We start from the raw sequence: 288,358 nt of genomic DNA on the forward strand, positions 1-288,358 counted from the left end.
CAGGTGGCAGCCCGTGGTCCCCTTTATCCCTCACTCCACTCCTGATCCAAATCTTGTGAAGCCTGTCTTCTGCAACAGTCAAGTAAACCTACCTTAGGAGACATTTCTTTCAGTTTGCATTTTGAAGCAAAGTTATTATTATTTTTATATATATATTTAAAATATTTTAAACCCCAAGAAACAGTAGGGGAAAAAGAATTGATACTAAATTAAAGAGCATTTTAGCCATAACAATTCAAATAGAAAGAAATGTGGCAATGCAGTTCAAAAAAATGTAAATACTCCTGCCGATATATATATACTACATGACTGCTGAAAAAACGTATGGGTACAAGAGGGAGATGAAAAGAATTGGTATAATTGGGGTTCTTTTCTCACGTGTGATTGAGCCCTTAAGAATATTGCTAGCAAAAGATATGACCATTATTGTCTTCAGTATTTAGAAACTCCAATGGTGAAGCACCTCAATCCGGTAAGCTGATAAGGTACTTATTGTGTGCCTGGACAAGTTTGGCTGATACTTTGCTGGATCACTACAGTAGTATCTGCAGTTGGAACCCTGCACATGAAAGAATATTGAAATGGGTATGAGGCAAAACTACATACAAATGTATTACAAATACATATTTTGATGCAATCCTTAAAAAGAAGTCAAAGTTCAAGAGGAACTAAACTGAAGATTTTATTTATTTATTTATTTATTTATTTTATTTTATTTATATCCCACCTATCTAGTCAGTTAAGACCACTCTAGGCGGCTTACAACAAGAATATTAAATGTAATTAAAAACAATTTTAAATAAGGGGAAAAGCTTTGGACAAGATGGGACAGACAATAGGGAAAAGGAAAGAGAGGGGATCAGAATAATTGAAAAATTAAGAGAAACTGAAACTTGATTTGTCCATCCTGGTCTGATATTTTACAGACCACATTGAATAACTTAAGTTTGTTATATTTCCTTTCCAATACAGTTCTTAGAACTGGAAAGGCTACCCACTTTTTGTAATGCCAAAACCTTCCGATGTGGTTAAATATAAATTATTTAAATTTCCTTCTTCATACAGAAAGATTGGCTGCAGAAAGCAAGCTACAGTTGTGGTGTCACAGGCCATGGTAAAAATTGAAGGAAGGAAGAAGACCCATGTTGAATCAGATCAAAGAGCCATCCAGTCCAGCATTTGGTTCCCCAAGGGTTGGGTAGACCTTCAATAGGATCTGAGACAATGATGTTTTCCTGTACATGTACCTTAGCAAGCAATATTCTGTGGCTTGCTTCCTCCAATACTGGAGGCAACTGAAAATTGCCATTTAATAGGCCATCCCACAGGTTAGCAGTCCAGTCCATAAGTGAGGTGAGGTCACACGTTCACACATTTTTTGCCCAGTGTAACCTTAGTTCCCAAAAATAAGACCCGAACAACTATCATATAGCTATCATAACTAGTAGCTATTGAAAGCTTTCTCCAAGATACAATATCCATCAATAAAATACGTGCACTGCTTTTCCATCTGCTTTCCCTACTTGTAAGGACTCTGAATGAAAACCAACGAAAATATATAATTCAAGAATGGCAGGTCATATGTGTTGATATCTATTTCCAGTGCAAGCGTCTAGATTTTAGTGGGACCATGTGCAGCTCTCATCATCACAGAGTGAAAAGGATGTTGTAGAACTGGAAAAGATATCACAAAGACAAACAAAACTGATCAGGATGTTGGATCAAATTGCCACACTCATTTTATGTTGTATGCCTGCTTTGTTTTGTTTCGTTTTAAAAAGAAAACATTTAAAAAATTTTCTACGTGCATACATTCACATTAACACTCTCTCAGCAATTCCATTATCACATTGGTTTGTTTCTACCAGATCTTGTATTTCAGCTGGTAAATGAGTTTCAAAATTTTGAAATTGACTTACAAGCAGAAATATAGGAACTAGTAGAAACAAGTCTTACCAGTTCAAGTCCTGTTTTTTAGTGGAGAGCAGGGATTGCAGTTGATTGGACTTAACCAATAGTAAGTGTTTAGTTCTGTATAAAATTATCTTCACCCTTGAAACTCAGAACAGTATGTGGTCTTTCTAGTCACGAATTCAGTATGAAATATAGAACCAAGTACAGTGGTACTTCAACTTACAAATGTCTCCACTTGCGAACGATTCGAGTTATGAACGGTTCCGGTCACAAAAAGTTGCTTCGACTTGTGAACGGATCCTTGAGTTACGAACAAAAAACCCCCCCAAAAAACCTTTCCTGCCTTTTCCCCCCCAAATTTTATTTGAATTCCTACATACAAAAAACAAAAATAGAAAAAGAATAATGAAGAAAAAAAACTAAACTAAACCCTCTGCTAAACTAAAACCCTCCCCCCTTTGGAGTCAGAGACTCTAGCCTCATTAACCCTTCCACTCTCCCCGGTTTGGTTTCCAGTATATACTAAATAGATATACATATATGATAAAATTTGCCCTACATTCCTGTCTTCTTCTGGGCCCACGAATATTATTTCCCAGCTTTGTTTTACATCGTCTCTTGGTTGTTCCTGTAGTGCTTCTGATAGAGTGTCCAATTCTGCTATGTCCCATAGCTTCTTTAACAACTCTTCTATCGTCAGAACCTCTTCACTTTTCCATTTTTGGGCCCAGAGTAATCTAGCTGCTGTGGGTATATACATAAGACAATGATTCAATTTTTTATCATTAATTCCTGAAATGACATTCAATAATGCCACTTCAGGTTTTATATCTCATTTCTGCTGGGTAACTTCTTTTGCTAATTCCCACACTTGTGTCCAATAATTTTTGACCTTTTTGCATGTCCACCACATATGATAAGTTCCTGTATTTTTTGCACTTCCAACATATATTGCTGTTACCCTCTGACATTTTCGCTAGTCTTACAGGTGTATAATGCCATCTATAGAACATTTTGAGGATATTTTCTCTAAGATTTGCTGGTTTGATCATTTTATGGCTTTCTTTCCACATCTTAGTCCAATCATCAAGATCTACCGGTACGTTATATCCAAAGTTTTTTTGCCCACTTTATCATTGTCTCTTTCACCCTCTCATCCTCTAAGTCATATTCTAATATATGTACATTTTCTTAATTATTCTTTCATCCGTATATATCCACAGTCTATCCACCTGTACTTTGCCCTCAAAGAAACCCACAGTCCTGTCTTTTTTATATATTGATTCTAATTTTACCATTGACCACCAATCAACAGCTACACCCATTTTTTCAAGCTCTTATTTGTCCTTTATCTTCTGTTTTTAGTTAACAGATTTTCATATGTGGTCAACAATCCTTTCTGGTTCAGGGCTTTTAGTGTAAATGCTACTATCGGTGCCACCCACAATGGGATTTTCTTATAGGTTTGTGCTTGAAATTTTTGCCATACCATCCCTAGGGCCTTCCTGATGATATGTTCTCAAAACTGTGAGTGTTTCTTATGTCTCCGTACTATACATATGCATGCCATCCCATCTTTAAATCATGTCCCCGAAAAAAACCTTTCCTGCCTTTTTTTTTTTTTTGACCTAAGTTCATCTTAGGTCAAAAGAAGAAGAAAAAGTTCTCCGCCTAGTGGTAGAGTATGGATTAACCGGCTTTGCATTAGTTCCCAAGGGAACTAATGCCTTTACCTACAAACAGCACCTCGACATACGAACGAAAAACAGCAGGTTTTTTGGATTAAATGGTTTTGGGATTAAACGGATTAAATGGTTTTCAATGCATTCCTATGGAAAAGTTTGCCTCGACTTACAAACTTTTTTTTTTGACGTATGAACGCCATTTCAATACAGATTAAGTTTGTAAATCGAGGTACCACTGTACAACTAGCCAAGCCATGGCCAGATTAGTTAGTTACTCCATTATAAATGAATTCTTATAATCTTGGGAAAATAAATGTAAGCTTGTCAAGATTTGCTTCCTTCCCCATGAAAAGTGGACTCTTTTGTTTCCTGGGACATCATATTTGCACATTAAAGAACTTTGTTACCAGTGATTTCTCTTCTAGCTGAATATCCTAACACAGGTCTGCATAATACAATGTTTACAACAGATGGTTCAGAAACCTCTGAAGCAAATTGTTTATTGAAGGAGTTGTCATCAGAAGCTTCAGAGATTCTCTTTGTGGTTTCACCATAGAGGCAACTCTTTCTGAACTCTTCTCAAACCCAAAGGACTTTTCATGTTAAGGCTGATGATGCTTGGAGAAGCCATCTGGCTTATTTTTACCTTCAGTGTCTAAGCCATGAATGCACATGTTTCCGTCTGTAGTATATTTACATACATGCCCAGATTTGGAATGTGTCATCCATTCTCCTCTCCTCCTTTTATTCCAAACCATTTCTTTGCAATCCTCATTCTCCAATATTTTCATATTTGTGCTATGCTGTATGGGGTGTTTGTGAAAAAACCAGGGATCTTATTAGGCAGGCAAGCAAGGGAGCAAACAAAGTCATGTGACTGAACACATACATAGAGACACAATACTGTACATAGCTCAAACAGACCATGTCATATGGATTTAAAATACATTGTGTGCTCTAGAGGCCTCCCTCCTCTTAATGGTACAGTGTGGCAAGCGGGATTTCAAGAAGGAGTGCCATTCAAATGAGTAAGGGGCTGCAGGTGACCAGAAAGGCTGACAGCATGCCTCCAGACATGATTACTGTTTATTGTTCATTCATCAACTTTAAGCTCAATAGATGAAACAGTAGGGTACTTTGGGAACCAGATTTTATTTTATTCATTCTTTAGACTATTCTACATGTTAATGAACTGGCACTGTTAGAGCATGATCTCTTGTCCCTGTCTAAGGACTATGGACAAAATTCTTTTCTTTCATTACACTTGCACAGTGGTCTGATGTGCAAATATTTGGACAGTTTCTGAGCTTGGACAAGGAGATGTCCATTAAATCTTCCTTGTGTCACCTAGGAAGCTGTCCATCTTCTTGCTTCATAGACTGTTGTGTGAATGGTACTAGCAGGATTCTGCTCAACATATTTGTATTTAGTGCTGGTCACTCCATTCTTTTGTAAGAGCATGTGCAATAATATAAGCATTCTGAAAACCTTTTAGAAGTGAAATGTAGCAAACTAACATTCACAAATGTATAACTAGAGGTAGATAAATGTGAAATTTGAATAGGACTTACCTTGAGCCATTTCCTAGTTTACTTTTCCTTCCTAGCCAGTGATTGTTTATTATATCAATGGCCATGGCACACTGAACTTATGGTCAGTCCAATAGCCAACACTCTTAAGCAGAGGTACTAAATTGTGATGCCACTAAAAGACAACAGAACTGTATTGACATAAAACTGTGAGTTTCAGCTTAACTGGGTTGTGATCCAGACTGTTGGCTCCTTAATTACTGTTTCTTCTTGTAACTTTAACATGTGTTAGAGTGATTCTTTACACAGAACATCTGCAACATTTTCTGAAAATTATAAATGCTCTTTGGGATTGGGGACTCCAGCTGTTGCCCAACTGAAGGAATCCCCATGACATCAGAAGTCAGGAATTAAGTTTCATTTACCCCTTTTGCCATGGTGAAAGGGGGGGGGGGGCTCAACATGATCCAGATGGTCGTTCTGGGTATTAAAAGTGTGCCTGCTATGTGACTGTGGTCTGGGACATAAGCCTTTTTTTTATGGCGCTGAAAGAATTGATTTCACCCTACTTTCCAGAGAGGTAAAGAACCCAAGAAAGAAATAAAACATTCTTCCATTAATCGTCAGGGCAGGGAACCATCTAAATGGCTTTATTGTTCTTCAGAATTCACTGGTTAATAAAATGAGGTCATGTACTTTTTTATTTATTTTATTTTATTGAATTACTACCACGCCCACCTAGACCAAAGATCTACTCTTTTTTGAGATGCCAAGCCTGCTTAGATAAAATCAAAATTTGCTATCATTAATGAATAATAGGGTATAATTTCTAGATCAGGTTGATAAATAAAATCACAAGAAAGTTTTATTTTCCTTGCTAGCTCTATGCTTAGAATACAGATATGAAAAGCTGTTTTGGGACTATAACTCCCAGAATCCCCAAGCAAGGGGCTATTGGCTCTGTTTTTTCCAAGCTCTAACACTTTCAGTTCAATAAGTCACTTTTTCAAACACTGAGTAGAACTATTGATATCAAGGAGGCTTAGTGGACTCACTCTGAAGAACTGTTTATTTCAATGGATTTACTTCACTAAATGTCACCATCTTAACTTTGCTAGAGGGAGGTGAAGAATCCAGAAAAATGAAAGATACCTGAAGACATTATAGCTTAATCCAGAGATGAAAGTACTCTCACAAAAGTAAGATAAAAGGCAATGTATTCTAACAACTAACCTACAGCTGATGGACCTTCTGGAGCTTTTGAGCCTTCAACACAAATCTCATTTCTCAAAACTATTTTTCTCTCTTCCATTGTAATCCTTTCTCTTTTTTTCCTTTTGAATTAATGTGAGTTTAGAAAAACTTTAAACAAATTTACCTAATTCTGATTTGCTTAGGTAAATATATTAATACATCAAGTCCTCTATTTTTGGTTAAGGTGCCTCTGGTGATATTACAGGTGGAGAAGCTTATACTTTAATTTGAATTCTTCCATTGAGCAGAGGGTTGGACTTGATCGCCTTGTAAGTCCCTTCCAACTCCATTATTCTATGATACTGTGATTCTATGAAACAAGATGCAGAGGTGTTGGACCTGGCATGTAAAGAACTCTATTGTTTCATTCCACGATGACCAAAAGTTTAGATTTCTGTTTACAAAATACTTGACAACAAACTTGAAATTTTGTAAAATAATAGGCCAGATCCTGTTGGTAATTTACAAGTATACAGTATAAATTCAATAATTTAGTGCCACAAATTGCTGCTAACTAATGAGACACCAGTCACATTACAAGTTGTATACCTGATTGCACAACAAGAATGCACTTAATAATGCAACCAGCACCTTGTTAACTACAATGAATGGCAGTCAGTTATGCAATATAAATGACACATATGTAAATCACCAACAGGACTCTGGTCATAGAATTAGAAGATACTTGAAAGGACTCCTGTTCCAACCTCCTGCTGATGGAGGTCTAACCCTGAAAAATAGTAATTCAGCCTCAAGTTGAAGGAAAGACCACCATCTTCCAATGCAGAGTATTCCACTATGAAACTGATTGTCAAAGGGTCAAAGGGTACCACTTGTTCTAGGTGCCAATACTACCAGTTACAGTTCTGCTCTAGAGTAAATGTGTTTGAAATTCCTTCTTCATAGGACTTAGTCTCCAGACATCTTGCCAGTGTTGTCACCCTCCTCTAGATGCATTCCAAGGAAGTTTATCACCCATTCATGGCAAGAATGGGTGGGGATATTAGATAGGATACAGAACCAGGAAGCATCCTGAAGAAGCTTTGTTGTGAACTTGCACCTCCCCACTGAAGGCTGTGGGATTGATGGATAAGATATGGCTCTCTCATGAAGGTAATGCCACAAACCAATTTGCAGTTGTGTGGCTGTGGTTGTGGTGGGGGATGATAAGTGAAGGTCTCCCCATGACACAATAGATGAGGCCCTGTGGAACAGTTGCTGCTTCTCTGGCCAGGGTGACATGCTGTCTGCATTTAATTCTTTGGAGCCTCCATTGACTCCCCTCAGAGAGCTAAATGTCAGTGACTCCATTTTGGAATACAGTGAGGTTTTGACCTTTCCAGTAAAAACTATTTCTGTCTCAGAAATTCAGCTGCATATCATGCAACAAATACATTCTCAGAAAGGAATTTGTGTCATGGTCATGCTGGTGTTTCCTTTATTGTATTCATTCTTCTCAGCTCTGCTGGCAAAGAGGGATGAGTAACAGTCCTCAGGGAACCTAACCACAATCTCACTGTGTTCAGAGAGACGGCAGTGCAGCAGAACAGCAGAACACACATTCATCAATATCCTCATTTGATCCACCCCACTCCTTGCAAAAATCCAATTTATTGAACAAAATCCCATAGGAAAATGTGGTTTGGAGGTTGGTGTCGTCTGTATGAGGCATGCCATAGGGGTAACATCTGCTTTTACTGATCTTGCTGATGAATGAGCAACAGGATTTACCAGCTGTTGAGGGTTCAGTGCGGTGGCTGGCTTTGGGCATTTCTGATCTAGATGGCATGGCCTTCTCAGTCTAACTACACCTGCAGCATATAACAACTCCATCTAATATTATGGAGGAAATCTAGATTCTTCAACAGTAGTGGATAAAAGCTGTTGAAAGCACTAGTGAAGGCAGAGATTTACCTCAACAGTGTTTTGAGATTTTAGAATGAGGTTCTGAATTTACCAATATAATGAGCCTTTTGTTTACAAAGCTTGGGGTGAATTGCCCTGAGCTAGGAACCAGATTGATAGAAGCTGTGAAACTGTCTACCCACATCAGAGGAAAGGAGTTGGCATTAAGCAGGAAGCGCTGCAAGGCTCAAAGCACGGGCATGAAAAATTATATGGCAAACTACAGATACACTGCCAGCTGCAAAAGCTTTTGGAAGGGCTCCCACAGAAACCTCCCTCGGGTTATCAGGAAGTGAAAAACCACAAAGTTCTCGCAGAAGGGAAACCCTAATCTGTCATCAGCCAAGTTCCCAAAAAGCTAGTGCAGTGAAATGTACCCAGGGATCAATTTTCTTTCCTCAAGATTCTCTAGCGAGCATACAGACTGCCAGAAATACCCCAGAACTTCAAGAGAGACAGACAGATGGGGAGGGGGGTGGAGGAGGGAGGGAGGGAGAGAGAGAGAGAGAGAGACTAGAGGTAGCTAGAAATTCACATCCAATTTTGGAAATTTATTATTTGGGAGAGTTAAACCATGTAAGGGTAGGAGATCTAGGACCATTTTCAAAGGTCATGTATTAGTCCTGCCAGCTTCCTGCCAGGAGCTGCAATTCACATTTGTTTTAATTGATAAAAAGAAGGGTTCCAGGTAACATGAAACCTAAGGGTGTCAATTTGCCCACAAATCTATGCCTCTCTTATGCCAAGCACAACAGTAGAAAAAAATGAATGACTCAAAGCTTGGACCCACTGGGCTGAGAATCCCAGACACACTGACTTTAATATCTGGTAATTTCAGTGGCATATGTTCTCAAGTGGTTGTGAAAAGAGCCCTAAGATGCATTTCACCATTTTCTTACAGTGTTTTCATGAATGAAATTTTTATTTCAGCCCCATGAACTGGTTTGTCCTTGCAAATATATCACCCAAGTTTTAAATGACATGATTGCTTCAATACCTGATAACTCACAGCAGAGCTAACTCTATCACAAAATAAGGCTGCTTTTGCAAGCTAATGTTATCAGCTCAAATGGGAATTTTTGGAGAGCCTAAAATCCTCCCAAAACCTGGGCCAAATGTTTACTTTGCTTGAGCGTCTTTACTGCTAGTTAGTGACCCTCTTATCAGCTGGCTCAGCACTATAACAATAACAACAGCAGTATTTTCTTGCTAGCTTTCGGAGTCCAGGTTTGGGTTTATGCTGATTTCACAAAGACAGTCCAGAGTGAAGGTTTTTTCTGTCCTATTAGCAAAAGGGCTAATAATTCTGGATGTATTCATAACCACTTCTTCCCCCCAAAGCAATAAATGGCACTTTTCTCAGGGGCAAAGCACACATGAAATAATCTCTTGTTTTGTTCCGTATAATCCTGCTGAGTTCTCATACTAACTAGTCCTGTGATGACACAGCCAATTTCACACTTGTGAGGGATTTTCTTTACTTTGTCATTAGCCAGAGGATTTTCATGTAGGAAGACATATCTGTGAGCCTGCTACCACTCATGAGCTTATTTCTGCACTTCTTGTCATCTTTATGTTTTGTTATCTGCAACGTACCTCTCAAAGCCTGATTCCCAGATTGTGAAAGTTCTATATGTGCATTGATTGGTTCCCTGTTTCGACACTCCATTTTCTGGTGTTATGATGGGTATAGGCATGAACCACCTGCTGCTTTCAGTCCATGCAGCCCTTGCTTTCATTTCAACAATGTTCCTCAAGTTGCAAAGTACTGGTATCTGGCAGGATTGATCTCTTCTCTCTCTAACAGATGACTGGTTAAAAAGAAGGCGGGGGATTGTGCTTAAAGAGAGAGAGGGGCACCCCTGACTACTTGGGGTTTGGTCCCATCTGCTGAAGATTACCCCATGGCTCTCAATGCAGCTTTAAAAAAAATCCCCACCCTAGGCAGTTCCAGTTTCCAACTCAAACATGATTGTTCTCATTCACAGTAATTTCCATGTTGTCTCTATAGCATTGCAGTTCCAGCTGAGTCAATGCAATATATAAACGCACTTTGTTTCATAAACATTGCCCAATATTTATCTATCAAATCCATATCTTGTATTTTTGCCAGCAATGTCAACCATGAAAGCCAAAAATAATATAGTTTTATAATTAGCTGTGTATTTAATATATATAGAGTAAAATGCAGTTTTATAACTACAGGAGCATAAGAAGCATTTCTTCCTTTGCTTATGAGGCATGTGCTAGCCTTGTGAAGGCCTTGTGAGGCACTTGCTGGCACAGGACTGTCTCTAAGGGAGTGCCTGACTGAACACACAAAGGCGGGCCAGATCCAACTCTAGGTTTCAGGTGTGCCTTCATGGAATTTCAGAGCTCCCACCCTGCCCCTTGCTTATCAAGACATGTATCTACAATGTGCAGTTATAGCAGTTTGACACCATTTTAAACTGTTAATAGCTCCATTTGAAGGAATACTGACATTTGTACTTTGGAATTCTCTGCTGCAGTTCAGAAAAATACACAAGAGCTCTCTACAGAGAAATCTAAACAGCTCCCGAAATTACAAATCCTAGGGCTGCTTAAGAGGACACCAGGACAGCTCCAGGTGCTTGCAGACAAACTCTATCCAGAATCACAGTGTGGATTTTGAGCTAATAGATCCACCATTGACATGGTATTTTCTCTCAGACAGTTGCAGGAGAAATGTAGGGAACAATGGCAGCCACTCTTTGTGGCCTTCATAGATCTCACAAAAGCCTTTGGTTTGGTTAGCAGGGATGGCTTTTTAAAAAATATTTCCCAAAATTGGATGTCCATCTCGGCTCCTTAACATAATCAGGTCCTTTCATGAGGAATGAGGAAATGAAGGGCATTGTAGTTTTTGATGGCTCAACATCAGATCCCTTTGATATTCGAAGTGAAGTGAAACAGGGCTGTGTCCTCATGCTGACTCTGGGATCTTTTTTGCTGTCATGTTGAAGCACGCTCTTGGAACCACAACAGACTATCTCTGGACTAGATCAGATGGAAAGCTCTTTAATCTCTTTAGATTGAGAGTGAATACCAGTCCATCTGAAATCCATGCGGGATTTCCTCTTTGCTGATGATGCAGCTGTTCTTGCCTATTCTGCTGAAGACCTCCAACAACTCATGAATCACAATCAACCTGAAGAAAACACAAGTCATGGGCCAAAGTGTGGACTCATCTCCCTCTATTACCATATCTACACAAGAATTGGAGGTTGTTCATGATTTCGTTTACCTTGACTCAATGATCTCTGACACTCTCGAGATATCAAGCTGGATAAACGCATTGGCAAAGCAGCTACCATGTTCTCTACTTCAACCTCTGCCCCCTTTCCAAATTGTTGAAATAAAACAATTGCCTACTTGCTTTATAATATTGCTGTTAAAAAGAAAAAAGGTAACAACACAATCTTATGTATATTTACTCTGAAACAAACCTTGGGGAAGTTATATTTCATTGATTGCTCCCTGAACCAGCAAGCAGCAAGGCCAATAAGTATTCTGGCTAGTGGATTCTGGTTGCTGTAGTCCAAAAATGTAACTTTTTTGAGTCATGCTCAGAAATATGCCCCAATTTGCTTAAATAAGCTTATTCCCAAGGCATAGGCTGCATTGATAAAGAATGAATGCAAATCACCTTGACATGTTGTGAAATACTAAATATTATCCTTATTGCTAATGGGTGAATGTGGCTGAGAAATGCATTCTCATAATCTTTTTCTTTGTTATGTTATTCTGCTCTATAGTACAATTTCATTTGCTTTATACAGTTCACAGATAGAGCTGTCATGTGGCACCTAATTTGAAGATATCAGAAGGGATTTCAAATGTTAAACTATTGAAATTCTGCAACCCTGTTCATTTTTGTTTAAACAATGACTCCCCAAGATATTGCACATACTATGGAAGATGTTTATTCAGCAAAGCCATTTATCTCTTGTGTTAATGCAGGAACAAAAACCCTTCTCTTGCTTATCCTCAAAGAAATAAATCATACGTTCTTTGCTCTGAGAACTCACTCTATAGTAATAACTGAGATTTCAAATGAGTGGCACCATTTCATAAATAAAACGAAATGAAGAAAGAGTTGATCCAAACCTCTTTAATTCAGAAGTGGGACATACAAATCAAAACTATTTTAATTTTCCTTTCAGATAGTAGTTTTCTATTTCAAACCATTGTTTTGGATACAGTATTTCTTTCTTTTTTAAAGTTAGCAATTGTTTATTGAAGGTGTCCTGGAACTTTCTGGGATAATCAAATCTGAAATGAGTAGCAAGATCAATTGGTCTGACATCTTCAGGACTGGACGTGCCAAACCAAGAATTATCTTCTGGAATACCTAATATTTTCTTCCCTGCATGAAAAAAGCCTTCCAGTTTTTAAATGATTTCTCAGAACACTTTAGTATTTCTTTAATGGTCTTTCTGAGACAACTGTTTATCCTCTTGGATATTGTCTAACATATGGTACTTTAGAGCTTAGAAGCAGCTGTTACAAATAACATAGTTAAGTATAAGTAGCTGCTGTTTGGGTAATGAGGATGTAACTATGTCATAATTAGAGATGGGGGTATTTGTATTAGTGGAAATAATGAGGGTCTGGCCCCATGGGGCTGGACTGTCCTCTCACGATTTCACCGCTGCCGCCGGCTCTGTGGTGGCTTCCTATCGCGCTGGTCTCCACAATGGATTAGCCACTCCTGGACCTAGCAGAGAGGCTTGTCATCCTGCCTCCTGACAGGACTGGATACTCGACAATGGCATGATAGGAAGGCACCACGAAGTTGGCGGCAGCAGCGAAATTGCGAGTGGGACCCTAGTTATTTCCATCTGTGTGGGGATACTTGTACAGTGGTGCCTCACATTACGATGTTAATTCGTTCCAGCGAAATTGCTGTAGAACGAAAACATCGTAAAGCGAAAATAAAAAAGCCATTGAAATGCATCAAAACCTGGTTAATGCGTTCCAATCGGCTAAGAACTCACCGTCCAGCGAAGATCCTCCATAGGGGCGGCCATTTTCGGGTGCCTGTGCAGCAAAAAATGGCTCCTCAACACAGCGTGGACCCATTTTGAGCACCCAGCGGCCATTTTGAAACCCCAACTATCAGCTTTTTTGATCATTGGGAAGCGAAAATCGGTTCCCAAAACAGGGAACCGATCATCACGCAGCAAAATTCCCCCATTCAAAACATCATTTACCTCGTCGTAATGCAGATTCATCATTAAACAGAGTGCCCGTCTTGCGAGGCACCACTGTATACGAATACGAATACCTCCATCTCTAGTCGTAATTTAAAAACAAACTGATAGGTAGTTACAAAGTTCGTTTTTGGGGGAAATGAGTAATTTTTCCCATTATTTTCAGAACCTTGCAAAGGCATTTTAAAGCGTATTCGTGAAGGCTTTCACGGCCAGGATCTAATGGTTGTTGTGGTTTTTTTGGGCTTGTTGGCCGTGTTCTGAAGGTTGTTCTTCCTAACGTTTCACCAGTCTCTGTGGCCAGCATCTTCAGTGCTGTCCTCTGGTGATGCTGGCCACAGAGACTGATGAAACGTTAGGAAGAACAACCTTCAGAACACGGCCAAAGAGCCTGTTCTGAAATCCCACAACAAGCATTCTAAAGCATTTGGGGTAAGTTTTATCCTTTTACCAGTCTTGAAAGGCAAGAGATATAATGACCTAATTCTTGTTTCTTAGCTTGGTAAATCACACTAACATGGGTCCATTGATTCAATGGAGATTACTTAAGTCAATTCCTACAAAATTTCATTGATTCAAAGGGGTCTCCTTTAATTGTAACTTACTTCAACATAGTATGTTGCAGTTAGGGTAGGCCCATTTGAATCAATGAAACATACAGTGGAGTGGAGTGATCAAATCCCCGTTGATTCAATGGGCCTGTGCTAGTTTAATTTACTACACTAAGCAACAAGATTTTAGCCACTGTTTTGTTCTGTCTTTTGTCTTTTCATAATAATTTCCAAGGACCAGCATCAGAATTGGCCACTGAAGGAGCCATAGAATGTTTCCCTTAATTTTTCTGGCATATTGGCAAGGACATACAACGCATCAGCAATGCACAATGCAACACATTAATTTTGCAATTCAACAAATTAGTTTTGCAATGCAACAAATTACTGTTGCAGCTGGTGTATCGACAACCATCACCCAGCTGCCTCAGTGTAATGGAAAATACAGTGAGTTCCTCTTTAAAATGACATTGCAAGCTCTAAGCATATTACTATGCACAAATCCGTAAAAGTGGGAAGCTTTTGTCCATAAATGCTTTAAGAGTATAATGGACTTAACTTACTCTCAGGTATCCAGTATCAAATAAGCTGTGCAATTAGTTTTGTACAACTTTATGCCATGGTTTAATGTGAGCTTTCTTTGTGCTTTTTTTTAAAAAAAAAATCACCATGGTCATGGGCTGGATATTCTGGAAATTGTAATCCAAAAGTAACACTTTCAAGCTCTGCTTTAGATCTCAGTTACAAAGGCCAGTTGATATAAAATGCTGGTGGGATGCAACACTCCACCAGTATGTTGCTGCTGGATTTTGGAGGCAGTTCCAACATCTGCCATGGAAATGCAGGTGGCATCGGTAGTCTGCACCACCTTTTCCCACCTTTGGCGGATTGCCCGGCTGCGACCTTACCTAGACACGGGGGCGCTCACTACCTTAGTACTTGCGCTCGTAATTTCTAGATTAGACTACTGTAACGTGCTCTGTGTGGGGCTTCCTTTGAAGATGATGCGGAAACTTCAAGTGGTGCAGAATGCGGCGGCCAGACTCCTTACTGGAGTGAGAAAATACCAACATATCTCTCGTACTCTGGCCATGCTGCACTGGCTGCCCATCCATTTCCGCATTGATTTCAAAGTGTTAATGCTTACATATAAAGCCCTAAACGGTTTAGGACCTTGATACTTGGCGGAACGCTTACTCCCAACTAGTTCTGCCCGTGTCACCCACGCGAGCCAGGAGGTGAGGCTGAGGAGCCTGATGCTGAGGGAGGCCCGGAAAGAAAGAACTAGAAACCGGGCTTTCTCGGCGGTGGCTCCTCATCTCTGGAATAACCTACCTCCGGAGATTCGCGCTGCACCCTCGCTGGGTACCTTTAAGAACCAACTAAAAACATGGATGTATAGGCAGGCCTTCCCTTCCAGTTAATTCCTCTTTCCTTTTTCTCTCTCTTTATTTGATTTATTTTTATTTTCCCACCTTATAGAATCATGTAATTAATTAATTGTTACAAAATTTTTTAGAACTTGTTACCCTTATGTTGTAAGCCGCCTAGAGTGGTCGAAATGACTAGATAGGCGGGGTATAAATACAATAAATAAATAAAATAAAAAAATAAATCTGCAAAGCTGGCTCAGAACCTTTAGCGCTTTCTCCAGCCTAGTTGGTGATGTGGAGCTGTGGCAGGCAGACTGAAGAACAGCCAGAGCAAGGAGGTGCTGGATCCTTCTTTGGGCAAGCTTCAGAAAAGTAGATCCACTTGTGGAACCAGGGATAATGTCAGAGTCGTGGCTTTATAAAATCCTCAGCTAAAGCATTATACTGTATAGTGAAATCTATCTGAGCCTCAAATTCACATTTGATGTCAATGATGTATGATGCTTCCATATTTACTGTTCGTAGTTATAAATATAGTCTTTTAATGATGTTAACCACCATCCTATACTCATTGTTTTCAACTTTAAATATTGTTTTCCATTGTTGTCTTGGGACTTTTTGAAGGAGAAAGGTGGGGTAAAAATATTTTAAATAAATATTTTATAATTAAATATTTGTTTTCAAGGCTCTTGGTCAGAGGTGGAGTTTTTCCATAAGCAGAAACATCTCCCCTGTAGACTTTTTGCTTTTCATGTGTGGGAAATAATGATGGAGAGGCAAGAGGTTCACTGATGCCATTTAAGTGTGGTAGTTTACCTGGATTAGGAATGACTGAACAGGACTACAAAAATGTGCCATTTTCCTAACAGCATGCTTTGAATAGTAGATGCATATCATATACATTTTTTTTCTTGCAACCCTTAGCTTTGCACACCTGAGGCAAGTGTCTCACCAGACTTGGCCTCGGTGTGTCTCTGATCTTTACTTCACAGCAGAAGCCCAAGCTTTCTTCCACTCACACCACAGCCAATTTCCTAGCTAGAGGAGGAAAAGAGTCAGAAAGCCCCTGGCCAAAAACAAAGAGGATGAAATAACAGCAATGATCTTCCCAAAACAAGATCAGGAGGTAGCAACTATGGCAGAAATACGTTTTTCTACTCTTTAGGACTTGGTTTTTCTATTTATTTAAATTGGGTTCCTTAGATGTTTCCTGTTTCTTGGGTCGTCCTTCCCTCACTTAATTCCAGAAAGTCAGATGGCAACGCGGGTGGTGGTGATGGTGTAGTCCTATAGTATTCTCATGGACATGAGGCCCTTGGAACTATGGGAGATGATACGATCAGAAAAACAACACATGCAATGGAGCCTCACAATAAATTGAAGGAGCATGTACTGTACAACTGTCTCTAGTTATAGCAGAGTTGGAGGACTGGAGTGTTCTTCTCTGAAGGGGTGGAGAGGAAGTGGCAATTAAACATTGATGCAATTTCCTGTTTCGGAAAGCAATGCAAAGTACTAACAGCAACCCACCAGAGCAGCCAGATACTTGCTGGGAGAGGAAATTGCCAATTTGCTTCCTCCTGTTCCCCACACCAGATCCTGCACTGGTAGGGTCAACCCTTCAGCTTCAGCTTATCATTCTCCTTAGAGTAAGCAGGGTTAGGCTACTGCACCTCTCTGTGTATTTAATGCTGCTCTGGGGCTAATGCATTTCTGGTAATTAGAGATGGAAACTTTTTTAGACTGTATCTCCCCCAATCCTGAGAACTGTAGTTCAAAGGAAGAAAAAAATAACTTTTCCAAACTCTGGTTGCCATTAAGCATTTTTCCTTTTCCTTCCCCCTCCCCACCCCTTTATTATTATTATTTTACAAGTCATCTTTTACTGAAAACGTCTCCTTTTTTGGACGTAAGTGTAAAATGTGGTTTATCCATCAATTCACTATTTATTTCTCTCTAATACCCCAGAAAGACAAAACATGTCAGAAAACCAAAGAGGGGTTGCCAGAATATGGTTGCTAAAATGAACTGTGCTGCTGTTAAAGAAGGTATCTAATATCTCCACAAATTAATACAGAGGAGATTACAAAAGCAATTCACTCTCATGCTCCTTTATTACTCATGACATTCAATTTGTAGCAAACAAAAGTGGACTGGATGACAAGCACATGGTTGCTTTTTTAAAAAAAACTGAAAAGAGTTCACACCTCTTCCAATGTCACCAAGAAAGACTTTTATAGGCAACCAGTGATTAATATGGAAGAAATTAATACATACTGCTTAAACGAAATCTATATTTTACATGTAGCACTTTCCTGCATTTGCTTGCTCTCCCAGCTGCTCTGGCCAGTCAGAGCTAGACTGTTCCAAATGCGGCTTTCCGTCAGGGCAGAACGGACACCACACAGTGACTCTTCCACACACCATGCTGAATGTCACGTCTGCTGGAGGATGAGAGGGGAAAAAATTAATTCCTGCTGCTGCAGTTTGTATCTATGCAGGTAGCTACACTAAACTCCAGGGAGCCCCATTAAAACCCGCTGAGACACTTTTGTTTGGGAGAGTAAAGCCAAAGGCAGGGGGACTATACAGCAGGTGTTAATAGATGAAAGTGGGAGGAAAGAGGCCTGGAAAGGAGTAGCAGCTGGCCCACTGCACTGTGGTCTTCAGCTGCCCGTTGTTATCAGCCTTGCCTCTTCCCAGAAATGCACAGCTGGGACAAGTTCCCATAGAAAGTCACAGCCATGTGTGATGTGTAGTCTGGTAGTCAAAAGTCTGCAAGGTGTTTCAGACTGTGGCTACACCCCTCACAAAAGCAGATTTTCATTGGTGCTGCTTTTCTGCACTGTATCCCTTTCCATGACTCCCAGATTTTCCTATGAAAGCAAGCCAAAAGTGTTTTTTCATTTGCTTTATTGGCTGGAAAGAATTTTACACAAAATGAAATGCTAGCATAAAAAGAAAAAGAGATTTCCAGCTGATTTTCTGGCTGCCTCTAGTACATGTTGGGAAGTGAAAGCATACGTATATTCACTCCGAGCTGGCTGTGCTAGAACAGACTTCATGCATCATTTTGTTAATCAGATTTGCACACTCTCCCCTTTCCCCCCAATGCAGCAATAAAGATAGTTCGTTTAGTATAGCTTTGCAAGATACTGAACACAGCACAGTCTCCAGATTTGGAAGTAGGGATGGTAGGGTTGCCATACTGCTGTTCTGCCTATCCAGACAGCCTGCTTTGCCTCACATACAAATTAAATCAGATCAATGCTTTCTATAGTGAGTGGAATGGTTAGAACGTTGGACTGGCAATAATAATAACAATTAAAAAAAACCCTACGGGAATTCTGAAATTGTCATCTGATTCACCAGTAAAAATTCTGGGGAAAGTGTAATGATGGGAACTAACCACAGTTCAGCAGCTCGGCTGATCAGGCCCATGGGTGTTGTACGGGAGCCCCAGATTCCATGCCCCACCTCCTCCTGTGGGAGCCCTGTCAAAAGCAGCACCATGGGCTTCCCTGCCCACCTCCTCCCTTGAGTGGGCACCTGCAGGAGAAAGCAGAGCACAGAATCCAGGGCACCCCCACAACACCTCTGGGCCTGATGAGCTGAACCACACCAAATTGCCAGACTGCAGTAAGTGCCCATCTCTATGGAGGACATAAAGCCTGAGAGAAACTGGAAGTATCCAACAAAATTCAGTATAAAAGAGAGATGAAATCATAAATGTGTGTGTGTTTAGTCGTTTAGTCGTGTCCGACTCTTCGTGACCCCATGGACCAGAGCACGCCAGGCCCTCCTGTCTTCTACTGCCTCCCGGAGTTGTGTCAGGTTCATGTTGGTTGCTTCGCAGACACTGTCCAGCCATCTCATCCTCGGTCGTCCCCTTCTCCTCTTGCCATCACACCTTCCTAACATCAAGGTTTTTTCCAAGGACTCTTTTCTTCTCATGAGATGGCCAAAGTACTGGAGCCTCAGCTTCAGGATCTGTCCTTCCAGTGAGCACTCAGGGTTGATTTCCTTTAGAACTGATAGGTTTGTTCTCCTTGCAGTCCAGGGGATTCTCAAGAGCCTCCTCCAGCACCACAATTCAAAGGCATCAATTCTTCGGCGGTCTGCTTTCTTTATGGTCCAGCTCTCACTTCCATACATCACGACAGGAAAAACCATAGCTTTGACTATTTGGACTTTTGTTGGCAAGGTGATGTCTCTGCTTTTCAAGATGCTGTCCAGATTTGTCATCGCTTTCCTCCCAAGAAGAAGGCGCCTTTTAATTTCAGGGCTGCTGTCTCCATCTGCAGTGATCATGGAGCCCAGGAAGATAAAATTTGACACTGCCTCCATATCTTCCCCTTCTATTTCCCAGGAGGTGATGGGACCAGTGGCCATGATCTTAGTTTTTTTGATGTTGAGTTTCAGACCGTTTTTTGCACTCTCCTCTTTCACTCTCATTACAAGGTTCTTTAATTCCTCCTCACTTTCTGCCATCAGAGTGGTATCATCTGCATATCGGAGGTTGTTGATATTTCTTCCGGCAATCTTAATTCCGGCTTGGGTTTCTTCCAGTCCAGCCTTCCGCATGATGTATTCTGCATATAAGTTAAATAAGCTGGGGGACAATATACAGCCTTGTCGTACTCCTTTCCCAATTTTGAACCACTCAGTTGTTCCATGACCAGTTCTAACTGTTGCTTCCTGTCCCACATATAGGTTTCTCAGGAGACAGATAAAGTGGTCAGGCACTCCCATTTCCTTAAGAACTTGCCATAGTTTGCTGTGGTCCACACAGTCAAAGGCTTTCGCATAGTCAATGAAGCAGAAGTAGATGTTTTTCTGGAACTCTCTGGCTTTCTCCATAATCCAGCGCAAGTTAGCAATTTGGTCTCGAGTTCCTCTGCCTCTTCGGAATCCAGCTTGTACTTCTGGGAGTTCTCTGTCCACATACTGCTGAAGCCTACCTTGGAGGATTTTGAGCATAACCTTGCTAGCGTGCGAAATGAGTGCAATTGTACGGTAGTTGGAGCATTCTTTTGCACTGCCTTTCTTTGGGATTGGGATGTAGACTGATCTTTTCCAATCCTCTGGCCACTGTTGAGTTTTCCAAACTTGCTGGCATATTGAATGTAGCACCTTAACAGCATCATCTTTCAAGATTTTAAATAGTTCAACTGGAATGCCATCACCTCCACTGGCCTTGTTGTTAGCCAGGCTTTCTAAGGCCCACTTGACTTCGCTCTCCAGGATGTCTGGCTCAAGGTCAGCAACTACATTGTCTGGGTTGTCCGGGATATCCAAATCTTTCTGATATAATTTCTCTGTGTATTCTTGCCACCTCTTCTTGACGTCTTCTGCTTCTGTTAGGTCCCTCCCATTTTTGTCTTTTATCATGTTCATCTTTGCGCAAAATGTTCCTCTAATATGTCCAATTTTCCTGAACAGATCTCTGGTCTTTCCTTTTCTGTTATCTTCCTCTATTTCTTTGCATTGTTCATTTAAGAAGGCCCTCTTGTCTCTCCTTGCTATTCTTTGGAAGTCTGAATTCAAGTTTCTGTAACTTTCCCTATCTCCGTTGCATTTTGCTTCCCTTCTCCTCTCTGCTATTTCTAAGGCCTCGTTGGACAGCCACTTTGCTTTCTTGCATTTCCTTTTCTTTGGGATGGTTTTCGTTGCTGCCTCCTGGACAATGTTACGAGCCTCTATCCAAAGTTCTTCAGGCACTCTGTCCACCAAATCTAGTTCCTTAAATCTGTTCTTTACTTCCACTGTGTATTCATAAGGGATTTGGTTTAGATTATACCTGAGTGGCCCAGTGGTTTTTCCTAATCTCTTCAGTCTAAGCTTGAATTTTGCTATGAAATGCTGATGATCAGAGCCGCAGTCAGCTCCAGGTCTTGTTTTTGCTGACTGTATAGAGCTTCTCCATCTTTGGCTGCAGAGAATATAATCAATCTGATTTCGATATTGCCCATCTGGTGATTTCCATGTATAGAGTCGCCTCTTGTGTTGTTGGAAAAGAGTGTTTGTGATGACCAGCTTATTCTCTTGACAAAACTCTATTAGCCTTTGTCCTGCTTCGTTCTGAACTCCAAGGCCAAACTTCCCTGTTGTTCCTTTTATCTCTTGGCTCCCTACTTTAGCATTCCAGTCCCCTAGAATGAGAAGAACATCTTTCTTTGGTGTCAGTTCTAGAAGGTGTTGTAAATCTTCATAGAATTGTTCAATTTCAGTCTCCTCAGCAATGCTGGTTGGTGCATAAACTTGGATTATTGTGATGTTGAATGGTCTGCCTTGGATTCGTATTGACATCATTCTATCATTTTTGAGATTGTATCCCATTACAGCTTTTCCCACTCTTTTGTTGACTATGAGGGCTACTCCATTCCTTCTACGGGATTCTTGCCCACAATAGTAGATATGATAATCATCTGAGCTGAATTCACCCATTCCTGTCCATTTTAGTTCACTGATGCCCAGGATGTCGATGTTTATTCTTGCCATCTCCTGTTTGACCACCTCCAGCTTCCCAATGTTCATAGATCTTACATTCCAGGTTCCTATGCAGTATTTTTCTTTGCAGCATTGGATTTTCCTTTCACTTCCAGGCACGTCCACAGCTGAGCGTCCTTTCGGCTTTGGCCCAACCACTTCATTAGCTCTGGAGCTACTTGTACTTGTCCTCCGCTCTTCCTCAGTAGCATGTTGGACGCCTTCCGACCTGAGGGGCCCATCTTCCAGCGTCATATCTTTTAGCCTTTTGTTTCTGATCATGGGGCGTTCTTGGCAAAGATACTGGAGTGGCTTGCCATTTCCTACTCCAGGTGGATTGCGTTTAGTCGGAACTCTCCACTATGTCCTGTCCGTCTTGGGTGTCCCTGCACGGCATAGCCCATAGTTTCTCTGAGTTACTCAAGCCCCTTCGCCACGACAAGGCAGCAATCCATGAAGAAGAATCATAAATGTAGTAACCCTAAAATATCTGATTTACTAAAAGAGCTCCATGCATCTGGATAATTACTCTATGGCTTGTTTGAGAGGTGTCAGATGAACAGTGCTCAGAGAGAGCTATGACGATCTGTTTCCAAATTTCACTACATGGAAAGTAACTTTTCCGGGTTCTGATTCCTAAGAAATATGAATGTACCAGGGTCCTAAGCACATTCATCTAGGTGTAATGCCCATTTAACTTAGTGCATATGAGTAAGTAGCAAAAAAGACCATGTAATACTCTTAAGAGAACTAAATGAGGAGTTACTCCTCCTTCCAAAAGGAAGTTATTTCTTCATCATTGTGTGGAAAGTGTTGCAGAAATGTAAGATTCACACAAAAAGCAGAAACTCAGTTAGATTCTATCATCCCCTCATACCTTTCCACAGTTCTTCAAGGTAGCATCCTGCTAAGCTCCCAGAAGTTTAGATGATAAAATTTTGAACCTTTTTCGTGGCAGCCTAATAAGATGCCCTCATAAAAAAAACGCCTTCTGATTTAAAGAGATTGCGGTGTCAGAAGCTGCTGGAACTATGTGCATCTCTTCCACAAATGGATATGTGGACTTCAGTCTGTAGGGACCCAAATTATGAGGGGCACGGAAATAGCTGCAAGTTGCAGATCTGAAGTTTTCCATAGTAGCCTGCCTGCCTGCCTACCTTTCTAAGGTTGCACAGACTCTTAAATATGCCACAATTTAAGACTTACGTGTGCCTTTATCTGGCCGTGCCTTCATATTGTGAAGCACTGAACAAATTTCAAGTTCCCCATGAAGAAGTTTCTGGACCAGCTCCCTATCCAGAAGGCTGTTGGGTCCTCCTGGATATATAAAGGGCTTCCTCTTTCACCTGAACTTTGCTTGCACAACAACTCTTTCTGAGTTCTTTTGTGCTCCTGCCTCTTTGCTTACTCTAAAATCCAGAATTTGGGTTTGCTACATTACCCTATCTTTACTTGTTCCTCTCTCCTTATTGCTGGTTTGTCCCATGATTGCTTGACTATAGTGATGTGTCATGTTTATTCATCCTCCAAATATTTTTTCGAGTAGTGCCATGTCATATTAATAGAGCTCCCCCTTGTCTGTGTGTCTGTGTGTCCATCTGAAAAGCAAACAGGGGAGTCCAGTGAGCAGGGGGAAAGAGTGCATATCTGCCATTAACACATGACCAGCATGTGTTAAGATAGCAGTGCTTGTACTCTGCTAAAGAGGCAGGAAGTAGTGCAAGAGATGTGCTGTTGTGGCCATGGTTTTTCACCATAGGGAGGGAGGATCAACATAAAGTCAGGCAGTGTTTCTCAACTTTCATGTATTGTATACATTCAGAGTCAGACATCTCTGATACTCCATTTCAATGTCTGTCATTTTATCAAAAATGCTGGTATGAACGAATACATGAACCTGGAGAATATCAGAGGAAGAATGAAATATTGGTCTCAGTTATTGAACTTCTGTTATTGAAATAAAAACTTACGTGGAGATGGCAGACTATTGTTCAGGAAGCCTTCACAAACAAAGAGGGATTGTGCAGTTTATTTGTTTCTTCTCCAGCTTTCTCTGCACTGTTGTGTCTTGATGTCTGGCATAGGAGCATGGTCTGTATTTTCAATTACTTATGGCCCTACACAGCTAGCCACTGTTTTGACTCATCAGGATGACAGTGAGACATTTCAAGGAGGCTCCAAAGCTACTAAACATTTATGTGTGGTTTTCAGAGGAAATAGCCTAACAGCTGCATTGGTGAATGATGTACACAGCAGAAACCCAAACCTCAGGAGTGTTTTAGGGGTGTGGTTGGTAAGGCACCCCCAGAGCAATTGTTGCACTTTCAGATGAGAGTTGCAGAAAGCAACAATCTTGATTGGGATGGATGAAGACTGGGGGGGGGGAAATGACGCATGTCTCGGCAGGTTATTTAAAAGGAGACAGCAGAGACTCAGTGGTTCTTCTTATTACAATTCTTTTAAAAGCAAACCCAGACGGAAGTGTACATTGGATGTAGTGGAAGGAGCATGAGGGCAACAGGAAATAGGACCCAGGATATTTTATTGCCTCACACGGGGAGACATCAGGATGCCCTCTCCTCTTGCATTCACCAGCCTGACTGGACTGTCCGCTGAATCTCAAACACTGGCAGCTGCATAGCTTCCTGAGTCTTGTGTGAGGACTGTGTGATTCAGGGCATAAGGATGCACTTTGTGATACTTCTCCATCCATGCGCCTTGATTTTTACTTAATTTTATTTATTTTTGGGGTATGGGATGTTTGTTGACTTAGAAACAAACCAAAAAGTTGTGTACCATCACACAAGTTGGTTTCAAAAGCCATTTCTTAGGTATTTGGCCGAACAATAATCATGTGCCGCCAAGTCAATTCTGACTTATGGCAGCCCTTTTCTGGGTTTCCTAGCTAGAGAGTACTCAAAAATGCTTTACCATTCCCTTCTTCTCGAGGTGTCCTGGGACTGTGCAGCTTGCCCAAGGCCACACAGGCTCTCGGTTCTGGGAGGCACAATGGGGAACTGAACTCCTAACCTCTGGCTATGAAGCCAGATACGTAACTCACCGAGCTGTCCACCAACCAATAGCTGAATATAACTGTGACATAATCCTTCCAGGTTCTGACAAATGGTGACCCAAGGACATCTTAAAGCCATTTTCCTTTTTGTATCATGAGATGGCAGAAACTGTATTCAGATATTCTCTTCCATATATAAGATTGGGTGCAGGGAAAACTTCATCTCACACAGGACAGTGTCTCCACATGCAACATCTGGGCATTGAGTATGAACAGGAATGGTGATACAGCACCTGTTCAAACCTTCCCCATCAACACAGGCGAGGCTGCTGGTGGAGATGGAGCACACCACTAGCCATCTTCCCGCCACGCATTGCAGATCTCAGCACATCAGGAGGACTGTAGTGTATGAGTTGATCACAACTGTGTGCCATTCCTGTAACCCCTCCATGGTTAAAACTTTTAATGCCTGATCGGGGCTTCTGGATCCCAACTCCTGGTTAGAAAAATGATTGCAGAGGTGAAGAGGGGTAACTTGCTCTTGTTTCCTTTCTACAAACTCAGCTGTATCTATGTTTAATTCCTTGTCCTCTCCTATGCAAAGCTTGGTTTTACTGACTCACTTTGAGAGCTTTATGGTGAACAAAACCAGCATAGTTCCAGGGCTTCAGCTCTTGACATTTCTAAAATGAGGATGAAAAATATTTAGCCAAGTTCCCTGGGCTTTGGTTTACTATAGTCATGCCTTTCTTTTCAGCAACCATTTATTTCCCTTGGACTTCTTGCATGCCTTTGCATTTAAGTAGTCAAAGAATTCCAAACATTTATCATTCAGAACGGTGCCTGGTTCTTGTCTCATTTGTGTGGCGCAGTTTTTAACCCCTTCTGAACTGATGCGACCAGACTGGAGTTTATTTTACGTTCTCATTCCTTAAGTAATTTGGGGATATTTTCATTTCTGCACATCAAAATTTGAGCTACTTATACTTAAATCATTCCATTTCTCGCATATGATGTTGCTTGCTTGGGGATGGGAGACGGGGGAGAGCCATGACCTCTCTCTCATTTTTGAGCAGTCATATGGCAAACAAACAAACAAACAAACAAACAAACAAATAAACAAACAAACAAACAAACAAACAAATAAATTCTCAATAGTACTATGAACGTGGATAAGCCAGAACAAATATCTTCTCTGATGTGGTTCCACATTCCCTGTTGACAACTGAGGACAAGCATGAAAAACAGGCACACAGCAAGACTTCAGGATGAAATTGTCTGAAATCTCAGTAGGTCTCGGCCCACATCTCATGAGACTTGGAGCAAGTGATGAGAATGGTGCTTATGAAAGAACTTATCAGAATCGTTGGTTTGGGCCTGCATGACAGCTCACACAGGACCTCACTCTGCTTGGCAAAGATATGGAAACCTTTTCAGTTCAAGGCCTAAATTACAAGCTGGAAAAATTTATTATTATTTATTTTTATTTATTTTATTTATATCCTGCCTATCTAGTCGATAGACCACTCTAGGCGGCTTACAGCAAGGGGTACAACAATGAATACAACAGAATTACATAAAGGAAAACTTTCAACAATTGGGTTAAACACTAGGAAAGAAAAGAGAAGGGGAATCAGGGATTAACTAGGGGGGAAGGCCTGCTGAAACATCAATGTTTTTAGTTGCTTTTTGAAAATACCCAGCAGGGGGCCGCGCGAATATCAGGGGGAAGGTTGTTCCAGAGGCGAGGAGCCACCGCCGAGAAGGCCCGATTTCTTGTCTTTTCCTTCCGGGCCTCCCTCGGCGTTAGGCTCCTCAGCCTCACCTCCTGGCTCGCATGAGTGACACGGGTAGATCTTGGTGGTAGAAGGCATTCTGCCAAGTATCGAGGCCCTAAACCGTCTTGGAGAGCTCCATCCCAGCAAGTGAAGGGACCAAAGACTACATTTTAATTTTTAAAAATTCAAAGCAAAGTTCCAAAATTTGGCCACTCAGAACAGCATAATCCAGTTCTGTGACAGAGACAATGAACGGGGACATACACCACAATTCCTTACAACTAGCAGCAGAATTGCCCCAATTTGCATGAGGCAATTCTGGTCTTAAATATCTCACAATTATCATTTTGTTTTAAATCTTAGATCATTTAAAAACTTTGAGCAGGAGACAACCTGGAGAAAGGAGAAAGCCAAAAAAGAGGGCTAATTTTAACTGATTATACAAAACCCTTGATATCTGTGCCATCAAGCATTCATTTTTATAGGCACCGTCTGTGGGGGAATTTACAGCCCTAAAAAAGTCAATGGGTTCTAAATATCCATTGACTTACCATACACAAGAAGGTGCAAAATGAGACAGCTTCTTATGTGAAGTGGCTAATTTGAAATCTAATCCAGCATCTCTTAACTGTTTTGATCTTGCGGCCCCCTTTCAGGAACACCTGCAGTTTATATCACACACATTTCCATTCAGAACAATCTGTAAAATTGTTATAGTGTAGTCCCATACCATGTCACATAGTGGCAATACCTTTGATCTCTGCCCTTGGGAAAGATTTCTTCATGGGGGCAGCGGCAGCAGCAGCAGCTGTAAATACAACAGTTAATACTATTGAGGTATTGAATTTCCCATTTATTTGTCGGCTGAAGTCAGAAGGCTGCCCTGCATTTCCCATACAATTTGCTTTCAAGTCTGTGAAGTCTGAAGATAATCTAGAAAAAAGGACAGGCTTAGAAACTTTTTCGGTGGCACTACAAAAGTTTGCTTTCAGTGTGTGGAAATAGTTTTGCAGCTCGTTTGTTACTGTTCTGTTTTATAAATTTGAAATGGGCAGGTGAGAAAATTTGGGGGTCTACATTTTGTTATGGAACCATCCATTTTTGCACTTCCCGAGTCTGCCTACAGAATGGAACACATCATTCCTCAGGAATTCGTGCTTATCTGACAAACATTTCAAATGTGTTCCTGAGGGAACTCAGGGAAACACCCACGCACTTGTGAAAACACACTCAGTGAAAAATGCATATTTTAAAAATGTGCACAAACATGCTTTATTCAGTGAGGAAAAACTAATATAGCACATGTACATTTTCAAAAAGGCATACGAAATAATTAGAATTTTAAAACTGCAGAGCTAGGAGGGGCCCTATGGATCATCAAGTCCAACCCCTATCAAGAAGGCACAGTGGGGAATCGAACTCCCAACCTCTGGTTCCACAGCCAGATATCTAAACAACGGAACCATCCAGCAGCTCAGTGGGAGGGGGGAATTCTAATCTTTGGTACCAAATTTTGGGTTGGGTGTGAGACTTCAAAAGGTGGACCTCAGCATGCAAACTCAAGTGCCCAGGCAGGCTATCTCTGCTTAAAAATGCCTACAGCCACCTTTGAGATGGTTCTCCTTTAAAATGAGGCTTACACCGTCATCTCTGATGCTCCCTTACCCACCCTGGCACCTCCACTATCTTCCTCATGGGGGAAAAATAAACAGCCTTTAAGTTTTGGAGGACAGACAGAAAGCAAATCTCTGTTTGAAAATGAGGTGCAAAACTTTCCAAGCTTTGTTGAAAGAAGCTCTCCATTAATTGCCCTTTCTGCCTGATAAATCTTTTTTTTTTTTAAGAAGCAGGACAAGGTGGAAGGAACTTATAGGAAAGATGGGAGCAACCGTAGTCAAGTTGCAACTGGAGTTTTAAAGTGATTAGACATGCAACCCATGCCCCCACCTTTTGAGTCTGGGTGTTCAACTAGAAAAGTCGAATTAATCTGGAGAGGAGAGAAAGGAAGACAGCATATAGCTCGATAGTGTGGGAGCAATAATTAGGTTGCCACGTTCAACAGACTGTGGAAAGCATCACTGGGGCAATGACACAGCCCATTGAAATGTGCGGATCTGAGCCCATAGTAACTAAGTGGCAAGTCTATCATTTCTGCTATACCTACAAGAGCTTTGCAGTTCACAGAAATTGCTGTGGTTGAGACTCATGCTGAATTCCTGACTCAGAGTAACATTACCATTAGGAACAGATGACTCCAGAAATGTACATAAACTCCCTGACCCAATTATTTTTCCTTTAAAATGCATGCAATGGAGTCCATACATATTTCACACTTTTGCTTGTGAAAACAATGGTACTGTTTTAAATTATTACTTTAATTATTTAATGTGATTAAAATAATGCAATTGAATTTAATTATTTAATTTAAGTTATTAATCTAAAATAACATTTTGGCATACATGTAGAAACACCAGTGCTGAGCTGAAATTCTCAAGGAAGGTCTTTTTTCTTGAAACAAGAAGGACAAATTTCATTTCACCCTACAATGTGATGTGAACATGGAAGACAGTCTGCAAAAGGTATTGTTGGTGCGGGTCATCAGTGACCCTTTGTTTGTTTTTGGTGACTACCATTTTTTTGTGAATCAACCAACAGGGCTGCTGATTGATGTCTATAAATTATAAGCAGGCTTATAGTGAAGGAAGTGATATTTCAATATCCTGAAACAGGGCTTTACAGATTGAAAACACCATCATGAATTGGGTTTGGAAATCAATTGGAAAGCAGTGCAGTTGCTTCCAGGCCAGTGATCTATGTCCCCAAAAGCAGTGGTCCCCAACCTTGGGCCTCCAGATGTTCTTGGACTTCAACTCCCAGAAATCCTGGCCAGCAGAGGTGGTGGTGAAGGCTTCTGGGAGTTGTAGTTCAACAACATCTGGAGGCCCAACGTTGAGGACCACTGCCCTAAAGTGTGTACTAGATAACGGTCTGGCAACTGCCTTTTGCACTAGCTTTAGTTTTTCAGTACTGTGCAAAGGCATTGCCATGTGGAACTCTACTGTGGTCAGATTAACCTTTCCTAAAAAGAGTTATCTTAGGAACCTACATATTAAGCCAGGAAACCAAACAGCAGTCTCCCAACACCACTGCCTTCAAATGTTCAGTCAAATTTGACAAGAACAACCACAGAAAAGGGGCCACCAAGTTCCTTATCAGCTAAATGGCCCAGATGGATTTTATGATGGATTGTATCAAGGAACAGAACCAAGAGGGACCCATACTTCTTACCAAAGTTGTGGTGAAGTTAATACCAATATAACCCTGTTTTTTGGCTCACTCTGAACCTAGATTGGATTTGACCCAAATAATCAGCATCAACGTCTCTAAGACATTATACTAGAAGATTGGAAATTGGCTAGAAGCTAGTACTGGCCAACTGATAATATCCAGTGGAGTTTTCTTGAAACAACTCTGCCTTCAGCAGCTGGTCTCTGTGTGATTTTCCTGCTGTAACAACTGGGATTGGCGTCCTTCCTTAGGCAACAGCATTCCATAAAAAACTAATTTTCTCTGTCTTCCAACTCTCTAGCAGTTCTCTTCTTTTGCTGTTGTTGCAGGGTTATATCAATTTATCAGGCTGCTGTTGCAGCCACAGGTTAAGAGCTACAGGGCAACAGTCCATTAGTTCTTGCCCATGGCCTAGCCTAGTTTCATTTCTAGACCTAAAGATGTTGTAAAAATGGCTTAGCGAGATTTTATATTAATCAAAACACCAGGAAATGGCCCAATATTACTGCACAATGTTGTGCCCATGTTGCTAGCATGAAAAAACATGCCAAATTTTACACAGCAAAGAGCAGCCTGACTGCTGACAACACCCATGTCAGTAGTAAAGATGGATGCCATTTTGTGCTTTCTACCATTCACAAGGAGACATCAAGCAGGAGAAAAACTCAGAATATGACTGCTTTCTTCATCAGTTAACCACTTCTCACCTGAATACAAAGCAATTATATTAGGGCTGTTTTTCAACAAGTTCTCCATCTTGACTACTGACATCTTGACTACCGAACATTCAGGTTGCCCTTTGCTTTGTAAAGTTGGGCATCCTTTTTCCTGCTGGCAATGCGGGCTCAATATTGTGCAGCAATATCAGGCTATTTCCTGGCATTTCGAATTGTGGAAACAGAAGCACAATATTCCACATTCATAAACCAAAAGGTTTTAAAGAATTCCGTTCTCATTCAGAATTTTCCTGAGCTGGAATATACAAATGCTTTTAAGACCATTTAGGAAATTGTTGTGTGTGAAGCACCTCTAATAAAGCAACATTACTCAGGTTCCCTTTTAAAAATTGTGTGGTTAACAAAGGAGACAAGTTTGACATTGAATTATGTGAAACAATGGTGTGTTAATTATTGTAAGTGCCTGTATTTCTTCAGCAGAAGCATAATTTTTTTAAAAAAACCCAACACCACTAACGATAGTAGTATTTTTAGAATGTTTTCTGTGTGAGTGCCAGCTTTCATTCTGAGGCACTGTGGCCTTTAATAACCTGCTTGACTGCACACATAGTTTTGAAGTCTAGACTTCACATTTTTTAAAAAAGTGAACTTCAGGAACCCATTTATTATCAGCTTTCTAGTTATAGCTTTCCGTTCTGCATGGGCATATTATGCTAGCATAGTTTCTTTGATACAATACTGTTTGTATAGGCAGTGTCTCTACCATCTTTGGCTATAGACTGAGCAAAGAATGTGTTTCTAAGCTGAAATTTGTTTGAAACATGTCTCTTCTGTCTCATATTTACCTAAGAAACAGCCTTCCTCTTCCTTCCTTCCTTCCTTCCTTCCTTCCTTCCTTCCTTCCTTCCTTCCTTCCTTCCTTCCTTAATTGTATCTGTGTCTCATATAGGAAATCTGAAATAAAGGCAATTAAAACTAAATTGTTGGTTTAAATTCTGTTAATAATAATAATCATGAGCCATCAAGTAAACTGACTTACGGTGACCCCTTTCAGGGTTGTCTAAGTACAGGCTACTCAGAAGTGGTTTACCATTCCCTCCTTCTGGGGGTGCCCTAGAATTGTGCAGCTTGCCCATGGCCACATAGGCTGGCTCTTAATTATGTTTTATCCTTCAGGCTTCTCTCGAACAGCATCTTCGCATATGCTTAGTTGGTCACCAAAGTAAAATAAGAGCAGGACACTTGTAAAGGACAAAGGCAAACATCAGAAAATCTTATTTCTATGTCAAATTGATTCCTTTTTAGAGTGTAGTGTAGCCTAGAACCTAAGAACACATACCATTGTGAGCAATTATATCTTTACATACTCCTCTCTCAGTATCTTAGAGTTTGGGCATTACTAGGACTATAAAATAAGGAGCTGCACTAAATAAGAGTCCATGACACAGATACAGTAAAAGAACTGATCCACAGCTATCATTGCTGCGTTAACATTCAGGTTGACCATTGTAATGGTCAAAATTAGTCTGAACACCAGCTTTGCTGTCTTTAATACTATAGCAGTTCTATAGCAGGAAGCTATAGAACTGCAGTTCTATACCTAGGAAGCTGGGCTGAGGGCGAAGGCCAGGTCTGTTTGCATGGATGCCTTGCTGAGTTTTTTTTCCCTGCGCTTTCTTTTTGTCTCCTGAGCACATGGCCTGGGGGTGGGGCCTAGGGGTGGGACTTCCTCCTTTAAAAGAGTGTGTTCCAGGACCCTGGACCCTTTTACCTAGGAAGCTGGGCTGAGGGCGAAGGCCAGGTCTGTTTGCATGGATGCCTTGCTGAGTTTTTTTTCCCCTGCGCTTTCTTTTTGTCTCCTGAGCACATGGCCTGGGGGTGGGGCCTAGGGGTGGGACTTCCTCCTTTAAAAGTGTGTTCCAGGACCCTGGACCCTTTTACCTAGGAAGCTGGGCTGAGGGCGAAGGCCAGGTCTGTTTGCATGGATGCCTTGCTGAGTTTTTTTTCCCTGCGCTTTCTTTTTGTCTCCTGAGCACATGGCCTGGGGGTGGGGCCTAGGGGTGGGACTTCCTCCTTTAAAAGAGTGTGTTCCAGGACCCTGGACCCTTTTACCTAGGAAGCTGGGCTGAGGGCGAAGGCCAGGTCTGTTTGCATGGATGCCTTGCTGAGTTTTTTTTTTCCAGGACCGCGCGGCTAACGGCGCGTGAAATTCTCAAATTTTATATCTGGCCTTAATATGGTAAATAGGAAAGCCAATGAGATTTGCATAAGCCGGGTAGTCAGGAAAGTTTTAAGGATCAGATCATACTTTTGCACTATTAAAGAGCAGGCCGGGTAGGTGGGGCTCGTCAGCCATGGAAGGCAGCCCATCTAGGAGAAGGAAAACTCCAATTTCAAACCTCCACTGCCTTGTGGCTATATCCACTCATGGAAAAGGCTTCAGGAGTTAACCTCGAGGCAAAATCTGGAGCTGGAGTCCCGAAGGCAGCATGTGTCGTTCTGCCAACTCCTGCGACATTGCTGGAACCAGTTGTATTGGCTCTTGCCTTTCCATTGGACCATTTCAGCAATGTGGAGAGGGGGGATCTGCTGCTTGGGTAACAGCCTATCCTCCATATTACCTTACCCGGGCTTCATGCTCTGGAGAGGACACTCCTCGATTCAGAGCATGTTACCATAGTCTCTCGAGACTGAAGGATGCCTATGGAGCAGGTGAGTACCTTATCTGAAAATTGCAGCATTTTATAATCCACAGCTTGATTTATTCTTTGTTTTTATGTGTGTGCTGCTACTTGCTCCAAGCAGATTCTCTTTTCACCCATTATGATGTGGTAGAATACTGATACTAATGTATGTTTCATATGGAATTAGTTTGTCTGGTATCTCGGTGCCTTGCATTCTTTGAATATCGATGAATAGGTCTCCTGTTTCATTCTTTTCTTTTTCTCGAAGTTTAAACATTGATGAGCTACTCTTAACAAACAATGCTGGTGAAATTCTACACAAGACTTCACCAAGATGATTTTTGTTCTATGTTTTAATTATGTGCACTAGTGCTTTTACGCATTGGCAAAATACTGCCCACACAAAACCAAGATACAGCTTGATAATATGGGTTTGATGGAGGAGAAAGCAATGTTGGTTGCAGGATTTTAGAAGACGTAGTCCTAAAATGTCACATGTCTATGCTATCATGCCATTGTGGGGAGTTTTTATTTTTCTGTTACTGATCTTCTAGAGCTTCTTTAGAAAATGTTTTGTCTCTAATTTTGAAGACTAGAAGGAGCTCAGTGTCGTCCACAGTTATCCCTGGCTTACTTTTTGATAAAAAGTTTTAAATTAACAGTTCTTTCAGTAGTTGGCATGCCAGCTGCCACCCCACTTCTCTTTTAAAGCCATCAATCCCTTCATAACCCTGAAGTTTACCAGAACGTCTCAACCAATAAGAATGTTCAGGGGTTGTAGACTATAGGTGAACTGCTGAGCAGAAAAATAATGGAAAGTTTGTGGAGAGGTAGGAATGGAACAGAATATCCACTGGCAAGGCTTGTCTGGATGAAACCCTGAACAGGGATGTGTAACATTTATTTATTTTTATTTATTTATTAGATTTCTATCTCACCCAGTTTACAAATTTAGAAGCAATAAAACCAATAAGCATATATTATAAATAAGCATATATTATAATCCTGATTAGTTGCAGCTCTCTCTTGTGCATACTTAAATCAGAGTGTATTCTGAATAGTACTCAGTGGGATTTGCTTTCCAGTAAGCATGAACAGTAATTAGTTTTAGATCAGGCAGATTTCATCTTAGTAGAATTGAATTACTGCAATATCAAGGACAGAGTTTCCTTTGAAGATGGAACAATACAAGAACCTTTAATCTTGCCTTGTAATCAAATATTTGGGAGGGGGGTAATTGCCTAAATGTACCCAACCTTCACCATATAACTTTTGCTTCTCACCCTTGTATGGACTGAGCAGTGACTCAACACACTATTTGGAGAGCTGAGCATTTAAGCAATACTGTAACTTTCCATGATGTGCCCAACTATGGCCCAACAGAGAGTAGCCAAATTTTACAGCAGGATTTCCCTTATCTAACAAGGAGCAAAAGCTGGGTAAGTGCTGGATTTTATGTTTTCAAAAGTGAGGTGGCAGGCAAGTGTGTATGCTTTCTGTCCCTGCATAGCACCCAGGAGTACTCAGCCCACATAAACCTGCAATCCTAGACAGATTTACATACATGACATTCTCAGGAACCTCAGTGGAAGCTACTTCTCATTAGACATGTACTGGATTGCCTTGCAAGTCCACTGCCTCTTTGTATATGAAGTACACCACACTGCCTATCAAGGCTATCACAAAAACAGTGCTTATGCTTTTCATACCAGCCAAGTATAGTTTCTCCCTTCCTCACTTTGCTTTGCTTAAAAGTCAATCAGAATGAGAGTTTGGGAGAACTCACTATTTTGCAACTTCTTGGCTGCTCCTAATGAAGTTATTGCTTTATCATGTGCTGTCAAGTCACATCTGACTTCCAGCAATCATAATAGGGTTTTCAAATATAGGAGATATGCAAGGAGTAATTTTCCATTGCCACCTACCCCAGTGAATTTCCATGGTCCACCCTGGGATTGAACCCAGATCTCCTGAGTCCTGCTTTTCCAACTAGATTGCATCAGTTCTCAACTGCCCTACTGTAAACCTCGAATTTATATTGTAGCTGCTTTCTTCAGCAATAACATCATGGCCCAAGTCTACCTAAACTTCCTCTTTGCACACTTGTAGTATTTGGATTAATGTACTATAGTAACAGTGATTGGGTTATTAATCTGAAAGAAATGTTTCTTCCATGTAACAGCATATATTCCATATAGTGTTCCCTGTATTTATTCAATGTCCCAAAAGCCTGGCATCAAATGAATGAATAGGTCCCATCTTCCTGGGTCAAACACAGTTTGAATTTATTACAAAAATGTACACTAAAATGCAATTCTAAAAAGCTACTTTTGTTGCTAGTAATTTAGCTTTAGTTAAAAGGAGAAACAACATTCCACTCATTCCACTATCTTGAATAGTTAAATCCTGCCCAGGAGCAACATTCTAGGGTAGAAGCAGCTGTTGATTTATAATTGATATGTAAAATTGCAGTGAGATGTAGACTGCAACTTTTGCCTTGTGCTGGGATACGTACTATGAACTATCACTTCATATGAGTAGTTCCTGAAAATTAGTGGGCTAAATCCAGCTAGAGTAAATCAGGACCGCTTAAGTTAACACATACATAGGTTTTATTGATTTTGTGGGTGTACACTAGCTGGAACTAGCAACTGGATTTAGGCCAATATTTTTGTTCCTCCATGCACTCTACTGTACATATGTAGATGGAGAAATTACAAAGACAACTAAGCTTCAGGAAGCCTGGGTATCTTTCCTTGACATAGTCTTAGCATCACCTGCAAACAGCTTGTGGCTGCAGGGGATCAATCTGCCAGACTCTAGCTCTGCTAGGGGACCATCACCTAAAGTTTTGCTACCCAAGTGCTAAGTGGGTGGACAGAGGACCATATAACATGCATAAAAATTGAAATGCAGCACTGAGTTTAGGAATATTTCAGAGAACTCTGGATTTACTAAGATGGTGTGAGTCTTACCAGCCTTCTGGGGTAAAGGGGTGTCCTTTCTTACATACTCATATCTATAAACTTGACACATTCTGGCTTATGCTCAAGGGGGGCTATTGTAACCAGGGAAATGCAAACAACCAGCTCGGGAGTTAACAGCACTCCACTTGTCTGCAGCAGGGGTGACATTAACTGCACTCGCCCCTTCCCAGTCTCTGCTTGTTTCAAACCCTGCGTTAGCTTCTCTGGGGATGGGAAATCCCTAATATCTTTTAGTGGGAGCCACTGTGGCGGGCTGTAAGTTGGAGCAATGAGGAAATGACAGCTTATAAGCTTGCAATGAGGGCGAGATTCTGGATCCAACAGTGTCAGTGAGTGCAGTGGAGAAGGTTGTGGCTGTAGCTCCTGCTGTTGCTGGAAATGTCACTGGTGTTCCTTCTGTCTTTTTCACTCCCAGCATCAGTGCTGGGTTGGAATGGGGCCTTCTTGGCCTTATGCGGCTCAGCAAGGATGGTCTCATCAGTGATAGCAGGAGCATCCAGACTGGCTGTGTCCTTTGGGAATACTATCTTGCCCCAGAGTACCTGGAGCTTCACAAGGACTGTAGTCCAAGGATCATCCTGGTAGATGTACTGCCAGTGTCCAAAGACTCACCACTCCCATCCTGGCTGCCTCTACAATGACCTCTCCTCCAGCCTCCTCCAGGTCTCCTTTATAATCTCCAGCTATAGGGACATTTTTGCCCTCTGCCCTCCTCCAGGCAGCTCTCCATTTGTTGGACCTCCTTCCCCTCCTGAGTCTGGTCTTCTAGTCCCATTCCTGTCCCAGAACCATCATTAGCTGGCTTCAGCTTCATGGTCTGACTGGCTGGTTTGGGGTTGACAGTTTGCTCAATGCAATGGTGACAACACCCTACACAGATGGAGAGAAAAGCAGACCATCGTGGGGAGTGCACTGCTTTGACGTTATGTACACACCCATTGAATTTGTTCAGAACAGCACTCCAGATGCTGATGGATTGTAACTCCCCTCAACCTTAGACAGCAACAGCCCTAGATAGCCCAGAGATATCCAGAGGACTCCGCTATGCCCACCTTTGCTTCGATAAGGGTGTAGTCTGGTCATAAATCTCACTGTTAGATAGAACCTGCAGTAAAGGCTCAAATGTTAGAGTAATGATAATAGACTGACCTCTCTTGAGACTGTTAGTGTGTGAACATGCGGAAATTTAGCAGAGTAACTTTGAGGTCCTGATGGCAAAATGACTCACTCAGACACGATCAGCTTCTTCCAGCACCAGATGTCTATTTACAGGAGATTTACAAATATACAGAGCGACAGCATGACACCATGAATTCATTAGAAGAGCAGGAATACATCTTCTCCACACAGTCCACATTTATACACTTATGCGTCAGGCTGTATCCAATCAGCACAGATGTTGTATCATCTTTGAGCCAGCCCTCCTGAGTCACTGTGACTCAGCATTTTGAAACACCTGAACATCATGGCTGCTAATTAATGCATTTGTTCTGCTCAGGCCTGTAAATTTTATACTCTGACAGAGACAGATGTGGAAAATTTCAAAGATGACCTGAATCAAAATTCTTGCACCATCTAATCTAACAACTATTATTTATTTATTTATTTATTTATTTATTTATTTATTTATTTATTTATTTATTTATTTATTTTAGATTTATACCCCGCCTATTTAGTGAGCATGCCACTACTCTGGGCAGCTTACAAAATATTGTGAAACATAGAGATAAAAATATTAAAAACATATAAAACATTAAAATAAAACAAACAAAAGAATGAATTAAGTCTCTTAATTTTTTTTGTCACCGAACAAAGAATTGACAATGTTAAACATTGTTGATACTACTCAATTGTCCTATTTCCAGGGATCAAAGTAGAAAGAAGGATGCCCTTCCAAGTCTTTGTAAAAATTAAATATGTCCTTTTGTGAAATAATTCTTTTTTTATTGCTGCTGTTATTATTCTATTATTGTATTATGATGTTGTGAGCTGCCTAGAGTGGTCATGTTACCAGATAGGTGGGATATAAACAAATAAACAAATAAACAAATAAACAAACAAACAAACAAACAAATAAATAAATAAATAAATAAATAAATAAATGCCTGTCCTTTTCAATTGTGGGTTGTGCAAAACCGCCAGTCCAAACCATACAAATGAACAACCTCCACAACCCCTTCTTCATTGGATTGTATCCACTGTTTTTTTGCTCCTGTTACCAGAAAGTATCTGCCTTGTATACACTGACAAGGCATCTGGTAGTTAAACTTGTTGACCTACAGGAAGCATTAATAGAGAAGAGTAATTTATGCTTTAAAGATACATGAGGGAAGCAAGAATTGACATGTAAAAAACGTTTTAGGAAAGTTATTCAACCTAACATTCCATGCAGTACATTTTATGTAAGCAACTAGCAATGTGACAATGCAATGGAAAAAGTGAAACCCTAGTAGGGTCTTATTCAGCATTACTTACAGCAATTGTAATGTGTATAAAGATTGTAGAAATGAAATTACAGCATTTTGTGATGCAAGAAGAAATATTCACACACGCCATGTTGTTCATGTAAGGGGTGCATTTCATTCTTTCTGAATTTAGATTTAAATTTTAAAATGAGTAAATTAATTGTGTAACTGAAGCATGTAGAAATAAAACATTTTCTGTTTTTGTAACATTTAGTGATTGTCTAATGCAGAACGTTGCTGGAGGATGACATATCAAAGCCATGTCAAAATCTTTAAAGTGCATGCTTGGTGATTGTATGATTTTGCTTTAGTGATCTTGATTTAAGGTTGAGAAGGGATCCATTGTTGCCAGAATGGTTTTATCGTGAATGATTAGATTACAGGTAGGTTCTTCCTGTTCTCATTTGCTTGCAATTACTATTTATGGAGCACTGAAAGACTGAAGTACTTCCTTCATCTGTGATTTTATAGAAGCCTACCTAGAAGTAAATCCCATTAGAAAACATGGGATGTATTGCTATTTGTGTATGTTTAGGTTAAAGATGCAGACTGTGGTTGTCAAACCAATTATTCCACGGAGTTCCAAATACAAGAACTGTTAGCTTAAATTATGAATTCCAATCTTTTTGATAAATTACTTTGAATATACTGTAGTGAAATGATTATATTAATTCAAAGATTTGCATTATGTTTATCAAATCATGCAGTATTTACTCTACAAAATATTTAATGTTGCATAATATCCTTCCCAAACCACCATTTGCAATTGGTTAATCTGAGGAGATTTCTCAATCTGTTTTTGGACAATAAAGTGGACTTCTTTGGGGAATAGGGAGTTTCCATTGAATGTTGGTGAATATTGGTAGCAACATCCTCTACCCCTTTAAACTGGAAACAATGTGCCTTTGAGCATGGATGCCAGTAGCAAAAGTGCTGAGAAAGGAGCTATTAGCTGTGGATATCTAAAAAAGCTGCAGACGCTGTAAGAATTTCTTGAGAACTGTATTTCTGAAGTATTGTCATGCTTTGGAGCCAGGAAGTTGTACTGTCACTATGGCAGACAAATAGATCTTGATGAAAGAATGAGATAAGCCATTCTCTTTTAGATACAGGATAAAATGCAACACCGTGTCTAACAAATGTTGCAGCTCAGATTTTCTGACTGATTGGAGGAAGAGAACTTCCACCATTTGTATCTGTAGCTAGATCTAGTAAATTGTTTCCTGAATTTGTGCATGATCCTTCTTAATATTTGAGAATTCTCCATGCTGTCAGTCTCAGCCTGACTACATCTGGATGGTGAATTGTTCCCTTGTTTCCAGTAAATGAGGAACTGGGGTGGGTGATAAATGTGGACATTAATTTTAGCATTGGCGTTGGCATGGTCACCACAGAGTTATCAAGATTACATTGGATTTCTCTTGGCAAAGCTTTATTATTATTTTTTATTTATTTATTTTATTTGTACCCCGCCTATCTGGTCAATACGACCACTCTAGTCGGCTTCCAGACAGGTAAAAATGCAAAAACATATACATATAGCAAAATAAAAATATCCAATAATAGACAGTAAACAATAAACAATTATTGAAATTGTTGCTTTGAGCTGCAATAGATTAGCCTGTGCAGTAAGGAAACAGGCAGGAAGATGTAGAGAACATCCCTGGACCAATGAGTTATGAAGACATCTCCTAGAGAATCTTTCCCCAACCTGCTCTGGGGAAATATGTTTGACATTTACCAAGCCTGAAGAGATCTACTGTAATTTTTACATGTGTATGTGCAGTAGTCCTGCCACTGTAGATATCATGAGGCCAAGAAGTCTTTATGCTGTGAGAACTGAGACTGTTCCACCTGATTTGAATTCATTTGTCAAGGTATTAACTTATTCAATCTATCTTCTGGTATGTAGCCTCTCGTACTTGTGAAGTCCAGCAATGCACCAATGTAATGAACCTTCTGATGTGGCTTTAAACTGGATTTTTTTTTAGATATGTGCAAAGACAGAGTTTCACCACCAGGTGAAGTGTGAATAGGTCATCTGTCTCTATCTTGACCTTGGAACTGGCCACTATCAGCCAGTTGTCTATACAAGGGAACACCATAATGCCCCAGAGCTTTGCGAAAATCCTGGGTGCTGTGGAAAGATCAAACGGGAGCACCTTGAACTGGTAGATACACTTGCCCACCATGAAATGTAGGAAGCAGCAATGGCCCAAATGAATGATAATATTTAAGTAAGCAAAGTGTACTTCATGTTGTGCAGATGTCATTTGTTGAGTGGTGAGAGACATAGCTTCTTCTTGAAAGGTTAGGGAAATACTGTAACTCTCTTTTCACCTGGCATACTGTTGATGAGTGGCTGGATTTTTCCCCCCAGAGTAACCTCTAGTAAGCTCCCATAGCACTCTGGTAGTTGGCTTTGTGTATGACAAGGGCTGCAGTAGAGGACATCCTCCTTCTCAATGCATCTATTTTACAATCATCCTTATTATTGGGGTGGTGTTATAGTGCCCTCTTGTTCTTGTTTAGGATGCCTACATGATTATGGAATTCAGTTGGGATTGTTTAAGGAGGTATGAGGCATCCTTGTCATGAATCTTGTACAAGTTCTCCACTCATTCAGAAGTGGGTTGCAATGATAATGGTGGTTTATATCGGGAATGATTGACTAAATCAAGCAAGGATGGCAACACATCAATATGGTCTGGAGTACTAATGTCCTTATTAATCTGGTTGTAAAGTGGATCTGACCTGGGTGGAGGTGGCCGATGGACCTCTAACTTTATGGACTTGGCCATCCTGAGCATTATATCTGAGTAGGAGCAGAAATCATCCAATGGAGAAGAAGGGTGGACATCTCCCATTTTGTATTTAGGAGTGGTGACTAGAATGAAAGAGGAGTCCTTTTGTAAATCAGGATCGGAGTCTGTTGGTAGAAGCAGAATCTTCAGTAACAATGATATGTAACCATCTTACAGATGGTTTTGTAATTTTTGGACGTTTCCCAGTTCTGGAAGGCATTTGGGTAGGTATATCCTTCAAAACCAAGCTTCCTGTTTGGAAGGGTGCTTGGTCTTTTCTGATGTGTTTTGCCAGTAATGGGGTGTCCTCTTAGATGAGAAGGTGATTCTGGGTAGCATGTCCCTGAGTTTCCATCCTTGTTGACAAGCCATGATAGTTCTGAGATACAGAAGAGGTAAAGGATAGAGAATAGAGAAGTAGAATGTCCTTCAGTGTCAACACCCTCAACACTTCTTGAAAGGGTCTGCTGCGGGTATAGAAGGGAGAGAAAGTCCTAGAGGATGAAGGCAAATGACAAACAAATACTAACACTTTTTTTAAAAGGAGGAATTCACAGGAAGATTTCTAAACAACCAAGGGAGGGCAATGGTGATGACAAACAAAGGTAGGTTTTAAGGTATAAAGTGCACTAGAGACACATTCTGAGAAGTGGCTAAAAGGAACTGAGAATAAGTGTCAGGCACAGGGAGATGTGAATTGGAGGAGAGAATACCCTAACGGTCTTTTTCCTCTGAATATTCCAATGAGGTTTTACACAGGTGCAGAAACACTCACATGTGTGATTCACAGAGACCATGATGAATAACAGATGGGTTTCCATACAGGGCTGACCTATTTTACAGTAACTACTTCAGGACTTTGTAATTATTTCCTTTTTACAGCAACAAAGGCAAAATGACACAACATTGCAATTGTAACTTACAAGGGATAATTTGCCTCCTTTTGCAATGCAACTGTAAATTTTTTTAGTGATTCCAGTAATTATGGGAGTATGGCCTCAGCATTATCCCTGATAGCAGCAAAAGGCAATGGAGGAAGAAGTTTACTTGGCACAAAAGTTGATCAAGGGAACCATGTGCAGGGGCTCAGATGACAATATGGTACACAGCACAAAAGTATAACCTCTTTTGTAGGCCTTTCCTGTAACTGTCACAAATTCTTTTTAAAAAAGTGGTTTTCATTGCTCTAGAACTGCTCCCTGTACTTTGTTTCTTCTGAGTTGTCCTATTTTCCGTTGGAAGTAGGATTACTCAGGATGTTATCTGGCAACCCTTCATGTCTCTCCTTCTAGAAACCTGAGCCAGGTTGAAAAAATAATGAGGTGATTTCACATCGGATTATTTTTTTTTCCTAGGCATTACTTCTTGGCTATCCGGTTGTGCTGCTGTAATCTCACATTCTTATCTTTAACTCTACAGTAATGATTAACAAAGAATATATAAAACATTAGAAGGATACTGGGAGCAAAACTGAAGCAAAGCCTTTCAGTAGCTATCATATCACAAGGCAACTTAATGCTCAGACTCACACAAAAAAAAGCATAACTTCCAGTAATAATTCGTAACTTTGTAAATGTGGAAATATTTGGAAATGTTGAAATTATATTCACTGGAAAATACTCAAGACTATACAAAAAATTGCAGAAATACCGATTAAGTTCCAAAGCTGCTACTGTATTTGCTTAGTGATAAAAGTAGAACATTATTTTGCAAATGTCTATTCATTATTTTTAGATTTATATATTGCCTAATGCTTGCTATCAGGGATAATGCTAATAAAATACTGAATCAATCAGTGCTCTTATTTGCACCATTATACTACCTTTTATTGTAAGTGCTGATATCATATCCTTAACAGTTGCTAGATTTCAATTTTCTATGATTCTATGGAAAACCCACACTATGGAGTTTTGATGCTGCAAGTGTTACAGAGTCTCTTTAATATAGCATACATTCATATAAAATTGTGAGTTTTTTGTTGGTTTTCCAAACAAAGTAGAATGTGCATAGGAAGGGAAGTAACAGCATAAAGATGGATGGGGAGGCTTCAAAAATGTGGTGAAAACGATTACATGCACCTGTTTCAGTGCATTTAAAGTTTTCCAGCTCTTCTTCAGGGATTATCTGCTTAATCCACAGAAATCACTAGAACATACTACTATTGAATGCCATTTTTAGAAGCACCCAAATGATTCTGAAGCTTAATTCTCCATTAAAAAAAAAAAAACATCCTGAAAATAGCCTAATGGCCAGTCCAAGAGTTTTGCTGAACTGATGGTGAAGCGCATGGGTGTCCACAGGAATTTTTCAGGGATGGGAGCAAAAATGTATAATATTACTATATTCCACATGGATAACTTATGCCACTACAACACAGTGCATCCATCAGTATATATTAAAAGAAACAAAATTCAGAATTCTCATCATCAAGCATATGGTGACCATGAATAAAGTAGTTTTGGCAGTGGCAGATTTCAGTAATGGTGGTGGTATGGCAACAAAGTAAGGACTGCCAAAAGGTCAGCATGTTCAAAGAGAAACATAATGCATTTATTTTATTTATTTAACTTATATGTTGCCCACACTACCCGAAGGTCTCTCCCCCATTAGCTCTTAACAGGTACTGAACATATGAATTAGAATGAACAACCACCTAAAAACATGTCATATTTTATTCCTGTAATGCTTAGTTGGTATTTATCTTTCACCTTTAAAAATGGTGTATGACAGAATGGACTGCAAATATATATATACATTTTTAAGTGAAGGTAATTAAGTGCCATACATGGATATCAGTGGTACTGCTGAGCTGTGCTCTAAGCAGGTGTCACTCTTCATCTTAAAACTTTGAAATGAGACTTCCCTCAATCCTCCCTAACACCATGAACCACTCTGATCAATGGCATTTCCTTTCACTCCTAATTAATGGAACCACTTTGTAGAGTTCTTAAATATTTAAGTCCAAACAGTAAACAGAAACACAAAAAACACACATCAGAATGTTAAAGCATTTTACAAGCAAAATATTTTACTGCTTTTTCCCTGCTGGCAAAAGATGATACAAATGTACTGGTTTACATAGACTGTACATAACAAAACCACATTTCATGAAAATGTATTATACATTATTAAAATATTGGGAGCCCACTGTTTTTATGAAGAAATAACCATCAATAATAATAATATATTTCTAAAAAAAACCTTACACCTATAGCAATAAATAGATGTATCTTTTACAGGAACAAGTGTATTCTGCAGGAAAGAACACACTGAAATATCAGTGGTGGTAGTGCTCTTGTCAGGATCTTCTCACTTTTTAATTTAACAATGAAGCAGGACGGCATCCGAATTGTATTTACCAGAAGGCAAGCTATCTTATATTCAACTGCATAGAATAAGGTGGCAAGACAGAGCAGGGATCTCTAGTTTGGATTCTTGATTAATACAACTGCATCCTGCTCCTTCACTAGTCACATGTAAACATGATACTATACATAAGGTAAATGTACCAGAATACAAAACCCATTGAAAACGCTGTGTGTGTAGACTTCTGCCTTCTTGTGTATTCTAACGTCTATCAGATTTATGCCAATGGTTCCTGATATGACAAATTATATTTATCTATTTATCATGCTGAAACCTGCTTCTGTGTACAGACCTCCTTGTCTGGATCAAGGCACTTTTTTTTTTGAAGAGGAGGACTGTTACAACTATTATGTTCAGCTTTGTACCAACATAATAGAACCAGTTACCTACAACCGGAAATTCGCATGAATATTTTCATCTCCCTTATTTACCTTTTTTAACGTGCACATGCACTATTTAGTTCCATGCCGTGTAGAAACAGTAGTCCTTTCTTCCCCTTTTCTATATCTCTGACTTCAACATCTTAGAAAACTAAAAAAGTAGTTTATCTAGGCCATAATAATATTTTAAAAAGAACATTAAATACCTTTGGTAAAAAAAGACAGATATATTTAACAAGATTAGAGAAGCAAACAGTTATGCTGCCAAAGAGAATATAAAAATGTACACAATAAAAATATAAACAAACAAAAGTACTTGTACGCCATAGCAAGAAGACTAAAACCACTTCCTGATATAAAACTTTCCATCCTTGCTTACCTACACTGACCAATTCAAGAGTTGCTATAACAACAGGCACTTCACCGGAAAGTGTCCATTATTTTCTATTTGTATGAGTGAAAAATTAAGTTTAATTCAATATAAGACAGTCTGTAAGACAATTAACACTTTGATTTAGAACATGCAGGAGCTGTTGAGTTGACTTAAAAGAGATTCCAGATGTTCTGAGCTAGACGTAACAGACCAAGAGAAACAAGACCTCCAGAAAAGTCCAGGCTTTGTTTCAGTACTGCCTTTTCCTCTACTTATAAATTTAATTTTTTTTAAAAAAAAAATCAAGATGACTGAGAGATGATATTATGCATGTATATTTACTTGGAGACAAAAAATCCCTCATTGATGCTTTCTGCTCATCCTTAGAACGGGCCTTCAGGTAACCATGCTGTTACACTCCACAGCTGGAGCTCATCTCTCTTTGTTCTCCAAAAACTGTCAATCCTGAAGACTGAAGATTCTCAAAACAAACTGAGATTACAGAGGGAAATTAATGCACAAGCCCCAAAACAGAATCAGCTGCTGTCTGAATGTGCTGTACAAGAAAGAAGCACATCTAGTTCCTATTACCCTTCTGTATGTCCTTTGCACACACAGTCACATTCCTCATGATGATCTAATGGTACATCCGTCAGAGATTTATGCAATCCTCTTACACCATTCCTGGGTTTCAGTTGAAGAACCTGCAAGGGGGACAGTTAAATACACTTTTAAAATGCCATAAAAACTTGTTCATTTTGAAAATTCTATTCTTACTACTTAACCAAAGGCAAGTGTGACGTTCCACCCAGTGTACCCTGTTTGTTTCCCCTAAACCAAGGTTCATTCTGGCGACATTTTCTCTTTGATTCGCTGCCACCAGTGGATATTCCTTATTCACACTTGCCCAATATTGAATCAGACACTTGCTGCCAACATAACTTGTTTATTTAGATTGAATTTGAATCACAGATGTTCTTTTAAATCATTGTATGTTCTTTTAAATCATTATCTTTGGCTACACATTCAATTCTTCATTTGTTTTATTGATTCATTCACTTTAAACAACTTTTAAATAATATCAGTTCTCTCAAGTTCTCTATCTATCTTGACTATTCAATTTCTCTCCTCCACACTCTCATTCTCTTTTTTCTTCTCTCTCCCCTAACTCCAACTCCTCCCTCTCTAACTGCCTGCCTGACTCCGCCCCTCCTGTCCTCTCATAGGATCCCACACTTGAGCTTCAGCTATGAGTGACAGGAGTGACGTGGGCATTCTGTCACAGCTAGTGATCCAGACATGCAGGTCTGTCCAAAATCTACATGAATTCAGTCTCTAGTCAAATAGAGATTTATTTGTCAACTAGTCCTCAGCTACAGAAATGGGGATGCCAGTAATCTATTGTTATGTTAAGCTTACAAAGATGAAGGTTATCTTCAGAAATACTGAGAGTCCAGTGATTCATGCTGCTGTTTTAGCTTTTGCTGCCTGTTGGCTTCGCCATGATTTGTCCGGGAAGGGAGGAACAAAGATAGGTAGCTGTTGCTACCTATCTTTCTAGAGAGAGTCATCTCTCTAGAAAGATAGTAGCAGTGGGTCAAAGACGAAAATAATTTTGCCTGTAGACTCCCAAAATCTGAAGTCACACTGGCTCAGAGCTTGGAACAGTTATTTTCTGGAATACAATTCTCGGAAACTTCCAGCTGGCAAGACCATACTGGCTAGGGAATTCTGGGAACTGAAGTCCAAAAAAAAATTAATATTCCAAATCTCTGCATTGGCCTAACATAATACAGTGGTGCCTCGCTTAACGATTGCCTCGTTTAGCGATGAATTTGCATAACGATATGTTTTTTAGAAAATAATATGCACTGCATAACGATGTTTCCTATGGGCGATTTTCGCTTAGCGAAGTTTGGGACCATGCTTCGCATAACGAATGCGATTTTAGGTCCCCTGCTTCACTTAATGATTTTTTTTCAATTAAAAAAGTGTCTTAGAAGGGTCAAAAACGGTTCTAAATGCTTGGATTCGTTAGAGGACCCCCTAAGTCATGTGCAAACCTGATTTGGCTTTGATCTGACTTTTCGTTAATTTATGGTTAATTTTTTTTTTTGGCCCATAGGAACCAATGGACCTGTCAAAATCTGACAGCTCCATGCTTTCCTATGGGGGAGAAAACAATTCGCCATAAATTAACGAAAGTTCAGATCAAAGCCAAATCAGGTTTGCACACGACTTAGGGGGTCCTCTAACGAATCCAAGCATTTAGAACAGTTGCTGAGTCTTCATTAATTTTTTTGTGAATTTTTTCTTCCCCCATAGGAAATAATGGAGCTGTCAGATTTTGACAGCTGTCAAAAGTTGGGGGGAAAAATTCACCCTAAATTAACGAAAAGTCATATCTAAGCCAAATTACATTTGCACCCGTTTTAGAAGGTGCAGAAGCTATTCCAAGCATTTAAACCCATTTTTGCCCCTTGTATGACACATTTAAAATTGCAAAAATTGACTTCGCAAAGCCACTGAAATGTATTGAGTCAGCTACAATACATTCCAATGGAGGAAACATTGTTTCGCTTAGCGATGTTTCCTATGGGTTTTTTTTCGCTTAACGACGGCAATCCGTTCCAATTGGAACGGATTAACCGGTTTCCAATGCATTCTTATGGGAAATGGTGTTTCGCATAGCGATGGTTTCACATAGCGATGGTTTTTTTGGAACGAATTAACATCGCTATGCGAGGCACCACTGTAATCACATTCAAACAGCACCTCTAATCTGCAAGAGATATGTAACCTGAAATCTCAAATATAGCCATGTGAACACTGTTTAGTCCCAACAAAGGTGCTATGATAGCCTCTAATTTAATACATAAAGATTCTTGCAGTAATGTGAATTTTTATTTAGTATAAATATCCATGGCATCACTTCATGGATCTGATGAAGTTGTGTAGAACCTACAACATCTTAGATCAAATAAACTGGTGCAAATAAAACAATGGCACAAAAGAGTGTTGTTCTTACATTAACTCACCCCCTGGAAATTTCTTATAGATACTCTTCTATGGCCATATTTTTCAAACAAAGTTTTGAAGAATCACTATACCTCATGGTATTTCTTGGTGACCTTAGTGGGAACACATTGGCACTCTGCACATGAATGCTGACAGCAGGCACAGTTTCCACCACAACGTTTCACTAGCAGACAAAGCGGCCAAAAGATTGTATCTGTTCGCTTCAGCTCTTCCCTCAGTGACACTGAGAAGTTGCGTGGAGTACAGCTATACAGTCGCACCTCCTCCTTTAGAAGGTTCAAATCTACACCTGGATAAATTATTTTTTTAAAAAAAAATGTTTATTGTCACTTATTCATTCAGTTGTCTCAGTGTACATTTCTGTTAACAGTGAAGGCAATGCAACAAGTGGCATCAAGTCTCCACACCAGGCCATTAGTGGATTACTGAAAATGCGAATGTTCAATATAAATACTATTAATCTGGTAACACCATTTTCTGATTTAAAAACCCTGACCAATAAAATATCCGGTGCAGGTTAAAGGTAGGTTCTCTAAAGAATTCAGGCTTGTTAAAATGTATTGGTGAATGGATAAATGCTGGATAATTACTCCCATGGCAAGGAGCTAAGTAGACAGCAATCACTTTTTAAGATACGTAGGTCCAGGCTTCACTCAAAAATCATTGCAAAAATCATTGTTCTTTTCTCTGGCTTGCTGGGAAACTGACAAGCCATAGTGCTGGTTCCTGCTTTGTTTTAACGTCAAGATAAATTACAGAAGTGGGTCCAGACTCTAATTTCACCTTTCCCCATTGTGTTGTGCACAGTCCTTCCCCCTCCAGCAGCCCAGCAGGAACCATTTCCAGTTGTTATTAAACCATTCCCCCCCCCGCAAGGTGCACAAGAGAGCTGCATGCCTTGTTTCAAGAGTAAAAACGCACTTCCAGGGAGAGTTCTGGGTGCACAATTCACTTCCAAAACATCCAAAGCTGCTGCTGCTGCTGCTGATGGGGCAGAGGCTCTATACCAGTGGTTCTTAACCTTTGTTACTCAGGTGTTTTTGAATTGCAACTCCCAGAAACCCCAGCCAGCAGAGCTGATGGTGAAGGCTTCTGGGAGTTTCAGTCCAAAAACATCTGAGTAACAAAGTTTAAGAACCAGTACTCTATACCAGTGGTTCTTAACCTTTGTTACTCGGATGCTTTTGAACTGCAACTCCCAGAAACCCCAGTCAGGACAGCTGGTGGTGAAGGCTTCTGGGAGTTGCAGTCCAAAACTCCTGAGTAACCCAAGGGTAAGAACCAGTGCTCTATACAACTGAAAATGATGAAGGGCCTATGGAAGCTACAAAACCATTTGGAACAGCTTGCAGCCTGAATGTTGCTGATCCTTGTTGTAAAAAAACAAAAACAAACAAACAAAAAAACCAAATGGTAGGTCTGTACTTTGTTTAGCCACTTCCATACTAGTACTGTATGTTGCTCATGAATGACAAGCCAGGATTTTCTCAGAATTCTATTCATGTGATATGCAAACTAGATCAGTCAACAATGCTTTGCTATGAAGTTGGTGGGTTACAGAAGGCCAGTGCTTGCTGAGATTTGTACAGGAAATAAGTTTGAAATATCACAATGTATTCCGAGACTATGACAATGTTATTTTAATTTAATTTAAATATATAAACTGATTAATTATTACATTATTTCAATGCACTTTTTCCCCATAAAGGGGCTCGAGGTGGCTTATAGCGATCAAAATACAAGTAAGATTTAAAAACACAACAAATTATTCAGTTAGTTTAAAAAAACAGCAATTGCATTAAATCTAAAAACACTAAAAGAATGTATAGAAGCATACTTAAAATATAATAAGGTATCAGGACAGTCCAGCTATTTTTAAGAAAATCCTCAAGAGTAGTATCCTCATCAAGCAAAACACGCAGGGTCTGAAACATTTATGAATTTGACAAGAGTATCTGAACTTAATGGTTTACTTGGCCAGCATAAAGGAAGTACCTGAGTTTGTCGGATTTTTTGAACTGTTCATCAGTTTAAGAATAGAGCTATCCTATTGAGACTAGAAGTTGCTTAAGATGTGGGCCTACGGAAGTAAGCCTGTTCATGGCTCAATCCAATATGGTGACTTTCCGTTTGGCTGGTTGATGGAAAACTTCCCAACAGCAATGTCTATGAGTTTTCAGTTCAAATTAGACTTTTAAAAATGCCCTATACCATTCCAACTCATGAGTCTTAAATTAGGGTTTGGCAGCACTCACTCCCTAAATCATAACATCTCCAGAATTTGGCCCAGTTTCAAGAGTTTACAGAAAATTATTTGGGTTCAGAAAATTAGATGCCATCACCTTGTAAGATGCTACAATATCTGCCCTTTCACAGTGTTATACTTTAGATGAATAAGCTGCCTAGTGTTTCACATACTGCTTGTGTAATCTAGTCTTTGAAGTGGAAAAATCCCTTCATCCCTCCATTCTATACCATATCTGTGTTACCGAAAATGCGCTTTAACACACTGGAGGACAAAACACAAGATGAGAAAATGTATATATATTCCATTAAAATGTTTACTTAACTGAAAGAAAAGGTTATATGGATCTACAAAATGGATTCAACTACCAAACCTATTATAATGTGAAACTTTAAACACCCTTTGAACTGGGCTCCCTTTCATTCATCATGTTTGACACAGTAGTCAAAGACCTTTTTTAGAATAACTTCAGAAAGAACACAGCGTTGTTTGCAGTGCCAAAGTAAGACCATGATTCAGAGCTATTACCTGAAAAGCCAATCCAAACCAAACATGGAAATGCATGACTTCAAATAAAAACGTTTATTAAAATTTGATTACCAAAACTAAAAGTCTTCTAGTGAAATCCATAAAAGCTTCAGTGAGAATAAACCAACCAGAAACATTAATTTATCAAATGTATTCAGTTAGGGCTAATATCAAAAAGGTTTATTTGAGGAGTTTCTGAATATGCTAGTGTTTTTGTTGCCCACTGTAAATGGTGCATTGGCCTTTTCCAACTTGGTCCCTGAAGATAAGCTGGACTGCAATATTTAGCATCCCAAATCAGCCCAGTCAATCACCGTGCTGACTGGAGATGACAAGCATTATACTTCAGCAAATTAGAAAAAGGATGTTCTGCATCATAGGAACACTGGATCGAAAGTGTCTAGCTTTTGTTTCTATAAGAACTTTGAATATTGTAGAATACTGTGGATTGGAACTGCAATACTATGTCCATTTTTCAGCACCACGGTTTAAGAAGAATAGAGACAAGCTGGAAGGTATACAGAGGAAGGTGACAAAGTTGTAATAAGTGTGAAAATCAAGCCCTCTGATGAATGATGGAGGGAGCGGAGTATGTTTAAACCAGGAAAAGAGATGCTAACAGCATAACATTTGGACTTTGCCGGTACTAATCTCATTCAGACTGAAAAAGGACACTAATTTTTAAATGTCTGTACTAATGATTATGAACAAAACCTCATGGCAAATTTTAAAGACTAAGAAGTTTTATTTGGCATGAGTTTCTGTGGACAAAGCCCATTTCTTCATGTGCAAGGAATGCAATATTCAAAGCACAGGTTTCTATGTCCTATGGTTTTGGTTATGAAAGTGAGGCAGAATGAAGTAACAGAAAATGACAACTGTATTATTAACAGAAGTCACATATTGCATACTGGTCATAACCAGACCACTGAAGGTTTATGACCCATGTTAGTAATACAATTGTCATTTTCTGCATCTCATTTCACTCTGTCCCAATCTATAACCAAAATCTCTTGAGTGTATAAATCTTTAACTTGTACCCTATGTATCTGAAGAAGTGGATTACTTCCACAGAGTTCATTCCAAATAAAATGTGTTAGTCTTAAAAATGTGAAAATGTCTTTTTGTTGGTGCTGCTTCCTTGGAAATGCTTCGATTTTAATGCATCTAGATTTTAATACATGTACACTGTATGATTCTGGCCGTTTACAAATTCTGAAAGAAGCATAAATTAACCCACTACAAGGGTACCACCATTCATGCTACTTTCCAGCATTTCCAATGTTACACAGCAAAGATAGGCATATATATGCACATGATCAGCATAACTCTATCAGGTTTCTTGATACTTCTTTAAACACAAAATATTAAAAAGTCAATCTAAAAAAATTATATTTGAAACCAAAAGCATAACTGAAACTTTCAGGTTTCCCAAATTACTCTCTTCATTGAGAATTTTCTTTAAAAGCTCCATGCTATATTTTTAAAAAATCATGCATTTCATTTCTGAAAAAAAAATCTGTATGTCAACAGTTAATATGTCATCACAATTGGACACATTTTTCACCTTAGGCTACTGCATTACAAACTTACTAATGCAGTCTGAGGGTGGTCCTTTTAAGATTGATGTAGTAATACCCTGATGTGTTTATTCAATAGCACTTTTATGTAGTGTCTAATTAGAATGCTTTTAAAAAAATATTCCAAAAGTGTTTTCCTTGGGGGTGATGGCAGTGGGAAATAATTGCTGCAATGGAACTGGTTTTACATAAATGTTAATGTGCTTCAATTAGTTTAAGACATACATACAAGCCAGCTAACAGGCAAAAGAACAGAACAGCTGAATTAGGAAAGAGCTCTGTGGGAAACACTGAAAGAACTGTCTACATCTCCACTATAAATGGGAAACCTTTTAATGTTGCAACCCTTCACAAACTTCCCTGGGAGTCAGCTCTACTAAATAGAATGGGCTTTACTTCTAAGTAGTCCTATACTGATATTATGTAGCAGCGCCCAGCATCTAAAGCAGATTTTGTCTTTAACTAAATTAAAACAGAAAGCAAACCAAACTCTTCCAATATTCTGTGTAGGTAAGAAAACAGGTTTTAACATGCAACTTGAACTGTATTGATTCAACAATGTAATTGCCTCCCTACCTAAATGACATGATTATTGTGTTGGATACGATAGAAGAGCAGTAGTAGAACAATCTGCCCTGGAGGTTTAATGCAGCTGTGTTCCTACCTTGCCACTTTTTGCGCCCTAAAAAGCAATTTCTCTCCCTACTAGTCGATAGCATTTAGATTTATTTTAACTATATTTAACAGCAGACTAAGAAGCATTTAATCCATTCACAGCACCCAGCACACTATTCTCCTGTTAAATTCAATAGGGATTACACTCTGCTAAGTGACAAGCTTGTAGCCTATGATGCATATTCCCTTCATCAAAAGCCATTTAAGCAAGTGGTCACTACTTTTTTTTTTTTTTTTGAGAGTCAGAATAAGAATGTTTGACTGAGAGTTTGAACAGGCACTTACATTATCGATTGTGAATAATCAGAATAATCCTAGTCAATTTTTCTGATACAAAATTGTGTTCCTAGTTCTCTGCATCAGGTACCATATAAGATACAATTGTTTCTCAATCACAATCACAGAATCATAGAAAAGTGAAGTTGGAAGGGGCCTACCAGGCTATCAAGTCCAACCCCCTACTCAACACAGGAATACAATCAAAGCATATCTGCCGGGTGATTATCCAAGTTTTTCTTGAATGCCTCCAGTGTTGGAGCACTCACCAATTTATGAGGTAACCAGTTCCACTGTTGTACTGCTCTAACAGTTAGGAAGTTTTTCCTGATATTCAACTGAAATCTGGCTTCCTTTAAGTTGATTCCATTGTTGCGTGTCCTGCACTCTGACTTACTTCCCCTCAAGTCCCATAAATGTTAGTACTCACGTAAAATAATAATGTAGTATCAGGTAGTCCACAGTATTTCAAAAGGTATTTGAAAGCAGTAAACAGCTGAAAGGTAATGCCCACAGTCATGTAATGAATAAATTAGGGGAAGAATACTTGACTATGAGCTCTCTTGTATACTTGAGCAAAACATGAAAGACAGGAAGAAAGAGAAAATAAGAAATTGATTACCTCTAGATTTTCTCCCATAAATGTATGCTTTTCCAAGGAGCTGCCAGGTTGGTCTGTACAGGTCTTCCAAATCTAATTGCCATCTATCTGGCTCAAGGTATCTGATAAGTTCCTCCACAGTACTAAATCCAGCAACAGCATTGTTTAGCAATTCTAATGGTAAAGCTGATGGTGGCAGCACTGTTGGACTGACAGATTCTGTATGATGCTGTAATGAGACAAAGAACACCTTAAATATAGATATATATATATAGATTGAAAACCATTCTATTTGTTGAGTCCAATACACTGAAAATGCAAACTATAAAAGACAATAGAATCTACTTATGTTAATGTCCAGCAGTGATAACCGGGGTATACAAATTAATTTTTAAATATTTACTTTCTTTATTAAGTCCCTCCATCATTCATTACATATTCTAAATCTGAACCATAAAATTACAAACTAGAATACGAGTTCGTTGAAGTTCTTCACTGAGGCAGAATGACAAAAGTTATGTCATCAAATGATTAGAGTTGGGCTTTGGCAGAAAAAGATAGTTTCACTACAGGGAACAACTCTTTACAGCAGTGTGCGCACAGACAGACACACTTTTTCTGAATTCAGAAACGTTACAGAACCTATATAGCTTCATGTAGCAAAAGTAACAGGTTTAATGATACTTTACAATCCATCCTCCTTAAGTCATTATTTAAAGAGTTATGTTTAGAGATGGGCATGAGCTGCCGACTCAGCAGTTTGTTTTTCAGCTGAATGCCTCCTTTGGCGGGCACCCACACAGAGGCAGTGTCCTGGCTTTCCAGCCCCACGTCCTGCAGGTGCTGTGTCTGAGTGGAAGCCCACCAGAGGAGGTGGGGCTGGGAAGTCCCAAACACCTGTTTGTCCAAAAAATGAACTGGCACAAATAGCTGAACTGGCAGTCTGTGTCCATCTCTAGTTATATTGGTTGTTGTTAGTAATAATAAAAACAAACTATTTATTATCATCTGAACCTTCTTGTTTGTTTTGTTCTATTTCTGTGTCTAGTTACCAGAGACACAGAATGGAATAACAATAAAATATGTGTTACTTGTGTAATTACACTGGAGTTTGATAAGGTAGAAGAAGAAGAAGAAGAAGAAGAAGAAGAAGAAGAAGAAGAAGAAGAAGAAGAAGAAGAAGAAGAAGCAGCAGCAGCAGCAGCAGCAGCAGCAGCAGCAGCAGCAGCAGCAGCAGCAGCAGCAGCAGCTTAGAACTGCAGAGCTGGAAGGGACCCTATGGATAATCAAGTCCAGCCCCTGTCAAGGAGGCACAGTGGGGAATTGAACTCCCACTGTGCTCTGCAGCCAGAAATCTAACAAATAATTATATCTGACAATAGGTCTATATATTCATCTCTTTAAACCTCCACATTATGGTGTCACACTGATGGTGGAAAAATTACAGATCTTCAGAATGTGTGGCATTGCTGGTGGGAACAATAATAGGGACACATTTTGACAAAGATGAAAAGTGGAAAAAACACTTCCTTGAAATTTGGAAGTAAGCAGATTCACAAAAACCAAAATGTAATATAAATATGACTATTAGTGACAAAGAGAATTTGGAATCAGGAGTGAATAAGAAATAAACCAATTACTTTAAGGGTGATATAAACTAGTTACCATGATAAAATTGCTTTAAGCTACATTTCACATGGGTGTTGACAGTGAATTAATATGATCAGTGAGGAAGGAGAGTATGGTGTCACAATGAAAAGCACATTTGATGAGTCAGTTTACTCTTCTGTACTGCTAAAAGGCAAGTTAGGGATATGAATTAGAACAAAGGGTCTGGAAATAAATAACAGTCTACATGGCATCCTATTTTTGTCAGATGAGATACGACATTATAGAAAAAAGACTAGAAATTGCTATTTTGCCTCTTGTGTCATATACAGATCAAAAACATTTATCACTTTTACAAGATAATGTAATTTACATTCACTTTAATATACAGCGATATAGTAAAATACTAGATAGTTCCAATTATTTAATCACACCCATAACTTGTCTACATGTATAGGGATAGCAAGTCAAACTGTATATAAATATAAACACTCTGTGCCTGCTGCTGCCTTGTAGTGAAGCCAAAAATGACAATTAGTGTTGGATCAAATGGAATTTCCTGCTCTGCTATTTATATGGTATTTTCCTGCATACATTTCAAGCTATCAAAATACAGTTGGATTTAGTGCAGAGCCAATCTTTTCCTGTAAGACTTCTGGGCTTTCATCGAGAGCAATGCAAACTATGCTCCAAAGACCTAACAGATATTTAATAAAAATTTGTCTAGATTATTTGTGAAGGAAAACCTTTTTAAAAATCCCCATTAGTAGCTTTTAATGAAAGAGTCAAAAGCCAAGGACAAGATATGTCATCAAACCATTTCTACAGTCACACTTAAGACAATGCCCCATACCCGAACTTATCAGAACACTGGAAATACACCATACCCTTTGCTCATTTGTATTATTTGTTACAATAATATTATATCCAGTGAGCTAAACACAGTATATGTGCCTCTCCTCCTTCCCACTTATCTTTGTAACAACTCTGTAGAGAAGGTAGGTCTGTCTGGGAGAATAACTGGGCCAAGGAATTTCATGGTTGAGTTAAAATTTGAACACAGGTCTCCTTAGCTGCAGTTCAACACTCTCATCACTGCATCACACTGGTTCTCAATTCAAAAGGTTTCCAGTTAAAGCCTTCCTATACTTGTGAAGCTGCTGGCAGAGTGGAAGAGGGGAGGTGTCTGTACTAGAAATTGTGGGAGGGGGGAATCATATCCCCAAAACATTTCAGGGGGGAAAAAGGGAGGAAGGCTCAAAACAGCTTTGTAAAAACATAATGACATGGAATGTTGACAGACTAAGAAACAAAAACTCTTAGCAACTGGGAGGGAGCAAGAACGGAATCGAGAACAAAGTACATAGCTTTAAGGAAGTCTGGAGGACAAAATACATATTTAAAAAATGGGAAGGCAAAACACAGATATTAAAAAGTCTTGAATGAAGAATTGCCTTGTTTGGATAGGTCATTTCCTGTTTTATACTAAGTAGCTATTTTAAATTGTTCTCAGTGCACATGTATCAACAGAGTAATGGATGTTTCTATATGGCTGTGATAGGGAATAATTTCCACATCTTTCCCAGAATATGTCCACCAATCAGCCCAATGCTGATAATATTTTGTGTGGCCACGATTATTTTCCAGCACTGCCTTAACCCTCTTGGGCACAGAGTTCACCAGAGCTTCATAGGTTGCCACTGGAGTCCTCTTCCACTCCTCCATGATGACATCACAGAACTGGTGGATGTTAGAGACCTTGCGCACCTCCACCTTCCATTTCAGGATGCCCCACAGATGCTGAATAGGGTTTAGGTCTGGAGACATGCTTGGTCAGTCCATCCCCTTTACCCTCAGCTTCCTTAGCAAGGCAGTGGTCGTTTTGGAAGTGTGTTTGGGGTTGTTATCTTGTTGGAATACTGCCCCATGGCCCAGTCTCTAAAGGAAGGGGATCATGCTCTACTTCAGTATGTCACAGTACATGTTGGCATTCATGGTTCCCTCAATGAACTGTAGCTAGCTCCACAGTGCAGGCAGCACTCATGCAGCCACAGACCATGACACTCCCACCACCATGCTTGACTGTAGGCATGGCACACTTTTCTTTCTACTCCTCACCTGGTTGCTACCACACACTCTTGACACCATCTGAACCAAATAAGTTTATCTTGGTCTCATCGGACCACAGGACATGGATCCAGAAAGCCATGTCCTTAGTATGCTTGTCTGCAGCAAATTGTATGCATGCTTTCTTGTGCATCATCTTTAGAAGAGGCTTCCTTCTGGGACAACAGTCCTGGAGACCAATTTGATGCAGTGTGTGGCATATGGTCTGAGCACTGACAGGCTGATCCCCACCCCTTCAATCTCTGCAGCAACGCTGGCAGCACCCATACGTCTATTTCCCAAAGCCAACCTCTGGATATGATGCTGAGCATAGGCACTCAACTTTGTTGGTTGACCATGGTGAGGCCTGTTCTGAGTAGAACCTGTCATGTTAAACTGCTGTATGGTTTTGGCCACCATGCTGCAGCTCAGTTTCAGGGTTTTGGCAATCTTCTTATAGCCTAGGCCAGCGATGGTGAACCTATGGCACGCGTTTTTGCCGGCACATGAGCCATAGGTCGCAAGGTTTTTACTCCACCCCCCCTGCACAGCCAAACCTAAGGAGGCAGCTGCAACCGGTGCTGGGGATTCGGCAAGCGGATCCGGAGCAACTGGTGCTGGCAGCAGAGGGGCCTTGAGGCACCTCCGTGCTGGGATTACCCCTTCCACTGCCACTTCCAGTTCCGGGTCTGCACTTCCAGTTCTGTGTCCACCACCGTCACTGTGGCGGCACACCGCCCACTGTCCCCCCCCCCCCCCAGTTTGGGCACATAAGCCCAAAAAGGTTTGCTACCACTGGCCTAGGCCATCTTTATGTAGAGCAACAATTTGTTTTTTCAAATGCTCAGATAGTTCATTACTATGAGGTGCCAGGTGGAACTTCCAGTGACCAGTCTGAGACAGTGAGAGCGATAACACCTGCTTATCCTTCACACCTGAGACTTGTGACACTAACGGGTCTCATGACACCAGGGAGGGAAAATGGCTACTTGGGCCCAGTTTGGACATTGTTACTTAGGGGTGTACTCAGTTTTGTTTCCAGCAGATTAGATATTAATGGCTGTTTGTTGCGTTATTTTGAGGGAACAGCACATTTACACTGTTATACAAGCTGTATACTCACTGCTTTCCATTGTAGCCAAGTATCATTTCTTCAGTGTTGTCACATGAAAAAGATATACTAAAATATTTATAAAATATGAGGGGGTGTACTCACTTCTGTGATATACTGTATAGCACTATGATCAGTAGGATAGCCTTTAAAGAGGACTGGAAAATGGTGACCCAGCCTGGTCCCTTTGGCACAACTAATACTGTACTTCCTTTTGCTTCTCAGCTCACAAATGACACCCCTAGTTAGCCCAAGGTTTACTTGTTGCTATTTCATAGTAATAGACCTTTTTAACAGCTTCTAATCAATGAAAACCCTTCTAAAAGAAAAACAAAAAAACAAAACAGCAACTACCTAAATTGTTGCTTCTGAGTCCAGAGATGTGTAAATCACCACTAACATATTCCTTTTATTTCCAAGGAACTGAAAGCTAACTTCTTCAGCAATGCATGTGCTTCTTATTTAAACAAACAGACAATACTTAAGTATAGGAAATCAGTGCCTAAATATAGATTTCTTCCTAGCAAAGGTCAATGCCATGACCTCAGTGATGGTGGAAGGATACTTTCAAGGTTTACCCTATGATCAAGGACTATGCCCATAAGAGCATATGTTATTGTACTGCAATTTTGTACAGATGCAAGGGACAAAATATTGCACCTGAGATTAGTGCAGTTCCATGCCAGGTCAGATGGTGAAAGGATATTTATACTGAAACAGCCCTTCTCTTGTAAACATTGCAAAATTTATAAACTTTATGAATTGTATGAGACCCAAATGTTCTATGGAGTGTTTGGTTATATTAGGATTCCTTTTTTTTGGGGGGGGGTATATCTTATGGTTGATAGATCAATACACATCTGCTAGTATACAGAAATTTTCCAAAAACAAATGCTGCAAGACTAAATAAAAAATATGTATCCAGGCATTGGCAAAGATAAAAGGGGGTACAACAATATGCTAAATGTACAGCTATCATTTTCCTACTGGCCATCATACAAAAAGCCACGTTTTATCTGAGCTTAGATGTAATGCTGCAGGCCCTAACTATAAGGAGAATAAGCATTCTCTGCAATGAACCCATTTGCTCTCTGACATTTAGAGACATGTCTCAGCAATCAGACTTGCAAATAAAGTGTGTTTAAATCCCACTAACCAATCATAAAATAGTATGCTAAGTACAACATATGTAGGTGAGGAGAATCATGTGCTTTATGTTACAAACATTTGTCTTGCATTGTTTGAAGGAGCACCTCTGTTAATATATATAACAAGACCTATATAGATATATTAGTTTGACTGACAGCTAAATGGACATGGGAGCACAAATGTCTAATCTCTTTCTTACACATATGCCAGAGAAGGGGAATGAAGATATGCATAAGCATAAGGCTTATGTATGTAACATGATAATATTCATGTGTCTCAAGTCCAAATCAGTCACTATGTATTTAGATTCTTTGTTAGAAATCTTGATTGATTCTTTAATGAATCAATAATATCTTGATGATTTTCATTTCTCACATCTATGAATATTCATATATAATACTGCAGCTATTAATATCTAAATAATGACTACTTTTGTAACAGCATTGTTTATCTCCCAGTAAGTGGACAGTCATTTACTCGCTTTTTTCTTGCCACTATAATTTAAGAAATGTCATTTACAAGAAGCTGTTCTTTCCCACTGCAGATATATATACTCTTCCCAAAGAATGCAAGTTTACATTCTGAATCCTAGCAACAAGTGCAAAATATTTTGGTCTCCGAACTTCAAAAAGATTTATGCCTCAGCTTTCCTAAGCCAAATATATACAGTGAGTTTAAGACTGATAAAGACACCTTTTCACCCCACACACACCTCTAACAGGGTTAGTAAGGAATGCTATAACCCTTACTGTATCCTTTGTATAGAATAAAAATGAAATATTAACGAGGTAGGGAGTATGAAAAAAAGTCTTAGTTCATCTCAGTGCAGAAGTTACTTTTACTTTTTGCTGAGTTATGCCAGTGTTATGCATTAGTCTACATTTTTAAGAATTTTAGAGGATGGGGCATCGACAGGAGTGCCAGAAACAACAGCACAGATCATGCTAAAGCACAAGCATGCTCTGGATAAATTTATTTAACACTGTTGCTTTGCGACATAGAACATTTCCTCTGGAAGAGCTGACAACAGTGGGGGTTTGTTTATGCGGTTCTCCTTCATTGAAGGAAAACAAGCCAATAGCTTACAAAAGCATATAATGTCTGCTCTTATCACGGACTTGGAGACCTATAAGAAATGCATATGCATTCTAAGTGGCAACAAGCAGGAACAAAACAGAAATAAAATGTCTGGTAACTTGGAAGAGCAAGGATTTTTGGCTGATGAAATATATCCGAACAAACACTTGGCACTGTCAAATTCAGATTATTGAGAGTTCCAAAAGCAAGTTCCAACTCATAGTGATATGTTGTAAATCAAGCCATATAAACTTTTTCATGAAACCCCTACCATGATCTATGTGTATCTTCAATTATGGAAGTATAAAGAGGTAACCTGAGCACAGAAATCTACTTAACACACTACTACTTAAATACAAAAATTAAATAGGCTATTCCAACTGAGTAAGTTATATCCATCTGCCCTCAAGGAGACACTCATTAGGCCCATTAGGAAGAAACCAAGTTTGGCGGAGGATGAAATTGGCAATTATAGGCCTGTCGCCAACGTTTCTTTCCTAAGCAAGGTGGTTGAGAGGGTGGTGGCCGACCAGCTTCAGGCGCACCTGGATGAAACAGATGCCCTGGATCCATTTCAGTCGAGCTTCAGGCCGCGCCATGGTACAGAAACGGCATTGGTCGCCCTGTGCGATGACCTACTGAGGGAGGCCGACAGGGGAAATGTGTCCCTGCTGGTCTTCCTCGACATCTCAGCGGCCTTTGATACCATTGACCACGGTATCCTCCTGGGGAGGCTCTCTGAGCTGGGAATCGGTGGCCTGGCATTGGCCTGGCTCCGTTCCTTCTTGGAGGACCGTCCCCAGAAAGTACAGCTTGGGGAGAGCGTCTCGGCCCCGTGGAGTCTCTATTGTGGGGTTCCACAGGGGTCGATTATCTACCCAATGCTGTTCAACATCTATATGAGGCCGCTGGGTGGGGTCATCAGGGGGTGTGGAGCCCGGTGTCACCGATACTCAGCTCTACATCTCCTTTCCACCTACCGCAGGAGATGCCGTTCTGTCCCTTCAGCGCTGCCTGGGGACTGTACTGCAATGGATGCAGGAGAATGGGCTGAGGCTGAACCCGGACAAGACGGAGGTACTGAGGGTGGGCGCCCCCACAGCTGGGTGTTTGGGAAACTCCCTCTCCTTTGGGGGGGGTGACCCTCCCTGCCAAGGACGGGGTCCGCAGCTTGGGGATCCATTTGGACCCGGCGCTCACTATGGAAACCCAGGTGGCGTCGGTGGTCCGAACTGCCTTTTACCATCTTAGCTGTCACGTTCCCGCGGGTTACAATAGCCAGAGTCCGATAAGCCAGTCCAGGGTCAGAATTATCAAGAATGCAAAGCCAAAGTCCAGAAACCAACTCACAGCAGGAAGTCCAGTGTCAAAGTCCAGGGTCCGATACACAGTGTAGCTCAGGGTCAGAGTCCAGGGTTCAGAGTCCAATACCAACGTAGTCCAGAGCCGAAGTCTAATACCAACACAGTCCAGGGTCAAAGTCCAGAATCCAGAGACAGGAACACGATACCAGAAGCGTGGATGCCAGCCAAGGTTTGACTCTTTGCTTCCACGAAGTTTCTGGCTTCACTGGAAGCTATTTTATAATGAAATAGCTCCTTGAGCTGCTGGAAGGCTTTCTATTCTGCTAATACTCAGGACTAGGTGAGCATAGGTCTCTATGGAAAGCCTTTGAGCGATCCTCTGCTCTTCTTGTCCTGAGTCTTTCCCGGAGCCTGCCCCGAAGCCTGTCTGCTGTGGAGGGAGAATCTGGGAGCGGTTCATGTGTTTTAAATCTCTCCACATTCTCTTAAGCCACAGTTAACCCTTCCGGGTCCAGGTCTTCGGAGGCACCCATGACATTAGGCAGATAGCCCAGCTGCGGCCCTATCTCGACGTGGGGGCGCTCACTCCCTTGGTGCATGCGCTCCTAATCTCAAGATTAGACCACTGCAATGCGCTCTACGTGGGGCTGCCTTTGAGGTTGCTGCGGAAACTTCAGGTGGTGCAGAATGCAGCGGCCAGATTTCTCAGTGGTGTGAAAAAATACCATCACATCTCACCCACTCTGGCTGCACTGCATTGGCTGCCCATCCTCTTCCGCATCGACTTCAAAGTGTTGATGCTTACGTATGAAGCCCTAAATGGTTTAGGGCCTTGATATTTGGCGGAACGCCTACACCCACCAAGAACTACCCGTGTTACTCACGCGAGCCAGGAGGTGAGGCTGAGGAGCCTAACGCTGAGGGAGACCCAGAAGGAAAAGACAAGAAATCGGGCTCCTCGCCTCTGGTATAATCTACCTCCTGATATTCGCGCGGCTCCCTCGCTGGGTATTTTTAAAAAACAACTAAAAACATTGATGTTCCGGCAGGGCTTCCCCTCAATCAATTCCTGACCTCCCCTTCTTCTCCTCTCCCTACCCTTTGTCTTAATTTGTTGAAAGTTTTTCTTAATGTAGAATTGTTTATATATATATTGTTGTATGTGTTTTTGTAAGCCGCCTAGAGTGGTCTTAACTGATTAGATAGGCGGGATTAAATAAATAAATAAATAAATAAATAAATAAATAAATAAATAAATAAATAAATAAACAAACAAACAAACAAACAAACAAACAAACAACAACAACACAGTTGAGAAAGAAACTTCTTTCCTTCTTAAATGTTTATCTGCCAGTGGTTTAAGAGAGCAACTTGAGACTAAAGCAGGTATTGTACTGTATTTAGTTCCAAGCCCTGTGGCAGTGTTTAAACTGCAGAATGGCAGTCAAGCCTCTGCTCACAACTTGCAATCCATTCCCAATGGGCTCAGGTAGCTGTCTCAAGGCTGACTCAGCCTTCCACCCCTCCAAGGTTGGTTAAATGAGTATCTAACTCACAGAGAGAGGGACAAAGTATTTCTTGCATAATTATGTTGTAAAATGCCCAGAGAGTACTCTAGTGGTATATAAGCTGAAACAGCAATAACAAGAATAACAATTTCCCTTGTCACATACCCCATTCCTACAAGCTTTCATTTTGACTCTAGTTGGCTTTTTCCTTTTAACAGTCAACTAACGAGCTATCACTCATGCTTTATCGTCCACTCTCTTCTTGTATTTTTTATGAAACTCAGTGGCTTGGATGAAGCAGAGACAAAAGCTTCTTTAACAGCTATGTGATGGAAAGAAAAAAAGAGAGAGATGTGGTTGTAATTTGTGATTCAGGAGAGGACCTTGCTGTGGCCAGATTTCTGGCCGCTGTGATATCTCAGGCTGCGTATCACAAGGAGAAGTCACATGAAATGCAAAAAGCAAAAAAAAAAAAAAAAAAAGTCTCCTGGGATTTCTGTGAAAGCAGGCCTATATAAAACCTGTCTGAATATAGATGTGGGTGTTTATTTTAGGCTTAGTGGCATATGCATTCACAAACTGATGAATATAAAGAGAAGGGGAGAGAAGACAGAGCTCTAATTTGACTGGGTGTATAGAAATAAAGAGATGAGATGAGATGGGTCAGTTTGATGTCCTGCAGAGTTGGTTAATTGTGGTGCAAGTTCATGCTGCCTTAACCTGACAATCCTCAGTGTGAATGGCAGCCTGAGTCCTAGAAGCCAGGGCAGTCTGAGTCATCAGCCTGTCCAGGCTTATGCTGTCAGGAATGTTTTGACTGACACACAACACAGTGATCCCCTTCCTTCCGTGGGATAAATCGTATGTATATTGTTGTTAAATAAAGTTGTGGCCACATTTACCAATGAGCTAGTGGTATCCGGTCCCTCCTTCTTTAGCATACTAAGCCAGTATTTAAACCATCTATTTTACATCTAACCCAGGGATGAGAGTTTTAAAAGGAGAAATTAGCATTTACTTTTTAAAGAATGCAGAAATGTATGTAGACCTTTAATACAGCTTTTGGGAAGTTCATTTATAATCATGAAAACAGAACTATAGCTAAATCAGGAAAGTTTTATGAATAAGATTTATTTCACAGAAGGCATTAAAAAAACCCTTAAGAACAAATGTATTCCAGGATACTAACTTTTACATGGGGGGATGTGGTCAGCCACAATTAAAGAATATGTTTCTTTCAAGGTTTTTTTTTAAAAAATACTCATATGATTTAAACTACTGGAAGCTTTATCAAAGCTAAACCAAAGTAAGTGGCTAACTGAAATATGAATGGAATTTGAGTATATGTTTGCCTGTCTCGAATTTTATATAGCAGACTATTGGGAAACAAGTATTTTGCAGCGCCAGTGGGAAGTGTATTATATATAACACTGAGGATGTTGTTCTCACTGAGAACAACAACAAAAATCTTAACAGAAAGTTAAAAACTAAGTATAACTCATGCATCCCTTTAAAGGAGGTATCATATGATAACATCTGGGATGAAAGGTGTTTAATGTATAAGTAGTTCTTAAGTATACCACACACAGAAACTATGAACTTTGAGACACTTCATGTGAACATTAAAATTATAACACAGTCAAGACATAGCACCCTTTATATAGGAGTCAACTACCAACAAACATGCAGTCTTGTTTTTAATTTTCACAAGCACACACAATGTAAACACCATCTCACAACATTTCCTACAATACCAATGCATGAGAAATGAAGAGAGTAATTCAGGCGTTTCTTGCTATTTTATGTCACTTATTATTTCCTAACACAAGTAGTGCAGAACAAGCAACATCTGTTCATCTACTGCTACTTTATTTATTTATTTATTTATTTATTTATTTATTTATTTATTTATTTATTTATTTATTTATTTATTTATTTATTTATTTATTTATTTATTTGGCTTTTATACCATCCATCTAGATGAATCTACTGTGGGCGGGACATACTAGAGACATTTACAGCCTGACTTTTTTCCAGTGTATTCAAAGGTGTGTATGTTGATGTTCTCCCCATTTTATCCTCACAGTAACTCTTGTGAAGTAAGTCAGACTCAAAAAGAGATTTCACCGAAATGGTTCATAGCAGAGTACAGAAGAGTTTCCACAGTGGAATACAAATCCCAGGGTGAGACAGAAAAAAAAAAACACCATACAAAAACATGCCAGGACTTGCTGCTCCTACCGTCTTCCCCATACCCTGGAAGTTAACTTCATATTGACCTAAGTTCAGAGGTGAGTGCTACTACTCTATTGGTTACAGTAAAGTATTAAGTATTTGGTTGTTGTGGGTTTTTTTGGGCTCTTTGGCCATGTTCTGAAGGTTGTTATTTCTAATGTTTCGCCAGTTCTGTGGCCAGCATCTTCAGAGGACAGCACTCTGTGTTCTGGTGCAGTTTGTTGGGGAGTTGATTATTTATGGCTGTGATATCAGCTTTTGTCCTTTTCAGGAGATGGGTGATTATGGTGATCAGTGTGTTTTTATTGTGGGTGTATTGTTGTGATAAGGAGGAGAGATTATCTGTCACTGTGATTGATGGGTGTAGTTAGCTGGTCTTTTGTGTGTAGTGATCACCGGTCCTTGTGGCTGGGTAGAGTTTGTTGACCTTTTGCACGCTGTATTTTTCAATGCTGGTAGCCAAGTTTTGTTGAGTTTTAAACTTTCTTCTTTTTTGATGAAGTTCTGCCGGTGTTTGTGGATTTCAATGGCTTCCATGTGCAGTCTAATGTAATGATTGCTGGTCTTGTCCAGTTTTCAGTATTTTGAAATAGAATTTTCATGTCCAGCTTGTTTTAGGGCATGTTCTGATTTTTCTGGTTGTTTTAGTCTGCAGTGTCTCTCATGTTCTTTGATTCTGGTGTGGATGCTTCATTTTGTGGTTCCTATATATACCTGGACACAACTGCAAGGTTTCCAGTATACTCCTGCAGTGGTGAGGGGGGTCCCTTCTGTCCTTTGCTGACCGTAACATTTGTTATATTTTTGTGGTGGGCTTGAATACTGGGCTTGAATGGGCTTGAATGTTTTTTGTGCTCTGGTGCAACAAATTGCACCAGAGCACAGAGTGCTGTCCTCTGAAGATGCCGGCCACAGAGACTGGCGAAACATTAGGAAGAATTACCTTCAGAACACGGCCAAAGACCCCGAAAAATCCACAACAACCATTAGATCCTGGCTGTGAAAGCCTTTGCAAATATATTAAGTATTTCTCTGGCAGACTAAAGTGAAAATAGCCTCACTGCAGTCTCCTAGCCCATTATTCAATTACCAATTTGTCCCCCTAATAGTAACATTCTCCGGCAGTGATAATTTCTGGTAACTAAGACATCCAGCTTTTCTTCTAGGGATTCTACATGAGAAAGGGGATTACACAGCTGTAGGAAAAGCTGCAGGACAGAAGTCAGAAATTTTCAATCATCAAAAATCACCCATCTCCTTGACACCATCACCCTTCCACAGGCATAAATTGTGCAACAGGATTTCTGCCTAAATATGCAAGTCATATGAAACTGGGAGTTTTGCTCCAACTTGCTTCATTTTGTAACTGAAGTATAACTTCCATTTAGTTGTTCACATGTTTTTATAGCTCTTAGTAATTTACAAAGAATTTAATTGCCTTGAGTGATTTGGGGGTTTCTACTACCATCTCTGCTGTTTTAATCTTGATTCCATCTAAGAAACACCTGTCTAAGTAAAGATCTTTAGCAGATGACAGTATTTGTTTTTTTATTTAAACTAGTCATTGAATCCTTTCTTTCTGTTAATCTAATGAATAAATTGTAAGAGCAAGAACCAACTGTAAGATATGCCCTGTTCATAATAATTTACACTACGCAATTTGAAGGATCTCTTTAGGTGGCCCAATACCACACTCAGAATCAATGTTCCATAGATTGTATTGATTAATATGCAAGAATTCACATGCAGGTAAGAAAGAAGGCAGCTAAGTTTAACCATGCGTCATAGAAACGTAGAATATGAGAAAGCAGAAGGTCAAATCTCTTCTTTACACAGCAGAAAAAAACCCAGTACATTAAAAAAGTTATGGTGACTACTGAGAAAGGGTGAAAGGAAATACATGAAGGACTTTTGCTTAAAAGATTAATTTGAATGTCATGGTGTTTGCCTTCCTAGGCAGGAGAAGGAAAACGATTTATGAAGTCTTGAGCAATAAAGGTTAGGGTCATTATCCATTTTTCACTGAGAAACTATTCTAGATCATTCTTTACGGAAGAGGGCTTTTTGGGGGTATATTTTTTTAGTTTGGTAATGGACTATGAAAAACAAAGTTTCCAGTGGTTTGGCACTTAATTCTAAGTACCTTAGTACAGTCCCAATGATTTACGTCTTCCATGCAATTCTGTATGTTATTCTGCAACTCCATCATACTATGAGACTTCATCTTACTTTAAAAAATATACATATATTTTTAAAATATGCAAAATTATAATGGCTCTTTGTTAACAAAGAAGTACATGGTACATTCATTTTTCTAGGCGCTTCTAATCTCTCAGGCATTCCTGCGCAACATATATCCTATTCATGTTTATAGGCACTCATGTATATTTCATTGTTCTCATACACACTGGCCAGTATCCTACTGCTAGTCCCAAGCAGAGAAATTCAGTGACACATTGTGTTGACTTAGCATTGAGCAACTGATTCAGTCAATTTACTCTAACTGTAAACAGCAATGTAATGTCAGCCATTAAACATTCCCGTTCATTCCCATTCACACATATACACCCTTTAGCTGGTCAACACTGAAATAGTTCTGCCCATTTTCTTCTCTGCTAGACCTTTTTCCATGAAGAGCACATCACCACATCTGTCTCTTATGACTTGTGTGATGAAAAGTTGGAACAGAAAAGCACAGGTCTCTGCCAGAACCTAAGTGAATAGCAGGGAAATAAGAGAAATGCAGGTGCTTTGAAAGCAAAAGGTCCTAGCTTCCCTCTGTGGCATCTCCACTTCAAGTACGGATAACCATCTCCGCTTTGCATTCAGCTCATAATAAGGTGCACACCCAACATTCCTAAACAAAACATTCTGCAAATCAGAGCTTGTCCTGACTTAGGTAGAACATTTCCTTTTTCACTCAACATGAAGATAAGTTTACATATTATCCTTATGCTTCAGGTTCTTTTGGGAACTGATGAGTATTTTGAATTTTGTAAAGGAAAACAAAATACATTGAGTCAACATAATTGAAATTATTTATGCTATAAACGTGGACAGATTTCTGAGAAAGTGAACCCCACTGAACTAAACTGGACTGGACTGAGTAAGCGTGTTTTAGAGCTGCATTACTAATTATTAAAACCTCTCTTTTACAGTCATAAACCTTAAACATACCCGCATAGACCAAGAATCTCATAATACAGTTAGGACATTTTTTTTCCAGACTGAAGCTATCAGATTATTCCAGCCAGCATGTCAACTGGCTAGTTAACATATTTTGAAAGTTTTAGGTAAATGGAAAGAATTAATGTTTGTTTGTTTGTTTGTTTATTTATTAAATTTATACCCCGCCCCTCTAGACCATGTCTACTCGTTTCCATCTCTGCCCAAGAGACAACCCTCATTGTTCCTCTCAACTTTCCCTCATTTCCCCCCATATTGATCCACATGATTGCAAACTGTGTTATGACTTTTTATTTGCCTATGCCCTTTTGTCTCTCCAGATGAGACAGTAGATGTGATGGACAGCTCATGTGAATTCCTAGGAAGCACAAGAGATTTCTTCTTCTTCTTCTTCTGTGGAACCTAACAGACCATCAGCATATTCATACTTAACCTTCACACAAATGGCCTGAATGAAAAGGAAGACAATCCAGATTCCTGTCCAAACAATTTAAATCTATCATTTGATACAGAAGAAGCACAATGGAAGGGGAGATAAGTGGTGGCTAAGCTACATGTAGTTGTGCAAATGTAATTACAATCTTAGCTGCAACAGAACAGGTAGAACTTAGAAGTAGCCCCCAGTAACACAATTATCTTGAAATAACGATAAAAAGCATTGTAATCAGTACTTACAAACTTCCTTTTTAGGTATGACAAATAACACTTTTTAAAGGGCATTTTAGGGCAATTATAAAGGCATTTTGACAAGACATTTTCAGTGAGTGTGACATTCTCTTATCACTCTCAAGCGGCACAAAAAGTATTCTTTCATCATGCCTTTTATCCAGAAAACCCTGGAAAGGATCATCATAAGGAGCACCATCAAATCATGTCGAAATTGGCTTGAGAGTATGTAATTATGAGTATATTGTTTCTGACATATAATATCAGAATTGGCCAATAGACGGAACCAGAAAGTACTCCCCTGTAATGACACAGCATACATCACAGTGAATTACTTGCACACTTGAACACAGCTAGCTTTTTAAAATATGTTCTGACAACAGGGTTGGAAAATGTGGCTTTCCAGCAGTTTTTGGCCTACAACTCCCATAAAGACTGGCCAGCATAGCAAATTGCCAAGTCTTTGGGAAACTGCAATATAACAGATCTGTATGAGGAAGGTTGTCCACCTCTGATATGAAACATGGGAAAATCTGCCCTTTTCAGAACTTTTTGTTCAGATTGTTCATAGCTATCTTTTAAAGGTAGGAGAACAAGTAACCACCCAAATGATGCTGCATTGCTACTTCCATGATCCCATATGAGTCTTCTGCATGAAAAAAATGGCCACTATGTATTATTTGAAATATTTAAGTTCAAAAAGCAATATTAAATAATAGTATAATAATACAAATAATAATATTATTATGATTATAAGCCATTAATGTTGATACGGTTTCTACTAGACATTGAAAATATCACTTGATTCAGCAAAAGATGGGGTCAGTGGAACATGCCCAATAAGGCAAAACATGAAATCCATGTCTACAATTAAGGCATAAAATTCTGTTTCTGTTGCAGTTCCAAACTGTCATGTGTTTATGATGCTAACATACATAAGGATACTTTGGCAATTCAAAATCTAGGCCAGGCAATTAGTTGATAATCTAACACCAAATGAAATAATTGATAACCTGTTTACCAGTGTGCCACCAGCCAAGTGACTAGCTGATTCTGGTTGGTACACTGAAAAAAATAAATTACACCATAAATTTCCTCAGCATTCCTAGCCCTCGGATCCAGCATTCCTGGCCCTCGGATCCACAGTAGTTCAAAATAACACTTTTGGTTGCCAAAAAGATTGCACACCAAACAAATAAGCATGGTTTTCTTTTCTGAAATACATAAAGAAACAAAGCCAAGCCTGCAATATGTGATTATAAAGACTAAAGCTGTTTAATATTTATATGAGGCCACTGGGTGGGGTCATCAGGGGGTGTGGGGCATCCTGCCATCAGTACGCTGATGACACTCAGCTCTATATCTCCTTCTCTCCAGCTACAGTGGATGCCGTTCTGTCCCTTCAGCGCTGGCTGGAGACTGTACTGCAATGGATGTAGGAAAATGGGCTGAGGCTGAACCCGGACAAGACAGAGGTCCCGAGGGTGGGTGGCCTCACCATTGGCGGTTTGGGAAACTCCCTCTCTTTTAGGGGGGTGACTCTCACCGTGAAGAGTGAGGTTCGCAACTTGGGGATCCATCTGGACCCGGCGCTCACCATGGAAACCCATGTGGCGTCAGTGGTCTGCTCTGCCTGCTTCCATCTTTGGTGGATTGCCCAGCTGCGTTCCTATCTTGATGTTGGGGCGCTCACCACTCTGGTTCATGCGCTTGTAATCTTGAGATTAGACTACTGTAATGCGCTCTACATTGGGCTGCCTTTGAGAATAATGCAGAAGCTTCAAATTGTGTAGAATGCGGCGGCCAGACTTCTCAGTGGGGTGAGAAAACATTAACATATCTCTCCCACTCTGGCCGCCTTGCACTGGCTGCCCGTTCGCTTCCGCATTCATTTCAAAGTTTTAAAGATTACATATAAAGACCTAAACGGTTTAGAACCTCGATACTTGGCGGAACGCCTCCTCCCATCTAGATCTACTCATATCACTCGTTCTAGCCAGGAGGGGTGGCTGAGGACCCTAACGCCAAGGGAGGCCCAGAAGGAAAAAACAAAAAAACAGGCCTTCTCGGCAGTGGCTCCCCACCTTTGGAATAATCTCCCCTCCGAGATCCGTTTGGCCCTTTCGCTGGGTATTTTTAAAAGCCAACTTAAAACCTGGGTATTCAGACCACTGGTTCTTAACCTTGGGTTACTCAGGAGTTTTGGACTGCAACTCCCAGAAGCCTTCACCACCAGCTGTCTTGACTGGGGTTTCTGGGAGTTGCAGTTCAAAAGCATCCGAGTAACAAAGGTTAAGAACCACTGATTTAGACAAGCCTTCCCTCTGGACACTACTTAATTTATCTTTTTATCTTCCATCTTGAATGACTGTTTATTGTTGTGAAATTGTTGAAAAATTGTTGCCATATTACAATTGTTTTTATTCTACTTGTTGTGAGCTGCCCAGAGTAGACATTGTCTAGATGGGCGGCATATAAGTCTAATGAATGAATGAATGAATGAATGAATGAATGAATGAATGAATGAATGAATGAATGAATGAATGAATGAATGACACATGGAGTCAAATGTTATAAACTCAGCAGAGGGGTCATCCAGCAATGAGGAGCTGGAAAAGCTTAACACCTCGGTGTCTGATAGGATGAAGGACCTGCTTGACTGTGCAGGTCCCAGACTCTCAGGGAACCAGCAGGCAAAGCCCAGAGATCCTGGACATTCAGAGAATCATGAGCCTAAGCCTGTGGATGGTTGGAGTTCAAGGGTGGAGTCTGAGGTGGGACAATTCCCAGAACTCAGAACTGAATGAGACTGAAGGCACGAGCATGGTTTGAAATCCATGAGTGCTCGACTACAGGGGAAGATTCTTTGGGTAAGTGGTCTCTGTATGAGGAAACATCCCTGCAGCTGGGTTCTTCCCTTGATGTCTGAAGATCTGCAGCAGTGTGCTCAGTGGAGCTCCAAAAGCACAACTAGAAAACAGCCTTCAGTTGGCTCTGCAAACTACTGGAAATAAACCACAGATTTTCAGCCAGGACTTTGTCCTCACATTAGCTGGGGATGCTGGAGACCTTCTGTATACAAAAGTGTATTGAGCTAACAGACTTAAAAAGAACAAACAAATATTGAATGGAATGAGAGATTCTCTTGATAATCTTATTTATGCCCTTATTTTGATCAAGACACTTGTGAACATTTGGTGGTCTGGGACAGAAAAAGTTTATCACTTTTTTCGAAAACCAAACATCACAGTATTGTAACTGTAAACAGAAAACAACCTAGGTGAGATTGAAATTAACAAATATCAGTGCTTTACAAATGAAATCTACAGAGGTTCTAGTTATCCTTGTGTCTAAAGTTCCAAGTTATAACAACTTTTAAACCACAGACAGTATTTATACCTTCAATCTACCTGCACATTGATTCCAAATGACCTTGAAGGCTCTCAGAGAATGATTGGATTTATGCTACTCTCATTTCCTTTCATTCATGTCCTTACATGTTTTGCAATGGGCAAGATCTTAGAAAAGAATAACTGTCTCATAAAACTTTCTCCTTCACTGAATACCTCAAGCTATATTCCTTCCCTTATCATTCCAATATCTGACCTTTTCATCTAAAGCTTCTGGCTAGTTGGCGTTGTTTTCAAGTTTTTATTTGATTTGATGTAACACCCAGAAATTATATGAAAGGTATTATAAATATATTGCATGTGAAATGATGTAGGTATTTCCACCTTGTGTTTTCATGTGTATTGCTCAAAATAATCTACAAACCCTTGGAAAATATAATTGAATTATAAAATTGACAGAGATTTCCTGATTTGGGATTATACACTCAAGACTATTTGGAAAGATCCTGGCTTCCTTAAAGAGAATGTTTCTGGTTCTGACACTGAACGTAGATGGCTATGAAAGTGGTTTATCCCCACGGTATAGTGATATAAAATTTGCAGGAGAAGACCAGTCTTCCATTATCACATTTGACTTGGATTTTTTTTTCCAGTGGCTCTATTCAATACTACCTTCAAAACATTTTTGGGACACATTTGGTGAAGAATGCAGCAGTGATAATGTTGAATTGGCTTTTTGCTCCCACCACCTTTTCTCCTTTTAAAAGCTGTTGGCTTCTGGGTTGCTTTTAAGTTCAAAGTGCTATTCCTTATTTTTAATGCCCTAACTGTTTGGGAATAAAAAACCTTACAGTCTTTCCCTATAATTCACCTTTCCCTATTAATTCTGCCTTTTTTTTTTTTTTTTTTTGGTTTTCCTCATTCTGCCACTGACGTATCTTCAAGTTCTAAATGTACAGTAGTGGTGGGTACACAGAGGAGGGTCTTTTCTATTGCTTTCCCGAGACTTTGAAACTCTCTGCCCCATGATGCATAGCTGGTGCCATGATTTATGATATGAACATTCTTTGCAGTCAGTAAATCTCACAGCTAGACATGAGCTATTTGTATTCATATTCTTGAGGATATGAATACGAACAGCAGTGCCTCAGGTGCCACAGATTGCCATTACCTTCCCCCAGAACTGGCCAGTCCACTCACCATTTGCTACGCAGCATTTGGCTCCATCATTGTCCTTGTGCCAATTGTGGAAGGAGGCGGGCTGGCTCTTCATGCCTCCCTGTGCAGCCGACTGCTGTGGAACAGAGGCGGGATGGGAAGTCTTCCTGCTCAGCTGATGAGTGGTTGATTGTGCGCAGAGGTGGGGAAGAGCTGGTTGGGCTCCTTCTGTGATTGGTGTGATGATGATGACAGAGCTGAGAACTACACAGCAAATAGTGAATGGACTGACCAATTCTGGGGGGAGGGGATCCCATGGCACCTGTGGTGCAGCTATTTGTATCCCCAGGGATACAAATGCAAATAGCCCGTGTCTATACATGACGTTGCCAACCTAGCAGTTCGAAAGCATGTAAAAAGTAGATAAATAGGTACCACCTTGGTGGGAAGGTAATGGTGTTTCATGTCTAGTCACGCTGGCCATGTGACCATGGAAACTGTCTTCGGACAAATGCTTGCTCTGTGGCTTGGAAACAGGGATGAGCACCGTGCCCTAGAGTCAGACATGACTGGACTAAATGTCAAGGGGAACCTTTACCTTTTACCTATACATGACACATCCAAGGCAGAAATCCCTGTATAATGGGAGGCCACATTCAATGGCATCTCATGAACCAGCATAATTGAGTCAATTAACAAGAGATGGAGAAGAGTTGAACTCTTTATAAACAGGACAGGTGCAAACAGTCATGCAAGATAAAGGAAATGAGCCAATAGGCAGAACATTTTGACAAAAGTAATTTTAGCCAAAGATACCAGTAAGGCAGTGATTTGGAGATTTTATATGGGCTTTCAGGTTTCATTAACATGGAGAATCCCTCCCTTGAAATGACATTGATAAGGTAACTCATAATTAGGGAAGGCAACCTAGTTGTTGTTGTTTAGTCATTAAGTCATATCCAACTCTTTGTGACACCATGGACCAGAGCACACCAGGCCCTCCTGTCTTCCTGGAGTTTGGTCAAATTCATGTCGGTAGCTTTGATGACACTGTCCAACCATCCTGTCCTTTGTCGTCTCCTTCTCCCCTTGCCTTCACACTTTCCCAACATCAGGGTCTTTCCAGGGAGGCTTCACTTCTCATGAGATGGCCAAAGTATTGGAGTCTCAGCTTCAGGATCTGCCTCCATATCTTCTATTTGCCAGAAGATGATGGGACCAGTGGCCATGATCTTAGTTTTTTGGATGTTGAGCTTCAGACCATTTTTTGCACTCTCCTCTTTCACCCTCATTAAGAGATTCCTTTTCCTCTTCACTTTCTGCCATCAGAGTGGTATTATCTGCATATCGGAGGTTGTTGATATTTCTTCCGGCAATCTTAATTCCAGTTTGGGATTCCTCCAGTCCAGCCTTTCACATGATGTATTCTGCATATAAGTTAAATAAGCAGGGAGACAATATACAGCCTTGTCGCACTCCTTTCCCAATTTTGAACCAGTCAGTAGTTCCATATCCAGTTCTAACGCTTGCTTCCTGTCTCACATATAGATTTCTCAGTTGATAGATAAGGTGGTCAGGCAATCCCATTTCTTTAAGAACTTGCAATAGTTTGCTGTAGTCCACACAGTCAAAGGCTTCTGCATAGACAATGAAGCAGAAGTACATCTTTTTCTGGAACTCTCTGGCTTTCTCCATAATCCAGTGCATGTTAGCAATTTGGTCTCTAGTTCCTCTGCCCCTTCGAAATCCAGTTTGTACTTCTGGGAGTTCTTGGTCCACATACTGCTGAAGCCTACCTTGCAGGATTTTGAGCATAACCTTGCTAGTGTGTGAAATGAGTACAATTATATGGTAGTTGGAGCATTCTTTGGCGCTGCCCTTCTTTGGGATTGGAATGTAGACTGATCTTTTCCAATCCTCTGGCCACTGTTGAGTTTTCCAAACTTGCTGGCATATTGAGTGTAGCACCAGCATCATCTTTTATGATTATAAATAGTTTGACTGGTATGCCATCACCTCCACTGATCTTGTTGTTAGCCATGCTTTCTAAGGCCCACTTGGCTTCACTCTCCAGGATGTCTGGCTCAAGGTCAGCAACCACACTATCTGGGTTGTCCGGGACATCCAGATCTTTCTGGTATAATTTCTCTGTGTACTGTTGCCACATGCTCTTGATGTCTTCTGCTTCTGTGAAGTCCCTACCATTTTTGGCCCTTATCATGTCCATCTTTGCACAAAAGGTTCCTTTAATATCTCCAATTTTCTTGACCAGATCTCTGGTTTTTCCCTTTCTATTATGTTCCTTTATTTCTTTGCACTGTTCATTTAAGAAGGCCCCCTTGTCTCTCTTTGCTATTCTTTGGAAGTCTGTATTCCATTTTCTGTAACTTTCCCTATCTCCCCTGCATTTTGTTTCCCTTCTCTTCCCTGCTATTTCTAAGGCCTCGTTGGACAGCCACTTTGCTTTCTTGCATTTCCTTTTCTTTGGGATGGTTTTTGTTGGTGCCTCCTGTACAATGTTACAAGCCTCCAGCCATAGTTCTTCAGGCACTCTCTCCACCAAATCTAGTCGCTCAGTAGCATGTAGGATGCCTTCCAACCTGAGGGGCTCATTTTCCAGCATCGTATCTTTCAGCCTTTTGTTTCTGTTCATGGACTTTTCTTGGCAAAGATACTGGAGTGGCCTGTCAGTTCCTGTTCCAGGTGGATCGTGTTTAGTCAGAACTCTCCACTATGACCTGTCTGTCTTGGGTGACAACCTAGTTACAATTAATTTAATACAGAGATGGGCATGAACCACCGGTTCAGCAGAAGGCCAAACTCAGAGGAAGTGCCCAGAGGAGGTGGGGCATGGATGTTGGGGTGCTGCTTCTGTGTGGGGACCAACCAGAGGGGGGGCAGAATGCTGAACCATGGAAAACCAGCAGTCTGCCGAACTAGGATGCTGAACCATCTCTAATTTAAAACAGATGTTGTAAAAATCAAACCATTCATTGATCTATAACAGTGGTTCTTAACCTTTGTTACTCGGATGTTTTTGAACTGCAACTCCCAGAAATCCCAGCCAGCATAGTTGGTGGTGAAGGCTTCTGGGAGTTGCAGTCCAAAACTCCTGAGTAACCCAAGGTTAAGAACCAGTGATCTATAAAGTGTTCCAGGACCTCACCTGCAACTAATCCTATGAAGGAAAAAATAACACCAGAATTGAGCACACTTTTTTCTAAGAATAAAGACATTAGAGTACACTCAGTGGCCAAAAACCTATTGACATAAATTTACACTGCAGATGTGAGTTGAGGTCATCATTCAGAGCAGTAAATTTTAAATTAATTTAAAGCTTCCTATCTCTCCCTTTCAAGTTCTTTTTTCTTTCTTTTTTTAAATTAACTATTACCAAACAACTATACAAAACAACAAGGGGGGGTACAATGGGATTAACAAAACACAAATATATACATAGGGGTGTATTAGCTCTCGCACAATATCTAAAACACTCTTGACTTGATAACTGTGCTGTGATAATATCTAATACATTCTTTACTCATATCTGTTTGGGCCCAGTCATAAAACATTTTCCAACTTTCCTTAATACTGTATATATTCTCGGGTTCTCACATAGTGTCTCGATAAGCTATCCATTTCAGCAATTTCTAATAACTTTTAAAATAAATAGATTCTCTGATATAGACTAGATTTGATGATCTATAGGGTCCTTTTCGTTTCTATAGTTCGAAGTTCTGTTTCCCACTCAGATGTCTGAGGAAGTGGACTTGTCCAGAAAAGCTCACCTTAAAATACTGCAGCTAATCTTTAAGGTGCCACAGTATTTTTGTCTTCTTCATATTTTATTTTTCTTTTGGTTTGGTCTGATATGCTAACACAGACTAACATGGCTACCTCTTCTAAAATAACTGTTTCCCACTGGTGACTGTTTTGGACTGTAAAGGATTACAGTCACAAAAAAATGACTATTGTGTTCACTGTGGTGTAATGAAGAATTGCATGGTCTTGTGAAATGAGTTTATAAAGAGATTTACACTAATATGAAAGAATTGGGAAAAGGCTGTGTGGTACACTTAAGATTACACAAATGAAAGAGTAGGTGATACAAAAATATTGAACTACGAAAAAAATCAATCATTCATTAATTTGTGCACCCCTGAAAACAATGCAGCTAATTCCAGTTGTTAGATTAATTAGAAGAATAAAAAAAACATTAACCAAGATCAAATTTCTAGTTCCAAATAGAGTAGACACGTTGAATTAATGGGATGTATAAATATTAATAATTCTCATTTACTCTTGTTGGAGGTAAATTTATCCCCAGCACACGTGCTTGAATATTGTTCCTGGGAATGTTTTGAGACATAGTGCATCAGTCTCTTCTAGAAGCATAAGAAACATTTGTTTTATCCTACTCAGAACTGATGTTCTGGCTGTTCTGTTCTGGTTGATTCAGGGCATCAAAGGGTTAATGAAAAGCACTGGTTGATGGGTTTGATTTCTAAAATATGATTCTCATGTGCATCTATCACATCCCACTATCACATAAATTTTTATTTAAAAAATCCCCATTCTAGCCTGTTCTGACTAGAAACAAGAATATCATACTACAATAGAAATCAGTTACTGTATTTTCCAGCAATATTCTGAAATCAGTGTACTGCCTTCAGAGACACTCTGGAATAGAGATACTTTCTCAACTTCAAAACATGTTGTTTACTGAGACACTAGTTAGAAGTTGGGAAAAAACATTTTTAAGAGCTTGGATTATGTCAGTGAGTGATTTACTACTAAGCAGAAGTCTGAAACCATAGATATTTCATTACTGTTTTACCACTGTATTGCTTACTTGATGTTATTATTGCTATTATTGTTATTATTATTGATGTCATTATTGCTGAGTATTTGTGAATGGTGAGCAAATGATACATCATCACATAATCTCTTTTAATGTACAATACCAGAGTTCAGATACTATACAAATAGGGCAGATCTAGTGATCTCTATAACATCTCTGGAAAAACAAGAGATTTTCTCTTGCCAGCTCTAGCAATATCAATGTATTAATCTTTCTGTTGACAGATTTTTGCCCTAGAGCCACTTCATGGTGGTATTACTACGACAATCAATTTTCATTTCAAAAGGTGCTTTTAGTAGATCTGGAGGGTTTTCGCTCATTAAGGTTGATAACATCAGCTAACGCAGCCCTTATTTGATCTCTCATCTACTGGACAGTATTTATTTCATTTCTGCCATACACACACTCACAACTGAATACTACTCAAGGATAACACAGATTATTATTTTTGTTCATAATACATACTCGTTTTCATTTATGCTCTTAACTTACTACTTTGCCATTATAATTATCTCAGTAGCCAATGTCTATTTGCAGGATAAGTTATGAACAGGAACTGCTTTGCCATGAACATCTCTTCCAGCAGATGAACAGCAACTGTCTAGAATTACAGTGAAATTACATAAAGAATACTAAATGGAAAGAATATATCATGTGGTGCAAATGCAAGCTCCTGTTCTGCTTTGCGACCTGCTGCAGATGTTGAAGTGGTGATACAGTTGACAGGTTGAGAGATTTATGTTAGTAGAATTCAGAATGTTTAAGTCAATGAAAAATATCTATTTTAGTTACTTCTGAGAAACAGAAAAGGTGTGCATGGCTACTTCCTTGGTTTTCTGAGCCATGTAAAAGTAACTGCAGCCAATCACTTCTCAAAATGTTTAAACAAAATGTTTATATCACAGTACTACATACTTTGTTAGTTGAGCTTCATTTATTGATTTTTGGACAAGAATGTAAATCGGATCACTAACAATATTTTAAATTTGCGAAAATCAGAATTATATTTGTAAACCTCAGATTTTTTCCCCCCAGAATTCATCTAGAATTTACAAACCACAACGCATCTTTGAGACCTGACCTGATTGGTTATTGAATGCACAAAAATATACTGTAATTACAACTCAAATTTATCAAAAGGCAAATGATGTATTACCGGATAAAGAATTTGTTTCTAAACTAAAATACCAACATTTAGAAAAATGTTTGAGAAGATGTTCAGTGTGTGTCTGGTGTTCCACCAGTTTGGTAATCCTAGTGGCTTGTGATAAAGTAATTTTTATACTGATTATCTATGTTAAACTACAAGCTGAGTTGCCTGAGGTTGAGGAACTATTCTTAAGCCAATAATAACTACCTGCTACAAAATTACTGTCTTTCAGAACTAATGCCTGGTACATGTACAAAGCTGATAAAATGCATTTCAGATTAGGGTGGTCATTCAGAAGCGTCTTAAATTTCCACCTTCCATCTCAATTTCCATGGAAGAGGGTGAAGTGAGTTTCTTGTAAAGAAATTTTGGCATGATCTTGAATGACAAATGACATACTTCCAGGTGCCAAGATAGACGGGGTGGGGGATACAGTCACCCTCAACTTCAGCTTTGACTGGAGCCGCTTTGTTCTCAGTGCCCTGAATAATTAATAACTCCTTTGGCAATCAGTCATGCATTCTTTAATGGCACCTCAGGCATCAAGTGTCCCATTCACCCACTCCCCCCAAGTAACAATAGACCTCACTACACTGGGTGTTCTATGCCAAGCTTGTAACTGACATAATTTAAACTAAACAAGTCACTAGAAGGAATATTACCCAGACCCAAATTGGAATCTTTTATCAGGTTTGTTTACACAGCATACAGTTGCTATGTAAATCATATCAGTATCGAGCAGATTTGAGACAGACTTTTTTAACATACATTTTTGGCAAGTCACTTCCCCTCCTGCATACTCAGAGAAGTACAAACATGCTATTATGTAGCTCAAGACTTAAAATATCTGTGAAGACACAATACATAGATATATCAATATACTTGACAGAATTTAAAATAATGTTTTCCAGTCTCATTGTTATTGTTGTTGTTTAGTCATTAAGTCGTGTCCGACTTTTTGTGACCTCATGGACCAGAGCACGCCAAGCCCTCCTGTCTTCCACTGCCTCCTGGAGCTTGCTCAAATTCATGTTGGTAGCTTCGATGACACTGTCCAAGCATCTTGCCCTCTGTCATCTCCTTCTCCTCTTCACACTTTCCCAACATCAGGGTCTTTTCTAAAGAGTCTTCTCTTCACATGAGATGGCCAAAGTATTGGATCCTCAGCTTCAGGATCTGTCCTTCCAGTGAGCACTCAGGGTTGATTTCCTTCAAAATGGATAGGTTTGTTCTCTTTGCAGTCCAGGGGACTCTCAAGAACTTCCTCCAGCACCACAATTAAAAATCATCAATTATTCAGCGGTCAGCCTTCTTATGGTACAGCTCTCACTTCCATACATCACTACTGGAAAAAACAACTTTCCACTGTCTCCTGGAGTTTGGTCAAATTCATGTTGGCAGCTTTGAGGACACTTTGCGGACCTTTGTTGTCTAGGTTTGTCGTCACTTTCCTCCCAAGAAGCAGGTGTCTTTTAATTTCATGGCTGCTGTCCCCATTGGCAGTGATCACGGAGCCCAAGAAAGTAAAATCTCTCACTGCCTCCATATCTTCCCCTTCTATTTGCCAGGAGGTGATGGGACCAGTGGCCATTAATTTAGTTTTTTTCATTTTGAGCTTCAGACCATTTTTTGCACTCTTACTTTTCACCCTCATTAAGAGGTTCTTTAATTCCTCCTCACTTTCTGCCACCAGAGTGGTATCATCTGCCACCAGAGTGGTATCATCTGCATAGTGGATGTTGTTGATATTTCTTCTGGCAATGTTAATTCCAGTTTGGGATTCCTCCAGACCTGCCTTTCGCATGATTTATTCTGCATATAAGTTAAATAAGCAGGGAGACCATATACAGTGGTGCCTCGCAAGACAAAATTAATCCGTACCACGGTTAATGCTGTCAAGCGAAAATTTCGTCTTGCAAAGAGCTTTTTCACATAGGAATTCATTGCAATTTAATTAATGCATTCCTATTGGGAAAAAAGTCAGAAACAAAAACTCAGCAAAAAGTTACTTACCAGGTACAATAAACCGAACCCAGCTCCTTACGGTGCCTTTGTAGCCCCGGAACAGCGTGAAAAAGAGTGCCAAACAGCAGAGACTCAGCAACCAGCACGGACCTGGCAGCCATTTTGTGTTAGTCTCTCTTCCTGCCCCCCCGCCTCTCAGCTGATCGGCGCTGGGTCTAAGAGTCTTCCCAAGGCGTGCCTAGCAGGGAAAAAGCCTCTTAGACCCAGCGCCAATCAGCTGAAAGGTGGGGAGAGGGGGGCAGGAGCAGACACACAAAATGGCTGCCGGCTCCCTGCTGGTTGCCGAGTGTCCACTGTTTGGCACTCTTTTTCAGGCTGTTCCGGGGCTACCTGGTAAGTGATTTTTGCTGACTTTTTTTCTGACTTTTCCCCCCATAGGAACACATTAAATTTTGACACATTCCTATGGGAAACGCACCTCACAAGATGAAAACTATCGCAAGACAGCCCGTCTTGCGAGACACCAAAAATCTCTCAAGACCCTTTCGTCTTGCGAGGCACCACAGCCTTGTTCTACTCCTTTCCCAATTTTGAACCAATCAGTTGTCCCATATTAAATTCTAACTGTTGCTTCCTGTCCAACATATAGATTTCTCAGGAGATAGATAAGGTGGTCAGGCACTCCAATTTCTTTAAGAACTTGCAATAGTTTGCAGTGGTCCACACAGTCAAAGGCTTTTGCGTAGTCAGTGAAGCAGAAGTAAATGTTTTTCCGGAACTCTCTGGCTTTCTCCATAATCCAGCGCATGTTAGCAATTTGGTCTCTAGTTCCTCTGCCCCTTTGAAATCCAGCTTGTACTCGTGGGAGTTCTCGGTCCACATACTGCTGAAGCCTACCTTGTAGGATTTTGAGCATAACCTTACTAACGTGTGAAATGAGTGCAACTGTACGGTAGTTTGAGCATTCTTTGGCGCTGGGATTGGGATGTAGACTGATCTTTTCCAATCCTCTGGCCACTGCTGAGTTTTCCAAACTTGCTGGCATATTGAGTGTAGCACCTTAACAGTGTCATCTTTTAAGATTTTAAATAGTTCCACTGGAATGCCATCACCTCCACTGGTCTTGTTGTTAGCCATGCTTTCTAAGGCTCACTTGACTTCACTCTCCAGGATGTCTGGCTGAAGGTCAGCAACCACACTCTCTGGGTTGTCCGGGACATCCAGATCTTTCTGGTATAATTCCCCTGTGTATTCCTGCCATATCTTCTTGATGTCTTCTGCTTCTGTGAAGCCCCTACCATTTTTGTCCTGTATCATTTCCATCTTTGTACAAAATGTTCCTTTAATATCTCCAATTTTCTTGACCAGATCTCTGGTTTTTCCCTTTCTATTATGTTCCTTTATTTCTTTGCACTGTTCATTTAAGAAGGCCCTCTTGTCTCTCCTTGCTATTCTTTAGAAGTCTGCATTCAATTTTCTGTAACTTTCCCTATCTCCCTTGCATTTTGTTTCCCTTCTCTTCTATGCTATTTGTAAGGCCTCGTTGGACAGCCACTTTGCTTTCTTGCATTTCCTTTTCTTTAGGATGGTTTTTGTTGCTGCCTCCTGTACAATGTTAAGAGATTCCAACCACATAGTTCTTCAGGCACTCTGTCCACCAAATCTAGTTCTTTAAATCTGTTCTTCACTTCCCCTGTGTTTTTATAAGGGATTTGGTTTAGACTATACCTGAACCCCAGTGGTTTTTCCTACTTTCTTCTGTTTGAGCTTGAATTTTGCAATGAGAAGTTGAGGATTAGAGCCACAATCAACTCCAGGTCTTCTTTTTGCTGACTGTATAGAGCTTCTCCATCTTTGGCTGCAGAGAATATAATCAATCTGATTTCAGTATTGCCCATCTGGTGATGTCCATGTGTAGAGTTGCCTCTTGCGATGTTGGAAAAGAGTGTTTGTAATGACCCGCTTGTTCTCTTGACAATACTCTATTAGCCTTTGCCCTGCTTCGTTTGGAACTTCAAGACCAAACCTACCTGTTGTTCCTTTTATTTCTTGAGTCCCTACTTTAGCATTCCAATCCTCTATCATGAGAACATCTTTCTTTGGTGTCAATTCTAGAAGGTGTTGTAGTTCTTCATAGAATTGGTCAATTTCAGCCTCTTCGGTAGTTGGTGCATAAACATGGATTATTGTGATGTTGAAAGGTTTGCCTTGGATTTGTATTGAAATTATTCTATCATTTTTGGGACTGTATCCCAGTACTTTTCCCACTCTTTTGTTGACTATGAGGGCCACTCCATTTCTTCTATGGGATTCTTGCCCACAATAGTAGATATGATAATCATCTGAATTGAATTCGCCAATTCACGTCCATTTTAGTTCACTGACACCCAGGATGTCAATGTTTATTCTTGCCATCTCCTGTTTGACCACATCAAGCTTACCAAGGTTCATAGATCTTACATTCCAGATTCTTATGCAGTATTTTTCTTTGCAGCATCGGACTTTCCTTTTACTTCCAGGCACGTCCACAGTTGAGTGTCCTTTCGGCTTTGGCACAACCACTTCATTAGCTCTGGAGCTACTTGTACTTGTCCTCTGCTCCTCCTCAGTAGCATGTTGGACACCTTCTGATCTGAGGGGCTCATTTTCCAGCATCACAGCTTTTAGTCTTTTGTTTTTGTCCATGGAGTTTTCTTGGCAAAGATATTGAAGTGGCTTGCCAGTTCCTGCTCCAAGTGGATTGTGTTTAGTCTGGACTCTCCACTATGGCCTGTCCGTCTTGGGTGTCCCTGCATGGCATAGCCCATAGCTTCTCTGTATTACTCAAGCCTCCTTGCCACGACAAGGCAGCAGTCTGTGAAGCAGTCCAGTGTCATTATTCTGGGTTATTTCTAATACTATAAACCTGATAAAATTGCTAGAAATTCAAGGTATATATAAATTAGGAAACGCACACAAAATCAACTTTCATTAATCCCTAATATTTGGATTTTCACATACAGTACATTTGATCTGCTCTGTACTTAGGAATATACAATGTGTAGTTACATAAAAGAAAACACAATACTATTTTTCCTCCAGAGAATGATAACTTTATTATTTTAGTGACCTCAGCTTTTGCTCTGTTTGCTAAGTCCAGGTTGAGTTACCAATTCTCTTAGATGCTTAATCAACATAAAAGTTGTTTCTTTAAATCCGTTTACTAAAATTAAATAAATTACTGCAGATTTAAACAAAAACACTTTTAAAAACAGTCTAAGATGTTATTTCTACTGTGTGTGGCCTCCAATAACAAACAGGAGCTAGCACTGCTTTATTTCATTTTACTTCAGTTCTCTTCAAACAATTTCTCTTTGCTAATCCAGAGTCTTTCACCTTGCAGAATGTGAACAAAGAGGGATTTACTACTCTAGGCCAATTCGTAAAAATATGATCCTGATATGCTTCAGTATTAAAAACAAACAAACACACACAGCAATTTTATCTTTGCAGCAGCGGCTTTAAAATAATTTCTACTTGAGGTCCTCTTTTTAAATTTATGAGCCAGACTCCAATAATGGTGTTTGTGTAAGGTCTGTATAACATTCTCAGGTTACCTGGCAAAGTGCTGGGGCACATTTGGTTGCACAATTGGGCGCATGATCAAAACATCTTGAATTAGCTGTGGCAAATTATTCAACTTTAGACAAGTGCCAGAATGATTCCGGCCATAGTAATTTCTACCCTACCCTATTGTGTGGAATAAAGAAATTTAAACTAAAAAGGAACTAAAATCAAATTTAGTTTTAAATTAAGTCAAGTTCAAGACTAAACTTAATATCAATTGTTTAATGTTCTGTGATATAAAGATCATGAAAATATCTCTGAGTAAGGATGGACTGCTTTATTTCTGAATAACATGCACATACAATTAAGGGAGCGGCACAAAAAATTGAAGGAACAAGGCTAGGGTCCTCAGAGAGCAGCCCTAGCTGGAGAATGTACTTGTGGTTTGAAAAACTGTGTCCATTCACTCTCGGTTCCACATGTATACATGAATACACTTCAAAAATGTGTATTTTAAGTAATGCATATTTGTGAGTGTATAATTCAAAAAGGAGAAAGAATCTATGATTTGCATTTTTGCCCAGTGAAAGCATGCAGAGATATGCAGACATTTTCATTAATCCTCCCAGAGACCACAAATTAAATAAATTCATAAAACAAGTTGATTAACATAGATTGCCCTTCTATCACTATTCCTAACTGCCATTCAAAACTGTCCTCTAACTAAACCAGTCTTCCTTCCTGCATGAAGGAAAATGAGAAGCATCAGTTTTGTAAGGAGAGAAATGGTTAAGAGTAAGGATTGTTACAAGAGAAGCCAGTGTCAGATGCAGAAAAAATGAACATAGCTTAGTGAAGGAAACTATTGATGTTTCAATGCTATAAATAGGAAGACTGATCTCTGATTGAACCTTTTAACTTCAAACAAATTATACAACACAACATGTTTAAGCATTTATCATATGAATCTTCTTACTTTCATCATGATGTTTTGAAAAACTAGGAAGTAGAAATCCAGTGTTACTTACTGATGTGAGAAGAGTATAATGGATACAGAATCCAGGTTCAGAAGGCAAATATTCATCAGAAACAAATCTGATCCTGATCTGGTTTCCTTTGGAAGTCTGTATGCCTGGAACTGTAGATGAACCACACCACCGTCCTAAAATAGTGCCATCACTGGGCTCTTCAACTTCTACAAAATCATACCTATAATTAAGAAAAAAAATACAATTTACTGATATTTATGTATCCATCACTTTCTTTAGCATAGCAGAGACACAGTCATATAAATCAAGAATAATTTCATTTCAAAAGCCCACAGGTGGGTTCAGCAGCAACTGTATGAGATTTGTAATGTTTTACATCTCACAATTAGGCCAGAATTTACTTTCTGATTCACTGCATTCTGCAAAGGCTATAATGTAAAGAAAGCACAAGAACTGCTCTGAGTAGTTCCATGAATTGCTACCGGCGTGCTCTGGTCCATGGGGTCACGAAGAGTCGGACACGACTAAACAACAACAACAAAGTTAACTTTTATTATTAACTGGATATAAACAAATTTTGTGAGTTCACTAACTTCTAGAAACTACAGAAAGCAAGGGTAATTGAAATGGGTTTTATCATAAAATCTAAAAAACCCATACATTTTTACTGTCTTACGGAATAAACATATAGTAGCTGAAATTCTAACTTTGTTCATGTGAATGTAAACTCAGTCATAGAATAGGACTTTTCTACCTTTACCTTCCTTGTGCAACCTGCTAAACTGCAAAAAAATGTTAATGGAGACTGGAGGACCCTTGTAAATGGTTTGTAACATGGTTCAGATGAAAGGGAGCTGGCAGAAATCACACCATTCCTTACATTAAACATTTAAGGATGCAAGTCAGGGTGTTAAAAACTTCAGGCAACGTAAGTGATTTACTAAAATACTGTCTACACAAATTTATGCAGTGCATACAGAGACTGAACATTTTAAAATATGGGTACAATACATGGAAAAACTCATGGTAAGAAAAGAGAGAATCCTGTCAAACAAATGGTAAATTGGAGGACAATATGTCAAACTGGTCCATGAATGATTTTCTTTTGTGTATTGTTTTTGTTCACATTTATTCTCAACCTTTTGTTTCCAAATGAATCACTATTCATTTTTTACCTGCATACACTACAATTATTTATTCATTATAATTATATTTTTCAAAGAAGTATATATACAGAGAAAGCACACATAATCTGTGAAATTCTAGGGAATTCGGGAAGTGATATAACGCCTGACATATGAAGTGAAATGAACTATCATTAACAATCAGAACCCTGCATGTCCCCAGGTGATCATTTTTGAGTCTCTGTAATCCCTGTAACATACCTAGTAGTATTGTATTGCACTGTCCAACTCAGTATTAAAAGGATTTACTAAGCCTGTTTTATTGGCCAATCAAATGCAGGTTTCTCAGAGCAACGTGATACAGTACGTACATAACTACATGTCATAATGATTAGTTCTTTTTACAGACATACTTTGGAACTACAGGAGATTTACCTCTTTTCATACTTCACAAACAAGTCCGTTTCTGCAGACACAATGCCTGTTCTGGATTTGACACAGAGCTCTAAAATGGTGATTAACATTATTCTGCCAAGAGTGCCTTAACGGAATACCCCAACTGCATCAAAGAAAAACAATGAAAGTTTGTAGTAGCTCCTTTCTAACTCTGCTAGTTTCTCACCTTGGAGATCAATTTTCTTATGCTGGAGATCCACTACTATGTGGGATAGAAACTTACAACCCTCCAATTGTTGCTGGAGTGCATTTCACATCAGCCCCAACAGGCATAGCCAACAGTGCTGGATTATGGAAGTTCTGATTCCCCATCATCTGGAAGGCCAGATTGCCCAGCCTCCATTAATTTGAGCGATGGTGATTTTTTAAAGACACCCATGTTTTCAACAGGCAACTAGTTTAATTTTTCATTTATTTCATTTTTCATTTATTTTTACCCCGCTCATCTAGATTTGGGAATCTACTCTGGGAAGCTTACAAAATATAAAGATAAAAACTGCATTCAAATAACTTTGTTCATAAAAGCAATAAAGATCAATAAAGAAAACAGGATCCAAGATGGCATAAGGAAGCTATGTAATGGGGGGGATTATCTTATCTCCCCCCCTGCCCCAAATGGTAGGAGCGAGGAAGCCTCCCTTCCCTCTTTCCTCCAGCAGATTTCATTTCAGGCTAAACCAAACAAAGTTTGAGAACTTTCCATAAACTTAGAAAAAGGCAAAAACTCTAGGCTTTGTTGCTTGACTCTCCTAGGGTGAGACAGTGAAAGAGGCATTCATTAAGGCCTTCATCCTTGGTGCACAAACACTTCATGGTCCTCATGTATTCTTCCAATTTCTTGATCAGCTTCACCTCAACACAGAAGAGAGTCTCCCAAGTGTCACATATACAGTATAAGGAACTGTATGGTGGAAGGCAACATGTTGCTAGTCCAGCATACCCTGGTTGATACAGTACTGGTCTCCAGCTGAAGGGCAGTATCTGTAACATCAGCTCCATCCTTCTATTCACCCTGCTCTGGTTGTTGTTGTTGTTGTTGTTGTTGTTGTTGTTGTTGTTGTTGTTGTTGTTGTTGTTGTTGTTGTTGTTGTTGTTGTTGTTGTTGTTGTTGTTGTTATACATCTGTTCCCACAATGGTTTGGGATGGTTATAGTTTCTCATCTTGGCTGTATCTCTGCTCAGATAGGTAAAGAAGGATGAAAACTTGGGAAACTCTGCATTGTCTCAGTTGAAGTGAAAGCCCAAGGATAGGCAAGTATAGCCGGAATGGAAGAGCTGGTTGATCAAATGGGTCATGTGCACTTTGCTCGTAGCATGGCAGTTCTGTAAGATCTGGGAGCTCATGATCAAAAGCAGTATTATCTAGATGAGCTAGAAATGATGGCTCAGTCATGACCCTACACCATTCAAGCACTTTTGAAATAAGACTGGAGGAACAATGGCCAAAAGTGGATTTAGCCTGGTTAGGTGACTGTCATAAAAGTGAATAGCTGGGTTTTTCTGTTTTATTGTTCTAAGATACACACAATAAATTAAATCGCTGGCTACATGCGTTAGTGCACATTCTGCATAATTCATAAATGGAACCTCTACGAGTTAGAATTAAGCTTTTCTTGCTCTGCTACAGCTCTAATCAAAATTAAATGTTATTTGCACAGGGAAACAGATAGCATTTTCAGAGCAGACCTTCTCTTCAGAACCTGCTTATAAAGCTAGGGCACTTCCAAATCCATACAGTGGGGTCTTGACTTGAGAACTTAATCTGTATTGGAAGGCGGTTCTCAAGTCAAAAAGTCTGTAGGTCAAGTCTCCATTGACCTACAGTGCATTGAAAACTGATTAATCCCGTAACAGGCCGTTTTTGTTCCATTTTGGTTTCTTTCTGGTCTGTAAGTCAATTCTCAGGCTGCAAGTCAAACCTAAATTTTGCGGCCAGAGAAGTCTATAACTCAAGCCGTCTGTAAGTCAAGGGTCCACTGTATTGGTAGCTCAGTAAAATCCATATTAGTAGCTCAATGAAAAAACAAAAACATATAGCTAAATAACAAAGAAAACTAATAACACCACCCTAAAGCCTACCTGAGAGAAGTGGTCCTCTAGGAAGCTGGAAGACATGCCTGCCCTGTGACAGATACCGTAGTAGCATTAAAAAGAAATGGAAGCAGCATTGAATGTCCTTGAACCTTACAAACGGGAAGCATCATTTATTCATTTACATAATTATTTGTTTAATACCCCTCCTTTCTTCCAGCAAAGGGACCCAAGGTAATAAACACAAGATTATAAAATACACCTAAAAATACAAAAAATTATGATCTTAAAAGCAATTAAACATACCTCAAACTAAAACCACCCAATAAAAATTTTTTAAAGCAATTGAAAAGGACATTCAAAGCATTAAAAAAAATATAACCCTGTCCCCATTAAAACCCCTTTCTCAGCAACCAGTTACTTTCTACAAGCTTGCCAAAAAGAAAAGGCTTTGCTTGCTGGTGGCAGGGCCACTATGGTAGGACCAGCCTAGTCTTCTGCATAAAGGAGCTGCATAGCCCAGGCGTAGCCACTAAAAAGCCACTCTCCTGTATCCTTGCCAAATATGCCCCTGACAACAGCAGGACTTAGAGAAAGTCCTCCTCAGATATTTTAAAAAACTAGAGAAACTCTTATGGGGAGACACAGCACTTCAGATAAATAGGACCCAAGTTGATTATAGGTCAAATCTGGCACCTTAATTATGTCAGGACAGACAGGGAGCCTAAGAAGCTGCTGTCACAATAATTTCTATTCTCCCTTTAACTGTTCAAAGGAATCCCTCCCCATGCAGACAAAATTGTCAAAGAAGGGCTTCCCCACTTCCACCACTCCCACAATAGGCCTTACAGAGGGCTCTAGCCTGTGTTTTCTTTGATCTGCTTTAAGTTTTCTACCATCGTTGCTCTAGTCTCTGCCCTGCTTGTTTCATCACAGTGAACTTTGTCAACCTGGGGCAAGTCTTGCTTCACACCGTGGGAGTAGTCTCTTTGGTGTGATTATGTCTACTGCCCCGGCCATTTCCATTTCCTCATTCTAAACACCCATTTTTAGATACATAAACCAAAACCTGGCAAAAGGGATGGAATTGTGATAAGATTTAATCTATCTGCAACTCTGCCTCTTTAACCTCCCTCCATGTCTTACTTGCTGGTACCCAGGGAATCTGTGAAGGAAGAGAGAATAACACACACCTCCACTTCATGCAGCCAGGTCTCAGTAATACAGGCTAGGTCAACACATGTATCCAAGATCAAGTACTAGATGTTGTTGTTTTGCCATTAAATAACCCATAATTAAACAGCAACATTTTCAACGCAGGGGGCCTGAAGCCAGGACTAAGTTATTTGAATTGTGGGACAGCTTGGGGACAACCTATACTCTGTCACCCACCCCTGCTGCATTTTTCCTTATCTGCTGCCTCCCTCTCAGTATAATTCTGATGGTTACTCCTTGCCTCCCCCTTCACCACTTTCTCTCTCATTAAAACATACTCTTCCAGAGAACTTAATTACATACAGTCTCAAAAGTTTTTAAATGAGATCTTCATTTTAAGTAGTTTGAGTACCATGTTTTCTGGAGAAAGCCAGAGAGTTCCAGAAAAATATCTACTTCTGCTTCATTGACTATGAAAAAGCCATTGACTGTGCGGACCAGAGCAAACTATGGCAAGTATTTAAAGAAATGGGAGTGAATGACCACCTTATCTATCTACTGAGAAACCTATATGTGGGACAGGAAGCAACAGTTAGAACTGGACATGGAACAACTGATTGGTTCAAAATTGGAAAAGGAGTACGACAAGGCTGTATATTGTCCCCTGGCTTATTTAACTTATATGCAGAATACATCATGCGGAAGGCTGGACTGGAGGAATCCCAAGCTGGAATTAAGATTGCCGGAAGAAATATCAACAACCTCCGATATGCAGATGATACCACTCTGATGGCAGAAAGTGAGGAGGAATTAAAGAACGTTGTAATAAGGGTGAAAGAGGAGAGTGCAAAAACAGTCTGAAACTCAACATCAAAAAACGAAGATCATGGCCACTGGTCCTATCACCTCCTGGCAAATAGAAGGGGAAGAGATGGAGGCAGTGACAGATTTTACTTTCTTGGGCTCCATGATCACTGCAGCAGATGGAGACAGCAGCCACGAAATTAAAAGACGCCTGCTTCTTGGGAGGAAAGCGATGACAAATCTTGACAGCATCTTAAAAAGCAGAGACATCACCTTGCCAACAAAAGTTCGAATAGTCAAACCTATGGTTTTTCCTGTATGGAAGTGAGAGCTGGACCATAAAGAAAGCTGACCGCCGAAGAATTGATGCCTTTGAATTGTTGTGCTGGAGGAGGCTCCTGAGAGTCCCCTGGACTGCAAGGAGAACAAACCTATCCATTTTGAAGGAAATCAATCCTGAGTGCTCACTGGAAGGACAGATCCTGAAGCTGAGGCTCCAGTACTTTGGCCATCTCATGAGAAGACTCCTTGGAAAAGACCCTGATGATGGGAAAGTGTGAAGGCAAGAGGAGAAGGGGACGATAGAGGATGAGATGTTTGGACAGTGTCATCGAAGCAACCAACATGAATTTGACACAACTCTGGGAGGCAGTGGAAGATAGGAGGGCCTGGCGTGCTCTGGTCGATGGGGTCACGAAGAGTCGGACACAACTAAACAACTAGATGATGTACCATGTCACAGACACATGATTTGTTATTGTAAAAGAACATATTCCACACTCCATTAAAAAAATCCTTGGAAAAAAATGGGGTAAAAACAGTTCCCCCCAATTTTTCCATTTCCCCCAGGCCTTCCCATCTCTAGTTCCACTAGCAAACAACCTTAAATTGAACAGTATCTCAAATAAGTAGAAAGAAAGAGGTACAGAAATAACAAGTCACAACTGCTAGATTGATACAAGGTTAAATAAGTCACTGGATGCGACTCATATTGAATTGTTACTGGGAAGCTCTTTCCTTGATTAAGGCACAGAAGAAAAACAACAACAAATAAATTCCATGAACCATATGATAGTTCAAATGACAAGAAGAGCTTCCTAATGTTGTGATCCAAATTCGCTGTGTCACCTACTATATCATCTCCTAATATGGTTCATGTTATTCCAAGTGCAATGCTAAGTGTGCACTTTGCATGGCACTCAGGAGCATGCAGAGGAATTGCATTTGACATTGCCTATTTGATATGCCTGCAGGAGGAGGAATTACAAACAATTTCTGCCAGGGAGATGTTCAAGCTCTTCACTTCTTTTCCAATGTTTTCCCCAGTATTTCTAGCAATGGGTTCTGAATATTTTTAAATGAGTATCTGGCCAAAGTACAATCACTCTCTGTCTAGCAATGATCAACACTATTCAACTCTAGAGAACTCATACATTGACATATAAAGGATACTCCTTTGATTTTTTTAATCCTCAGCAATCTGGAGCATGGGAAGAGCCCCTAAAGTGGAATTCTCACTCCCTTTGAGATTACTAGACCTAGTGCCAAAACAACAACACCAAGATACTGTATGTATAAAAAGGAGTTGTATTTTTGCTCAACATGTATTTTAATTTTTTTGGTAAGGGGACTATTCATCTTTTAAAAGTCAACCAGTTTCTCCACATTGCATCATTTGACCTACCCTGAAGTTTCCCTTGATGAAGTACTAGTGGTACCTCATAACTCAGATAAAGTCTAGCAGTTATCTTACCAGAAGGTGCTGTTTCTTTTGTGTTCTCGAACAGTCTGCTCAAGAAAAATACTGATAATCAGGGGGAAGATTTCACATTTTCTCTGCAACATACATTTGAACCCATAAGCAAGTTCAAATATATGTATGAGTAACCTGGCCTTTCTCACCAGATTACTCATAAACATGTATAAACCCACACAGAAGCACAATCACAGGCTGCAGGAAAAAATGGCATGTCACAGAAATCCTCCCCCTAGTGATAACAGTGAAATGTATTATACAGTAGTACCTCGACTTACGAACTTAATCTGTATTGGAACAGTGTTCGTACATCGAAAAGTTCCTAAGTCGAGGCAAACTTTTCCATAAGAATGCACTGAAAATAATTTAATCCATACCTGCTGTTTTTCGTTAGTATGTTGAGCCGCTGTTCATAGGTAGAGGCATTAGTTCCCATAGGAACTAATGCAAAGCTGTTTAATCCATACTCTACCACTAAGGGGAGAATTTTTAAATTTTTTCTTTTGACTTAAGATGAACTTAGGTCAAAAAAAGGGCAGGAAAGGGTTTTTCATTTTTTGTTCGTAAGTCGAGGCTCCGTTCGCAAGTCTAAGCAACATTTTGTGAACAGAGCCTCGTAACTCAAAACATTCTCAGTGGGAGACACTCATAAGTCAAGGTACCACTATACTATGTAAATCTAAGCAGTGTTGCCTGAACTCCATGGAAATGCATTCCAAAAGTCTTGGTGGGTAACTGAAGCTAATTAATGAAGTGCTGCATGTGTGCCTGGTCATGTGCTATTTATGCAACCAACACCTTATTTGCCATCAATTAGCAGTTGGAACTTCAAAGCATGGAGAAAATCAATAGCATTTTGGCCACTGATAACAGTGCTCAGGAGAGGCGGGGGTGGCTCTGGATCGCCGCCGGGGAGAGGAAGCTGGTGCATTCCCAAGCCATCCCTGGTGTGGGTCTACTCATGAATAAGGGCTGCCAAAGGCACGGGTCTATTTACGAGTAAGGGTGGCCGAAGGTGTGGGTCTACTCATGAGTCTCAGAACTGCTATCCATTATTTTCTTGAAATCATGGGAAACAGGAGAGGTGCCAGAGGATTGCAGGAGGGCTAATGTTGTCACAATCTTCAAAAAGGACAAAAAAGAGTAACATGGGACCTACAGGCCGGTCAGCCTGACATCAATCCCAGGCAAAATCCTGGAATAGATCGCAAGTCAGTCATTGTGCAAGCACCTAGAAAACAATGCAGTAATGACTAGACGCCAACACAGATTTGTCAAAAACAAATCCTGCCAAACTAATTTGATTTTGTTTTTTGATCAGGTAACCTCCCTGCCAGAGGGAATGCTGTAGACATAGTCTATCCTGACTTCAGCAAAATTTTTGACAAAGTGCCCCATGATATCCTGATTAGCAAGATAACTAGGTGTGGGCTGGATAGATCAAGTGTCAGGTGGATACACAATTGGCTACAGAATCGTACCCAGAGTATGATGATTAATGGATCCTTCTCTAACTGGGAGGAGGTCACAAGTGTGGTACCCCAAGGCTCAGTCGCGGCCCTGGTTTTTTTCAATATTTTTATTAATGACTTGGATGAGGGAGTGCAGGAGATGCTTGTCAAATTTGCAGATGATACCAAATTGAGCGGAACAGCTAATACCCTAGAAGAGAGAAACAAAATTCAAAATGACCTTGATAGAATGGAGCACTGGGCCGAAAGCAACAGAATGAAATTCAACAGGGATAAGTGCAAAGTACTGCACCTTGGAAAAAGAAACCAAATGCACAGTTACAATGATGAGCGAGAAGGATCTTGGAATTGTCATAGATCACAAGCTAAATATGAGCCAACAGTGTGATGTAGCTACAAAAAAGACAAATGCTATTTTAGGCTGCATTAATTGAAGTACAGTTTTCAAATCCTGTGAGGTGTAGTCCCCCTCTATTCAGCACTGGTTAGGCCTCACCTTGAGTATTGTGTCCATTTCTGGACATCACACTTCAAGAAGGATGTTAACAAACAGGAACAAGTTCAGAGGAGAGTGACAAGGATCATTGGGGGGCTGGAAACCAAGCCTTCTGAGGAAAGGCAGAAAGAATTGGGCATGTTTAGCCTTGAGAAAAGAAGGCTGAGGGGTGATAGGATAGCACTTTTCAAACACTGTATCTGAAAGGCTGTCATACAGAAGAGGGGCAAGACCTGTTCTCGATCATCGAGATCATTGTTGCAGGACATGCAACAGTGGGCTCAAATTAAAGAAAGCCAGATATTGGTTGAATATCAGGAAAAACTTCCTAATTATTAGAGCAGTACAACAGTGAAACCAGTTACCTTGGGAGTTGCTTAGTACTCCAACACCGGAGGCATTCAAGTAAAACTTGGATAATCACCTGGCAGATATGGTATGATTGCATTCCTGTGTTGAGCAGGGGGTCGGACGTTATGGCCTTATAGGCCCCTTCCAACTTCACTTTTCTATGATTCTATGATTTTATCCCTTACTTTCATAAGAAATGTATTTCCTTAAATCTCCTGTATGTGTGTGTTTTTCAAAGCCATTAACTAACTCTGACTCTTTACCTTGGGTTGTAAACTTGATACAGTATGTTGTTTCTTCCGCAATGTTTCTAGGTACATCTGAATCTTCATTACATGTTGTAGATTACTATGAACTACATTTATCTCTTCAACAACACTGGGGTTGGTGTGCTGGACCCCCATGTAGTTCAAAATCCATGTATAATTCTTATGCTTCCAAAAATGTAACTACAAAGCATAAACATAAATTCACAGAGAGAGAGAGAGAAAGAGAGAGAGAGAACAGTTCTATGACAGTTCTCTTCCACTGCACTGACAGCCCTTTCTATACAATATTGTGTGTAAAGTCTCTTAAGGTCCCCTGACCTAGAAAATGAAGTAGAGATGTTGTGTTTGTGGGCAAGTAGACCTCTTCAGTGCCATTGGTGTTGAATTCATTCTCCTGGTTTTGTGTCACTAAGGGCACAGTACTGATTTATGTACTGAAAAAATCCATGTATAACCAAAATCATGCTGCTCAGACACATGCAATTCAAGAGAGAAGTGTATATGAAAAGTTATGTAAGTAGCAGTTTCTCAACATCAAAATTACCTCTAAATCAGAAAATCCAACTGAGTATATGGAGAAATCTTATATGAAGCTGCTTGCTCTTTGAGATTATAGTTGAGGCAAACCCTTTTTTGGAGTTTGGACAGGTGACAACCTTTTCAGTGCTGGGTTCCTGCTTCTGGAAAATCTCCCTCAGGCTTGCTCACCTGACACCATCCTGAAGAGCTTTCCGAGTCAGATCAAGGTTCTTAGTTGGCAAACCCTCAATGAAAAATATTTTTTTTTAAATGATGCTTTCAGTTTTCTATTTTGTCTGGCTTGGACACAAGAATTAACCACGCTTCAGTGTTATGAACATGAAACCGCTCCACAGTCCATTTTCAGTTCCCATCTGAAGAAAAGGAGAACAGCATTGTCCTCTTCCATTTCCAGTTAGCTGCAGGCTTGCCATTTCCTCTCAAGTGGCAAAACAGGTCAGTTTCAATTATGGTTTATCCAAACAAACTGGGATACAGACCCCATGTATAATCAAAATGAATAATTCATTTCAAAAGGCAGTCTGTGTCAAGTCCTATATGAGAGGAATTTGAAACCCTGGAAGCTTTAAGCAGAGAAGCTTGGCCCACATATCTGGCCGTGATGTTTTGAACTTTTCTGTCTCTTCTGAACCACCCCTGCTCTATGATGCCCAGTTTGATGAAGACCCCCAAAAGGGGTTGAAAGCTAGCATATGCTTATGATTTTTAATGGTCTTATAAAGATAACACCCACCATTGCTTTTTAGTTCTGTACAAGGACTACATGTCCCCTTTTTTGTTGTTGTTGGAAGTTTTATGTGTGTCACTTGTTCATAAAATGCAGAGAATGTTAATTATATGAATTATATATATATTTCTGCTTTCTAGTGTGTGTGTTTGTTTATTGTGTTTGCTGTTACCTCCCCCCCCCCCCGTGAGTTCATGGCTGAGAGGGGATTTGAACTCATGCACTTATTACACACAGAAATATAATTTAGGATCTTTGCTATATTGATGGATATCTGCCTCTTAACAATCCTACCTCCTTTATCTCGGAATCATAATTCAGTGTTATGCCTCAACACGACCCCTTTTACTGACATTTTATTAACATTTTAAAGAACCTATTGTTATAATAACTGTAACTTTTATTTTTTTCAAAAAACACATTTTAACATGTCCAATATGACTTTTTATATAAGTCTAATATGAATAAAAAGTTGTTTTGCAGCATGTCTGTGTGTGTGTGTGTGTGTGTGTGTGTGTGTGTGTGTGCACGCATGTTCGTTTGTATGAATTCTGCAAATGTTTCTACAACTTCCACCAATATTGTTTCTCAGCTAACTTTGTGCATGAACTATACTGGCATCACATGATGCACACACACACACTGGGTGGGTCCTCTTGCTACTAACAAGTATGTAAGGCCAGGAAGGCTGCAGAAAAGGAACACTTAAGCCTCCTTAAGGTCTACTAGAGGCCAGTGATATTTAGATGCACAATATAAAATTCAAAACTAAATATTCAGAACCTCTGCAAAAAACTTATAAATGAAACTTCAACTTCAGAACATCATATGTTATGCTAGTATTATTTACTTTAATTAAATTCACTTGCACATAGCTCAAGTCTTAATAATATGCTCTGATATTTACTTTACTCAGTTCACGTAATTTTTTCTTGTTTTTCTATAAATGACCATTATAACTGAACCCAAACCAATTTTACAGGAACTATTGTTGTCAGTCACTCATGCAATTAAACTGCACTTCAGAATGTGATTTATTAGCAAACAATCATATATATATTATAGTAATATTACGCAATTGCAAATACCAACACAACATTCTCCTACATTTTGTCATCTCCACTTGTAACATTTCACAGCATTCTCAATTCCCAATTTTTAAAAAAAGGTTTGGTTTATACTGCTTGAAATCATTAATACAGCAATGTCTTAAAATTTTATCTCTCGTCCCAAAACATTTTATGTCCCAAAAATCTCAAAGCAATTACGTCCCAGTAAAGTCACTTAAGACTAGCCTTTAGCAATTGTCTGACATTTCAGCTGGTTTAAAAAATCTATGTAATGTTAGCGTATTATTTGTTATTTCTGGCTGGCTGCCAAGCACAGAATTGCCCTCAGTATATATTATGACACCATCACAGTATTTCCCCCTGCCCTTCATTAAAGTTGCCTTCCAATTAGCCACTCATTGGAGGCAAATAATTTCTGAATCCAGAATGCTGCTGACAGACCCACATGTCAAACTGTACTAAGCTACAGAGGTATAGGAGAACAGCTTGGTACTTGGTAGTGTGGGCTGAAATTCGTTGGTTGGGATTTGTGTATGTATATGTGTCTGCTTTGTACTTGCATGTAATACTGTATTAAAAGGAATAATAAACACTAAGACATGACAGAGACGAAAGAAAGCACAAGAAAGAAAGGAAAGTGCAAGATTAAATGGAAGCATTGGATTTCAGAATTTTACTAGCTGATAAAACACAGAAATAAGATCTGTATACAACAATAATTCCTTCTAACACTGAAGTTAAACCTCCCATGCCAACTAGTAGGATAATGAAATAAGACCACCCAAATACAAGGTAGGAGTCTCTGCATACTCAGGAAGCTTGCCAGTTATACAGAAGAATATTACTTTTTAAAAATAAAACACTAAACACCACAAGCCCACACTCACTACGGAGACAAAGACAAAACAAAATTCTTATGAGTAGTTCAAAGTCCTTGAAGCGCACACTTTTTCAAAAATCTTTCTCACCAGAGGGAGGAGAAACTGTCCCCAATTCAGTCTCCCACTTGTGGAGGCTTCTACCTGCCCACAGCTGCTGTGGCGGACCTGCTTTCCATCAGGAAGAGAAAATAGACAAAATAGCCTGTCTGGATAGACCACCATGAAAACTGCATATAAGCAAAGAAGATATACCACTGAGCTATCCAGCAATTCTCTAAAGTGCTCAAACTCACTATTTCAATTGTTCATTGCTCAAACCATATTTAACATGGAGAGATTATTTTAAAATGCAATTGCCTAACAGCATTTATGCATGCTGCGCTCAAACAGTGGCACCTGCCATGACAATCTGATAAAGTCTTGGTCACACGTTGGATTGAAAGAGCTTACCTAAACCAGCTGAAATGTCAGAATTTATGGGGACATAATTGCTTTCAGATCTATGAGATGTTAAAATGTTTTGATTCTAGAGATAAACTCTTTGGTAGCTTTTACAGGTGTATAGATAAATATTGAAGAAAATATTAACCAATAAATAGGAAGTGCAAGAAAGAGAAAACTTGTCTTCTCTCCCTCTGGAGTTTTAGAGGCATAATTGTGTTAGTCACATGGCACCACAAAAGGTAGCAACATAAATTATGTGATAAGGTTTTGTGGACTATAGTCCATTTCATATGATGCCCACAACATTGAGCCTCCAAAATAATGACAAATTCCACAATAATTGTGGCTTGGTGTTTATGTACAAGTAGATGACTTCATTCTGGCTTTGCCTGTTTGCAAGAAGAGTGTCCCCTAAACCTCACAAGCTGTCCAACAAGCCAAGAACAAACAATGGATTTTCTCTTGAATTGTGGAAACACTGTAAACAAACCATGGTTTGCAAATGCTAATAAATTGTGGCCTTTTGAACCTCACTGGTTCAAATACAAAAAAAGTGGCCTTTTGAACCTCCTTTTGGACAATGCTACTGCCATATACTGGTCTGATACCCTTATTAAAGGTTTAATACACACTCATAGCTTTTCTTGTTCTTAAAAATAGTGAAATTGCCACTTGTGAGATTTTACACTTCTGTATGAAAGTAAAAAACCAAACTTTTTATCATCAGCAGCCAGAAGTTAATGTGTGTTGTTGTGCAAAAGTGTATTTCACACTAAAAATGTATTTTTAAAGTTAGTTTTTGTGCAAAATACAAGAGCAAAATTCTTTCTTTGCATAAAAACGTTTCCACATGTTTGCAAGACAAGACTCCCAAAACACAATTTACAAAAACTCTAATAATTTTTCTCTGTGAGGAAATAAGTTTAGAATTTTTTGTTCTTACCCATGAGAATGAAACATGTGAAGATTATAATGGCGACTAGTGCTGCTACAACCTATCATTAACACATAAACACAAGCAGTTGAATTATTTTGTAATTTTACTTTTTATTACAAAGTTCAAGCATCTCATGCAAGTCTTTCCAATAATCTTACCTGTTAAGCAGAGGTAACCAGGATCCAAACTAGGGACCTGCTACATTATTACATAAACCCTAACAGATAATCTACTAAATTCTGGTTCATCTTACATTTGCTGTGAACACTGAATGCTACCACATTTGGCACATGGTAGCATAAGCATTGACGTGAGGTGAATGTCAGGTTTCTGCAATAATAAAATGATCTGTGGGCTTCCATTCCCCTATTTCAATACAATTTTAACACTTTTCCTCATTTAGCTATCTGTAATATATAGAAAATAGGGGGACGTGGTGGTGCTGTGGGTTAAACCGCAGAAGCTTCTGTGCTGCAAGGTCAGAAGACGAGCAGTCGTAAGATCGAATCCACAAGATGGAGTGAGCTCCCATTGCTTGTCCCAGCTCCTACCAACCTAGCAGTTCGAAAGCATGCAAATGTGAGTAGATAAATAGGTACCACCACAGGGGGAAGGTGTTCCGTGTCTAGTCGCACTGGCCACGTGACCACGGAAACTATGGAAAAACGCTGGCTCTACAGTTTGGAGAAGGGGTTGAGCACTGCACCCTAGAGTTGTACATGACTGGACTAAATGTCAAGGGGAACCTTCACCTAATATACAGGAAACAATAATGTTATACGTACAGTATATCTACACTGGTTTGCCTATCCATGCCTGGATGCTTCACAAGTTTTTCAGATGTATTGTCTTCAACTCATTTATTTCAGAAATTTAATAAAAATACTGGCTGAAATCCTGTTGCTGTAAGTTATGCAGCTGAGTGCTGCAGAACATTTTTTTTGGTAGTAAAAACTTCCCCTCACACATCCAGTCGCATTCAACGATTCCCCAGTGATTAAAATGATTACATAGGAGCCTCAGGTCTTTTTGGGTAGAAATCAGAAATGCTTTCTTTCTGAAAAAAAATCAGCAGCTGAAGATGTTATCAGATTAATGTATGGTAACCAATGCACAGGATTTCAGCTATTGTCTTTCTAGCTTTTCACACATTTTATTTAGGTTGTCTTCAAAGAAAAGTATAAAAAGAATACCAAAAAATATTGTAAAGTATATAAGCCCCAATTCTGATTCTGCTCAAAGCTTCCCTCCCAAACATATGATGGACCAATTTGTTCTGATGCTGTCTAAACCAGTTGCCATCACTACATTTCTGGAAGTGAACTCTGTAAATCAGTTGTATACTGAGCAAAGTACTGTAGTTCTTCTATTTATCTGTCCTGAAATGATCATCAAGCAGCTTCAGTGACTGAGCCCAAATTCTGGTATTATCAGAATAGAATATTTTCAAAAAATATGGACCCCTCTTCTTCCACTGGACCATGCAGTGATCTGGAAATGTGGACTAAAGATCTCTCATATTCCAGGCCATACCTATTACTAAACAAGCATCTGAGCACTGGTAGGTAAAGGTTATCAAATGACTGATCTCTCAGATAGCTACTTCATTCCTAGATGTAGGCAAATCTGCTGTTTCTATCAATTAAAATGGCAGAACAGGCCGCTTCTAAACTTCAGAAGTGAATCTACTGTCTGTAAGATATTTAGCCTTCCAGAAGTATGCAAACAGCTTCTGATGTGTGTAACTCTTTAGAGTCTATACATAGCATGTTTTTATTATGGCACTTTCCACAGCTTTGCTTGCATTTAACTGCTGACTTCACCATTTACAAAACCACACAGAAGTGTCTGGATTTTTGGCATCAAATTGCTGGCCTGCATTGTACAACTAAAATATAGAAGGTCAGCAGTTAGTGAATCTGGTTTTTATGTCACTTTATTGTACTCATTTATTTGCATCTTTTAGTAAAAGTAATGAGTAGGGAAAATGCTCCATCAACATTAATTGTTCCCAGAATCTTCTAGACAGAAACAAGATCTAAGAACACAGCACTTATTTTGAAGGAAAAATAACCCTTTTAGAAACTGAGCCAACAACAGTAACATGAAACAATTTTAGAAGCAATAAATTTGGATTAGGTTCATTTACCCAAATATTTTGATACTGCAGACTAGTTTAGTTTGCTCAAACAGCCTGTTTGACACAGAACACACAAGACATTTTATGAAATATAAAGTTTTCTGTATGAAGTCCTGCAGACACTATGAGGAAAATGAACAGAAGATTAAGAAACCAGTCTTTCATAGCATGTCACCTCTTCTAAAATACAAGCAAACCTGACATTTGCTATAAAACTAATTGTCCTAATAATTTCATAAATAGATGAAATGACACTGAGTAGTTATCTTCTACATATCAGCAATCACAATTAATCTCTTTCTAAAATAAAGTTAATCCTTCTGAAAAGCATTTTTTTCTTTACACTTTCTATTCTAAACAGAAAAATTTATGGAATGAAAAATTGGTTACCTTATAAAAATGCACTAAAATAAGCACAGTGAATAATGCTTTTTTTTTTGAAAAATAATTTGAAACACAAATATGGCTATGGATACTTGGAGAAATATTTCAGAGTCTTGTCCTTCCATAACCAATTTGCTCTCACAATGAACACAAAAATCCTGATCTTACCGTATTTGCCAGCATATAAGACAACTTTTTTGGCGCAAAAAACATGCCTACAAGTGTGGGGGGGGTTATCTTATACGCCGGGTGCACTTCAGTTGGGCCAGGAGGAGCTGCTGCCACCACTGTTGAGTGAGTGATGCGGGCCGCACCGGCCAGGGAGGAAGGCAGGCGGGCGGGCAGGCGGTTGATCCGGATGAAGGGAGGGAAGCAGAGCCCGCCATGCCCAAGTGGCCAGAGCCCACTGCCAGGCTGCCCCGCGCCGCTGAGCCAGCTGCCCACTTGCCTGCTGCCGCACAGCCACTTCCCCTCCTCCTCCTCCGCTGCCATCGCCCACCCGCCCACTTCCCCTCCTCGTCGCCGGCCATGAACTTCCAGGGCGGACCCAGGCAGAGCCCCGGGCAGCCGTCGCCAGCGCCACAGCAGAGCTGTCCACTCTGTATTTTGAGTGGAAATGTTGGGGGGGGTCATCTTATACGCCCAGTCGTCTTGTACGCCTGCAAATATGGTAATTGTTATTAAGTTTAGAGATCCACCACTATTAACAAATGTATGGCCTGTACCTATCTTGAATGATCTGAGACCCCAATCAAAACCAAGTATCTTGGTTAAGAACATTTGAAAGACAGCAAAACCATGGCATTGGATCTGATAAACAAGTAGTCTGTCTGAAATTAAGTTATTGGTTACCTTGTCTTTAAACTAGTGAATCTATGGAGTGTATTTTAATATATGTTTGAATTTTTATTGTTTCTGAGTTTGTGTGTTATATATTTAATAAAATTAAAAATTATACACAGGTGTGTGTGTGTGTAAAAGTAAAGACCCTTCTACAATGCTTCTTCCAGCTGTAACTCCTTACTTCTAGCTACTTCAGCACTACCAAGGCTATCCAAGCTTTCCTTGATGAGAATCTAACAACAGTATGAACAGGTGGGGCTGAGACTAAATCTCTAATACAGTGGTGCCTCGCATAGCAACGTTAATCTGTGCAGCAAAAATTGCTGCTAAGCGACTTTGTCACTATGTGATTTTTAAAAGCCTATAGAAACACATTAAAACCTGTTTAATGCGTTCCTATGGGCAAAAAAACTGACCTTAAAGCAAAGATCCTCCATACGACAGCCATTTTCGCTGCCTCTAAAGCAAGGAATTCACGCAAAAACACAGTGGGTGGCCATTTTTTCCCCGGTGGCCATTTTGGAACAGCCGATCAGCTGTTAAAAAATCATCGCTTTGCGATGATCGGTAAGCGAAACAGGGAACCGATCATCGCAAAGCGAAAAAACTGCATAGGAAACATTGCAATGCAATCGCTTTTGCGATCGCAAAAAGTTCGTCGCTATGCGGTTTCGTTGCTAAACGGGGCACCCGTTAAGCGAGGCACCACTGTAATTTATAACCATGAAAGGGAAATTGTTAAAATGCTGCACAAAACTGAAGAAATATTGAGATGATGTGAGAAATGTCTAATGTTGAGTTTAGATTCCTTGTTATCTGTAAATACTTTTCCATTCTCCATTATTATGCACCGATCTGCACCTTCTCAAACTTTGATGTATTGTTCCAAACGTAGGATTCTCTTCATGTACAGAATCCCACATTTGGTACAATACTAAGATCTTCACACTTGGATATGGAACACATTGGGAGTTATAGTCCTACAGCCCATTGAGCTTTATAAAAGGTGTCTCCTAAAGAAAAATTCCTAAGAAAAGCTACAACTCTCAGCTAGCACCATGGCACTTCCCTTGTTTTTGAAAGTAGAAACAGTTTGAAGAAGGCAGTAAGGGAAGTAAATAATCAGAAAGCTGGTCTGCAAACTGGAGAAATTCTGGAGAATTCTGGGGCTTGCAGTCCAAAAATACTAAAGAATATGCTTCTATTATTCAGTAAAGTGTCTCATCCTGTTGAAACAACCTAAATCTATAAGGTAAGGAATCCAGCTGGTGATCTTTCAATTACTAATCTAAAAATCTATCCATGGACCTCTTTCAGAAACTGGATACAGTGGGGTCTCAACTTACAAACGGTTCTACAGTACATACGAACTTTTCGAGTTACTGACTTCTCTGGCCGCAAAATTCCACTTCGACTTGCGGCCGGAGAATCAAGCTACGGACTGAAAAGGGGGGGAAAAAGTGGGAGAGGCGGGGGAAGTGGGAAATTCAAACTGCTGTTGTTCGTCCATTGGCCAGGGAAGAGAGAACAGTGCCTACGGACCAAATAAGGAAAAAAAAAAGCAGGAGAGGTGGGGAAAGTGGCAAATTCGAACTGCTGTAATTCGTCCATTGGCCAGGGAAGAGAGAACAGTGCTGTAGCCTGCTTCCTCGCTCGTCTCACCAGTTACAGTGCTGGTAAAAGAACATGAAGAGGAGCTGACAGAAGAACTGGCAGAACTGCAAGCCGAGCAGCACAAGGCTTTTGTGGAGAAGCTTTCCACTGAGGAAGACGAAGAGGAACTGCAGGTTAGCAGCAAGGAGATCAAATCCATCTGCAAGAAATGGACCGAGTGCCAGGAATTCTTCGAGAGGCACCACCCAAACAGGACTGCCACAGGAAGACTTATGGACATGGTGAATGACAATGTAGTCAGCCACTTCAGAAAGATCCTTCACCACAGGAAAAAACAAACATTGGACCGATTTTTCACTAGGATGGAGCCTGCAGGAAAAATACGGCAAAAGGAACCCCCTGCAGAAGATGACCCAGAGGAGGGGGCCTCGTAGTGATGTCCTCCAGAAAGAAGACAACGAAAGATAAACCACCTCTTTTTTGTTTTAAAAGGTGTTGGTGGGTGGGTGGGTGGGTGGGTTGGTTGGTTTGGTTAAAAGTTGCTTTGTTCCTGATTTGTTTAAAAGTTGCTGGTTTTAAAAATGTTGTTGTTAAAATGTGTTGATTCAAATGTGTTTTAGCCTCCAAACTCTCCCCCCCGTCTTCTCTCTCTCTCTCTCTCTCTCTCTCTCTTTGTGCTTCAAAGCACAAACCTTTGTCTGATGGGTCTGTGTGCCCCAGTGATGACCTTCTTTCTTTCTTTCTTTCCTCTTTTCCTCATTGTTCCCTCCCTCCCTTTGGGTTGGGTTGGGTTGTGTTGGTTTGGTTGGAAAAGAGCTTTAAAGTCCTGTCTGTGTTTTTGCTGAAGAATTCTGTGGGTCAGAATGCTGGCTTGCAAAGACTGGGCTAAGGTGAATTCCAGACTCCTGTCTCTGTGTTAAACAATTGGCTTTGTAGGGAAAAAAAAAAGATTTCAAAAGTGCTTTTAAAACTGTTCCCTGCCTCCCCCCTCCTTTCTTGAACTTTTCTTGACCTAAGGAAAAAAATATTCCCCTCTAGTGGTAGAATGCGGAATAGCAGCTTCCCATTAATTTCTATGGATGGAAAACAGCAGATACGGATTAAATGGTTTTCAATGCATTCGTATGGGAAATGCAGATTCGACCTGCGAACTTTTTGACTTCCGGACCGCCTTCCAATACGGATTAATTCCGTAAGTCGAGACCCCAATGTACTTGAAACAATTCTTCACAGCAGCTGAAAAAGATTATAATATCTACTAGCTTGTGCTTTCATTGTCAATTTGCAGTTATATCACTGCTCAGGTTTTAAATCTGGAAATAACGGAATTAATTTACAAAGCGTAAGTAAAAATAAAAAAAGCAGACCTATATCTATTAGCAGTTAGCTATACTGTAGTACCAATCTATGCAGAAGTAATTTATTCAGGTATTTCTTCATAGCAACATCAAGGAATCCTCTAATTATTCATCTTCCAAGTGCTAGCAATCCTCTACTTCTATACAGGGCAAAGGGCAGCAAAATAACAAATAGATACAAATCTGATATAGGAAATGGCAATATTCAATATTGAAAAACTAGGTGAAAGAGAAACCTTAGTCTTCCAGGATACTTCATCACAGATCTTACAGTCACAATTCTTGAGTAAAGGAGACTATCAGACACCATACATTAAAATGGCTCAATTCTACCTTTGGGAGCTTATATCAGATTAATTTTTAAAAAAAACATATTTTTAGTAATTTATGCTATATCAAAAATTTTAGTGTGGAGCTGAACAGAACTGTGGACTACCAGATGCCTATTTTGTGAATGGCTATTGTTACTGTTAATGACTGTTCATGAGATTGTTACTATCTGCACTTTCTGAATCCACTTTCCACTGATCTCACTGCTGCCTCCCTGTCCCTTCAACCAATGCTGGTTAAGTAAGTTAAGCAGCTGAAGTAGATCCTAGCCCACAAAAATGTATGACAACAAAACATCAGTACATAGCCTCCAAGGCAACAGACCAGCATGGCTGTGGCCATATATCCGGGTTGATTTCAGTGTCTGTCCTACTCCACTGAAACCTTACTTGTCTCTAGTTGTGGCTGAGGAGCTGAGCTGCAACCATTATAGAGATATAAAAATACAGACTCCTGGGAATTTTGTTTCCCTATATGTTAAAGATGGTGCACCTTGAGAAAGGAGCGTTATAGAAAGATTAGCCCTGTCTACAGTTAATAAGAAAGAAAATACAGCTTGCTAATTTTGGATTCCATTGAGCCGCTCAGATATACAGTGATGGATTCAACATGAAAGGCTTAGCTCATATGTTTTTTATAATCCTTTGCTACAATGAACCCTCAGCAATCCCAATGTTTAGTCTATTTATTATGTTTATCATAACTCACCACTCCATAGTACTTGTTTGATGAATTCAATAGCTAAGCAAATAATTTTCCATTGTGTAAGTATGCACTTCAAAGAGAAAACAACATATTTGATGTTATAAGTGTCTTTCTGAAATATCTATGTCACTACTAAAGGATGAGAAACAGATACAAAATCAATTTTGATAGGTTTATGTCCAGAGATTATAGAAAGAGATCAGTAATAAACTGGTATAATATCAAGAAATGACTGTCAAATGACTGTTGGAAAACAGGAGTCAATTGATCTCTCCTTCCTCTCAATAGTCCATGTTAGTACTTCCACTGCAGTTCCTTTACACCAGTGGTCTTCAACCTCGGGCCTCCAGATGTTCTTGGACTATAACTCCCAGAAGCATTCACCATCACCTCTGCTGGCCAGGATTTCTGGGAGCTGAAGTCCAAGAACATCTGGAGGACCAAGATTGGGAACTACTGCTTTTCACTACCCTGGATCTCTGTATGAATATTAGGCAGGCATGCTATCTTTGGACACATCTGAATAAAATGACTGAATTAGGGATTTGTTCAATTCTCAGGTGACTGTGGGGCACAGCAAAGAGTCACTATTTACCGCAAGCCAAAACAGCATGACAGCAGGTCCTTCTTTTTCTCTTTGACACACTTAGGATTAAAAAAATAATCTACAATCTGAAAGGTGAAATCAGGACTCTTGAATTCCTGGTGCCAAAGGAGAATGCAAATGATAAACATGGGGTTTTCCACATGCTTTCCTGGACACGTTAATACAATACCTTAAAACAGTGATTGATCTTAACATTTATACTATCAGTCCTGCTGTCTTGCTCTTTATTATTATATTATTTCAATTATTATTTTTTAAATTGTTGGTTGTTATATCTTTATTTTGATTTTATACTATTATGTTTATTGTCTGGAATGGTGAATGTTTAATATGTAAACCACCTCAAGTGGCCTAGTTGCCACATGGGCACTATAGAAGGCAAATAAATAAATAAATAAATAAATAAATAAATAAATAAATAAATAAATAAATAAATAAATAAATAAACAAACAAACAAACAAACAAACAAACAAACAAACAAATAAAAACTGAACCCCACAATGAAGTCCAAGAAGCTCCATAGAAATTCCAAATATAGGTGCTAAGGAGGGGTCAGATGAAACCACTGCACTCTTCATACTCTCTTCCCAATCCATAGAGCTGTAGGGCAAAGTGAAAGATGTGTGGTCCACCCAGAGAGTGCTTGAAGCACCATGGGGTAGTATATAAGCAGCTTTAGGTAAAGGTTCCCCTTGACAATTAGTTCAGTCGTGTCCGACTCTAGGGCGCAGTGCTCATCCCCATTTCCAAGCCATGGAGCCAGCATTTGTCCGAAGACAGTTTCCATGGTCACATGGCCAGCATGACTAGACACAGACTGCCTTCCCACTGTGGTGGTACCTATATATCTACTTGCATTTTTACATGCTTTCAAACTGCTAGGTTGGCAGGAGCTGGGACAAGCGTTGGGAGCTCACTCCGTCGCGTGGATTTGACTTTACGACTGCTGGTCTTCTGACTGTACAGCACAGAGGCTTCTTCAGTTTAACCCGCAGCACCACCACATCCCATAAGCAGCTTTGCTTTTGTATAAATATACTTTTTTGCATTCTGGAATGGTCTTTTTCTATTTCCTCTTACTCAGATTAGTTTACTAAACTTTTCTGAAATATTATCAGGTCTGAGCGTGTGGTGTGAGGAAGGATGACTGCTTCATGGGATTTGCAGGGCTTGAAAGATCCACTCTTCCACTTGTCTGTGATGAGTGAAAAAACGCTGCTTGATGAGCCACAGCTCCCTCCCTCCCTCCTTCCTTCCTTGCCTCCTCACCCTCAGTCCTTGTCTCTCTCTCTCTTTCTCTCTCTCATCATGGAATCCTCCCCTCCCCCTTCCCATTGCAGAATGAAAAACAGCCCTCTTCTCCTGAGAAGAGAGTTCAAGCAGCACATAGATATATAGCTCTGCAGGAGAATGTAGAGTAGTCTCATGCTGGAGAATATGGAGATTCCCTGCTCCCAATTTCAACCCAACAACCTGGCTCTTTAAGAGGCCGGGTGCTTTTGCTTTCAGTTCTATTTTTGCTGGAGACATTCAAAAGAAAGGCATTCAAAATACAAGCTTCATGACCCCAGAGGCACACAGTAATAATGCAACCCAAGTCTGAGGGTATATTTATTTTGGGTTTGTATGCATTATGTAGAAAGTGCCTAGTTTAAATTTAAATTTAAGTTTAAACATAAATTGCAAGGCTATAGTCTGGTCATGCTGACTGGTGAAATTTTTGACTGACTGGTGAGACATTCTAAAAATTTTCAAGCCCTGGGGATTTGGTTGGATAATTAGGGCACCAAGGTCTATTTTGTCTCCTCCTGCATTCCTGCCTCCCTCTTTTGTTGCAGTGGTGCACATACCAACCAGTGTCAACTGGGATTCTGGTTTCAATGGTAAGGTCACCCACTCCCTGAAATGGATGGCACTGCAATCTGCCCCCAGGTCCTAGCCATTTGTATTCCCCTCCTCACAATTTCATATATTTTTTAACGGAGAACTAGAAACAAATAGTGTCACAGATTCAGCATGGAGTGTGTTAAAGAATGTCTCTTAAAAGGCAGAGACATAATCAGTACCCTGTATGGTACAGAATGGGTTGGGGATTTTCTGTACAAGTTTAATTACTATCTGTTACATTCAGTATGTTGCAAGTGCTACATATTTCCCCTTTTCACATTTAATGATGATGGTGATCTTAGAATTTGAGAGCTGGAAGGGACCCTATGGTTCATCAAGTCCAGCCCCTGTCAAGGAGGCACAGTGGGGGGATTGAACTCCCAACCTCTGGCTCCATAGCCAGATACGTAAACCACTGAGTTATCCAGGTGTTCGAATCATTTCAAACTCTACTAGTGTATAACAGGGGTGGGTAACTGTGACTCTCCAGATATTGTGGGACTGCAACTCCCACAATCCTTATCAGCAGACACAGTGTGGATCTGTCATCTTGGGTCCTTTTGGGGAAAAAGGTGGTAAATGCATGTACGCATTTGTCTTCCTGGCATAAACCCATATTGGTCTGTGTGAACATATTTAGTTACAAAACTACTTAATCTTTGTGCCAATATTGTTGAAAAAAATTTGATCTTGATTTTGCAATGTTATAGGTCTGTAAGATGAAGGAAACATTGGATCTTTTTCTGGTTTCAATATAGTTATTATTCTGGCCGTATGCCATGACTGGTATTTTGTCACCTCCCAAAATTGAGTTAAATAGCTTTAGGAGATGTTCTATGACATCTTCTTCCCATACTTTATAGAAATCAGCTGTGAATCCATCACAGCCCGGTGCTTTTCCTTTCTCTCCAAACGCGAGTCACCCAAGCCACCAGCCACGGCGTCACCCACCCTCAGAACTTCCGTCTTGTCCGGGTTCAGCCTCAGCCCATTCTCCTGCATCCATTCCAGTACGGCCCCCAGGCAGCGCTGAAGGTATCCTTTTTGAATGATAGCTAGAACCCACTTATCAGTTGTAATCCTCCGCCATTCTGGGAGAAATGGGGAGAATCTTGTGGGGCTGTTGAAGGAATTAGGTGAACTACCTACCCCTGCGCTGCGATTTGCGAAAGGGTTGTATGGAGCCTTGGTACTGTTGCCGTTTAAATTGCAGGGGGTTGGTTTGTGGCGGCTGGTAAGCCCGCTCACATGGCTGCTGGTTCGTGTATCAAAAGGGCTGATACTGGTACTGCTGTTGGTAGGGGGCCTCTTGTAAGAAGGCTTCTGGTATTTGTATGGTTGGTACAGTACGTATGATTTGGCCATCTTTCTCATCTTGTGGATGTTTTCCATTATGTCATCCGTTTTTGAATTAAATAGCCCTGCGGCATCGAAAAGGAGGTCTTCAATCTTATTCTTGGTGTCGTCCACGGTGTTAGCTGCCCTGAGCCAAGCATGTCACCGGATTGCTACCAAAGCTAGCATGGCTTTAGAATGTCAGCCGCATGTTTCACCACGCCCCTCTGTTGCTTAGCGAGAGTATTGGCCTCTGTATAGATACAGTGGTGCCCCGTATAGCGAGGTTAATCCGTTCCGGATTAACCCTCGCTATACGGAATCATCGCTAAACGGGTAGGGGAAAGGTATTGGAACGCATTAAACTTTGTTTAATGTGTTCCAATACCTTCGTTACTTACCCGTTCAGCGAGGATTCCAGGTGCCGGCAGCCATTTTCGCGCCTTCACTAAGCGAGGGCAGGGCGCGAAAACGGCTGCCGGCAGCCATTTCCGGGCTTCCGGCGGCCATTTTGGAACCGCCGATCAGCTGTTCGGCGGCTCCAAAATGGCCGCCGCAATACCCGATCTTCGCAATGCGGGTTTTCCCCATTGCAAAGATCGGGTATGTTTCCGTATAGCGATCCCGAAAAAGGGATCACTATACGGAAACATCGCTATACGGTGCACTCATTAAGCGAGGCACCACTGTATTCAGAGTTTCAGCCTTTGAAGGTTCTGGTAGGGCTTGCAGCGTGGGGAGAATCCTGTCCCACAGATGTTTCTGATAAGTGCCCATCGCTGCCTGGTAGTTGGAAAATCAGCGCTTGTAGGGAATAATGTTTTCTCCCCAAGGAGTCAATTTTTCATCCCTCTCTGTTTACAGGTGTTGTAAAGGACCTGTTGCGGGACTTGTACTGAGTGGCATCGACCGCAATGGAATTAGGGATTGGATGTTTGACTAAGAAGTCTGCGTCTGATCGATGCGTCTTATAATGGTGTTCGATTTTTCATGAGATTGTAGAGTAGAGGGCGACTTATCCCATGACTCTTTAACAAGCTTAAGGAGCACTGGGATGAGGCTCAAGCTAGGTGGAGGTGACTTGTCCTGGTCCATGTCCTGGAATACGAGATCCTTTTCGTGCTGTGCTGATAATGGAGCATCGAGTTGCAGGGTCCTTGCCATATGCAGTATGAGTTGGGCGTAAGATGTTTAGTCTTCTGAAGATGACTGTCCATGATATCCTCTGGGGGGTGTTGAGTGTCAGATGCCCCCAACGAGGATGAGCCTTCCTTACTGGAAGAAACGGAGGCCCTCGAAGGTGAATGGTGGAAACTTCTCGCTCGAACCCTAGAATGGGGTTTGACATCTGACTGTGTGGATGCCGAGAAAGGCTTGGTATCAGGGCCCTGGGGGCCGAAGTAAAGCGTAGTTGTGTCTACTGAAGGACGTTTGCTGTGCTTAAGGCGTTTAGCCAGTACTATGGTTTCTGATACCATAGTTCTCTTTCATGATGGTTCGACTTTGGGGGTAAGAACATCCCCTCACTGTTAAGTAGGAGCTTCCAGCGGAGGTGGCATGGAAGGGTACCAATGTGGTGGTGGATAATTAAGTTCCCTGTATTCTTCTTGGTATGCGTAGCCATGGTATGGGTATGGCTGGTATCAATCATAAGGATAGCCATATTGAGGCAACCCCTCAGGATGGTAGTATTGGCCCTTGTGGCCCCACGGTTGGTATGGAGAAATATGCTTTTGTTTCTCCATTCTCTTTTTTGGAGTGCATATAGCGGACTCCTGTTCGGATTCGGCATCGGTATTTGCCTGCCCTGAGGATCGAGGGCTAGAATGGGCTAAGGCCGGGCTGGACGGTGCATCAGCCTCACCATGGCCTGAACTCAGAGAGAAGCTGAGCAGAGCATGAGGTGTTTGAGCTGGAGGAATGGCATGTTCCTCTCTATCCGAAAGCCCAAGATCATCTCTTGAAGATTTCTCCAGATGCATTGGAGCTGGAGGGAGAGGAGTAATGACTGGTTTAACGGATGTCTTTTGTCTTTTCATTTTCTCCTCATCTTTTCTCTTTTTTTCAGATTTGGCTGGCCTTGCAGGAGCCTTAGAGAAGGCTGATTTTTGAGAGTTCTTGGTAAGTAAAGAAGTCATGCTAGACAAAGTTTGTGTAGCCAGGCTAGGGGCAGAATTTGCAACCTCCGATCTGGGGGAGGAGGAGAGAGAGAGAGAAAAAGAATAGACTGCCCTTCCATAGCAGGATTAAGGGTCTTTTCATAGGGAAAGGACCTTAGACGTCGCATTCTTAGCTTAATAGCTTGTTTAGAGAAGCTTCTGCATGCAGAGCACAAATGGGTCTGATGGGATTCCCCCAGGCAAAACAGGCACAAGTCATGTCCCTCAGTCAAAGGAATTTTCTGAAGACAAACAGAGCACTTCTTAAAACCCCGATGGCCCATAAATAGGGGAAACAAGGAGTAAAATAAAGGAGAGGGAATGGGGGAGAGAGAGAAAAACAGCAAAAGAACGTAAAGAGTGATTCTGTCACTATAAAGAAACAATAATTTCGAAGAGAAATAAAAGTAGGAATATAAAAAAGCTATAATCACTTTCCTTAGTTGCTCTACTGTTCCTCACGTCCTACCCTAACGGCAGGAAAAAAAAGGAACAGAAAGGAAGGTTCAGGAGACAGAGCTCGCGCCTGGGGGGGAACTAAATTGTTTTTTCTTAAGCTCTAGAATCTTCTGAACGTCCTGCGCAGGCGCAGAATAAACCCATTTGTGTCCATTCACAGAGGCCACTACGAAGAACCAACAAATAACATATTTGTTTCATATCATTCACTTTGTTTCCTTTCTTGTGTTACTAAGTATAAATGCAGTAATTCACAATTCATCCCACTCTGCCTCATTGGTAGGGAAGGCTCTGATTTACGTATCTAAATCTTCTGCAGTACTTCACACTGGACCTCACAATGGACTGTGATGTTGAATGCTGGATTAGGACTACATGGGTTCAAACCCCGTGAAAACTCATTGTGATATGACAAGCCATTCTTGAACCTCTTAGCTATCCTGATGACTATCAGAGTTACCGTAAGTCAAAAGTAACTTGATGGTACACAACAACAACAACAACAGCAAATAAGATTCCTCGACATACTTGGAATCTTATTTAGAAAGTGCAAAGGAAGTGTCTTGCAACATTCTTATGCCTCATGTTCTTTCTCCTATAGTCCTTTCCCAATAATCTCTTGTCCTTCTGCTATCCTTGTACTACAGAACCTGTGCATTTTAGTGACACTGGAAAGGCCATCCTTCTCAGTGGCGATTTCAGAAACTTAATACAAAAAACTATACTTGGATAAATGACGAACAAGCTAAGTGGATCTAGCAGTTAAAAGATATTCAATAATAGAAAATGGGTGGCAGTATTTATTTTCATTTCTGTGTGTATTTATTAACCAGCAAGAAAATTTTCAGTAGCCCAAAATTTGTTTTCCACTCTCTAGTACTTTATGAGAGTTACAAAATAAAAGAAAAGAAAAAAGAAAAGAAAAGAAAAAAGGTGAAACTGAAAGCTGCAATAACAGAGTTTCAGGCACACTCACGGAAATGAAAGATGGCAAGAATTCAAGTCTGCAGACAGGTTGTGATGATTATGATGACTGCAATATGATTGATTTTGTATTTGTTTCTAGAAAGTGTCCAAGGTGGTCTATGGCAAAGTTTTGTCAGTATTTTAGGTTTTTAAAGGGGAAAATATTAATAAAACAAAATCTTCCATTCTGCACAGACAACATCAAAGATTTTAATGCGGATCTTGATGTCATTCACTGGACCAATCCCCTAGCTTTGGCTTTATTAACATGTCTTTACAAACTTGGCTAAGAACCACAAGACACCCTTTGATGTACCATCAAAGAAGGAATTTTCCTAGACTCAAAACTCAATTTTTTTCCTTAACTCTCATGTGTGCTCTGTCTCCTTGAAACTGGCTCAGTATGAATAAAGAGGTGTTATGCACCTGCTTCATAGCCATCCTGACTCAGGGTGTCAAGTCATCATAGTATTCTAAGTACAGTATATTTCTACTCTAATAAGAACTGTCTGTCCCAGCTATTCAGAACATATTTACAAGAGCAGAGATATAAATCTTTACTTCATTCTTACAGGTGAAACATTTCAAAAAAAAATTCTCACCACTGGGCATTGTTTTGCATTTTGATATTGTTTGGCAAAAAAAAAAATTCCAGACGTTTTAATATACGTATGTGTTTAGAAAACCTTGTACTGTATTTCATGAAAAAGATAAGCTTTTGTGATAGGTGAGTTTGTTGCTATGCTGTTGATGACAAAAAGAAGTGCTAGCCTTGTCACTCTTTTCACTAGTGAAAGATCTCAGTGACTAACTATTGTTTTTGAGCAGACATTTCCATATGTTGAGACACTCCTTTTTGCTTAGGATAAGAAAAAATTATGAAGGCTCATTATATCCTAATGTAAAAGAAGGCATACAAAGTGCTGGCTCAGACATCCATCTATATCACGTGTCCCCAGCCTGGTGCTGGTCCATGGGCTTTCTTGAACTGGGATGCAGACACGGATCTCCACCCTCCACACGCACGCACGGTGGGCGTGTTGCACTCACGGAAGGGCGTGTCACACTCGTGTGCATACACAACACGCCGCTCCGCGAGCACAACACATCCACCTGTGAACATGACAGGTCCCTCCGCAACTTATACTCTATCTGCTTCTGTAATTAAATGCTTCTGTAATCTAATAGTCAAATGAGGGCAGACTAAATAGAAATTGACATTTTATTAATTTAAACACAGAGAAGTGTTACACAACCCATTTCTGACTTAACTTCCAAAACAAGACAATTTGTCAAGTCAGCTAAATACACGCATAGTGAAATCACTCAGGTAAAGGTCTTTCATGTCAATATCCCAATTGACAATGCTAGTAAACCTTTCTTTAAAAATATTGGCTGGAATCCTGTTGTATAGTTACATAATCGGCAGACCATCTTGACACAAACTGCAGTCAGTAATCTCTGTAGATAGTATCTATTGCACACCAAGTCATGACATTCAAGTATGACACAAATAAAGTTTAACAATTATGCTGTTTGTGTAACTTTGCAAAAGGATTTCAGACACTAAAAGGTTCAGGTTCATAGGAGAGTGTTCATTCAATCTCAGTTTTGTATCACTGAGAAAAATAAGCTCAAATTTATCTCATCCAAAAACTGTTTAATTTGCGAGGTATCAGTGTAATGAGTGCTTTGATAATATGGTCAAAACCACTGAACAATTTCAGTTAATATTTCAGAGTCAATATGTTAAAAATGATTAAAATATGTCCCACTGTATGCTAGCTAATGTGGGGTGGTAACACGTTTTGAAAACATTGGGAGAACACCTATAAAAAGTCCCCCTACTAATGGTATGTGCATCAAGGTAATATCTTTGTCCAAATACCTTAAGTAAAAAATTATGAATATTTCAATAATATGTTCACAAATGATCAGACTTAGCATCGTGTAAAACGGAAAGTACATAACACAAAATTTACAAGATTTTTTTATTAAACAATGCTATAATATTGGCCCAAGACTGAATTTACAAACAGCACATGCCTCAATACAGAAATTTGTTGTATTTTAAATTAGTAATATGCCTCATTATTCTACCTCAACCCCATGCAAGGTCTTGCCTCCAGTGTGAGATCAATCAAGTGTTTTTTTTTAATTCATGATTTTTAAAACTTGCCCCAAGTCTCTCTGAGCAAAACTGGCTTCTTTGCCCTTTTGAAACTAAGCACGCACAGAGCAGAGTACAACCCGTCCACTGCTATTACTTTTGCTAGTCCATGCAACAGCTATCACAGTTTAAAATTTAGCACATTGCTCAAGCTTTGACCCAAAATCAGTTTTGAGAATGAGCAGTTACTCTGAAATTGAAGGAAAAAAATCCTCTCCATCTTGTGGCAAGACACTATCTTGCATCTGAGGAAGTGGGCTGCAACTCACAAAAATTCAAACTGAAATACATTTGTTAGTCTCTAAAGTGCAACAGCAGTCTTGCATTCATTTTTGTCATACTCTGGGTTCTCTTCAGATCGTATAAATTTTTCCCTGTTTTCATAATTTTCTGCTACATTTACTACATGTCTTTTATTTTGCTATAGTCCGTTGCTTATATTTCCTATGAACTGCTAAAAAGCATTTCACTTCGTAAATCGATTTTCCTCAGATAGAAAGAAACAGCAAACCTGTTATGAAAGCTACATCAATGCTTTGTAGACAGGGGATATCATGTTCTCTTACTTTATAGTAGCATACACAACTGCAGCTGGATGAGCATCTGAATGTATAACAGTGATGAACTTAAAAAAGAGTAAATAAGAAAAAGCTTGTATAAATTGCACAATGAACAAGATGAGGAGGTCTAACTGAAAATTCTGAAAAGATGAAAATTCTGAAATGCCATTATCATATCTATCATCAATTGTATCAGGCTTATGTGAGCTCAGCAATAATAACTTACTTGCATATATCATCTTCTGGGTCCTCAAGCCCAAATCTTTCATCAAATGTGAGCTGTATCAACATGTTCTCCTCCACTGCTACTAATCGCCACACCAGTACTGTGTTGCGGGGATATGTATATGGAAACTTTGGGCTGTGAATGCTTCCATTGCCAGACACTGTAATAATCTTCTCATGTTGTGGCTCTTGCACTCCTACAACAAAAGAAATACATATAAGAATAGAAAAAGCAATAATTTGTTCAGTCAAGTGGACAGTAAACAACAGGATCCAATCAGCTACTCCGGATGTGCTACTTTCCCCTTGGGCAGGGAAAGAGATGTACGTTTAGGCTGCTACTTAAGGTAAATGTCGAAATTCACTTTGCATGTATAGAAGCAGTCATTCCACCCACTGTATGAAGGTCAGTACAAAATAGTGGGTTTTAAGTCTTCATTTATCTCACTCTCAAAGGTCTGAATGTACAATTTGGAAGTTTTCTCCCCAATGGGTAAATTTACAAGATTTTCTTATAAGACAATGCTATAATACCACTAACGGTTTATTTGCAAAGGCAACTTTAAAAAGTAGAGACAATATGAAGCAATTCTTTTAACAATCAGGTAGATTTACCATCATCATCATCATCATCTTAGAACTGCAGAGCTGGAAGGGATCCTATGAATCATCGAGTCAAGTCCATGTCAAAGAGGCACAGTGGGGAATCGAACTCTCAAGTGTCTGGCTCTGCAGCCAGAGGCCTAAGAAGTGAACTATCCAGCAGTTCCATGCTCACTGCTTATGTGTACTTTGCTTTTCAAAGGGAAATGACACTAGTTTTGCAGAGGAACAACATGTGAAAACAACGGAGAACCTGATGAGGAAAATCATGCCCCTTATTTCACTTTTCCCTGGAGGGGCAGAATCTTGTGAGAATTGAAAATTCTTCACCAAGCCAAGACAGCTGAAGTTGATGACAAGAAAGAATTTAGTGAGTATTCTTTACATCTCCAATAACAAGTGATCAAGTGGTTTATCTATATGTGAGATTCAGCCATAAATTCATTTCAAAAATTCATTGAAATAGTGGGCACACAGTATATGATTAAAAAATAATAATAAACCACTGAGGCCTCTTAAAAAAAAATTTCTTCAGGACTGTAGTGCATGACAGGTATCAAGTGCGCTGTTTAACATGTCATCATGAATTCCATTAGGACCAAGTCTGAGACACAGGTAAACACAAATTTATCAAATGTTTTCCAAAATGTTCATATAATCTGTTATTCCAGTTGCCTCCAATGTTTAATGAGGAAATATTAGCTTAAATATCTTCAGAACAAATATTTTACAAATTTGCCAGTTACGAAGCAAATAAGGTGCCTAAATTAAGAATCTCTTCCTTGTACTCATTTTTTTTCTTTATAAGCAGTAGTATTTTAGTTGTTTAGCTTAAGGTCATCCATTAAGTATGTGAGCTTGCTAGCAAAATGAGATCTTTATTATAGTAGAGTGGAAAACACTTCTCAACTTATAAGCAAAATGTAATTTCAAACCCCAAAGCAACAGGTTTTCTTGATTTATATATAAATGGTTGTCAGAACTGTAGCAGGTATTCTGGCAGCCTGTGAAAATTTTAATGTAATGGAGCATCTAGTTTCAGCATTTAAACTCTGCATCATAGATGCACAGTTTGGTAAAGCAAACACACAACACACCATATATTATGCACTAAGAAAGAGAGAGAGAGTATATTGAAGATTTATTTAAAAAAAACTTCCATATTTTTTTAAAGACTAAACCCCATTAAACATAGTGAGCCAAATCCAATTGTTAGCCTAACTAGATTAGACCTACTGAACTAGACCTACTGAACTGCCATTCATTCAATACACCAACAGGTCTAGTTGGAACTAACAACTTAGTTTAGTCCTGTGGGATTCACTTCTGAAGAAAATATGCAAGGTAGTAAAGAGAGTTGTCTGATACTTAGCCAGACCATTGGGCCACTTAGCTTAGTATCCCCAATATTAATTGGCAGCAATTCTTCAGGGATTTAGGCAGAAATTTTCCCAACCCTTTCTGGAGACACTAGAAACAGATCCTGGGACCTTCTGCATACATACCATTTGATCAATCACAAAGCTACAGCCCTTTCGCATCATGGAAAAAATATGTTGCTATGACTAAGGTGTAAAAGAAATGTAATGACACTATCTTTACTAGTTATTAGACACAGAAACAGGATGGATGAAAATCAATGATTTTTTAAAATGAAATTGATTTAAGTCACAATTTAAAAAAATTATTTAAATTTAAATTGTCAAAAAAATCCATTTATTTTTTTAAAATCATGACTTAAATCAATCCACCCTGCACAGAAAACAAGCCAATATTTCATTAAATTGGTAGCAGTTTCTTTCAGATGTTAAGCAAAAATGGCTCAATATACTAAAACTATCACTAAACTTTGTACAGTACATATACCGCTGAAACCACATTCGTCTTCCTATGAAGCACTATGCATTGACCCTGTAAATAAGCAGACAATAATGAAACCATGTCAGGTACCAAAATCAGACATGCATTATTATCACAAAGTAAAGCTGAAAACCTTAACTGGGCAAGTAAAGTCATGTCTTGCTCAAAGTAGGTTTCCTGCCTGCAGGAACAACTTATTTCAGAAAAAGCATGCCTGATTCTTTGGAAATATAAACACTCACTGTCATCCTATATAATCATTATAATCCTCATTATAATCCCATAAAGATAACGGTGACAACTCCCAAAAAGTAATCAACCTTGGAATGAAGCCAAGGCTGAATTTATGAGAAGATGATGAAGATATTCACAATGTGATAGGAACATCTAACCAGGTAGTACATTAAGTACAATGTGCTTTAGAGCACACTTGAATTACAATTTGTTTGAACAGAGTCTTATATTTATGATGCTATGTTCTTTTTTAAAGAACAACTAATTTGATTATTATTTCCTTTCAATGCGGATGTCCATAGCTAAAGCAACAGAGCACAAATGTTGCCTGAAAAACTCCCAGTGTGGATCCCTGATCTTTCCCCCAATTTAAAAAAAAGCTTACAGAACCATTGTCATGGTAATTGAGGGAACAAAGCACTGAATATTTGCATAGATTTGATTTTGAGTGAATTAGAAGATCTTGCTACCAACAGAATCTGAAAAGGAGTTATATTTGCAAAGTTGTATATTACAAATGGTTTTAAAAGTACTCAATCATGCAGCAAGCTTTAACGAAGCACTAAGTGAATTCATGGATAAGCAACAGGAGAAGCCAAGATAATTAGAGCATTCATCATTGTCGAAGTCCCTGGCTTTGCACTGTAAGATAATACGAATGCTGCAAATATGAAACTGTTTATTCTTGCCTTCAGATTGGACAAGTTACCTTCTGGATTATAGCTCCCAGAACACCTAGCCAACAAAGCTTGAGTCCATGCTAGTTGGGGGTAATTCTTGGAATTTTAGCCAAAAAATGTAACTTTGTCCATCTCTGCTGTTGTTCATGGGCCAAACTCCTGTTGCTGATATTAACTGCACTTGTGTAACTTTTTGTAGCAAATTGCTGTGAGTTACAATGTCAGTGAATTTGTAACTTGCAGCAATTTACCAGCGTAAGTTCAGCCATTTGCAGGATAAACAGTGTTTTGGGGTTGCAACACAGATGTTATGATTGCTGAGGCATAAGTTAAAATAATGTACAAAAGATTAGAGTCCCCTTCCCCTTTATACTAGGGTATCTGTCTGAACAGAATCCTTGTTTTAGAGCATCAGTTCCCAAACTTGAGTAACCCAGATGTTCTTGAACTGCAGTTACCAGAAACCTTAACCATTTCACAGGTTACTTGCCCATTATAAAAGGGTTTGTACCTCGAAAAGTGTTGAAACCACTGCTTTAAAGGATTGCTTCGTTATGCTATGTATCTACAAATCTGGGAATTCTGACAATGTGATCATCAAACTAAAAACCACATAGGTTGCATCCAACCCTTAAGTAATCATAAAACAAGGATTAACATTGGAATTGCTTGAGCCCTTCCATCCTGCATGCGCTCACTGGCCAAGGGAAGAGGATGGGTGTTATTCTGCCTCCTTCTACTCATTCTGTTACAACCAGCTTTAGGTGGATTGAACCTGGCTAGCCTTCCCTGGGAAATGGCTATGCCAGACACATGCTTCCTATAGCAGCCACTCTAGCCCCCTAAAAATGGCCTAGTGGCCCTTTTTTACTGGGACACACTGTGGTGAAGAGGGGAAGGGGTAATATTCACCTTTTTAACATAATGATAATTTTGCTTCAGAATCAGAGACATAATTTGATTTTTGAACAAGAGATGGAAGAAGAAGCATTTTTAAAAGCTTTTCTTAACTAAAAAGCATCTTCTATAGAGGTTCATTTTTGACAGCCCCTTGATTTAGATCATACTTACTAGCAGAAAAACAAATAACTTGTCTTTTGATTTCATGAAGTAACATTAACCAAAATGAGTTTAAATGTGTACCTTTCGAATGTTCTGCCAACTTTCACCTAATTTTCTGGCTTTCCTTCAAAGAAAAGAAGGGCAATTAAAACGTTTTATAACATGTGTGCTGAGAATTCCGGCAATAAAATAAACCCTTCAGATGATTCCAAACCAAATTCTTTTCAAGAAGTTATCTTGCTCCCAAGCTCAACATTTTTTGCTGTTAGATAATGTTTAACTTTTGTTAATTTTAGACTTTTCTTTGTGTGAATATATATGCGTGTGTGTGAAAGAGATGGAAGTATATTGGATAGAGCTGCAGGGAAGTGAAAATTAACTCTTTCACCCATGCCTTAGGAAACATTTGCCCCAGAAATAGAGTTGCCATAATTCAACTGCATTTTAACCTCAAATTTGCATACCAATGAATATAGACTTTTCATATTATGCAAATTAGAAACATTCATTACTCCATACTGTTTGTCAACCAATATGTTTCAACCTTGGTATCATTTGTATGATAACCACTGATCCAAGATGTCGTGATTAGAGTACTGCTATTGGGTAAAGGAAATCTGAATTCAAATCCTTGCTGGGGCAGTCAGTATTTTTCAGTCAAGCCTACCTTACGAGGCTATTTTTGGAATAAACAGGAGGCAGTGAACCAGGTACCTTCACGGTACAAATAAATAAATGAATAATAAATATTTGTGGACTTCTGTGATAGTTAAGGGTGTTTTTATCATCACTTTTTATTTATGGCAAAAAATCCATTCAGATCCATGAGAATGCCACAGGAATCCCATGCCAGTGATGCAATATCATTTTATCTTCAGGGGGGAAATATAGTGCAAAGTGAGGCCAAACTGTAGAAATCAAATTATTATTTTGTTTAGAAATACATATTTATTTTTTATAACTAGAAAGTATCTGAGCTTAAATCTGTTCAACATATATAATTTTTTGCATATGTACGCATACACATACTCCATCTTTCTCCTAAATGCCCACCTCAATTAGCTGCTGTTTGGTGTCACTGTTATGGATCACAGTGTAGCATGGAATAAGATTCACTGCAGAGTTTGAAATTTTACTTTTTGGATAACACAATTTAGAGTATCTCAGACATAAAAGTCACTGGCCATGTTGGCTAGGGGATTCTAGGAGCTGTATTCCAAGAAAGTAAGTCTGCCAATCTCTGCTTCCTAATATATGCAGATATACCTAGGCATATTTATTAATCAGTTCTTCTAAAAGGATATTATAATATCATTCTTTGAAACCTCTTTCCTGGAATTTATGATTCACAGCAACCATACTGTAAGGTAAACAACAACAACAACAACAACAACAACAACAACAACAACAACAACAACAACAACCAGAAGATTCATAATTAATACTCCTCTTTTACTGTTTATACGAACTCCTCCTTTCTTCAGGGCAACAGCTAGCTAAGGTCTTAGAAGTCTACAGAAGATAAAATGGAATCTGATGTTTCTGAAATGTCACAGAATCTTAAAATTGCAGATTCACAAAACTTTATAGCGAAGAGGGACTCCAAGGGCCATCAGGTCAACCTCCATTGAGTAGGAAGTACAGTAAACTGCATAATAACAGTTCCCTTTCATGCTCTCCAAGCCAGCATTCATTTTTATGACTTCCTTGCTTTCCATGCACTGTTTGAACATAGTTGGGCAAATAAATTTCAGCTGTTTGCAAACTAGCTAAGAAACAAGCATACCGCAACAACACCACTAACCAGAGTTTGTAGTTTATAAAATCTCTGTGAAATCTTGTCAAATTGTAGATGGCTTAACTTCATTGACAAGTCACAGGGAAAGGCTTGCTTCTTAGCAGACAATTGGCCAATTGGGGGCTGCATGTTTTGCTTTAATTCTATGAGGGGTAGAGAGTTGTTTTTTAACAAGTAAGCTAAGGAGCAATATTAAGAATGGATTGGTGTGGAATCCAAGGAATGGAACAAAATATGTTTTCTGTGTTTCCAGTTTGCTAGAAGAGCTTAATTTCTAGACAAAGAAGTGTTGAGCCCCAAATCTCTGTGAGAAATAGGTCACCACTCTGTAAATTCTGGTTTTTAAAAAAATCACAAATTGTGTGCAAGGAAGAGAGCATCTGCAGTTAGTCAGTAGCACTTCACAACACCTCAGATTCTGTTATGGCATGATAGTGATTTCTACTTAATAATATTCAGATTATTTGTGGGGTAGGTACTGACTGTTTACCATCAATATTTTTCAATTGTATGATAGGTCCAAGATTGTGTTAATTTCACAATGTGTTTTTCTTTTTTTAGACTGCTGTGAAGGCTATTCTAAGACATTGTGAATGATGTATTTAATAATGGATGGAAGAAAAAAAAAGCCATAAAATAAAATAGTCCAACCTGCCTCATTCCTTTTCATGACACATTTAGCTGCGACTGTCAGCTTGTGGCACACCAGAGACTGGATTGTATTGGCTCTGCTATTCTTTGCTAGGCCATACTGCTGGACTCTGTCCATAGAAAGAACAGTTTCTCCTTTGGAGGCTGTGATGTCAAATGCACTGCTACTATATAAACATGTATGAATTAAAAAAAACTAACAACAAAATAATTAAGTTCTAGAAATGTGCTCATATGCGTGGAATTTCTTTACACAAGCTGCTTTTATCTCATCTTTTTTTCTTAATAACAGATATGTCGAATGCAATTGTAGAAACAGGGGACATGAATTCTGAAAGCAATGACTACTTTATAATTCTGTAGAGGGCTATAAAAGTCTGAAACCATTGCTTCCACTTTAATAATGCATGTTCCAAATCCAAATTCAGGAAGAGACAGATATACAAAGTCTGGAAAATTAACATTAAGCACCATTTGCCCAGTTTAAAGCAGGTAGGATGCAAGACAGCACCACATTCTATACATACACCAAACATGTGCTGTTTTCTGCTACTTTTAGTGATAGATTTCTCAGAAATTATATGACACTGGTATATCATGGACTCAAGATGCAAATATGTGAACAGAATTTATTCTTACTACTCTGTCAATCCACAGTACCGTGGTGTTTTAGATCAATTGCAACCCAAATTAATAAAAAGAAACAAGTTTTGAAAACCTCCTCTGCCTGATCACCCAGAGGCAATTTCTTATAACCAGTGACCTATGATATGGCACTTAACAAGCTGGCCTAGAATATAATAAAAACAGTCTAGCTTTCTAGCCTGAAGCAGCCAACTTTGGCCAATTCTCTCATCGGTTTTTTAAAGAGGCACCACACTATATAGAAGAATAAACAGCATTTATAAAACAGAAGCAGGCAGTGTGGCTACACATTACACACATATGTGACCATCAGCTCCCTGTTTTGGGATCATAACAAAACACTTTCTTCATTATATAGTACATAAGGATGTGGGTAAGAAGAAAAGAAGTAGATCACCCCTAGCATCAACAATACAATCCTCTAATAAACTTTCATGCTGTACGTTTTTACACAAGCCATTATGGCACAGTTTAAGATCATTCTTCATGTTTAAAAGCATTTAGAAGACAATCTGAAACAATTATTAAATTTCATACATACTTGAAAGAACATTTTTATATCATATACATGTATCCAAAAACCTACAATAGCTGCTTTAAGCAGGAGACTTTACGAAAGTATTGTAATAGCCCACACATTAAAGCTGGAAAGTTACCTTTATACATTCAAGTTTAACTGACAGAAAGATGTAGCACGTGGCTGTAAGTTTAAAATAATAAAGCAAACACCCTTCCATAAAATGCCTAGCACCAAACAAATACAAATAAATATACACTAAAAAGCAACAGACATACAACTCATAACAGCAGCATCATTAACATTCTCACTTGAAAGCTTGTTGGAACCACTGAGGTTTATATGATAATGTAAGCAGAACATGGAAATTCATTTGTTTGATGCAGGGATCAGGAGCGAGTGGCCCTCAAGAAGTTGTTAGACTGCAAATCTCATTATTCTGCACCAGTGGCTATGTTGGTTAGGGCTAATCAGATTCGTAGTTGAACAACATCTGGGAAACTAGCATTTTTTTGTTGTTGTTTTAAAGCAGCAAATGACAATGTTAGTGAGCACCGTTACTGAAACAAACACAAATAAATGTCTTATGCTTATCAGCAATATCTGCTGCCTCAGTACTTCAAATATTTCACTGGATTGAATTTTGCTGTAATTTTGTGTTTTATAAGAAACACAACAGTCTAGACAAATAAAAGTCATAAATTCTAATTTTCTGTTATCTTCAAAAGTCAGCCCTTTTCTGGCTTTGATGCTGAGCAACACATGGCAGTCATGTAGATCAGTGGTCCCCAACCTTTGGCCTCCAGATGTTCTCTGGACTACAACTCCCAGAAGCGTTCGCCACCACTTCTGCTGGCCAGGATTTCTGGGAGTTGAAGTCCAAGAACATCTGGATGCCCAAGGTTGAGGACCACTGATGTACATGACCCGTCAGTGAACAACAACCAAGGAACATCCCAGATCATTATAGCTCTGCTGGGAAACAAGGTACATAAACTAAACTTCTTTCATTGGCCATTTAATAGCACAGTCCACATAATATCTGAGATTAGTTTTCAAGTTTACACTCATGAGAAATCCATAGCATCCACTCTATCCCCAGTATCCATGTTCTTTTTCGAGATGCAATTACAGCAAAAATTGCCTTTCCATGGGCTCTGCAAAATTCAGTAGACATATGCTTGAGAATAGGGATAGGCTGTCGTCATAGCCCTGTCCCCAGTGTTTCTGACATCTTGTAAACATGGTGTTATTTCAAGCATGTTTTACTATCAATTCCACTCCCTTTCCAGTCCTGAATTGAAAACTGGTTCCTGTCATGTTTCGTGAGTTTTTGTTTCTTACTTGCATTCACTACATTTCGTTGCATTTTATTTCTATTTACTTTTAAATTGTTCTCTTGGCTGCTTTGATGAACATTACATACAGATACAGAAGCATCATAAAAAATGTTAAGAATAAAAACAAAAAGAACTAACGTTGTCATCAGATGAACGACTAAGTCAGCTGCACAAAGAGTTCCTTTCAGCTCCAAAAGTTTCTAAAGATGCTTCTTGCTTTGAAGAAAATAAATCTTCATGACTTGCCAGACAAAAATGCAAAATTACCACTCACTGTTGAGAAATTCCTACATAAAGTACCCAAATATTCATTTAAAAAAAGGACTGATATGCTTGGGTCAGCAGATATTAAAACAATAAATAACTAACAAAATAATAGATCCTGTCTACAGGGCTATTTCCCCATCAATACCTGGATGTTTAGGCTAGCCCCAAAAGTCTGATGACACAACATACTGGAATCCCTCTCATCTGCCATTGTTTTCTTTTATTCCATTTACTCTACAGCTGGTACTGTGGATGCATTCCAGATGTCATATAAAACACAGCTGCAAAAACTGGCCTGTGTGTCTGCTCTAAATCTCAGGCATACTCCCAGCAAGGGAGTACATTAATTCTATATATGGTAAATTTGGATCAAACTGATAACAAATTCAAGTTAAAAATGACATGCAGGTTCCATGTAGAAGTGATTATACTAGAATTATATAGACTTCAGCCAGCCCTTATGTTCGGCAGATGTGGGGGGTGGGTAGGAATCAAACACTGGATTCTCACTTTTCCCATAATATTTAAAAAGCCAAAAAAATCCTTTTGGGGGCTAACTACTGTCACAACTCTAGCTTCAACTTATTTAAATGAGCACACACAAATATTTAACATGTCCACTTGTATCAACCTGAGAGTTCAAATCTGATGGGAGAGGATAAAGAAAGGAGACAGAATGAAGTCATTAAAGCATCTCAGTTTCATTGAGAAATAAAACCAGAAAGAAGTGGGAGGAGGGGGGAAGCAGGTGGACTTTACAGAACTGCCTGTGATTTTTTTGCTCTGTGCTCAGTTATGAGAGTCTAATGATAGGGATCACAGTGTGACAAGGTAAAGGTAAAGGTTCCCCTTGACAATTTTTGTCCAGTCGTGTTCAACTCTAGGGGGCGGTGCTCATCCCCGTTTCCAAGCCATAGAGCCAGCGTTTGTCTGAAGACAATCTTCCATGGTCACATGGCCAGTGCGATTTAGACATGGAACGCTGTTACCTTCCCACCGAGGTGGTCCCTATTTATCTACTTGCATTTGCATGCTTTTGAACCGCTAGGTTGGCAGGAGCTGGGACAAGCGACCGGCGCTCACTCCGTGGCGTGGATTCGATCTTACGACTGCTTGGTCTTCTGAAAGGTGTCTGACTGCTTGGTCTTCTGACTTTGCAGCACAGGCTTCTGCGGTTTAGCCCGCAGCGCCACCACGTCCGTCCAGTGTGACAAAGGCACATCCAAGACTCCAAAGTCCTGTATGTGCCATCACTGCCCAACAACTAAAGCAAAATGAGTGGCACAGTGTATAACATAGCATTACACAGAATTGTTTTAAGTTATGTTTGGGGAAAACAAAAAAAAAATCACATTCATCACATAGTCCGAAACTGTTCTTATATGCTATCAGTTGGTTTCCAACTTATGGTGACTCTACGGATTAAACGGCTTCCAAAAGATCCTATCAACAATAGCCCAGTTTGAGTCTTGCAAACGAAAGCTTTCCTTACTGGCCTCCTTTACTGAAGGAATTTCATGTTGAGTTTTCCTCTTTCCTTACTGACCTCCATTTTGCCTATCGTTATCATCCTTACCAGTCAGTGTCTTTTCTTAACTTCTCATGGTAAGTTCAAAGTAACACACTATTTATCAAGTATTTTTTTAGTTTCTATTGATTTTCCACCTGTCAGCTTCTTCATTATCCACCTTTCACATCCATGAAACATAATTACAAATATCATAATATGGATGATATTGGTCTTCATCCCCTGAGGTACATCCTTACATTTAAAGGTATTTTCTAGTTTGTTCATTGCTGCTCTTCCAAATCTCATCCTTTTTCTGATTTCTTGGCTGCAGTAGCTATTTGGAATGATTTCTGAAGCAAGGTCTAGAAAATCTATACCAATTTCAATTTTTTCATTGCTGATATTAAAGTTATATAATTCCTCTGCAGGCATTATTATCATCTTCTTAAAGTTCATCTGTAATCCTGCTTTAAACTTCTCCAGTAAGTTGCTTTGAGACATCATTTACTACTTCTGGACAGTTTTATCTTCAGGGATTACTGTGAGCCTTATGCCACTGGTTGCAGTAACTTAATCTCTTTTTAGCAGTACTAAACATGCGAGATGTCTTGGTAAACTCATTATACCACAAATGCTCAATAAGCTTCCAAACAGAAACAAATATGACAACATTTGTTAATTACCATTGTGCACGAAATACCACTGTAACCAAAGCATGAAAAGTTACATTCTGAAAGTAATTACCTAAAAGTATATTTCCACAGGTTTTCCAAAATTAATTATTTAGTACTGTAGTTGCAAGGTCACCCAAAAGCAGTTAGTTACTGTTGTAATTGCATTAAAAAACTAGTTACTTCTCTGTTTCTCAAAGGTAACTAAATCATTATTTTCAGTTGACTTTTTAAAAAAATCAGTGTGATTTTTATTTAGCAGAAGAACCAATGCAAGTCAGTACTTGAGTCATATAACAGTCCTTCTCTAATTGCAACTCTATACAGTCACATCTGTAAAACTAAACATTACAGTTACAGTGGTGCCTCGACTTACAAACATCCCTACTTAGGAAAATTTTGAGTTACGGAAAGCTCTGGCCGCAAAGTTTTGGTTCGACTTGCGGCTGGAGCTTCCACTTACGAAAGGAAAGGGAAAGGGGTGGGAAATTTAAATTTACTAACTTTTGCTGGCGAAGAGGCTGCTTCTTTGTAGCTCTTTTGCCCCTACAGTTAGGGAAAGTGATGTGGTATGGGTGGTCCAGAGCCAGGAGCTTTACCCTGCTGGGTCCTCTGGTGGCAGCGGTGTGGGCAGAGGAGGCAGCGGTCTCCCAGCACCGGGAGGCTTGAGCTGGCTGGGGTGCTTCAGCCACTTGCCTCCCAGCTTGCCTCCCGCTCGCTGTACTCCTGGTGGGCGACTCAAGGTTACAGAATGAGAAGTCTTCTCCGTTCTCCCTCTCCTGTCCGTCTCTTCTCTGCCCTGACCCCAGGAGACTGTCCTTTTATTAACATCACAAGGTCACAGGTAGTGACAGCATTACAGATAGTAGACAGAGTTCAGATAGGACAATGGTTACATCATGTTATTAAGGTTGGTCTGGAGAAAGGCAATTAATCAAGCCCTCTGATTGGCCTAAGGGAAGGCCTCTATAGCAAGCTCTCTATGATAATTAGAAAGAGGAGAAATAGTGGCAGCTCCTCTCCTCAGAAGCAGCCACAGGATGCTAGGAGAGTTTTCCCTCACTAGAACACCCATGTGGCTTAGCAACCTTGGGAATGGTACACCCACAGGGTTATGTTTAGGTTTATTTTTAGATTTTATTTTATTTTATTTGCAGGCTCAGGGGCTTGAAGTGTTTTATTTTTATTTTTCTTTGGGGGTGGTGGTGTTTTTCCTTCAGCCGGAACGAATTAATCCATGACTCTAACACCTTTTTTTAAGAGCACTGGTGGATTACACTAATTCTTTCTCAGTTTAATCAGGAGTTTAAGAGATGTGGATAAATTTCTTCACCAAAGTTCAACAGTTTCACTACAATTACATATAGCTCAGTATTTCTGGCAGTTCAGAATTAGATTTTTAAATGAAATAAACGATAATACAAGACATATTCCTGAATCATACCTCGGTTCCAAAATGTGAAATTATTTTAACTATGTGGGAGTGCTTGTAAAATCATTCCTTCTATTCAGCCAAATATTTTTATCTTGAAAAAGATGAAACAGAACGAACTTTAAAAAATCCAGATATGTAAACCTTGAAACTATTTTTGCACAAAAACCTTGAACACACACAGTCACCAATGTCTGAACCAAGCAACAGCCATCAAATTACGTACTGTAGGAAAATTCCAGGCATAAAATTGTTTCCAGGAGAATATTTCAACTGATGCTAAAAAACATCTCACAGTAAATAGGTCTGAGACGCATAGCTAACGTTTTTCAAAACACCACAAATTTAGAAAGCAAATTCATGTTGATCGATTTTTAATTTTTCTCAAACTCCTCAGCAACATTTTATGAAAACTGCCAGCAGTTATACCTAATTAATTATCACAACGTAACAGAGTACAATTAATTAATATATTTAATATATAATTTTGTAATCTGTTATCACAATGTAACAGATTACAAAACAGAGCAATCCAAAATGAGTTTTCTCAATTGGGGAGGGATAGCCTTAATATGGTAGATGGAACCTACTCAACAAGGCTGTGACCCACATGTGTATTTGGCACAGATGTATATAATTCACATTTGCTAGGTTTTCTTCTAGCAGGTAGACAAGACAAGGATTAAGGCAGGCTATCTCATCAATTTGGTGCTAGCACAACAGACTGCAGCTTCCACTATGAAAGCCTGATGTTGTGGCTAGAGTGTATGGCTAGGACTAGACAGCCAAATTCAAATCCTCATTTTATCGGAGAGACCTTTGGCTTGTCCAGTGTTGCCTGTCTCACAAGGTTTTTGTGAAGGTGATTATGTACATCACCTTGAGTTCTTTGCAGGGGGAATGGAATATAAAAGTAACACAAAAATAATTAATTAACTAATATATTTTAAGTATCTCACATCTGCCTCAAGGCTGAGACAGACAGGGAACATTTCACCTCAGAACGCATGCCTGACCAAGCTACCGGTAGACTGCAAGGCCATTAAAAACAAACTTCTACCATTTATTGTTTGATCTTTTATCTTTTAATAAGATTTGATAATCTTCCAAACGTTACCAGTCCTCACTGCAATGTCATGACAGGAAAAGTTACCTTTCTGCCTACATTGATATAAAAAATTTTAATTATCTTCATAAAATTGTTGGCCATACAGCCCAAATGCCACTGTGCATTCATTTTATATAGTTTGCTCCTAGCTTAAACACTGTGGCCAGAATTGTATTGGACACTTATATGGGCACAAGAGACAGAGGCAGAAATTTCTGCCACTGGTTTATGAGCTGCTGGTTGCATGGCAGTTGCTTGATCAAACACCTAATCATGCCCCTGGCACCTTGCTAGTGAGTTGTAATCAGCTTATAGCACGTTCCACAATTTCTTTTGTATGCAGGTATTCAATAGGTCTAATTTGAAAACAAAACACCCCACTTTGTTTAAGCACAATCTGTAGTTATCTAGGCTGTACTCTTTCCTGTTTCCCCGAAAATAAGACAGGGCCTTATATTAATTTTTGCTCCAAAAATGCATTTGGGTGTATTTTCAGGGGATGTTTTATTTTACAGTCATGTCTTCTTCTTCTGGTTGATGCACAATGTTGCACAGTGGTGGAGGGCAGGGTTTAACATAACTAGGGCTTATTTGGGGGATAGGGCTTATATGACGAGCATCCTGGAAAATCATATTAGGGCTTATTTTCAGGGAAACAGGGTAATTATATGTTCCCTTCAATAAGGTCCTTGAGGCCACAATACAGCTCAGGAGTCATTTTGTAGAGTTAGAGAGAGAGTTCCATCTCCTTCACCTCTGCCGCCACCAGTCCCTGTTCCAGTGGAAATTCTTACAATGCCAACCTTTCTGAGGCCAGAGCTCCAATATCTAAAAAGGGGAAAGGGGGGATACAGTTGCCATGGCTGGATGCAGGAGGCTGTAGATGAGGAAGTGTCACAGTTCATCTTACCACTAGCAGGGAAGATTCAGACCAAACTGAGGGTCCCTCTAGGTATTTTCCTCCCTCTGCTTACACTGGGTGGATAATTGATTTTCATGAGGAAAAACATAAAAAGAAAGGGATAATGAAAGTTCCCACTTCCTTTATCCTGCCCTAGCAGCAAAAGCACAGCAGCACTTCGAAAATGCTTGATGAGGCCCAAGACTACCTCAAACTTCTTTCCATTGGGAAGATTTCTTTTTCTATTCATTTGAATTCTTTAAAACAAGAATACAAACACTGGTACTGTATTTCTTCGGAAGTAGAAGCAGAGCAATCTTTTCCAGTAGCTTCAGTTCACTGTATTGAATTGAGCTCTTTCAACAAGATAGAAAATAAACCTCTTTAAAACAGGAAATGAAAGCTGCAAGATAACCTATTGCTATTTCCAACATGCAATATTTATATCACTGGAAAACGATTAACTGCAGTATAAAGTCTTCATATTGGTCTACGGCTTATAACTGTCAAAGTACAAAAGTTTTGATATCAATTTTGGGAGTTTAAATGCTGTCCGACTTTTTCCCCCATTTAATGTATTGTACTGAATGAGGAATTTATTTCAAGAGAACAAAATAAGCATCAGAGAACCCACCTGATTAATGGCGTTGATGGAATAGGGAAGAGGAACAACTATGAGAGGTTTTGCGCGCCAAAATAATATTGAATTGTAAAAGAAACATCTGAACTAACTCACTCATCAACTCACCTTTTAAATTTAACTCTCTTTATACAGCAGAAAAATCCATTTTCAATAAAAAGTTTCTCAAAGCTTTATGGGTCCCCATTCACTCTCTCCAATGCAGTGTACAAAAGTTCTTCTCTCCCTTCTAAATATTTAACAGTATAAAGGCCTTTTTTTAAAAAAAAATCTAAATTTACTCCTTAGTTAAGGTATTAAAACTAACATACATACATGTTAGTATGCTGAAAAGTGCTTTCTTCCCTTTTCAGTCCCATCTCGTACCAAACCACCTGATCTCCATCCCCGGCCACAAAAAAATATTTCTGCCACCATCCATCTTGTTAAGTCTTCTCTTACAATGGCTGGGAAATACATCTTTTTGATGACAGAACTACACCATCTGAGAAAATGATAGACATAGACTCTGGTAAGAAAGAAAAATTTGCAGCTGCTGTGATCAAAAAAAGCACAATGTAAAACTACTGTAAACACATTCATCAGATGCTGACAGCTGGAATACATGTTTTATGTTGAAACGTTCCAATCACTGCACAGGTTGTACAAATATTTCGTTAGAAGAGTGAATTACTGTAAGTGCAACATTTATGTTGAAGAGTCAACACATTCTTCTGAGATACTATCTGCAAATATTCACAACAACACAACTGTGTCAACTTTCCCACCATTATCTTGCTACTCTGTTTAGTTTGGCAACATGATGCAGTAAGAGAGCTGGTGGCTTTTATTTGCTAATGGTAGCCCCTTTGCATTATGTTAACTGTTCCTCATTTAATGTAGGCTATTTAGCAAAGGTAAGACACTCTAGTTTAGCTTAACAACCACCATTAACTCTAGTGGAGATACAGATTAAAATAACACATTATTTTCATATTAAGGGGAAAATCTACCTTGGTTATATGGATGAACAGACAACATTAAATGTATTTGCTTCTATTTTACATGATACTGAACATTCATGGCTACTGTTGCATTAATAAACATTGCTGACTATGCCATAGCTCCTTTTATCATGCATGCTGTATTTGACTGATTATAGTATTTTAAAAGCTGCTGGTTTTCCTGCCCTGCTTAGAGTCATACACTAAAGCTTTATAATGCAGATAGGAGCAAATTTACAGCTATGAAGCTAAACAAATGAACAACAGGAAATTACAAAGTCTTAAGTTACTTTATAATGAACCAGTGACCACACTTCAAGTCAGACAAAACAAAGGTTCTTAGACTTGTAGTCTCAGTAGCATGCCCCATTAAATAGGAAATGCTGTTCAATCACCTCACTGATTTTACAACAGACACACAGACACAGACACACACACACACACACACACAGAGAGAGAGAGAGAGAGAGAGAGAGAGAGAGAGAGAGAGAGAGAGAGAGAGAGAGAGTAAAATATATCTATACCAGCCACATTTTGAAAGAAATATCTTACTTATTGAAGTGGCTTCAAGAGGATTTCAAACTGTGGACAGGAACAAGCAGATTTTAAATGTTACTGTACAAAATACATCAACAGAAAGTGTATGGGAGATTAAAATTATAAATTTAACATCATTAGATGATGGCAAAAGTTACCCAATTTAATTTGTTTTTGAGATGATTAACACTCATACACAGCTAGTATTAGCAGCTGTGCGAGTTCAGCAGCAGGGCGAGGAAGCCAGGGCCCCAGATACTGCCTGTCACTTCCCTTGAGAAAAGGTTTGGCAAGCTCTAAACAAATACCAGCATGCAGTCAGACAGACAGCACTGGGTGGGGGGCTATCCCGTGTTTTGCACTGAGTGTCATATGTATGACTATATGCCTCTTGGGCAAAAGAGGCAACAGGTTCACTTCCTTGAGGTCTTGGCTGCAGACTGGGAAAGCAGAGACAGGGAGGGAGGGACCACAGTGAGACTTCCAGGGACCTTCAGACATTGTCCCACACACAGACAAGCAGCTCCTAAACTGTTGGGATTGGAGGTCTCCGGGCTGGAGGACGCCAATCTGGACAAAAGGGGAACCATCCTCAAGGGGGGACCCCTTCTTCAGTTGACGGGCCTGTATCCAGTTGCACTGAGGATACTCCTTGTGGGGAGGGGGGCTCCTGGTAGTGGGCAATTTGATTGAGGGGTGAATGAGGGGTGTGTGATGGTTGTGAGGACCGCATACGGACATCACGTGTCATCTGGGTAGTCTGGTAGAGAGTGCTGGAAACGAGGTAGCAGTGGTGGTGCATGTCAGCACCAATGATGTGGGGAAATGTAGCTGTGAAATCCTGGAGGCCAAATTTAGGTTGTTAGGGGGGAAGCTCAAAGCCAGGACCTCAAAGGTATTGTTCTCAGAAGTGCTATCTGTTCCATGCGCAGGGCCAGCTAGTTAGGCGCAGCTCAGGAGTCTCAATGCATGGATGAAACAGTGGTGTCAGGGGGAGGGGTTTAGATTCATTAGGCACTGGGGAACATTTTGGGACAAGCCAGGCCTGTGCAAGAGAGACAGGCTTCACTTGAATGAACATGGAATCAGACTGCTGTCGCGTAACATTAAAAAGGTGGCAAAGCAGCTTTTAAACTGAATCCTGGAGAAAAGCCGACAGGAGCTGAGTGGCATCTGGTTCAGAACTCCTCATCCCTCTGGAATGAGGGTAGAGAACCACAAAGTGATGACAGTGTAGAGATTAGGACTTGGAGCATGATGGGGTGGGATGGTTGGTCCACTGGAAGGATAAACTGTGGGGAAAAAAAAAGAAATGAACAAGCAACCTTTCTTGGGAGACCCCGTATGCAGGTGCTTCTATGCAAATACCCAAAGTGTCCGAGCAAAGATGGGAGAGCTAGAACATTTGGTGGCTAGTGATAACATTGATATAGTGGCCGTAATCCCAGGCTATAAACTCTATAGGAGGGATAGGGAGGGACATGTTGGAGGTGGGGTGGCTATCTATGTCAAAGAAGGAGTAGAATCCAGCAGAATGGAGATGGACGGCAGGTCTGACTTCATCATAGAATCACCGTGGGTTGAACTACCAGGACCAAGAAGCGATGCAATAGTGGTGGTCGTGGGGGGGTTTGCTATCGTCCTTCAGATCAAAAACTTGAGGGGGACCTTGAAATAATGAGATAAATCAGGGACAGGATAATCATGGGGGTCTTCAATTATCCTCATATCAACTGAGCCAATGCATGATCAAGTCAAGAAAGAGACACTGGGTTTGACATGCTTAAATGACTATGCCTTGGAACAACTTGTCATGGAGCCCATCAGAGGGCAGATGACTCTGGATTTAATATTGTGTGGACCTGGTTACGGACGTGAATTTCACTGAGCTGCTAGTGAATGGTGACCATGCTGCGATCTCTTTCGCCATGCATGCTGGGGGGGGGGGAGTGTCAAGCAAATCTGACCCCCCAAAAAAACCCTTGATTTCCGAAGGGCGAACTTCCCTCAGATGCAGAAACTAGTTAGAAACAATTTGAAAGGGAATGTAAAAAGAATCCAATCTCTCCAGAGTGCATGGAGCCTGTTTAAAACAACAGTAGTAGAGACCCAGCAGAAGTGTATACTGCAAAGAAAGAAGGGCTCAACTAAGTCCAAGAGGGTGCCAGCATGGTTAACAAGCTGAGTTAGAAAGGCTCTGAAGGGCAAGAAGCAGTCCTTCCATAAATGGAAATCCTTCCCAAACAAGGAAAATAAAAAGGAACACAAACTCTGGCAAAAGAAATGTAAGAAGATGATACAGAAGGCAAAGAAAGACTTTGAGGAACCTATGGCCAGCAATATAAAGGGGAATAATTAAAGCTTCTTTAAATATGTTAGAAGCAGGAAAGCTAACAGAGAAGTGGTTGGCCCTCTGGATGGCGAGGGAGGTAAAGGGGGACTTGGAGATTGCAGAGAAATTAAATGAGTTCTTTGCATCTGTCTTCACAACAGAAGACTTTGGGCAGATTCCGTTGCCCGAACGGCCCCTCCTTATTAATGAGTTAAATCAGATACAAGTTTAAAAGAGAGGATGTTTTAGACCTAATTGATAAATTGAAGATCAATAAGTCACCAGGCCCAGATGGCATCCACCCAAGGGTTATTAAGGAACTGAGAAATGAAGTTGCTGATCTCTTAACTAAAATATACAACTTGTCCCTTAAAATGGCCACAGTGCCAGAGGACTGGAGGATAGCACGTCAAGCCAATCTTTAAAAAGGGAAGGGGGGGGACCCAGAAAACTACAGACCAGTTAGCCTAACATCTGTTCCAGGGAAGATGGTGGAAAGCCTCATCCAAGATAAAATCTTAGAACAAACAGAAGAACAAGCCTTGCTGAAGGGAAATCAGCATGGCTTCTGTAAGGGTAAGTCTTGCCTCACAAACTTTTTAGAATTTTTCAAAAAGGTCAACCACCCTGTGAATGTGAGCAAACCAGAGGATATAATCTATCTGGATTTTCAGAAGGCATCTGACACGGTCCCTCACCAAAGGATGCTGAGAAAACTCCACAGTCAGGGGATAAGAAGGCAGGTCCTTTTATGGACTGAGAATTGGTTGAGAACCATGAAACAGATAGTAGGTGTCAATGGGCAATTTTCACAATGGAGAAAGGTGAAAAGTGGTGTGCCCCAGGGATCTGTCCTGGGACCTGTGCTTTTCAACCTGTTTATAAATGACCTGAAGACAGGGATAAGCAGTGAGGTGGCCAAGTTTGCACCAAGTTTCCGTGTGGTGAAGACCAGAACAGATTGTGAAGAAAAGGATCTCTCCAAACTGGGAGAATGGGCGGCAAAATGGCAAATGTGTTTCAGTTATAAGAAAATGCAAAGACATACACATTGGGGAGAAAAAATAAAAACTTTAGTTATCAGCTGATGGGTTCTGAGCTGTCTGTCCATGACAGATCAGGAAAGAGATCTTGGTGTGCTGGTGGACAGCTTGATGAAAGTTGCAAGCGAGTGTGTGGCAGCAGTGAAGAAGGCCAATTCCATGCTAGGTACCATTAAAAGGGGGATTGAAAATAAAACAGCCAACATTATAGTGCCACTGTACAAAACGCTAGTAATGCTGCACCCGCAGTATTGCATACAGTTCTGGTTGCCACACCTCAAAAATGACATAGTGGAAAAGGTGCAGAAGAGAACAACTAAAGTAATGACTCGGTTGAGACATCTCCCTTATGAGGAAAGGCTACAGCATTTTGAGATCTTTAGTCTAGAGAAAAGGAGCCTGAGGAGAGACATGATTGAGACGTATGAAATTATGCAGGGATGGATAAAGTGGATAGAGGGGAGCTCTTTTACCTGTCATGCAATATTAGAACCTGGAACATCCACTCAAATGGAGTGTTGAGAGAGTGAAAAGAGACAAAAGAAAATATTTCTTTACCCAGCATGTTGTTAGTCTGTCGAACTCCTTGCCACAGAATGTGGTGATGGCATCTGGCCTAGATGCCTCTAAAAGGGGATTGGACATATTTCTGGAGGAACAGTCCATCACAGGTTACAAGCCATGATGGGAATACATAATCTCCAGTCTTCAAGGAAGGTACCTCCAAATGCCAGATCCAGGGGTGGGGTATCAGGAGACAGGTGTCTGGTTGTCTCATGTGCTCTCAAGAGACATCTGGTGGGGCCACTGTGAGAGACATGAAGCTGGACTAGATTGGCCCTTGGCCTGATTCAGCAGGGCTCTTCTTATGTTTTTACACAGATACAGACAAGTTCATTTTTGCCCTGTATTTCCAAGGAAGAAATTACATGAGCTGCTGCAGAAAAGTAACATGAATTGTCTATGATAATCTTTTAAAAAACACTCAAAATCATTATATCAACATTTTATATAATCACAGCAACATATTATGGAATCATAGACTAGACCACAGGTACTATAAATAAGATTCGCAATGTTAACCTGATTTCTCCACTTAACACTTTGCTTTATATTTGTAAAGAAAGTAAGTATTATAATTTTTATTTATTTTTATTTTATTTATTTTATTTATATCCCGTCTATCTGGTCAGTCATGACCACTCTGGTCAGTCATAACCATGAGCTAGGCCTCCAGTGGCCTGGCCAAAAACAGGATGCAAATATGTATCTGTTCTATCAAGTGGAGCACCTGGGGTCAGGAAGCGGAAGCCATCACTTCCCTCTTCTCCTTCAAGTCTAGTTCCCAGTTTGGGGAGGCATATGCAAATTGCCCTCGAATATGTGCTTCCCTTCCCAGAGAGTTAGCCAAGTGAATATGGGAAATAAGTAAGTAAAAATTGATGAGCCTCTACAGCAAGCAAGAAAGGAAGCTGCCATTTTAATCCAACACCCCCAACATAGAGCAACTCCATTAGGGCACTGTGTACTGGGCAGTGTGGCATCCGCCCAGGTCATGAATACTTATATGCTATCTGCATAGATCAATGGGAGTGCTGGAGGGGCAGAGTCACGAGATATAAGAGACTCAGCAGCAGGAGGCATTTAGATAGGAAGTTAGTCAGAGAAAGTTAGGGAGATTGAGAGAGTTTTGGAATTTGGGTGGGAGAGTGGTGGTTGAGAGTGGATGAAGGAGGATGTTTGTTAAGAGTTAACAACATTGCTTGACGTATCTACATCTGTAACAATAAACAATTTCTATTTGGTTCTTTTAAAATGACATATGGCCTGGACATCTATCATTAATAATATATAATGTTGATGTAATCAACTGGTGGCAGCTGAAAGACACGTTCTTACTTTGGTGAAACAAACAGGGGCCACGTGGGGATCGTGACAGGCAGTTCTTAAATCTCTCTCTCTCTCTCTCTCTCTCTCTGTCTCACACACACACACACACACACACACACACACACACACACACACACACACGGTTGCTCACGGCAGCCATATAGCTGCCTTCTCATACCCCAGTGGACAACAAAAGAAAATATATAATAATAATCTTAGAACTGCAGAGCTGGAAGGGACCCCATGGATTATCGAGTAAAGCCTCTGTCAAGTGGGAAATCAAACTCCCAACCTCTGGCTCCCCAATCAGACAAGTAAGCCACTGAGCTATACAAAAACGTAGATCCACTGGCTAAGCACTTTTAATTTCCCCTCCCCCTGCTACCTACCAGAATGAGAGAAGCTCTAAGGTTGTAGCACATTTAACAAACACATAGTAACATATATGGCTGTGAATGTTGCTGGGACTGTCCACCTTATGGCACAACAAAGATCTGATTTCATTTTTTCCCCTCTTGCCTGGCTTACTTCCACTGAAATAAGTTGCCTGGATAAAAACATCCAAAAGCAAAGTGTGATGGAAGGAAAGGGAAAGTGGGAGTTCATTCTTTTGGCCATGTATTCTATTTGATATAAAAATCAAACACTCCCCCATCAACATTCACAGCAAAGTATGTTAGTATGTATTTGTTAAATATTCACATATGTAGCTTGGTTCATAGAGCATAGCTTTATTCAGGTGTCACCTTCCCAGAGAAATTCCTCACACTTAAAGAAGTATCAAGTCTCTTTCCCATCATCGGTTTCTATGCATGGAAAATAACACTTCTAGAGAAAACATTTCCACAGAATTACATATTTAGTATGTATTTAGATAGCTTACATATGAACAAGAATCATGGAAAACTGGGGTCTCTGTCCATGTAAAGAATCTACATGTAAGCAGAAACCTTTCCTCTTCAGAAATACCACTTTCCATATGTAGAAAACAAGAAAGGACAGACGAGGCACTACCTTAAATGCTTTATTACATATGCCAACTATTAAGATCAGGACAAAAAAGTTGTTTTGTAACCTTTTCTACTAAGATGTCAGACTCTCCTTCACTGGCGGTTTTTAAATAGATGTTGGAAGCCATATATCAAGGATGCTTTAGCTGTCGAGGTCTTGCTTTGTTCAGGGGATTGGCGACCTTTGAAGTCCCTTCCAGTTCCACAGTTCTATGAGGTCTATATGAGGAAGATGCACAGTGGAGATATCCCCTGGTCTGAACTCACCCCGAAATTTTCCTGTTCAATCAGTCCTTAACTGAAATTCAGGTCCTAGTCTCCATTGTGTCACTTGTAAATTTTGGTAGCAGATCTACACCATGAAATCAGCCAATTGCAAATCAAATGAAACTAATTGAGTTTTTAATACACTGAGATTATCTGAAGACCACTAAACATGTATAACCAACAATATTTTCTGTTGGGCTTCTCCTAAATGAAGTCAGGTCAAATTTAAATATTCTTGGTAAAAGTGATAGTGATGCAAACAACACATATCTAAATCCCTTAAGAGCTGTGCAAAGGGTTTAATATTGAAATATCCACGAACAGCTTAACACAAGGGAAACAAATATTCATCAACCATAATATTCAGAGATAAAGCAATATGTCTATGTTATCAGACCGCCTTTCCAAATAAAGCTGTTCCTTAACAAAGTCTCTCATCTTCCACTTAGTTTAGACTGTCTACTATGTCATCTTACACCTTTAGATGATTCACATACTCTGCTGCTAAAATATAATCGTTCCCTCATTCAGAGGTGTCAAATCCAATTTCATCTTGGGCCACATGGGCATTATGGTTGCCCTCAAAGGGCTGGTTGTATCTCTAAAAATATATAAATGTATCTACTCTTTATCATATTAAATATAATCCTTCTCATTCAATTATTGCTGGTTTTAGTAATAACGTAAGTAATAAGTAGCTCTGAAAGTAAAACTCTATGATCAAAGTCTAGAAATAATGGCAAGCAGATAAGTACAGGAGTGGGCAATAGCGAGGACTACATTTCCCAAGGTGCTGTACGCCGCCCAAGTGGCTGCACTTTCTGACTCTTTGCTACTTGGAATGCTGGGATTAGAAGTCCCTCTGGGCAGATTCCCAGCATCCTTTCAGAGCACTATGGGTGGCCAAGTAAGTGCCTGCATATTGTATACTGCACAATAGCAGGCAACATTGTGAGGGCCACATGAAATGGCCAGGTGGGCCGGATTCAGCCCACGGGCCTTGGGTTTGACAATGTGGCTCATGTGTATCATAAAACTAATATAATGTTCTATATGTATGGAAAGTGCTTTAAACTTTCAAATATGGATACATTATAAACTTTTCATAACATTCCTAATACTCAAAGCCATGTTAAGCTTGTATTGATCTGATCAATAGTTTCATAGTGCCGATTTCCAGACCCTTTCCCCATGTATAGTAAGACAAATTAACATTAAAGTACTCTTCTGGATGGTGTTGTTACTTAATTTTCTTCTTCTTTCATATTAAAATAGCCAATTCTACATGACTATCTATACTAACACCTTGTTAGCCTAACATGTTATTATACATTCTGGAAGCTGTGGAACATATATTTCTGAACTTAAAATTTTTGATCATTTTATTTTGTTGAAGACATGGTTCTTAAATGTATAGACCTTTTGTATGGTGAGCCTCGCAACATCTACTGGAAATAAATATCACTGAATTACTAAATGCTCTTTCATACCTAGGTCACAAGACAGACTGTTTCTTAAGGAACTGTCTTTTGATTTGTGACCAAAAATTTGAAAAAAAAAATACACATTTCCCAAACAAAACAAAAAAATGGTTTGGGAAATGTCACAAGAAATCGTTCAGCAAAAACTAAGTTTTAAACCTGAAATGATATTATTGAATATAATGCCAGAAATTATTGATAAGAAAATATTGCCTACTGTATATATTTACTGCGGTTAGGTTACTCTGGCCTCAAAAATGGAAGAATGGAGAAACACCAACAATGGACGAGCTGTTACAGAAGCTATTGGACATTGCAGAACTAGATATGCTTTCAGAGGCACTGCAGGATCAGCCAAGACACTTTGTAAAGGAAAGCTGGAAGCTGATATATAATGGGCCCCAGAAAAAGACAGGAACTTAGAGGAAGAAGTAGCTTATGGTGAATCAGTGCTCAATAGAATCCTTTGATGATATTTGGATGTCTAGACGATGGCAAAATTTCTGATCTATATGTGTAATATGGATGGTTAGTTTTGATATTTTGTTGTTATTTAGTGTTATTTCTGTTTGGTTTTAGTTTTTGGTTCTGTATGTTTGTATGTATCAAATAAAAAACTATTGTAAAATTAAAAAATAGATTATGGTAAAAAAGGAGGAAGAAAAAAGTGTGGTGCCTGCAAATGTAGCTCCTTGCCTAGATTTAAAGAACATCGCAACCCTGAAAGACAGAGGAATCACTTACTGTCAGTGGGGACAGCTGTTTGGATAGCTCAGTGGTTTAGGTAACTGGCTGAGGAGCTAGTAGTTGGCAGTTTGGTTCCCCACTGTTCCTCCTCAGGGAACAGCCAGCCTGTGTAGCCATGGGCAAACTGCACCATCCCAAGATGCCCCCAGAATAAGGGAATGATAATCTACAGCTGTGTATTCTCTACCTAGAAAACCCTGAAAAGGGACATCATAAGTCAGAATTTACTTGAAGGCATAAAATTATTATTTAATGGTGGGGATGGGTGTTAGCCAAAAGAGAGGAAACAGACACAGACCACTGACCAAACAGTTTGCAGAGGGAGAGAAGAGAGAGGAGACGGAAAACGAAAACATGTATAAGGAGTTCTTAACCTAGGCAAGTCTGATAAGGCAGAATGAGTCTTGGGATGAAAGAAGGCTAAAGCTGACACAAAAGAAATAGCATTGGAGGTTTGAATCAAACTGAATCTGGATACTTCTGCTGGTGTACTATAAAATCAACAATGGAACTGACATAACTCAGTTAAACCTAGTCCAATAAGACATATGGCAAATTCTCTGTTCTCTAAATATATATAAGCATGACATTTACATAAAACAAGGAGTATGTGTGTCTCCATATGTAAACACAAGTACATGTTGACTTAACACTTAACTCATTATAACATGTTTTCAGTGTTATCTGTTAATTAAAACTGAACTGCCAGAAGCACAAAAATGCCTTCAAGCATTGAGGAAAAGAACTCCAAAATACAATCTAAATTCAAACAGTCATCAGTCACATAAGCACATGAAAGTGTAACTACAGGCCAGCAATTTGAAATATGTAGTATACAACAGAGGAACCAAATGTCATTTCCTCCTTTGTTTTACAAAATGTGTCTGAATCAATGTTTTCTAACAGTTTTAATACAAGCTGCACAATTCTAGATAGATAGATAGATAGATAGATAGATAGATAGATAGATAGATAGATAGATAGATAGATAGATAGATAGATAGATAGATAGATAGATAGATAGATAGATAGATAGATAGATAGATAGATAGATAGATAGATAGATAGATAGATAGATTTTATCCCTTGATAAAATTTGATATTTAGAGAATAGCATTAACCAAAATGATTCATCTGTTGGAAAGAAGAAGAAAAACTAGAAACAAATCACTGGGAATTTATCTGTGAGTACTAAACAGCCACAGTTATTCAGTTTTTATGTGGTTGCCTTTTCTCTCTTGTATATATAAAAAACTCACATTCAACCTCAACTAGCATGTGAATTCTGTTTCAGCTGCCATGACTCACCAAAGACCAGAAGCTCTTGACCTGCACATTTTCCAGTACTACTGTAACATGGAACTACATTTTTAGAAAAAGATTTTGTTCCATAATTTTAACTGGAAAACACATTTCTAAAAGGACACTATTCATTAAAGTATGCTCTTGCCCACAAAAGAAGAAAACACCCAATCATTTTCAAATTAGAGACCACATTCACAAGCCATTTTGTCAACCATGCCATTATCTCTACCCAATGCAGTTCATCCTTCTCATCATGATAAAATCCAGAAAGAAGAATCTTTTCATTTTCCTTCATGCTTCCTTCTAGCACATTTTACCAGGTACAGCTGTGACAAAACAACCTAACTTAAACCATAATAAAGTTCAAATGTCAGTGTCACCATGTATATGACTATAAGTGTTTATGGTCAAGTAATTAATGTTTATGGCAAAGAGAGAGAGAAAAGGGAGGGGAACCACGACAGGGCAAAAGTGACATGAAAATGCTGTGTATCTTTATTCTTCCTTTTACAGCTTGCCTTTCCTCCAAAGAGTGCAATTCTGGACATGAGGTGTATCCTCCTTACTACTTTTCTGGTCACAGCAATCCTAAGGCATATGGTCACTTAGCAATATTCATGGCTGAGCACAAATGTGATATCCCATCTCCTCAATCCTCGTCTGACAACATCCTGACAACCATACTGCCTTTGTGACACTTGCTGTCCAGTAACATCTGTGACTGAACTAATACTATACTGTAATCGCTATGCTTCGCTCTTGAAAGGGCATATTGTTACAGTACTGTATATTGTTGACTGCCTGCCGTACTACCACCACCAGGCTTCTGCATTCCATTTTCATGTGCTAGGAATATGTGTTTAGCCAGAGCAAGATGAGAATCACTTTGAGCTACATGACACCAGACCATTGTCAGAGTCTGTTCTCCCTAAAGTCCCAGATCTAGCAACCTGAGACCCATGCAAGAAGACATTGCTACAAAGGTACCCTGCTTCTTAAGCCCTCCATCTTCTCTTGAGCACCAATCTAAGAAGATTCAAGGAAAGGTATCTTTGGAAGCCCTGATTTATTTTCTACATTTTTTTACCCACAAAGAATGCCCTTCTTTTCTGCACTTTCTTTGTGTTTATGTGCATGTAAGTAAGTATCTAATCCATGGTGTAACTGCGTAACTAGTCCATAGCTCAATGGTCATAGATTATTTATGTGTAACACAGAGTTCAATGGAAAAGGGTCTACAATTTTCATAACATCTTGACAGTGAATTATGTACTGAATGTCACCAGCCTCCCTATTTATCTCCTTTCCTCAAATGTGAATCTTGTCAGTGCCACTGTGTGAAGGTAGCTCGAGTTTCCTTACTTTTCCAAGCATCTTCTAACAACAGTACCCAAAACAAAGTCCACAGCTGATCTTTCTCAAAGGAAGGGTCAATGAGGCATCTTCCAACATCAACACTATATCATTCTCCATCTCCCTCAGCCAGTCTCTCCTAGGACAGTGCAGATGGTGGTAGGCACTTCTAAAAAGTACCTTTCTACCATTCTCTGACTTTCTTTGAACTCTAAAAGCAAGAAAGGCAAGTAAGTATACTTGGTGAACATTTTAAGAAATGTCTGTATTAGTGAACACTACCCATGTACCCACAAAAGACTGATAAAATAGCAGTTTTGATACCTCCAATGTGCTATTCAGTAAAACCTCCCTAGGGACTGACATCTTTAAAAACTAATTTAAAATGGCCCAATTCAACAAGTTATCTGCCTGCTAACAAATTTTACGGAAAAGATATACTCTGCTGAAAAATACAGTAACTTTCTTTCATCATTTGGAATGTTTCATATCAGAGCTGCATAATTAAATTGAAAAGTTATTTTTTTTTCAACTAGTGTGTAGTTAATAAGCTGATTGGCTAATGAGTCTATTTTAGAGGGGTTTCAAGCTTCAGGATCAACCTGATAACAGTCCCTAGCCTGGACATACAGCAGGCTCTATTTTTACCAACCTCTACAGTATTAAGAAAAAGAACAATACATCAAATTACAGCAATTAACAGTACTGGAAAAAGGGACACTACACAAAAGGGTCATCATATAAGAACAAAATTCTTTGAACTGATGGAGAGAACGCAATCTAGCTGGATTTAGAACACCAACTGCACTCAGCAGTAAATGTTTATCTAGAGAATTTCTGATTTATTGTAGAGATTAAATAAGTCACTTAAGGAACATTCAGTCACTGTTGCTTCAGGGGAGGCCAAAAACTGAGCTGAATGTGGTGGGTCTGTGATGTTTTGAGAGAGCATCGGGGAGAGAAGAGATAGTTGATATGTGACAGCCACAGCAGATGAGTCAAGAATAAGCCAGCTATCCTGGCACTCTGCCCTAATGTAATTACTGTAACACACACACACACAAGCTGAAGAATACTTTTAGGTGAAGTGAGTTACACAGTTCTATGCACATTTATTTAGAAATAAGAGACACTGTAATTCATGGAGGTCAAACCGACGTAACTATGTAAAGCATTAGAGACATCCTGTTCCTCCTACATAGGAGTTTTATTCATATTATTAGACTTATGCATTCAACTTTGTACTACACTTAAAATTATTTTTTAATTCCAAGGAAAGTGAATAAAGTTTGATACAAAGGTACATAAACAAAAGTCATCCAACCTTGAGTCTTTCAAATAACTTTGCAAATTGTAATTGCAGAATAAAAAATTATAATATTAAATTTGATTACTGTGTAGCTTGCACATCATTTGGGAAGCCAGTCAGTCCTTGACCTTTTCAGGCTATAAAATAAAGACTTCAACGCTTATAGAATTGACTTGGGTGATTATCATTTTTATTCCTAAGTATATAAGCTCTCCAATTTGATCAACAGGTTTTGTGATATGCGATTTAACTTTTAGCTACATCTTCCCACAAATAATGAAAAATCATTTTAAACAAGCATATATTTTCAACAGCTGGTGGTATAAAGGCTCTATTTAGCTGTAGCATCTCACTGTAATACAGTAATTTCTATGGACGGAAAAGAGCAGATACGGATTAAATGGTTTTCAATGCATTCCTATGGGAAATGCAGATTCAACATAAGAACTTTTCAACTTGAGAACCACCTTCCAATACGGATTAAGTTCTTAAGTAGAGACCCCACTGTAGTCAGAACAAGTAGTTAGTACATAATTTCATTTGAGTATTTGAAAGTTTTGAGTATTTTTTTATTTTTGCAGCTTCATTCAATACTTAAATAACTTGTAGTGTAGGAAGAAGAAGCTTCATTAAAGCAGAGTGAAAATAAAGCTCCTGCAATCCTGGCAAAGTTTACCTGCCATGCTGTAAGCGAACATAAATTAAACATGCAAGAAATTGGAGCAAATATCTTTACATAATAAGCATGATTCCAATATCACTTATTTTCTTTTCTGCAATGGACTTTGAGCTACAAATGAGATTCAGTAATAAAACCACAACTACACAGCTTATTAGTCTATAGCAGAAATTTTGTGATGCAAGTACAGAAAGTATTAGATTGCTATGTGTTTCCTTTTTTATTGCCTGTAATTCTCAATTTATTTCAAATTAAATTCTATATTAAAAAGAAAGATGGAATGATAACCCTTTAAATGAATTAAAAATGGTCAATGTTTGCTTTTACATCAAAAATTCATTGGACAGCACTGGCCATAGTGTATGTTACAACGTCAAGTAAGAGTTAAACATGGTATCTGTTGTGACATATACTGCTGCTATGCAGAAAAGACCTTGAAAGCTTTCTACAACTCCATGTCAAAAAGCAAGTTCTGGGAATCTGATAAATACAGCTTTAAAATACTCAAATTTGTTATCTTTAAAATATATAGCACCTCTTCCATGTAATCAAAGTATATCACTTTGTAGAATGTTAAATGTTAAAGATACAAAAAGACCATAATCTAACTTATTTGGCGGGGCACAACCCATCTACAGCCATACCATACACAACCTAATACTATATAATAACAATTAAGCCTGCTAATTTCATTAAGATATCAAAAGTCAAAACTCTGCCTCCGAAGAGAAGAGGACTGGAAGTTTGATGCCACAACCAGAGATTTTACTTAAGACAGCAGGAGATACCCAGTATTGAGCTGTCTTTTCTAACCTTAGCTTTGAAATCTAATCCAGTATTCTGATTCTCTCTCTCTCTCTCTCTCTCTCTCTCTCTCTCTCTCTCTCTCTGCCTGGTTAGTTTCATTTTCACAGATATTTTCTCAATGAGAGCTAAGCAGAATCAAAGTAAAAGTAACTGAGTTGTTAGATCCTTTGCAATATGATACTGGCAAATCCACCATCATGCTGAGCATAAAACAGTGGTGTTCCTAATCATCTTCTGACTAGCCCCAGTCATGCACACTAAATGGTGATTCTAGAATTACTTAAGAGGCAGTAGGAGCAGCAAAATATTTTCTGAAAGGATAAACCATGGTGGTAGTTGTTTCCCATGTTTTGTTAATCAAAATGAAAATGTTAGAAGACTAGATTCATCAGCTTTTAAAGACTTAATCAGTGGCTAGCTCAAACTGACATACTGTGTAACTTCTTAATGCATGACTAATGCACTGATTATTTAAATGGCATGATATAATATGGCAATGTCTCATATTTCTGAAGCTTGGGAACTATCATACTTCTTGCAGAAATTCCTGTTTTGCAGTTGCAACACATTAATGTAGCATAATGTAAATGGTTGTGAAAAGTTTCAATCTTCAATTTATGTCAGTGGAGGATGGAGACAATCAGAATATTAAGACCTTTAAAATGTTTTTCTATCTGAAAAAAACAAAGCACATACGAGGAAAACATAAAAATGAAGCTAACAGGACAAGTATGGAAGAAACATGAGGAGACAAACTCATAACAGTATAATGGAAACCACATTACCAGCCCTTAGGGAAGCACTTTTCATCACAACAGTTTGTATCAAAGTAGTAAAAAAAATTTTATTGTGTAGGCTTTTCTGGGCAAGACACTCTAAAGCAGTGAAACTACCAAGAAGGCCCTGCTCTATCAATCCCATCTCCAAAAGTCAGACAAAGAGCAGAGCCTTTCCAACAACTTCAGAAACTAAAGAGTTCTGCTAATTTTTCCAGCTACTCAGATGTGCCAAAATGAATTAGGATGGAATTAAAACACAAATGAAAATGTTACCACTCACACTACAAAGACTAAACATTCCACTTCCAGAGGACTTTCCAGAACTCAGCTCCAATAGTATAATAGTTTCAAGGCCAAAGACCGACTTCTCTCTCAAAGCAACAAATTTTATCTGCAGTCTTATCTAAAGAAAGTGGATGGTTTCTTTTTTCATTTTGTAAATTGCTAAAAGAAACTGCGTAAGTTTATTTGAATAAACTTACGCAAATCTAAAGAGCAGGTCCAATGATGAACTAAATGTAGCTACTATTAATTTCATATTGTGCTCTACATTGTAAAGATGTTGTACTTCCTTTACAATGGGCAGGGGTGCATAGAGTTGGCCAGAAACCTACTGGTGTTTGTGTTAGACATGTGTAACGTGCTGCAGCTAATGGTTGTTAATTGACAAGGCGTCAAGTCACCTTGGTTGTGCAATGGGTGTGGGATCAGGCATGATCAACCCAAGACACATCCCAGAACTTCATTACACTACTTAGCCATAACTGGCCATAGGCAAGTTACACAAACGTTACAGAAACATTAACAGGATTTTGACCATTGGGTTTTAATTAGTTTATTCTCATCCAAACATTGATTATTATTGTTATTTAAAACCACAGCATCTTACTAAATTCACCACGAATTAGGAAACTAAACACAATTGAATGACCAAGAATTTTAAATGCATTGCAATATTCATATTACTAAAGAACACATGAATTTAAAGAATTTTACTGAGGAATTAACATTCTGAATCCCTTCTATTTTGTGACTGAATTTCTGGCCTGAATTCTTTTAATTCAGAAGTCCAATGCCTTTACTGCAAACTGAAAACAGTTCCTTCGACTGTTTCATGACAGCTTTACTTATCAAGCATTCTCTTACCAGTTTTGGCCTCTTTTTCCCTTTCAGTCTTCAGAGATACACTAGATAGGACAACTGTAAATAAAAAGGCAGAAATCATGTAACTACAGGTGTCCCATGAAGTTTTCCAGTGTAGTGGATAAAGTAATGAACTAAGGACTCAGGAGGCCCAGGTTCAAATCCCCACTCAGTCACAGAAACTCACAGGGAATGTGGAACTGGTAAAACCACTCCTTAAATATTTCATTTACTCTGAAAGCCCGATTAGGGTCCTTGTAAAATGACTTGATAACATGTGATAACAAAGAACAGTTTAAAAAATTTACTGGCTGCCATTTTCCCCTCACACAAACACACACATTGCTGCAGTTGCTACTAGAGTTCAACAGCATGGTGCTTTCATGACATATTATTGCCATCTTTTGAGACTTTTGAACATTACTGATTCAGCAGAGGAAAAGCAAGTGCAAGATGCAAAATCACACAAATATTCGAGTTGCTGTAATTTTTACAGCTGAATTAAGGATTCACACTGCAATTAATACTATCTGAAATACTTTTACAAAAGTAACTGGTAACTGGCTGAACAGCACTATGAAGGGTTCTTGTGTGTAGTCCCCTTTTGCACGGAAATACACTGTGCAATGTGTTTGCCTCCTGGCAAATAGAAGGGGAAGATATGGAGGCAGTGACAGATTTTACTTTTTTGGGCTCCATGATCACTGCAGATGGTGACAGCAGCCACAAAATTAAAAGACACCTGCTTCTTGGGAGGAAAGCGATGACAAACCTAGACAGCATCTTAAAAAGCAGAAACCTCACCTTGCCAACAAAGGTCAGCATAGTCAAAGCTATGTTTTTTTCTGCAGTGATGTATGAAAGTGAGAGCTGGACCATAAAGAAAGCTGGCTGCCGAAGAATTGATGCTTTTGAATTGTGGTGCTAGAGGAGGAGGCACTTGAGAGTCCCCTGGAGTGCAAAGAGAACAAACCTATCCATTTTGAAGGAAATCAACCCTGAGTGTTCACTGGAAGGACAAATCCTGAGGCTGAGGCTCCAATACTTTGGCCATCTCATGAGAAGACTCCCTGGAAAAGACCCAGATGTTAGGAAAGTGTGAAGGTAGGAGGAGAAGGGGATGACAGAGGATGAGGTGGTTGGACAGTGTCACCGAAGCTACCAGGAGGGAGGCAATGGAAGACAGGAGGGCCTGGCATGCTCTGGTCCATGACGTCACGAAGAGTCGGACACAACTAAATGACTAAAAAACAACAAATCTATATCTATCTATCCATCTATCCATCCATCCATCCATCCACCCACACACACTCCCCCCATAATTCAGCAGCAAATAACCTTGAGCCACATAGAATCTGCATAGAATCATTCTTCAAGTAGCATGAGAAATGAGGAAACTGGTCTCAGACTTAAATAACATGTTCTGTGGAAAAAATATGTAATAGTAAAATAGATTCACTAACTGATTGTGAAGAAATTGTATCAACTATCTGTAATAGTTTTTTCCACAGAAGGATGAGTTTCTCTTTACTGTCATGCTTTGTGCTCTAAACCAGTGGTTCTTAACCTTTGTTACTCGGATGCTTTTGAACTGCAACTCCCAGAAACCCCAGTCAGGACAGCTGGTGGTGAAGGCTTCTGGGAGTTGCAGTCCAAAACTCCTGAGTAACTGCTCTAAACTACAGCAAATACAACTTTCCTTTAACTTACATAAGCTAACCATGGCTCTTTGTCCAAAATTTCTTTGTGTACAATGTCTTCCTGTATTATTTTATTAGCATTGCTTAGATTATGTGTAGAGAAGGAAGCCAATATTAAATTAAAATATCATATATGCTCCCTTTAAGCCCGTTTAAATCTATGCATATTTGCACAATCTTATTTTTTACACAAACTGTTTCTACCAACCAATCTCTTTTCTCCCCACCCCAACTTCAATGCTGAATTGTATTTGCACCTTCCACCTCCTACACATACACTGTTTTACTCACTGAAAAGTATATATGTCTTTTTGTGTATGCTGGATCTACAATTCCCAGATTTCCCCAGCCAACATGGTCCATGATCATTCCACCCATGGAATTCTATAAGTTATAGAGCAAAAACACAAATGTGCACAAGTCTACTGAAAAGTAGAGGCAGGGTCCTCCTACAGACCTGATGCAAACTGCACTCACTGTACTCACAATGTGCATTGTCCCCCCTCCAAAAAAGACACAAAACGTTAGAACATTTTTGGCAAAACAGATTACAAGTATGTGGATCCCAATCTAGATTGGAAACATACATGGGGACATATGGTTATGGCTCCTCCACAGGGTTAAGACTCTTCCAATGCTTAGTGTTGCAATCTGCATCAGGTACCCGTGTGTCTACTTTTCATTAGGAAAAAGAGGTTGCTAGTTATATCTTAAGAGCAATCTATTTTAGAAGTATCTAACAACTAGGTTAGACCCAATTCAAGAACAATAATAAAACTAAAAGGAGGACATCCATGCATCCACAGTTACAAGCCTGAAAACAGGAACTCCCTTTATAACATTTGTATTTCTTCCCACTTAGTACATTAACAAGACCTGGAGCTGACTGCAGCTCTGATCATCAGCTTCTCATAGCAAAATTCAAGGTTAGACTGAAGAGAGTAGGAAAAACCACTGGGCCACTCAGGTATAATCTAAACCAAAGCCCTTATGAATACACAGTGGAAGTAAAGAACAGATTTAAGGAACTAGATTTGGTGGACAGAGTGCCTGAAGAATTTTGGATAGAGGCTCGTAACATTGTCCAGGAGGCAGCAACAAAAACCATCCCAAAGAAAAGGAAATGCAAGAAAGCAAAGTGGCTGTCCAATGAGGCCTTAGAAATAGCAGAGAGGAGAAGGGAAGCTAAATGCAAGGGAGATAGGGAAAGTTACAGAAAATTGAATGCAGACTTCCAAAGAATAGCAAGGAGAGACAAGAGGGCCTTCTTAAATGAACAATGCAAAGAAATAGAGGAAAATAACAGAAAAGGAAAAACCAGAGATCTGTACAGGAAAATTGGAGATATTAGAGGAACATTTTGTGCAAAGATGAACATGATAAAGGACAAAAATGGGAGGGACCTAACAGAAGCAGAAGACATCAAGAAGAGGTGGCAAGAATACAGAGGAATTATATCAGAAAGATTTGGATATCCCGGACAACCCAGACAATGTAGCTGCTGACCTTGAGCCAGACATCCTGGAGAGTGAAGTCAAGTGGGCCTTAGAAAGCCTGACTAACAACAAGGCTAGTGGAGGTGATGGCATTCCAGTTGAACTATTTAAAATCTTGAAAGATGATGCTGTTAAGGTGCTACATTCAATATGCCAGCAAGTTTGGAAAACCCAACAGTGGCCAGAGGATTGGAAAAGATCAGTCTACATCCCAATCCCAAAGAAAGGCAGTGCCAAAGAATGCTCCAACTACCGTACAATTGCACTCATTTCCCACGCTAGCAAGGTAATGCTCGAAATCCTGCAAGGTAGGTTTCAGCAGTATGTGGACCGAGAAATCCCAGAAGTACAAGATGGATTCCGAAGAGGCAGAGGAACTAGAGACCAAATTGCCAACTTGCGCTGGATTATGGAGAAAGCCAGAGAATTCCAGAAAGATATCTACTTCTGCTTCATTGACTATGCAAAAGCCTTTGACTGTGTGGACCACAGCAAACTATGGCAAGTTCTTAAAGAAATGGGAGTGCCTGACCACCTTATCTACCTCCTGAGAAACCTATATGTGGGACAGGAAGCAACAGTTAGAACTGGACATGGAACAACTGATTGGTTCAAAATTGGGAAAGGAGTACGACAAGGCTGTATATTGTCCCCCGGCTTATTTAACTTATATGCAGAATACATCATGCGGAAGGCTGGACTGGATGAATCCCAAGACGGAATTAAGATTGCCGGAAGAAATATCAACAACCTCAGATATGCAGATGATACCACTCTGATGGCAGAAAGTGAGGAGGAATTAAAGAACCTTTTAATGAGAGTGAAAGAGGAGAGTGCAAAAAACGGTCAGAAACTCAACATCAAAAAAACTAAGATCATGGCCACTGGTCACATCACCTCCTGGGAAATAGAAGGGGAAGACATGGAGGCAGTGACAGATTTTATTTTCCTGGGCTCCATGATCACTGCAGATGGAGACAGCAGCCCCGAAATTAAAAGACACCTGCTTCTTGGGAGGAAAGTGATGACAAATCTGGACAGCATCTTAAAAAGCAGAGACATCACATTGCCAACAAAAGTCCGAATAGTCAAAGCTATGGTTTTTCCTGTTGTGATGTATGGAAATGAGAGCTGGACCATAAAGAAAGCAGACCGCCGAAGAATTGATGCCTTTGAATTGTGGTGCTGGAGGAGGCTCTTGAGAATCCCCTGGACTGCAAGGAGAACAAACCTATCAGTTCTAAAGGAAATCAACCCTGAGTGCTCACTGGAAGGACAGATCCTGAAGCTGAGGTTCCAGTACTTTGGCCATCTCATGAGAAGAAAAGACTCCTTGGAAAAAACCTTGATGTTAGGAAAGTGTGACGGCAAGAGGAGAAGGGGACGACCGGGGATGAGATGGCTGGACAGTGTCTGCGAAGTAACCAACATGAATTTGACACAACTCTGGGAGGCAGTTGAAGATAGGAGGGCCTGGCGTGCTCTGGTCCATAGGGTCACGAAGAGTCAGACACGACTAAACGACTAAACAACAACAAAAGTACATTATTATTCCAAAAACACTACCAGACTGTTAAATATATGCAGACAAATGGCACTGGAGGGACACAAGAGTGGGCACAAGAGTGGTTGAACCTCTACAATATTTTTATGTCCAAATGAATCTATTTTTAATTGCAAGAGCAATTTAAGAATTCCAAGAGAACTACAAAGTTCAGCAAAACCGAACATATTATCTGATTCATGTACTTAATACGTGTCTTGTTTTTTGACCAAAACCTGCAAAATTATATTTCTGAAACTACTTGCGGTTTTATTTTGTTTTTAACCTAGAAAATACACTAGGAAATGGCAAGAGGTTGAAATAAGATATGAAGCTACAGAATAAACCTTCAGAATTCTAATGCTTAACAGTTTCTCCTGAACATATGCATGACACACACAGAGACACACACAGAATTATTTTTATAGAGAATAGAAATTCTTCTATTTCCAATTATTAAAAGCTTTTACAGTATCAAAAGGACAATTATGAACAGATTATAACATCCTAAATGGCATGAGGGTGCTAATAGTTGCTTCAAGCTAGCTTAGCATGAAAAGTTTATATTTCTATCAAACAAATTTTCAGATATTGTCTCATCTTCTACTATGATAAAAGGTATTTCCCCCTGAAATATCCATACTAAAGTACAAAAAAACAGGTTTACCAGCTTCAGTTTCCTGGCATGTATGTAATTTTAACAGATTTTCCTAAAAATTATTTATGGCTGCAACAAACCAGAAAACTGCAATAAGATTGTTAGTATGAACTTGAGAAGACCCACTGAATAAATGAGGCTTATTAGCTCAATAATTAGTTAAGTGCCTTAAGTGATTCATTGGATGTATTCTAGTTGGAAGTAACAGCTGGATTTAGTCCAGTGGCATATACTTGCAATATCATATGATTATTTTATAATTTAAAAAGTAATAAATAAGATCCAATCAAATCAATAAAAAAAAACTGCCAGAGAAAGAAATATCCAATTCAACAATCTGTGTTGAAAAGCCACTCAGCTGCACCAGAGAAGAGTGCACAGATTCTTAATCTTTCAGATCTTATGCCCCACCGCTCACTTTGTTAAAGAATTTAGGTCCCACTACCACAGACAAAAAATATTTTTAGATATATGTCACAAGCAGAACATTTGTTATTACATTTATCATTTACACCACAAATTGGAAGGACAGAAGCAGAGTGTACAATTCATGGCAAGAACATCATTCATGTTCACTTATAATGAAGGGAAACAACACATGGGTTGCAAATCATGTAAGAGGAATAAAGGTTTGGTATTCCAAATTACCACTAGCTTGCCAAAAATCACAGATGGCTAATCTGTAGCAGCAAATGCCAACACAAGACATCACACCAAATCTGAAAGAGGTCATGTGGACTGAGGAAGAGCCAGTTCTTGTTGTTATGATAATTCTGAATCCCGTCACTTTTGTGTCTGATCAGAAGCACATGTGCCACACTATGAAAATGACAGGCATAGCAGACAGTCAAATCCTTTTACAGGCAGCAGTCTAAAAGCTCATATAGCATTGCCCAGAAGGCACTAATATGTACCCATCTATTGTTCTTTGGCGTTGGAGAAACACTAGGGCTTCAAATAATGAGCCAAGCTAATGACCAGGTTCATACAGAAGACTTTGAACATGAGCTGGTCTTTGAAATAACTTGGTCACAAATCATTTGAGAGCTTTAAATGTTAATACTTCTTGAACTGAGTTCAAAACCAAGTATGGCAACAAACAGAACACAAATAGTACTGGACTATTATGATCTGAATGTCTCAAAACATATTAAAGTATGGCTGCTAAATTCTTATCATCTGAAATTTCCTCACGTTTTTTCAAGAACAACCAGATGTAGATGGCAATGTAATTACCTAATTTAGATAAAAAATTTCAACCATGTCAGTTTATAGTTAGGTTTATCATTAAATGGACAATAATTTGATCAAGACTATTATCTGCATTTAAATTTAATTCAAATCAAATGAGATTTAAATCATGATTGAACTTATTCCACTTATTTCAAGAAGAAAGATGTGCAGCTAACATGGTCTTGATCCAAAGCAATTCTAACAGTAGAAGGAAATGTCAAGGCTCACACTGAGTAAGACTTTAGCTACCTTGTTACCTATCAATTACAGTACAGTAGTTGCTAAGAGCTGTGTCAGGTATATGAGAGTATAAGACAACACATTTATCTTCAGTCAGTCACTTTTATCAACAACAAACCCTTAAAACAAAGAAGTGCTTGAGATTACTTAGTGGAAAATAACTGGATGTTCAAAACAACACTGTGTTCCAACTGATGTTTGTTAAAGAGTTGATCATCTGATGTACAAGTCTGCCTTTCAGAATTGTGTTCCAGGCAGAGCAAGCTCCAGGGACAGGATTAAAACAGTTCAAAGCTTTGGCTACCAGGATATAATCTGAGATGGCAATAATAGAAGCAAAATAAAACACAGTGTAAATTCAAGCATAAATGGTCTAAATAAAGAGCAGGCAAGTCAGGCAAGGGCAGAACTCAGAACATTAGTTTCTGAAAGTAACTCAGTGCATTATTCATTATTTACCTGCAGACAAGTTACCATTATCTTTATTCCTGTTTCAATCACACAAATAACTGCTAACCTGCCAGGTTGTCATCATCAGCAGGCCTGAAAAATTCAGATAAATACTCTGCAATTCCTTCTACTGGTCAGTTCTAACGCTGCATGTTCAAAGTACTTATAGGGATCCGACTTTTGCATTTTTGGAAATAAAGAACTCCCAGTACCATAATTTGGTGGGCACCACCATCACCCCATGCTGAATTGCAAGGAATCCTCATGTCTCACAAAGCTGCAGCAGGATGCCTTTCAGCGGAATGAAGAAATGGTGCGGGAATAGTGCGGAAATAAGAGGTATGCTTTATTTCCTAATGCTTGATGGCTCTCAGCTCCATAATTCCTACCGATTTAGGAACCCCAAAGTCGCTATTTACAATATTTAAAAAAATCCAAAAAAGAAATACAATCACTTGCCACTTAGGACTTCTAATACAGCAACTGTTAAGGGAATAGTATTAGGGATTCAGAACAATTTTACTGGATTTGACATTATTAATGAAACAGTATTTTCACATAATCTGAGAAGAAACATACCTTCTCTCAACAATCCTCATGTTTACAAGGCACATAGGAGTTTTCTGAGGAGTGATATGTGCAAAAATGATCTACATATTTTAAAATGTAAACAGCTAAATCTATCCAGTTCTAAAAAAAAAACAGATGGAAACACATATTAATTAATGGGGAAACACTGCATACATTAGACAAAAATAACAAATAAATGCACTCTCTTGACAAATGCATTAAAATACACATGGATTTCAATGCATGAAAGACACACAAAGAGCCCCCAGTTGATACCCAACCATCATAGGCAAACGTGTACATGGAACTGGGAGAAATTCAATGAATGCATTTTATATCCCTATGTCATATGACAGCTACCAATTCAGCTATAAACACAAGCAACCAATGACATCTTGCAAACTAGACTTTCTCCTGAATTTTTAGTATGGGCAAATCCAACATTAAGTCACAAACTATAGTCTCTAACTTCCTGTCTCAGCATATTAATGATTGCCTGCTTCATGTCGTACTGCCAGATTTCTGGTCCTAACATAACCATATATAGAGGCTGGTGTACAGAACTGGCTTTTAGCAGCCTCTGTATGGATGCTGTAATATGTAGAATTCATCTTTAAACCACTAATTAGATTGAATACTTATTTCCACCATATACTAGTAGTGTTTTTCATACATATATACTAAACCCATTTGCTAAAGACAATAAAAATTAGCAAAGAAAGATATTAAAGTTTTAAATTCTAGGATAACTGAACGTTCCACAAAGTAACCAAGAAGAAATATTGCCAAGATCTGTCTGGATGCTATTTTTAGAAATAGAAACAATGATTCAACTCAACTAAGCAGCAACAAGGAACCAAAGACATACTTTTAGAATATACTCAAATTACTATTAAAGGAGAATCTGTTCATATTTGAAGGGGAATACAGAAGTATTTTTATTTTTATGCCAGTTTTTATACATTTTTAGAATAGTAACAAAGAACTGTCCACTAAATCAAACAACATAACTTCATGTGATTTAATCTGTAACTTTCACAAATATAGAAGGGAATACTTCATTGCTGACCATAAAAGGTCAGTGTGCATGTTACTCAAGTTGAGAGTGACTTAAGAATTTACAAATATATAAATACATGCCATTCTTTTGTGCTCCCATGACCTCTTGAAAGAGAACCAGAAAAAGTAAGTAAAAGCAGACAGGGTCAAGAAGAATACATTTCTAATATATTTGCACAGGTTAATATCAGCTTGTATTTCTATATCATGGACACTATGAAAAAGGTATCAAACATGCTGATTAATCACTGATTAGAAATTTTTAGTAAGTTGAATATCCAACATACTCCTTGAATTACAAAGAGCACAGAAGGGAGCATAGAGGTGAATTTGTTGAACTAGGGCCACATTTACGGAAGTAGTAAGATTTATGAAGACTTTCTGTACAAGGATCTAAGTTCTAAATCCAGGAAACTAGCCTGTACGATTACTTGGTCAGACCACCCAGACTTTGTCGAGTGACAGCCAGCTACCCTACCCAGAGCTCCACCAAATAAAGTGCAGGGAAAACTTTCATGTTCCACCCCTCCTAGGATCCTATAACTACAAGAGGTGATGGGGATTATCTCTGGTCCACAGGTCCAAAAGCCTTAAGCAGAAGGCCTCAGGAATCAAAAATCACCATAAAGATGCCTCCAGGTGCCAACCAATTCTATATCTACCTTTATTTATATCTGCCAAATTGAATACAACTTTACTTACATCATTCTTAAATAAATAATTAAGCAGTTAAAGTTTTCTCATTATTGGGAGCGATTAGATTTCTGTGTGTATATTTTTCTCAAAAATTCTCAAATGTGGAGTAGTTTGCACAAAATCCTGTATTTTGTACAGAGGAAACCTTGTATTTTGCATAGGAAAGGGCAGGTGAATTCAAACATATGGCTTCCTTTTGTGCTTGCGTAGACAGCTTCAGAGATTTTAGAGCAGGGGTTTCCAAAGTATGGCCCGTGAGCCACATCTGGCCTGCCTTGCCTTTTTTATCCAGCCCTGTGTGCAGCAGGCGGGAATGTGTGCAGTGCGGGCAGATGGGTGTATGTGCATGTCATCCTTCAACCCTCAAAAATCTGGAACTCTCTGGCCCTCACTCAGAAAAGTTTGGAGACCCATTTTAGAGTCTAAGGAAAGTGTTAGAATATGCCCCTCCACTCTGCATTAGGCAGAGCACTGTGCATGCTCTGCCTAATGCAGAATCAAGCTTAGCCCTAACATCTAGTATAGAATGTTTAATGAACATCCAAGACTATGACCCAGTTGCTGTCTTACAAATGTCTCTCAACTGAACACTTTTGAGAAGCGCTGTGGACACATCATCTGCTCTAACAGAATGCCTTTTTAATGAATCAGGCAGGTTTTCTTGCTAATTAAACAGCTTAAGGTGATTATACAGTACTGACTACCCATTTAGATAATTTGTGATGTGACATGTTCACCCTGTTGAGGAATGGACATCAACAGATGGGAAACCTTGACATCTGAGCATTCAGTCTGGAGGAGGGTGGTGCAGTATGCCCTTTCCCAATTTGAAGAGGCACTTGTTCAGCAGGCCGAGGCAAAGAGGCAGTCCCCAAACCAGCAAAATCAGGGAGCTGGACAGGGGACAGACTGTATTTGTCTTCAGTGTGGAAGGGATTGTCACTTTTGTATTAGCTTTCTCAGTCACACTAGATGGTTTTCCAAGACCTCTATTCAGAGCATGTTACTATAGTCTCTCAAGACTGAAGGATGCCTACAGATGTGACATGTTCACCCTTCTTAGAACTTTGGTAGCTCACATACATTCTAGCAGACTTTTGGAAGTGATGTGATCTCGACAATGCCCTGCATACAACCAAGGTCTGGAGTGACCTTTCCAGTTCCAAGATAGGTGCTGATCAAAGGCTGATTTTGGTGAAAGTCAGAGAACACCTTGGGTAGAAAAGAGAATTTGGTGAACACAGTCACCTTATGGAACTAACAGAATGGAGAGTCATGCTAAAGGGCACACAGTTTGCTAGCTTGCATGCAGAAGTTACTGCAAACAGGAAGTAACACATACTTTTGTAGAAGACTGTGATAAGCCCTCCATCTTAAGGTGCAGTAAAAACTGGAGAACCATCTGTAGCTTAGGTGGGAAAAAGGATTCCTATAAGGATTTTGCAAAAGTGAATGAATTTCCTTCATTTATCAGAGTTCTTGAATCTAATAAATTACAAAATAGACACCACCTGTCTCAGACCTGCTCCATGTTTGGGAAAGTACATGACATAATAAATCGTTATGCCAAATTATGCAAAACAAGGCCAGGAAGTATAAATAAAGGAAAAAAAGATGCAGGGTTCATGAGTTGTACACAGTGATTTTATTTCTTGGAGAATTAGTTCATGCCACCCTAGTTAATCTGCCAACCATTGTACAACATAACCATACGAGCTTATGGAATTATTTGAATACAGCCTTTGGGTCTTCTTTTTCTTGAATGTCTTGCTCCATGAATAACAAATGGACTATTGTTTTGGGTAACATTTCTTTTCTTCTAGTTTTAAGAAAGACAAACTGTGAAATTTTGCACTAACCACTGATCCACCAACAAAGGAATGGTCCTCATCATGTATTCAGATGATACTTATGAATTTTATGAATTTAAACAACTCTATCGCATCCACATTAATCCAGAGATGGTTGCTATCATACATGACTCTTGTAAGGGCCCATTTTGGCCTCAACAGGCTAATGGATACTTTGTGTTATATGGAAAGTTGAATCAAATTATCCGTTCAGTGGTATCCAACCCTTTGTGATTTCATGAGACAGCTCTCTCCATGATTTCCCATCTTGTACAGCTTACTTCAGCTGCTTTATATTTTGGCCAGTGTCTCCTTTGATTACATCCAACCAACATCCTATTATAATTCCATCAGTTTTGTGCTCTAGTATTGCTATCAGGGGGTGGGGGTTGAATCTGGCTTTAAATTTAATTCAAAAATCAAAATCAAAATTACCTACATCTAATCAAAATTATCTAAAATTAAAATTGATGATGAAATTGCCCTTATTAATCTCTTGAAATTATTACTGATCAATTATTCTATAATATGATAACTAATTACAGCTAAATTAATCCATTAACAAATTATTTTAGTACATACTACTATTGCACTTTATCTGCACCACTCTTTACCCTTCTTTGCCCTTTATTACACAACATTTACACAGGAGTCAATAGGCCTGTCAACCAGTGAAGGGAAAATGAATAATATAACAGTTATTACAGGCAGAGGAAGGTATGATGCTGGCGCAGCAGCAATTAAAACCAAAAGAACGGGGGCCAGGTGGTTGAAGGCTGTCCTTTGTTCTAACTCTGTTGCCAGCAACCAGAATCGAGGTTGCTCAGCCAACCCTACACTCTATCTTTGATGCTGTTAAATGCCAGACTTGCTTTAAATAAGGCCCAGTTAATTCAAGACTTGATCTTGGATGAAATAGCAGATCTGGCCTGTATTACTGAAACCTAGGTGGGCGCAGAGGGTGGTGAAGCCCTCTCATTAATTTGCCCACCCAGATATTCCATCCAGCACCAAGGTAGACTGGAGGGTCGGGGAGGGGGAGTTGCCATTATTTATAAAAACACCTTGGAAGTTTTTAGGCTCTCTGCCTTGAGCATCCTGGGCCTTGAGGCCCTTCATGTGTTGATGGAGACCAGCGATGGATTTGGGATGGTGCTGGTTTACCGTGCTCCCCGCAACCCAGAACACCTGGATTTCATCTCGGCAGTGGCACTGAGGTCCCCCAGACTAATTGTCCTGGGTGACTTCAATGTCCATGCTGACGTTGGGGCCACAGGCCCAGCTCTTGAGTTCTTGGAAACCATGGCTTCCTTGGACATGTTCTGATTTGTCAATGGTCCCACCCATGTGGTGGGTCACACATTAGACCTGGTATTCTCAACATGTCTGGGAGAGAGTGGACCGATGGTGACTGACTTAATGTTGGTCCCCTTGTCATGGTCAGACCACTACCTAATAAAATGTAACCTCACAGTGGACCTTCCCCCCCCCCGTGTGGGGCAGAGACCCATTAAGATGGTCCACCCCTGCAGGCTATTGGATCCTGTAGGATTCCAAGATCTTATTGCCACTCCTGTCAAAGCTCTAGTGGATGAATGGTATGTGGGTGCCACCAGGGTGGCTGACAGGATCGCTCCTAAACATCCCCGGCCAGCTGCCTGGTATAACCAACAGCTGCGGGGAATGAAGTGTAATAGAAGGAGGTTAGAGGGCATTTGGAGACTGGCCCCAAGGGTAACTAACTTAAACGCCACTAAAATCACATCAAATAGCCAAAATGAAGGCTATAAGAAAATCCTACTTCGCTCACCAGATAAATGATGCTCATGACTACCAAGCGGAACTGTTCCACATAGTATGCAATTTATCTGGAACTGGTCACAGTGACAGCCCTCCCAGTGGCATCTCCTGCAACCAATTTGCGGCCTTCTTTAAACAAAAAGAGGACCATCCAGGGGGACCTAGATATCTTTTTATCAGTGGATCGAACCAAGACATCCAGTGTATGTAATTTAACACAATTTCAGCCCATGATATCAGTTGGGGTTGACAGGGTCCTTGATGGTTGCAGGGCCACCACCTTCTCACTAGATCCTTGCCCGGCCTGGCTGTTGAAAGCAGCCAGGCTGATAACAACTGAGTGGGTGGAGGCTATTATCAATGGATCTGTCCTTGAGGGCAGAGTCCCCCTTGCCCTCAAGGAGACACTCATTAGGCCCATCTGAAAAAAAAAACCCAATTTGGTGGCTGATGATATTAACAACTATCGTCCAGTCACTAATATCCCCTTTATTGGCAAGCTGACCAGCTTCAAGCTCTCCTGGGGGAGAACGATGCCCTTGATCTGTTCCAGTCCAGGTTTAGGCCATGTCATGGAGACAGCACTGGTCGCCCTGCAAGATCACCTCTTGAGGGAGGCTGACAGACAAAATGTCCTTGCTGGTCCTCCTCGACCTCTCAGTGACCTTTGATACCATTTGACCATAGTATCCTCCTGGGGAAGCTCTCAGGGATGGGGATCGGTGGTCAGGCTTTGGCCTGGCTCCAATCCTTCCTGAAGGACTGTCCTCAGAGAGTTCTGCTTGGGGAGATATTGTCTGCTCCCCAGACTCTCAACTGTGGAGTCCCGCAGGGATCAATCATCTCCCCAATGCTATTTAATATCTATATGAGGCCACTGGGGGAGGTCATAAGGAGTTTTGGAGCTTCATGTCACCAATATACAGATGAGAATATGTGGATGACAATATCTCTCCATCCACCCTTCTGCAGTGGATGCTGTCCTGTCCCTTGAACGCTTCCTGGATGTGGTGCTGGGATGGATGAAGAACAGCTGACTGAGGCTGAACCAGGACACGATGGAAATCCTGAGGGTGGGGGGGCTCTCTTTCCATGAAGGAAGAGGTTCGTAGCTTGGGTGTGCTTTTGGGTGTGCTTTTGGACCCATCGTTATTAATGACATCTCAGATAGCGTCTGTGGTCCGATCTGCTTATTTCTATCTAAAGCAGATCGCCCAGCTGCCTCCCTACCTTGACACCAAGTCCCTCACCATGCTGGTCCATGAGCTGGTAGTCTTGAGATTAGACTACTGTAATGCCCTCTACGTAGGGCTCCCCTTGGGACTGCTATGGAGACTGCAACGGGTCTGCGGCCGCCAGACTTCTGAGTGGGGTTAAAAATACTAACATATCTCCACCACCATGGCCACCTTACACTGGCCACCTCTTCACTTCCATACCAGTTTCAAGGTGATGGTACTAACCTATAACCCCTAAATGATTCGGGACCTCAATATCTGGCCAAGCGCCTCCTTCCAGTTAGGTCTGCCCATCCTATAAGATCATCGCAGGCAGGATGGCTGAGAGTTCTGACCCCGAGAGAGGCTCAGAAAACAACCACTAGAAACCAGGCCTTCTTGGCAGTAATACCACAAGTTTGGAACTCTCTTCCACCCGAAGTCTAGCTCAGTGGTTCTTAACGTGGGCAATAATGCCCCCCAGGGAGCAATTTCATTTTTCAGGGGGGTGGTAGAACGAAAAGGGGCGGTGTGGGGGCAAAAGAACAGAAGGGGCAGTAGGGGGGCACTGGAGCGAGCCAAACCTGTGAAGGCGACTGCAGCCGCAGTGCTGGCAGTAGATCTGGTGCTGCTGCTGCCGCCAGATGATCCAGCTCTTTCCACCTGCCACATCTCGCCTTTCTCCTTTATGGGAGCACTGAGTGTGGATCAGGTGGAAGGAAAGGGTCTCTTGGGTCCTCATCCTCACGCCGTGAAGCGCTGCGTCGCACCGAGGTGGGTGGGGAGGGAGACAAGGTAGGTAGGTAGGTAGGTAGGTAGGTAGGTAGGTAGGTAGGTAGGTAGGTAGGTAGGTAGGTAGGTAGGTAGGTAGGTAGGTAGGTAGGTAGGTAGGTAGGTAGGTAGGTAGGTAAGATATCACCTCAAGGAGGGGGCGATGATAACTTCCTCAATGGCTCAAGGGGGCGTTTCTATCAAAAAGGTTAAGAACCACTGGTCTAGCTGACCCCCTCACTGGGCATATTTAAAAAGCTACTAAAAACCTGGCTATTTAGACAGGCCTTCCCTGAATAAACTACACTCTGATACAATAGTGTCCAATAATATAACTTCTATCATACTGCCATGCTCCATGTATTTATTTTCTTCTATGCTTTTAATTGTATTTATTGTATTATAATTTTATCCTCACTTCACTTTAGGATTTTTGGTTTTCACCCCTATATATTAATGTCACTATTTGCTATTTTGTTACTCTGTTGTTTATTATTATTTGTTGTAAACTGCCCAGAGTGGCCTTGGCTGCCAGATGGGTGGTATATCAATCAATCAATCAATCAATCAATCAATCAATCAATCAATCAATCAATCAATCAATCAATCAATCAATCAAACACACACACACACACACACATTATTTGGTGTACTCATCATCTTTTAGTACTGACCATTCTGAGCACAATGTCTTCCTCCGATAATGTTGATTGCATGACACGGCTGAAACAACTAAATCTAAGTTTTGTTATTTTGCCTTCCAGTGACATGTCCATTTTTATGAGCTTCAGCACATCTTTATTCATTATCTTTGCAGTCCATGGAATGAGCAAGAGCAGGGGTCTCAAACTCAATTTACTTGGGGGCCGCTGGAGGAAGAGTCTGGGTGAGGCTGGGCCACATCAGATTTTCCACAAAGCGGAGCAAGAGCCCGAGGAAGCCGGCCAGGAATTTCCTTAGCCCGGCTGGGGCTCCAAGGAGGAGGAGGGGAGCGCAAGCCCTCGGCACCAGCCATGAACCCCTCCGGCTCCTTCTTCGCTACCACCACCACCAGCAGGAGGAGGATGAAGAAGCGGAGAAGGGAGGGAGCGCCAGGGAGCGCCTAGCGGGGGGGGAGGAGGGCACGAGATAAAATTTTACAAAAAGCCCTCACAGAATTCACCTTGCCAAAGGAGAAAAGCCCGCATTGGCACCCACAAAATTAAACAGAATGGGGCGGGGGGCCCACAGGTGCATGCATGCACACGCACACAAACACACACACACAGAGGTCCAGCAACCTTCATCTGAGGGGCCCCCTCAAAAATAGGTGCACTCAAGAGCAGCAGCTACCCCCACCACGACAGAGGAGCAAACTTTGTGAGGCGAGCTCAGGCAGCCTCCAGCGTGGAGGTGGCTGAAGCAGGATGAAGAGGAGGAGGAGGAGGAAGCACTGAGGCAGCCGCTGGCCAGGCTGGTGCTGGGGGGTGCCGAGAGAGAAAGAGAGCCAGAGAGTCGCTTCCCTGGAAGAGCGGTGGCAGCTGCCGTTGGAGGTGCTCTTCAAGGACAGGCCAGCAGCGAGCTCCGCTCTCAGGCTCGGGGAAAAGGGCTGGTAATGCACCTCACACGTTGGTTCTCCCCCCGAGACAGCGCCTTTTGTACCCTCCATCTGGAACTGCAGCCTGCCAGCTGGCAGACAGGTGGGCTGGCTGGCAGGCTGCAGATCCAGATGGAGGGTGCAAGAGGCACTGTCTTGGGAGAGAGCCGGAGAGGGAGGTGAGGCTTTTTTTGATTCTTGACAGCAGAGGATGTGTGGCCACTTTGGGGGGGGCAGGCAAGGCGGGGGCCACAAACTATCCTCTGGCGGGCCGCAAATGGCCCTTGGGCTGCACGTTTGAGATCCCTGAGCAAGAGCCTCCTCCACACCATAGCTCAAAGGAATCAATTTTCCTTCTGTCCATCTTCTTCATCATCCAACTTTTACAGCCATATGTAGTTATGGGGAACGTGATGGTGCGAACTAATCTGCATTTGATTGTTAAGCTGACATCCTTACTTTTTCATATTTGATTCATAGTAATCATTGCTGAACGACCCAGCATGATTCAGCATTTTATTTCTTGCCTGCAAGCGTGTTTTGATTGCCCAGTGAACCTAAAAAATTCTTCCACACATTCAACCTCCTCTCCACCAATTACTATTTTGATGTTTTGATTCTCTGCAGCTGTCATGAGTTTGGTCTTTTTAATATTCAAAAAGAGGGCAAGCTTCTCACTTTCTTCTTTGAGTTTCATGATCAGGTACTTTAGACCTTCCTGCATTTCTGAGAGGAGGGTTGCATCATCTGCATATCATAGGTTATTGATGTTTCTTCCACCAATTTTTACTCCAATTTTTCTCTTGCTCTCAATTGCCCTGAGAGAGCTTTGAGTGCTATGTAGCAGTATATAAGCAGCACACTTTGCTTTTAGTTCAGAAAATAAGTGAGAAGTTTTTTAAAAATAAAGATATGCTCTGCTTTTTATGTATAGAAGAGAGACCACTTCCCAAAGCCCTTGCAGTACATCACTTCTGATGAAAAATAATAATTTGAGCAATTCTAGGCAAAGGAAGCCGCTATAAATTTTTCATTCCAAGTCACTATCAATTCTCACACTCATGTCTCTTTGAGCAAAAGGCAGAAAAAGTGCCACAGTTAAACTATGCACTGTTTCTAAGCCACTAACAATTGCAACTAACAGTTCAGGGCATGTCCACAGCCTGCCTTGCTGATTCCAGGAAAGCATTTACTAGGAGGAATAAAAAATTACTTGTATTTTGGTTAACAATGGATGCTTCAACCAGGCTCAGAAAGCCGTTCACTACGGATAATTAGAAACCTGAACATGCCTGTGATTTTTTAATGTCTTCTCAGCTGTGAAGCCTATCCGGCTATCCAACATACACTAGGTAACATATAGGCCTGCTTGGCTTCAAAGATACAGGAGTACTGAACTAAGAAATGAAAGCACTGAAGAAGTGGAGATCTGCCTCCGCTACCTAACCGATTCCATCAAACTACCATGTGTAGATCTGCATCAACTACCTAACTGATTCCACTGGTCTCTGCACACTATCTTGCAAAACTTTAACATAGTTTCTTGCCTGGAATATTAGGATAAGCCAAACTACAGTGGATTACTTAAAAGGCTTAGGCATGACAAAGGGTTGGGTTCTTTTAATAAAGCCAAGGTTCGAGCTAACCCACTTCCCAATCAATCTAAAAATAGCTAAACCCACAAGACCCTGCTGATGGGCCAATGAATATAACTAAAATCCAGTGCTCAAGGCACCTAAAGCTGCATTATTATATATTGCCCTAATAATATATATAATTTTGAGAGTTTTGAAGCCAAAAACTGTTTACAATAGAGCTACGTGTCTTCATGATGGATCCTCTCACACTTACTGTATGTACACTTTACATTTGGCTGTTCCAAGACTTGTCAGAAAAAAAATAGATTGCATCAACCCATCAACCTTTTCCCAGGATTTGCAACTTTATTCCTTCTTTGTCAGAAAGAAACCCTGTGCTTAGGAAATTCTGTATGACCTCTTATTACTTAAGTCACTAAACTATTAGTCATAAACTATTATTTCCCAATGCATATTTTCACTTATCTTTTAATAAATTTAAAAATATTTTGTCATAGCCTTCTGTTTCTCTTCTTTTCAGGCTTACACCACCACAACACAACAAACTAGAAACCAAAAGCTGCACTTCAAAAACAAAAATATCTAACTATACTGTATTCTCCACATCTCTGAATAATTTTAATATGAGCCGGGAGCAAGCACAGTGAGACCAAGCATTTTTTATCCTTCAGTGCATTGTGATGGTACATTTTCAGTCACAACTCTACTTCATAGACTTTCTGCTTCTTTCCAAGACTTGCCCTTTAAAACAAAAAGGTCTCTTTCATAGTCTATGTTTCCATCAACTAATATCCTTTTTTATCTTTGGTGATGTCAAAACAACATGTTTTTAGACAGTTTTCATGATTTTTTGTGCCAATATTTACAAGGTAAACAAATGGCTTCAGATGAATTAGTTTGCCATCCTACCAAGTACTTAATGCAATCCAGTTTTATCACATTGATAGTGATATGCAAAAATAGATTTCCACAGAGTGAAACAATTATTTTACAAGGTTGGGCATTACAGAATAATCTTTATAATAAGGTAACTTGGTCGGAACTGGCAGCACAAAAGCAGAATCTAAAAGACGTCTGTTTATAAATGGCAAAGGATCAAGAAACGGTACAAATTTAAGGATGGGACACTGAAACAAAACACATTATCCTAGGTCTATCTGTTGCTGTATTCAGAAATTCAGTGCTTAACTGCATGCAGAAGTTTTATGCTCTATACTTGCACATGGCTTTGAAAACTACACGTTACTTTTTAACATGAAATAAGTATCAAGTTATAGCATTAACTTTTCTCTTTGTTTCTGCCCGCAAGTTCTAGATTGCCATGCGAGTGCCCATTCAAAATCATATTAAAATGTTGGGTTACCCCATGGTTTTCTTAAATCTTGTCTCACATCCCACTCCTGAAAGCCGATAAAAGGAACAAAGGAATTCCATTCCCTACAATGGGGGAGTTTGCTCTGTTGTTTCTTATACCTACAGATAATTTGTTATGTTCTCAAACATACATTTTTCAATGGAAATGTAAGGTTTTTTTTTTAAAAAAAAAAATTAAATAAATATGGGTTCTAATGCCAACAACATTGCAGAAGCTCTGAAAAACCTTGTCAAGTAATTCTGATTACCTCCTTTTAAATAATAAATGCATTATAGATCACAATAACAAGATTCAGCACAACAGAAATAAAGTTTTTTCATTACCATTTTAGTGCAAAAGTAATGCATTTGCCATTCTTAATTTAGGGGAAGATGTTTAAAAAAAAAGTATTCCATGTATACAGGTGAAATACACTCGAGCTGGCTGAAAAAGAATAATGGACAACCTGTGGCCCTTGAGATGCCAGTGAAGTGCAACTCCCAATTATCTCTCACCATTAGCTATGCTGGCTACATACAGCTGATGGGTGCTGTACTTTAACAACATCTGGAACATCGCAAATTTCACATGCTTGTTATAAAATAACCCACACTCTTGAATACAGATTCAGGTCTATCACTTAAATGTCTAGTAAATGAGCCAATTTGTTTACACAACCCTGCAACTTTTTACAGTTTTTCCTTAAAAATGTTATTACATCCATTCCCTTTATTTTGTTTTGGAGTGTTTGAATGGGGTCCATAACCACAAGCAAGTTGAACAAACTCTTTTCTGATGGAAATAACCTCACACAAATTCACCACCACTGGTGAAATGTTTGGAACAATATTTGCAGATTGAAAATTCTATAAAGCCCCACACCAAAAGCATTTCCTGTGCTTTGTGTCATTCAAAGAACTTCTCCTATCTATTGCAAAGCCACAGCTAGCTGTCTATTTAAATACTGTCATTGTGGCTGGGATTCAGAGGCGCATGTGAATAAAGAAACTTTTTAGCACTTTTTAAAATTGCAGCTCCCATTAAAGTCACCCAAAGGTCAGGGAATCCTTCAGAGCAGTGTTTCATTAGGCTCCACAGGCTGTCAGGAAGGGGGGAAATGCAGTACCCAAACCCCAACCTCAAAATAGGCACACATCCCACACTTTTTTGGATTCTATCCACTGAAAATGTAATCTACATCAATTTAGGAAACAATATGCCAATTCTATACACTTCTAACTCCCATCTTCAATGAGATGACATCAGTTTAAGAGATCAGTGAGTCACTGGAGAGCTGTCCCTTTGTCACAAAAGTCACAACATTAGCCAGTATCATCCCTTGGAAGAGAAATTAATAATTCCTATGAATGATTTTATACTACACATGATCTTTCCAAAAGAATACCTAGTAGAATAGTTTCAGCAGAACTCTGAATAGTTACATTTGAATGAAGTACCACTTGAAAATACTGAAGATGAGCCAAACGAAAAGATATTTCCACCTGCAGAAACATTACCTCTCATTGCATGCATCTTCATTTTTATCACCTTCATAAATCTGTAACACCACCTCTTCCTCTGTTCTTGATATGACAATATCTAAGACACCAGAGATTAATTGCACAAGACCATTTAGTCCGTGATACACAATTTTATACAGAGAGGTTTATGAACAACTATACCTACAGAATACATTGTCATTCCTGAACCCGTTATCACTGCCTGAATGCACCCTGAAAAAAATATGCTGTTCTGGAAGGAATACTCCAACATTACCCATCAGACCTTCACAAAAAGAATTGCAATGCAAAACTGAGCATATACTTCCTTCAAAAACCCAATAATATCACAACTAATAGTATCACGACTGTTACTACTACTACAAAAAAAGAATGCAGTGTCACAATGATACCCTAGTTACTCCATGTGACAGGGTGAGTATGCCAGGTAGCCGGCATATTCATGGCAAGTGTTGAGTCCCTTTAAGATGGCTGAGAGAGCTCCATCAAGGGAAAAGGCTAGGGCACAGAGAAAAAGGGAGAAAAGACAGCTGGGAAAGGTGCAGTAGCTTAATGAGGAACATCTGCCCAAGGCAGCCAGGAGCCAGTTAAGCAAAGGCAGGGCTCTGGGAGGCTGCTGGTCAACAGGAGAAGGAACCTGGGTTGATGCCCAGGAGGAGCTGCTGCCACCTGAAGGGACTGGGAGGGCTGTGTGATGTTCCTGCAGCTGAAGGACCACTGCCGACTGACAGAAGAGCTTCTTTACCTAGACAGGCAAGGATCAAGGGGGAGGGAAAGCTGTGCACCCAGCATTCTTACCAAGGACAATACAAACCTGTCTGAGCCGGGGAAAGTCTCATGTTGAGGACCCTGAACTGTGGGGACCCTCAGTGAAGATAACTGAGGATCCCACTGAGGGAGAGGGTGCCCAAGGACTGGTGTATGCCCCTCAACCTGCTTCTTCCAAGGCTGCAAGCATTTTGCCAAGCTGTAGTGCAACTGCAAATAAAGTGTCCATATGTTTAAACTCTGAAGCTGAGCTCATGGAGTTTGTGCCAGGGAACCCAGCTGTTGCCAGCTTTCCAGTACTGGAGGCGGACCACATCCACACTCCATTTCTGATACAATTTATTCTTAGGAGAGCCCACTCTGCAGGGCAAAGTTGAAAAACTGTTTAAGTGGAGACTCACTAGCCATTTTTTCCTCTTTAAATTCACCTTCGCTAGCACTGACAAGTTAAACACAGTTCTAAAACAGTGGCTGAAGTAGCACCAGCCACTGGAGAGGCGGAAGTTTTAGTAGAAGTTGGCAGGCAACGAGATTGCTGACCACTGACTTCTCTGCATATCGCTCACTCCCAGATGTATTTTGCAATGGGGAGGGGGTCATCAGCTTATACTAAATATGGTTATAGCCTCAGTTGCAGAACATCTGGGAATAATAGTACTGATCATATTTATAATGCTCAGAAATCATGAACGAATGTCAAGAAAGCCACTTGCTAAAGTAATTATTGTGACAGGTTCTTTCTGCTCTGGCAAGTAAATGAGACTTTCAGGTTTCACTACAGTCTGTGACAAATCAGTTCTAATTTGACATGCGTGGAAATAGAGGAAACCAAGCCAAGCCCTCTGTCTATGAATGCTTGTTCAGTTATCTTATCTATGTTAATCAACTGGAACAAGCAAAGAATCCAGTTTTTTTTAAAGCGGTTAGAGGAATGGAAAGTAAGATTTCAAGTTATTATTTTCTATGGACAAAATCCATTGTCAGTCCTACCAATAGTAGACAAACTGAAATGAATATAATACATTAGTCATCATAAACAATTTAAGTCCCTTTAATTTCTGTGGGTCAACTCTAGGGATGGATAAGATTTGATTCAGCTCTAGATTTCTATCCTCTGAATGGTGTACAAGGAACTCTGAGACAAAACATGTAAATGTTATTTAATATTTGAGCTTATAAAAAACACTTGTATTTATACTATCGTCAGGGAAATCAGCCTTAAAAATATGGAAGGAAGAAAAAACTGTAAAGCTGCAGAAGGAATCATATGTCAAAAGTTTTATACATATTTATATGCTAAATAATATATATGCTAAATAATATACATCAAGCCTGAGAGATACAACAGCACTGGTTTCATAAAAAATATCAGTCAGCAAATTCACACTTTATTGTTGTTCCACCATGGTGAAATTGGACTACACTGCTAACTAGCAAATTCAATGGCTGGTTTTATTAGCCAAGCCTCAGTCTGAGGACCCTGAGCATGAAATTTAAGGTTTATAAATATTATATGGATTTCCTGCATGTTTTCATGTTACATACCATGCAAGAAAGTTTCGTCATAAAATTGGACAGTGTCACTGTGGCAGACAGAACCTTCCAGGAAGCCACTGTAATGTTTGCAATGTGTATCTAGATTCTATAAGCAAAGTTTGAAAAACAGATGCTTAATAATAAAACTGAGACATATTTGGGCAGATTATAATATACGATCCTTCTTAAAGCACAAAGCATGGACTCAGTTGTGGAGCCACAGAGCTAACTGAGAAGATACATACTGCAGGTATCCTCCTCACCATGGAGACAATTCCTCTCTAGTCTGCCTAAACCGATCATCACTGCAAACTATGGTTAAAACAAATCAAACAAGAGGAATCTATGTATGAGATGGGAGGAGGAGGAGGTAGTGACAAAAAACTAGGAGTGGATTCCTGAAAATTTGGGAGATTAGCTGCTGCGACATCAGAATTCATTAAGAATCAAGATTTCTCACAATTTGAAAATTTTAATATTGGTTCAACACTGGAATGTTGAATCTATCTGTCCAAATTTAGAAACCAGTGACTGGCAGGACAACAATCCGGGTTATGGAGCAACTTAATACTGAGTTATAGGTCAGAAACCTACTGTGGATTTATGTCAGTGTAAGTGTAACAGTACAAAGTAAACAAGGGAGTTTCATATTTTTGGACACCAGAGAGCTGTAGGAATTCTGTCCATTATGTTCCCTACAGAGTGTCTCTCAGGAAACTACTAGATCCCCAATGCCTTGCAGCTCTCACAGAGCTAAGACTCACCCAGCCATTTCCCCTCTCTTCATGAAGATTCATCGTATCTGACAAAATCTATATGCCTCAGCTGTAAGAAATTCTGAACACCTTGGGGGAGAGGGTTTAAAGATTTTTTTTCTATCCAAAAAAATATGAAAGCCCTATGTCTGGTTTGAAGTGCAAAGGTGCATTCCTGTTCATACCTTAATCTCACAACTGAATGCAAGCAGCAGTATGTTAATTAGTAGCTATTCTGACAACTGTACAATTATTTTGCAATTACAGATAATGGGCAGGATCCTGTTGAGCACCAGAGACATGTTACACTCCATTAGTGCATTAATTTGAGATCTGCCACTTGCACAAGCAGTGCTGGTGTGCAAGCAAAATTCCTGTTATGAATAGCTGGCTTACCAAGATACCTCCCCGTCCAAATGCCATACAAGTCCAACTGCTTGCACTATCTCCATTGCACAAGGAGTTTAACTGTTCAATATATCAGCCATATCAGCAAACAATTTATTAACAACACTTCTTAAGTGCTGCTTTTCGGAGGTCTGTTTCATTTTTGGCAGTATGAAAACTAACAATTGTAAATGCAGATCCTACTGCTGCACACACTACTGTTATGTCATGTGATTACTGATAAAAATTCAAATTTAATGTGTATTTTTGGTTCTTTATAACATGTATAAATCTATACAGATTCTATCAAGACACTATCATTTGAATATATGCATAAACACAGGGCTATTTTCACATAGCACCATCACTGTACTAACCTCATTAGGCATGTATGTCTCTATGTTACCACTGCATGAGAGTGCAGTGATGTTATTGTGAATAGATGAAATACACAGAAATATATTATTGGACTAGGACTCATACTATCCCTTTCCAAGATTGCATTCTGAAGACCAAGAAGGTCACAGCTCTCTCATGCAAGAGAGCATATGCTTCGCATACAGAAGGTTCCAATTCCAGTCCCTGATGTCAGAAGCTCTCCTGTCCCAAACCCAAGAGGCACTGTAAGTCAGTACAGGCAATACTGAGCTATATGGACTGGTGGTATGATATGGTATAAAGTAACTTCTGTTACTGAGAGAACCATTTTCTGCTTAGAAAGCAAAATAAATAAAAACTCTGGAATATTTTTGCATGCTACTACTTCCTCCTTATGTAGAATGTAGTTTAACATATGCAGTGCCTATGAAAGCAGGTTATGTGTGGTTCTGAACAATCACTAGTGATTCTCTCTGCAGTTTACTTTTTCTTGTACAATGAATGGTTTGTGAATAGGATTTCCAAATTAGCAAATAATTTACTCTTTATTTTTACACCAAAATCTAGTGTTCCATTGCTATTTTGCATTACTAAGAATACCTTATTGCAAAAGATTTATAAAGCTGCAATGGAATATATTAAAATACATAGAAAAACTAAAATTAGGACAAGTAGACTTCATACTACCAACACCACTTTTCCATATGACATATTTTGAAGTACTATTTACTTATCTTTATGAACAAAGTATGAAGTTTGCTACCCACTATGACTCACTGGCCTTGTTGGCAAGATGCAGATTTACAGTGTTTAAAATGTTCTCAATTGACATTCAGCTTTCAACAGCTACATTCCTTACATTTTTATTGCATTACATTTCCTGAAATGTGCATGGATATGATACACAAAGAATGCATTTCGCTGGTCTTCTTTCACTGCTTTGAAGTTTAAATCACACCTCCAACATTGATGCTTTCTCCAATAGAATTAGTTACCATCCCCCAACCACACACTCCCTCTGGAGGCATAAAAGTTGTCATTAAATACAGAAATTATCCGACTTCATTTTCTCTACATGCATGTTTTATTTCCTATGATGTTTTATTGTACTCATGAAGGAATGGGCATAGCCAATGCTGTTCTACATGCATGTATTAGTTTCTATGCATAAAAAGTGTGCACCTGAAATCCTATCCTCACCAACTTGTTTGCTCCACCACCACTAGTAGTAGTCCTCCTCCTCTTTTTCTTTTTTTCTGCTTCTGACAATGTGTTTTCAAAACATCGGAGAAAGGAGGTACCACATGTGCTACCATTATTCTCATGGATGGGTACACAACTCTTTCTCTCCTACACACTACAGCTGAGATGTGACACTACAACAGTAGGGAAATGATGAGATTCAGCTGCTTTATGACAGCTATAGCCTTATCAAAACAAGGACAACTGCTTCCTGTTTTCAATATGTACCTTTCTAGACAAAAGGAAAAACAGGGTGCACACAGTATAAGCATGTCAAGAACACACAGACAAAATTAACAAAATGCAGTGGGAATTATAAATGAGGTGGGTCTCTCCTGCCTCCATGCTTTTTCACATCAAAAATGGTTATCCAGAACTATTAGATGGGCGGCATATAAATGCAATAAATAAATAAATAAATAAATAAATAAATAAATAAATAAATAAATAAATAAATAAATAAATAAATAAATAAATAAATAAAGTTATCCAGAACTATTAGATGGGCGGCATATAAATGCAATAAATAAATAAATAAATAAATAAATAAATAAATAAATAAATAAATAAATAAATAAATAAATAAAATATTAGTTCAATTCAAGTAAACATAAGGACTCTATGAACTACAGACATCTATACAAAGATTCTTAGCCACCAGTCATGTGATATTAAAATATACTGGAAGGTAGATGCATGCCTTTAAAAGCTAATCAAGATAGCTACACTACACAGTTATAGTTTGGCATCATTTTAATTGCTATGGCTTCATTTGAAGCAATGAATTTGTGGAAATTCTTTGCTAAATTCTTCTAGTGTACCTCCCTGAACTACAGCACCGGAGCTCTCTAGCAGAGAATTCTGAAACCAGTTGCTTTTCCCAACCAGTGTAAACTCACATACGGTATTTGGTTAAAAAAAGTTTATTAACTCTTCCCACAGGTTCTTAGGCTCCCTGAGGATCACTTTGGTCCTGTGGAAGGATTTTGGGGCAACAAAACAGGAATCTTAAATACAGTGTTAACTTTATGTTACTGGATTTTAGGCACTGAATAAGTTGGACTTGTTAAAGCAACACTTATATCTTTCATAGACCACCACAATCTTCCCACCATGCTTTTGAGAGAATTTCCACAGTCACATATTAATTGCTAATAGCTATACTCTTTCAACAGAACTTTCTAGAAAAAAAAAGAGTTCTTAATTGCTTTTCAAGGATACCATATAAATAGAATCTAAGATCCTGATTAAACACTTCTAACTCCTTGTGTTTTGGTTAAATGGTACTAGTTTTGTGCTGGTTTTTACTGATGAACAGGATCTTGGGAAAGGCTTATGATTTTTTCCCTGGAAAACACAGGTTCTTAACCTATGGTCCACAGACTCCTGGGAAACCACAATGTCCTCATAGGGGGTACACGAAGGCTTGAAGAAATGTTTTGAAAGAAAGAAAGAAAGAAAGAAAGAAAGAAAGAAAGAAAGAAAGAAAGAAAGAAAGAAAGAAAGAAAGAAAGAAAGAAAGAAAGAAAAAAAGAAAGAAAGAAAGAAAGAATCTTAATTTCCCTTGCTTGTTTGTGTAAAACTTGGCTTTTGTAACCTACTGTCTCCATTGAAAACAAATAAAAGTAAAAATTGGTTATGAAAATAACTGCTTGATAGTAAATAACTGATATTTCTACACATGGTGAGAACACACAAGTGAATGACACTGAGTGGCTGAGAGACAGCATATGACATTTCTTGCTACTGCACAGTCAGAAGCTGTGGGAAGAGAGTTGGACTCCATCAGTGTCAGTGTGAGTGAATGTTCAAATGGACTTCATGATCATGTTTCTTCTTTGATTTTTGCTAGTAAAAACATTTAGTTAATGTTGGGTAACGTGACTTTTCAATATTATTGCGGTGAATTTTGTAACAATACATTTTGGCTGAGCCTCAGAATGAATAGCTGGTTGAATCTGCAACGTAAAAAAAGCTGATGCTGTTGATGAGGGTGCATACTGTTCAAAGCAAAATGAAGGTTCTCCCAGTTATCTTTACAAGTGTCATGGTTATAGCAAGAAATATCTGTCAATAAGACCTTTCATGAGAAACTTTAAATAAATATTTGATGCACTTTAGGGTTTTAAATCTTGAGTTAAGCCATGGTGGTCCACTGTAACAAAAGATCTTTAAAGGAGATCCATGGTAAAGAAAAGGTTAAGAAACACTGTTCTAAAACACTGGTTCTTAACCTTGGGTTACTCAGGAGTTTTGGACTGCAACTCCCAGAAGCCTTCACCACTAGCTGTCCTGGCCGGGGTTTCTTGGAGTTGCAGTTCAAAAACATCCGAGTAACAAAGGTTAAGAACCACTGTTCTAAAAGACTCTAAAGGGGAGTTCAGGACCCATCTGATTGGCCTGACAGTCTTATAGGACTATAAAGCCAGGATTTTACTAGGAAAATGTTTGCTGAGCTTGATTCTTACAACTGTTTGTTTTCCAAAAAGAGACATGTCCTGATCAGGAAAAGCAATATCATATTGGGATGGACACATGTTCTGATTTATTCATTCACTCATTCATTCTAACCTGCATTCTAGTCATTTGATGAGAGGAGCTGATCCATCCCAGGCTAAACACAACAGCCACTGATTTCAATGGACTCATGTGAGTAATTCTCCCAACTGTATTTCAATAAAGTCAGTAGGACTTTGTGATTGGGTCCTTTTCCTGAAGAGGGCGGACCAAGGGATTCGGCGGGAATAATGGCAGGAGTCGATGTAACGGTCAAAACGGGTTGGTTTTATTAACTTTTACATCAGATAACTCTGGACCAAACGGGTCCGGCAACTCTTCATCAGTCAACAAGTTGTACTTCTTGGGTTTTGCCCCAGGCATTACATCTTTATTCTTTACTGTTTCTTCACCCCAAAACGAGTGATTGCGTTCGGGCTCGCGACCGACGCAGTCAGAACTGAGCAGGTAGTCCTGCAACATGGATGGACCACGGTCGACCCCTCCAGCCTGGGTAGGAAAGGGCTGACACCACCAGGGGTTGCCTTGTCCGTCGTAGGGCGAGAAGCCATACCCCCTCCCGGTTTCCATCCCTCTTTAGACTCACGAACTCCAGTTTTGTTCAACTCTTTCGGCAGTGGTAGCAAGCCGTCTTCCCTCATCAGATTCGGGAAGTTCTTAACTAGAGTCGCGATTCTCTCCCTCTCTGCTCCCGTCTCTCTCGTTTGAGTGCTCTTCTCTTCCTTTTCTCCTTCTACCCCTCTCTCCCCTCTCTCCTCCTTTATAACCTCGTCCCATCTCCAATCTCCCGACTCCTCCCCCCAGTCTCTGGTCCTCTCCGCTAGGAACACTTCTATAGCTTTATTAGCGCCCCCTTCTTCATCATCTAACTTGATTAATTCTCCCACAGCGCATTCTCCGCCTCCTTCTTCTTTAGATGCCTGTGAGGATGGCTCACTTTCCTTCCTTCGCTCACACACTTAAAATGCTTTATCTTATCTAAACTAAATTATATCCAGAGAATACAAAAATTGATGAGCAAGTGTTAAGCAAAACATGACTAAGCTTTCTGTACGTGAACACCTTTGTGCTTTGCTTTTCTGTCTTCCTTAAATATTTTTTAAATATTGGATTTTGCATAGCCTCTCAAAAATAAAACACCACTACCTCCTATCAACCCAGGAATCAAGAGTTATTACTTTATCTCCAAACCTGTATAAAACTGCATTTTTTAAAACCAAAGAATCCAGTAGGATTTAGGCAAGCTGACTCTGTACAGAACTGATGCCTTATTACAATGAATATAATATATACAAAAACAATGGAAGCAGCATGATGATTTTATGGGTAAAAAAACCTAAATTTTCAAAATGTTTGTGAAATAAATAATTCAGATGCTTTAAGGACATGGAAGTCCCTAACAGTTGTGTGACATTTTAAGCAGAAACCGAAAGATGCAAAACTTGTTGATGAAAGTGGTAAAAGATTATGTCAAATAAAATTCATTTTTCCCTGAATCGGCCTCCTTTAAATCAATGAACTTTAAAATATATAGTCAAAAGAGAAACTAATGCCTTTCCATTAGCAAAATTTTGTGGGGGAACGCTTCTCCCCAAAGTTACTAAGCTGTTGGCTGATTGTTCAGTGCAAAGAAAACTCTCCTGGATGATGTCACAGCTGCTTCTGAGAAGGGAGGTTACCACCATTCTTCCTCTTTCTCATAGGTGATAGAGAGCTTGCTTAATTGCCTTTCACTAGGCCAATCCTAAAGGCATGATGTAACCACTGCCCTATCTGAACCCTGTAACCTATCTGTTGAGTATCTTATTAGAAGTATGAGAAGCAACTTGTTCATTAATGGCAACTCACTGCTGCAATTTATATAAACTCACTTATGACAGTGTAAATGCACAATAAGATTCTGGCCACTGCCTTTTAGGGGACAACTGCATTCCAAGGTAGAGTACAAGAATTCATAAATCATAGTAATAATAAAATAACTATCCAACTGAAACTATATTGCACTAACTAAAAAGTCAATGCTAGTAGTTAAAACATCAAGAACAATAGATGAAAGCAGCAACAATTAATAAAAATCAGAATGAAATATTTTTAACAGGTTTTCAAAGAATGCCCTCTAATATTTCACAGAGGAGAAAGTTCAAGAAAGGCCTTGTCACTGTACCTGTCAGACTAATATTGATGACCTACAGATCAGGACCTCAGTAACCGATAGGAATGTCTGGACAAGTTTCCTTTACTGCACAAAGTGACAACATCTTCTTTTTCCACATATATTAGGATAGTTTAGAACTTAATCAGGAAATACTAATTTTTGAGAATAGTTACTATAGCCATTGAAAATGACTAATGTTTAATTAGACTGTGGTATCTGCAATAGCAGTACTGACAGCCAGTGTGGTATAAGGGTTGGAGTGTCAGACTAGGACTCAGGACATCTGGGTTCAAATTCCAGCTCCACCTTGGGAATTCACACTGAGATAAACCACTCCTTGCACATCTCACATACCTCGAAAACCATTTTTGGTCTGGCAAGTTGGAAGTGGCTTATAACAACATCTGATGCTGACTGGAAAAAAAAGCTTTCGATGAAAAGATCTGTACTTCAAATATTTTCTCCTCCATGAACTTCCCTTTCTCAGCTTTGATTCCTGCACCAACTGCCATAGATAACAACACTGACCTCTGTTCTATGATTTCCTGTAAGGATAACAAGATAATGCACATGAAGATAAAGTGACCACTTTTCAGCAGAAATGGGCTGAAATTGATGGGGAACAACCATAGCTCAGCAGGAGAAAATATGCTTTGCACACAGATATACCCAATGCCAGTCCGAAAAATGAGTAACATTTTTTTGTGAAAGACACAAAAAGCCAGAGGATTATAGTCAGTGTACACAGTTAGATGGACACATGATTTGGCATAAGACAGTTTTGTGTGTTCTGCACAAGAGTGGATAATTTGTGGTCTTCCAGACAAGTCCTCACTTGTGTCATCCTGAGAGGATGAGGTATTTCTTTGCACTCTTGACAAGAGAAGGTAAATGAGAAGGTATACATTAAGCAAAATTGTTCAGTAACATTTGTAACATAACTTGTAAAATGATAATTGCATAGACTTTCAGCACAGTTGAGAATGACCCAGACATTCTCTGCAATCAGCCACTGTTATGCTTTTGTTCTGTACAGGTGTACTTAGCTTGCACAGACAGTTTGCAGAAGTTATGAAGAAAATGACTAGAGAAAAGTGATATTCCTCTTGTGCTTCCCCATGGCAAAGACTGCCACTAGGGTTCAAAATTCATCACTGAGGCAATGTATCACATTGATATAACTTCAGTTGATGAGAACAAAGAATTTAGCAAGTATTCTTTGAATCAATCAGGACTGCAGTACCCATCATCCTTCACCACTGCCTATTGTGGCCGATGGCCAGTTTAACAACAACTGGAAGGCCAAAAATTGCCTACCTCATCCTATGATTATCTAGCACTAAGTCCCAAGTGTAGGATCACATTGTGAGGCTGGAATTCAACACAAATTTCCTTGGAGATGGATATCACAGAATTCAATGGAATATATTTCCAAGTAAATGGAAGGCTGGGCTAGCTGTACATCTCAGAGAGCAGAGGTCGGGAGTTCAGTTTCCCACTGTGCCTTGTAAGAAGAACAGCCAGCCTGTGAGGTCTTGGGCAAGCTACTCAGTTTCACAGCACCCCAGAAAAAGGGAATGTTAAACCCCATCTGAGAAATCTTTACCTAGAAAACCCTATAAAGGTCCAGTATAAATAGGAATCAACTTGATAGCATGTAATTATTATTTTAGATAGAGAGGTTAGTGAGAAGAGAGAAGGAGAGAAAACATGATAGTATTGTTATTATGTCTTATACACAACTGTGCAATATGAAGAGCAACTTGAAATGGGAATTTAAAGAGTTTTAACCTGCTCCTATCTAACAGATGCAACATGTTTAAGCTTCAGCAGAGTGCAAAAATCATTCCAATTATACAAGTTAAAACTAGTTCAACTAGCTTTAATAAGATTCCCTAAATAACTGGGAAGTATTAAGAAAATAATCTGGTGGTTTTGCTTCAACATTTACATTAGGAACTCTGCCACAGCCAACAAAGATGGAAATTATAAATCAAAGTACCCTACAATGCAGACAAATAAATTGACTTACAAATAGCATAATTACAAAAGAGAGGAGGAGTTTTTCCGCCTCTGCAAAGTTTTTATTTCCATTAAGTTCAATGAAGACCTCATGATGCCACCAGAAGACTACCAACGGTCCATTATAAAAGTGAAACTTGGGTACAGAACAAACAATGTGAGCACAATGAAATTCAGCTATTAATGACATTCACCACGAAGTATGCTACTGTTCTACTGTCAGGCAGTGTTCCAACTCCAATGCACATTTAGAGCATGTAAGATATTTAAAGCCTCATTCTACTGCCACATAAGAGATATCTTCTGAGTGGAGGATTACATTCAAGTTGTAGTTCTCCATATGAAAGACAATGTGCATAGCTGTTCCCAAATTTCTGTTCCCAAATTCCCTGGGTAACAACAGATCACAAATTAAATCAATAAATAGACCCCCATTATTTTGTCTGCAATAACAAATTAAGATAAATTCTAAACTCTTGAATCTCTATAATTACCCTAAAGGTGCAATCCACAAACTACATCAATCACAAGGGTATTCCTAGAAATAACACTAGTTTTAGAGGAAATGTGACAGCTAGCAAGACTGAAGCATAAGATATGCTTTCAGCTCATTTATTATATCGGTATCATATGAAATCCTAAAAAGTCACCTCTATTCCAAGGGGAAGTAGAGGATGAAAACACTAAGGATCTCATATTAGGTAGGTACCTCCTTTGCCCAAGGGAAAAGATTAGCATGATTTTTTTTTTTTGGATGCAGATCTGAGTCAGAGTCTTTTGATCACTTTCCTCTAGTCTTCTATAGTCATTCTTGTTGGAGACTGATCCCAGGGCTGCTCTTTGATCAGCAGCTCCAGTGGTATGCATGTGTCATGTGTCATCACATTAGAAACCAGCAACCATATGAATTCACCATATGTACAATGCACAATCTGCAAATTCATACAGCAAAAAGAGGCTATTTCCACCTGCCCACAAAACACAGAGATTTTTCACGGCTCTGCACTAACATGTTCAAAACTGACATTATTCAATACTATATTCATTTTTTCCTATTGCAAGTTTAAGATTTTCCCCCTCTCCTTTATGCCTGTTTGGCTAGTTTGTGCCTAGATGAAATCATGTCTTTCTGGCTAACAAGGAAACTACTAAGACATTTTCCCCTTACATTAGCATACACCCCTGGAAAGCAGGGTGTTTAATAGCTTACATTTAGGCTGCCTCCATTCATGGTGTGGTTTCAAGTGGCAAATAACATTTCTGTTTGCTACATATGCCTTCAAATGATTATGTTATAGAAGATCAAGAGCGAAGGGCATTAAAATCTGAATAATGCAAATCATATGGAGTTCAGAGGCTAAGCAAATTACACACCCTAAAGCTGCTCTCTGCATGAAAGGAGTCTTTCTCCAAGTCTGGTCAGCTTCAACCCTGGGGAATTTGCATCTGAGAGTTTCCTAAACATTTCAGGTATACTTTAAAGCTTAAAGGCTAGTCCCACTTCCTATGCAGATTAACTGGTTTCCAGCATGTATAAGAGTTCATTCTCCACGAACCCAAGCTTAAATTGGGGGCAAACATGAGAGGGGTTGAAAGGGGATGATTAAAAGAAACACATTCCCTCCCCCCCCCACACACACACACACACCAAGTGATTCAGACACTAAGGGGAGAGGAGAAAGAATTAATTTGTTCCCTGTCTTCTGGCTTCTTAATTGGTGCCTTTTTACCTATCCTGCTTCACTTAACGAGGTCGACAAGTTTCCTGGAGTGACAAAACACACCGTGAAGTCAGACCTGCCAAGTTTCATTCATTTTGGCTTCAGTCTTCCAGAAGGGTTACTTCTCTGGCGAAGGGAGATGTTTTCCCCTCCCAGGGTGCGAGTTTCAAACGCGATCTTTACAGCCTCGCTCCAACACCAGTGCAGGAAGCGGGCTCCTCGCTTCCAGTGTGAACAACACACACAGCCGCCCTTTAAAAAAAAAAAGTTGTCACCCAGCGGCGGCTCCACGACACCAACCTAACCCCTGGAGGCATTTTGCAGAAACTAAGGGGAAGGCAAATGTTTCCCTGTGCCCCAGCGACTCCTCCTTCCTGCACACACACACACACACACACACACACACACACACACACGTACATACACCGTGTGTGTGCGTGGTGCTCGCTACAACGCTGAAAGCCTTTATGTCTCTTTTCTTGAGACACAACAAAAAACACGCGGGCGCGCGAACCCGTCTCCACGCGCTCAGAGAGAGAGAGAGAGAGAGAGAGAGAGAGAGAGAGAGAGGAGGGGGAAAGGACGCCCTTACCGTTTTGCTCCTTGCCGCTGGAGAGCTGGAACTTGCTGCTGAGGTTGGATTCGGCACGAGCTCCCTGTCTTTGGCTGACCAGGGCAGATGTCAGCAAGAAGACCCCGAAGAGGAGCATTTGGCAGGCCGGGGGGTGGTGGTGGAAAGTTTCCTCACGCACACGCACGACGACACTCCACGCAAGCCCGGGCCGAGCGAGGCACGCGCGCGGCTCAAGTCCTCCCCGGCGCGGCGGCGGCGGCGGCGGCGTCCTCCTTCCTCCTCTTCTTCTCCTCACCACCACCTCCACCAGCCCGCCAAGGCTGCACCGCTGGAGAGAAAGCAGCAGCAGCAGCACTGAGCTTGCTCGGGCAGCGGCGGCAGCAGCAGCAACAACAGGAGCAGCAGCAGAGAAGAGAGTAGTTTCCACATAATCCCATCCAAAACTTTTTTTCTCCCGCTACCGTCTTTTTTCCCCTGCGTCTCCAGGGTTTCTCTCTCTCTCTCTCTCTCTCTCTCTCTTCCCCCCCCCCCCCTAAGGTTCAAAGCACAATCCGGAGGCACCAGCGAGCTTCCCGAAGACGCATCAATCCTAACCAAGGCGGGAGGGGAGTTGAGGGGAGGAGGAGGAGGAAAAAAAGGGTGCCAGGAATCGCTACTGGCTCCCAGGAGCACCTGTCAGCTTCGGGAACAAGAGACTGCTCGACGAAGGGAGGGAAAGAAGTGGGGGGAAAGAGCCCCCTTGGGGAAGGAAAGACGCACCACACCGCCGCCGCCTCCTCCGGTTCTCTCGCCTGCTCTTAAGCAGCCTCGCCCGCCCGCCTCTTTCTCTTCTCCCCCCCCCCCCCCGCCGGCTAGAACTCCTGGGTTTGTTTTGCGACGTGTGTGTGTTTTCCTTCTCGCCTTCACGTGTTCCTGCCATTCCCCCTCATCGCTCCTGATCAAAGGAGGAGGAGGGCGGAGGGTGGGAAAGGAAAATAGAAGGGAGCAGCAGGCGAGGTCCTGGGCAGGCCGGAGGAAACGGAGGGAGGAGAGATGGCGGGGGAGAATCCAGACTCTTGCTCGCCCCTCTGAAGCAGGAGCCGCCAGACGACAGAGCCCAATACCACCTGGTTCCAGTCATACGGCACAGCCGTTTTGCTTGGCACGGGAAACCGAGGGAAAAAAACCAACCCCAGGATGCCTTAAAAGCCACCCCTTTACCTCACCGCTTCCTCCTGCCTCCGCTTCTCTTCCCCCCCCCCCGCCGCCACGACCCTCCTACCCTAAGTATTCTCTGCTCCACCCCACATTCTTCCGCGCCCTCCCTTCGCCTCCTTTCAACTCTCCTCCTCTCAGAGCCTTAAGGACGGGCTTATCGCGGGCCAGCTCTTGGGGCTCTTTTCCAACTCTTCTAAGAATCTTCCCTCAAGAGCCGGCGGCCCAAAAGCTGCCCCCCCTCCCCAGTCCGTCGCCGTCCCCCCCTCCCCAGGGTTGGCGGGAAAAGGGGGTGATAGCGGCGGTGGTGGTAAGGAGGAACCCTGCCTTCCCTCCGCCTTCTGTGCGGCGACCGGGGAGGAGGGTGCTACTGCCCTCGTCTCAGCAACAAACAGCAGGGGGACCGCGCAGAGGAATGGCTAGCCAGGCGTGCCCGGCGGCCGCACGGGCTGACGTTCTCTCTTCGGGCGGCGGCGGCGGCGGCGGGATCTCGAAAGTCGTGCAAAGTTCAGGAGAGCTCCAGGACGCCCCTTCCCGTTCCCTCTTAATTTTGCTCGGTGCCGACTGACTTCACAGTAGCAGCAGGTGCCACGAGAAAGAAGCAGATGGTAAAGAATGGCTCCTGTCAGGGCAGAAGTCAAACCAGTTTGGACGTCTTACATTTTGGACTACAATTCCCACAAGTCCTCAGCCAGCCTGGGGATACTGGGAGTTGTAGTCTAAAAAGTAAGGTGTCCAAGCTCTGGCACGAGCAGCTTAACTGCAGACTGCCTTTTAAAGGATGATAGTGTTGCTGAACATACACAAAGTACACAGATTATTTTCACCATGTGCTTCCCACATCTGGAAGGAATGTGACTTCCATGGGATTTCATTGAAAGCAATCCTATGCACACTCTTCTGGGATTATGGTTCACTGAACTCATTTTTGAAAAGACGTAGGATTGTGATGCAATTGTTGTTGTAGTAAATCCCCTTTCCTCTACAATTGTCTTGAAGCTGGCGAGATATTTCCCCTGGTACTTGCTCTTTCAACACAGCAGGCTCAGCCAGGGCTCCTGAAGATGGAACTAGCTCCATGTATCATGTGGTATTGCCAAACCCTTCATTCAGTCTGCCCTCAGAAGTTCCACTCAGTTGACCCCCCCCCCAAAAAAAATTACAAATGTGCACAAATGGCCTTTAACGATTCCCCACCATATTTGAGAGCAGAGAAATGGGAAGTGGGAATTCCACTTTGTCAAACCAGTTGTTACTTAGATGTGGGCTTTCAGCCTTGAGCAATGGTTGTCACACAGCTTTATTCTTTTTTTACCTTACAGTTTATTATTTTTGTTGTTTTTGCACTGCTGTTTTAATTGGTCTGGTCATCATTTCGCTTTTTTTGACAGAGCCCTCTGCCTATTATCATTCTAGGTCACGGAGCAGGAGCAGGAGCCAGCCATCAAAACATAGTGGAGTATTTTTGGAAATAATTCTGTAAAGTAGCCTTCACCATTCTAGAGGGGGGGAAAGACAAAGAAAAGACCATCTCAGTTTCTCAAAAGAAAAAAAAAGTATTTTGAGGAATTTTGGCTCCACACTTTTCATTCTTCGGTGTTAACTCATTCCCCAGATTTTTCAAAACTTGTATTTTTCAGGGATCATTGTAAATACATTTTGTCTCTATTGTGGATACTTATAATACAGCTACTTCCCTGCAAGCCCTATAGCAGGTGCCAGAGAGAGCAGTGCTACATATGACGCCAAGAGGGAGATGAAACTAATAATTTATCTTCTAATTTCCCAAGGATTCTGCTTCTCTGGGAAAAAGCTTTTCTTTTTTTTTCCTATATCATTTCCAGGATACTTTAGAATTACTTTTGTGGATATTTGAGTACATACCATAATAGGGCAAGACGTACAATGATGCTGTATTTTATTTTTCTTTCTACTCCAAATACCTTCTTTCTGCAGTTTTCATGGCTGGCCACACTCAACCAAGCCACCTCATAAAATAAGCACAAGAACTGAGAACTCCCACCTTTGAAATTTCTTTTTGGAGGAAATTTCTATCCAATCGAAGGTGAATGGTTAAAATTCTGATTGGAGAATGTTTTGGCACAATACTAGAAAAGATGCATGTAGATTGCTCCAACCTAATCAAATAATACTGAGGCTGTTACTATAGGTTGTCTTGTACCTTCTCCTTATCTAGCAAGAGTGGCTCTACAGAGATCTCAAAAGAAGACAGCACCTAATTTTTTTCCAGGTATTGCCTGATTATAGGTACTTCTACATGCTATAATTCAAGACAGGTTGTACTGAGCAAAGAAGAGTGCATCCAGTTGCTTTCCTTAGAATGCAGTCATAATTGGTCAAAGTGGCTAGGGCACAGCTGAACCAACTAAGGCTAGTTGAAGCTGTGCTGAATCCAAACCCATCCCAATAAAGGAATGTTGGAAATTCCTACACTTGCCCTGGCCTAACTTTTAGCTACGAATTTAGCCCTACTTTGGAGGGATGGCTTCAGTGTATCTCAACTGGTCCTTTACTGTCCTCCTTCTTTATCCCTTTTTAGAACTGTTCTTAAATTTCTGAGAACAACTGGCAGATGAGCATTTCTGCCTATAGAAGAGTCATGAGTCTAGCCTTAACCCCAACTTCCACCACATGTCTTACTTAAAATTGTGCTATTACTTTTTTTTAATGAAAATATGTAGAGATATAGATATGTGGAAGCAGCTCCCCCAAAGAGTGTGGGGAATGTGGACAACGACATCACTCTATAGGCTGATCCTTACCACTCCAGAATCACCACTGGATAACTGAGCAATTTTCAAAAGGGCAGCTGTGTTAGTCTAGGAGCCTTGTAGCACACTGGTTAAACTGCAGTACTGCAATCTCAGTAGTTGGCTCCAGGTTCACTCAGCCTTTCATCCTTCTGAGGTCAGTAAATTGAGTATCCAGCTGGCCGGGGGGGGGGGGATGTGAATAATTAAATTATAAACTGCCCAGAGAGTATTTAAGTACTGTGGGGCAGTATATAAGCAGCACACTTTGTTTTTTGCTTTGTTCCAGCAAAACAATAAATACTTTGTGACTTATTTAAGACTACCAGGTTTGTTTCCATGAATTGCAATCCATACCTCAGATCCATGGTGTTAATATAATATAAGAGCTTTGAGTATACAGTATATGTGCTGTGTACATGGCAAAGGGTTGATGAAGGTGAAACTGGATGCAGAAAAAAAAAGCATTCACTCAATTTCATTCTTGTGCCAACCAACTATGTACACAAAATACATGTATGCCTAAAGGTCTAATACCTAAGCCTCTAATGCTATATCCAATACATCTGAAAAAAGTGGATTATAAGTTAATAGTAAATGTGAACTGCCAGACTACTTTGAGACAATTTTAAAAAAAACTAAATTTCTCATATGCACAGCTAGGTCTAGTTTAGTAAGTTTATCCTGAGCAGAACAATCCCACTAAGAGTTATACTAATTTACATTACTTGATAATTCAGACCATCTGGATTTCTACGAAGTGTGTGTAGACCTTAAGCCTCTTTCTTTTGTCCACTTTAAATATGCATATATTTATCTCTGTGTGTATTATTTTATATTATTTCTCTTAGAGATGGTCAAAATTATTTTAGGCGTTTCTAAGAGACTGATAGCAAACCAGCACATCTTCAGTTCTTTTTGTTTTGTTTTGTTTTTGTTACAGGGGGTGGAGTTCTAAAATTGAGCAGTTTTATCTGAGGTGGTTGATTTCATGTGTACTTCAGATTAAATCCTTATGTAGGCATGTCTTGCAGATTAAAGAAACTAAATTTAACCCTTTGCCTGACAGGAATGCCTGTTTCTAATCTGCAAGGAAAATGCCTGTCATATAGAGTTAGGAGTATACTGTATTAAGTTATGTGTAATCCTTCTTAAAATTGTTCCTTTATAACCAAAGTTGCCTCACTTCCTAATAGCTCAGACTGCATGGACTACTGCTTACTTCTAGGCTTTTGTTTCTTATAATTCCAGACAGTATGAAAACATCTCCAGATGTTTGTTGGCAACTCCATGGAATGAAAGTATATTGCCACTGGGACAAGTTTGAACTTGCCCGATCTATTATTCCTTCATGCAGAGATCATATTTTGCTCTAATATAGTAAAGAGAGAATCAAATTCATTTTTATACACTTGGCAATAGGAAGGTCCAGGACTCTGCACAGGACTCAAGGGAGTATCACAGTGCTTCTGTTGGTTGGCAAGCCAATATTTTTGCTGCCTTTCAAGCACTAAATGCTGCCTCCCTGCACCTAACACAGTATATGATCAAAATTATGCAAAAAATATAACTTCCCAACCTATGAAAACCCATGGGAATATCAGGTAGAGAAGGTGTCAAAAATGAGGAAGTCAAGATCTTATGGGATTTCCAGATCCAAACTGGTAGACACCTTGAACATAGCACACCAGACATAGTAGTAATAGAACAAAGAAATGTCTGGATCATTGACATTGTAATTCAGGGGATGCCAGAGTTGAAAATAAAGAATTAGAAAAACTAACAAAGTACAGAGACCAGGCAATTGAAACATCCCGCTTGTGGATGAAACACACTTCAGTGGTCTCCATAGTAATTGGAGCTTTGGGAACAATATCAAGCAATTTCACTAAGCAGTTGCAGATCTCAGAAGTAACACCATCAGAACTATAAAAAAAAAACACCCAGCAGTATTAGGAACAGCATACATATTGCATTGATATTTAACAGATATTTAGGTTTCTGGTTAAAACCTGTATCTGTTATATAATGCAAGTCACTGTTTTTATAATTTTGATTGACTGTGCCTGGTGTTTTTGTTTTGTTTCCTTTTAACAACAACAACAGTGATTTACCATTCCCTTCTTCTGGGGCCATCATTTCACTGTACAGCTTGCCCAAGGCCACACAGGCTGGCTCTACTTCATAGTGAGGAATCAAAATCCCATCCTCTGGTTCTCCGGTCAGATACCTAAACCACTGAATTATCCAACCAGTGTGATATATGATAATATATATGATTCAGTGGCTGAAATTCTGTTGCTTACCATAGTAAGTCATAACTATAGTAGACCCATTCAATCAAAGGAACTTTCAGAGGAGTAGACTCACCAAATTCCCACTGATTCATTGGGCCTACACTACTTGCAACTTTTTAGGCTAAGAAACAGGATTCCAGGCACTATACAGTAATGTCATTGTGATTTTGACATGGGGATTTAAGTCTTCCTGGACAGAAACAGATAGACCTGGCTATTATATGAATTTGTTTCCACTTCCATCTGCTTAATATTCCTAAATTTTAGCAACCTACCACACCGTGATATCGGGGAGGAGGCTTTATTATATTATGTGTACTGGAACCTCACATTTGGATTTCACTAGTGACACAGCTGCCAAAAAGAATAGCTACCATTGCTGCATATTATATAATCCTATAGGTAATGTAACATCTGGAGGCATTAGCTCAGTTTGTCTCATACCTCCAAGTCCTCTGAGAGATGCCTCCAAATTATCTCCAAAAATTTTGGGGGGGGGGGATGTTATCTCACTCACAGAGTTAACTAAATTAACAAATATTTTCAGACTTGGGCATATGTTTGGGCATACTTCAAATATACTTTGAAGAGAAAAAAAGAATAATAAGAATACACCAACTAACTAATGTGAGTGATAGAGCTGACTGCAGTTCATTATCAGTTTGTTTACTGGAAACAGAACACAAAGTGTTAGAGAGAAGGATTTTTCCCCACACAGTAACTCAAGAGTTTCAGAGGTACCTATTGATCATCATTATGTCAGTTTTTTCATAAAAGTATATTTAAGATACTGCCAACATTTTTCTGTAATGATCATACACTGGAATCAGATCCTAATGTATTATTTATGAAGCAACAAGGGGAACCAAAAAAAAAAGGAAGCATTTTCAATCTTGCCACCATCTGGATCACAGATTATCTCATAAAATGTATTAATGTTGACAGTGTGTTTTTAAAGGGTCATTTTTAGCACTTGTTTCATATTAAAGGGTCATTGGATTTGTATTTTAAAAAATGGCACCCAATTACAATCAGTGGGAAAAAGTAATTGTAACATAGGCCCTATAAAATATGATGTTCAGGTATTGGAATGAATCTACTTCATTTACATAAAGATTTAAACAATGGTGATGCCAAACTAGAACTGTCTATAATTCTTTACTAGCATATGTGTATAATGTAGTTATAGAACATTTGGAGAAGGCCATGCAGGTTTCACATGGAAGACACTAGTCTTCCATTGTGAGATACAATATGTCTGTATCCATGTCACATTGTGAGATACAGTATGTCCAAACATTTCTCAGAAAGATTTCTTTCACATGGTACATTTTTGATGTTGATTTTTTTACTGTAGTACTATTTTCAGATGACTACGTATCCATGTGCAATTGAAGTGTCACAATATTTGTGTGACAAGTGCAATACAAATGTCTGCGTGTTCACTGAGGGTCAAGCTAGACCATATGGAATGGTGCATATTCCCTGTGATTAACAACATTTTCCCACCAGCTACAGTGTTTGCTCAGAGGGGATCCCTCACCAAGCAGTCTCTCAAAGTATGCTCTGTTTATCTCCTAAAGTAAGCTAAGCTCTGTTTATCACAAAACAAAGCTTGCTGGCATGCAAGGTATGGAGGCTAGGAAAAGCTTGTGCTATGACAGATGTCTTCTAGTACTTGTGGGGAGTATTGCTTTGAATTACATACTAAGCATATCATTTGGTTTCACCCTCAGAAGTAAATCCTGTAGATTTATTCCCATGTAAGTGTCTAGGATTGCAATCATGCTTTGTTTGAATCACGCTTAAGATCCAGTCATTCCAAGAGCAATGCCTCCTCTTAATGCAGCTGTACATTACTCATAAATTTCATAGCATAAAAGACACATGTAGAAACCTTTTTCTTTAGAAAAGTAGGTGTTTGTTTAAGGTTTGCCTAACTTATTATGGCAAATTGTGGCTAACTGATGAGGTACTTTTACCATATATGAGGTGGAATCCTGTTGCTTAATGTAAGCCATATAAGAATTTTTGGTCCATTCTTCCCTGATAAACAAGTGCCCCCCCACCCCAATTCTTGAAGGATGCAAGGTCTTACAGGGTTTTTCAAGGTATGTGAGTTGTTTAAGGAAATGTTTTACTAGTTCTTTACACACACCTCATTTATTTATTTATTTATTTGATTTTTATACTGCCCATCTGGCTACTAAGGCCACTCTGGGTGGTTTACAAATTCTACAACATTAAAATGAAAATACAAAAAAAATTGAACAAAAGTCAACTTAAAAACAAAATGGGACAACACCAACAAGTAAATTAATTGAAATAATAAGAAGACATGGAGGAGGGGTTGAAGATGTATTTGTTGTAATTATTAAAAAGCACATCTGTATTAAGATGTTCTAAAGCCTGGGAAAGCCTGTATTAACAACCAGGTTTTTAATAGTCTCTTGAAATTTCCCAGTGGAGGAGCCAGCTGAATTTTGGGTAAGTTTCCGTAATAGCCACATGGGCAGCCCCACATAGAGAGCATTGCAGTAGTCTAATCTTGAGACTACCAGTGCATGAACCAGCATGATGAGGGACCCAACGTCAAGGTAGGGATGCAGTCAGGCAATCTGCCTTAGGTGGAAATAGGCAGCGCGGACCACAAATGCTATCTGAGACTCCATTGATTTCGCTGTGTCCAGGAGTACTCCCAAGCTGCAAGCCTCATCCTTAGCGGAAAGAGTGACCTCACCAATGGAGAGGGAAGCACCCAGACCACAAACTCTAGGGGCACCCACTTGCAGGATTTCCGCCTTGTCCAGGTTCAGCCTTAATCCATTTTCCCTCATCGACCCCAGCACAGCATCCAGGCAGCGCTCAAGGGATGGGACAGCATCCACTGCAGAAGGATGGAAGGAGAGGTAGAGCTGGGTGCCATCCACATATTGGTAACAAGAAGCTCTAAAACTCTCGATGACCTCCCCCAGAGGCCTCATATAGATATTGAACATCACTGGGAAGATGATCGACCACTGTGGGACTCCACAATTGAAAGTCCAAGGGGCAGATAACATGTCCCCAAGCTGTAGTCTCTGAGGACAGCCCTCTAGGAAGGACTGGAGCCAGGCTAAAATTAGGCCTCCCACCAAAGAGAGATTCCCCAGGAGGATACAGTGGTTGATGGTATCAAAGGCCGCTGAGAGGTCAAGGAGGATCAACAATGACATTTTGCCCTAATCAGCCTCCCTCAAAAGGTAATCTTTCAGGGCAACCAATGCCATTTCCATGCCATGATGCAACCTGAACCTGGACTGGAATGAGTCAAGGGCATTGGTTTTCTCTGGGAGTGCCTGAAGTTGGTCAGCCACTGCTCTCTCCACTAGTTTATTAATAAATGGGACATTGGTGACGGGTCTATAGTTATTAATATCATCCACTGCCAACTTGGTTTTTTTACGAATTGGCCTAGTGGGTGTCTCCTTGTGGGCAAAGGGGACCCTGCCCTCAAAGATACCCATTGATAATATCCATAGCCTACTCTGTTGTTAAAGGCCTGGCCGTTTTTAAGAGCCAGGCTGGGCAAGGATCCAGGGAGGTTGTGGTGGCCCTACAGTGATCAAGCACTCTGTCAACCTCAACTGACATCACAGGGTGAAACTATGTTAAACTCACTGGGCAAGGTGGTGCAATGGACGTCTCAGCTTGATCTACTGGTAAAGAAGAAAGATCCAGGTCCTGGCAGATGGCCTCCACCTTATTTTTAAAGAAGGCCACAAATTGGTCACAGGAAATGCTACTGTCCTGGATAAATCATATACTATACAAAAGAGTTTGGCCTGATGGTCTCAAGCTTCACTTACCCAAGTGGTGAAGTAAGATCTCCTTGTGGCCCTCACTTTAGCTAGATAAATATTTGACACGATTTTTTGCAGTTTTAAATTAGATACCATTGGGGTCCATTTCCATATTCCGTTGGGGCTCGTCTCCAGATGCTCTCTAGCCGCCTCCTCTTTTGCTTCATCATAATTGTTGATTATACCAAGAATCTGGACAGGCTTGGCACTGGAGGGGGCATTTGGGAGTGATCATGTCAACAACACTGGTAGAAGCAGCATACCATCCATCCACCATTGTATCTTGGAAACCAGCTGGATCCAATAACTTGCAGGGGTGAACCATTTTATGTGTCCCTGCTCCCCGTGGAGGGGAAATGCCACTTAGAGGCTGAATTTTATCAGTTGGTGATCCAACCATGAGAAGGGGACTGACACAAGGCCAGTCAGTGAGTTTCCATGGCTGAGTTTGGATTTGAGGTCTCGTGAGTTAGTCTGTCGGTCTATCTGCTGTATCATGTCTTCAGCAGTACGCCACACTGGCAGCATAAATCATAGGGTTACCATATGTTGCAAGTGACTTGGTGGCACATAACAACAAAATACACTACTATACTTTCAAAAAATGAAAAAGCTCAGCATTATTATTTTTTAATTGCAATATAACAGCTAACTGACTATTTATTTATTTATTTATTTATTTAATTTATATCCCGCCTATTTAGTCTTGTTAGGACCACTCTAGGCGGCTAACAACATAACAATAATACAATTATATATACAGTATATAAAACGATTTCACATAACAGAAAATACAAACAGACTGGGAGAGCTGTAGAAGAAGGGAAAAGGTGTCAGGACTACCTTTCATTGCCTTGGAGCTTTAGCTAATGAGTTAAAAAAAATAACTTCCCACACTCTTTTGTAGATGCCACTTTCTAACCACAGAGAATAAGGCACTAATATAGTACTGAAATATTCTTTGTGGTTTTATGTTTTAATTCAAATGGCATCAACTAAATGCTGTGGCTCTGACCAGGTAGAAAGAGCACTGTTCATTGAACAAACTGGGGGGAAATGTCATTTATTATGCAGTTTAATTCAATATTGATGCTATAATTCCTGGGAGAGTCGGCCAAATTACGAGTCATTGCTTTGTCTGTAAACTATTGTCAGAATGCTGTGGAATTACAAATAGCAGCTTTGTTCTGTTAACAGTGGGAGTTGCATTTGATGATCACTCCCATTGCTTTTTCCAAAGAGAAGAACTTAATAATCCATCAAAAACAAATTGAACCACCAGAATATTTATATGTCAGTGAGTTTGATGTGTTTCCATATCTATACAAGTTTAAATCCAAGTAATCTGGCATGACTTGTTTCAGGATTATCACTCTCTTCCCATAATAATGCAGTGAGGAAGGTTTTATTTAGCACGTTCTGGAGACCAAGGTAAGAATGAAACCTCACAGAAAAGAAACAGAAAAATGGCAGCCTTTTTTGCTAGCAGGGAAGTGCAAATTGTGCCTATTTTCTTGTGTAAGGCCTGCCCACAAGTTGCCTCAGTGCAAGGCAACCTCTAGCAAAATAGGATTTGTTGGTTTCCATGTAAAAGGAGATGCCCCTTAAGGGACCAAATAGATGCACATACTTCATTCTGAATTGATATCTACATTGTTAGGTTGTGGAGACCACAGTGAACTATCCCTTGGGTAGTAAAGCATTTGGCAATAAAGATTGGCAAATACCTTGTGGCACTTAAGTGGTGCAGGTAGAATAGCTGAAAGGTTACTGTACATAAGTGCCCAACATGGGGCACAACATGCCTCACTGATTTCCAGAGACTGCATGATCTGGGGTGGTGATACTACTGGAACCCTCTCAGTGCTTAAATATGCATTCATAGTGAGGCAGAATGATAAACACAGTACTCATTCATTGTTTGAAGCTAGAGTGAGGTTCTGTGGCCAGGGATGACGGCAGGAAAAAGTTTTCTTTACACCACCCTTAAGGATAGTTCTCTTTCCTGGTTTTCCTCTGCAATTAATAATTGACATTGTTTTGCTTTATTTTTGCTCATGGGATCTCTTCTTAACATCAGCTTGTTTTATGCTAATGTGAGTTGCTAGTGTATGTATCTATTGTTTGTTTTATATGAGACATTTAATGTTGGATGGTTAGGTCACCATTATAGTTTCTTGCTGTAAATCACTTAGAATAGTGCTTTGCACTAAGTCAGTCATATTTATTTATTTATTTATTAAACAAATAAAGCTCTCTTTTTCATGGTTCAGCGCCCTTCACGTAACTTTTAAAGTTTTTCAGTGGGCCAGCTGTATTAGTCTGTTGCAGGTGAAATGAGAAAGATTCATGACAAACGAATGTATTATAGCAAGAGATTTTGTAGTTTACACCCTTTTCCTCAGATGCCTGGGAGAATCATCCAAGAGGCACCTATGCAAAAAACAAAAAACAAAAAACAAAAAACAGTGTAACCATGTTCAGTTACGACCCAGAATTCTGCTGGAGGTGTAGGTGGCAATTGTTTCCCTTTGTAAATACCAAAAGTTACCTTCCTGCTACTTCCAATTTTGAAAGATGAGCAGATGAAAATCTACCCCAATCTAGAAGTTCAGGTACTGTATACGCAGTGCATATGGGGTGTGTGTTGACAGTGCAGCGTTGACAGTGGGGTAAGAGAAAAATTTGATGCAAGAAGAACTATGACAAGTTTATCATCAATACTGGTCACTCCAAAAATTGTTGGGGCAAGCACAAACCTCCTGGGAATAATTAAGAAAATTAACACACATAATGTGATAAGTTTCTTTTAGCCAATACAAAGTCTTATTCAGCAGAGAAGCGCATAGTACCATAAATCTCTTCATCTTAAAAATGCCATGGGATCTTTGTTCTTTAAAGGTTAAATCTTTGAATGGGTAGATAGACAGATTTAATAATTTCTAATATATATAAGTAAATGTATGCACACAATTTCTGTTCAGTGTATAGCATGCCACTTCTCTCACCGTGCTTGCTGGGTCATATATTTTGAACTGTTCATAACATAGTTGAAGTTCTTTCTAGTATATATTTAACCAAAAGAACAAACACCAGCTCACTTCTGGGCAGACTTTTGCAGAGTAAATGAACCCAGCAGGTGGTAGAAAACCATTCTGCAATTTCTCATTGCCAGGGTGGGGCTCAGAAAGTATGGTATGAGAACAAGGCTATCTCAGTTATATCCCTATTTTCACCATTGAGATGTCAGAAAATATGCCATCTGTCTAACATTTGAAATTAGTTTTCATTAAGGTGGTTTTTACAGTCCTAAATACCTAATACTTAATAAGCACCTGTGCTTTAGGATGTTCAGAGTGATTCATATATAATCTTGCAATCCTTGCAATAACACTATAGTTTAAACTTATGTCACCTATCTTATCATAAGGAGTTCTGAAGCGGAGTGAAGGACAGACTTTAAGATGTACATGCCTAAGGCCAGTCAGTAAGAATAAAAGGGCATCAAATCTCAGTGACATTAAAGATGACAGGTAGTTCTTAGATTAGCTCTTAAAGCTGGTGCCTGAAAATGAATATGTTTTTGTAGATTGCAGAAAAGATTCAGGTCAGTAGGGAAAAAAATCTACAATTCTAAGTATTCTGGGGTTTTCTTCTTCTTCTTCTTCTTTTGCTTGTTTGTTTGCAGTTCAGTTTCCAACTGCATTTGTTGTTTGGACTTGGTACGTAGAGGGGGGCACCCAGCTTTTGTCACAGTAAATAAAAAAAGAAGGCTATTTGCTTTTGGTTCAAAACCGTGTGCTATATAGATTCATTCTTGACTCCACACAAGATTTCAAGGATCCCCTAACAGTGCAATTTATTCAGTGGGTCTTATTCCCAGGACCATGTATGTGAGATTACAGCCTTTGTTCTGTAGGTGTCCTGTCACATTTGCAGTAGCATGAACAATGCGTATGACTTTCATTACACTGTGAACTGTTTTTGTTGCTGCCACTTTGTAGCCATTTTGAGGTCATATTTCCATCCACCTGTGCTTTGTGGATGACTAGGGAATTATTAGGGGACAACAGGGACTTATCAGTACAATGTAAAAAACCCTATCTGGCCACATGTAATATCAGTATTGGGGGCAACGAAGCTGGTGGTGCAGAGAGAATATGTGCTCCATACACAGTCTAGAATCTAATGCAGGAGATCATATGTAACTGAATTCAAGATCTCTGTATTTTCATAACAGGACTGCATCCCTAAATCAATAGACAGCCTAATCCATGCATCTGCAAGCTCCTTCTAAGTCGACCAAGACAGTGGTTTTCTGAGGAAACATTGAAAAATGTCCTGAGGCAACTCTTTTTGGTTCAGCTGTACTTAAAACCAGTAACATTATAACTATGCCTGAGGGAAAAAAAGTTAGGGGTGGTGGTCTGCTGGGGTCAGTGTAGAAAGCCTTCCCGAAAAGCAATGTTTTTAATTGCTTCCTGAAAGTCCACAGGGAGGGGGCTAGGTAGAGCTCTTTCAAAAATTGGTTCCATAAAGCTGGGGCCACTGCAAGAAGGCCCTACCTCTTGTAGAGGGCTTCTGGGCCTTCCTCGGTATGGCCACCCAGAGGAGCCTCAACTCATCTTATGGGTTGGACAGATGACATTAAGGAGAGATGCTCCAACAAGTAACATGGGCCCAAACCATGGAGGGCTTTGTATGGGCAACCAGTGGAGGCGAGCCAAAACTGGAGTGATATGGTCAAATTTACTTGCACCCACCACTAGTCTGGCTGCCACCTTTTGGACCTGCTAAAGTCTCTCAGTCAGGTTCAAGGGGAGCCCCACATAGAGGCCATTGCAGTAGTCGATCCAGGAGATGACCAGGGCCTGCAACAAAGCCCTGAGGGAGTCCTCGTCTGGGTAGGGATGAAGTTGGGTGGTTAGCCTATTCTGGATAAAGGCTGATCTGGACATGGCTGCAATATGGGTCTCCCAAGAAAGAGCCAGGTCTAGAAGAATGCCCAAATTACACAATTGATCCCTAAACTGGAGGGGAGTACCGTCCAGCCGAGGGACCATCCCCCAATATCTATCAGAGGTCCTCCCAGGAGCAAAATCTCTGTTTTGTCCAGGTTCAGTTTGAGCCTGTTAACTCTGGTCCATTGCAGTACTTCGACCAGGCAACTCTCCAGCATCTGGACAGCATCCACTGCATTGGGGATAGTGCAAATCCCTGAGGAACCCAACACTGAAGGGTCCAAGGTGCCAACACCTCCTTCCCCAGCTGAACTCTCTGCACATGGTCCTCAAGGAAGGATCGGGGCCAGCTCAATGCTAAGCCCCCAATCCCAACATCAGAGAGCCTGTCCAGGAGGATAATGTGGTCGATGGTATCAAAAGCTGCGGAGAGATCTAGGAGTACAACAGAGTGCATCTGCCCTGGTCAGCCTCCCTTAAAAGGTCATCCTGTGTGTAACCAATGTCATCTCAGTACTCCATTGCAGCCTGAATCCAGACTGGAATGGGTCAGGGCAATCCTGCTCCTCCAGGTATGACAGCAGCTAATTCGCCACCACCCTCTCTATCACCTTGCCCAGGAATGGTATGTTACATGACAGTACCTGTTGTTTAAATCACTAATAAACCAATGTACACAATCTATTTGTTTCTGTATTTTTCCAAATGCTTATCTGTCAGTTGCCAACTACACTCCCCCCCCCACATTTTGTGTTCTCTTGCAAACACACCCATCCTGCTTGATAGCCCTTTCTATTGCCCAGATTCTCCTTTTTGTTTGATATTCCAACCCAGATCTCTCGCAGCAGCAGGGTCAAAGGACCTATATGATGACAGACTCATTGGTTTAGGTAGACAGCTGCAGAACCAGAGGTTGGGAGTTCAATTCCCCACTGTGCCTCCTGTGAGTAAAGATGGCCTTTGTGGCCTTGGGTACCCCCAGGAGAAAGGAATAATAAACCACTTCTGAATATTCTCTACCTGGAGAACCCTGGAAGGGGTTACCACAAGTCAGAATTGACGTGATGGCATATGGTGATTATTATTATCATCACATTACTTGAGGTAACATTTACCAGTTTCTAACAAAGATAGCCATGTTAGTTTGTCTCAGCATAATGGTAAAGATTCAACGAAAGAGACAAGAGTCAAAATCCCTATCCACTTGGTGTTTGAAGAAGAGTATTTTGGTCCATCCAAGCTCACTTGGATGTTACACTTAAATGTGCATAACATTTAGCCTCTTTCTCTTGCTCTCTGCTGTTGTATTTACAAGTTATTCTGTCTTCCTCCTTCATGCCTGGAAAGGAAGGCAGGTACCATGAAACATTTGCAGTTCTGGTCTTTGTGCAGAAATCTGGGGGTGTCTTCCTTAGCCAGCAGGTTAACTATAAGATCCTTCTCTTTAGTATCAGAGTGATAACTATACTTTTGTAATTTTAATGACGGAACCAAGCAGGTCTTTCTTTATCCATACCTCTAAGGAGCTCCATATTTATGTCTTTTGCTGTTTGCAGTTATCCCATTTTGTTTCATACAGTATATGTAGAAAACGTATACTGCTTCAGTACCATCTCTGATATTTTAAGGCCTCTTTTCCCATGCCATTACCAAAGGGTTTCCAGCCAGTTACTTGGAACCTTGGTGGAAAGGGAATTTATAAAATCACAACAAGGCAGTATCTGATGTTTTAAACTGCCAAGATGGAGCTGCCTGCCGGAATACCACATTTGCTTATGAATATCTTCCATTCTGTTACTACCAGTAAAACTGACATCTCTAAGATCTAGATAATTTCTACTGCTGAGTTAAAAGAATCCTGCCAACACTGGATGTTTGTGGAAAATCACCACATAGGACTAAAATAGCTTCCTTTCTAAATCCAGGGTTGGAAAAGGTGGATCTGTTCTGAAAGATCTGGTTCATAAACATCCAAAGAATCTGTGATTTATGCAGACTTTCTGTCCTGTCCCCATCTCTGATGATAATGCTAGTGACATTTGAAGATCACCTGAGGGATTTTTGAAATTGGAGAGGACTCTCTTTCCCCAACACATACCATTTTTAGCAGGAGCTGCAAAGGTAAAAGCCTTTCAACTAAAATTAAACACTGTTGAGAAAGAATGCAGAAAATACTATCAGCAGACATGTGTTGTTAATAAGAATCTGAATAAGAAGATATACCTTATTTGGGTCAGGGTATGTCCAGATAGCTCTAATTTGTTGGGTACACCAGCCTTCCTCAATCTAGTGCCCTCCAGATGTTTGTACTTAAAGACCTACCATCCTTGATCATTAGCCACACTTGCTGGGATTGATGGATGTTGTAGTCCAAAACATCTGGAGGATACCAAGTCAAGGAAGGCTAGTGCATCCTAACTTAGCATTTCAAAACCTTACACTGCAGGTACATTGCTTACTTCAATCCATACTCCATTTGGTGAGTGGGAACAACCACATACTGTGCAATATATTCAGCAGAATCTCCCAGAGTACACGTGGGGTCATTCTTGAGGGAAAATATCATTTCTGGACTTCTCTGCACTTGTCGTGTCTACTTGAGATACCTAAAAATGTCTATGGGAGGAGTGGCTCACCTCACTTTAAGGTGAAATCCATGCTTCAGCTGCAAGTATTTCAGATGTCCTATTACAATATGCTTTTACTGAGAAAAATGCTGTTTCCTCTCCAGTTAATGCATGCTTTTCAGTCTTCAATGCTAAAAGAAATGATAGTATTAGGCTCTAAGGGAGCTTATGACATAGTGGTTGATCACAGCAACACATTACCAGCAGCCCATACTATTTTTCAAATGTTTATGAAAGTTTTGAGATATACTCTCTATCTCATGCAGAGCTATAGCTCTGTGTGGCTAACATTTTATAGGGTATGTTTCCTTTAATCATGCCAAGAGGTTCTGAGGTGGCATCAAGATTAATCTGGTGTGAATTCAGAATTGAGCCTGTGTGCCCTGTCTGAACGCAAGTTGGTAGCATTTAATAGAAGCTGTAGCACTTAATAAGCACCCAGCCAAATAAATAGTCGCCATCTGTCTCTAAAATTCTTGCAGCTGCCCTGCTATTCTAACTCATTTCTCTGTGAAACCTGGATAAACGGCAGGTCTGAAAGTAGCAGCAGATGTGTCTAATATGAGTCCAGATTGTTAGGATTTCCAATATAAATCTAGTTTTTCAAGAGTTTATAACCCAACATCATAAAAAATTTGCTTCAGGCTGGACTTGGCATGAATAAGAATAATTTTAAGTGGCAGCATGAGTAATGTTTAAAAATCAGCCACCGTGCATGCCCCATAATGTTTCTCTCTGTTATGAGCTAATAATGATGTTGTAAAGGTACGAGAACACAGATGTGGTGCCCTCTCCTGGCCCTGTCCTTGAGTATGCGGGGTTTATTACAAGCTTCTAGAAAAAAAATAGATTGCAGTATACTACATTAAGTTATGGTTCAGCATGCTTCTTTGAAAATCCTTTTAAAATCCAGCCTTATGCTCATAAACAAAAAACACAGCGATGGAAGAGGATTGGGTTTCTTCCTCTGTGTGTGGTTGTTTCTTTTTCAGAACAACTTAAAGTTCACTATTCTAAAATATGTAGCAACATCTAAATCGGTGCCTGCCCATTAAGGCAAGTACGACCCCATCCTAGCTCAACGTCAGGCCCCACCATGCCATCCCACTCCTACCTGTCTCCTTACCAGAGGCAAAAGGACTTGCCATATGAACATCTGTGAAGGCCTGCCTTCTGTTGGGGTACACGTGTACCCACTTTGGTTCCGGCTCTACTTGATTGCTCTACTTTGTGCCCAAATAACTACAATGGACACCAGCTGCCTCTAATCTTCATTCATAACCAGAGTGACACCATGCTCAGTAATGGCCAGTCGTTCTGTGGGTTGCTTGTGGGATTTTGGCTTGTTCTCTGTTTTGAATTGGATTGGATCACCATTATCATGTTGCCCTCTGCCTTTCCATTTTAGATTACTTGTAGATTGCTTTTTTTTTAAAAGTCATTTTTAACCAGTTTTTATTGATGTTTGTTGTTGTTGGAAAATTTCTCCCTTTCCCTCTTTATCTTTCCTGTGATTTCCTGCCTGTGCTGAACATCTTGCTGCTAGACTAAAGCATTAAAGTGGTAGGAGGAAATAATCCCCAGCCCCATATTCTAGAAGGGTTAGGCTTTGGGATGTGTATGAGTTGCCCTCATTATTCATGCTTTTTTAAATTTCTGGAGTTTGGGAAAGAGGGCTCTGTCTATCTGTCTGTTTCTCTCTGTGTGTATGCTTTTGAGATATTTTTGCTGATGGGGGAAGATGCACTTGTTTTCACCTGTGTTGAATAATAGGAAATCAAATTATACATTTTTTCTACTTAGAACTGCATTGCGTATATTTGTTGTTTAATTGGTATATTATGCTTGCATAATTTGGTGTCCTTTTGCCTGTCAAATTGCTCAAGGTATGTGCTATGCTTCATTGTCATTGGTATTCCATCAATTTTCCTTTTAAAGTTGCATTCATATTTTGGGATGGAAGACATTACTACTGATTTTTTACTGAATGAAATTAACTCGAGGTGGGGGTTCTTTCCAGACCTGTTTACATTGCTATTTGGTGGGTAATTTTCTGTGTATTTATTTCTAGCTGATTCTGTTAGAGAATGTGCACTTACGTATTATATTGTGGGTGACCATTCTATGTGTTTCTTTGGAGGCTGGGCTGGGGAAGGGGCCTTCTCATTATTTTTCATAGAGTATGCTACAGACGAGAGAAGCTCTTTGTGTTGTATGGGGGTGGCACTGAAGATTTACTATGTTTTAGAATGTTTCTGTGTTTTTATTGTGTTTTTATCTTTCCTAATTTGTAGGTGCTATGATTTGCTGCTTTTCTCAATTGGTTCTTGGTAGTTGAGTACTGTATCACTTTTGCTTTGGTGATGGTGGTACTACTGGCTGGTAGCCTGGTAGTTAGGTGGAACTGTGGGATGCAATCTTCTCAGCTTGCTAAGCAACTATGTGTGGACTGTGTGTTTGGGGTGGTTGGGTGGGGGTGAGCATAGGCTTTAGAGATTTTTTGTTGCTTTGAGATTTGCCTTGGAGAGAGGCCTACCTGGTGGGGGTGGACTTATCAGACCTGACCTACCTGCTTGCTTGTAGTTGTCTTCTAGGAATGGAATTCTTCTTTAGCCCTTCCCCCTCCCCCAGATAGTCTTGGTGGCTGGGTGGCATATGGGTAATGCACAGCCAGACTAGTTGGTGGTGGTGCTGACTAGGAGGCTAAGTAGCTCCTGACTGGTTAGGTTAAGTTCACTGTGTTAGGGCTGTGCTGCAAGCAAGGCTAGTGGTGTGGGGGTGCTTAGTCTCTATGGGTGCAACTTGTGCGCACTTTTTTAAACTGTAGTGGTCAGGCCTAGGGAAATATTATGAGTGGTAGGTGTCATGGTGGTGCTGAGGATGACAATGCATGGGCAGGAGACCCCTGCTAGAAAGAGTGCTTGTACTCAAATGCTGGATTTGGTGCTGTGCCAGGCCCACATGCAGGGGTCAGGTCTTTCCTGCTGCTGGCACTGGTTGTGGCTATGAAGGAGAGGGAGGATGATAAGGAAGTGATAAAGAGCAGGATGCTGGGGAAGGGACTTTCTCCTTCTGGCATAAGCCAGTAGGCCAGCCTTTTCTCCTGCAGCCTCGATGGCAGGGCTCAGGCTTCCAGTGTCTTGTGTGCAGCCGGAGGAAAGTGGGCCAGCACCTGCTCCTCCTAGCACCCACACTGTAATGGGTGATCCAGGTATGCGAGTGGTGAGAACCACCTCTGGGCCCAGGACAACCACTGAATCTAGGAGCACTGAGGCACAGCACTGATTTGCCATGTGGAAGATGTACAAGGCCCAAATTAACAGGGAGAAGGATCTGAAACCCCTCTCAAATTCAGGTATGAGCTGACACTACAGCGACACCCGTGCCACAGTGAAGGTGGTAGCAGAGAGTGAGGCTAGTCTATCAGCAACATTACTAGGAAATGGCTTCTGGTGGGTAGGGGGGCAGGTAGGAGGTGATGAAGTGAGTTTGTCCTCCTGCAGACTGTGATGGCAGCCTTGCTTGTCTGTGCAGTCCGGGGCTGCGTCATTCAGGGGCTGGAGGCTCTGAATGGTGAAATGATAGCCTTCCCTTCATGCTGGTTGAGCAAGTGGATGTCTGCAGATCTCATCTATAATGCTTCCACCTCCCAGGTTCTATGTTGTTTGACCATGAGTTGGATAGTTGCACCTACCCTATAGTAGGGAACCTGGGATGTGGAAAATGGATCAAGCCCTCTTCTCTCAGGCCTGTGGACTGATTGTAGTGGGTGGCACATCAGTGGGTGTCAGAGGAGGGTTTTTTTTTCTCAAGCAGGGAGGGGTCAGGGAGGAGAGAAGTCCAGGAGAGATAGACAGGAATCACATAGTAATCTAAGTTTTCCAGGAGATGTTGATCTTGTCTTAGTGATATTAGGACTTCCTGATCTCTTGTCTTGGTGACACTGGGACTCCCCACTAGGGCTTTATGGTCATAGACAGTGGAGACAACATGTTTTCTGCAGTGAAGGGTATGGGTTTGGTTGGGACATTGTGCCCACAACCTGCTCCTTGTGGTGGAGCATTCCCTTCTCTGTTCAGTGGACAGGCAAGACAGCAGTGCAGGAGGATACTCACTGCAGAGTTCCTGAATCAAGTGTATTAGCAAGTTAAGATGAAACTAAATGCTCAAACCACCCAATTTTAAAGAACAACTGTGGACAAGCTGTTACTGAATTACAACCAGCACTCGAGAAACAGTGGAAAGGCACCATCAACTCTGCTTTGTGCTTTAAAATAATCTTGAAGTAAATGCCTGCTCTTGTTTCTGTTAAGAACGGATGGGAGTTTTTTCTGTCTTTAGACTGCCTGGGTGAAGATCAAACAAGCTTTCACAAGCTCTTTATTTTCTTATATGTTGGAAGGTCATAGCTAAGCTAATATCTCCCTGAGAAAGAGGCTTGTAATATAAAATTTACAATCAGTTCTTAGGCTGAAATGAAGCTAGAAATGAAATGTTATGTTTGTACAAAAGCTAACAGATGAAACTTCTTAGGACTGTCAGATATCACATGCTCTAGTAATAATAATAATTAAAATCATTGTATAGAAATTGTTTTAGAATCTTCTGTTTCATCCTCCTTTTCCACATTGTGTCTAGTCAGTGAGAAAAACCTTGCCTGACATTTGGAAGTTCGTGTTGGCTCACTGATATTATTCTTATTTTGTATGTTGTTTAGTTGCTTTGGGTTCATAATCCATTCCCAGAACAGTGGCATACAATACAAAGGAAAAAGGATGTTGATGAAAGAAGTGGCATCAGAGAGATCTTTATTTTTATTGGCTACAGACACTTCCATCCTCAATAACAGCTTCTTTTCTTCCTCCATTTCACCACCATCATGTTCTCAGTTATTCAGGGTAAGAATTTCACTATATTTCAGATGTGAATAAAAGGAGCTGTCAGCGGTCTGTCAGAGGTCAACAGGAATTTTACCTGGAAATTTACCACAGGTTGTCAAACTTCAGGAACTAATGGAATCCCCAGGAGGGGAACAAAAAAGGGAAACTAAAACTGTTTCTGAAATGTTACTTTAAAAAATAAAATAAAATCTTCCTCTCTTACGGCACAATCAGCATTTTAACTAACACTTGCTTTGTATCCATAGCAAGCATAGCAATTGAGAGGGAAAAGAAGACAAGTCTAAAACTCTAGATTTCTGACGGTGGATTAGTTCCAGATTTAGCCGTACTAAGAGTAAACAACTGAAATCAATTAGGCCTAAATTAGTCATGGAATGACCTCCCCAAGAAAGCTTGCCTGGACCCCACAGTGTTATATTTTCAAGAACAAAATAGGCATTTAATATCTCTCATTCACATAACAACATAAACTTTAAGTTAATGTTTCACATTTGTTGCATTGAAGGGCAGAACAGGATGAAAAAGTTAGTTTACAACAAGGTGAGAAAAAATGAATCTCTTATTAACTCCCAAGTTTGTGATGGTCAGACACCTGAAACTTAGCAAGTATATATAGAGAGCCCTAGGAGGGAGTTCCTTAGTTTTATTAATATATATTAAGTCATACTGATCCATTTTTACCTACCTGTAACTTGATGTGCCACTTTGTTTAGTAGATAGCATACTAATTTATTCTGCATTCCTACAGTTCTCACCCAGTCACTGTCTTTCAGACATCCCTAAACATGATATAACTATTATTCAGGACAATCCTTCCTGTTGAAACAAGGCATTATGAAAGAAGCCAGATTACGTCCTCCCTCTCCCCACCAGAAAAGTGACTAGCAAAAGTTCCTTTAAGAACACCACAGACTATTCTGTGGGACCACAGACCAACTCTGGAACAGCAAATTATACACAGAATGGTAATAAATAAATGTGAATTTTGTTGTATGGGTATACTGCGTATATACTTACAATGACAATAAATTATTATTATTATTATTATTATTATTATTATTATTATTATTATTATTATTATTATTATTATTATTATTATTATAACCGCATGCAGTACAAGTCAGCTCTGGAAGGCCAGCTTGCAAAAGAAGCAAGCAAAGCGAGAAAGAGCACATGCAAAGCTGCTGAGGCTCCACAGCAGAAGCCTGCAAGACAGAAAAGCAAACATTATGGATGGAAGACGGAACCACCTCTCACATTTTGTCTTGCTATAATCCAGTATTGGGTTATCGCTCTGCAAGTCTAAGTACAATTGTCTGTGTGCTGCACCCATGACTATAAAATCAGATGGAAAGAATCTTTAAGTACATGTGACAATGGTGGGAAGGTGCAGCTGCTCCAAATCTATGGATAGCTCTCTGGTGGAGAACACAAAAAGACAAGAGGATACAGGTTTATAGATAACTCATTCTTTCATTCACGGTGGATGAGAAAAGTCTGTCCAATTTTGACTGTGTCATAAAATTGTTTGATGCCTTTTGTACATTGCGCTAAAACTATTATTCTAATGTGAAATTGGGTGGTTTTGTTAGTGGCTGTCTAGGTTTTGTTTATTTGTTTATTTGAATTACATCCCACCTTTCTGCACGAATTAATATTCAAAGCAGCTCATAACATTTAAAAACAAATACATAGAAAACTACAGTATATACATTTATAATGTTAAAATTAGGCTCTGCAGATTTCCCTTTTGGTTCAGGAACTGATTCAAATTTAGGGCTGACTAGGATCCATCAGATACAGGTTTGATGCACTCCAGTTATAATCCCAATTGAAGCTGAAATTCAGAAATCCAAATCTTCACACGTCCTATTGACTACTTGTACAGGAAAGTTAAAATAGCTGTGGCCAGAATCCTGCTACTTATATATGTCAGTTTAAGTCAAACAGTGTAAACTGCAGCGGCTAATCATTGCTATCTGTGAAGGTTCTCAGTCATTCAGGTGTGGAAGTTGAGTCATGGCAACTGGGCTTCTTTCTTGTTAAGTTGAAATGTTTCACTCCTCATCCAAGCAGCTTCTTCAGTCTGAGGAGAGTTGGTAGGAGATCCCTGATATATCCTCCACATTGGTTTCACTTCCCCCTGGTCTGAATAGGCTTGTTAGAAAGACAAAGGACTGGGGGTGAGAGATAATCCCACTTCTGCAGTCCTTCTCCACCTATTGTCATGGGTTGTTAACAGTGGTCTTTCTGGTGTGCATGGTCCTAATCTTTCTGGGGGTGGATGAAAGGGCAGCATGATAAATAGGAGACAGATTGTATCTAAGGTCTCCACCTCTGTTGAGTGAGGGATTTTCTATACGCACATGTATGGCCTCCCTGACCTCTCTCTCAAACCACCCATCTTCTCAGTCCAAAATGAGTACATCTTGGTCATCAAATGTGTGTTATTTGTCCTTCAAATGAAGGGACACTGCTGACTGTGGTCCTGAGCCATTGCCCCTCCTGTTGCTTTCTCCTGTTTAATGGCTGTTCGGTTTCTCCAATGAGGAGCTCCGAACATTCCTCTTTGCATTGGACCGGATATACTATATTGCTCCTGTTGTGTTTTGGTATCCAGTCTTTTGGGTGAACAAGTCTCTGCCTTAGTGTGTTTGTGAGTTTTGAAGTGTGTGGATTTGTGGTGTTTACCAAAAAAGCTTTTTGAGCTTTTCAGACACACCTGCCATGTTAATACTGATCAGGTTCTTCCATTGGCTCTGGGTCTCAGACTGTTCCATTGTCCTCCTGGGTTGTGACATTGCCTTGCTAAAGGCCCATTTTGGATATCCAGAGGCCTTCAGGGCTGTCCTCAGATGTCCATCTTCCTTCTTCTTGGCTTCTGTGGAGGTGGGGATGTTTCTTGCTCTGTGGTTTAGCATCATGATGAGTTTGTGTTGCAATGGGAGATGAGAGTCAAATCACAGGTATTGATCGGTGTGTATTTTCTGTAGATTTCTATTCCTAAACTGCCATTGGATCTTATGATGATTGTAGATGTTATTGTGCACCAAGTTTCCAACTGGTATGCAAAAAAAGAATACAAGTGCTGACCCAACAATTTGCTGTGTGATTCATGTTTTTGACTTGTGATGGTGTACCTAAGTAACAGGAACCCAGCATTTAACTTTTTAATGTTTTTTCACTGATATGCACAAAATCTAATTACAGTGGACCCTCGACTTGTGCGCGGCTCCACTTACGTACTTTTCGACGTACGGAGATTCTTCTCTAAGATTTTAAACTAGAGCTCTCAGTAACCAACATGTAGTTTACACTTCTTCTTTCCATCATATCACCCTGGCATTTTCTTCCTGTCTTCATTTCTTCTAATATCCAAAGTAACAAATTAGTCCAAAGCAAATTAAGATCCATGTTGGACCTGATTCAGGGCAATCGAGTTCACATTGAACTTCATCTAAACCAGCCAGATACAGTTAAGGATTTGACTAAATGAATTACACAGTGTTAATTAAAACATATTGAAACAAATCATAATATTAAAACACTTGAAGGCTAAATCCAATTGTTAGTTCCAACTACAGTAGGTTCACTGATGGATAAAATTAAAGTCTCCTTCACTATGCTTGGGACCACCTCTGGCTGCCCACACTGATTCCTTTTCATTAATATAGAAACTTCTGGCTCTTGGCCGAAAGAAGAAGTGTGCCCAAACCAGGGAAATCCATACAGCATATTCCTATTTCCTAAGCATATTCCTTAAATGATCAGGAGCACCTTTGACTTGTCTAGATTGAGCTTCACCTAGTTACTGCTCATTCAACCCATTATTCAGACATTTCTTTAAAACCAGTAGACCAATGGCTGGCTTGCAGATGGATGTAGAAGAAACTGTGGAAAGAGATGGAAAGAAGAGATAGAGGCAAAGAGGTCTTAGCTCCTCCTGTCTCTGTAGTGTTTAGGATGCATGAGGATGGATCCAGGTACTGATTGTAGAGCACTAAGGTACTGATTGTAGAGCACCCGCCTACCTAGTGGTTCGAAAGCATGCAAATGCGAGTAGATAAATAGGGACCATCTCAGTGGGAAGGTAATAGTATTCCGTGTCTAAGTTGCACTGGCCATGTGACCATGGAAGATTGGACAAATGTTGGCTCTATGGCTTGGAAACGGGGATGAGCACTGCCCCCTAGAGTCGAACATGACTGGACAAAAATTGTCAAGGGAAACCTTTACCTTTACCTTAAGGGCATGGGATGCCCTTCATTGTTGATTCCTTTTATGGGGTGGGGAGGAGGTCATGTTGTCTATAGAGGGGAGAGTGTATATGTGGAAAATGGGATGGCTGCAACTCTGCAATCCTCTGCAATTGCCCACCACTGGCATAGAAGGTCAATGAAATTGTCATGTAGAAATGAGTTATTGCTGTTTTCTAATGCTTATTTCTTTATCTTTAATTGCTGTCATCAAGAGGTTTAAACTTCATCATGCTGTCGACCTGATGGCACCCCGTTCCACTTAGGTTGTGTTTCTCTTCTTTATCTCACATTCTGATTTTGTTATTCAAATTTATGCACTTAGAAAGACACACACATGGAAATAAATGTCTACATACAGTTTCATATTGAGAAATAGCCAAAGAATCTTTTACTCCTTTGGTCAAAAATTACTTGTATGTGCCACAGCCTTTGAAAATAACAAAACTATGAGATGCATACCGTGTAACTCAAAATTCCATTCCTTGTGGAATTCCTCTAGATAAATGTATCACTCAAAATTCAAAAGCAAATATTTAGAAATGAGTGTTTGAAAACTGAAATGCAAAGAACATTTAAATAACAAAGAAATTGTTGTAATGTGAAGAAAACAGCATTTCTTTTCATATAGCATTTAACTTGCTGAAATAAATGCTGTCACTGATGAAGAGATCTCATGATCTGAAAATCTCACCAGTTGTTAATACAACCTTGAGTAGGTTAAGCTATTCTTCTTGTAGGAATCCTCTACAGTCAAGAAATAATTTCTGTAGACTGATATTTGTCACTGAAGCTAAAAAAATCCAGTCACAGAACTCTCTGTTGCTGGATGTTACGTAGCGGTGACATCATCTGCCTGTCATTGCTGTGGCTGCGTGTCATCTGCCAATAGCGTGATGGGAGATGGGACATAAGAGGGTGGAGCTAAGGTATTTAAGGGGGAGTGAATGAGGTGTGAGTCAGATAGGGTTTGAGATAGGGATTTGATAGGGTCTGGATAGGGACTTAGGGAGTTAGGGCTTGTACATGTTGTGTAGTACTGTGCTATATATTAGAGTGAAGGTCTGAGAGAGAGAGTATGTGTGGGGTACTTTATTATTACTGATTGCCTTTTATTTTAATTATTATAATGATTTACCATTCCTTTTGTTATTATCAATAAACATAAGTTTTTATTTAAAAAATCATACTTTTGTCTGAAGAGTCTTATGAGGGAATGGTTGGTGGCAGCGTGAAATAAAGTGAGTCTGAGTGTGACGTGGCAGCTCCTTTGTGTCGTGTGAGGAGGCTGTCACAATAAATGACATATCTTTTCATTACAATGGCAACGGTGGAAAAAAATGTCTTAACCTAATAATTTTCATCTGTACGCTATGGCTGCCAACTTCTTTATACAGTCGTTTCTCAACAATATCTATTTTGGGACAAATTTGACAGATATCCCTCTTCTTCTCTTTCCTGGATTGTATAACGCAGGGAAAAATCTTGTTATTCATTTCTTTGACCTCTTCCAGAATTTGTGTAATAGAATTAGTGGATCTTGCCAGTGTCACTGATGTGTCATTCACTGTCATCACATCTTCTTTACATAGAGGCAAAAAAGCACACTCAATATATACTATATTTGCAATATATTAGCAAATGACTACAGTATTTGGTTTGTGAGAATGTTCACTGAGACATTCTGGGTGATGAAAGCAATTCACCTTACATGACACATGACAAGAGACATGAGCTATATTAAAGTACATTTAAATGCTCCTAACTAGAGATGGACATGAATTAAAAAACAAATCACCAAAATCATTAAAAAGTTGCTAATTCATTGATTCATATTTGTATGAATAAATGCTCCAAATAAATACGAATTAATTAATTTTTAGTGATTTTTGATTCATTAATTTGTTTAGCTTTAAAACAGTCCCCCAGGCACCTAGAGACACCAACATTGCAGGGAATCTTCCTCTGATCCTCAACTAGAGTGGTGAAGATTAGGTTTCAGATATCTGAATTATACACCCACAAATACGGGTCCCCCAGAAAAAGTTTCCCCCAGGCACCTAGAAACACCAAAATCACAGAGAAGCTTCTACTGACTCTCCTCTACAGTCCTTCCAAGTTTGGTGAAGATTGGACTTCCCCAAGCCAGCTGCTAAAGGGCACTTTCTTGGGGGACCCACTTTGTGGATGTCTGAAACCCAATCTTCACCAAACCTGGAGGTATTGTATAGGAGAGTCAGTAGAAGCTTCTCTGTGATTTTGGTGTCTCTAGGTGCCTGGGGGGAACTTTTCTGGGGACCCATCTTTGTGGGTGTATAACTCTTGAGGTCCAAAACCCAAACTTCACCAGTCATGCAGGGATTGTAGAGGAGAGTCAGAGAAAGCTTCCCTGAGAATTTCTCTAGGTGCTTGGGGGCCATTTTTAATGGTTTAAAAGTCAAAAATGAATTGATGAACCGATTCATCAGAAAAAAATCATAGATTTGTAATTCATCACTCTTGATGAATCATGAATCAAAATGTATGACATTTTTTTCTGATTCATGCCCATCTCCACTCCTAACCACTGTGAAGCTGGTTGGCTAGCTCAGTGGTTTAGGTACCTGGCCGAGAAGCCAGAGGTTGGGAGTTCAATTCTCCACTGTGCATCCTGCATGTAGAGACAACCTGTGTGGAATTGTACAAGCTGCACAGACCCAGGACACCTCCAGAAGAAGGGAATGGTAAACCATTTGTGAATATTAGGAGCCTCGTGGCACAGTGGTTATTGTAGTACTTCAGTCAAGACTCTGCTCATGACTCACGTTTGATCCCAACAGGCTCAGGTAGCCCACTCAAGGCTGACTCAGCCTTCTGTCCTTCTAAGGTTGATAAACTGAGTGCTCAACCCACTGTGTGGCATTGTTTAGCCTGCATAATTGAATTGTAAATTGCTCAGAAAGAAACACTGAAAAGTGGTAACTATAAGTCAGAATTGACTTGATGACACATTATCATCATCATGATTAACTACTGTGAACCTTATCGTTAGGTGGGGAGAAGAGTCACTAAGGCTGCAGATTTTGGAAATGGGCATCAAAGTACTGAGACCTGTGTGTCATTTCATCTGCCCTGTGTCCGTTAAACCAGCCTGTCAATTTCAAAGGCATTGCAGGATTCTGGGGAAAAACAGCTGCCCATTTAGAAGTCATTGGTCCATAAAATGGGAAGAGCCATCTTGTTCTTCATCTTAGGCAGAAAAATGCTTTATACAAGCATGGATGTTAAAGGAGACAGCTCACTTTAACTTAGATTTGATTTTTACACTGCTGCATGTCAAAGAGCCAGGGTTACTACAGGAACCTAGCCGGGGGGGGGGGGGAACAGCTGAGAAAATTATCTAAACAAACAAAATAATAAAACAATTTTGCCTCTACTATCTTTTTGTTGTTGTTCTCCTACTCAGTGCCATGATGCCTATATTGATTTTGGGCACAGAAATTCCAGATATGTTTTGTGTTGTATCCAAACTAGTCTCTTAGGTAGTTCAGCGAATAACTCTTCTACCTACACTGCTCTGCCCCCCACATGTATTAAAACTTGAATGAGCAACCCTAATAACTTAACTTTTTGTCTCTTAATATATGTCTGAAGTGCTCTTTTAGGCTGCATTAACAAAAGTATAATCTTCAAAATCTGTGAGGCCTCCCTGTTTTCGGCACTGACAAGGCCTTATCTCGAGTACTGTATCCAGTTCTGGACACCACACTTTAAGGATGCTGAGAAACTCAAACAAGCTCAGAGGAGAGAAACAGGGATGATCAGGAGACTGGAAACCAAGCCCTGTGAGAGCATGTTGAAAGAAGTGGGCATGTTTAGCCTTGAGAAAAGAAGACTGATGGGAGATATGATAGCTTCTCAAACACTGTCCATCTGCAGCCTACTCAGTTCCATGGCAATGACAGCTGTCTTGCGCACATCGGCTATTTCTTGCAGGTCATCAGAAAAGATAGGGGTCATTGTCCGAATATTCCAGGTGCTTAACTTTAGGGCAGAAATTTTCTTATGATTGTTTCATGGTTCAGGGTTATCAATCTGCTTGTTAGCTTACACCCTAAACCCCACGCACCCCATGAGGTTAACAGACTGTGGCGAGGCAGCACCTTACTGGCTGGGGACTGCCCAGCTTAAGGTGGGTCGTAACTACCTACTGAGGTACAATGACCTCTCCCATCATCTGAAGTAGCCTCTGGTGTCATGCTCTACACCAATCGAGCAAAGACCTATAACCGGTAACTGCTACTTCCCGTGTTGTTTTGACACTTCATGCAAAGCTGGAGTGTCCTCTCCAGAGCACGAAGCCTGGGTAAAATAATATGGAGGATAGGCTGTTACACAAGCAGCAAATCCCCCCTCTCCATATCGCTGAAATAGTCCAACGGAAAGGCAAGAGCCAGTACAACTGTTTCCAGCTACATCACAGGAGTTGCCAGAATGACACGAACTGCCTCTGGGACTCTGGCTCCGGATTTTGCCTTGAGGTTAAATCCTGAAGCCTTTTCCATTGATGGATATAGCCACAAGGCAGTGGAGGTTTGAAATCAGAGTTTTCCTTCTTCTAGATGGGCTGCCTTCCAAGGCTGACAAGCCCCACCTACCCGGCCTGCTCCCTAATAGTGCGGAGATTAGAACACAGGCCTCTAGGTGCTGGACCTTGTCTTCCAAGAGGACCACCAACTAACAAAAGATATCTCTCAGATATACTTGGATTAATGCATTGAGCAGGGGGTTGAACGCAATAGGACCCTTCCAACCCTATGATTCTATGATTTTATTATTGTCGCTTTCTGCATTTTATGCTTTATGAATTCTTTGTATTTGTTTATTTTGATTTCCCTCTCAGTCCAATAATTTCTAAATATCTTGTGATAAATCTAGGTTTTTAATGTGTGTATACTTTTTATAGTTATTATGTTATGTATCTTCAAGTCAGAACCTACTTATAGTGACTCTAACAGGGCTGTACAGGTAAGTGAAATATTTAAGCAGTAGTTCCACTCCTCCCAGTAAGCTTCCATGTCTGACCAGGGATTCAAACCCAGGCCTACTGAGGTCTAATCTAGGTCAAAGTCTGTCACACCATGTCATACACAAGAAATGAAAATACATAACCCTGTGCAACCCTGTCCCCTTTTAAAAATTGTTTTAATTATATTGTATCACGCTTGTTGTAAGCCACCTAGAGTGGTCTTAAGTGACTAGATAGGCGGGATATAAATAAAATAAAATAAATAAATAAATAAATAATTAAATACACATTCTCAAAACCAGTTTAGATTTTTGGTTGCATGTTATATTCTTTATGTTCAAGAGGCTGACTTTTATTGTGACAGAAATACCAAAATACATTTTAAAAAGTCAATATAATTACTTGCAGTGTAAGAAAATAAAGCCAATTACTTTAAATATTTTAAACTGCTTTTGCTGGCATGAAGTGTATTTTGGTTTTGAATCTAGTACCATTCTATAGGAAAACTGCCCAAAGGAGATAAAATAATGTAAAAGGAAAATGGCAAATTCAAGAGGTGATGTTTTCTGTTTAGCCAGATAGAACTTTTTAAAACAAAGGAAATAAGTTGCTACTGCAAACTATAAGGACGGCCAACTCCCTTTTGCAAGTGCAGCTCTATCTGCTCACTACTGTTGTGGGCAGAAGTTTTCTGAAATCTGTCGACCCTTCTGTCACTCCAGAGGATGCCCTCCAGCAGTGATGTGAAATGGGACCCTTTCCATCTTTGATTGCACTGGCAGAAGAGTAAATGGTTCATCTTTCTCCTTTCACCTACCAATATTGCATAAGAAATAAGGGAGTTACCTATATCATTGCATTTTTCAGATAATCTGGTATAATGAAGATAATACATGGACGGGATGTGGCCTTTGTTTTTGAAAGGTATTTTGAGTGGAATTTTTCCATTTTTCTCCATTCCAAATCAATTCCCTCTCTCTTTCTCTTCCCCTCAAAAGCCTGTCATCTGCACCATAAATTGTTTTTTTACACATTATAACAATTAGGCACAACCCTTTCCCACTGTTGTTATGAATCAAATGCTGAACATTTATATATAATAATGGATTGGGACAAATAACATGAATAAGTGACTCTTTAAAAGCAACTTTCCAGACTCTGCACCTGCCCTATTGCTTTATCAGATGTGTAACAGCTCATGAGGAATGGATTCCCATACTGAATCAGTGGAGCCTTTCCTCTCTTTCCCTTTCTTAGTCCCCTCTGGGGACACTGCAACGCATCCAGTTCTAATCATTAACATGACTGCCTTCCATACAGGTAGCCAGCAGCCCAGCTGCTCTCTAGAGTGCCATGGTCAAAGCTAGTCTAACCAGGAGCCCAGATGTATCTAAATGCAGCACAGATATGCTAAACTGCCTCTTCAAGCATGTGAGATAAATTGAATTAGTGTGGAATTAGTGTCTTCTTTTACAGCTGAGACCCTGTTTCTGTGCCGTTTGCAACTAGGTATTCCTGTTGGCTACTATAAAGATCTGTGGCTTGCAGGTTTATCCTTTACAGTATTTAGTCAGATGCTGCTTCTCAACAAGTTCAATAGAATTTAAATGTCCAGAAAACTGCAGTCATCACCTTCCTTTCTATAGTTCTGTGAGTGACTTTTTATTGTTTTGAAAAACAATGCACAATAATCTTACTGTTGTAACCTATGAACATCTGTTAAGACCATTTATTGTTCAGTTTGATCTAGCTCATTACTTCTCCATAGTTCCCGTCTGCAAAATTAAAACAAAGTATGCATTTACATTGTGATTCAGGACCCCTGAAAGAAGGCATTTACTTCAGTGTGCAAAATTCTTCTCAGAATACTCCTGCGTAGCTTAGCAACTGGTAGAGACATTCATTCTCAAAGTAACATTACTGGCCAAGATAATGACTGGCAAACAACCAAAATGAACTGGTGTTTTTGTCATGCCTTTCACATTAACAAAGAAAAGCGGAACAAATTTACTTCTTGCAGTTTTTGACATTTCTACCTGTTTATATAGGAATAAATTCAACTCCTAAAATTCAGCTTTAATAGATTCACTGACATCCCAGTGTAGGAAGTAGTAGTATGAAGACATGATCACAACTGCAGAATCCAGTCTAAGAAAAAAAAAATCAGCTAAAATCCTATTACTTAGGAACTTACTGAGCAGCTGACTCACCAAATCCCCACTGATTCAATGGGCCAATTCTAGTGTGAATACTAAGCAACAGGATTTCAGCCAGTGGTTCAATACCTGAATGAATGTTTGCACACTCTTGACTGTCTATTTACAGCTGAGGATACATTCACCTGCTTACATATACTCCTCCATGAATACAATTATATATCTAGCATGTGCCCTTTACCTACAGTCCCATTAAGCCAGGAAGGGATCATCCCTCTCAATATTTTCCCACATGTTAGTCATTTCTTTCTGCGGCAATACCACTCTGTTTCCACCCCAGGCTTCCACTGGTTACACAAGAACAGATTTACAAAGAAAGTCATGACTCTGCTTTAATTCTTAGATCTGAGAGCTGAGACAGTGTGGCCTTCACTCGCCATTGTCTATGCTGGCTGTTGATAGGAACTACAGTCTGGTAACAATAAGAAGTGGCTGAAAGTAAACTGAAGAGGAGGAATTGACTTTCAGTTACATTCTTAACAATGAATAGGGCTTGATAATACCTCAGACCCATGAGTTAAACCACCTGTGTGTTTGTTGCCCTTTATTTTCAACATAAAGTGCTGCCTCGCAAGAGGATGTTAATTCATTCCGCGAAAATTGCTGTCTTGCGAAAACATCATCTTGCGAAATGCGGTTCCCCATTGGAATTCATTGAAATCTATCTAATGCATTCCAATGGGGAAAAAAATTGTCATCTTGCGAAAATTGCCCATAGGAAAACTGTTTTGCGAAGCACGGACCCAGCTGTCAAAATAGATGTCTTGCGAAAAACCGTCCCCATAAAAACTGTTTTGCAAAGCGCGGATGCATCTGTCAAAATCGTTGTCTTGTGAAAAACCGTCCCGAAAAAAAAGCTGTCTTGTGAAGCACGGACCGAAACATCATCTGGCAAAAATTGCCCATAGGGAAAACCATTTTGCGAAGCACTATAGCAATCGCAAAAACCCATCGTCTTGCAAATTAACTGTTTTGCGAGGTAATTGTCTAGTGAGGCACCACTGTATTCCCCCTTCCTTAGAGGGAAGAGTAGAGTTTACTGAATTTTGCTAGCCTTTAAAAAAAGCCCTACTCTAAAAATGAGAACAGCAAGGGAACTGACCAACCTCACTCCTTCTCTTCTCCACTCAATCACTCCTATTTAAACAGGGCTTACTCCCCAAAACTAAAATACTTATTAAATAACTATATTGGTTGGTATTAAATGATTTATATATTATCTGTACTGATATTAAAATAGTGCTGAAACACAAACATCATGTTTCACTGAACCAATTTTCTCTTCTCACAGCATATACCCATATGTACTTCCCATCATTTTTTTCCCACAGAAACATGCAACAATACTTTATTCAGTGTGCTTTCAGTGACCTAAATCCAACTGATGGTCTCATTTATTGAATCAATTGCTAAATGGTAAAGCAAGACTTAAATGTTGTTGATTCAACAAGTCTACTCTTGTTGAGACAAGCAGTTGGATTTTGGATGTGAAGCTTTACATTGTGGCACTAAACACTATTTGTATTGCCAAACTTTGCACAATCATGCTTGTTTTTATCATTACAATTACTGGAAACTTCATATCAATATAGTCTCAAAACATAGATGTTTGTGATGTCAGTCCTAGCAAAGCTACCCTTGCTGCTTCCTGCTTGGGAAAGATTTGAATTTTCAGCCTTGATTTCAGTCAGCATTTGGAAAAGTTACTTTTGTGAACTACAGTTCTTTAGGCCATGCTGCCGGTGAGATGCAGTTGTGTATGAGTGCATTACTAAATGAATTAAATCATTTTCTAGAGAAGTATAACACATATTTGCTTTTGGAAGAAGTTCCTATTTATTTATTTATTTATTTATTTATTTATTTATTTATTTATTTATTTATTTATTTATTTATTTATTTATTTATTTATTTATTTATTTATTTATTTATTTGTCTGTCTGTCTGTCTGTCTGTCTGTCTGTCTGTCTGTCTGTCTGTTTGTTTGTTTGTTTGTTTGTTTGTCTGTCTGTCTGTCTGTCTGTCTGTCTGTCTGTCTATCTATCTATCTATCTATCTATCTATCTATCTATCTATCTATCTATCCATTTATTTATTTATTTATTTATTTATTTATTTATTTATTTATTTATTTATTTATTTATTTATTTATACCCCGCCCATCTGGCCTATAAGACCACTCTAGGCAGCTAGGGATGGGTTACTCCTGTTAAACAATAATGTTACTACCCACAAATTGTGCCATCAAAGAAATTGGAATATTCTGAAATTTTAGGAGCTGTTATTCTATTGACTTTGGAAATCTGATGTCTAATATGTTACATGGATTGTGTCTAAATCAAAAAGCAGTTAAGGACAAAGCTCAGTAAGAAACATCACTAGTCTAATAAGAGAGTAGGTTTGCACCGAGGCCAGTAAATAGAAATTTTCAGCTTCTACTTTGTTGGCCTTGTTCTTGCCCACATATGCAGCCCTGTAATTTTTTCATGAGTCAGTGAGAGTCGTGTGGTTACTGCTGAAAGTAAAACTGTATCCAAATAATGCATTTCATGTGGCAGTAGGCATTGCTGAATGTCGTATGCTTCACTTCTAAGCAGACTACATAACAGAATATACTTTCTTTAGAAATCGGGTAAAAATGATGTTCATATATGTTATATTGTGCAATATCTTACATCCAGTTTTTGACAACTAATAGCAGCAACTTAAGATGGACTTCCAAAGATACCAAATGAGTTTGAGAGTTCAAGAGCCCCAATAATTTGTCTCTCTCAAAAACTGGGATTCCTATAATCAGCATAAAAGGCAGAGGAAATATTAATTTTCCATGGGTGACATGCATTAGCTCCTTTTCTTTAGCTTATGGGTTTAAAGGTGATCATAAGAATCATGTGTTTGTATTTAAAGAACCGACTTCCTTATAACAAAAGCCTGGCATCCTCATCTGGGAATCACTGGAAGCAAATGTGGATTGTACCAACAGGTTTTGGTTAAGTGTAGATGCATTCCAGGAAAAAAAACCTGGTGAAAACATACTTAAACATCAAGCAAGTAGACATTACCAAGTCTCTGAGCAGGAATCTATTCTAGGGGCACAGATATTACCTAGATTTTGTTCCCTTAGAGGAATTCTTTCAGCGCTTATGATATTAGCAAAATCTGAGTTTATTTAAAATATACAGGATGAGTATATGTAAAAACAAAGCATATTACTTCCACAAACAGCCACATCTACTGTACTATATCAGATCCCATAGAGATGAAGGCAACATCCCCAAATGCTTTTATCTTAAAAATCCACCAAACACAGCTCATTCTATTTCATTCCGTAATCTTCGAATTCTCTGACTGTAATTGCTCTTTCTATTGTTGCTTTTCACATTCCAACATCCAAAGGACATCATCCTCAGCTAGGAACAAGTCCCTTTTTCTTCATATATTTCCTAACCCTTTAGTAATGTTGGAAAAGACTGACTAACTTCCAGATGAAGATGTCTTTACTTGGAAATCTGAGTTGTCAATGCTCATTTGTCAAGTTTAAGACTCTTAGGAAACCAACTTCTATGAGGGTTTGTAGAAGCATGACAGAAAATTCAAAACTCTAGGCAAAAGCTGATGATGTTAGGGGAAATAATTTGGGGTTTTCTTTGGGATAATGCATATAACAGGCTGTTTTCATTTTCATCATGAAGGGATTCATGAATAGCCACCTATTATTGGCAGTGGAGTCCTGCCATAAGAGGTTGTGCTTTGACATCAGTGGGGTGGTGAATCCATTCCCATTTTTAAATCTACATGTCTGAGGAATACAATTCAACACCTTGGGGAGCTGCTGTAAACTTCAGACTGGAGCAGACTTACTTTTCCACTGACATAAGAGCCATCAGCGTCCAACCTTTCTCCTCCATTTTTGAAATCAGTAGTTAGCTTGAGTTAATTTTCTGCAAAAAGAAATGAGTTGATGGTGTATCAAGTGACATATCTGAGGTGCTGTTCTTTGTTGACAGTTTGAAGTGATTATAAGAACATTATGAATTTCAAAAAGTATTGGCACAGTGCATATGGAAAAAATGGGTGAAATTCAGCAATAAGTCACAGCTACAGTACACCACTCAACATAAAAACAAAACAAAACAAAAAACTAAGATAATGGCCACTGGCCCCATGACCTGGCAAATAGAAGGGGAAGATATGGAGGCAGTGACAGATTTTACCTTCGTGGGCTCCATGATCACTGCAAATGGTGACAGCAGCCACGAAATTAAAAGACGTCTGCTTCTTGGGAGGAAAGCGACAACAAACCTAGACAGCATCTTAAAAAGCAGAGACATCACCTTGCTGACAAAGGTCTGCATACTCAAAGCTATGGTTTTTCCAGTAGCAATGTGTGGAAGTGAGAGCTGGACCATAAAGAAGGCTGACCGCCAAAGAATTGATGCTTTTGAATTGTGGTGCTGGAGGAGACTCTTGAGAATCCCCTGGACTGCAAAGAAACTATCAATTCTGAAGGAAATCAACCCCGAGTGCTCACTGGAAGGACAGATCCTGAAGCTGAGGCTCCAATACTTTGGCCATCTCATGAGAAGATAAGACTCCCTGGAAAAGATCCTGATGTTGGGAAAGTGTGAAGGCAAGAGGAGAAGGGGACGACAGAGGGCAAAATAGTTGGACAGTGTCATAGAAGCTACCAACATGCATTTGACCCAACTCCAGGAGGCAGTGGAAGACAGGAGGGCCTGGCGTGCTCTGGTCCATGGGTTCACGAAGACTCAGACATGACTTAACGACTAAACAACAACAACAGTACACCCATTGAATCAGTGGGGGATTTGGTGAGTCAAAACCTATGCAAATTTCATTGATTCAGTTGACCTATTCTCATTGCTACATATTACTGGATTTCAGCTGCTATGGTGAAGTCTATGGATAGAGCATTTCATTCCCTGTTTCTTTAGTAACAAGGGGAAATATGACTTACATTGTTACCCCACATTAAATCCATGAGCTCTGAAAAATAGTGGAAGCCAAGGTTATGTTATTTTGAAAATCTGCTCTTCCATTCACTTTGGAAGAAGAGAAAGAGGATGAGCAGGCTTCATTGTAGCCTCTTGCAGCTTCAAGCTTCAATGTCTGTAGAGCCCCATAATATCTACCCCCGAATTCAGTGGGTCTGACTTCCAGATAACAGATATAGAATTGCAGCCTGTATCTCTGAATTTTGTGAATGTTGTGCTCATTCACTTCTTTCATTCATTTTTTCATTCCTAGAGCTTGACTGGTAAGCTGAGCCAGCCAGTCCAGTTGGCAGAGGAAGGTCATTGCTTCAGGCAGAAGAGTACCAGAAGTGTCAAACTCTGCCTAGTCCTCCTTGCCATCCTTAGCTAAAATGGGCAGTCACGTAGGTGGACGAGTGCACCAGGGTCACCATTACCACAAGGGACTGAGTGAGAGAGTGGAAGAGGTATTAGGGGGAAGGGGGCAGCAAGATAAAGAGTGGGGAGGGGGAGAAGGAAAAGGCCAGGCTCCCCCACTCCCAAACATGAGATTAAAACATTCTGCTTTTTCTATTATTGTCACATTCTCTTCTCCCTTACAGCATCCCCAGTGTGGGAGAGACAGAAAGGGGCACTGTCACTATTATCACCCTCGGTCTCCCATTCTTTCCATTGTCCCTGTCCCTTGCCTCTGTATGCTTGCTCGCCTGCCTGTTTAAAGAAGAAAAATGCTGCTTTACACAGGATGGACAGGCAGCACCATGACATGAAGCACATGGAAAGAGGGGAGGAAGGAGCCAAAGCATGACATGAAAAAGGAGGTGTGGTAGCACTGGAAAGCAGAGGACAAGGAAAAGGAAGGCACAGGGCGAGATGGTGGTGATGAGGTGAGAGGGAAGCAAAGAAAGGGAAAGAGGTGGATGCCAGATTTTCTGGCATTCCGGCACTCTGCCTCATTCTGCTTAATAGACATCTTAGCTGTGGAGGGAAGCCAGTAAAGGTGGATCAGGCAGAGAAGACAGGAACGTGGCACAAATTCTTTCCCAGTTCACCCTGAAAGAGTACAGAAACACCCATTAGAAAAGGCTACAAGATCACTTTATTTCACAATTTGTTTTGCAGTACAGGTGGTAGGAATCAAGAGGTGGGCAATAATGTATATTTGGAAGAAAAAACAGCCCCATGGCAAATGACTTTTTTTTTTTTTTAAAAAAAAGGTCCTTACATGTTAGTAATAATTATTATTATATACCAACAAGTCACTTCCAACTTGTGGCATCCCCTGCTAAGGTTTCCCAGATATTAAATATTTAGAAGTGATTTGGCAGTCATTTTTTCCTATCTTAAAGAATTAAGAGTTTGGGGGGCAGCAAGACCCTGATCTGTTCCAGCAGAAACAATGATATGGCTGAAGGAGAGTGCTACAGTCCATAAACATTAAGCTAAATAAAAGCTGTAATCCTTTAAGGTGTCGCAAGAGCCTTTGCTGTTCATTGCACACACACGCACACACACACACACAAGCACAAATAAATGCATTGCGAAAAGAAACGGGAGGTGTTCTTAGGGAACCGACGTGTTCTTGAGGACACGCAAGCTATTCTTGCCGTCGGAACGTGCCCTCTGCCACCTTCCTATAATGCAGCAAGTGGATGTGCGAGATCACCCTTCACTGGAGGGCTTCAGGTCATCGAAAGACGCCAGTGTCATGGCGAGTAGACTGCCCTTCGCTTCTGCTTCAGCTCTTTGGACGGACCTCGCGTTCCGCTCTCCCAGCCCTGACTCCTCAAGGGGAAGAGGGGGCAGCGGAGAGGACGGGTCCCCACGGACTCTCCCGCGTCCTTTCCCGTTCCTATAGCCATCGCATTTCCGTGCCTTTCCTTCCCAGGCAAGGAAGCGCCGCTGGAAGGGAAGCGAGGGCAGAGCCCAGTAAGGGCAGAGGCTTCGCTGTGGCTTCACCGCCCCACTGCCCATGTGCAGAGAAGAGCGCGCATGCTCCGCAGCACCAGCTTAGGTGGTGTGCACATGCTCAGTGGCAAAATGGACGCTTATCCGATGCAGGGTTTATTTTGATTCCACAGCGGCCGCTGCCGAGGCATCGCTTTGCTTCCTCCCCTCCAGCCCCCCCTCCGCCCCGCAAGCCTCCCGCAGCCTCAGGAACCTCGGCTTGGCCATGGCCCACTGCAGGCTTGTCAGCCATCGCCGGCTCTAATCCAGGGGTGGTGGTGGCGGCGGCTGCATCATCCTCGGCGCCTCTTCCTCTCCGGCTTGTTGTGGTAAGTCCCGCACCTTGGCAGAAAGGGCCGTGTCGCTGCGCTGGAAGTGGCGGGGAGGGGAAGGCAAAGTTAGCCCTTGCGCGCCCGCTTGCAGAGAGAGGGAAGGGGGAGACCGGCCTCTGGGCGGGCGTATGGGTGATGGATTCGCTGCAGAGAGTCGGAGGGTGCGCCCTCCCAGGGCGATGACCCGACGCCTGCAAGAAAGCCCTTCTGAACTGGCGACGGGCATCCTTTCCCCCCCCGCTTCCAGGCGCCCCGATTTTCAGGACCTCGGCCAGCACCAGGCGGCTTCGTGGCGCGGGGCTGCCCTTGCTCGCGAACCAGGCGCTCGGCCGGCTCTGCAAAGCAAGCATTGGCGGGAAAGGAAAGGTGGCGGGGGGGGGAGAGGAGACCGCTTGGTCCCGTTACTGTGGAGACACGAGTGTGTGAGAAAGGCAGGAGACTCGTGTTGGAGTGGACGCAACGCCTCTTGGGGCCTTTCCTTGGAGAACAAGGCAGAGGAGGGGGTTTGAAGATCTGGTGTGGAACTCCACTGGCCTGGCAAGGCTCTATCTATTGGCTGTCCTGTTTTTGGCCAGAAGCAGATCCCATCTGAGGCTCTGGCAAGAGAGTAAGGGTGTCCGAAGGCCTTGTTGCTTAGATGAAGGGGCAGGAAGATCTATGGAAACCTTGCAATAATCCTGAGTGGAGGTACAAAAGGGACACTTGTTGCCAAGGTTACATAGGGAATATTATTATTTTTAAAAAACCCTGCTTTCTAAAAATGGATTTTCATGATATGGTGGCCCCTGATACATGCTATGTATCCTCTGACATTACGGATTTACACCTTTTGCAGCTGTGTGTTCTACGCTCTTTGGGATTTTTAATTTCTTGGAAATATCTAATATTTCACCCACCTGGAAAAAGACCTCAGAGGAGAGGAGAATGTAGGGGAGAGTGGCAGAGAGACCCCAGGCTGAGGTTTTTGATTCTGAAGGGTCAGCGAGGGCCCCCCATCCCCTCATCACTGCAGCAGCAGAAGGAGGGGAGAACGCCCTTGCGATCACAGCGTGGCTGTGGGAAACAGAAAGCCCCACGTCTCCCAATTTGGCTGGAAGCCCCGGCTGCTGTTGCTCTGGGCAGAAGAAGATGCTTCTGTTGCTTTTGGAAGGAAGACAAGAATGTCTTGTGTTGCTGTGATTGGGAGGATATAAATATCTTTCTCCTTTTAAGAAAAAGTGGTGGCCATTGTCTGCATTCAGAATAAAAGCAGTGGGGGAACAGAGATATGCAGCAAGTTTTTAGAAAAATAAGGTCCAGTCATTTGCTCTGGAGAGTGAAGGCTGAAAAAGTAACTGCATATGGTGCTACTAAGATGATAATATGCAGAGATTCCCACCCACCACCCACCTCCAGTTAATGTAGCTAGGGAGCAGGCAATATTTGATGTTGGAGATAAAACATTTTACCTTGCTAGAAATCCATTGGTAACAAATATTCCATAAGAAAGTGCCATGTCAGTGCACTGTGAAAATAAATTGTTCTCACTGGTGCAGTCGCACATGCCATTTGTAAATGGAATAGTAAGTGTAAGACTACTATAATTTATGTAAGCATTGATCTGTAATTCATTGTAATCAATGGTAGTTGGTTTGGTACAATGTTTTAATAGTGCACTATTCACTATCATTTCCCATTTACAGAGCAAACTCTTTAAATAAATGTTAGCAATACAAGAACCTGAATATATGTGCTGTTTGTTATTAACATGGCACAGTAAAAGAATTACTCATTGATTACTCTGCTGACCAGTTTGAAGTGTAAGACAGCATATGTGGGTGAGTGTAAGATTTATTGTTTGGGAAGTTCATGTAAGTGATTTCCATATACGTAGTTTCTTTTGAAAGATACAGTTTTTTTTCCCTGCAAGCACATCAACCCCAGCTCTTATATAGTGGGTTGAGTCACTTTGTAACATGCATGTATCATTAGAAAAAGCATACGCATAAGATTAGATTCTGACTTTTTCGTTTGTAGAATGAACCTGAGGAGTAAGTGGAATATAGGACACACATGACTGTTACAGTATTTTTCACATTTTTTTGGTTGTTTTCATTATGTTTGTGACCACTGTTGTTTAGCTGAAGGTGAGATAAAAATGTAATGCATAAAAATAAACAAAAATGTCTATTCTAAGTCTGGCTTAATCTGTACCCAATCCTATGTAGTTGCACAGCATAAGAATCAATACATGTTACAAAGTGTATGTGTAGAATTAGAGTTAGAATACTATCACCAAAATCATAAATTTTCCCATTGGTCTACCAAGTTTCCAAGTCCATAATAGATATATCCAAAACTTGAGAAAGCCAAATAAGTTATATCCAATAGCGGGTTACTAATATATATTATATATAATATATATAATATTTAACATTTACAATGTTAAAAGTAAAGCTTGAAAAAGTTAATGCTTGGGTTTCCACTCCCAGAACTTGCATCAACCTTCATGGCCACTGATCATGCTAGCTGGGGGATTTGGAAACTACCATCCAAAAATGTTTTCCAAACTTTGGCTTAAATTTATTTCCTGTTTAAAATTTTTCCTATTTTCCATATTTATATGATTGTTTCCCCTTCTCTCTCTCTTATCTATCATAGGTTGATTTATCCTCTGGACTTCCAAGTCCCCACAATGAAGTTTTTACTGGCAATTCTTGTGTTTGTTTTTTTCTCCTTGTATGTTGAAGAAGTTTATTCCAAAGAGAAGTCTTCAAAGAAAGGAAAAGGAAAAAAGAAGCAATATCTCTGCCCTTCGTATGTTTCTTTCCTTTTCAAAATACGTGTTTATAATGAATGTATTGGTTATATATTGGTTGTTGTGTTAATGTTGCCCAACAAGAGATGGCATCTAAGGAAGTGGATCCTGCAGTTTTTCCATGAAATAAGACAGAGTTTGAAGAAGCAGTAGTTAGTCACATTCATTTTGTTGAGATTTGACCAATTATACTAGCATTTCATAGAAAATCATTATGCTGATATGCTCGGACATAAATATTCATAAAGATATAAGTCAGGATTTATGCTATGAAAAAGAATATGGGAAAACATTAAGCTATGTCATATGGAGCCAGGCCAATGGTTCTTGTGCATATCATATTCCTCTCTGGGTCCATGTAGGTCAGTCCCAACCTTGGGACTCCAGATGTTCTTGGACTTCAACTCCCAGGAATCCTGGCCAACAGAGGTGGTGGTGAAGGCTTCTGGGACTTGTAGTCCAAGAACATCTGGAGGCCCAAGGTTGGGGAACACTGATGTAGGTCACTATGCTAAATTATGCCACCTGAGGACATCTCTCCAGGTGCTCAGGTACATACTTTCCCAAACTACCTGGAGTAGTCAAAAGTGGAATCTGGAGCTTTTCTGGGGGAAAAAGTCTGCTCTGTCATTAAGGTATTCTAAGGTGATAGTTGAACACTGACAGTACAAACTTTTTTGTTGATTTTAATGTTTAAATTCTAAAAAATTATTAAAAATTGTTTTTAAAAAACCCTTGTCTTATAGCTTTAAAAAACCTGTATGTGCAGTGATGTGATCACAAGGATCTTGTACTGGTGGCTGATGCCAATGTATTTCAATACAAGGGAAATTTGTTGTTGTTGCATGCCATGAAGTCACCTCTGACTTATGAATGAGTGATCTCCAAAATTTCCTACCCTCAACAGACTTGCTCATAGCTTATAAACTCAAGGTTATGGCTTCCTCTACGAGGTCAATCCATCTCATCTTTGGTCTTCCTGTTTTTCTGCTGCCTTCGATTTTTCCTAGCATTATTGTCTTTTCTAGAGAATCTTGCCTTCTTAAGATGTGACCAAAGTAGGACAGCTTCAGTTCCAGAGATAGTTCAGGCCTGATTTGATCTAGGACCCACTTGTTTGTCTTTCTGGCAATCAAAGGTATCCACAAAGCTCTCCTCCAGTAAAATAAGGGTAAAGGTTCCCTTTGACATTTAGTCCAGTCGTCTCCAACTCTAGGGCATGGTGCTCATCCCCGTTTTCAAGCCATAGAGCCAGCGTTTGTCCAAAGACAGTTTCCATGGTCACGTGGCCAGCACAACTAGAAATGGAACGCTGTTATCTTCACACTGAGGTGGTACCTATTTATCAACTCACATTTTTACATGCTTTCAAATTGCTAGGTTGGCAGGAGCTGGGACAAGCCATGGGAGCTCACTCCATCACATGGATTCGATCTTACAATTGCTGGTCTTCTGACCTTACAGCACAGAGGCTTCTGCAGTTTAACCCACAGTGCCACCACGTTCCTGTGTGTCCTCCAGTACCACAATGCAAATGAATCAATTTTTTCCTGTTACCTTTTTCACAGTTCAGCTTTCATACCTGTACATAGTAATCAGGAATACAGTAGTCTGAAAGATCTTGGTCTTGGTCTCCAGTGACACATCCTTACACTTTTTGGTCTTTTCTAATTCCGTCATTGCTACTTGTCGATATCTCAGTCTTCTTCTGATTTCTTGGCTGTAGTATCCATTTGGACTGATGATTGAACCAAGGTATACAAAGTCTTCAGTACTTTAAATTTCTTCATTAAAAGTTGTGTAGTTCTGTAGTTATGATTTTTATATTCTTAACTGCAGTCCTGCTTTTGCACTTTCTTCTTTAACTTTCATCAGGTCCTTTTAATTCATTCCTGCTTTCTGCCAGTGAGATGGTGCCATCTGAATATCTCAAATAACTGATGTTTCTTCCACCAGTTCTCACTTCTCTTTCATCTAAATCTAGTCCAGAATCTAGTCTTTCATTCAAATCTATTTTCCTTACGATATGTTCTGCATATAGATTGAACAGATAGAGAGATGTAACGCACCCTTTTCTGACACTTTTGCCTATAGGGAAGTATTCCATCTCTACATATTCTGTCCTAACAGTACATTCTCGACCATAGTACAGATTAAGCATCATAGAATCATATCATAGAAAAGTGAAGTTGGAAGGGGCCTACAAGGCCATCAGGTCCAACCCCTGCTCAATGCAGGAATACAGTCAAAGGATATCTGCCGGGTGATTAAGTTTTTCTTGAATGCCTCCAGTGCTGGAGCACTCATCAACTCCTGAGGTAACTGGTTCCACTGTTGTACTGCTCTAATAGTTAGAAAGATTTTCCTGATATTCAACTGAAATCTGGCTTCCTTTAACTTGAGCCTATTGTTGCGTGTCCTGCACTTTGGGATGATCGAGAACAGATCTTGCCCCTCCTCCGCATGACAGCCTTTCAGATATTTGAAAAGCACTATCATATCACCCCTCAGCCTTCTTTTCTCAAGGCTAAACATGCCTACTTCTTTCAGCCTTTCCTCATAAGGCTTGGTTTCCAGCCCCCTGATCATCCTTGTTGCTCTCCTCTGAACTTGTTCCAATTTGTTAGCATCCTTCTTAAAGTGTGGTGTCCAGAACTGGACACAATGCTCAAGGCGAGGCCTAACCAGTGCTGAATAGAGGGGGACTAGCACCTCGCGGGATTTGGGAAATATACTTCTATTAACGCAGCCTAAAATAGCATTTGTCTTTTTTGTAGCTGCATCACACTGTTGGCTGATATTTAGCTTGTGATTTACGACAATTCCAAGATCCTTCTTGCTTGTAGTTTTGCTGAGCCAGGTCTCCCCCATCTTGTAACTGTGCAATTGGTTTCTTTTTCTGAGGTGTAGTATAGTACTTTGCACTTATCCCTGTTGAATTTCCTTCTGTTGCTTTTGGCCCAGTGCTCCATCCTATCAAGGTCATTTTGAATTTTGTTTTTGTCTTCTAGGGTATTAGCTATTCCACCCGAATTGGTATCATCTGCAAATTTGATAAGCATGATTAATGAGTCCTTCTCTAACTGGGAGGAGGTAACAAGAGGGGTACCTCAAGGCTCAGTCCTGGGCCTGGTGCTCTTCAATATTTGTATTAATGAGGGATGAGGGAGTGCAAAGAATGCCCCATGAATCATTGAGTACAGCTCTTATCAAGGAAGCACAGTGGGAATCAACCTTTCAACCATTCTTAAGTCACTGAGGTATCCAGCATGACCACTAGATGAGTTTATCATCTGCATGGCCTGGTCATGCAGTGAGAAGAATCATCCTATCCTTCTACGCATGTCTGGAAAAGCAGGAGGGCAAGAGATTTCATTTGACTGTCTGAATCCAGAAAACTGGGTTCTCGATTGCACAACATGAGAGATAGTCATTTGATTAATAATTGTCTTTTTCACCTGGAAATGAAAAAAAACCCACACTTTTAGAATTATTTATTTGTTTTCTCCGCACATGTAGGGTTAAGTCAACATTCTTCATGAAAACATGCACTTAAAACATTCTTCCACTTTTGATATAAAGTGGCACAGTGGTTAAATTGCAGTATTGCAGCCAAACACTGTTCAATCCCAGGTAGCTGACTCAAGGTTTACTCAGCTTTTCATCCTTCCCAGGTCAGTAAAATGAGTACCCAGCTTGCTGCGAGGTGGGAGACAATGTGTAACCTGCACAATTAACTTATAAACCATCCAGATAGTGCTTTAAACACAATGGGGAAGTGTATAAGCAGCACACTTTGCCTTTACTTTGCCTAGAATAGAATATTGTCTTAATTGCTCAGTGGCCCCAATTTTAATGGCAATTTTAATTACTACTTTATATCTTCATACGATGTGGATGGTATTGTGCAAATTATATTATATAGTCCTGACCATCTTACAGGCCTGTAACACAATTTATCAAGCGATTAACAAACACTATACTATATTGTCTTTCTTTAAGGATGTTTTCTTACAGTGACCAGTTTACCAGAGCAATATGTCTTTGAGTAACAGTGCTGTTTCTCTGAATGCTTTCTTAGCATTGTCTAGGTAACATTCAATATTTTTGCAAAATATGTCTAGGCTCTTCCCTCAGGGCAGCATGTCAGACAGCTACCATTTCCCAGTGTGAGGTTGGCTAGTAGCAATATGAAGCCAAAAGATGGAACTGCAGACATGACAATCGGTGGGTGGATGTAGGAGTCAATTATTAGATTGTAGCCAAATAGTTACTAGAAATGTTTTTCTGCTTTCCAAATAGGAGAAATTTTGCCCTGATTACTCAGGCTTTTGTTTAGATCAAGTTTGAGAAGCTTTTCTTTTGTCTGTTTAGATCTCAGCCAGCTTGTTTCAACAAGTGCTCTATTGGATAATCAGATTGGTTCTGAATAATCAAACAGGTCATTTTTCTTTGGATTCTGTTCTCTAAAGTGGCTTGAATGTTGCCTGTTTAAGTGTTAGCTTTCCTCCTTTTCTTACTTCCTCTTATGCTACATGAGTTGGTATAATTTCCATTTTGATGTAATGCTTAAGATGGGTTCACAGAACCTCCTGTTGATTTAGTCTGAAACCACTGTGGGTGCCGCAGACACTTAACTTTCACCAATATCATGTGACTACTGGGTTTTTGTGTCCTTTCTGCAGGCTTCCCATAGGCAAACACTGGACAGTGAGCAGAATACTGGGCTAGAGAGGCCCAACAAGGCTTTTATCCTCTTATTCATGAATTGCTAGAGTGGTAGGATAAATTAGATGCGGTCTTGACTTAGCAATTGGCAAGTGTGTCATTTCTTAAGTATTTATGTGCTACACAGCAACTCTCTTAAGATACTGTCTTGCACTATTAAGAGACCTTCTGTTGTATGAGGCCTCAATGTGGCACATTATTTGGTCGCCTTTGCTTACTGCAAGAAAGTGATTGCCTACTTCTTGTGTGCCCATGATACAGGGCCAGGGCAGGTAGCATCTGCCATTAGTAAAGCCTATTATTTGGTACCTAAAGTTTTAACATATGCTATTCTGAATAGCTTGTGAAATGATGCCATCATTTAGTGATGGAAACTGACACAAGTTCAGTTTTTAATGCCCTGATGCAGGGTCAGTTTATGAAATTGCTTTTGCATGTTCTGAAACAGGAAACACAACCATACCATACCACCTGTTTTCATGTTTGTCTAAACATCTAATTTGACAGCTGCACACTGTAAAAGCTAACCTGTCTTGTAGTATGGAGATAGAGATGCTCATTTGTCCGTTTTGGAAATAGCACAACATCCTGAACATCTTTTCAAATGTTATGGGGAAACTTGAAAAGAGGAATTCTGGCTATGCTTCCTGTTTCATGCTTTTTTCAGATAAGCAAAACAGAAGATAGACACTAAAAGATGTATATTATCAGATTAAAATATAGTAGCAAGTCAGAACTAGGTTTGGCCCATTGAATCAATTGCATAAATGTTGACTTATGAAAATTCCCAATGATTTAGTAGACCTACTCTAATTGAAAATTACCACTGGATTTCAGCCATTATGTTCTACATTGGTCAAACAGAATGTAATAATGTAGGGGATCCATGATACCTTATAAATTAATACAAACACTGTGTACTATGGAGGACTTTTGGGCAAGGCCTTCAAGCTTGAGGGAGATCACAATTTTTTTAAAAAAAGGTTCAATTTTTACTCAAGGTCACACAATGTTTATTCATTTTCTCACAGACCAAAGTGACCAGTATCATAACCGTTTTGGGATCTGTTTGTAATTTTTTAATATCCACACAAGTTAATTTGCCATTTTAAAAAGTCACAGTTTTTCAATTGTATGCTGAATTTCCTGAATGTGGCTCTTATTCAGGAAATACAGTGGTGCCTTGACTTATGAACTTAATCCGTATTGGAATGGTGTTCTTAAGTCGAAATGTTCATAAGTCGAAGCACCATTACCCATAGGAATTCACTGAAAACTGATTAAGCCATTCCAGCTGAAGAAAAATAAATAAATAAATAAATAAATAAATAAATAAATAAATAAATAAATAAATAAAAAGAACACAGCAAGCCCGGTCGGAAGGCGCTGGGCTTTAAGAAGAAGAAAAAACCCTCCAAAAAAAACACACACACAGTAAAGCTACCTCCATTGCTGAGACTTTAAGAAGAAAAAAAACTCCAAAAACAAACAGCAAAGCCACCAACAACACAGCACAGAAACATACCTGCCCCAGCCAAAACCCACCCAGAACAGTCTTCGAGAACACATTACCACCCAGAACAGTTTTTTAAAAGGAGAAAACAGCAGCTTACCTCCCTGCAGACACACACACACACACACACACACACACACACACACACACACACACACACACACACACACACACACACACACACACACACACACACACACACACACTCAACTCTGAAGCAGAAGGAGGCAGCCCCAAGCCTCTGAGGACGATAACACAGTCTCTAACTGCCCAAAGTGAAAGAGCTACAGTACAAAGCAGCCTCATTGCCACCTACAATTAGAAATTTGAATTGCCCACCTTTTTCCCTGCCTTTTTTCTGTCCGTAAGTAGAAGCTTCGTTTGCAAGTCGAAACAAAATGTTGCAACCGGAGCTATTCATAAGTTGAAATGTTCGTAAGTAGAGACGTTCATAAGTTGAGGTACCACTGTAGTTTAAGTAAAAAATAACTATTGTACACACTGAAAAACAAGGTAGATTTGATTTAAATCACAATTTAAATCATGATTTAAATAAAAAAAACATTTTTTGACAATTTAAATAAAAATATTTTCAAATCATGATTTAAATTGTGATTTGAATGGCTTTTTTTTAAAAAAAAAATCATTTATTTTTATCCATCCTGCACCAAGAACATACCAAACATGGTCATTGGATTGTTTGAGAATTGTCTCTGTTGAGCTTGTGAAATAGTCACTTTGAACACAAACTAATATTATTTGAGCACTAAGAAAATTATTCACAGAGCTTTATTTATTGGATTTATATTATTTACTTATTTCACAGTTCTCCTCCACCCATTTTATCCTCAGAACAACCCTATGAAGCAGAGTTGAGAGAGAAAATAGTAGGCGTGTCATCACCCAAGTTATCTTAGTGTCTAATTTGGGATTTGAATCTGGTCCTTCCAGTCCCTAGTCCACCATCCTAGCTCTGCACCTGAATATAGGTGTTGCTATGTATTATCAGGTCTTTTCTAACTTACAGTGACCCTAATGGGGGTGGGGAGTTCAAAAATGTGAGCCATTCAAGGAGTAGTTTACCACTGACACATACCCCAAAGAGTCCCCATGGATTTTAACCCAGGGATTTGAGCCTAGCTCTCCTGAGTTCCAACCCAACACCATATCCACTACATCACACCCACTGTTTCCAAATACCATTTTATAATATGTTCATTGAAATCCAGGTGGCAATGATAGGGAGTCTTGTATGGATTTTTTTAAAGTATTCCTATTGCACAATGACTATTTGAATAATTTAGAAGAGTAAAGGAAACATTAATCTAAAAATTACAGTATCATCCTATTGTGAATTCCAGGCTGCTCTAGAAGTGAAGATGAAATCCCCATTACTAAACCTTAAAGCCATCCTTAAAACATTACTGGATTAATCAGTATATTTGGAATGATTAATGCTTTGATTACAGATTAAAAACATGAACTGAGCTGATGAAACAGAAGTGAGGCTTCTGTAATATCCTGAACTGTGACTGAAACAAAAAACTCCCAGCTTTTTCCTCTTGCAGTCTAGGATGGGGGCTACACTGGCACCCCCTGAACCCATTGATGTCTGCATCTCTCACCCCATTGATCTGCCACCACTGAATTTGCTGCTAATGGTGCAATGGCAATAGCAGAAAACCCAACACTTCCCCATTTAAAACAAGGTCTGTGCTCCCTGTGTACCTCATTTACAAGCAGAATGTAATCCCTTCCATGCTAGCTTCACTGAGCTAGCACGAAAACAAAACAGGGAATAGGTAAAGGTGTCCAGGAGAAAAGAGGAAGACTGGAAAAATAATTTTACTTCCTGCTGGTGTTCTCATCTGCCATGTCTTTGAACATGGGGTGGAATCTTGAGTAGGGCAAAACTGTACCACCCTAGTGTCAAACTTAATTTTTATTTCCATTGTGTGGGCTGGAGGAGGAAGAAGAGAGCTTAGCCTGCTCTAATAAAATTGCAGTTTTGAACAGAAAAAAGTGATTCCCTTGGATGTGTGCCAGGGACATATTATCAGTGTGAACAAAAATGTCTTAATATATGGTGGCAGCTTCCCTAAGGATACAAGGAATCTCTTGCATTGGAGAAGCACAGAAGAGATCGTCCTCTATATTGGTATTAACTATAGAGGGATCCCCAGGAGTGGTTGTGGAGATAATGATGGAACCTATTTCCCCTGGCATTTTAAAAAAAGATCATTATTACATATTTATGTTTTATTGACGTCACATAGCGGCCTAGAACTAGTAGTATTTAAACATCTGAATCATCGTTGTTGGTCTATGCACTATGAGGTGATAGCATTCCGACTGAGTATTGAGTCTACTTTTGTGAGTTTCTTTACCAGAATTCAGTTTACCATTTAAATTTTGGATTGAATGTATGTAGCTGCTGTTAGACAGCACTGCACCGAGGCCTGCTGTGTGCTTCATCTCAGGATAATAAGTGATGAAAGATAGTGAAGATGTAGGCTCCTGAACTTGCTTGTGTGCAGCTGTGTCTTGCTTAATCACTGCCAGATGTCTTGCACAGTGAATGCATTTGCTACTGTGTGATTTCCTATCTGCTAACCTTGTATCATCTCTGGCTTCTTATTTGAATCTTGATGAAGGAACAGAGAGAGTGCAGGAACACTGCCACAGACAGTCTGCAATGGTTTTTCTACTGAAGATGGATAAGGTCTTTTATTATGGCATGAGCAGGGTTTTGGAACCTAGCCTCCCTACAGAATCTGCAGTCCAACCTTCTAAGGAGCAATCATTTTATGTCATGCATTCACCAAGTAGAAGTTCAAAGCATCATTAAAGGCTGCCTATGAAACAATACAAAGAATATCAAAATTTGAAAGAAACTGCAGGACATTTTGCTAGTGTTCCTTTAAAAGTGACAAGTATTACTTCTTCTGTAGGAAAGATATAGACAACTTTCACTAACAGCTTTGTTATGCCTTCATTAGTTCCCTAAATAATGGATTACAGCTGATATCACTATTTGCAATATGTTGTTCTTTCCCTTCCTGTATTTGGGCAGTCAGTAAGTACACCTGACACAAACAAAGGCCCAAGCCGTGCTGAATCAAGTCTTCCTGAAAGCTAGGCTCACAGATCGCTATTTTTCAAAGTAGTGGTGGGGAATCTGAGGCGATGGGGCCAGATTTGTCATACATATTGCAGCTGAAATCTAGACTTCAGTAGTTCCCCGGATGTACAAATTAAATGCTATAAAGATGTTAGTGTGTTGATTCCACACTTTTGCCCCTGATCCTACCTACCACTGTAATGCCCCCGCCCCCAGGAATTTCTCTGAAGTAGAACTTGAACATTGGGCTAAAAGAGGTCCTTCATTCTTGACTTAGTAAATTATGGTTATATCTTGGGCTCCATGGATAAGGGCTAGATCATGCAATTTTTTGGGGGGGGGGAAGGGTATAATTTTCTCAGTGTATGTTTTCAGTCTCCAGTGGAAGGACTGCCTACATGGGTCTTCATCTAGTTTTCATATAATGAAGACAGACAACTTTTTATTTGCTGCGACGTACGTACCTGTTGTTCACTGGAACATATACATCATTTGTGGTGTGTAAATAGACTGCCTTTGAAGGTAAAAAGGAAATACTGTATTTTACTGTGTATAAAACAACCCCCTAAGTTTGACCCTTGATGGAGGAGGAGGAGCAGTTAATGGGCAACTGCTCCTCCACCTCCATCTGCTGCTGCTGTTGCTGTCTCCTCTGCCTGCCCGATTACCTCCTGCAGTGCGACTGATGACTGCTGGTGCTCACCTCCAGCTCACATCACTGCCTTGTCCCCTGCCCTAAGGAGATTGTGGGAGGAGGTGATCTGGTGGCAGCAGGAAGAGAGCACATAAATGCTTGTTTGCCTTTGCCTCCTCATGCCTCCACCATCGGAGGGGACAAGGCGGGCGACGTGAGCCCCAGCAGTCACACTGGAGGAGGTAATCAGACGGGCAGTGAAGGCATCAGCAAGAGGCGCCCGAGCGCGTGTGACTGCTCCTTTGCCTCTGCCTCCTCCTCTTCCTGCTGCTGCTGCCTCGGGGCCACCAGAGGGGACAAGCCATGAGCTCTGGAAGAGGCAATTGGGCAGCGGCGGTGGCAGGAAGAGGCGCCCAAGCACGCACACAACTGCTTCCTTCCGTGTATAAAATGACGCTCAATTTTTCCTCTAATTATTTTAGGAAAAAGTGTCTTTTATACACAGAAAAATACGGTAAATTGGGCACATGTTTGAAGTGTCCATTCTGAAGGCAAAGAACCATAACCACTCTGCACAGCTCAGCAGAACCCATTTCATATCCGTTGTCAAGGATGAATTAGCTATGGGAATGTTGTGTTTTTACATGATCGGTTTCTGTTAGCAGCAACGTTCCCTCTAATTTTCCACTAGTGCAGGGTGGGGCCCCCGCCTTGTGTACACTGGGTTCTGACTGCAACTGGAAGCAAATGTATGGCAGCACTGGCTCAGCTGAGGAGCCCTGATGTAGCACTGCACGGCCATGTGGCTTAGAGGGAAAGTTGCAGTGCAAATAAAATGTCTGTTTAGATGTGTTTGTGTGTCTGTGTCTCTGTGTGTATAGATAGGTAAGTAGATAAGCAAATAAATATATGGATAGATAAAAAGATAAACAGATCTATATAAAATAAGAAACATTTTTCTCTTTAGCTTTGCATGTCAGATTCATGGGTTTTTAAGTGATTCATATTAATTCATAAATTACAAATGCACTGAAAATCTTGTTATAAGCTATTCAAAATTGTAATCAAGTATAATAGATCCATTGTTTAATTCCAGCTAAAATAACCCGTATTGTTTGCTTTTAACAGACAACAATCAGCTGAAGACCTTGCAAGAGTACCAGCGAATTCCACCAGCAACATCTTGAATAGACTTCTAGTTAGCTACGATCCCAGGATAAGACCAAATTTCAAAGGTAGGTTAATGTATAACAAGACTAGTTTATTTTGTAATTACTTAAGAGTCCATAAATTGGTACCAATAGCCAATTCTGTTTGTTTAATCCTGTGAACCAGTTAGACATTTGCTGAAAGTGAGACTAGATCAGATTCCAACCTCAGTATAGCCAGAGGTGAGGTCTTCTCTGTAGAAACAACTCAGTTGTGGAACTCCTAAAGGAGCTTAACCTGCCTCCATCGTTGTTGAACTCCTGACAGGAGCCAAAATTGTATTCTTCTGTGGGATCCTAAGGTTTTAAAACTAGCTTTTGAAATTGTTTTTGATCCATTTTTAAGGAATACCATTATCTCTTTTATTGTACATTGCTTTGGGAGCCCTGGTGGGCAGGATAGTGCTTGACATATACTTTTAATAATAACTTTATGAAATAACAACAACAATTATAAACAGGATAATAATGGATTCTTTTAATTTTAGCTTGGTTACCCAACAGAAGCTTAAATCATAAAGTTACATTTTCAGAGTTAGATTATCATATAATCAGGAATCTCCTTTTCTGGAAACGAATGCCCTGTAATAGCATATTCAGTCCATACCATTTATGATGACTAAAAGTCTTTCCCTCTCCTGTGTTTCAGTACTACCTCATACTACCTTGCATTGTTTCACCTTGAGAAATCCCAATAACTCAAGTTATATGGCCATGAAAACTCTCAAAATTGCCAGGAAATACTGTATAATGTATAGTATGTTGCAGCATTTAGGAAACTCATCTTTAAGCAAATGTGAATTATACTTTTAGAAGAGATAGCTATGTTAGTTTTTTGCATTTCAGACAAAAACAAAGGTAAAATAAAAAAATAAAGAATTAAAAAATGTTGTGATACCTGGAAGATTCACCGCTATATTTTAACATGAGCTTTCATGGACAGATCTACCTCCTTAGACATTATACTGAAACTTGTACTGGAGTGTTTTGTTTTTACTGACATGTTCATCAACAAATCCTCTTTTATTAAAGTGTGTGTCTTTAATAATATCTGATACACTTATGTATTCAGCCATCATGCAGTTTTTGTGACATGGAACATTTAATGACTGGCATGAACCAAGAGGTATAAGCACTATATACAAGGAAGGTTGGGAACAACTAATCAAAAGGCACAATACACCAGTTTGGTAGTGTGAAGAAAAAACAGCAGTGCACTAGTACTTTTTCCAGCAACAGGAATGTAGGGGAGGGGACAAAATGAACACAGGATGCTGCCTGTAGCCCCTGGTCCATGCATTATCCATGCATGATATAGACCTTGGATCATTTTGGCCACCTAGGATCCAAAGAGATTACCCCCCTCTTCATAGGGACCACAAAACCAGAAAATATGGTATTAATATAAGGGTCAGGTAAAGAAGGTGAATTCAGATTCACTGAAGTTCTTACCAAATGGTTATTCTTCTCTTTCACGTCCAGTGTCCACACATAAGGGGAAACAGATGGGGCATGGGTTCCGCTTTGCTTTTTGGAACTTTCTGTATCTAATGCATAATAATTGAAGCATTCTCCTTGAAGTCTCATGCTGGTACCAAAAGAGATGTGATGGGGGTAATCTGTATTTTATTTTTAAAAAACCCTTTCATAACAATTGTGCGGCAATGGGAATGCAGTTATGAACAGGGCAGCAACACTGGGCAGAAGATGTTATAACCCTTTCCCTATATGATTATCCTAATCAAATGACTGCTCCTCCAGAGCTATTATTAGACTATCTGGGTGAAAAAGGCAGGTAACTGTATTGTGCTTGTAGAATCCCTACATTTTCCCCAGCAGGGCTAATAATAGCAGTTAAAGCAAGAGGGAGATTCAGAGTGGAAACCTGCAATTGCCACTGTTCCAAATAAAACTGCTTCTGTGTCTGTTTTGGGGCTGAAAAGGAAACTCCGGGGAATAATGAAAAAAACATAATTTTTTCTGACCTTTAAACAAATGGCTCCATGCATGCCAAGGAGCCAAAAAGAAAAGTGAACAAGCTGACCCCCTGCTGCCATTAGATGTTTAAATAGGCTAATTTCTCCTGTGATTGTTGCCCTTATTCAGTTGCAGCTTGAAATATAGTTGTAAATCTTTCAGCATTTCTGCCTTTCCTCCCTTCCTTCTCACTCTACAGGTCTAAAAATGGAAATATATTAATTCATTTTTGGTATCAGAAGATGGGGAAAAGTGGAAATAGAATTTCTTGACAGCTTTGAGTCTGATATTCATTTTTCTATGTATATTTTAGGAATCCCAGTTGATGTAGCAGTCAATATTTTCATCAACAGTTTTGGATCAATACAAGAGACCACTATGGTAAGACATTTCATTTATTTACTAGCAGGGGAACTTGGGTTTGCCTTAGTCAGTAAAGATATTAATTTAATAAAACAAAGGCTTCAATCAAAGTTATAATGCTGCCAATATTGGACATGCTGGAATGGAGTCAACAGTTGTTAAAATGACAAAAAGATAACAATGAACTATTCATTCATTCATTCATTCATTCATTCAAAGCATTTAAAAGTCACCTTTTGGATGATTTTCTGGTTGGAATCTTGCTGGCACAGGGCTGATGACATCATCAACTGCAGCTTTTTTTATCTCCCTCAGATTCTGAGGCTCCCTAGATATCCCTTTCAATTTGGGGGAACCTTATCTGGGTTTGGGGGGGAGCTTTTAATGTCCAAAAATCAATTGCTGGTGGTTCAATTGCTTACAGCTATTGAGAGTTTACACTGGCATACTAGAGCCATGGGGGTGTCTTGGTCCTGAAACTGGTAGGGTTCAGCTTTACTTACTCCCACTCCTAAGCTGAGCTTCAGTGACTCCCACTCCTAAGCTGAGCTTCAGTGAGAGTTAAAATTACTCTACAGTTTGTGTTCCAGAAATAGAAAACGTCAGGTATATTTGTATACTTCAGAAATGGATCCACTACCCTTATAAGGATATTTGTTCATCTTTTAAGGGAGATAAACTTGCTGCCTCTAATAATAATTAATTTCCCCATAGCAATGAGTCTTGAAGGTGAAGTGAATATGATTACTTTAAAAAGAAAGAGGGGTGGCCAAACAACTCCTCATGCATTAAATGAATGCAAAAATGTGTAACATAAATATACTCACTTGCTGTATCTTTCTCATACCAGCACTCTTCACGGCTGTATCCCTCACTGGCCCCCAGTTAGGTGTTAGTATAAAGTAAGCCCTATGTTGCACATGTTTAGAGAGTTTTTGTTGTTATTGCTGGGGGTTGGGGATGACTATTGACCCATTGGGGGAGACAAATTGAAATACAAGAAGCATTGGGATAATGAAGAATTTGCCTTTCTGGATGAGTTTGAGTACTTCATGTACCTGTGGTGCACAGTGCACATCCCAAGATTCTTTGCCTTAAACCTCACCCCTCAAACATAGCTCTTTTTTGCTTGGGAAGGTGGCAGCAGGGTTTAGCATTTTGCGTGCCTAGTGGCTGATTGCTCAAAAAGGCGTTTGGAGCTGTTTCAGTGGTCATAATGAACCCTTTTAAAAAAACTTTCTTTTTTTTGTATCGTCACAGAATTCAAGCTGCATCTCTGTTGGTTTGCTTTCACTAAATTAAACATTCTGTCCTGCACACCAGAATACTCTTTAAACTGATTTTTCTATCTCTTTGCATATATATATATATATATATATATATATATATATATATATATATATATATATATATATATATATATATATATATATATATATATATATATATATATATATATATATATATATATATATATATATATATATATATATATATATTGTATATATTCATAGATATTACAGGTATAAAATTCATCCTGGGATCCACTCCCCTTGTAATTACCTCCCCTTATTTTAAGAACTCTTTATCACCAGCTACATTGCTGTAGGCAGCTCCATTCTGTTCTGTTAAACCAAAGTCCCCTCTGAACATTTTAGTAATGCTCCATTTACTATTCCTTCTGCAACTATGAAGAAGATTTAGATGCAACTAGAACTCAAAAAGATCTCTGTAGTGCTGTCATCATATCCTTGTCTGTGTGCCAATTAAATATTGTTATTATGTATTTTTTCCTTTATTCTATAGCAAAATTTAAATAAAAACATGTTATTTTTTCAATAAAAGTAACATTTTGAAAATCAGTAGGTTATCATACGGCTTGGAAACCCCATTCTTGAAACAATTGTTTATGCTGTATGACTATAGTTTATTATCTCCATTGATCTTTTTGTCCAGTATTGGCTCCATTCCAGAAGAGAAGAAATGTCATTGGCTGAGAAGGGTCTAACATTCATTATTATTTATATTTCCCTCTGATGAAATCAAGGTGGTGTGTATGGCTATCCCTAGAGATGGGCACAAACCTCAGTTTGGAAGTTGTGCCTGTTCATATGCGTGGCACCAAAGGTGCTGGGTATTCCTTTCCCCTCACCACCCTGGCTGGATCCCTCACTCACTAGCTGTTATGCGCTCCTCCCCTCCTCCTATTTGGCTATTCAACCAGTCTCCAGCAGGAGCATGGGCTTCTCTGCCCTACCTCTTTGGCTGATCAACTACTTAGGCAAGGAGGCAGAACAGGCAATCCCATGTTCCTGCTGGTTGAACAGCTGAGGAGGAGGAGGAGGAGAGGTGCTTGCTCCAACTTGTGAGTGGGCCATTGGCTGGGGAGGTAGAGGAGTGGAACGTGTGGCACCTGTTGTACCATGCACATGAACAGGCACGAAATTCTGAACCAGGGTTTGTGCCCATCTCTAGCTGTCTCCAGTTTGTCCTCGCAATAGCCCTCTGAGGTAGTTCAGATTGAGAGAATGTGATTGAACCAAGTTCATCCAGTGAGCTCCATGGCTGAATGGGGACTTGAATCTAGATTTTGTCAAATTCTGACTATCCACCCCTACCCCATTTCCCCTTCTGAAACTGGGATGGAGAAGGCCTCCCTCGAGTGGATTGTTGTCTTACTCTTATTCATTATTTACATCCCCACCCAATTTTACCCTTCCAGTAGTAGTTTACTTTTAAACAAGTTTGAATGCATTAAAAAAATCAAATTCTGGAGCATAAAAAATACCACCCCTTATGAACAGAAATACCAGTGGTTAGGAAGAGTCACAGGTCCATCTGTGGGAAGCGACAAATGGAATATATTTGTCAGAGGATGCTAAGTTTTATCTCACATGGATCTGGTTATCTGACTCAGCCTTGTTTTTTTTTCATATTTACATGGCCCACCCTTTTCTCCTTTCTAGTAACATAATAAGCACGATTTTCTCCTGAATTACTAGCCTTCTTGATTAATATACTGTATTGCTTTCCTTATTCCTCTTTTATGTGGCTAAAGTAGAGCAGGCTTTAGTAACTGAAGTTTCCTTCCTCTTTCCTCTTTATGCATTTGTGTGTATTTATGTGTTTGATTGCTAATTCCTATGGCCAAATCCCTACTAAAACTTTTAGTCTCAAAAAGTGCTGCAGAGGAGACAACCTAAAAATTCTCAATCGAAAGCAAATATATTAATCACAAATTACAAAGGAATAAATGCAAACAGTGTGGGTGTGATATATAAAGCAGTATATAGCCAAAATACATGGCTATATAGTACATGGGCAAGGTGAATGCAACAGTTATACAGGACTCCAGATATAGTACCAGTAGTGGTTTCAATGGCAGTGAATCCACACAGATGTTTCATGAATACTTCTTTTTAGCCTTTAATTAGACTTGGGAAATAACACTGCATCTTTGCAGATACTGTAATCTGTCATAGGGTGGTTATGTTTCCACATAAAGCTGGGCTGTCTTTGAAGAAGAACTCATAATGGAGCTATACCTGGAATTCTGTTAGTCTGTTTACATATGGTTAGGTCAACCCTGCTCACATATTGTTTGTATTCATTCTTTCTCATTTTAAATACTACTATACTTATCTTGTCCATGCCTTGTTTGTATTTATTCCTTTGAACTCTTTGAATATTGCTGTGGCTATAATTTATGATTGTGTGCCTTAGTTACCCAATGCTTGCCTCTTCTGTTTGTGCTCCACCAAAGCATTTAACTATAACTAAAACTTTGTTGTATTTTTGAAGATGTGGATCAATTATTCTGGGAAATGATTACTGTTGCTGCTGCTGCTGCAAATGGTTTAGTGAAGTGTCATTTTGAAAGTGTTGAAATGCAGTTCATAGGCTCGACTTTGCGTGTTGTTGTTTCTCTACCAGGCTAATGTCCATTAATAACATGTTTCAAACAGGATTATAGAGTTAACATCTTCCTGAGACAAAAGTGGAATGATCCTCGACTGAAACTGCCAACGGACTGGAAAGGATCCGAATCATTAACAGTGGATCCCACCATGTTTAAATGCTTGTGGAAACCGGATCTATTCTTTGCAAATGAAAAGAATGCCAATTTTCATGATGTCACGCAAGAAAATATCCTTCTGTTTATATTCCGTGATGGAGATGTCCTCGTTAGCATGAGGTTTTTTTTTTTTTACTTTGAATTGTAAACTTCCTTATGACTTCATAGATAAAAATAACTACTTGATTAATTTACAGTCAAATTTTATATTAAAGGGAATACATATTCCCAGCCAGTAAAATCTTTTCTGTCCTTTAATGTGACTTCTTGAAAGACACAGGTTTTAACCATCAGACTTAGGACTGTAACTACCTGGCCACAAAACATAGCACACTAAATGCATGATACCTGATTGACAAAAATCATGTACTATGACAAACTGATGTCTCTAGAATAAGGGGACACCTTTCTAAAAATGATCAGCCTACATGCTGAATACATTGCCTATGAATACAGATCATTTTTTAAAGTTTAAAATTAGCACACAGATCTGTTACCTAGGTAAGGACAAATGTGAATGACTGGGAGAGATTTAGGATATTTTTTCAACCAGCTTTTTAAATCTAAAAATCTCTGTGCCAATGAAATTTTCCAAAGAAAAAATCCCATTGGAGGTTTTAATTTGTTTGTACATGGTGGCAATTCATTTATTTATAAAAAACAGATGGAAATGCAGGTAAAACTTTCTCCCATCTGCATGTACTGGTCACAATCTGGATTAGACCTGTGAATGCTTATTTAGAGTGAAAGGGCACCCTTTAACTGCAAGCAAAGTCTTAGGTGTAGCATGAAGACAAGTCTTTGGAAGACAAGGCCTAAGTGGCATCCAGCTATGAATCTGGGGAGTTGCTTTGGTCAGTGTGCATTTTAATGAAAACTTGCCTCTGAAATGCTTGCATTGACTACAATTACACATTAATATTTGCACCATTCCTAATTTTTATGCCATTCTCTAGACACCACTTTATGTATGAATGGACATATATTACAGAAAAATGCATAGGGAAGTCATATATCTGCAAAAATTCTCTATAAACATGGGTTGTATTTGGGAAGGTGGCTTGCAAACAACACCATGTACAAAATGCAGAAATCAGGAAGACTATGCATACAAATATATATAGTATGGATTTTTGTACTGACTTTTCAAATATCCTCAGAGTGGTGCACAAGAGGAGGAAATGAACATAAAATTAGAACAGGGGGAAAATGCTAATTGAACAGATTTGTCTGTCCTTATGTCTCACATATCATTCTGGATATGCATTTGGAAAAAATAATGCTGCAAACTTCTGTAGAAACATATGCATAGGCAACTAATGATATTTGATCACAATAATATGAGGCACAGAAAACACACATATATGTTTTCTGTACTTCATAATGTTGTGATAAAACTGCAGTAGATGCCTATTATGAATCTGTCTTCATATGAACATGGTATATGCTGAGGTACTACATCAATTGACAAGAAAGCACTGGGAAAATTAATCTTGTTTATAAACTTTGGTTTATATTTCCAGATTATCCATTACGCTGTCATGCCCGTTGGACTTGACCTTATTTCCTATGGATACACAGCGTTGCAAGATGCAGTTGGAGAGCTGTATGTAAATTAGATCACGGATATAAATATTTCTCTTTTTTTTGTTGCAGACAGAAATTGAACCAGAACATGTGCTACATTGTACTGTGTAATGTGAATTATTGACATTTCTTCATAAAATTATTTCTAGCAGCCTCTGTCATTTAAATGTTTCTCTGTTACAGTGATAATTATTTGTGGCACAGTTATTCCAAGGATCAAACTAAACATTATTCTAAACATACAGCATGCAGTTTCCCTTCTTCTTTCTATACCTTTGCAAGTTAGCATACAAGACCCTAATCCAGATTGGGAACATCACGCTGGCTTTAAAAAGGGAAAGGCTGCTATACCAATGAACACTTTGCCATCCTTTTTTAACCTCCGACCAGAGGTGTTGGGAAATGTAAGCTTCATCTGCCATACACAGCATGCAGCTGGGCTTAATGAAGGTCCAGCCCCCAGGACTGGAACATCTACTCATGGGTCCTGCTGCAGCACTGGTCCAACACATCCTTCCAATTGCACCCGGAGCACCACTCTGTTCGTGCTCAGCTGGCCACTCAGCACTTATGCAGGGAGACTTCTCCTCCTGCCTGGAGTGGCCAGCTGACCTGGAAGAGAGTGGCACTCGGGGCATGATTGGAAGGATGATTAGGACTGGCTCCACAGCAGGACACATGAGTGGATGATCTGGCCTCGGGGGCTGGACCCTTGTTAAGTCCAGCTGTGCTGGGATATTCATATTTCTATACAAATACAATTACCTCCATCTCTAGTTATTTCATAACTTCCCAGTGCTAGAAATTAGAATTACACCCTGATAAATTCTTGATAAATAAAATAACTATTGCATGTCATGCAAAATAAAGCAGTGAAAGCACCTGGTGGACATCCTTGAAGATGTTCTATGGGAAGGGCTCTTTAGTAGGAAAAAATACAGGGAGACCCATTTCCAAAGCATGGCTATCCCTTTCATTATGCAGAGTGAGGCAATTACCTCAGGCAACAGGTGCTGGGAGTGGCCCATCTCCTCTCCCACCACTCAGTCATCTCGCAGCAGGCCCCAGACCATTTGACTATGTTGAATACAGAGCTGTGTATCCTCCTGCACTCTCTGTAGTTAGGCTTCATTCCTATACCAAGTATCTTACTCAGCTATTACTCTTGTACATACATATCTGCACATAGAATTGGAAGAGTGACGCCACCTTCTCCTTGGCTTCAGGCAACAAAAGGTAATGCTCTGAAGGAGATATCTGGAGCAGGGCTTCAGGGGACAGACTTTAACAAGTGAACAGGTTTTTGTGAGAAAAAGTGGTTCTTCCAGTAATGTGGTCCAAGGCCATTTGGGGCTTTGAACTTTGCCTGGAAACATATGAAGTCAGTACATATGTTTTGGAGATATGGTAAGATATGATGGGCATGATGAACACACATTATGAATTAAGATGCCACATTCTGAGATAAAAAGTATAAGGCAAACATCTATATTTAATTACTGCATCTGTTATTTCTCCTCTCTCTCTCTCTCTCTTTTAGTTGGTTACACTACTGATGATTTACGATTTATCTGGCAATCTGGTGATCCTGTTCAACTAGAGAAAATAGCTTTGCCTCAATTTGACATCAAAAAAGAAGATATTGAATATGGCAACTGTACCAAATACTATCAAGGAACTGGTATGTCGTTTCATTAATTCAGTATGAATTCAGCTATACAGTAAAACTCCATTCATCTATAGCAGGGACATGCAAAGAGTGGCCTTGTCACCTCCAAATAGTCTCCTAAGGATGATTTTGCAGCTACAGACACTGCTACCAAATACTCCCCTGCCCCCAGCAACAAACAACATATTGCTGCTCTTGGAAGCTTTGAGTATTTTGCTTTTTAAGCAGGTGGAAGGGGCCCTTTGTTGCATATTTAACACATTTTTTAAACCAGAATTGAACTTAATGGCTACTTCTAGTTTAGTTCTTTTCCTTTTTAGTATTTTGGCTGTCCATGTGGCCCCATATGGAGCAGAAGATTTGGCCTCTTGACCTGCCAGATTTGCCCATGTCTGTTATATACTGTATAGTTGGTGGCCATTAGTCACATCCCAATATTATTTTATTTGCTTGATTATTCTGAGAGAGATGCTAGGTCAAATTAATGATTATATAATCACATGAATCATAAATTGATGAGAAAGATGAATTAACAGTGTGGAGCAATAATTTGGGTTTCATGTTTTTTTGCAGCAGTTCCATATAAGTAGAACTGGAACATTTTTGTTTTTTTATACTGGGTAATACATGTGGGATGTCCATTCATAATTCAAATTGCATGATGGCTGGCATGTTCTGTGCTTCTACTAGAACTGCTCCAGTCTTTATATACAAGATTGGTTGGCTGGTTTGTTAGTTGATTAGGAAGAGTAATAACCCCCCTCATCTAAAAAAAAACCAACGCAAGTACAGTGGTGCCCCACGAGACAGGCGCTCCGTTTAACGACAAAACCGCTTGACGTCAATGTTTTTGCGATCGCAAAAGTGATCGCAAAATGATGTTCCCTATGGGGGAATTTCGCTTTACGATGATCGGTTCCCTGCTTCGGGAACCGATTCTCACAAAGCGATGATTTTTAACAGCTGATCAGCGGTTTTAAAATGGCCGCCGGGTAAACAAAATGGCCGCCCACTCTTTTCTAAGACGGATTCCTCGCTGCACAGGCAGCAAAAATGGCCGTGCTATGCAGGATCTTCGCTGGACGGTGAGTTTCCAGCCCATAGGAATGCATTAACCGGGTTTTAATGCGTTTCTATGGGCTTTGTAAAATCGCTTTACAACGTTTTCGTTCTACAGCGATTTCGCTGGAATGAATTAATGTCATAATGCGAGGCACCACTGTACCTGACAGTGTACTTTTAAAAACTAATCAACAATATTTTATTTAAAAATTAACATGTAAGAAAGAGAGGGATAAACATTCAGGGAGCATGAAACAAGCACCAGCACCTTGATAGAGTTGAAGTATGTATCAAAAGAAAAGAAAAACCAGCAAAGGACAGGTGAAATGAAGCTGGTATCTCCCATGAGCAGGACCTTTGTAACTGCAAGACCATCTTAATGAATTATCCTCCCCAGTTCTCTACCAGGGGCTTGAGAATTTTCTTCTCTTTGGAGCTCAGAAGACATTTGGCTAGTTAGGCATTGAGTCTTGTGCTCGTCATGACTTTGCAGGCTGTTAATATGTGGCTATTATTAGTTCAGCTCTTACGTATGTTCTTGTTTTTCTTTGACGAGTCGTTCTTGTTTCATTGCCACTCCACTGCGCTGTATTTTATGTTATACAGTTTTGTCGTCTCTATTGTATACAGTATTGCTGTTTTCACCATAAGATTCTTTGTGTCTCACAGATAAAGAAACATTGTGTATATAAATTGCTGCAACAAAATAAAATTATGTATTTTTCACCACCACAAGCTCTTTGTTCTGCCCACGGGAAGAACATTGCTGATGAACAGGGCGGGTGGTTATCCCAGGGTGGGTTATCCCATTTATTTGAGTAAATAATGTCTCAGACCAGTGTCTGCCTTTGTAGCACACAGGGCTTGCAATTACATGCCAGGGAAGTGCCATATTTGAATAAACGTGGTACAATATGCCACATTATTTGCATACATACTGACTGATTTGTCACAGACATGCAAGATATCAGCAAGAGCTCTTTTTCTGGAAGATGAGCCTGAATAGAAGCACTGACTAACTCTTCAGATTACTCTCAGTTTCAGTGCATACAAGACTTATTAAGTGATAAGTGCTCATTAAGTGAACAAATGAATAGATTCATTTCCTCTTCTGTTGCTACTACAGTAAAAGCTTCCTAAACGTAATTTGCTATATCTGTTTTTATGCAGTTTAGCTGCAGATATTTCTGGCTTTGACAAATACTAGAGCATTAACCTATTGCACTACAGAGGCTGATACCATTCATAGTCAGCATCTAGAGATTGTGACAGGCCATGTAAGACAGAGAAGCAATCATCCCTCCCTCACAGCGGTTTGTGGGGCAGACTAGCTGAATGACTCACACTCACTGGAGTATGTCATTCACCAATTCATTAGTTAATTGTGAAGATTTATAATTGGCAAATAGCTTCTGCGTAAGTACACTGTAACAAGGTGAAGAAACTGATATCCTGTTTTGGGGGTGGAAATACCTTATGTTCTTCAGATTGCAGGAGCAAGTTATACAATATTATTTATATATTTAAATGTGAATGTATTTATATTAATCACTTAATACAGCTAGGTCTTTAATACCTATTTAAAAGGATTTAACTTATTTATTTCTTATTTTTTTGGAATCAGAAACCAAATGCATGATTTACTTCATTTGTTACTAAACTTTGCTTGCTTTGGTAATTCAGAGTCACCTATTCTCTCTTTGTTGCACTTTGGTAGGTTTTGTAGCATCTTTTTAGCATGATTTATTTATTTATTTATTTTCATCCTGTTCTAAATTTTTTATTTAATTTTTAATCTAGCAGCGGGGACTCAGAAAAATATTTGTAATCCACAATTAAAATCTACCAATTAAAATTTGAAAACTATAATGTACAAATCTTTTAAAACATGATTTTAAACCTATATATCATTTTTTAAAAAAAACCCTTCCTCATCTCAATTGCTTACTGATTCCCTGAACACCTCTCTAAAGAGGTACGTTTTCATTTAGCAATGGAAAGAAAGAGTTAAATGGGACAGTTGGACCTCTGGAGGAAAGAAGTTCTATGATCTCTTTGTCATGACGGGACCATGGATCAAATTGTAATAGTGTAGAACCAGAATTCTGGGCATATCGTGGTGAATGTAACCACGGGGATGCATATTTTTCCTTGTTCTAGTCTAACAGAATTAGGATCAAGATGGTGACTAAATCAGTGAATATATGTATGCATAAGAGAAAGCTTGTAAAAATACTGTACAAGCAGAAGGAAGTTTGGGATAGTGTGTTGTTTTCTCTTTTCGCTATTTTTATGAGAGAAAATTGTTATTCTGAATATTTTTTAAAAATGGTTGGCCTCCCTTAATGTAAAACATACGTGCTTTATGTTGTGACTAAGAATGCTATGCTTTGCATTTGAAAGATAATATAAGGCTTTTAGTCAGAGCACAAGTGAATTTCTGACCCAACACAAACAGCTGAACACATAAAAGTCATAAATAGTATGGAAAATGAAATAAGAATTTGACAATCTGTGGAGTCCATTTATAAATGGCGTGGAAAGCATTCCACTAGCTCAAGATCATGAAAGAGGAGGATCAAATAACTAGTACGTGATTGTCTTCAGGACATTATTTGTACACCTCCCTCCCCCATTTTAATGGGTTGCATTTTGTACTGGGTCTTTTTCACACTAGCCACCAACTATTTAAAGTATTTTACTCTAAAATTTTGAACATCATTTATGAGGGTGGTTGATTATTATGTTATGTGATTATTATGAACATGTGATTTCCAAATCCAGTGACAGAATGAATCCTGTTTTCAGCAAATCTTATGTGACCCTAAGTCTTGAATTGCCTCCTGGAGAGCAGAGTCATTGTAATTAAAACAACATTTTATTTTATTCTTTTATTTTAAAAATCAAGAGTAACTCATTTTTACTCAATCACACAGTTAAAGATAATTACAAAGATTTCTATTACACAGAAAGTAGAATGTGCTGCATTGCCACATTGGTTAGACACATAGCACAACTTTTATATTTTTGTATATATACTGTACTTACCAAGATGATGTAAAGGTAATTCATACTATGCAAATAGAACTGTCTTTACCACTGCTGTAATGTAATGGTTCCCTTATTAGTATGTAATGGGTTGCCAATACTGCTATTTTTGTAATAATACTTCAAGGCCCCCCAAGCTGCTTCCAGACTGTAGGGGCCCATACATCGTCTGAAACATCCAAATATGGAAACTCCCTGTTCATTCTTCCAAACTAAATATGAACTCAAGTTAGGTCAGGTTCAAATGTTCTACATGACTTTCTTGGGTACCAGATGGAGAAGAATCTTAAAGTACGGCAGGTTTCTTGGCGATGTTAGCAATCCCATTCTGTACGTGTGTACTCAGAGTTGGGTACCCAGTGTGGTGTAATGGATGGAGTGATGCACCAGGACTCATGAGGCCTGGGTTCAAATCTCTACTTAGCTATGGAAACTCATTAGGGAAGTGGATCTGGTAAAGCCACTCCTTAAATAGCTCACTTACCTTGAAACCCCTATTAGGGTCACTAAGTTGGTTCTGACTTGATGGCACATAACTAACTACTCAAAATTAACCCCTTCATTTTAATGGTCCTTACCTCTGGGTTAAGAGGGTGCCTGTGAATTTACATTTGAGGTGAGGGGTTTGTAGAAGCACAAGTACTTATGCATGTTTATTTCTTCAAAGGTTATTACACATGTGTAGAAGTGATCTTCACTTTAAGAAGACAAGTTGGCTTTTACATGATGGGCGTTTATGCTCCTACACTGCTAATAGTTGTGCTGTCATGGCTGTCATTTTGGATCAATCCTGATGCAAGTGCTGCAAGAGTGCCACTGGGTAAACTATATTTTCACATCCTGTCAGAACCCTTGTATGCAACTTGTCCTTTTGAGTTGCATCAATAGCAAGATATTTCATTGGATACTGAAGGCAACTACACTCTCATGGCATGCTCTTCACTCTCGTCTCATCCCAATCTTTTCTTTTTCAGTCACATACATGTCTCTACTTTTAAAAAGGCAAGATCTGTATCCTATAAGCAGGTTGTTCCTGGCATCTACTCACTAAATCATCACTGACGGGTATGAGTGCAACTGTGAGTAGAAATTTAGAAGGGATCTCAGTATGGTGGGGGGGAGAAGGTGGAATAATGGATCATTGGGGTTGAATCCAGTTACTAGTACTAGCTGGAGAGGAGCCATTGGCCAGGATCTTATTGGGATTTTATTCTGGAAAAAGTGAAATTGTGTTAAGTCACAGCCAGAACCCAAGGGTTTTTGTTTTTGTTTTAAAGATGAGGCTCATCCATCCAGGGCAGGCATCTGCGGCTCCACAAGAATTCCCTGTGGTGCCTCTGATCCTGACTATGGTACTTTAAAACGGTAAAATAACTTGTATCTCTCTCACACACACACACAGCTTACTAAAACTAGCCACAGAGTCTCCAAAAACAGTGAGAGAAAGCAGGTTACAGTATGTCCTTGCAGGTAGAAGGAAGTATGTTGTTCTCCTTCTGCTGAAAAGAACTCACTATCCCCTCAAATCATGGGATCCTGGGTGGCTACTGAAGATGCAGCATGATATGACATAAGGCTTAGTTCTCTTAGCCCAGGAGCAGCCCAATATATTTGGCTGCCTGAAGTGAAGAGCAAGATGGCATCCCCTTTCATTCCATGTACAAAAGTCAACTCACCTGGCAAGTGGAATCTTGCTTCAGCAGTAATGACAAAAGAGCAACCTCTGTCACATCTGAAAGCAACAGGATAGGAAGATGATGGATAAGTCTTTCAACATCTTGCTGCTGCCTACCACTTTCTGCTGCCTGAGGCACTTGTCTTGCTTCTCCTAATGTTAGGGCTAGTTCTTTCTCAGACAGAGCACCAAGAGTGGCCCTGGTCGTTGACGTGGCTGTAGGCTGTTGAGCCATAGGTAGCCTATGCTCTTTGTCTGTTGTCCTCTTCTGGATTAAACATCTCTCCTTCAACTATCTTCATCTCAAATTGCAACATGGTCAGCAGCATGCACCTTCTTGCTTGTACGGAGGAAGTGACTTTATTTCAAAGCAAAACAGCAATGTGATGAGATCTGTCTTCTGTTCTCGTTAGTGAGATTATGACTTTCTTGGAAGTATTGTAAGATCTTTTTCATTTTCTCATCATTTTGAGACTGAACTTTTCATGACAAATGGAAACCAGCAAGACATCACCTTGAGCTTTGCTACCCTGTTGATCAAAGCATTGAAAGCTTAGCTACACTCCTTTAAGTCAGTACATTTCAGATTTTCAAAGCTTGTTTTCAGTCATGATGGACTATGAGGTGCAAGATATTTAAGGATTCTGGATGTAGCTCCAGGCTATTTCCCACTGAAAGCTACACAATATCTGACTACTGGAGGCTCTATGACTACTATGTTTATTTAGAAATAAACATATTTTTTTAAATAACAAATAACAATCCAGTTTATAACAATTGTCTGTTTAAGCCATTTAGTAATGAATAATATCAGTAAAATACATAGAAACTAAATTAATTAAATTATCTATATTGCCTACAGGAGAACCAAAACAGAGATAGCCACCTGTCAACCATTCCATTACCATATTACTTCATCTTTCTGTGACATCTAAAAATGTGACTAACAAATGGTAAAAATCAGTGCAGATCACTAAATTGGTAGCAATCTGCCTTGGGTCCCAAGATAATTAATAAATAATTGATCTTCCATGATAACTATGAGCTGCCAGCAGCAATAAAGATATTTCCAGCTATAATTGTTGTGTGTGCCTATGTGAAATATTATGTATCTGTGTATATAGCCAATTCCATAATTCACCCTGTACATTCATCTCCATCTCCGGCAAAACTTCTGTGGTCCATGATCAAGTTGAGGAAATATCAGTTAGAATCTGGCAGCAGAAATGGTTTAGGGGGAGCAAAGCCGGGAAAGCTTAGCAGTAAAGAACATTTTCCATTGTTTAATAATCGTTAGTGCTATTATTCTTGTCCCTCTGCTTGTAGGTATCTTTTCAGTGCTCAGTTTGGCATCAGAATGTACTACCCTTGCTGCTGAACTTCCCAAAGTGTCTTACGTGAAGGCCTTAGATGTGTGGCTGATTGCATGCCTCCTCTTTGGGTTTGCTTCACTGGTTGAGTATGCTGTGGTTCAAGTCATGCTGAATAACCCAAAGCAAATTGAAGCTGAAAAGGCAAAGATTGCCAAGGCAGAGCAAGCAGAAGGAAAAGGTGGAAATGCAGCAAAAAAGAATACCGTGAATGGCACGGGGACCCCTGTGCACATCAGCACTTTACAGGTATGTACCTTTCTTGTCTTTCTTGTCTTTCTTTCTTTCTTTCTTTTTGTTGTTGCAAAGCCTTGTTTTCATTGTTAAGCAAATAGCAGAGAGAGGAAAGAGATGGGGAAAGTTACTTTTGGGGGACTATAGTTCCCAGAATCTCCTGCAGTATTGGCTTGTAATATTTCGGGATGCGTAGTTCTACGTAAGATACTTTCCCCATCTCTTATTTAGGGTATTACATAGACTAACCTTCCACAATCTGATACCCTTTAGGTATGTTGGACTACAACAGCTAGTGGTCATGGTCATGGTCATACTGGTTGGGGATGATGGCAGTTGTAGTCCAACAACTCAAGAATGCATCAGCTTAGTGAGAACAGTGTAAGCACGTAGTACTTGGGGAGACTGGTACAGACGGTAGAAAACGAATGTGTATTTTATGGCAATATCACAGTGAAACATTTTTAAAACAAGTAAGTGTAAGTAGAGGCCGTTTTCCAAAGCCCCTCTACAGCAGGTGCAAAGAGAATGATGAAAAAGAATTGTTGTTAGGGTCCTTTGTACCAGATATTAATAACTTTTATTGACAGTGGTCCTATATTCCAGACACAACACAATTTTGTACGAGCAATATAATGTAGGGATTGGGGAAGCTCACTTCCCACCGTCATCTTGTTTTACATCTGTGCAAGGGTGAAGATCCTGCAGATATTTTGGACTACAAGACCTATAATCCCTTACTGTTGTTTATGGTCGGTGAGGCTGGTGTGATTTGTGAGCCATTAAACCTGGAACACCAGGAGTTCCCATGTTACCATTGGTTTAGCTATCTGACTGCAGAGCCAGAGGTTGGGAGTTTGATTCCCCACTGCGCCTCCTTGAAAGGGGCTGGACTTTATGATCCTTAGAGTCCGTTCCAGCTCTACAGTTCAAAGATTATTAAGACAACATGGATGATGAAGGGATGATGATATATGCTGTTGTGATATATTATACTTGTGCATTCCTACAAGTTCTACTTGTTGTGTGCTAATATATCACAACCCCATTTTGGATCATTATTATAAAGAAGGGGTGTAAAGGAAGAGGTAAATTGTATAATATGAATAGATAAATAAATTGCTATTTATTTTATAGCTTGATGTATCCCAGCAGGTATATCTAAAGCCATGGACTTCAGGAAATATCTGTTCCTTTATGTCATACAACTCATTGTCATGTGTGACATTAAATTATGTGATCCCAATGCCTGTGTAGAGCTGACTTTTTTCCTTTTGTATTCTGAAACCCAAGACACCTCTATTATATGAGCTCCTCTTTAACTGTCTTTCATCAGTGTTTCTTTTTAAACAAGGAAACTTGTATTGAGTGAATTCAGGGGCTCTGGGTCAAAATTCAATTGAGTAAATTTGGTGACCCATGAGAATTCCAATGCATTGTGGTTTAGTAGTAGCATTATGGTTCAGACTGGGGTTAGAATTAGAGTTTGGGGTAAATTTACATAGCTTGTATTCCTGAACCTAACAAGAATTCCAGTTCTTCCTCCTTGTGAATGAGGCCAACCTACTAGCAATCAGTTGTCAATTGTCAATTCTGCTTCTCAACATCATGCTTTGCTGGAAAATGGGATGGAGTGTTCTCTCCCCCCATCCTCCAATACATTACACAAGCACTCAGATTTATTGGAGCAATTTTTGTTCTGAATTTTATTTTGTCCATTAAAAAAGGGTGGGGTGGAGTTAAAACATTACCAAGTGTACATTTCTGTGTATTGTGCAAGTATTATTAACCAATATGATTAACTTAATACCAGATAAATCCCTCCAATCTGTGTGAAAATTTACTAAAATTTATATATTAATGTTCACGGGACTGACTTAATTGGGTTTGGGACAATTCTCAATCCCCAGCCACATTCAAAGATATCCTGATGTAATAAAATGCCTATAAAGGACTGCAGTATGTCAATGTGTCATAAGTAAAATATAACCCCCTAAAAAGGATGCTCCTTGGATACAATCTGAAGGCAAGGATGAACAATGTCTTTATTAGACCAGTAAAAATCACAAACATAGGGTAGCTTCAGACCTCATACAGGTCTTCTTCCAGCTGTGGGCACCACAGAGCTGTGGATGGTGCAGAAAGCCCCCCTCCCCAATTCCAAAAATCACAGCCAGGTTTGCTTTATTAAAAGTTTCAGAATTGGGGCTCAAAGCCTAAATGTAATTCTGTTTATTTTAATTTTTTTTGTCAGATTTTGTTGGCATTTTTTTAGCCCAACATGTTACACTGGATGGAAAATATTATAGAGTTGTTGTTGGGTTTGTTTTGTTTGTTTCATTGTTGATGGGTTTTTGGGGGAGCACGGGATGTTTTTGGTGGCTGTTTGGGGACAAAAAGAGAATTATAAACAGCACACAGTGGAAACTGAGGGATATCATCTATGATCATGATGTTCCAGATGTTATGTAAAGCATATGATAATCTTCCCAGGAGGACTGCTTTCATAGATCTGCTCAGGTATAATGAAACAATAAGTAGATTTTTCCTGTAAAAATATTTTGTTACCAGCTCATGCATTTTTGACAGGTAAGGAAATATATGCTGTTGTTGCTGCTGCTGTCACATGTGACTTGATGGCATGTAACAACAATGATGTGTATTTCATTCACAGTCAACAATCTGAGCTGTTGAACAGTAAAAAAAATAATCAGTTTCTGCTAGGTCAGATAAAGGCTTAGATCACTTCTCTGTAATATTACCTAAAGTCATATTCAAATCAGGACTGAAATTACAGCAGTATCTCCAGATAGGTGTTGCAGTGCTCCTTAATACTTGAGCCAATGAAGAGAAGCCTGAAGCAGTTGTGTTATCTCTTGGGGTCTCAGCGGAGCTCACCCCACTCAGGCTGTGAACTGGTGCTCCTGCTTTAGCCTGGCTAGCAATGCTTCTCAGTCATGTTTGAACTACACCCAGAATCTGATCTTGTCTGGATCATATACTGGGTACTTCCCAAACCTCTGCCCTCCCAGTGTTGCCTTGATCTTTTGCTAGCAAGTCCTACTGAGAAACACATTACCCTCTTGCACCCTCTAGTGACTGTTTGTGGCATCCTTAGCATCTCTGTTAAATTTTTGCACATTCATATGTTTCTGTAGACGTTTTATAGCTCAAATCAGACACATCTGAGAATATAGTTAATATCTTACTCTGCTAAACAATGAAGGAAACTCATTTGTTTAAAATGTGGGTAACTCTTGTAGACTCGTCAAATTTACCCTGCTCCTAGCTGCATAGTATACCTGTATCTGGTTTCTGTGTGAAGTACGTATGACAGCAAATTACTAGCACTGGTGAGGCACAGTTTTCATATTCTTTTAAATATAAAGCAACATGCAGAATCATAAGGGCACTTTGAAGATTTATGAAAGTATAATTCACAAATTTGAGAATATGTTTTTAATTCAGGTACATCTGTTTATCACAATATATTTGGGCATTCAAGTTTAGTCATACCTTAACATGTGGGGAAAGGGACGTGGTGGCGCTGCAGGCTAAACCACAGAAGCCTGTGATGCAGGGTCAGAAGACCAAGCAGTCGTAAGATCGAATCCACGCGACGGAGTGAGCGCCCGTCGCTTGTCCCAGCTCCCGCCAACCTAGCAGTTCGAAAGCATGCAAATGCGAGTAGTTAAATAGGGACCACCTCGGTGGGAAGGTAACAGCGTTCCGTGTCTAAGTCACACTGGCCATGTGACCACGGAAGATTGTCTTTGGACAAACGCTGGCTCTATGGCTTGGAAACGGGGATGAGCACCGCCCCCTAGAGTTGAACACGACTGGACAAAAATTGTCAAGGGGAACCTTTACCTTTACCTTAACATATGGGGGGGGGAGGGAATGAAGTCACATTGTGTATTGCTGCCCCCCAGTTTCCAGTTGTTATGTAAAGCTTCCTTTAAAGCTTTCTCTGCATTTAGTGCAAACTTCCATAGAGAAGAAGCTTTCATTTATAGAACTATGCATGTGGAGGCTTCCACACAAACTGGAATCCTGATAACAGAAGGTTCTGATTTTTGCATGGAAGCTTTTACATGTACAACTCTGCATGATAAAGAAAGAGTGATCCTTATTATGGATGTCTTTCTGAAGTCCCCTTCATGGAACAACCTTCTTCTGAATTGTCTTGGTGTATGCCTTTTGGGCTATCTTTTCTTTATCATGCAACTGTGTTAGAAGGAGAGTGAAGCTGTTAAGAGTTCTATTCTATGAATAAACAATCTGCTGAGAAGTCTGCTTAGAACATTATTTATGCTTCTTACATCCTTATTAAGGTCTGTTTCATTTAGCAGGCATCTTTGAGAATGCTTAAGACTAGTTGTCCTGTCTGACTACAAAAATACCCCCAAATTGTGTGATATAGATGCTTGAGTTCATGTTTGTCTGTGTAAGTTATGCAGTTGAGTGGCATTTGGTTCACAGAACTGAATCCTATCTAAGTTGTAACTGAAGAATTGCCCATGTCTTGACAGGGAGTAGAAATGTCCACAACCTCTGGGGAAGATAAGCTTGAACTTGTCTCCTTCCTAAATATTAAATCAAAATTATGAAGTGCCTCTGTGATGCCCAGGTTCCCAATCCATGGTAGATCTTGCTCTAGCACATCAGCTGGGTGAACAGTCCAGGTGATACAGAGTTGTATATGGGAAGGCATCCTCTCTTAACACAACTATGATGAATATGTAAACACCCACCATATGTGTGGCAATGTTGAGGAGCTGCATAACATTGGTTTACTTGTATGTTAAAATAAAGATTATTTTTAAACATCTGATTTGGACAGCTATAGATAGATGATTCATAAAAGCTGGTCTGAGGACTGGAGGATACTGTCATCCAGCTATTGAGTGGTGGAGGAGGAAGCAAGCATGCATGTCTCTCTGAGCGATGTGCCACAGGCAACTTGAAGATTCTACATATACATTGCTGTGTGCATGTAGAATCTTTGTGTGAGCCATCACTCTGTTTTGAACCATACCCTTTCCAGCTGATTTTTATTATTCAGGGACAGTGAATTTATCTCCTGCCCTCGTAACCCCATTATTTAGTAAATATTTAGTCCTTTGCAGAAGAAACTCATTTTGTTCTTCATGAGGTGTGAAGGAAGTCCAAGCGTCCCTGCTGAAGCCCAACTGCAAATTCATGCCCAACTGTTATATTGAGGCCCTGTTACCAATGTCCCTCTGAACCTTGCATTTCAGAACCGGTTCTATAAAGTTGGAGAAGGTGAAGGCCCCACCCCCAAGTACTCAAATAGAGGACATATGGCTCAGGGCTGACCAGACCTGTCCTCTAAAAAGTGTGGCACACTTTTTAGCAACATGCTGAAGTGAAAGACCCTGATCTATAGTAGATCTTTGAGCCCTAAAACCTGCCTGTCCATCAGCTATGATGTTTTCTTGTTTTAGCCATGTAATTAATTTACCAAGAAAGTGGGCACCATATAGTTTACCGATAATGTAGTGAAATATTATTAGAAGTAGGCATAGCACAAGGATTAAAAATGGGTGTTGTGGCGAACACAGGTATCTACAAAGAGATTTCCCAGATAGATTATATTGCTAGCTTTGGCGGATCCTTCAGGATTTGAGAAATCCTGTTTTCATCATGCAGTGTTACAGACATTAGCCCCCTCCCACTCTCCTTATGTACTGAACTAAGCCTTTGTTAAAGGAATAATTGCCTTTGCATGTGATGAATTGATGTCTGGAAAATGGAACTCCTCTGTTTGCAACCGTCTTCTCCAATATGTCTGGGCCATCGCTTTTGATGTTCATCAGCACTGGTTTACATTTCTGGCCATTGCTAACCAGGCACACAATTGTTTCTTTATGTCTTCTTTCTTGACGTGTACAATCTGTCTTCATGAAGTTATGCTGCAAATGCATACAATGCACATCTTTGACTTCCGCCCTACAAACATTGATTGTTAAGCATAATTGGCAGTTGAGCAGGGACTTGGGATTTTATTAGCATAGCCTTTTAATTACCTTTATGCTTTCAGAACTCTGGGTGTTCAGTAATGATGATTTAGGACAAACAAGCTTGCTGTGTTCAGCATAAAGACTGTGACGGATGGCATCTTTATTGAGCCAGACAGATATCTATTTGTTTGTTTCTTTGTGTGTTTGTGTGTGCTTGTTTATGGTATTTACATACTGTCTTACTTCAGTTTTAACCTATGACAGTTTACAAATGCAAATTTAGAATGGAATAAAGTACAATAAGGCAGTTAAACTGAATGACTAAAATCCTGTTGCTTTGCTACGTATGCAGAAGGTAAATGGTATAATATTAATTTACTTCTAGCTGATAGTTAACCAATCCCCACTGGAGTTCTTGAGTTCATGCCAAGCCAGTGCACAGAAGCTAGGGATGGACCTTTCATGTTCAGAGAGGCTGTCTTTCATGTAATTTGTGTTCTTCTGGCAACTGCAAGAAGAGAGCTTCTTAAATATGAATGATTGATGTTTGTGAAATAAGGCTATAGGAAACTTTCATTTTTCTTTATTGTTCCCTCTTTCATGTAACCTTTTGTCATCCTTTGTCTGTCAAATTGTCAGACATTTTCCATGCAATAGCCTTGTGAAGGTGGTCAGCAGTCAGCCAAGCAGAACACCTGGGGTGTATGGGAATTTTAAATGTGTAAGATGGCATGGAACCCAGCGAGGAGTGTTATTTGCTTCTGTCATCCCTTGTAGAAGCCTTGAGTATTGAGTTTCTGATGTCCTCCTTTTTTATTTCTGCCTGCCTGTACCTCCATCTTGGATCCTTTCCCCTTTTTTGCCTTGATTTTTTTTGGGGGGATCTTCACCTCCCATTTCTTTGACTCATTTTTATCGATGTCAGCATGCTTCCTTGGGATTATATTTTGGATTTTTGCTCCCTTATTTCTTGGTGGATTCCCTCCCCTTTTAAAAAAATCTTCCTGTAGTATATAGAAATCTCGCCATATTCTTGTACTTTTGGTTGGGGGCGGCTATGATTATATTTTTTTGCCTTTATTTGTTTGGTTGATTTCTTGGTTTTTAGGAGAGGGGACTGTGTGTGCTTTTTAAGAATTTGCTGCTTTTTCCCATGTGGGTAGGTGGGGTGCTTTTCCTGTTTGACTGATTTTTTTAAATAGTTAATTGGTTAATTAACTGCATATTCTGTTAAAAGTCTGTGTTTTGCTGTGTTTTTAAAGGAAGGGATGCTACATTTGCTGGGCTAGGTTGTGGACATTTCTCTCTTGTTGTTCTTGATGCTGTATTGTCATTGGTTGGTTTAGTGAGTTGTGTCTCTGTGTGCCAGGCTGCCTGACTGCTGCCTTGGTGTTGTTGTTTTTTTTATAGTGCTGCTCAGGCTTAAAGAGTCCATTATGCTGGGTGGTAGCACCTAAGAGCTACTGTGGTTTTGAATGTGATAATATTAATTCATTCCTGCATAGGTCTAATGTTGATTTTTCTTTATAATATACTGTTGCTTGCTTTTAGATAAGACTGACTCTTTTGCCTTGCCTCTGCTTTTTTTTTTTTTTTGGAGTAGTTTTTAAGGGTTCTTTGGTGGTTCCAGAGTGCCAGAAAACCCAACAGTGGTTTTCCCTTTCATGAAAAATGAAACAAGAAATGATACACAGAATAAAATACAAAAATGAAAGTGGCACCCTTATAAAAACACACACCCAAAATGGAAAAAAAAAACATGAAAACTTTCCCTGTGCACATCAGCAGCATGTTATGAATCATGGTGCTGGCTCATTAATTGCCAGCTAGAAGTGGCTGAATGCCCTGCCTTTTGCCTTCCATGTGCATAACAAAACAACACAATTTTAGCCAATAAACAAAATATAAAACCAAACCTCCATTGAAACAATGGTGTGAAAATCTGGCATATTTTCTTTGCACGCAAGTAACAGAGAAGAGCAGCAATTGGAGTCACTGCAGAGTCTTATGAACATACTCCCATAATAGATTCAAGGACCTTTTATGAGGTAGTCCCTCAAGTGCTGAAGGAATTAATCTCACTAGCACATGATTCATATCACCTATGTATCTTGTATTTAGCATACTTTGTTTTATGATTGGTCACTGAAAGGGCCACACTGGCTTAATTTGTGAATCTGATCATTAAGGGAAAATGGAATAATCCTGAGGAATACACATTATCACTGATGTATAATTTGACAGAATCAGAAGTTTAAGGCTACAGCCCATCCACAAAAATATATACTTGATTTTCATTGAAAAACAAAACAAACAAAAAAATAAAGACCAACAGCTCTATTGTAATGTGACCTTTTGCGGACAAGGCCACTTCCTCCAACAGCAGTTAGTCTTAAATGTGCCACAATGTTTTTTTGGTCATACTTATTTTTTATTTTTATTTTGTTTTTGCCTGATATGCTAGCACAAACTAACATGGCTACCTCTTCTAAAGTTTGATTGACATATTACCTAAGAATGCCCAGCCCTTCTTACTGAAATGTTTGAGTACCTCCTGACTTCTGAAACTTTTTTTTTAATAGGTCGGGGAGACTCGATGTAAAAAGGTTTGTACTTCAAAATCAGACCTCAGGTCCAACGATTTTAGCATTGTTGGAAGCTTGCCAAGAGATTTTGAACTGTCGAACTATGATTGTTACGGGAAGCCCATTGAAGTCAACAACGGGCTTGGGAAATCTCAGGCAAAGAACAATAAGAAGCCTCCGCCTCCTAAGCCTGTCATCCCATCAGCAGCCAAGCGGATTGACCTTTACGCAAGGGCACTATTCCCATTTTGCTTCCTGTTCTTCAATGTCATATACTGGTCCGTATATTTATGATAAACTTTTTTTTTAAAAAAAAATAAATCAATAAAAATATGTGTGCAATATAATGCCATTCCATTACCATCATGAAGGCCGGTCTGCAACAAATTATTTGCATTTTGCAAAGCAATACCTTGCATATTAGATGCCATATGTGATTGTAATGGGGGTGGGTGGGGGAAGTGGCATCTTGGTTTTGAATGAAAGCATGACACTGCAATGTCTGTGCTTGAACCAACTGTTGTATATAAATGTACAGCATACATTTTGCTTTAGGAATATCCGAAGGACAATGCATACTACATTATTGAAGCTGGACAACACTCCCTTTGAACATAACCAAGAGTCAAAGTGTTTCTGACAATGAAATTGATGTGCACGCTGAGTAAGATCAATATTCTAGTGTATGTAGTATTTAAAAGTTCTCCTTATGACTTTCAAAGAAAAGACCCATCTTGTTCTTGTATAAAGTTAAATGGCACTGTGGAAGAACAAGCTGATATTGTAAGTCAAATTATGTAGAGTTTGTAAGTGGGCAAAGTATATATTAAGCTGATCTTGTTTATGTGAAAAAATAAAGATCAGAGAATTATTAGTTTTGCAAAACTAGATTATTTATTTAAAATTGTGTTGCTTCAACATAAAGTATGAGCAAATGTGCACCAAGTATATTGGATAGAGACATGCCTCATCTCTAGCAACTCTGAATATGTTTGGGACTGAAGTTTTCTGTAAGGTTGCATATAGGGCAATTCTATATTCACATCATGCCAGGACTGGACATCTGCCACTGCAATGCTTGCAGAAAGGCTAACATATGAAGAAATGCCTCTCTGTGCTCAGCCCAAAAGGTGAGTAAATAAATTCACAGGCAGAAAATACGTAAGTAGTATGGAAAGAAAAAATAAATAAAACACACCCACAATGCTTTTAAAGGTATTAGCATAAAATAAATAAAGACTGTGCCAGGGATTATATCTGTGTCAAAAGAGAACTGCTGGGCTCACAAAAGTGGGGAGATGCCCCTCCATATTACTTGCATTCTCAATGGACACATTATAAGGTGCTTTTGCTCTGTTAGGTACAGAAGCAAAGCCAGCAATGATTTCACTACTTATAGCCCCAAGGCATCCCTTCAGTCAGGGATATAATCCCGCTTATGCCACTCTTCTATGTATTCAGAAGAAACTGGAATCACTGTGTCAAATATCATAGTCCCAAAGCAGCTGATTGGGGATCTGAAAATCTCACTTGCATTTATACTGCATTTTAATGCACATTTTGGTGCATTTTCCATAATATGTGTGCTTATTTATGTGCCTTAAATAATGCAAAATTTACATGTTTTACATGATTTATATTTTCCCTTACTGAATGTGCACATTTTTTTCCAAAAGTGCACATTTACCGCCTCCGCTTTTTAAAATGTATGCACAGTTCTGTTTTCAGACTTCATCTTTGAAATGCCCTACTCACAAAAGTGAAAATTCTTGAGATGAGTTGTGTTTGTTCAGATTTTGAGGTGAGACAGTTTTGTGCAAAGTGCTTCCCTTTGTGGGAAGTGCCTCTTCCCCCTATTTTCCACATACCACAATTCCACTGTATGGCCGGCAGCCAGGAGGATCCTGCAGGCCCTTATTAGCTGCCTTACGGTCTTCCTATGTGAAATTTATGATATTGCTAATGGTGTGCAGTGCAGTCATTCAGTATGGACTTACTCTGCTTTTTGCTTTGACGTTGTGAAATGTGTTGGGCAGTTGTCAATGTGGCAAAACTATCTTTTAAAAAAAGATTCTTTTTTCTCATTGAAATCCAGGCGAAGAAAATTCTTTGTGTCCTGTATGAGACTGTGTAAAGTTTTCCTATCCATAGTGTGAACATAAACTGAAGAAGTGGTGCGCTGTTCCCATTTGCTACCCTATAACTCCAGTGGTTTTGCTGGAATATCTAAGTTGTTTCTCCAAAGATTTATATTTTCTTTCTTTCTTTCTTTCTTTCTTTCTTTCTTTCTTTCTTTCTTTCTTTCTTTCTTTCTTTCTTTCTTTCTTTCTTTCTTTCTTTCTTTCTTTCTTTCTTTCTTTCTTTTTCCTAGTGGCAGCAGTGGCATACTTTGTATTCTTCCAACAGTAGGGTTTTGTCAAATCTTTTATGTTATTTGGTATATCTTTGACATACAATTGTATCCTTAGCAGACAACCAGGGCTGATTGTACCAGATTGCCACCTGAAGCAATCTCTTCAGGTGGCAACTGCGAATAGCATTCTGTGAGATGTTCCATTGCCACTCCATAAGTTGTGTTCTTCTGATACACAAGGGCCTTTTAAACTATCATCATGCCTAAGGTTTTGTGAAGGAGACTATTTTACAGCTAAGGATGAAATAAAATTCTGCTATTAGTCCAAGGCCCTTTGCCTCAGATAGCAAAATGCATTGGTCCAATGATGAGAATGTAGTTGTCTACCATTAGTAGACAAAGTATATTGGGCAGTTTTAAAGTCTGAATTTGGTGTGTCAGCTATATAGTCTGAAACACAAAGGTCCCCACTGTTCCTGACACCCACAAAAACATATTTCTGTGGGAAAGCCTTGACAAAGAAATTAAAGCAGTGGTTCCCAACCTTTTTTGAGTCATGACCCCCTTTTATATTAGCCAAGTAACCTGTAACCTCTCCACTATGTTTGCATAAAAAGGCATTTCTAATGGGGTAAAGTTATCCCTTCTCAGAAACACTACTGTATCTGACCATGGGGCCCAGTTCACAGCAGTAGAGTTTCAGTGGTTTGTAGTTAACAATGGCATCTATCACAACATATCTACTCCATTTCATCCATCAACTAACAGGCAGGTAGAGCGAATGGTAAGGACAACAAAGGACAATCTTTGCTGGATCACCCAGGGAGACTGGCATGCCCAATTGGCTGAGTTCTTATTACAGCAATACATCACACCCCATTCCACCACAGGTCACAGCTCAGCAGAGCTTCTAATGCACAGAAGGCTTACCACCATACTTGATAAACTGCATCTGAACCTGTCACCAGAGAAACCACAGCGACCTGGGGGAGAGGTGAGGGAGTTCCAGTCAAGAGACTTGGTCTATGCCCACAACTACAGTGAGGGTCTGACCTGCATGCCAGCAGTGGTGGGGAAGTCAAATGGACCAGTGTCTTATAGAGTGGTCACAGTCTATGGCCAAGAATTGTGTCACCACCTAGACCAGCTACGACGGATATGGCCAGAGAGGGCAGCAATACCTGGGGGTATACCTGGGGCCCATGTACTTAACAGCAGCACATAGCACAGAATGAATACCCATGCAGCCAGTTCTGGACATCTCAACAAAGCTAAGTGATGCTACAGCAAGTTTTTTTTAGAACCTAAGACTGTGCTGTGGCACCCACACTGGTGCAACTAGCACCTTCCAAGGCAGGTACCGTGACAAGCAATTATGGATTGAGATGTTCACAGTGGGAGCAAGCACCACCCTGCTATCTACAGGATTGTCTGCGTGATTGGGTGCAACCTTGTCTTAGGGGGGAGGGGTGTAATGTATTGGGAGCTTCAGGTGAAGATCCTTTGTTGTACTAAGATTGACTGTGGCTGCTGAGCCAGTCAATTAGGTGACTCCTACAGACTAGCAATGAGCCAAGGACATTTTTAACTCTTGGATGTGGTTATTGAGTGATAGAATGTTGGGGATGTGTTCTGGGGAAGGTTTGAGTATATATATGACATCTTGATGTGAGTGTTTATTCATTGTGTCTTCTCCAAATAAAGAGCTATGCTAAAGTCATCTCCATGTCTGAATCCACTACTTTACAGATTTCTTGGTCTTGGGGAAGAAATCTCTCTCTCTCTCTCTCTCTCTCTCTCTCGTGTCTCTCTGTGTGTTTGTGTGTGTGCACCATACACTTGTTCCCCAACTTATGTTTGTTTCATTAGCTTCCACTTAGCACCTCTGTGGTTTTTAAAGGGAAAAGAATTAGCTTGTCTTTGAAATTACTTTGAAGCTAATTTTCCTTTTTAGCACTTTCTACAAAACAGCTTTTTTGTAATTAATGTCTACTGGTTACTTTTATAATTTTTCAGTATTTATTTTAGTCTTGAAATTAAATGTTTATTTCTTCTTGCACCCCTGCTTCTCAATGGACTCTGTGACAAAATATTGTTGTTGTTAAGTCGTATCTGACTCTATGTGACCCCATGGACCACAGCCTTATAGAGTGTGGTCAAATTTATGCTGGTAACTTCGATGACACTGTCCAACCATCTCGTTCTCTGTCGTCCCCTTCTCCTCTTGCCTTCACTCTTTCCCAATATCAGGGTCTTTTCCAGGAAGTCTTCTCATGAGATGGCCAAAGTATTGGAGCCTCAGCTTCAGGATCTGTCCTTCCAGTGAGGACTCAGGGTTGATTTCCTTCAGAATGGATAGGTTTTATCTCCTTGCAGTCCAGGGGACTCTCAAGAGTCTCCTCCAGCACCACAATTCAATAGCATCAATTCTTCGGTGGTCAGCCTTCTTTATGGTCCAGCTTTCCCTTCCATACATCACTACTGGAAAAACCACAGCTTTGACTATGCAGACCTTTGTTGGCAAGGTGAGGTCTCTGCTCTTTAAGATGCTGTCTAGGTTTGTCATCGCTTTCATCCCAAGAATCAGGTGTCTTTTAATTTCTTGGCTGCTGTCACCATCTGCAGTGATCATGGTGCCCAAGAAAGTAAAATCTGTCACTGCCTCCATATCTTCCCCTTCTATTTGCCAGGAGGTGATGGGACCAATGGCCATGATCTTAGTTTTTTTGATGTTGAACGTCAGACCATTTTTGCACTCTCTCCTTTCACCCTCATTAAAAGGTTCTTTAATTCCTCCTCACTTTCTGCTATCAGAGTGGTATCATCTGCATATCTGAGGTTGGTGATATTTCTTCCGGCAATCTTAAGTCCATTTTGGGATTCATCCAGTCCAGCCTTTCGCATGATATATTCTACATATATGTTAAATAAGCAGGGAGACAATATACAGCCTTGTCGTATTGCTTTCCCAATTTTGAACCAATCAGTTGTTCCATATCCAGTTCTAACTGTTGCTTCCTATCCCACATATAGATTTCTCTGGAGATGTATAAGGTGATCAGGCACTCCCATTTCTTTAAGAACTTGCCATAGTTTGCTGTGGTCCACACAGTCAAAGGCTTTTGCGTAGTCAATGAAGCAGAAGTAGATGTTTTTCTGGAACTCTCTCGCTTTCTCCATAACCCAGTGCATGTTAGCAATTTAGTCCCTAGTTCCTCTGCCCCTTCAGAATCCAGCTTGTACTTCTGGGAGTTCTTGGTCCACATACTGCTGAAGCCTACCTTGCAGGATTTTGAGCATAACCTTGCTAGCGTGTGAAATCAGTGCAACTGTGCGGTAGTTGGAGCATTCTTTGGCACTGCCCTTCTTTGGGATTGGGGTATAAACTAATTTTTTCCAATCCTCTGGCCACTGTTGAGTTTTCCAAACTTGCTGGCATATTGAGTGTAGCACCAGCATCATCTTTTAAGATTATAAATAGTTTGACTGGTATGCCATCACCTCCACTAGCCTTGTTGTTAGCCATGCTTTTTAAGGCCCACTTGACTTCACTCTCCAGGATGTCTGGCTCAAGGTCAGCAAACACACTATCCAGGTTGTCCAGAATATCCAGATCTTTCTGGTATAATTCCTCTGTGTATTCTTGCCACCTCTTCTTGATGTCTTAGGCTTCTGTTAGGTCCCTACCATTTGTCCTTTATCATGTCCATCTTTGCACAAAATGTTCCTTTAACATCTCCAATTTTCTTCAACAGATCTCTGGTTTTTCCCTTTCTATTATTTTCTTTTATTTCTTTGCATTGTTCATTTAAGAAGGCCCTCTTGTCTCTCCTTGCTATTCTTTGGAAGTATGCATTGCATTTTTCTGTAGCTTTCCCTATCTCCCTTGCATTTTGTTTCCCTTCTCTTCTCTGCTATTTGTAAGGCCTCCTTGGACAGCCGCTTTGCTTTCTTGCATTTCTTTTTCTTTGGGATAATTTTTGTTGCTGCCTCCTCTACAATGTTATGAGCCTCCATCCAGAGTTCTTCAGGCACTCTGTCCACCAAATCGAGTTCCTTAAATCTCTTCTTCACTTCCACTGTGTATTCATAAGGGATTTGGTTTAGGTTATACCTGATTAGCCCTGTGGTTTTTTTCTACTTTCTTCAGTTTAAGCTTGAGTTTTGCTATAAGAAGCTGATGATCAGAGCCACAATCAGCTCCTGGTCTTTTTTTGCTGACCGTATAGAGCTTCTCCATCTTTGGCTGCAGAGAACATAATCAATCTGATTTTGGTACTGCCCATGTGGTGATTTCCATGTGTAGAGTCACCTCTTGTGTTGTTGGAAAAGAGTTTTTGTGATCACCAGCTTGTTCTCTTGACAAAACTATATTAGCCTTTGCCCTGCTTTGTTTTGAACTCCAAGGCCAAACTTACTTGTTCCTTTTATCTCTTGACTCCCTACTTTAGCATTCCAATCCCCTAGAATGAGAAGAACATCTTTCTTTGGTGTCAGTTCTAGAAGGTGTTGTGAGTCTTCATAGTAGTTATGATAATCATTTGAATTGAATTTGCCCATTCCCATTCATTTTAGTTCACTGATGCCCAGGATGTCGATGTTTATTCTTGCCCCCTCCTGTTTGTCCACATCCAGCTTCCCAAGCTTCATAGATCTTACATTCCAGGTTCCTATGCAGTATTTTTCTTTGCAGCATTGGACTTTCCTTTCACTTCCAGGCACATCCACAGCTGAGCGTCCTTTTGGCTTTGGCCCAACCACTTCATTAGCTCTGGAGCTACTTGTACTCGTCCTCCGCTCTTCCTTAGTAGCATGTTGGACAACTTCCAACCTGAGGGGCTCCTCTTCCAGCGTCATATCTTTTAGCCTTTTGTTTCTGTCCTTGGAATTTTCTTTGCAAAGATACTGGAGTGGCTTGCCAGTTCCTGCTCGAGGTGGATCACATTTAGTCAGAACTCTCCACTATGACCTGACCGTCTTGGGTGTCCCTGCTTGGCATAGCCCATAGCTTCTCTGAGTTACTCAAGCCCCTTCGCCACGATAAGGCAGCAATGCATGAGGGCGATGATAAAATGTACTTAGTCAATAATCTAATAAATATTCTTTTCTGCTAAACTCTCATGAGACGAAACAGTGCATTGAGATACATTTTGCAGTAAGAAAGACCAAAGGAGCTACCTTGTTGGCACAGCCTGACAAGTAGGACTGTATAATAAACAAGGACAAATATGGCTGTTTTCATAAGGTTGGAAGCACTGAAGTATCTTGCAGCTCAGACCAAGTGTATTATACAGGTATGTAGGCAAGCATTCACATCCCTGCTCACTTCATTCGAGATTACAATACATATAAATCATTTGCACCTACTCAATGATGTGTTAGATTACTTCCTAATCTATGTTTTGGGAAGATAAAATGCAATGTATTTCAAACATTACTGAACTGCACTTCTCTCTGATCTTGGGCCATGCTGGTTTGGGTTTATGAAAACTACAGTTGAAAAGAAGTGGAGGACACAATTTCTCCTGCCCTTCATGAAGAATGGACACAAAGAATGATGTGAAGCATTTTAAAAGGCTTATTATTGCAACAGTTGATATAAACTATGAGAGACTGTTCATTTGCTTTAAATTAGCTGAGAGTATAATCATTGTTCTGACACATGAACATTTTCACAGCGCAAATAATCTAGCACCTGCCTTCACCACCAGTTCAATAAAAGGTTTTATTTTATCTGCTGTAACATAAATTTTTATCTCAGGGATCATCAAGTCTAGGGTGTCTGCTGCAATTTTAAGAAATTGCTTTCTTCTGGGTCTCCAGATAGGGAGAGACATCATAGATGAGTACCTCTGGAGAAGGAGAAAGGTTGATGTTTGTGCCTGAATGGATTTAAAGTCTGGGCACCCATCACTCATTCCCAACTGGCAACTGGGCTCATTGTCCCAGCATAGAGGTCTGTATATATGGGCTGTTTTTTTTTTTAAAAAAAAACAACTTTCTTTTCCTTGGCTGTTGCTTGCCATATTACCATTTTCACCAGGTTTACTCAGATTCCATGCTCCTTGACTTTGACTCTCCTCATACCTATTTCTCAGTTGGCTAGGCCAGAAGTAGTGCAAACCCTTTCTGAATCTTGCCTGCGCTGCCTCTTTGATACCACACAAGGACTTGCTACTGTAATCTCACAAGTGTCTTTCTCTCAACCTCAGGCTTTGGCCTGGAACCTCAGAAAATGGATGCTGCTGACCTGGCAACAGTCCTTCAGTGAGGTAATTCTTCTTGGTTTAGGAATGTGCACCATCTTCTGTCAAACGTGTAAAATGCAAACTAGATTATAGATGTATTCGCGAAGGCTTTGGATGAGCATGCCCTAAAACAAACTGGACATGAAATTCTATTTCAAAATACTGAAATACTGGACAACACCAGCAATCATTATGTCAGACTGCACAGGGAAGCCATTGAAATCCACAAGCACCAGCAGAACTTCAACAAAAAAGAGGAAAGTGTGAAGCTCAACAAAACTTGGCTCCCAGCTCTCAAAAATACAGCGTGCAAAAGGTCAACGAACTCTATCCAGCCACAAGGACAGGGGATCACTACACACAAAGGACCAGCTAATGACACCCATCAACCACAGTGACAGATAATCTCTTCTCCTTAGCACAATACACCCACAACAAGATACACTAATCACCCATCTACAGAAAAAGACAAAAGCCCATCTCACAGCCATAAATACTGCACTCCCAAGCCAACTACACCAGAGCACAGAGTGCCGTTTATTGAAGATGCCGGCAATAGAGACTGCAAAACGTTAGGAAGAACAACCTTCAGAAGATGGCCAAAGAGCCCGAAAAACCCACAACAACCATTAGATCATAGATATTTGTACATTCCTGAGGCAACCAGGAATGTGTTAAATGCAGTTAAATGCAGAATTAATACATTTTGATTAGAAGTAGGGAAAGGAAGGAAAAACTAAGTGACGGCACAGAAGAGCATATTTTTGACCTCAGAAAGAAAACTTCCCGACTTCCCTGTCTTTTCTTTTTCAATGTCATTGATTAAATATCAAAGTCTATTCTGTGGCCACAGCACTACTAATTTCAGATCCAGGGAAGAGAAAGAAGTGATGGAAAGTATAGCAAACAGGAGGCTCCCTGCATTGCCCATTTAATAAGGAATCAACAGAGTCATGCTAATTGCCTTTTTAAAGGCCCTCAGTCACTCCCTCCTCTGTGGTTTTCTTAAGAAGCCAATTGGGACTTCCTTCTGGTGGCTGTAAAAGAGAAGCAGACAAATAAAAACAAAAATAAAAAGTGCCCAGCTCATTAGTCTGTTGCTGGCCAGACGTCTTTGCCATTTTCATTTCCCATTCCTGGTGAAGTTTTTGGGAGTAGGGGGCTGAACAAGCAGAAAGACTATTACAAATCCAAAGACAGTGTTGGAACATCACCAGAAAGACATAGGGTGGATAGGGCACCAATCTGTGTGCCATTTTTCCAGCACAGATGAGGTCAGGAAACCAATGCACATCCCTAGCCTAAACCATAGGAGTTTTTTACTTACAATATATTAATATTGTCCATATTTCCATTTACATGGCTTTTAGGACAGTGCAGTTAAAAAACAATAAAATGGAGGAAAAACAAGCAAAATCATTCAAAAGACTGAAACAGACGCCTACTCTGTTTTGAATAAAAACTGTTGTAAAGAACAGGAGAATGATCAGTGGAGGCCAATGGCTGGCAAAATTGTTTAAAGTCTCCAGAATTAATCTAGCAAACAAATAAACAAACAAAACTTCCAACCCCACCCACTTCCAGCAATACACTTCCAATAAGAGAGGGAGTTCCAGCACCTCAGAGTCACAACTGAGAAGACTCTGTCTCATGTCACCGTTGGTGGTACAATACAGAAGGTCTCTGGTATAGACCTTAAAAAGTAGGTATTCATATCAGAAAAGGAATGCCTTAAGATAGTCCTTAAAAGGCTGGTGAAAGGCCAAGAGTGTAAGGCAGCTTTCTATAAACCAGTGATCTAAGTTTTAGATTACAATTCCTATTAGCCCCAACAATTATGACCTCTGAGATGATGGGATAGTTCAAAATATCTGGTAATTAGCAAGGTAGGGAAAAGCAATCTGAGATTTATGTATCATTGTGATGTTCACCCTTTGTGGCACTTATGCGCCCTCACAAAGGCTCCAGTCGTGTTTTCCTCTCACTGCCACCAGTGGATTACCTCAATTCACAATATAAACGAAGTTTGTCAAAACACTTGTGAATGCAAACAGAACTTATTGAAGTGAAGCTGTGACGTTCCACCCAGTGTTCCCTGTTTGATTCCCCCAAACACAGGTTCACTCTCTGGATACGTTTACTCTTTCTTCCGCTACCACCAGTGGATCCCTCATCCACAGTGCACCATATACAGCATGCATCAGACACGTGCTGCCAATATATAACTTGTTTATTTATCTTTTGGTTGTTAAATCACAGATGTTCTTTTATTATTGTCTAGGATCCTTCATTAAAACTTAAATCTTCTTATATTTGATTACACATTTGCTTATTCAGGTGTTGTATTTAATTCACATTAACCAATTCATTAATATTCTCTGACTATCTATTTAGCTTTACTATTTCATTTATCTCATTCTCATTCTCTCTGACTCTCCAACTTTCCAATTCTCTTTCCTTCACTCTCTCCCCTTCTCCCTCTCCGTAATTCTCCTCTCTAACTCCCTCTTTCTAACTGTCTAATTGACTCCACCCCTCCTGTCTTCTCATAGGCTCCTGCATTTGAGCTACAGCTAAGACTGGCGTAACATGGGCATTCTGCCACAAAAGCCAATTTAATAATTACAGAAGTTCTTCAGATGAACATTGTACACAAGCAAATCATTGACAAGTCTCTCAATACCTACTTTTCTCTTGCTATATAATTACCACCTTCTCTATCTATTTATCTTAACCAGCTTTATCTCTATTAGTATCTGTTCTTTCTCTCTCTCTGACTAACCAGCCTTTATCTCTATCTGGAATTCAGTGTCAGTAATGGACTGGTTGAGGGTGAATAAACTGAAACTTAATCCCAATAAGACGGAGGTGCTCCTGATTAGTCAAAAAGCAGATCAAGGAACAGAGTTTCAGCCTGTGCTGGATGAAGTTACACTCCCTCCAAAAACACAGGCACGCAGCTTAGGTGTGCTCCTGGATTCATCTCTGATCCTGAAGGCCCAGGTTTTGGTGGTGGCCAGGAGTGCTCTTGAATAGAGTGTGTGTGTGTGTGTGTGTGTGTGTGTGTGTGTGTGTGTGTGTGTGTGTGTGTGTGTGCGTGCGCGCGCGCGCGCGGGCACACACACACACACACACACACACACACACACACACACACACACACACACACACACACACACACACACACACACACACCATTACAGCAGCTCCAAGCACAATTCAACATGCTGGTCTTAAGTCCTAAACTGGCTTTGTTAAATAAATGGTTGTGCTCTGTTCTTTTAAATATGTTTTAGAATTGATTTTGTTACTGTTTGTAATATGTACTTGTTTAATTCTTTTTAAATACTTGTATACCTACTGTTTTTAGTTTCTACATATTGTCTTTTTACAAGCTATAAGCTTCCTTTAGTTCTTTTTAAGGAGAAAGGTAGGATACAAATATTTTAAATATATAAATAATAAATAAATAAACCTGACAGCTTTCACCTTATCTTTTTGTGGAATTGCCCTAGCACTTCATTTAACTGTGGTTACAATCCTGGCAGGTCTTATATTTTAGTCCCTGACACATCCAGCTGTCTTCATTTCTGTTCTGACCGGTTCTAAGCATATACATTGCCATCTTTTCTTCTTGCATCAGCCCTTGGAGACATTTCTTTCAGCAGCTACAAATAAACGTGTGATTACAGGCATAGCAATACTGCACTTTTCTTTCAACAGTCATTTAGATTCTCAACAACTACAGAGTGGACACCTGTAAAATATTCCCCCAGTGAGTGAGAAGTACAGTTTCTAGCAATCCAAAACTAAGGAAAGGCAACAGAGGGGACAAAATGAGTGCAAATATTTTCAGCCATATAATTGTAGTGCTGAACACTCCCCAAATTCAGACCTGTCAATTTAACTATCTGTGCCTATACAGACACCAATTTGCAAAATTCCTACAGTTTTTCTTGGTACTGACCTGCTAACGTGTTGCTTCTTGCAAGTTCAGTATTTGCTATCTAGCTTTTTTGTGACTCTGGTTTTGATGCCCACCATTGCTCTGTTTGCTTCAGTATGCCTTTCCCATCTTATACCAATGCACATTTTCTCCCATTAGTTTGCATGCAGACCATCAACAAGCCAAAATGTCTTTGTTGGCACTGCTCCATTGCCTTTGCAATGTCATGTTTCTGCCCAAGACGAGAGCCTTTTGAGCGACTTTGTTATAAACAAATGGTGGCGTTCTGAACCAGTGACCTCAAACACAGCAGGACTGACACAGTGTTCTGCAGTGTTATTTTACTATAAACCTAATAAGCAATCTAATCCGATGCTATTCTATGGAAAAATATCATGCAATTGAATGAGACTATTAACTGGAACATCAAATAACTCATCCCAGCCTGAAGCTATACATGGCATCACATGTTGTTTTTTCCTTGTAGCTTCATTGTTTCATGCATTGAATCTTTCAGTACTACACCATACTTTCTCCAATGCTAGAGCTATACAAAAGATAGTGCCTTATGCTCCTTATTGCTCTTTAGTTTAATTTCAAAAGGAATGCCTGAAACGTTGCAACCTTTCAGCAATGTATAATAATTTTAAAAATTATAAAAGGGTAATTGTTAGACTCTAACAGACTGAAGATGGCAGGTAAAATGTTTCATTGGTTTCATGAAATGTTTTGATAGGTACAGTGTGATCACACACACACTCTCTCTCTCTCATGCACACACACCCCACACACAAAGTACAACAGAAATGACAAGAAGAGAATCAGTTTATGCAAGGAAACCAACCACTGGGAACCCTGATGGGAACTGACAATTGGTCTAAACAATGTTGACTTAGAGGAGATATGCAACATACTTTTCAAGAAACAAAGTAGAGGATAGTCTTTCAATAGTATTAAATTAGGAATATCAAAGGCAATTTTGAAAACAAAATGTGTAGGTTGTTCAGCTTGCTCTCCTTACTTTTTCAGGACACCTGATAAAGAGCATTGAGACACTGTGTGACATTCCACTGCAATGAAACCTAAAGCTTGAAATAGTTACTTTTTAAAATTATAACCCCTAGAATTCTCCAGCCAGCTATTGCACATGAACACTAGCTAGGCTCTTTCAGGGATTCTGAGAGTTTCCTAACTTTTCTAAGCAACTTTTCTAAGCTACTGCTTGACCTACAATGCCCAGGCAGAGCTAAAACCAGTTCCCTTCCTTCCTGCCTGCCTGCCTGCCTGCTATGTAGTTGAAAACTGACTGGAAACTACAGCCTGGTTTTAGGCTATAAAGTTCTGGATATGCCTTCCTTTTAAAAAACTATTCTAAATATGTGCATTCCATATTCATTCACTTTTATACAAATAAAATTGTGACTTTTGGATATGCATACTGTTTATTCAGTTGGCATCCCACTTGATTTTATCATAATGCTTGGACATCAAGAAGCATTCAGAATACCGTCTTGAAGGTGGTATGATATTGGGAGACAAGAGCCCTATTCTCAAGCAAATAGAACTTGCTTCCCTATTGCAAATGGTGTATTGCTGTTCCGAGGGCAGTTGCATTCTAGTTAATTATTTTTAGAACACCTCGAGCTTATAGAGCAGCTCTGCCTGCTAGAATCAACATTTTGCCCTCAGCAAGGCTTCAGGGCAGATTCTTGATATTCCCTGCCAACCAAGACTTTGCTTGTATAGGGATAGAACCTTTGAATCTTTATCTCCTCTTCTTTGATGTTGTAACTTTTATGTAGAACTGAGAAACCAAGTACAGTCGTGCCCCGCTTAATGATTACCCCGTATAATGATGAATCCGCTTCACGACGATGTTTTTGCAATCACAATTGCGATCACAAAATGATGTTTTAATGGGCTTTTTCACTTTGCGACGATCGGTTCCCTGCTTCGGGAACCGATTCTTCACATTACAACGATCAAAACAGCTGATCGTCAGGTTTTCAAAATGGCCACCGGCTGCTCAAAATGGCTCCCCGCTGTTTTTAGGAGGCATTTTTCACAAGACAGGCACCTGAAAATGGCCACTCTATGGAGGATCTTCGCTGGATGATTAGGTATTTCACCCATTGGAATGCATTAACCGATTTTAATGTGTTTCAATGGTTTTTTTATTTCATTTGATGACGTTTTCACTCTACAGCAATTTTGCTGGAACGAATTAGCATTGTCAAGCGAGGCACCACTGTAATCATCCCCCTTGTATAAATTTCAGGGTGATTCTGACAAGCAGCTGCTTATGTAGTATTTATCAGAGCAGAACCTCTATGTTACTTTCCAATTTGCTAATTATCTTTCAGCCACAGTGCCAACAAACATTCATTTATGAATGATAGTGGCCATTCTATGATCTCCTTCTTGAACGTACACCTTAATGTTGTGAGAGGATTTAAGTGTGTCAGAGAAGCTGAGAGTAATGCTGTCAGGATGCTAGACTTTATTAGAAGCCCAGACTCCTGTCAGGATTATACATGGTGGAGTGTTCACAGCTGAGGGACCAGACTAAGATGAATCTACCCTCTTCAGGAGTAATGTACAAATCTGCAGCTACTGGGCAGCATTAGTAGCTGAAGGTGACACTGGCAGAGGATCTTTAACAGACAACAGCAATGACACTGAAGCTAACTTTGGTTAGTAATGCACATAAGGTGGCAATGGTAAACCACTGCTGAACCTTTCTTACCTTGAAAACCCTGTGATCAGACAGTCCAAAATGAAACAAGAGATACTGCTGGAAGATGAGACTCCCAGATTGGAAAGCACTCAATCAGCTACTGGGGAAGAGCAAAGGACAAGTAGGAATAGCATTGTTGCTAATGACACAGGTAGGTTAAAGGGAAAAGGATGTTTAGCGGCTGACTTGCACAGAGGTGAAAGGAAAGTCTGATGCCACACAACACATAGAACTGGAACATGAAATGTGAGAGGTATGAACCAATGTCAATTGGAAACCATAACGCTGAATGATGGTGGGGTTTTCAGGAGGTTTTGGTAGCCTCTTCACAGCAATACCAACTTGGTCATAATTCTGAACCACAGTTGAAAGCAACTGTGAGAGGGTGAAAGAAACGTCAGACAAATTCTGTACATGAGCCAAAAGCAAATATTATCAGGTGCACATACATATGAATGGTTTGGTTGATTCTTTTAGTGGTTCATTTTATCATAATAAACCATATTGACTGAATTTCACTATAGGTCTTTTCCTTGTCATCACATTTCCTGATGCATCTTCTTCCTTTTTCATGCCAGCCTGACTGGCAACCCCCCTCCGTGCCTTTCTTCTTTTTGTTGGAGTTTTATTTGCCACCTTGCATGCAAGGAGCAAGATATGCAAAAACAAGGAGCCAGATATGAAGTAGGAAACTGAGAGCAATACACCAAGGGAAGGGGACACAGATGGAGATGATGCAGCTGTTGAACTGGAAGAGGCGCCTCTGCTGCAAACTGTTCCAGAGCCAGCCATCGGATACTCATCATGACCCAACAAAGGTATACCAGCAGCCTGCCTGTCCTACCTTGCAAGGACATCACAGATTAATGAACCAGCAGCCTGGGAGGAGATTAAGCAGATGCCAGGAGCTAAAGTCATCAGAGGGAGAAAATCTGCAGAGGAAGAGATTGAAGCACTGCAGAAGAATGAGACAAGGACACTGACTAAGCTATCATTGGGCGAGAAAGCCATGGGGTGGAAGGGGGCATTCAAGCCGAAACAAGGTGCAAATGGAGAAGTGGAGCACTATGAGACAAGACTTGTTGCAAAAAGGTTTCGTGTAAAAAATATGGAGAAAACTTTAATGAGACTTTTGCTCTTGTAGTCAAGAACAGTACAAGAAGAATGCTCCTGAGTGTGGCAGCCTCCAGAAAGATGTATGTCAAGCACTTAGATGTCAAGACTGCATTTCTATATGGAGAGATTGCAGAGGAACTATTTATGGAGCAGGCACTAAGGTTCATCAACCAGGAAATCTTGATTTTGTATGAAAACTAAAGAATGGCCTATATGGAGTTAAGCAAGCTGCTTGGACCTGAAACATGAAACTGATGAAGATGCTACTGCAGCAAGGCAGGGTGATGTAGATCAGGGCTTGTATTCTAGAAGCAGAAATGAACATTTAACCTGTATGGTTGTTGTAGGTTTTTTGGGCTGTTCAGCTGTGTTCTGGAGAGTTCTCCTGGATTCCAGCCGTGAAAGCCTTCGAGAATACATTTAACTTGTATCCTTGCTTATATAAATGACTTAATTTTACTTACTCAAAGGGAACAGGAGAACAAAGAGACTGTATGCCATCTTAACAAAGAGGGAGAAAGCAAAGAGTTAGGGGATACAATATATTAAGTGGCAGTTACTGAGAAAGGGGTGGACTCTAGGAAACTTGTAGCTATTCTCTTCTGCGGATCTCTGTACTTCTATTGCAGAACGAAGGGAATTTTTAAATCAAAAATTCAAAACTTTTGACACATTTTTTGAACTGCAGAGACATAACAATAAGGGGAATTCTTATTGCAACAGAATGAATGGACATGCCTATCACTGCCCTAACTTGTCACAAAATAAAACATGGCCATTTCTGCCATACAACATTTCCTGACTAATATCTAAATGTTTCAAAGAGGCTGAAAAACAATCTACATTCCTTTCAAACAATGGATCTACAGATCTGTAGTTAGGAGATCGCCAATGGAAAACAATCACCTCCTCACAGAACTTCATTGAGAGTATTTTGGGATAAGATTGTTTTGTCAAAGGTATGAAACATTTAATGGGGTGTCACTTTTTATAGGCTATCCAGGAGTGTGATAAAAAGCCTCCCTGGTTCCTCCCATGGACAACAAGTACAAGCAGCCTAGTATACTAGACAGAACCACATTGGACATTAGCTACTTGTCTTCATCTTCCTGGAAATCTTGTTCAATTTTCTGAAACACAACAAACAAATACTATCTTCTGGGTTGGCATAAAACATTTCACCTGTATTAGAAATCTTTCAAAGAGCCTAGATCAAAACTCTACAGAAAGTAGAACTGATACATCTTTGTAAAGATAATACACTTGTATTATTATTTATTGCCATAATAGAAGACTTAACAATCATGCTGCCTGAAATATGATACATCAGGGCACAGGTTGTTAGAGTCCACTGACAAGTGTGTCTGAAATATATCAGTGTTATCATGAAATATGTCTTTGAAAAGACTGTCTATATTAAATAGTCAAGCACTGTCATGAAGTGATATTATGTGTTTATTTATCTAACTTACAGCAAAACAGGACATGATGGGGACAGCCATGTTCTTTATGTGTCTTCTTTTATGTTTAAAGCAGAAGGTGGGGAGTAGGAGCTAATACTTCAAAACAAAAAGTTCCTGAAGTTGAGGAGAAATGATGAACCTCTTCCACTCTCTTCCATTACCTTCCAGCATTCTGTCTTCTATTCAAGTCAAGTATTTCTGTTGATTGGTTGTTGTGGGTTTTTCGGGCTCTTTGGCCGTGTTCTGAAGGTTGTTCTTCCTAACATTTTGCCAGTCTCTGTGGCCGGCATCTTCAGAGGACAGCACTCTGTTGATTGATCGATAGAATGAATGAATGAATGAATGAATGAATGAATGAATGAATGAATCTATCTATCTATCTATCTATCTATCTATCTATCTATCTATCTATCTATCTATCTATCTATCTATCTATCTATCTATCTATCTATCTATCTATCTATCTATCTATCTATCTATCTATCTATCTATCTGTCTGTCTGTCTGTCTGTCTGTCTGTCTGTCTGTCTGTCTGTCCCTCCGTCCCTCCGTCCCTCCGTCCCTCCGTCCGTCCCTCTGTCCCTCCGTCCCTCCGTCCCTCCGTCCCTCCGTCCGTCCCTCCGTCTGATCA

General features: G+C 39.9%; 2 protein-coding genes across 3 annotated transcripts; one reads left to right on the forward strand and one right to left on the reverse strand.

Moving 5' to 3' along the window:
- Positions 1-44,638: 44,638 nt before the first annotated feature.
- PDGFC (platelet derived growth factor C) lies at positions 44,639-189,339 on the reverse strand. 2 transcript variants are annotated; one of them, XM_020781399.3, is made up of 7 exons: positions 188,907-189,339; positions 153,506-153,559; positions 119,920-120,115; positions 87,702-87,882; positions 54,715-54,922; positions 48,860-49,077; positions 44,639-46,453 (listed from the first exon to the last, which is right to left on the reverse strand). In XM_020781399.3, the coding sequence occupies exons 1-7, from the start codon at positions 189,022-189,024 to the stop codon at positions 46,337-46,339; spliced, it is 1,092 nt and encodes a 363-aa protein (XP_020637058.1). In that variant the 5' UTR covers positions 189,025-189,339; the 3' UTR covers positions 44,639-46,336. The 2 variants fall into 2 exon arrangements, with proteins under 2 accessions (XP_020637058.1, XP_020637060.1); XM_020781401.3 differs by lacking the exon at positions 153,506-153,559 and having other exon boundaries at positions 188,907-189,156.
- Positions 189,340-230,103: 40,764 nt separating this feature from the next.
- GLRB (glycine receptor beta) lies at positions 230,104-270,738 on the forward strand. The gene is made up of 10 exons (XM_073001518.2): positions 230,104-230,231; positions 232,875-233,030; positions 244,156-244,262; positions 246,526-246,593; positions 250,541-250,770; positions 252,174-252,256; positions 253,778-253,918; positions 258,684-258,836; positions 261,018-261,310; positions 269,862-270,738. The coding sequence occupies exons 2-10, from the start codon at positions 232,909-232,911 to the stop codon at positions 270,156-270,158; spliced, it is 1,494 nt and encodes a 497-aa protein (XP_072857619.1). The 5' UTR covers positions 230,104-230,231; positions 232,875-232,908; the 3' UTR covers positions 270,159-270,738.
- The last annotated feature ends 17,620 nt before the right edge of the window (positions 270,739-288,358 follow it).

The sequence above is a fragment of the Pogona vitticeps genome, chromosome 5 (assembly GCF_051106095.1).
Source record: "Pogona vitticeps strain Pit_001003342236 chromosome 5, PviZW2.1, whole genome shotgun sequence".
NCBI classification, from domain to species: Eukaryota; Metazoa; Chordata; class Lepidosauria; order Squamata; family Agamidae; genus Pogona; species Pogona vitticeps.

Bases quoted from the DNA above. Each gene is read 5' to 3' on its own strand.
- GLRB (XM_073001518.2), top strand. From the start codon at position 232,909: ATGAAGTTTTTACTGGCAATTCTTGTGTTTGTTTTTTTCTCCTTGTAT. The intron at 252,257-253,777 runs GTATGTAAATTA...TCTCTCTTTTAG, and splicing joins CAAGATGCAGTTGGAGAGCT to TTGGTTACACTACTGATGAT. The intron at 261,311-269,861 runs GTATGTACCTTT...TTTTTTTAATAG, and splicing joins TGCACATCAGCACTTTACAG to GTCGGGGAGACTCGATGTAA.
- PDGFC (XM_020781399.3), bottom strand. From the start codon at position 189,024: ATGCTCCTCTTCGGGGTCTTCTTGCTGACATCTGCCCTGGTCAGCCAA. The intron at 120,116-153,505 runs GTAAGAGAATGC...CTTTTGTTGTAG, and splicing joins GGAAAAAGAGGCCAAAACTG to GAGTGCAAGAGCCACAACAT. The intron at 49,078-54,714 runs GTAATCAATTTC...TAATTTATCCAG, and splicing joins TTATGGGAGAAAATCTAGAG to GTGTAGATTTGAACCTTCTA.